The following is a 275,443-nucleotide window of genomic DNA, read 5'->3' as shown; positions in this document are numbered from 1 at the left end:
ACGACGACTTTATCCCAGGCGGCACAGTTATTTCGGTCCCGACTTACACAATACAGCGAGACCCGCGTTTCTGGTCAGACGCGCATGACTTTAGACCGGAAAGATGGGAGAAACTCTCTACAGAAAAGGCTCCGTGGATTCCCTTTGCTCGAGGCCAATGGGCCTGTCCGGGCAGAAATTTCGCCATGATGGAGCTACGGATGGTCATTAGCCGGATCGCACTTGAGTATAGTATTGCGATTGCTGAAGAGGATCTCGGAGAGAGATTTGATAAGGAGGCCAAGGATACTTTTACTTTGACTCTTCCACCGCTGCGGTTTCTTTTTAGCCCTAAATGAGATAGAAGTCATCTTTCTTGGATGAGTGATATAGTTGAGCTTTAGAATCTGAGAGAAGAGACTTTTCTAAACCGTCTTCATGTTGTTTAGTCAGATAAGGAAATCATTACTGGATACAGAGCCTTTGGTTGCTATCTTCTGCAGTGCATGAATCCAACCTTTTTTGCCAATATTTCATTGAAATATATCGCTCATAAAATGCATACTTTCGTCTCCCTAACTGTTTTGCGAGTTCATCTATGCCTTTATTACAGCCGGACTAGTATTGATCTTGATGACCGTTCTACATGCTGTATGTAAGCAACATGGGTGGTCGACTTTCAACATACTACGAGAAACGTTCACCGTCGGCGTAGGCTTCGGGCTTGCGTTGTTAAGTTTACTCACGATTAACCAAGATGCTCTGGTTAACGTCTTACCAACACTGTGGCCATGACCGACGATTACGATCTGTTACTTCTTGATTCTGATTATTAGTCATCTACCCGAGCTTAGACAGCTATTGAGAAGAACAGCGGTCTCATATAGCACTCTAGAAAGACAAGACTATTTCAAATTGAGGACTATGCAAGGACTTTAGACAGATACTGGGACCGACAATGTTACCAGGATGAATTGCTAAAGAGGGTGAGGTTGAGGCAGGCTTCTCTTGAACCAAGAATGTTCCACATATGCTGTTTGTACTTAGTCATGAACTTCAGCACCAATTTGCTGGGATAGACCTTGACTTTCCTATAGCCAAGTAAACAATATTAGTTGGGTTCTAGGTCTGCAATCAGCCTGGGCACATTTTATTAACTGTTTAAAAAAAGGAATGTCTTTTATGCTTAGGTGCTTGTAGCTTCCTTTTAGCTATAAGACTAACTTATATACATAAAAAATGACACGCTGTATAACAACCGTCTTTATGAAGGATGGGAAGAGCCGTTGTTTAGCTTTAGCTTGAACATCTGTACTGGTTCAACTGACCAAGTCAGCCTATGAACTTTCCATCGAATGGACTTGAGTATCACATAAGATCTAGTGTTTCAGTGGTTCAAGTCGCAGAGGGGGATTTCACAACTAGTATTCCAAGATTGGCATAGTCTGCCCAGCCAGTCTTACCAGATCGCTTCACAGCCGAAGATGGACAAAAAGAGATAGGAAAGAAGAGCGAATAGCATAAAACGCAAAAAAAAAAAAAAAAAAACATACAACAGCCGGTGTTCGCCAATGGTCACCCACTTGACTACTAATCTGCCGGTTAGTGGCTTGTCTATGGGGGAGCAGACGGGACCCCGAATTCTCCACTACCTATGGTCGTATGTACTAGATGTTCACAACTAACAACTTATAATATATAGCTAATTATTATTGTAAGGTTTTCGTTCTGGGTAGCTCTCTAAGTGCCTGTCGTGAGCTCACACCCCGTGATCGAATACGACAAGACGCATCCCTGGCCTGTCAAGGGTTCAAGTCAGTGTGTAACAGGCTAGGACAGAACCGGCCTCGGTACTCAATGTACCTCCTGCCGGCACCTTGGTGGAGGCTTCGCACAATTGAAGGATAGACCTTACCGACCTCATTTAATTGCCTCTTTATAGCGAATATATTCCTCCCGAGCATCATTGACCTGCTGCCTCATCTCATTAAGCTTGCGAATTTCTTCAAACCAGGTTTCTACTGCCCTGGCCACTTCCGTCTCGGGCTTCAGATTCGACTTGTACCAATCAGGCACGATGGCGGGGAACTTCCATGGGCTTGTGGACGGGCGAGCTAGGTCATCTGGTTGGGCATATCTCAGATGCTCCGCCAGGAGATAGACATCAAGTGGATTGCTTCTGCGATCAAACTTGACCGACGGCGTATGGGGCTGCTTCCCACCACCTCCAGCGCCACCACTGCCGCCATTACCAGCTGCCATCTCGAGGTACCAAGCAGCTGACAGCCATTGAGCGACTACCGCAAAGGGCCTTGAGAGATACAAGTCACTCGGCGGCTGGGGTTTCGACGGCAGTATCCGCTTGAGACCCCTGAGTCTTGAGGGATCGAGACCATCGAAAGCCACTTTTTGATAATCTGGCCATGATGCCAACTCATCCGGGCTAATGGGGATATCGGCCATGGGCCGGATGCCATAGAATCCGCCGGCGTCACGAAGAGCTTTCCCATCCTGAAAATTTTCCAATCGTCCCCGTAAAAACGCTCTCTGTTGCTGCAGCTCTTCGGCCTGCCTATCTTCCAGGGTCCAGTTGGCCTCGCGGACTTCCAGCAGCCGGTCCATCGCTGCCCGTTGCCGTCTTCCCATATCGTCTGCACCGCTCCACCCGAGCCTCTCTGTGCAGTCCATTTGGATCTCGAGTCTCCATCTTTCGAATTCGTTTTCGGCAAACTGAGATCCAACGTACCCGGGCATGTTTTCGAGCTCATCCTGTGTAGCTGCCAGGCGCTGCAGGACTTGCACGGTGCCGACCGGATCACCGTAGTTATTCAGAATCTTGCGATACGTTAGCGGAATATTCTTTTTAACTAAAAACTTGTTTAAAAATTAGAAGCGATACCCTGACAAGGCACTTGAGTAGGTGCCGAATCCGTCGTGAATCGTGTCTCGCCGAAGCCTCCTGAAGGGCGGCGCGGAAGTGTGCGACTTTGTTCTCAAACTGTGCAGGTTTTCGCATTGCTTCAATCATATTGAAATCGTCGTCCAGGGCCTGGGCTCTCTCCTTGCTGATCTGGCCAACAGCGCCTAGGCGATCAATTTTACCCTGTCCGAATATGAATTCAGAATCCACAGATCTATCCAAGGAAGAGACTTACTGGCAGTAACTCGACGATTCTGACCTCTAAACTGGCCTCAAGATGGTTGAGTCGAAAGCGAAGGTCCTGTTCCCAAGTCTGAAGAAACCTTTGGTGCAGATGATTAGGAAACATGTCGCTCATTTGGAGGGCCTGCCAGATTGGCAAGTATTCTTCAAGATGCCAGGTATCATCCATGGCGCCTAGTTCAGTTGCAAATAAGTACCCAATGCTTTTCAAAAAGCCCTCAAGGTGATGCAAAGATTCTTCTTGACCGTTATTAACCACGCTGACGGTGTCAAGAAGTTGCATCATGTAGCCGTTGATAGTTCTCGCGACGTGTCGACTCAAGTCGTACCAATACACCACGAGCCACTGCAGCATCAGTAACACCAACCAGTTGTCTGGCTGTGAGAGTTTCTGTAGTCTATTCGTGAGGTATACCCTCGCCTGGATTTTCCAAGCGTGATTGCTAGAAAGCTTCAGCTCCGGGAGCACGCACCGCAGACCTCGCAAAGTGATGTCGGCGATGACCTCCTCTTCGTCGGCGAGCTGCCAGAGACTACGTTGGTGGACTCGGAGGGCGGCAAATATCCAGGGGAGATCGAAACAGCGGTCAATCGTGCCGATGCTGGCGCACTTCTGAGTCAGGTAGTAGAGTGAGGTTATCATGGGAAACCATTCGACGCGCAACGTCTCGTTCATCGCCGGCGTGAAGAGTGGTTGATTCATGAACTCTTGACAAACATTGTGTGTATGAAGGACGAGGTTTGAGAAGGCAAGAGTCAGTTGTGCGGGTGTACATACAAAACGACGAAGGTAATGGCAGAACAGGGGGTGGATGTCCACAGTCTCTAATGTCCCACCTTGATGCCGACGTGCTTCACGACCGATTCCACATGTTCCGAGGACTCCCAAAATGTGCTCAAGTTGATCTACTTTGGCCTTTTCCTTGGATTCCTCCTGCCCTGCTTTAGAAGCGCGTATGTTAGCAGCTAGTTGTTGCTTTAAATAGCCCTGTGAGCAATTCTGTTGAACCGCCGCAAATATTGAAACTAGTGGCCCTAAGGCTTTACTTGCATATTCAAACTGACGTTGGACGCGGAGCGTAGCCTGTAGTTCCCATGCGTCCTCCATAGCTCCAATATGCAGCCTGCGAAAGAGTTCAGCGCAGGAGCCCGCGGACTCATATGCTGGGGGCAAAAAGGAGCAGATGGCTGCTGGATGAAATGAGAGTGTCTGTAACACACGTTCCAGCCACCTGGATTCTCCGGTTGGAGCATTATCGCTGCTGTCGTCCCACCCGATCATCATGGCTGCCAACTGCGTTGCGGAATACGGATCAAGGGGCCCGAGATCATAGCTAGCTGGGGCGTGGTCAAGCCAGCTTAGTTGGTGTGACGATGTCGAGATCAGCACGAAGCAACGGGATGAGAGGTTCTGCAATGCAGACAGAAGCGTATTAATTTCTCGTTCGATTACTTCCGTGCTGATATCATGACGACTAATCCAGTCAATATTTTCTAGCAAGACAAGACAGTTTTGACCTTCTAGAAGTCTGCAAAGAGCAGTGTCATTTCTACCAACCTCGAGAAGAGGTGCAGAGTTAAGCCCACAGAGCTGGGAAGAAAGCTTGTCTCGCACGAACCCAGGTTGCGACAAGTCTGATGGGCTGCAATCAAAGAAATCCAAGGCGATAGACTTCGAGATGAAGCTGGTCGCTTGCCACCACCACCTCAAGTGTCTCAGAAGCGTCGCTTTTCCCACGCCAAGGGAACCAAAAAGACAGACTATGCGGTTCTTGAACAGCAGTTTTTCTATGGCGTGGATGTCATAGTCCCTCCATTCAAGAGCTGGTGGCTGTGCCGCCGTGTCGTCTGCCTTCACGTGTTTTAAAGTGTCAGCAAATCTGAGTCGGACATCTGTAGGATCTGATTGATACAAGACAGGTAGTATGTGGTCCTCGATGGGCACTCTCCACCCGAACTTGACCTTTCTGTTCCCCTTGGTCCGCAAAGCTGTCCGGCCAGTTCTGATGGAGGTGAGCACATCTCGGCCTTCAAGCAGTAGACTTTTGTAGAAGTGACCGAGAAATTCTGTCACTGCGTCTGGCATAATGGAGTATACCATGCCAATGACAGTGCCAACACCACTTTGCACCAAAGTCTTGGCCAAATTAGCGTTGGTATGCCGATCTTGGGTCGGGTGAGCACTCCGGCAGGCGTTGAGAACCACAAACTTGATTCCCACGCGCTTCAGCTCCTCGGCAACTGTGCTTCCGCTGATGGAAATACCGTCAAATATGAGGACACTGGAGTTATATCTCAGCATCAGTCAATTTGTCTTTCATATGTGGGTTCGGGCTTACCTACCTGTCACCGGTTCGGCGATCGACATCGCCATGTAAATCGAAGTGCACGAGGCTGTACTTCTTTTGTGCGAGATATTGTTTAAATGACTCAAACGTATCCGGTCGCATGATGTCAATCCTAACGCGCGACCCCGGGATGCCGTTGACAAGGGAATAGAGGGGCATCGATACCAGCCGCGGCTGGATGTCAACACTCTTTTTCTGCTTCCTGGATGTCACCAGCAAGATATCGAAAGGGTCGGCCGTCTCGATTCTCACGGCAGATTGTCCAGAAGCGGGGGATAAGACATGCCGCACCGCGAGAGACGGGCCATTAGCAAAGACTGGTTCTCGCTCCAATAGTTCCCAGTGCGGATACACGTAATGTTTATCCTGTTGGGCTATATTTGTATCGCAGTCCTGGATATCTAATGGTAGCAACTGTTCTCCTTGCAGGCAAACTCCGCTTTCCTTGAGAATCTGCTCAATCTGCAGGCCCTGCTTGAGTTGCTCATAGTGATATTTTAAGATTGTCGAAGCATTTATGGACCGGCCAGACATAAATGGATCGTAGATGTAGTCTTCCAACGACCATCTCACGTCCTCTTCGTCTTCTGCAGAGAGTAGACGAAGTGAACGAGGAGCCCGACTCACCGGGTTTGCAGACATCGCCGAATTGGAAAATAGGAGTAACTCTCCTTGTAGCTCACCTGACACCACATTGTGGGCCTGGAAGGCGAGCCGATACTCTCCCTGGTTCATTTTGGCCTCTTGATTGGGGTAGAACGAAGTGGTATAGTCATACTACATGAGAGAAGAGACTCTGAAGATGACATCGGGGAGTGTTGAGGCTGAAGCTGTCTTCCAGTGATTACTTTTATCGGTGGCTGAACGCTATCGATTATCCTCTCTCTTCAATCTCGTGTGCGTTCGTTTTGTAAATAAAGACGAAACTTCCAGCCCTTTTCAGCCCACGCATTGCTCTTTGCCACAGCCACTGCAACAGCCCGTTTAGTAGTGAAAGTTTGTCACAGCCGCAACTGACAAAAGTAGCCATTCACCAACCAAACTACCATCGCACCCATCACATGAGCTGAAAGAAAAAAACTTATCAACAGTGAGAACCAAAAATTGAAAAGTACCGCCATCTTCAGCCCCTGCAAGTCGCTTCGAACGGTCGACTCAGAGGCCCAGTGTCTGCACTCTTCTACCGATATAACAATAACGTCGTAATCTCTGTCTAAATTGAAGCCTTCGTGATGTCTATAAGACTAGGGACCCAGGGAAGTCCATGGTAGGAAGAGGGTGGTCACTGCCGTTCTCATATGTATGCATAGTAATATTTTCCACACGCTACATCAGAGATGCTTAGACTACGCATTAAGTTTAGGCTTCATTTGGTGGCTCCAGCTCGGCTTCTTGGGAACCTTATTCTAAGATTGGTATTGACTTGGATAATATTATGTCATCGAATTCAGGCCATACCACATGAATAGCAACATGATCCAAGGGCGCAGATATGTCTCGCTGGTGACGACTAATAAAGTAGGCCACATCCTAACAAGCATGTCAGCCAGACAGGATTGTTCCATTAGAAGGAAACTCAAGAGATCTCCAAGACCCACGGGCTTCACCTCACAAGCAACATGACCCCAAAACCCTCGTTCCTGCTTCTTGGCACATCTGACCTCATAGATGTCTCAGCAGTGCAAGAGAGCAACGGAACTCCAGCCACGGTGCTGGATACCTTCCTTGGGCGGCTCTGTCCGAACCCAAACAATCCAACTCAAGACTGGACACCACTTGACCCTAGCCCGTTCTATGAATTGCCGCCCTTGATAACTGAAGCCAAGAACGCGCAAGAGGTCGTTGATACCTTGACGAGCAACATAGTTGGTTTCCAGCTGTCGGAGATTGTCAAGACCGAGGGAGGCTGGGGCGGTGGTTCCAATGTCGACGTGTCGGCCCAAACCATAAGGACGTTCAACCTGCCACGCCAATCGCAGGTCCTCAAAGCCATGTGGCAGGATCTAAAGGTGCGTAAGGATATTCTCGAGACCCTCGGCGAGCAATCCAAGTTGTACATGGTTGTCGGCTTCAAGACGTGTATCAACGCGGAGGCGCAGTGGCTCGCATCGAAGAACTGGACCGGCCGCCTCAGCCTCTCTGTCACAGAGATTCTCGCGGTGGCGGGCGTGCCCATCCCCCCATGGCTCGAGGTCAAAATCAAGGCGGGTTGCGACCGGGACAAGACGATTGTGCAAATGGCGAGCCTGTTCGGGGAGAGGATATTCGCCGTCCGCTACCGCCAGGTCGCGAGGCGGAACCGCATCCTCCAGTTGATGCAAGGCGAAAACGTGCCTGAAATCACCATAGCGAAGCGGGAGGCTACTTCGCTTGACGGACCGATGACTTATGCAGGGGCGGATGACTCTCCTGGCGATGGTGAGATTTGATATGCTTCGTTCTGGGTGGCGAATAGCTAATCGACGGCAGACCCAGATTCCATAGATTGGGTGAAAGCTTCGAATGATGCTAATCTGTCAAGCACTGACCCTGATGTCAACGATATCCAGCTCGTTCCCCTGGAGACAGTGATTGAGCCTGGCCTCGATCAAATGATTATCGAGATTTAGCCGATGCTACATAGCGACGAGCCGGTTTCGCTATTTCTGGGTTCTCCATGGCCGTGATGAATTTCATCAGCGGAGCATCACAGAGAGAACTAAGAAAAAGCACTTTGAGGAATCAAAACTAGTTATATTATGGACAAAGGAATTGAAGTGGACGCAACTTATGGCAAGTTCTACACAAGTTAGAAGTTCCTCAGGCAATTAATAATATTACTACTACTACTACTACTACTACTACTACTACTACTACTACTACTACTACTACTACTACTACTACTACTACTACTACTACTACTACTACTACTACTATTATTATTACTATTATTATTATTATTATTATTATTATTATTATTATTATTATTATTATTATTATTATACACTGTCCTATCTGGGAAACTAGGCCTGCAGGACATCTCCAATTATAACCTCTAAGGGTAAAACCATATGCCTGAAAGGCCGGACATTGGATGGAAAACCTTAGGGTCTCAACAACCAGAGCTTGCCAACGCCTGGCACTCCGTAAGATGACTGATTCGACTTTTACGATTCTATTGATCTACGTTTGCTATCTAGAGAGTCTTGCTTGTGATAATGCATTGATATCGTTGACCAGCTATTGTTTGATGCTCCAATAGTGATAGGGCTTAGTGAAATGACTGTAGGATCTGCGCCAAGTCAGAGCGCCATCAAAGAACTAGGGGGTTACCTACTCTTTGCCAGCTGCTCTATGCGTATTTCCCATGGATTGATACAGGAGGGTGTCGTCCAATGACCACACGCATTCTGTAGTATCAGTTTGCAAGCATACGATCATTAATCTTGAGACTCCAGATGTTATAATGCGCTGGCAATGATGATGCATACGCTAAAGTGATAATGCTTATGGTGGGCTACCGTCCCGATTCCTCTTGTACGTGTGTTTGTAGGGATGTACAGACGAGACCTGGCCCACCGATCACCGAGAGTAAGCCACAGACCCGAGCAAATACCTTCAGAAAGCACCGTCAAGTATTGGTCACGGAAATGGCCAGCCTATAGAACCTCGCGGAGTCAAAATCGCAGATACTGGGGCGCTATCCCTCATCATCACAATATAGAGCACACCCGATTGGTCATGCCAATAAAGTCATACAAAACGGTCAAGTCGAAACAAAGACAGCTAGGCGTCGCTTGGTCATCCCTAGAACACCAGCTAGCACACAATACCCCAAACTTGTGATCGTAAGGACAAGCTAACATGGCGAATCTCGAGGAAGTCCGGAAGGCTTATGGTATCCATTGCCATTCCGATCTCTCAGATGCCTGCACCAACCGAAACCTGTCCGAGGGTCAAGGTGGCAGGCCTCCCGACAAAGATTGCCAGGAGATTGCAGCTATCGACACAATCAAAACTGCCAAGGCGCAATGTTTGCCCAGCATTCACGTAAGCTACAGTCCGCAGAGCGCATCGGCCCTCCCACCCCGCAATCTCGCTTGATTTAATAAAGTTGTGGGGGTGAACGCATATGCATGTCATCTAGCTCCGTAGCGTCCGTGTTGACGACATCCCAGGGTCTCGATCTGCAACTAGTGTTCAGCTCCCCACTCTAGTGGCGTTCATGGCGCAGTTTGGGAATCAGGTATTATTGGCTTGTGATAAAGGAAACATCATTGATCGTTGCTCCCAATATCAACTCACCGAGTTCAACATCGAAGGCCGACCTCGCCAAACTTGATGTAACGTTCAACATCTCAATAAGGACTGCTCGCTCTCGACAAGATGGACGCTTTAACCGACGACCCTCTGGCCAACCTCTCTGCCGCTGATCGCCTAGCACTACTGCGTGCCGTCATGGCGGAAGACTCTGATTTTGAGGACGATGAACCTGCGGGAACAACTGACGAGGGGAGGGGATCTGAGGTTCCTTCCCACCAAGCCGCTATCGCCATGATGGACATGGCAAGACGGTTCGTACAGAATGAACCCATCGTCAACGCCGCCGTGCGTGGAGATATATCCCGCCTAGAGGGTCTTGGTCGGCAGCCTAGGGTCAACGTCAACGTCAGAGACGGGCTAGGAGAAACGGCACTCTTCGCTGCCGTTTGCCACGATCACCTCGAAGCCGCTGCCCTTCTACTCGAGGCAGGAGCAGATCCTAATATCGAGTGCTCCGTCTCGTGGGCGGCACTTCATGCCGTGAGCCGCAGCGGTAACGAGGCCATGGCCGCCCTCTTGCTCAAGTGGAAGGCCAACACCGAGGTCCGGGACAGCAAGGGCTGGGTTCCGCTTCATGTGTCCAGCCTCTACGGTACCAATGGCGTGGCAACCATACTGCTTGACGGGAAAGCGGATCCAAATGCACGAGCAAATGATAATCGGATTCCTCTGCATACTGCAGTGGACTACGGACACGTAGAGGTGATCCGGAATCTAGTTAGGCACGGTGCCCAGCTGGACGCTAAAGACAACGAAGGCCAAACGCCACTTCACATAGCGGCAATGGAGAGGCCGTTTCCTCCTCCGGTATCCCTGCTCCTGGATCTTGGAGCGAATCCCCAGTTAGCAGACGGGAACGGGAACACACCCCTCCATCTCGCCGTCATAGCCGGCCACGATCCCACTCTAGCTGTTGCCCCTCTGCTCCGAAAAGGGATCGACCCGAACATCGCCGCTGCTGACGGCTGGACACCACTTCTGTTTGCGATTCAGCAGATGAACAAGCTAGATGACCGGTGCGAGGCTGTCCTTAAGGCCCTCCTCGAAGAAAGCCTCACAGATGTAAACCGCATCTCATCACTCTCCCACGGCGACACCACGCCTCTGATCCTAGCTATCGAGACCCGATGCAAACGGGCAGTAGAGCTTCTCTTAGCTCATAACGCGGACGTCAATCTTGCGACAGAGCGAGGCGGACAACTTTTCCGCCCCATTGTCCAAGCAGCCGCCTGCCACAGCCCAGAAGAGCCCGAGATCCTCCGGCTCCTCCTCGACGCTGGCGCAGATCCCAAGGAGAAGACGGAGGACGACATCACGCTGGCGCATATCACCGCCCTTAAAGGGTCCCCGAACTCCCTGCGCCTCCTGCTGCAGCGCGGAGCTGACGCCAATGCCGCTGATATGCTCGGCGGGACGCCGCTTCACATCGCCGCACGACACAGCCACCCGGAGTGTGTCTCGGTACTCCTCGCACACGGCGCGGACGTCGACGCCATGACCAGCGACAAGAGGACGCCGCCGCACGACGCGGCGAGGAGGGCAGATGAGTAGCATCGGGGCTACTGGTGAATGTAAGGGCCGACATGACCGTCAATGTCGGGGCGGGAGGACAGTCGCTGCTGAACCTGTAGTTGCAGAAGTGGTATATGGGAATCCTGGCAATGATGATGGAGGGGCTGGCGGAGAGAGGTCTGCAGGCGTGAGAGCTAGCGCAGGATCGGCAGAAGGGGCACTGAGACAGCTCTCGCAGGACGAGCCGGCAACTCACGAGTGTGGACCAAGAAACCGATGATGTTATTGACTAAGGATCTAACTCTGACCCCTCTTTTCCTCTGAGGGTTATTTATGTAATCCACCGATTCTGACCAAGGCAGAGTTATCGTCATACTGTATCAGAGGCCACACAGGAGTCAATCTAACATATCTCGAAAGACGAGGTGTGCAACAAAGGGTATGGGCAGAAGAGATGGTCAAATTGAGCTACGAAAGGAGGCCCCATATAAGGGATCGGGCCGGGGCTTATGTACTAGGCTAGTTACGTGGAATTTTGGTGATTAGCGGAGCAGCTGAGAATGCCCTAAGGCGTGTAATCTCCCCCCTCATTCCTACAGGTACCCCTCATTCCTACAGGTACCCCTCATTTTCGGCCCACCCTACATCTCTCACTGAACTTTCGTTGGTGGCTCTAGACCTACTCCAATTCATCATCACCTGATAGTGGGAACTTGTGCGAACCTTCCTGACATGCATAGCCAGGGATAAATAGGGACCTGCCCACAGTTAGTTGGAAAAAACATTTATTTCTTGCGACCACACCAAAATACTACTCACGATCCTAGTACTACGTATCTAGATTGGCCAACACCCTAAATCCTATTTAACCCTAATCCCTGCTTATATATTGCACAATCTTCTATATCTTATCCTCGTTACCCAACAGCTCCCACCACTCTATCCCCCCAACCGTCATCCTACCTAGACAGGAAATCCCATCACGGAGGCTCCTGTCACTGATACCCGGCCTCAGACTTTTATTCTAAGTGCGAACCCTACGACTCAGCCCAACGAGGCCTTGGGCAAGACGACCTAGATCATTAGGCCAGTTTCCTGCGATCTCTGGCTATTAAGAGTTGGGAGCCATCTCCTGGCACTGCGAACATCCACAAACCTTCTAAACCCGTCTCCAATTTCCCAGAGCTCCTAACAAATTTCCTGCTGCATTCAATATCAATAGACGAATGGCGGACCCGCGCTCGATATCCGCCGTCGAGATATCCGGCCTGACTATAGAGGAGGTAACAAAAATCATCGAGCGGGTATTCACTGCTGGATTAGATTCGCCAGCCCCGGAACCTAGACACACTACCGTCAACCACACCGCACTTTTTGCGGCAGCAGAGAAAGGCGACTTAGAAACTGTTAAGGTCCTTGTCCGCTATGGCGCAAATATGGACGCTCTTTGCGGCAGTGCGCCGCATTTTGACACGCCGATGACGGTAGCGAAGAAGCGACACCAGTCAGATGTCCTTGTGTTCTTGCTTGAGATGAGAACGGCCAAAGTTTACAAAGATCTTGGGCTAGATGAGGCAACGAGGCTTGAAGCGAAAATTGCAGAAATGGAAATAGCTATCGGGGAGAACCCTATCCTACTAGACGGCCTAGCTCAGAGCGACCCTAAAGCTTGTGGCCCTGGAGCTGAGCCAGGGGCCTTCCTACGTCAACTCGTCAGATTTTTCGAAGAATCCATGGTTGCGACACTGGAGTTTAGAAACCCATCTGCTTTAAAGGATTCATATAGGCGCAGGGATCTGTCTCCTTGCATAATGGACTGAAGTGGCCGAGATGCATATCATGCGGACCGACGTCTCCGCCCTTATCCTGATAGCCTTTGGTCACGGGGCTTCCCGGCGGTTCTGCAAGCTCATGGGCTTGGCTTCCTTCACCGCGACGCCGGCCTATGTCATGGTCATGAATCACGAGGACCCGGCCGTGACTCGGACTGCATAGGAATGGCGACGGCGCTTGATCTGGGCTCTCTGGATGCTCGACGCGCTCAACTGCGGCGGACGAGCTGAGTTGTCTTGCTGCCCAACCGACAGCATCCACCTGAGTCCACCTTACGACAAGAGATCGTTTTGATGCCGAACTGTCTACCAGTGTGTGTACACTCCAGGAGTCTCGCAAGCATGGAGAAAACCAAGACCAGTGAATTTATGCATATCTGATCCGCATCCTCGACATACGCCGCATGATCCACGAGTGAGTGTTCTACAGACACTGACATGTTCGTGCCTATACTCATAACAAGCTATTAATTCCCTGCAGGATGCCGCTCACGAAAGCGTACGCCCCTGTTATGGCGGGCGGCATCGGAGGCGCATTTCGGGACTTGGCCGTAGACTTTGAGATAGAGCTAGCCAACTTCTCTCGCTCCTTGCCCGAGAGCTACTCGTCAAATGTGAGAAACCTCTACCGCCAGCTTTCTACGCCGTCCCGCACGAGCTTCATCATGCTCCATACCTGGCTACACCATACATATTGTACACCACACATATTGTGGCCTGTCCGGTCAGTAAGCAAGATAAGCCAGAGTTAGTGGTCTGGCGGAGGGTCTCCGGCACACTGTGTCTATGTCAGCCTTCTTCACCACCAGACAATGTGATCATAACCGATCCAATGTTGGCCAGTTGTACTCTCCTGCGTAAACATCTTGAAACGGCCATCTGCCTTCCACACTACGGCAAAGTTGATCTACGAAAGGAGCATGTGCCTCTTGAGCGCGCTCGAAGATCACCTAGGGAGCCCGTCTTTAGAATCGTAGGTTATTCCATCCTTTTCCTTCCACACCATCATCAGTCTCGGGACACATGGATGATACGGACAGAGAATTTACTCTTTTAGGCCAAATTGGGTCAATGAATTTGAAACTCCGCAGGAAATCGCAAGGATGGAGTTTAAGTGTGAGGATCCTAATTATGACTTGTTGCCTCAGAACCCAGTCCTGCGTTAGTTGAGATTTGCGACCGTAATCAAGTTAGAATTGCTAATAGCTCTCAATGTTAGCTATAGCCAGGATCAACCATTACACGCATCCCACACTAATAAGTTTGTGAGGGTTCAGGCAGATTCCTAAGGGATTAACTAAAAAAAGGTTATCATGCATATAATAAAAAGGAAAACCTTGTGTAGCCTTCATACTAACAGAATTAATTCTTTAAAAGGAGACATGTAGCGTTAAGGGGAGGCGGATGTAGCAAGGGTATCTCAGAGGTAGTGTGAATAGTAAAGGTTCCTTGTTTAGTGGTTAACTGATATCAGACTTAAAAAAAAAAAGGTAGTTAATTAAATTAATACTGTTAACAACGATATAGTTATGTGTTGCTATAATAGGTACGTATTTAAACTGTTGGTTTAGTTAATTTAGAAATAGGAGCCGTGTAATTCCGATTTCAGAAGCCATGGGCGCTAGAAACAGAAGACATTGAACCGCATTATAGAACTTGACGGGACCCCGAATTTTCCACTACCTATGGTCGTATGTGCTAGATATTCGTGCAATCAAGCATATAAATGATTATACGAATACTATATGAGAAATTTAGCTCTTGTTAGGTACCTACCTCATGTATCTGTACCTATCTAGCCGTTGTCGTAAATAGAGGAAATGAAATATCCAATTGCGGTGGATGGATTGGCATATGCAGATAAATGGTTTACTTATAAAGGCCTGAACAACAATTATATGTCAAAAGTATCCGAATGCGTTACAGTGCACCACCTTAGCACACTTATTGTATCTTCATTACCTATGGAAACAGTTCCCGACTTGTACTTTTTGTACACTTGGAGACATAGGTTAATAGACCATGACCTGAACTATCCTCACGGTCTTTCCAAGAAGCACCCTTTTCCAGAAAGAAACGCACAGAAGAGTCCTGTTCATGTTTTACGGCCCAGAATAAAGGTGTCCATCCTGAGCCATCCTCAGACTCTATATCAGCTCCCTTGCTAATAACCATCTGTGCTGACGATTGAGTAATGTTGTTCGCGGCCCAAGAAAGGGGGGTTCGGCCCGAATTGTCGCGTGAATCAAATTCAGCTCCATGGTCAAGCATCAACTCCACGATTGGTCCCCATCCATCCTGTGAAGTAGCATGAGAGAGTGGTGTTCGGCCAAATTTATCTCTCGAATCTAGCTTGGCATTTCTCGCAAGTAGTAGCTTGATGATAGCAGCTTGTCCACCTTCGGCAGCCCAGGATATGAGCGTGCGGTCGTTATCATCGCCGCACTCTACATCGGAGGTTTTATCCAACAGCATCTCGAGCATTTTCTTTCTTCCATTTTGAGCGGCCCACGACACTGGCATTCGGCCCGTATTGTCCCGCGAATTTGGTTTGGCGCCTTGATCAAGCAGTAACCGGACTAAAATTTCCAGATGTTCTTCAGGAGGCACCTTGTAGTCAAATGAATACCTATCAGAGTCGGGATACGCGAACTTTGTATACATGATTGTTTGATTAGTGAGGGGATTTCCGGCAACCCATGACAGCACTTCTCGACCAAAATAAGAATCCTTGGATTCCAGCGAGGCACCTTTGCTGAGAAGCAGTTTTGCCACGGCGTAGTGTCCGTGTTCAATAGCACTCAACAGTGGAGTAAAACCTGCATCGTGACCATCTACTTGGGCTCCGTGTTCGAGTAGCTGCTGGACTACGGCGTAGTGTCCGTGTTCAATAGCATGCAACAGTGGAGTAAGAGCTGTACCGTGACCATCTGCTTGGGCTCCATTTTTGAGTAGCAGCTGAACCACTGCCTCGTGGCCATTAATTGCGGCCAGATCAAGCGCCGTTGAGTTGTTATTGTCTTTGTATTCCACCTCAACCCCCTTTTCTATCAGCTCTCGGACTACTTGTAAATGTCCTCCCTTTGCAGCATATAAATACGGCGTTCTTGAGTCGCTGTCTCTGGAATTCCTTTGGGCACCTTTCTCCAGCAGGAGTAGCATAGTTCCCAGCTGGCCGTTTTCCGCGGCCCATGAGAAAGGGGTTCTGTTTAATTGATCGCAAGATTCCAGTTCAGCGCCTCTTCCAAGCAGTAATTCTACCGTCGCTTCATGTCCATTCCCTGCAGCCCAGGAAAAGGGAGTTCGGCCTGAACTATCTCGGGGTTCTAACTGAGCCCCCGAGCCAAGTAGCATCTCGATGATTTTATTTCGGCCCTTGCCTGCGGCTACCATTAATGGTGTAGCAAAATCATACGTGGAGGAATCGACCTCGGCGCCATGTTTCAATAGCAATCTGACCATGTCTTCCTTTCCACCTACTGCCGCGTGATGCAATGGTGTGTTTCCCGATACATCTCGGGGGTCGATGTCCGCGCCCCGTTCTACGAGGAATTCAACCATCGGCCCTTGCTCGAAGCTCCAGGAGAGTGTTTACGGGTGGGGTTGCTTCTAGGACTATTCTCGGTGGATGTCAATAGACGGCTTCCAAAAATTTGTCTACATCATATAACATTCGTAAAGCTTGCTGAAATATTGTCAACACTTTGCTCGAAAGGCTTATTGGCTGCCTTCATGTAACAGCTCTTTTATTAATATTTCCTAACACATATAAGATCTATCCTCTTGGGTAAGATAGGGCATATGCTTTGCTTAACCCTTTCTCGACTATGACAGCTATAGTAAATCAGTAGCTTTTTATTTTAGATGTTTTGTTTGGCTGGTTAGATATCTTACAACCGCCTGATGCAGTGTCTAACTTGACACGGATTTTTGGGCATAAATACATGAAGGCTTAGTACAACTTGACTGGCAACCTAAGCTTCCTAGGCCTGCTGTCTCATTCTTGGCACATACGTTGGGGGCCGCAACAGATCCACAGAGGCATTTATGAACCTATCATAGAACTCTTCGGTGTGTTATTGATGAGGCTGGACAAGTCGCATCTGAGTGGAGCAAAGTCACAAGGTACAGCATTGTGGATTAGCTAGGTAGGTAGGTTGCTGCGGTTTCCCCTCTTTCATTTTCGCTTCATGATCATACAATCTACTAGGCATTTCTTCAGCTCACATTAATCGGCATATGAATACTATTTGAATAAAAAGAGGGTCAAAGCCAAGTAGAGAGCCATGTCTAGTATCGCAATCCATACCTTACGTGAATCGGATCAAAGGCGCTGGACCTATGGATCCAATTATGTTGATGGAGCCTTGAGATTGTTCAGCGTGAGCAGTCTTCTTTCTTGCGGCGACGCCAGGATCAGTCTTTCAGAATGGAGAGAAGTGGACTGGAATGAGAAGTCTGAGGCGTTTCCTAGCTACGTCGCGATATCACACTCTTGGACACCCTCTGCCGAGGTTACAAGAATTTCACAAAATGCGAACCGACAACTCGATATTGAGATTGGCCAAGATTCGCCGCATACTATCAGCTGGCATGGCCTACAACAGGCAGCGCTTGCAGCCCAACATCTGAAATATGAACTGCTATGGCTAGATTTCATTTGCCTTAACCAAACATCTGCATCTGATAAGAAGCTACAAGTCCAACAGATGGGATACTTGTACGAGAAAGCCGCTGCGGTTATTATTATGCCTGGAGGCGTTTCAGCTGCACAAGCCATCGAGCTTGAGGCTCCATGGATTACCCGAGCCTGGACCCTTCAAGGGGCAACGCTCTGCCCCAAAACATATGTACTGGGTTTGGATGGCAGGCCGAAAATAACTGACGAGATGCATTGGTCAGCATCTAGTATGTCACCGGGGTGGTTTCCTCCCATTGACCAAGTTGACGGTGAACTTGGAATCATGGAAATTCGTGATCTGTTTCACTCCACATATGCCAATATCAGGATCACGAAGTTCAAGAAAGATACAAATGAGCCTATTGATACCATACAATGGACTGTCAATTGCCTTGGCCGTGGTCCAGCCCTCTCAGCTTTGGGAGCCATTTTGCTTGCCGAATCGCCAGCAATGAGACAAGCTGGCATCTGGCGGAGTATATGGTCGCGGACTTCCAAGTATCCTCAGGATATGGTTTTCAGTATTATGCATCTACTTGATGTTCACCTTGAGGTTGATTATAACAGAAATATGGGCGATCTTATAGTAGAACTTGCACGCAAAACGTCAGCGCTGCCTTCATGGCTAGATATTGGGCATGACCTCCCGTTTAGTCCCTAACAGGGGTTGTTCCCCATGATCCCACGACACCATCCTCATCAAACTCCTGAGTATGTGGTTGAAGGACAACACGTTGATTTGAAGCCTTATATTCTCACTAACGATTATATCTCAACTTTCGATATCAAAATATTAACACCTGCGGTACCTTCTGCCAATGGGGATTTGGTGTGTACAGAGATTTATGAAGTTCATTGCGACGCATATGGCAAACCATCCGTCTCCAACAACCTCGGAGAAACATTCACTCTTAGTTCATTGCACGTTAGTACAACCCACGTTATGGTGGTAGGATACAGAACTATGATTGTGAGGCAAAATGCGGCATTTGGGGGCCCCGAAGCTTATCAACTTCGGAGGTCTGAGTCTGGCCTTTGGGAAAGAATTGGACATTGTTTTGTGTTTAACCTTAACACAGGGAAGGCAAAGAGAAGCCATTTACAAATAGGAGGATCTTCTGGAGCAGAAATAACCCCATGTAATTGTTTAAAAAAGTAATTATAACAATATTAATATGAGTATACGGAATATATATTCATTATAACCTACATGTAGCCTTTTACCACCAAATAGTTGGGCGACCCTACCTCCTCCAGAATATGTATCTCAAGATAGTGCTATCGCGACTCTAGCATATTTATCAGTGTAACGGTTATTTAGGTTTCAATACACCCTGGCCTTATATTACTTGAGTCTATATTAACGGGATACGAAAAGGTTCTTAATATGCGTTCCTCTAAACTACGAAAGTTCTCTGCGGTATCCATATCATCTTCGTTTATGACGGGGTTGGCCAATACGTGCTCTTCAACCTTTTGCTTGATGAAGTTTTTGGAGCAAGGTCACGGGGGAACGTAAGAATTCTTCCATCGCTAACGAGACCTTTTGCCCAGCAGCACCAATTGTAGCCAAAAAGAGTAGAAGTATAGTAGATATCATTCGGCGCGTTAATATGAAAGTACCTGTGAGATAGTAAGACTTTATATGACAGCTCATTCTTCATAAACACATCGAGTGTCAAGTGGTGGCACGGGTCGTAGAAACGGCCCATGGGGGATGGGCTTGGCCATGACACAGAACATACATATACCCTGGATCAAATCCTGCCCCGGCTAGGATGGCTGTGATGAATCAATAGTTTACTGCGGCATATTATTATCGAAATTGAGAATGAATCTGCAAGGGCTAGCAGATGCGGTAAATTCTCCTCGCCCCATCGCCTCATCTGTGGCACTACGGATGAGTGTCATAGGCGGAGAAACATCTCGCTTTCTGTCCTGTCGTGTAAAAGCCCCGCAAGCAGGACAAGCCATCTGTAATATGACACGTCAACGAGCATATGTATTGATGATAGATGACTGCAAATACAACCCAATACAGGTAGGCACAAATGTAGCCTAAATTAACCTGTTGAAACAAAGTATCATCTACATCAAGCATTTTCATAATGCACACCGTCCGCGCGCTATTGCTAAAAGATATAGGTACTTTTTGGAAGTACATGTACATGTACTCTGTCCCATCCACTAGGTACCTAGGTACACAAGGCTTGGATTGGGCCGCAGCTGCAGTGCGGCCTCAACCTCAGAATCACAAACCATACTTCTCCCATATAAATTGGTGGCCCCGGCGATGCCAAAAGTTCGTAGAAAACTTTACAGGGAGAATCTGTGCTCCATTATCTACGTTATATTTTTCTTACGCAGGCTCTGAGTGTTGGAAAATACTTGGTATGCTTCATCAGCTGCCTCATGTTATTCTCCATAATGCACCGTCTTTAAACAATATTTGATGAGGAAACATAATTATCTAACAGCGGTTACATGATTCAGTCAGTATTGAAAGAAAAAGTCGAGTCAAACAGCTTCAATTCACAATTGAAACGGCCGCAATGAGCATCTATCTGGCTCGCATCCGCGAACGAGATGATGGAACCCTGTACGTTGAGCGGAAGCAGGCGTCTACAACCGAAGAATTTTATGTCGCCATTTCTCACGTTTGGGGAGACCCGTCTACCATTCAAACACATAATATCTCTGGAATAGGACCAGTCCAACTAAGTCCCGGAAAGACAGACATTCTGAACATACTAAAAAGGCCAGACATCTGTGGCCATGACTGGTTCTGGATGGACCTGTTTTGCATTGACCAAAGGGCTGAGTCTCCAATTAGTATCTCTTCTCAACTCATGGCAATTCCGATAATTTATAAATCGAGTCGCGTTGTCATCGTGCTTATAGAGTCACCTGTCTGCCAACAATGGGCAAGCAGTGCAGAGCAAGCCGCTCACGAAGGCCTTGTTGACAACCAAGTTTTCAAAATTGAGGAAGCCAGTCACGCGAGGAAATGTGCCAATCTTTCGCTAATGGATCCCTGGTTTGATCGCTTATGGACCCGACAGGAAGGTCTTTATGCTATGAATCTGAAGATGATCTTTCTCAATAAAACAGTCTGCGCTCGTCTAACGACTGTCCTGCCTCCTTTGGAGCGTTATAAAATGGAAAGAAAGGCCATTGCCAAACGAGAAGCCGCATTAAGCTTCATCTATGATAAGCTGGCATATCATGGAATCTTCTCAGACAAAGGGGATGCAAGCATGAATGCTTATCTTGACCTCCTATACAAGAGGCAATTTAGCGTTTCGCAGTATGGTGGCAAAATCGGCCCCGTGGGCAATTACATGCCGATTATGGAGGCGTGGAGAAGTGGACGAATGACGGCAAAGCCACGGGATTATGTCCTCGCTGTTTTCCCAGATATAGAAGGATACCGAGCGCCGCAAAATCCCCGACGCTTGTCTTTCAGCCAGCTACTGGAGGATGCTTGTGAGCAATTCGGAGGCGATACGAGCAATGGATTCAAACTCTTGCCCAAAATTCCCAAGAGTTTGGTGACTACAATGCCCAGCGATTCTGAACAACCTTGGGCTTTGGATAATCCGACGGATGTAACCGAGGCTCTCGATCCCATATTGATGATGACGAATGAATTCCTGGTAGAGAGGCAAACAACATTCAGCGGCCTTGATTTTGGCGCGGAAGGAAATGCAGATAGCAAACCTAGTGTTCAAATTTGTCCCATGAATATCCGAAACGAAGAGGAGCTGGAAAAACTGATTACGATTTGCGAAAGAAATACAAATCTTGTCCTGCATGTCAGCTTATCACCGCCGTCGGGTCCTTTCTTAGGATCTGACCGGCAACTCAATGACGAGCGAAACATCCTACATCGGTTTTTAGCAATACGGTTTGCAGAATCAGCATTGAACCAATACAGGTCTGATCCGATCTATCGTGATACAGCCAAAGTTATAGCGCCTATCGGCAAGCTTGTACGCCATGGAAATGTGAACACAGAGAAGCTCCAGCTCGAAGGGAAGGTTTTCCAGCAAGAGCTGAAGATGTTTCTTATCTGTCTCATTTGTGGAACCACAATATCTTGTGCAGTCGAGATATCAAAGCATCTCGACTTGGTCATGTTCACTGTTGTAGGGATGCAGGCGATTAAGGAAATACCGGGCTTAGTGAGCCGATCAGTCTTGAAATCAGTTGATCAAATCAGCATAAGCGTAAAGCCTCATGCATTTGAATCTTTCTTAGGCTACTTATTCTTTATGGTAGGAGGGGCAGGGAACCATGAAGTTCTTGTTGGCAAAAGCATGCTTCCAAAGGAGTGCATAGTATAATCTAGGCTGCCTCTTCATAGACCATCACCCAAACTCACCGGAACTCATAGTGGAACAAATAGAAGCCAGATTGAAACAGACTTCTGATTTATCTTTAGCCATGTAGATAGATGTAGTGCACAACTGCGATGACCCTAAACATTTCAGCATGCATGGAGAAATACCAAATATCTAGCCGGGCTGTGGAGTCATAAACTGCTCGAAGAACTCTTATGAATAAAGACTCGGAATCTGTCACTATGATACCCCCGGCTCGAGATGCATCCTATTCGGGCGATTTGAAAGAACCTTGCGGGCGTTCACAAACACCATTGTCCAGTCTTCTTTCCCTTTTCCTTGTGCCCCCCTCCTTCACTTTCTTTTTCTTCCTCTTCGTTTCCTCGTGTTTCCTTTCATACCAATTATTATTTCACGTCTTTTACGCTCTCTTTCAGTCTCATTATCCTCATTGCAGTCCCACCATTTCTTCTCTTCCTCCCATAGTTCTCCCGGAAAGAATTCATCTCTCAGTGCTTTACCCCAGCCCGGATATTTCATCTCCAACTCTATCAGCGACCACATGACTTTTGACTCGCCAAATATCTCTTTAGTATTAGATTTTGACTCCGATTGTGGCATGACTTTCGATTGTTTCAGCTTAATGTGGATTCCCAGAGCTTTAGGTCGGCGGGGTATAGCCGGCACGATAATGTTATGTAGTATGCCGATTCCACTAACGGTAAGAAGATACTATGTATGAAGCTGGATGCCGGTATAAGTGATTAGCAGAACTAACTATAACAGTGATAACATAAATGTAAGATAGTGTGTTGAAGACATCTCCGAGGCCCGACCGGCCGCAAGGTCCTCCAGATCGAGCACATTTTCGGTGCCTTTGATAATGATAACAGTTGAAGATCCATTGCCTGCCGTAAGCGCCACAGATTTAGGCTTTTCTGTCTTTTGAGCCTTCCACTTCTCTTCTCGCTATTGTGGCAACAATACTGAGAAATATAATAACACAGTTTTAGAAACTGTAGAGAGTAGAATTGCCTAATTACCGTAAAGGCCGAGAGGTATAGTAGCAATACTAAGCTGGATTAATGAGATAAAATAGCCACTCCACTAAGCCAGATCGCGTACTGGTACTCCAGGCTTAAAGCCTTTTCGCCATTTATACACTGCGATGCAAAGAGGAACGAAATCCTGCTGGTGTTAACATAGGCTCTGCACTGTCGTGATTCTTCTCTTCATCTAAAGGCCCAGCATCTGCTCTACCCCCTTTCAATGGAGGATACAAGCTATTCCATACTTCATCAGGCATCTAGTATTCGTACGTCTTAACCAACCGGCTAAGTAGCCATAAGTTATTAGATTGACGATACCCTAACTTTAGATTAATAACTATTAATTGCACTTCCGGCTGGCAGCTTATCGGTTTATTCTCTCTAATAGCAGATAGCAGAGCTAACACTGCGTAGGCAACCCAGCTAAAGAAAAGGTAATAGGGTTAGGTGGCATAGTTATGCCGCCCGCCATAGCAGCGCATGCGAGTTATATTACATTACCGCTAACAATAAGGAGTATTAAGAAGATATTATCTAGTTAAGGCCACCGATTAGCGAACTTATTGCTAGATGCTTAATATAGTTGAGGCATATTATAGCAAGCATTAGATAATGCTGAATAAGTCGGGTTTAGAAGTTGAGAGATTAGGAAGGAATGCCAGGGTTCGAAGATGCCGTGTGATGGAGTGGTATGTTTCATGCAGGCGACAGCCTTGCGAGGCGTAACTCTCGTTATCATTGATTATATTATATGAATTAGCCAATCATCAAAGGTCGGTATGAAGGATACTGATCGCTCTACATAACTTGCGAAATAATCCTCCATAATCAGACAGAGCAACATCACTCATCTTACATCTAACTGCAGAGTTATTAGTAGTCTCGCCATTACCGATGATTCTTAATTTCATTTATATACACAAACTAGAATGTCCTCATTTGAATAGTTTTAGCAAGTGGCCAGCACAGATAACCATGACCACAATCGCCTGGGTTCTTATGCATACATCTTTGCGACAAAGATCACGACTGCTTATTGCTCACTGCTACCCCGATTGCCTGCCCACATTAACCGGGACTAGGGTACTCAAGTAGTAAATTATATATCACTGAGTATTTTCTATAGTTTATTGTTACAGCGAGTATCTTTGAAATTAGCTCTTTAGTATACAATGTTGAAACCTAGCAAGAGAGGCTGACTCTTCACAACAGTTGCAAAATACAAGGAATTGAAGCTTTTGTTGCGGCTGGCCGGGTACTTGGTTATCGTCTACCTCGATGCGACCATAGTCTTGGGCATCGACGGACTTTGCAGGAATTGGTTCGCGGCCCAATCTATTCGAGTTTGCTATCTGATCCATGGCCATAGGTTGGGAGCTACACAATACATGTATTCAGAGATATTTGTGGGCCTATTATTTTTTAACGTCTTCGGTGTGTTGCAACTGGTGGGGCTGGACAAACAATAACGATTGCCTGCAGCAGGTTCCCAGTACATGGGCCTCTGTAAATTGGTATAAAATATTCCGCAATTTCCAAGGGAGGTGTGCTACCCAAAGGTCCACACACTCTCAAAGTACAATCTAACACACCAGGCACAACATACTCGTATACCCCGCGGCCGTAAGGCAGCAACAGTAGCATCCAGACTACTACACTTTGACAAGGCCGAATACAACCTCCCCCGCAGCTCGAAAGAAACAGGAACCTCACAATTAAAGAGTGAAATGTTGAACAATAATCTCCTTACCTAGTTACTCAGAAAGAGGTACCCTGGCAATTCACTTTGTTACAACTACTCACTCCTAGTGTTATGTTATACACCAACTTCACCTACACCCTGCTCCTATTCCCAATACATAGAGGGGCGAAGAAGGCAAAGTAGTTTCCGAAGCTCTGGATCTCTACCTTATATAAACTGTTTCTAAATGGCACATCTACCTGATCCTCAAGCTCGGCGACGAGTCATCTCAGGCATTCCATCTTATCTACCGGGATATCCGAAACGCATATCCGAAAAGACAAAGGCCATAGAGAGCCTTCTATCGCCAAAAGTCCCCCTGGAAGGCGCAACACCAAAAGAGATTTGTACGATATCGTTTGACGAACTCTCACACGGTCACCATGCGATCAACTTCATGTTTTCCGCAACGCCCGAACGCTATCGTCTTATCAATTGCTCAAAAGTCATCTAAGATCGAAGCCTCCAAATTATAGAATTCACAGATTTCCCGCGCCTTTGCTATGCTGCTCTCTCCTATGTCTGGCAAGGGAACTTTCCAGTCGATGGCCCTAAGCTAGAAACATCGGAGTTTTCCGTCCTTGGCGCAGGTCTCGATGTTCTCTTCGATGCATGTACGGCGGCCATAGCTTGTGGCGCATCCTTCATCTGGTTGGATCGACTGTGTATCATGCAATTAAGCAAAAAGGACAAGCTGTGGCAGATTCGAGAGATGTACCGAATATATTCCTTTGCCACTGTCTGTATTGTCATCCCCGGCGGGCTGCGTGCTCTGGTGTCTTTGGCCGAAGAGACGCTATGGATTCATCGGGCTTGGACGCTGCAAGAGGTTGTAGCTCCTCCCTCGTGCGCCGTCTTATTTGCCTGGACACTTAAAGCCGGCGAGATAGAAATGAAGGTTGCGGGTGAGCGAGGAAGCGAGCCTATAGAGATAGTCACCCCTGGGAGGTCGGCCATGGTGAGCTTGGACGCTGCCCTGACCATGTGTGTTGCTGGATCCTTCACATTCATTTCGAGTGACGCCAACCAAGTTTCGTCATCCATTCAAATGCATTGCAGGCTATTTGGAGGGCCACACGATAAACAACCAGTTGCCCAACTCCCCACGAAAATGGTGTCAACCGCAAATTCTGATATCCAGCTCCCCCATGTCTCAGCACTTATCTTTGCCATAGACGCGCATCTTGATACGGAAGAAATGCGTGAATTTTGCATCTGGCAGTGCGCATTTGTGCGCACATCGTCACGCCCGGTCGACGTGGTCTTCAGCATCATGGGCCTTCTCGGTGTCACGCTGGACCCAAAAGCCTTTGGTGTGGGCGATAGACTCAGTGCCACGATTGCGCTCGCCAGAGAGATCCTTGGCCAAGGCCGCAGTGCCAGTTGGCTTGGCATGTCTGTAGGTTTGCCGCCATGCTCAAGTCTATCGACATTTCCCATTTTCCCGCGGACCTCTGTGGCCGGTCGTGCTACCTATGCTCTCCCCAATGGCGATGAGCGGTTGATTCAGCTGACAGAAGCCGTCTACCCGAATGAAATAGGCATGTTCCCGCCGCTTACAGGATCAATGGACGAATATGGCTACTTTACATTCGAGGCGCTGGCAGCTGTTGCTGTTGCCGCTCCCCCATCAACCATCTTGCCCGCCAGTTTCTTATACAATGACCCAAATATTCCTACAGCACTAAGAGCAAGCGACGGGTCAACCTGGGAAATTCATCCTGACTTGGTCACCGCAAATGGCTTGGACGGTGAGGCCATTGTTTCGCATAAATCGCAGTCATTCGCCGTCATGCTAGGTTTTTTCAATATAATGCCGGCAGAAGCGAGAGGTAACAATCTTCGCGCTATGATAGTGGAAGAGCACGCCCAGAACCGCTACCACGTGCGTTCTTACTTTGTGATGCACTGTGGTGCGCTTCAATGGACATCCAAATGGAAGCGGCGCTCTTTCTGCGTGGGTGGGCCCGATATCATCAAGAGCCCCGGACAATTAGTGTCTTGAAATGAGCCATGAACCCTCATCTCAAGGGAGGGCTATTGGGTACCAGTGCTCAAATTGACTGTTGCATCCCAACCTAGGTAGCTTATGTATGTGTAGAGCCATGGTTGCTGGACCTTGCAAGTTCTCTTTTCCGATGTTCTTATAGACAAATTCTGAGGCACATACAATCACAACTAATTGAAAATATAGGGTCCATTAAGCTATTCCCCCCCCCTTTGGGTCAAATGCTTTCCATCTTACTACCTACCTACCTACCTAGGTACCTAAGGTAGTAGGTAATGCTGAAAAGGAACAAAGTACATAGACTGTTAGTGCAGTGGCTATCATCCGAAACAAGTCCTAGCTTCGGCTACTCCCGTCGCATCTCAGCTTAATTTCTGTTGATCCACTCGGCTGATTCTGAGTGGACTATTGAACTCGCCGTAATCAGCCATCCCGCGGGGTTCTAAACTGTCAAGGCCAGTAATTCTGGGAACACTGGCTCCTTCATAATCAAGCTCACTGTAGGCCTAATCACTCCATTTGCTCTGGAGATCTACTGTTGAGAAGCTTAGTATGGCAATGTTATTGATACTCTTCTTGCCTACAAAAGATAGAAAAAGGATGGTGAATCATCTACATAAAGAATTATTCGGTTAATATCCTGATAATAATGAAGCAAGTCAATATTTGAACCATTGCCATATCCTGTGAACAAGGGTGAATGGTTGCAAGTGACCAATCCACATGCATCTAGTCCCATTCAAATTGGTTAAACTGTGTTAGAACCTTTTTTTTTTTTCCAACTTAGCTGTGATGAAATCAACCAAAGAATCATCTTCCCCCACAGAAATCCAGCCATATTTCAACCCTTAATTCTGGTCCACTCAAAGCAGAGGGAATGATTTACGTTTGGCTCGTCATCCTGCAGTGCGCCCACACATATACAAGGAGGGTACTACATGTAATCCAGAGTATCTACTAGGTAGGTATTCTATCTTACATCCAATAGTTCACTTTATAGCTTGAATTCGGCGCATTGTCCACAAACAAACAATTGCGGTATTCATGCGCTTGCTAAGCAAATAACTCATACTGACACTAGAAGAAAGATGTAGGCTGCCGACGGGCTTGATTGGAAGTCTTACGCGACGCGAAACCAAAAGAGGTTTCCCAGCACACACTTCATCGTCTGTCCTGCCAGTGTGATTGGCCCATGTATATGGCGCGCACGTGAAATATTAGCATCGGTAAATCATGCAGGACTTGCATCACATATCGCAGTTTACAAGTTTCTCTGCTTTGCAAACAAGTGCCCATTTGTGCTCTCCTTCAAGAACCGCACCCGCAGTGACTCGCGCTGGACACAAGTCCCACCATTCAGCATTTGCAAGTTCATTCGGCTGGGAGAGTACATGCAGCCTATAGCTTGGCCGTTACCAAGGTCAGACGTCTAAATCATGCAAGACTCTACAGCAGAATCGCAACGGCAACAATGGACGGCACCGGGCGATATCTTCTCCGTGTTACTGATCCTAGGGGGTGATGTTGTGCAGCTGGCACTTGCCAGCCTCGCGGGCGGATATCTCACGCCATTGACCTTTTCCTTCGGCTCAGTTGCCTACGCAATCTCGGCTGTGCTCTCGGCGATTGGAGAGAACCGCCTCATGAGATGTCCGCCGGAAGTATCGCTGCAGATCATCAATCTCAAGTCCGGCTACCGAAGAGCCAACCAGTCATGGGTCCTGGGACGATTGTTCCAGACGTATACTTTCTGGATGCCCAAAGATGTGGCAGAAAAGGCCAACAACGTGTGTGCCTTCAAGGTTCCTGCCGACGAGGAAGCTAGATCCAGCACGACGGACATGCAAATACACCGAGCTGCCCTCTGCATCGCGATATATAACTGGTCTGATAGCCGATCGGTCGGTATCCCCTCACGGGACTGGGTGTGGTGGAGCGGCGTGGCCATGACGGCCATACAGCTAGGAATTAGTGCCATTCCCCTTGGTGTAGAAGGCGACTGGTCTATTTTGCTCGTAACGGCAGCCGGCAACATATTATCATACGCCTCCGGATCGCTCCCGCAATGGCGGCGGGAGAAATGGGACGCCCAAAAGCTGAATGCCGAGAAACAGGTTGCCTTGACACGTGGGAATGGCTCACATCATGTTATCATCGTGCACGGGCTGAGGGGCGAGCTGGACTTGGAAGCCCTGGCAGCTGGATGGACTTCCGACATGACGTCTACACGATTCTTTACTTTCGTCCTCGCCATAATGTGGCTGGCTCTTCTGATAACGAGCACTGGCATCAAAACAAACACGTGGTATCTGCTTGCTATAGGGGGTTTAGGGATGCTTCACAATCTCTTAGTTGCTGGCACCCCGCGATATCCGCCGTCGCTTGGCCTTCCAATAGAGCTTGTGAAGATATCATCAGAGCACGGTGAAATCCCTGCAGTCTTTGGCGAGGAAAAGGTCATGTGGACACTGATGGAATTGGAACAGAAGTATGAAAATCACGGGCGGTCACTTCTCGAGGAGTTCTTTCCTGGTAGGCTCAACGAATGGGAAGAGAAGTGGTGGGCGGAATCGGACCCGCTGAAAAGACACAGGCTGTTAAAGGAAACGAAACGCCGTGTTAATCAGTCTAACACTGAAGCTATAAAAGCCCCAGCTCATATGAATGTCAGTTAACCCTGTTATCAATTTAATGAGAATCATCACCAATTTTTTATTTGTTTTGTATTCATCTTGCAATAATAGAATTTGGGAAGACCAGTCGTAAATGTAACACAGGACCTTTACGTACTAGGGTCAACAGTATAAGCCTCGCATGAGATTTTGGTGCGCTGATTATGCAGCCTGCCATCTTCTATCGGTCCACACTGAGCGGCATACTCGAGCGCCGATACAGAAGTCGTACTGAGATAGTCATTGATAGAGGGGCACCAACATATTAAGATTACCTTAACTGTGAATTCTGTGATCTTTACAACCCAGCATGGATTGGCTAACTGGCCCATCAACAGCTTGTTTCCATTGACCGAGTACGTATTCTAGTCAGATGTGACCATAAGTGGAAGAGTAACCTGGCCTTGAGTTATTCTTTCATTATTTATGTTTTTATTCTTTTGGTACTGAGTCTTTTTGGCATAGATGCGCTCTCCTCGAACATACTATCACCGCCAAATGTTGTCTAATGACATGTGAAGACCTGTTTCGATGTGAGTAATGAATCAGACACATTAGTGGCGGAACGGAGGAGCGCGTCGGTGATGCGTTGGACAAGTCCCACGATTTCCTATATCAGTGCATTTTTACGGTTGTAACACGTCACCACTACCTTTTGCTAGCTATAGCGCCAGTCCTGCGTCCGGTGAGATTGCGAATGCAATTTTCATGTAAGTTAGAATTGATAATAGCTCAATGCTGGCTATACCGAGATCAGCGATTACATGCATCCCACAATAAGTGTATGGTGGTTCAGGAAGATTCTCAAGGGGTCAAAACAAAAAGGCTGCATGCATATAACAAGAGGGGAAACTGTGTGTAGCCTTTGTACAGACAGAATTGACGCTTTAAGAGGCGACACGTGCACAGTGTTCAGAGGAAGCGGATGTGACAAGGGTATCTCAGAAAAGAGTATGGATAGCAAGATTCCTGCTTTGCGGTTACCCACGTCGGATTAAAAGAAAAAAAAAAGTACTTAGCTGTTAAGTTGGTACCGTTGAAAATGATATAACCATGTGGTGCTATAATAGGTATGCTATCTGAACTGTTGGTTCAGTTTGCTTCGGAAAACAGAGCCATGTGGCTCCGAATTTAGAACCCCAAGACTCCAAAAATGACAGACCCTGAACCTCGATAAAGAACTTGGCGGGACCCCGAATTCTCCACTACCTATGGTCGTATGTGATTGAGGAGAAGCTACAGTTGTCTATAACCAAGTACTGAGTCATGAATCTTTACCATTGCCCACTTATGTTACGCAACTACAGCTTTACCCACCAAGAGTATAGGAGAGCTGCTGGAGCCGTGCTTGAAGCTGTAAGCGACTCCCGCTAGTTTATTCTCTTGACATGCGTATAGCAAATAGTTCATCTACATCCGGCTACTGCGCTGTATTTTAATCACTTCAGCCGCCACAGGGATAACTACTCACTTCGTATATAGGAGATTAAAAACGCACTTATCGGACCTGTCAACAGGGAACGTATCTATATATATGACCATGGGTGACTATGGGAGTATATAACTTGGAGGATATACCAAAAGAGCAATTTACTTCACCATAATACAAAGATACTGTGGTGGCGACTAAAATGCAAACGAAGTTAGAGTTTTAAGAAACTGGAGGTACAAAGAAAGACTTAGTTAGCCTTTTAGTTGACATTGATGCTTGTAAAGTCAAGCCTTGGCTTAGAAGAACGGATCTTGTTAAGCATACCAAGATGCATCATTGTCCCATCCACCACAACTCAAACGCGACAACATTGTCTGCCCCCGGAGAAACAGTAAAACAGCCTTTGAATCCCTTAAGTACAGGTGTATTTGCTGTACCAGGGACATACGAAAATATTCGACAATTCGGGTACGGCCTAACAAGCCGGAAAAAAACTACCTGTCAGCAAGTACTAATTACCAGAGCACCGGAGCAATAGAAGGAGGAATGGGGGAATGGCATACATGACACCGTTGAAAGTGGCCCCTGTAACAGAGCAATTCATAAGAATGCCTCGCACATGTACTTCAGTCATTCCAAAGTTGCATATTATCTTGTAGCAGCCGGGTTGGCAGGGCCCGCCAGAACTCGTGCAGCTTTGGAAATCCGCAACTCCATAGGCATCTACCTGGAGCCGCTTTCTAACCATGAGAATCGGTGAGTTTCCAGAAGAACCAGCGTTGGATAACACCATGGCTCCGGAATTATTCGCCTGAGACACGGCTGCTTGACTTTGAGAAGGAAAAGACGATGAAGATGACGGGAAGAGTGGCATTTGCTGAATCGGTTGCGCTTGCGATAGGCGTTGGTATTGCTGAGAGAGTATCGTCATGGTCTGATCGCGCCCAGTGCTAGACTCTCCGAAAATAGAATCATGATTGGGATGAATCACATGGCTAGGATTGTCTCGCTGGCTCCTTAGGAGATCGATTTCTACCCTTTGAGCGTGGATTAACTGATCTTTTAAACCAGATATTCCTATCTCTGTAAAAAGCATCAGCGAACTTGAATCTAATATAGTGACACTCGAGCACATTCTCTTTATTCTTCGCAGTCTTTAACATTGTCTTTTTTCCTCTCTCTCTTGAAGCGAGTTACTTACCGTCGCCCCGTTGGAATGCGCCACCTCCTCGCCGGAAGTGCTCCTGGAACTGACTATTCAACATCGGACCAATACTCTGTAAATGAGTCTGCAACAAAGTATTCTTCCGTTCGCTCGTTCGCTTCGCCCTGCGTTTGCGCCACGATCTGTACTCAACAGCGACAGCGCACCACGCGGATATGATGCTGGGCACGAGAGCCACGATTTCGAGGCCAGACATGTTTGATGAGTCTTCCACCCAAAGGCGCTTTGCACGAAGATGTACTCAGATGCAGTAATAGTATGAGATAGTGCGACAGACTGGCTATGGTTATTGCACGTCAGCTTGCCTGAGATTATAACTCCACTAATATACCAGTGCGACATCAAAAAAAGCCATCAAATTGCATCTGTCTTCCACACCTCGGCGGTTGGTTTCGCAAAGTCGCTAGTTCTTATACAACATTGTTTCAACAGCCGCTGGCCAAGGCGCAGAGCAAAGAGTGGTAGTTCTGAAGTTTCGCCCTAAATGTTGAGGTGGTTGCCTGATCCTTCGTGGCGGTGCTAATCATCGATAACCAAGTCAACAACCGCTACAAAAGGATTTAGCCGCTGATGGATTTGAGACGCCTTAGGAATAGTCATAGAACAGCCTGGTTTGCGTTTTGCGTGGCCAAGTGTATATTAAAAAGATAGATTTAGCTTGCCGCGCAGTCACAGAAGCGCTCGCAGTTAACCCAATGCCATCTTGAACATGACGTGGTGATTTAAGAACATAATAAAACAGTTAATAGAATTTCAGCTCATAATTCTCGATGAATAAGCGAGGTCTACGTTGAGCGCTCACTGATGATGATTTGACATGTCCCAGCAGATTGAAAGGCCGCCTTGATATCGCGCACTACTAATTGCTACAATGACCTCGCGAGTTTAATTAAGAGTGCAAATGAGGGGTCACGAAAGTGTAATTCCATCCGTACTGTAAAGTAAACGAAGGATTGAATCTCAGTTGTCTATCCTACTATGTCAGTTTATCAGCGTGCTGCCTCATTCGATAGCCCTCTCGCTTTCTACTACTGATATTATCGCCCCGAGTTTCCCATCCCCATTAATGAAATGAATAACGTAATTGTATTGTTGAAACAGTTGGCCTGGCAAAAAGCCTTTGTAGGGTTTGGCAACTCGTCCAGTGACGAAATAAGCAGAACCAACCCGCTGGTGTTCTTCGTCAACAACCAGCCCGTCAACTTCCACTTTCAACTCTGTGAGGGCGTCTTGTAAGACAAGATTCTGTTGAATTATCTCCTCTGCCTTGACCTTTTGTATCCCATTAAACAATACTTCTGGAGCACTATATTCGAGAATAGATTCCCTGGCATTGTCTTTGGTTACACATTCGATGAATTTTATAAATTTCTCCTTCAACCCGGTCACTTGCTCAGGAAGCTCATAGCCGTATCCTGTATCGAATGGCGTCCGGGTAAGGCTTTCGACTTGGTTCTTTATCGACTCTTTATCCGTAGCTGTCAAGATTCGCAGAACTTTACCATCCTTGTACTCATAAAACGTGAGTTCCGAAAACTCAAAGGGGCGTCCAGAGGGCTTGATTCCCATAAACTCTTGCTTGAGGGTGCCACGCACGATCAGGCGACCGAAAACGAAGCTGTTGCTTTTATCGGCAAATACCTGGTCCACCGTGACATGTAGGTCGGGGAGCGCTTTAAATCCTTCCTTCGCTTGATTGACATACTGCTCGGCGGTTTGAGGCCGGTGATTCCGAGTCAGCTCTGGATGAAGCCTGGCCGTGATTGTGGCCCAATCTTGCTTGGCGAGAGCCGCTACATGGCCGCGAAATAGAGAGACGATGTCATCTGTGGCGCTGCTCATGGTAGCGTAATGTTTTGTAGCCGTTATATATATAGATGACTCAATATATAGAAAACAAAACTCAGAATACAATCAAATAGAGATATATTCTGCTATCAACAGTATATTTGTACTCGTAGATTCTTGAACCCCTCATTTCAGCGGGCGTTGTTTCTATCTAAGCGTCTCAAGTGCCCGTATTTTGCTGTTTAGCTTACAAATATAAGCGAAAAACGGCTCCATGCTGCTTACATGCACTTCCGTCTAGCGCATTAGGCGAGTTTTACGGGTCTCAGATAGCATTCACACAGGCCTACACTCTAAAAAGCCGCAGCCGCCCGAAACAGAAAGATATCGAGCTGCGGTAAAGAAGTTGATGGCACGCTAACTTTGCCACTGCCTGTAGCCAAATAGTACCATTTATACATAGACTCCTCTCATAAGCCATAGTCTACCAATTACTTGATACGGTCGTAAGTGCTTATTTTTGGAAGGCGCTTATACCCAATCCTCGTCTTTAGTACACTCAAACATTAATGCTTGTTGTAAATCCCATTGTGCCTCACAATCTATTACCTAGGGTAAGGATAGGATCCCCATCTAGCTTATAGAGTGAATCAAACTAAATCGGTTATTGACTAATAAAGCTACCTATAATATATATTATCCCGCCCTACTGCCAACTTATAATAAACATCAATTGGACTTTGTATCAGTAACTAAAACAAATACAAGCCCCAAGATCAATACAAATTACACTTAGTTTGTTGAAAACACGTACAAGCAGAACCTTTTCAAATCAATTTAGTCTATTCTTTCACTCCTATTGCTAGCGCTCTAATCTCTACCATTGTCCATCTATATCCCCTATACTTCGCCAGTCACAGACAGTTCATACCGCCTACACTGCCAGAAAAAATGCTTCAGATATCTAGCCTTTATGCAGAGTCAAGACCTAAGTCACAAGGTTAGAATCTTTGACAGAATACCTCGAGAGTTACCAAACTTACCAAGTGCCTGAGCAATGGCGATACCAACACCCTGGGCAGAGTTGGGGTTCTGGCCGGTGATGATTCGTCCATCAACGACGACCTGCTCCTTCCATAGGGCATCTGCTTTAACATAGGTGCCACCTACGCGCTTGATTTCATCCTCGAGCAGAGCTGGCATGGCCTCGGACAGCTTGATGGCGTCTTCTTCGGCGTTGCTGAAGCCAGTGGCCCTGCGGCCGCTGAGGAGCGGCTTTCCGTCCACAACGGCGTTCACGAAAGCGATGGGGCCGTGGCAGACAGCTGCAACAACCTTGCCGGCATTGTAGAATTCTTCAATCAGCTTGATGGAGTCCTGGTCGTTGACGAGGTCGAACATGGGGCCGTGGCCACCGGGGTAGAAAATGGCATCAAACTCGGATGCCTTTCCGTGGAAATCCTTGAGGGCAGCGGTCTGCTCCCAAAGGTTCTTCTTGGTTTCATAGAACTTGACCGAGGCATCGTCCTTGAAGTTCTTCACAGATACTTCGTCAATGGGAGCATGGCCACCAGCAGGGGAAGCAACGACGATTTCGGCTCTGGGCTTTGCCTCATCTGGACCAATCAGGTGGAAGTAAGGGCGGGCAAACTCAGGCTGAGAATTTGACGTGTGAGTAACTGTTTCCAAGAAAAAAAACTCAAGGGACAGCGGCTGGGAAACTACTAACCAAGTACCATCCAGTAGGTGCACCATTGTTCATCTTAGCTCGGCTAGTGAGAACGAAGAGGATTCTGGGAGACATTTTGAATGGTTGTAAATGTTGTAGAAATTGGATTGAAATGCTTCAAATAGAGTTGTAGTAGAGTTGTAGTAGACGAGATACTTGGAATGTTGGATGATGAATGTTTCAATTGATGCATGGCTCCTGCTTGCCTTTTATATTTCATGTTGTTATACTTGCCAAAGAGCAGTAGAGTACATCTTCGCACAAGACTAACATGAGTGCTGGCTTGACGTCACGAAACAAGCCGTTCTACAGCCATCGCAACTCTTTCTAGATGGTTTGCTCAATAAGCACATCCCGCTAAATGGAATCATTGAAGATAATATTCCATAGGACATATATTTGGAACTCTATAGCTATACTAAATCGTCGTTGCCAATTGACCCTTTCATTGTTGTCTGCTTTCTAAGCGCCCCTTGGTGGGGCAGAGTCCAAACATCGGAAGTTGCCGCACCGAGCGACGGAACTATCCCGACTTGTGAACATAGAGTTGGGTTAGTTGAATGTCCAACTGCAGAGACAGAAATATATGGAAGATGTGCCTTAGCTACCTGCCAACATGTTGAATGCGGGGTTTTCCGTCTCTGGAGACAGCCGTATTGACTGCATTCGAAACAGCAGTGTTGGCTTCGATCTCCGGAGGCAGAAATGAGCAGTTGTTTTGTAGGTAATAGGGCTGCAAAAGAGGTAGTCAATAGTTGTTCGCTTTTCATTTTGCTACTAGAAATTAATTTAGTTTTTATTCGCCTATAATAAATTCTCTTAATTTTCTCCAGCCTATGGACAAAACGAATTTATTTTCATTTTGTTTTCTTAAAGGCAATGAAGATGCGAAAACTAATAGTAGTACTGAAAAAACCAAAAATAGTTCTGTTACTAAGACAGTTGGTAATAGTAACTAGACAAAAGGGAGACTGGTGATTGGACTCGGATTGGCTTTGCCTATTATGAAATAGGGATTTCCTACCAAGAGCCCAAATTCCTATAGAAAGAGCTCAAGAAAAACGGGCCCTGCGCACATGTATCATGCATGTCTATATAACACGTAGAGTACGCTCTTCGCATTTTTCGAAATATCCTCTGCCCCCCATTTCATCTGTTAATGAGTGGAAGAGTCCAACTCGCCAGTACTCATTCGCCTCTCCCGTCGGATAAAGAAGGAGCCCGTGCAAGACCTCAAGCGGTTGAGCCTCATTATTGTCTTGCCGCTCTTGTGGTGTTCTGGAGAATGCACTTGGTTTATCCGTATAGCCACTGGAAGTGAGCAGCATGATAATTTTCTGGATACCTTCTCCACCAGCCTCTGAATGCTGTTTGCCACACTCATCTGTCTCTCTCCAATCAAGAGCGCACTGTGCAACATATCGCCCACCTTCTGAAGCTAGCCACTCATTTTGAAGGCTATAATAAGGCGTTTTAAGAGGCAGCTTTTGGAGTTTTGCACCTGGGATGCTACTGACCTTCCCACGAAGCAAGAGATGCCCACTTCGTACACGTCCATAAGTCTCTGATCCTTGAATGCCTGCTTCAGCTTCTAGAACGGCACATTCAAGCTGCATCGCGTCAGATCCGTCCCAGAGCAGGGCAGCGCGACGACTTGCCCAAGACCAAGAGGGTGCAATATATTTGGCTGAGCATGCCAAATCGCTCATTAGACTACCAAAGGTTTTACGCTTCTTCCTCTGGATTTTCCAAAGCAAGCCACGATGAAGATCATTCTTCCACAAACCAGCCAAGTATACATCCTCGCCAGCGATACGCTTGGCATAAGAAGACACGGCTGGCAGTCGATCAGCCTCAAATGTGAGTAGTTTTTCAGAATAATCAACGATTGAATCGTACCAGGCGTCGTAATCATGACCAGACAACAACCCAGATGATGACTGAGTCTTGCGTAGCTTGGCAGTTTGAACGCGGTCAAGTGTATCATCGATTATCTTATCCTCAGTTTTCATAACATCAAGAGGCTGAAAAGAATCCCAATACATCATCATATGGCCAAAATATAGCTTCCTGGTTGCAAACATGTCCTCTTGAAATGTCCAGCCGCGGGCCCGCCAAGGCGATTTCCTAAGTTCCAGATCTATGGGTGCGTTTGAGAAAGTCGGCGAGGAGCGTATTGCGAATTCTGCATTGTCATAAGAGAAAGGTATGTGACGGATAAAGAATGAGCCACTGATATTTCCCTCAATAGAGTGGTGCATGTATTGGATCTTGAGGCTTGGATTTCGTTCAAGGAAGCCCTCATCACATGTTGATGTACAGAGCGGTATTATTGTTACCAAGGCATTCTGATAGATTTCCGCCATCAGCTTCGACTCTGTCTCCCAGTCTGAAACATCGTCTTGAATGATACAAAGCGCGTCAATCCATATATACTTGACGCCCAATGCTCGCGCGATACGTACTGTATCTTGATAAGTTTTGGGCATAGTATGATAAGATATACAGCTCTTTAGATAAGCGTAATTGCTTTTTGTCGTCTTGAGTGAAGGAGCTTTCGGTCCCCAGCAGTAGCTAAGTGCCAAGTATGGTTGAGGCTCCTCGTCCGCTTGAGAGTGGCTCTCTACAAGACGGATCGAGCCTGACTCCTTCCTGCTCTCCACGTAAATCAGTCTGGTGGGCCGATAAATTGCTTCAAAGGCTTTTGACTTATTGTTGCCAAAAACCCATTGCTTCAAAGTCAATATACCGGATGGAGAAATCACATTGTCTGGGATACGGTTGGAACAAATGTCGAAGATTGAAGCGCATTCGTCTAAAAAACGGCTGATGTTAGAGGAAAATGCCATTACTTGGGCGTGAAGAATTGTTACAAGTCATACCCGTAGGGCTGGCAGTGACCCTGAAAGTAAGGTAATCGAATTTATGTGTACGGCTCCAAAGGGAGGGGCTATGAATAGTGAATGCTGATAACCCATGGTTCCAGTGATGGCATATCTTGACGATCTGGATCGTGTCATCAGGCAGACGCTGTAATGGAAATTGTTGAAAGTGCCAGATCATAGCATTTCGAAGCAGAGCACAAAATCCACAGCCAGAATTCGCAGATGCGCCGAGCCCAGGAAGCAGCGGGACGACATCTTGTCGACTATATGCTAGAGTTCCCTTATACCCAGGAACATCTGCTTCTAGTTCTGATGGCTCGTCCCTATTAGGGCTTCTAGTGCGAATGAGACGTACATCTGCTAGCTGTAGAACGCTACAAAACTCGCATAATGCCCGATAATCGCTTGGATTAGATTTCGTCACGGAAGAGAAATTGTAAAAAAATGTTTCTTCGGGAGGTGTTTTTAAACGGATTAGCTCTGTAACAGCGGGAGTTCTGGCAAAGTCCTCATGCAAAACGTCAAAATCTCGAAAAGTGAGAAGGTTCGGCATAATTTGAAATGCTTTAGGAGGATTGAATGTTGCAGCTAGATCAGAGGCGAGTGAATGAGTATGTGTGATGGAGTTTGATCTGAGGACCACGACACTGTGGGAAATGCCTCAGCTCCCCACTGCTGCCTAATCGAGCTGACGGCAGCACAGAAGAAAATGTACGCAATCTATGAATTATTGTTTATTCATCAAGTGTTAATTATAATAACCCCACCTAAAGTATTCAGCTAATTGTTACAACCCGGCCTGACTCTTGTAAAGAAGACACTGAAGCGCATTGGTAGAACTTGACCGAACCCCGACTTCTCCACTACCCATGGTCGTATGTGCTTGAATTAACAGCAGTTTAACTTATATTCGGCTTTTACATATGAGCTGCCTGCTGAGATATACCTTGACCTGTATGTGCAATACGGAGTGTAAGAGCCGTCATTGTCTGGTCACCGTGCCGTGACTGATCCATAACCGCTTCTACTGGAAACTTCATGTTTGCCGTAGGCAAGTGAGCATGGAATTGTTGAAAATGAAGAACGATTGTAATCTCTCCTTGAGTGAAGATGTTTCGGGATTTCTGTAGGGATACATCGGGCGAAACAATGAAATCTGTTCATGAATACCGTAGACTATGTATTATGCTTTCCAGCATCGGACTGACCATGATGTCGTATCCAAGATCATTGCTTTGCCTTTGTGGCATTCTCATTTACAAGGACCATGAGTCGATTCAATGCCCTCTGGTCGTTGCCACTTTCAAACTGCTCTTCATTTGTCTCGTCATCTAGTAAGAGCGAGCCATACTTGTGGTCTATATGCCCATATGCCAGCCACCGCAAGCTTGGGTCGGCCTTGAGCTTTCGCCGAATCTCTCGGAAAGTTTCAGGCTCGTCCTCGAACCGATAATCGGGCTCAAGCTCGCCTTCATCCCGGAGATAGCTGATTCCAGCTTTCAACTCGGTGAGCGCTGGTTCTGCCTTGTAGACCGCATCAAAAAACTCGGTCCACGTCATGCCATTGTCTGCCCAGTCATACTCGGCCGAGGTATTGTCTGCCGGGTCAATGATACCCCCACTAACACAGTCCCTGATATCGAGAGACTTGAGAATTCGAGTGTGGCCCTGTATGAATGAAACCAACTCCGGGCCAACGAAACACCTTCTAATCTTGAGCGATTCCAATAGTGGAAGATCTCCCGGCTTGAGCGCAAGCGGAGTATAATTGGGCCCCTCAAGGCCGATGGGATCCGACACAATGATAGTGAGGTGTTTCAGTTGCGTCATATGATGTAAGAAAGAATTATCCAGGCCAGAAAGGAACTCTTATATCCCACCACTGTATTGGCCATCGAACCTCCACGTTTGTCTAAGCCGAGGAAGTTGAAGCTTGCAGACTCTAACCGGGAGAGAAATTGCCGGAACTCTTGTGAGCGGAAAGTAGACGTCCACTTGGCAACACACTCGTCTATGATAAGCTCTCTCACATGCATATTGGCTGCCAGCGCCCGCCAAGTCTCGTTCATAAGAGCCCGCCAATGCCATGCCCCTTCCCTCTCTCGGATGTATTCTTCGGTTTCCGCGTCTTGGGATGTCCATATTGATCCTCCTTCAAAGGCATCCCAGGCTTCCCCATTGTTATTCTCAAAGCCAAAGCGGACACTGACAGTCTTTAAATTCGGAGTCAGATGGCCTTGCAAGACCTTGACTGCGGGTGGTGGGAGGGCAGGTGGATTTATCTCGACACTGAGCCCGCAGTGAGATTCGAACTCGATGCTGGTTGTGTACTGGCCGTGAGCTTCGACGGCGCTCAGTACAGATTGCGCAACTCTCTCCTCGTTTGTGAGGCGAATTGTCTTGAAGACGTCTGGCGCCAATCGAGCTCGCCAATTTTTGCAAGTAGCACTGAGGCTAATTTTGTCACCGACTCCGAGGAGTTGGAGGACCTGAGAAGCCAATTCCTGTGGAAGAGCTGAAAGAGATGCCATCTTGGATCTACCTGGGCACGTCCATGAATGCGAGCTGGAGCAACTTCGTGTTCATCGAACTGGATACCGCGTAGCTCAACACACAATCATGTGATCGTGATGTATGTGATACGCTGTTGCCTTGCCTGGTGTGGCTCTTTAAATCTTGTATCGCTGATCATCTTGAAGGCTGCATGTTTAGGCAGAGACTCACGTTAACGGATAGATACGCAAAGGCTGGGCGGGGCTACGCTCCATGCTATGAGAACCCCGCGTTTTGCTTACCAGGCTGGGGCTGGGGTTGGCCGCAGGCAGCACCAAACCAAGAAGTGGAAGACATTGAATTTTAGAGGGAGTACTGTGCATTGTCTGTAGTAGTTTGTGTCTGTTCAAATACACGTATTATTTAGCTGGCTTGTATTAATACCTGGGTTGGTTATGGTCGTGAGCGAGGCGCAGTAACATTGCCGGGTATTGGCATTTGATCAGATAAGTGCAGCTAGATAGGGATTGCTAGGCCCCGCCGCCATAAATGATGCATTGCTCAGGAGGAATCGAGTCCTCGCGTCTTTAAGCCGCCGGTTCACCAGAGTCTTCTTCAGCCACAACGCCGTACTTGTCATACTAGAGCTTCTTCATTACTTCATAGAGGAGTAGATAGTGACGTTCACGATGAACCATATTGTGGCGCTGCTGGCGCAGGATCTCAACCGTGTCAGAGATTAGATCGTCACCCTCCTGTAGTAGATCGTAGCTTGCAAGAGCTCCAAGGTTTAGCTCTCTGATAAGGTGATCAAGAGCAATGAACACGCTCGTCCGACCAATGCCGTCGTTGCAGTGAATAATGCGTGGATTAGACGGCGCATTATGTTGCCACGACAACTTCATTACTTCCACAAAGTAGTCTAGGTGATTCATATTAAAAGGATCATAGGCGTCCCAGTTCTTGTAGAAAAAATGCCAGACTACACGCGGTTCCTCTTATCCATGCACATGCAGCAACAGCTTAGACATCTCAGTGCCGCCGCTTAACATCTCATGAGAGACAACGCGAACGCGAAGTTTTGCGCTCCAATTGTCGCCCCATTCATTTGATTCGTTAAAGTCCCAAGGCTTTGTGTTGTCAGGAACATACTGAGGGCTCATATATGTCGCTAGCTCATACATGGTTGTAATTTGAACAATTACTGCCGGTGATGATGTTTGCTCGGCAACCATGCGCCAGACGTGGTCAATGGACGCTCGAGTAGGGCCTTGCATCGCGATATAGCGCAGTGGAGGTTGGCTCGGATCACATGGAGATGTCAAAGTGATAGGAGAGGCGTTGACGTAGTCGGACGTATTCTCAGGCACCTGTAGCTTGATACGATTTTGTACAAAAGGCTGGACATCATCGTAGCGATCCATCTTTGTGTGGTTATCTAGCTGCGTGTAAACAGCCCATCGCGCTTCTCCCAAGTTGTCGTCTCGTATATCTTGCGCCTGTCGGGCTCGCCCGGCCTGGCTCCGCATCTGGAACTGACGTTTCAAATCTGCGCAGTCCCGTGCAACATTAGTAAAGCCAGTTCTATTTTTGTGATTGCAAGGAACATGTATAATGTTCAAGGGAGATGTTACGCACCTTGCTCTGAGAGCGAGAGAAACGCTGGCAAGACGTGCGGCTGGCTGTCGTTGATGATGGGGATGCAGTTTTTGCAAACTCGGAGAGAGCCCGAATAAGTATTTATTTCAGCTTCCTTTCCATCACCATTTCCAGTTTCTCCTCTCTCCAACAAATCCGCCAAGTAACTCAAGTCGTCTCTAGCGCGGAAATTCTTCTCAAGGATCGATTTTACCGCCTCCCACCCCCGCTGCGGCATCTTGTATGCTTGCGCAAGGAGAAACTGCACCGTAGGCTCATTGATGAGTAGCGGCCCTAAAATCTCCCTGGCCATGATGACAACATCTTCTTTCTGATCTTGCTTCCTCTGTCTGTTAGGAGTTGATATGACAGCAGTGCACCTGTAATCAAAGAACAAGCCGCAGGCTCGACAGCAGTGCTTGGCTTGGAGCGGTTCAAATGAAGTCTTGCAAAGAAAACACTCTTTTCTTGTATCGCCTACCATCGGTATATTTCTGGCCGGAATTTGTTTTCGCATTTTGTCTAGCCGGACGCTGATCTTGTCCGACGCTTCCCGGAGATCGGCTATGATACTCAAGCTGCAGATACTACTAGACTCCAACTGCTGAGGAGTAGATTCTTTAGCGAAATGATGAAAATAAATCGAATCAAGGGCAGAAGTGCTAATCAGACTGGCATCGGCTGTTATAAGGCCGTCAGACGAGCTCCTTGGAACTGAGTATATCTGAATAGGAGGCGACGGAACACCATCTTGAGCCTCTACAGCTGTCGACGGCGTCATTGGTGTTGCATTTGGCGAAGGTCCAAGTTACATTTCGGCGCCTTTATCAAGCAACATGTTAGCTGCCACTTCATATCCCCTTTCCATAGCCCATAATAGGGGCGTCTGGCCGAGTGTTTGTTTGAACCAAGTCTCTGCATCCTCATCAATAAGCAGTTGGGTTATGGCCTCATCTATGGTGTATAAGGTCCTTAGAGACCATGAAAGTGGTCGACGTCTTGCAATGAGATTGTGATATAGCTCGATGGCCGAGCCGATATATTCTAATTCTTCTTCGATGACTTGCGCCGAGACTTGTTTTCGCTCAAGTTCTAGCACTTTTTCCACGAAAAGAATCGCCAGTGTAAAGACTCCATTAGCTTTCTTAATAATGATTGGCAAAATATTAGTTGCGCGCAGTGTAGCTTCAGAAATTTGATCCCGTATGTGCATTACCATATCACCTTGGTTCTCGTTCTCGGGATATATTTGCAAGGAAATGTTTGGATCCAAGTGCATATGACTATGACCGGTCAGGCACACATGGGCCTTTTTCGAGCTGGCAGATGAGGGGGGGATTAAAGCCTCGAGTTCTTCAGTAAGACAGACGACATTCTCTTGACTGCATACTTCCAGAGCGTCAAGAAACAACCAGATACTGTCAGACTGGCAGATTCTTGAAACAGCTATTACAAAGAATAGCCGCAGCACATCTGGGTCCCAGTGCCATGGTTCACCTGTTTCTCTGCTTTGCTTGCATCTCTGTTCGAAGGTTCTAATAAGTTCAGGTAATGTATCGGGGGCCTGCTCGAGAACTTGATAGAGAAGAGACTGGTAAAGGTCGTGCCGAGCCTTTTGGAGCTCATCGCCATCGCGTCTGAAGTTAAAAGAGAGGACAATATCGCTGGTTCCAGAATTGGTCTTATTTCGATGTTTTGCAAGAAGACGGTTTAGTAACGAGGTTTTTCCTGAACCCGGTCTACCGTTTATCCAGAGCAGCGTATGGTGACCAGCAACCCAGTCCAAATATTCCTTGCGCTCAAATACCCACTCGCCTGTGATCTTCGTGATGGGATGGAAGTGGCTAATCTCCGTGTCTATCTCTGGAACGGCTAGCGATCTCATACAATCTTGGAAAGCCTGTGAATCCTCAATCGGGTTATATGCACTAAGAGCCTCGGCTATTTTAGATATCGATGGTGAAATATCGTGAGATTGTGGTGAAAGCGATGCGATGAACGATCGAAGATGCTCGTCTCCGATAAAATACTCATCTGGCACCGGGGAGCTATCGTATACAGCAGAAGTGGGAAACAGCTCCTTCCAGAGATCCGGGTCTGTATCATATGGGAGTGTCAGTGTTGGAATATATACCTGGGTGTCCATGTCTTCCGGCGTTACTGTAATCGATACATCTGTCAAAACATCTGTGATACTTCTTCCTCGACTTTTGCAATCACAGTCTTTTTGGTCACAAATCTCCGGAAACTCCCCTAGACCTTCGATGTCTTCAATGTTGGCACTTTGGCCCGTGACAGCAAAGCTTTTGAGGTCGTCGTCTTCGTCCAAGATATCCTCTCGGTACGGAGGAAGGAAAAGGGCGATATCCTGCATATGCTGTTTAATGTGTTTTCGCAACGCCTTTTGAGCCTCTAGAGTATCCGAGTCTGGGAAGAGCTTTTCAATAACATCGGGATAGCCCCCACAGAAAGGGCAGCTGTCAAACAAGAACGGGCCTTTGCGTCGACTCGCTTTCTTCATGATAGATTCCATTTCAGCGGACATTTCTCCGTGCCGTGCAAGATGACGTTCAAACTCTGTTTCATCAAACTCCTCGTGCTTCCCGTCTGGCATATCGATATGGTATCGCTCTTCGAGATGGCTCTGCAAGTGATCTAACAGGCCATCAAAAGAGTTGGGTACATCAAATGGCGCTTTACATTTCTCCAAGGTGCAGAAATACGGCTCGAAATCTTGAATGACATGCTGGCTGTTGCATGACTCAACTTATTAGCCTTGGGAAATCTGAGAAGCAGCTGAAACTCACCTCCAGCGCTCTTTCCCTGCCTCATGGGCACGAAAATCCAGTCGACAATATGGACACTGAAAACTATCGCCACAGAGTTTAGGAGGTGGCGGGAATCCGGGATGCCGCAGCGCTACAGAGGCCACGCTCTCTGCGCGTTCTTGGTGCCTTGGCTGAGGCTGTATATCGAGTTTGGTATTCACGGTAGCTGAATAGACGGTGTACTGATCATGTGAGACACGTTGACTGAATGCATCTGCATCGTCTTCCTTTGTGTTGAATACATGCGCTGGCTCATCGGTGCCTTTAGCAGATGGAACTTTGACAGGTGAGGGTTGCGGCTGATGAACAGTCGCTCCAACGGCTCTCTTCTTTTGGTGCTCCGCGAGGTAATCGAAGCGAATTCTGCGCCTAGCGAACGATTCCCCTATTCTCTGTCGAAATGTCTCAGACGCGGACGGAAAGTAACTTTTAGCTGCTCGGTTTGCGAGTTCCTTGTACGCTTCATAAGCCCATTTGGGGGCTTCTTTCTGTCGATAAACTTCTATCCGCTCCCGTCGGTGTTTGGCTCCCGCGCGGTCAATTTGTAGTGCGTGGCCATGTAGTCGATCGATTGTGTCTTCGACATGTGTTCGTAACGCTGCATGGCGTTTCTCAGACGCTGAAAGGGCATTCTCGATGACGCCCTTTGCCTCCGCCTCTGCCTCCGACTTTTCAGAAGAGGAGAGAGACATGAAGGAGAGAGATGATGAATCTGACTGAGAATCATCACCTAAACCATCATGGTCGTTGAGCGCATGTTCGGGTTCTTTGTCGGGTTGTCGCAGTTCTAATTATGGTTGCTGCAGTCAGCACCCATCAACGACCCCTCCATTTATAGCATGGGAATAGAGAGACGACAACCTGCAAGGTCATGTTCCAGCGACTGAAGGAGCTGCGTTAGAAGCTCAAAAATCCCTGGTATATCCTTTAATCTCACATCAATGGCTCTCAGACCCTCGCCGTAGACTCCAACTTTGGTGCACCATAGGTTAAATTCGGCAGATTGACGAGAGGCCCAGTACATGTACCCTTCTCCAGCTTTAGTAGCATCCTCTTGAGATTCCCCTTCCTTCAATAGCTCTTGTAGATGTATCTGGCATGCCAGCGCGACATGTCCGAGATTTGAGGTGTCTTCAGACACGGCCTCGAAGCCCCGGTTCATCGTGTCCTGTGATGCCCAATGCCCCGACAAAAATGTCGCCTTATTATGAAACCAAAGTCTGTTCAAATTGGGTCTTGGCGTCCAGTTGTTAGTAGATAGACAGGTCCTAGTAGTGGTCTGACAGCAGAGCCTCAAAATACATGCATGGCGACAGGGTTGTGGGCGGAGAAGATCCTTATGGCGGGGCAGCAGGATTGCCTGTACATGCATCAACTCCAATTAAATGGAACTCCAACTTCGATTCTCACCAAGCCACACTCATCTGGCCATTTCTTGCATCTCAAATTTATCGCTTTCTCTGCTACAGAACGGCATTTAAGTTTAATGTGGCAGCTGGAGCTTCTCTCTTGGGTGGTGCCCGCCTTTGGGGCACTCGCCAAAGAGTTCATTGACAGCGGACCAGACGCTCAAGACTGCTATTCCGACTTGGTAAATATAGGATTGGCGGTATCTACATCTCGCGGAGAATGGAATTCTGGCCTCGAAGACGAACATGTTAGCAGGCTGTTAAAAGCCCTTGAGAGCCGAATCCCCAATAGACGGATGCCTTTTATCTTCTCCATGCCGAGTAAGGTAGGTTTCAAGCATGCCACTTGGCGATTCTCACGTCCATGATTGAGGTTGCTTACCATCATCAAATAGGTCAGCGATATGCAGCATGATAAGTCGGGCAAGTTTCCTCGCCTAGACAAGCTTGCCGAATGCATCCGGTCGGAAGATTTAGGAGGCTATGATGAATGCTTCGAATTACAGGGCCAGTCAAGCGAGCTTCGCAATCGATACTTGAGCATCATCGGCCGCAGCACTCCTCTGTTTCATAAGGAAGAGAAGAGGTGTAAAGCAGAACGCGACAAGTTTCTCAAACGGATTAGAAGAGCCACAGAGCATCTCTTGGACGTGTATTTTCGGACCCCCTGTGGAATAGCTGAGCAGTTTGATCTCTCCAGGCATCCGAGCTATGGCATGAAAGACATAGCTGACAGAACGTATGGCCTCTTAGAGCGGCATTGGAAATGCCATTGCGTTCAGCGGGCGAGGCCATATGGGTTAAGAGAGGCGAGACTCAATCTGTTTACGCACCGCCGATTGGTATCAAGAGCGACACAGCAGGAAATTACAGCGCATAACACTCTGGCTCAATTCGAAGTTCTATTACCTGTTTGTAAAGATAATGTCGAGTGGAAAGTGACGAATGTTGAGGTCGTCAAGCCTCGGTGAGTTGGAAGCTTACAAGATGGGAATTTACTATGCATCTCTGACTCGAGTGCAGACCCGAAACGTCGGTATCAAGAGCTCGGCAGTCCGTCAACAACGACATTTGCCACCGGCTATCGAAGAGCCAACACTTTCAAGTCGACTTCTTGGCCCAGAATGATAAACTATGGCACCTCAAACCCAGGCCTTCGGAGGGTGTCAATCACCACACCCAGATGGAGTCTCTTCAACAGCTCTTAGGAGATGGTGTTTCGGTCTCAGATTTCTCAAAATACACGCCAAAAGACAAACTCATTCTCTGCTACGTTCTGGCAAACTCGATGCTCTTCCTATATCCGGGCTCGTGGTTTCAAACAGCATGGAGCAGTGACAAAATCTACTTCGTCCGCCAATTCAGCAACTCACCATCTCCCGCGTTGGCATTTCCATATCTTTCTGTCGCATTTCAACAAGCTGAGCATGATTCGCCAAATCATATGCAATACCACTCACATCCTGCAATATTGGCCCTTGGCATCATCTTTTTAGAGATTGCCACAAATGCCAAATTTACGAGAAGACTTCGTGGGAACAATTCAATAGCGACGGCATGCAGGCCTTGCAACAGCTCCAGGAGTTGGAGCGTCAGATATCTCGCGATCGCTCCAAGAGGATATCTCGCGCCTTAATCAAGGCCATACGTTCTTGCCTTATACTTGAGCCGCCATCAAATTTTCCATGTAAGATACTGTCCGAGGAGGGTCCAATCAGACAATACATACTATCATGCATTATACAGCCTTTGGCTTCAGATCTCAGTGACGGGTATCAGGTTTCTTTAGACAGACTACATGAGGATTTGATGCTGGAAAAACACACCGAGGATCTCGACCAGTCAGGCGCTAATGAAAGGTCACTTTCAACAGCAGCCAACGTAACTCTGGCTGAAATAACTGGTATGGCCACCTTTACTCAGCTTAAATGTCGTTAAAACTCTTATAACTCTTTTCGTGCGCCAGAACCAGCAATAAATCTCATCGAGACGCGCAAATTCTGCCTTCTCGGAGGAAAAGTAGGCAGAGACGTGCGTCATGAAGGCGACAAGTTAGTGATGATAACGGCAGTGGGTTTGTATGAGACAACCAATAACTAATGGAGTTACACGTCATTCAGGAAAATAGCAGCCGATGCGTGGTTCGAATGGCACACGGATGCTCTTAATCGAATAGAAACGCTACGCGACACCGGGTCGCAAAGAGTCAGAATTGCTATTCTAGACAGCGGTATTGAGCTCTCCTAGGACCAAAAGGACATGTACGATGCAAATCCTAGATTCGAATATCGCAGCTGGGTAGGAGAAGATGCAGAATGGAAAGACGACGTCGGCCATGGCACGCATCTCGCTGTTCTCTTGCGCAAGATTGCGCCAAATGCTGCTATCCACGTTGCTCGGGTGTTTAAAAAGAGGCCTGATGTTGAGAAGTCAGCACAGAATATTGCTGAAGTGAGACCCCTTCTTTCTAAAACTGCTACACTATTTCTGATGTTATAGCCCAGGCTATACGGTACGCTGTAGACCAGTGGAAGGTCGACATTATCGTCATGTCTTTCGGATTTGGAGGCAAAAACGAGGTGGTATACGACGCCATTAAATATGCCGCTTTCAAGGACGTCCTCATGTTTGCGGCCGCTTCCAATGACGGCAAGAACCGTCCTGACGGAGTTGCATGGCCTGCCATTGAGTCGCATGTGATCTGTATTTATTCCGGTGACGGCTACGGCAATAAATCATCATTTACTCCCAGTCCAAAGGAGAACATGAGGATCATGGTCCTTGGAGAATGCGTCAGGTCAGCATGGCCGCCAAACTTGAACTTGCCCGGCGATAACAAAGACATGAGCGGTACATCATGTGCGGCCCCGATTGCTGCTGGAGTCGCGGCAGTCATTCTTGATTATGCAAGAGGATTTCTGTCACGCCAAGAGTGGGAGAGTCTCCATCGAATTGATTCCATGCGGCGTATGTTTGAACGACTAAAAGATCCCGATGGTCACATGCATTCTGGCTACTGGTGGATCCAGCACTGGGGGCTCTTTGACTCTAAGCGAGACGAATCTTGGATACAGGGAGAGATTAAAGGCTTTCTTGTTTAAGCCAGCAGTATGAAATTGTTAATTGAGGAGGAAAAGAGAATCCTGAAAGTTTACTTCTTCTATTACTTCTATCATCTCTATTGCTTTACTGTACTTACTACTTCTACTATAGCCACTGCTTTTGCTATAACTGCTGCTTCTACTATAGCTACTACTTTTACTTTAGCTACTGCTTTTACATATATTCCAGGCTTTCAGTTTACTCTTGCTTTATTTAAGCAACACGTAATGTTGGATGCTAAGTTTGAAGAACGATACATGTACCTGTACTTATCTCTGCTGACAATTTTCAGCCCAACCCCTCCCTGGAAGCGACATCACATGACTACAGTCGGGAGGAATATACCTCGATAACTGCAGAAAAGTGTCTTATTGAACTATTAGCTATTAGAGAATTGTTACGATGAGCAAATTGTATTATTTTCAGGCACCGAGTTTTGACATTAATCCTGACAGCGATGTGGCCCCAAGACTTGGAAGCATCTTTTCCAACCTTGAAATGCTAAAAGCCCCTCTAAATCAACAGGATTCAATCGCTGTTCCTAAACATCTCATCAACCAAAGCGTCGCCGCCGATTTTGACGAAAAAGACATCCGGGGCCACCAAACGCATGCCGATTTCAATGCCAACGCTATCCAGGGAGTCGGCTTTGGAGGGTCTACGGACCTCATCTACTCCTTCGCCCGTCATAAGAAAAACGTGTATCACTGCGAGTTGCTCGAGACTCCAGAGTTCGAACCGAATCAAGATTTCGTAACTGAGAGTATTCGAGCATCATGCAGAGTTCAAAACTTTCTAGATAATAGCCTCGTGGGCAGGAAGAGGGTATATATGATCACGGGATTGAAGATCGCCTCCGGGTTCTCCAAGTCCACAAACGAAAACCATCACAGCGCTAAGCTTAGAGTTGCGGCAAAAGCAACGGTTCTAGGGGGCCTAGGATTCAACATAAACGCCTCCAGTGCCCAAACAGTATCTCAAGGGCGGACTTTGAACAGAGTTGTGTTTGCGTATAGAGCCATCCGCATAAAGCTGAAGCGGGATGGTGAAGCTAGGTATAAGTATAAGAGCGGCGGGAAATATGACATTGAAGACGACGATGACGATGACGACGAGAGTGATGAGAGTTATGGGGATATTTGGGAGCTACAGCCTCTAGAAGAGACAGACAGGCTAAAGGACTTCCCAGACTCTGTTAAAATTGACATAGAAGGGGCACCAGCAGACGCGTAGGGATAGAAGAGGTAGCAGAAGTAGGAAATATACTAAAGTAATAGAGTGAACTGATGGAGCTAATACATATAGTAGAATAGGTAGATGTACTTGAACTAGATAAATGCTGCTAAATGCTACACACGGCCATATAATGGAAATTATTAATAAGACATGTACGAAATAGTAATTATGTTGGCTCTCCAACATTTGCCTCACTCAATCCCACCAATTAAACCCAGTGGCATTCTCCAACCCATTCTTCAAAGGAGCCGCCAGTGTGCGAATGTACTCTACATGACTATTACTCATATCCATCACCAACCCAGCAGCCGCGTTCACAACGTCCTCGTCATGAGCTTTTCCCAGGCCTTTGTTGAGAACATTACTCCTGTTCATCATGTTAATTGCGAGCTCCAGCCGAAGGTGATCCACCAAAGTCACTTCGTTCGTGCTCCGTCGCGCAGGCTCAGAGCCCAGCAAAATGGCCATCTCAGCCATAGGCTCAACCGTCCCCAATTCCTTCTGAAGCGTATTGAATCTCTCAAAATACGGAGTCCCACTCGACACGAATTCTTCGAGGAGCTCTACAACGCCATTCACACATCTGGCAATGACCGCTTTGACCTCATCCGGATTCGTAAGCTTCTGCTTGGGCAAGTTCAGCATCTTCATCTTGAGTGGCAGCGTATCAGGAAGCACTTTTGGCTTTCGATTCGGATTGGCTTGCCACGCGGGAGTTCGAAGACTATTTATCCTGTCCACAAGGTTCCTCCATACGGGACTTTCAGGACCCATCCATGATATTTTGTCCAAGAACGACGCATATTGAGAAGAGAACCCTTCTGTAATAAAAGCGTCCCCGACCTCGAGGATAAATTGTTCCAAGCTCTCGTAAAACGCTCTTGACTGTTCACGGTTTCGCGTATCCGGATTCTTGGGACCGAGAAAGACAGAGACATTTCCAAGAGTGTTGTTCATGTATGTGTAGCTGTCGCTGCTCCACAGATTGTACCAATGTTTGCCAGCATTAGACCTGGACAGATCTTTGTCATCTTTTACAGCCTTGTTTATACGAGCCAGCCAGTCGGGAGGATTCATTTTCATCAATGTGTATCGCTTCATCAGATCGACGTACTTTAACGAAGTCTCCGACTGCATTAAAACAAGCAGAGTATTCAGTGCTGTCGGGAATGCCGGGATCAGAGGAAGTTGAGCGTTGTCTGGTATGCTGAATCCATTCTTCTTTAAGAAAAGATCCGTCCATCGTCTGTTGCTTTCTGCGGAAGAGTCCAATACGGAATATTTAAGCTTCGTCAAAGTCCGACTTTGGTCAGACTGTAGCTCTATTTCATGACCTGCGAACAGGATAATATCCATGATTGGAGGATTCCCAAAGTTTCCAGAGTCGCCTTCCCATACTTCAGGCAGCTCGTCATCAGGCTTCAACGCGTCCCAGTCCACAGCTGGTTGTGCGTCGTGGACTGAAGACGCCATTGGAGTAGCGTACTTGAACAAGGCGTCAAATATCTTCTGCCTTAGTACAGGGCTAGTCGTCGTACTTAGTGCCTCCGTGAGCGCTTTTATAGAGGCTATACGGATATCCACATGGCTAGCTTTCTGAAGAATTCGAATGTTCAAATCCACTGCGAGGCTCGGATCAACAACCGGACATTCTCTCAGGAGTTGAGCCAACATTTTGACTGTAGTGACTTTTACCAGTGGTCCCTTGCTTTCTGATGAGCTGGGCTCCTCCGAGCGCCTGCTTGCTTGTTGTTGGAGCTTATCCAGAATAGCATCTGTAAAGCTCTCAAAAAACCTCTTTGCATCAGATGGAAGGAAACTCATAAGCGTCTGAGGATTAAGAAGCAGCCTGTGCCATGCACTTGCATTGGGATATTCCAAAACAAATTGCTGAATCAAGGGAAATGTCAACGAGGGACTGATCCCATCCAACATGGTCTCGATTATGTACGAAAAAGTTGCATATGGCTTTTCTGACTCAGGCTTCTTCCTTATGCTCTCAAGAACTGAAGCTGCTAGACGGGCGAGCAAGCGTGCTGGCACGTAAGGAAGTAATTCAGTCAGCATACCATGAACCTCATCACTATTCTTGGCTGTTTCTCTCTCAAGAAACTCTTCGTCAAGGTACACAGCCGGAATGCGCGTAATGCTGGCATCAGGGAATGGCGTCTTTAATAAAGAGCTGTCTGATCCATACTTCATATTTAGAACCAGGATTCCTGCCACCGCATAGGCATCCGCTGTTTTGCAGGTATGCTTCCTTTCGGGGATATAAGCCGACTGCCAGAAAGAACAAGGACGTGCCTTTTCCGGAATAACCGCCTTGGCATACTCAATTGCCGAGGTTTTTGATCCTGAACGTCTTTTCCAGTTAAACGCCGTTGTTTCGTAAAACTTATTGAGCAAAACATCCAAATAGGTTGATACCATCGATCTACTTTTCTGAGGCTGCGATATTCGGCCGTATTCCGGATCGGGATTCCACTCTACTGGTTGCAAATTCTCGTCTTCATCAGGGAGAGATGGCTCAGGGCGTTGATTAGCCGATTCATCAATCTCAACCTCGTCTCTTTCAACGATAATTTGATTGTTGTTGAATATAGGCAACCAAAACCGTTCAGCCTCTTCCAGAGACATACGGTCCTTGGAAAGGTTGACAATTGCATGCTTCCAGGCCTTTGTAATGCGCTCCTGACGCTGCACACGCAAAGGGAAGTCTTTAGAAGTCGGACTCTTGCTATAGGGCACTCCTGGAGAACGGATATATAGCCGTAGAGCCTCGCGCCAGCTGTCTATAAATTCCCCAATGGCCGCTTGAGTTTCCTCATCTACCTTTACAGACGCCATGGCTTTATGGGCATCCATAAACACGATACTCTCGATCCGCGATCGTGTATAAGGGAGATAGGCCATGGTCGTTCCAAAGTGGTCAGATAGATGTTGGATAGCGAGTCCTTTAGGCCAAATCTCACCGGCTGTGGCTATAGCGGGAGTCTCACGCATTCGATGTTCCGCCCAAATCGAGTCGTGAAATACCGCCAAAGCATTAAGAAATCTGATGGTTGGTTCCCGCATATTCTCAGGTTCACTAATCAAATTCGAGGATACCAGGGCATAGGCATCGATTATCTTGAACTTTTCACCCGCAGGGCCAAGAAGAGTCGATATCATTTCCTTCAGCATGGCAAGCGTCGGCTCCCAAACAGCTTCAAAAAGCGCATCGTCAGATGTTTCGCTGCGATCCTGGAAGTCATTGATACAATCCAAGCGGCGGGATACGGCTTTTCTAATCAAGCCAAAAGTGGCCTCCCAATTTCTGGGGTAAAAAATCGGTTCATTTGCAGCCATGATGGCAGTCTCGAAAAGGGTCTGCAAGATTTCATTCGCAGAGTGAATGCTCTTGGCAAGCTGTTCCAGAGTCATTGTCACTGGCGTGTCTCTGTTGAAATGCAGAACAGCCAGAAGGCTGATGCCCTCATGCCTTGAGATGCAAGACTGGCTGTACATTTCTTTGAGAGTTAATGCATCTTTGTTAAACCGCCGTGCCCAGCGAAGAGTTTCCGCAAAGAGATCAAGATCCCCTATTGCTATACAAAGTGACAGGGCGGCTTCGCACCACAGCGCTCGAGTTTCTGGACTGCGGCCTTGGGTGGCCTTTTTCATCCTCTCCGGCAGCTCTTGAAGGCGAACCTCGGATCTCATGGCATCCAGGTCTGCCGCCATGGGGAGAGCTGCCGTGCTCCTGTTCAATAGGAGAGCCTGTACGATATGGTGGTCGGCTGAATCCCAATCATTTGCGTCTCGCCGTTCAAAGTAAAACGTATTGCCATAGGCAAATGCGATATAATTTCCTGCTCGGCGGACCTTTATGAATAATGAAAGGGCTTCATTTGCGGACAATTCGAAAAAAATGCTCGCCTGCCAGCGGAGTGTCAAATTTTGAAACTCTGTGTGATCCAAGCTATCAGGTTCTCCGATATCAAATTGGTACCCGGCCGCGTTCTTCAGGAACAGACGTAATAACCGATACCTCAGTGACCGGGCAGGCTTCTTTACGAGGTCGACGAGTTTGTATCCGTTCACCACGATCTGAGGGAGAATAGAAATTAGGGTAGCCAGCATGTCCGTATACTCAGCCTTTGCTCGTGAGCGGCTCCACAACCTGAGCAAGCGAGCAACATTTCTTTTGTAATGCTCAGCATAATTGTCAAAGTCTCCGCGAAATACTCGACGCTCTTTCAGACAGCTGATGACACGGCTCCAAAATTGCATCGTCGCATCACTTGATATCATTCTGTTGGATACAAATCGCTTTCCTAGTGGATCGATAATTGTTTTGAAGAAATCACTGGGAGACGCCCCTAGCAATGTTTCACTCTCTGCGAACTTGTGCAGAATGTGCAAGCCGTAGTCTATACGGCTAGTAGCGAGAGGCTTTATCGCATGTAGGAACGCCGAGGCAGTGATTTCGCCGCGCCGCAGCTTCTCGCTGTAATAATCCTCAAAGAACTCTTGATCTGTGGTCACGGAGTGCTTGTATCTCTCCGGGAGCTGGCGCTTCATCTCCTCCCACTCTACTCTAAACGCGCCGCTGCAGGCTGGGATCAGCTTCACGTAGTCACCGCGCAATGGACGGCTATCGAATGGACCGCCGCCAGCACCCACGGCAGATGCAGATATTTCTCCATCCTCTCCCCACAACAACGTCAGGAGCTCCTCCATGGCCCTCTGGCGCTCCTTTCGTGCCCCTCTTGCACGGCCAGTATCTCCAAGTAGGTTGAAGAGAAGGCGAGCATGAACCAAGTTGAGCTTTGCCGCCAGCTGAGCAACTCCAGAAGCACCACCGGCGGTCTCCCAGGCCTTGGCAAACGTCTTTTCGCGGCGCAGATGGCGATAGAAGTGCCGGATGGCTGAGCGCTGAGCATCAAGGCAGAGCTCCTGGTGCATGACCGCGATAATCACGTGTGGATCGTTCGCGGCCAAGGGCCATAAAGAGAGGACAATGGACGGGAGAAGATCCGATGCCACGAGCGTTATCAAATTAGATGTGAGGGAAGATGCGGCGCCTGGATTGCTGGTTAAGACATGCCGTAGGTGGATTGCCTGGTCTCCAGGCGCGGAGCGTTGAAGAAGCTTCAGATCAAAGAATGCTGTGTTCTCCATGGCGACTTGTTAAAATGGCACTTTTGCCAGCACAAGGTGATGCAACAGATGGATGGTACGCAGGTCAATGATAAGACCCTCAGCGATAGCAATATATCATTCTTACACAAGTCATCTGAGTCACAAATTTCATTTTCTTAGAAGAAACAAAGAGGAGTCAACCTCCAAGCCAACCTTGGATTAAAGAACGAGGCTGTGTACTCTGTCGCTAGCAGTTGTTTATTACTCCAAGCTTGAGTCAGACTCGCCATTACGATGGAACTAGCCACAACGACCCCGCAGCAGGTGATCGATCTGGAAGCAGCGTATCGCAACGGCAAAACACATAGATTTTTTATTTACAACACTGGGACTTTTGGTTAAACATACAAACGAGAGATTTGCAGTTGGCATGAGAATGACTCATTTCGAATTCATTAGACTTCAGTCCTCAATCAATGTATGCATGGTAGAATTACACTTGGTCAAAAGCATCAGACCCTGGGCGTCAGCGCATTACGTGTATGTTGGCAGTTAAAGATAATTTCCCAAAGTAGGCAATCCAATGCATAGAGAACAGGTGGGCATAAACTGCCATGCCTTGATTCACTCCGTCCGATAAAGCCAAGCGTATATATCAACATGTACCTACATATTTTCCGTAGGAGAGCTAAATGCTCATGAGTGCACCCTTCACCTGTTATAAGCTTTGGTGGTCTGTGCAACCCACAAGAGACTTTTAGCATGGCTCTACGCATCCCCGAAATTCTCGTGTAACAGCACTAACTTGTTACCTGTCCTGCCTGTAAAACGACATTTCAAGGTGTGACACAGAGATTGCCATAAATCAGACGCAGTGCCGTGATTTCATTAGCATTGATTGGTCAATGTCTAATTGATTCTTGTTGCAACCTGCGCTTAGCTATTCGCCTCGACAACTTCCAGCATGATTCCAGTACTAGAGTGTCCACTATAAATCAGCGTAACGAGCATCAACTGAACTGGTCATTGATAGCAAGTCCAGTTGTCTGCAAGCTAACTGAATATAAATGAAAGACGCGATCCGATATATTGACAACATGGAAACTTGGGCATGCAGCTAAACCCTAGTTCCTCTTCGCATCCAAGCAACACATGTTATATGCAATTACTTGTGAACTTGGTAAATAAGCATCTCATAGCTTCGACTCAGCTTTGCCCTTCCACTTCGCCAGTATCTTCTGTACCGCCGCCCTCGGACTTCTCCCATCCACAAAGCCAATAAACGGGCTCCCAACCTTGTACCCCAGCATGCCCACCAGCCTCTCCGGAATCTCGTCCAGCTTCTCCCAGTCAACCGCCAAAATCATATTCTCCATGGGCCGGATCCAAGGCTGGCAGTACTGCGCCGTAAACGCCAGCCGGGGCTTGTCGCTGGTGTTCGCGCCGCCGCCGTGCCATAGCGTGCTGAGGAAGTAGATGATGCTGCCCGCCGGCATGATGACGGGGATGGTGTCCTTCATGGTGGGGATGCGCTTTGAGTCCCAGTTGTGAGAGTCGGGGACGATGACAGTTGCGCCGTTGGTGGCGGTGTAATCGTCCAGAGCAATCATGACGCCCTGATGTTCACCTCCGGTATTAGGCTCTTTATTCTCCAATACGTTATGCGTAGAGCAGCAATTTATTATGATTCATAGAAGTGGAAGAATAAAAAAGTACTCACCGAACCAAGAGGCTTATGAGGCCTCTCCAGCGACGCAAACCCATGGTCATAATGCAGAGTCTGAGCAGTCTCCCCAGGCAAGATATTAATGCTCTGAAACGAATTAAGCAAATATCCCGCATCCAGAAAATGATCATTCAGCGCCAACACATCCTCATGCAGCGCAAAGGCGTCGAACACACGCGACTTGTTCACCAGCGAGTACATGCGCTGCGTCTTGTGTCCTTCAAAGTTGTTGCGCCCTGCCTGGCCAGCAGGCCCAGCCGTCTTGGGGTCGTTTGTCAGCCTCAAGGCCTCAGCTTTGGCCGCGGCCACGGTGGAAGCATCAAAGGCATCTCGGATGATGACGAAGCCGTGCTTGTTGACCTCGTCGATGAGGTTCTGCATGCGCGCGTCTGGAGGCTTTGGCGCACTGAGGAGCCGCTTGTCTGCCCCGACCTCGTTGGGGATGGAACCTCCATGTAATCGCGCGTTACTCATTTTGATGTATATGAATTAGAAATGGACAAAAAGAGATGGAAAGGAAACTAGTAATAAAGACTCGTAGTACGCGATCCCAGTCAGAGAATACTACATATGTTCTGCGTGACGTGAAGGGCGGGTTGAAGGAAGGATGATTTCCGAGGACGTAAGATTGTCCGGATGAAGCCGTATATATACAACTACCTAGTTGTACATTAAACTTTAAGGTAAACTAAGGTGTCAATGGTCAAGACGGGGGTATGCACGCGCGGGTGAGATACACGCAACTACTTCCCAGGAAGTCCCTGTAATCCCAGAGCACCGAAAATAGACTCAAGCAGGCTCAACAGAATCTATTCAGAACACAAGCTACATTTTCACCATTCAAAAAGGGAGATGCGACATCAAAAAAAGAAGTTCTATATCAAGGATGCAGTGAAAAAAGCGCTTCACAAGCTCATGTACAAGAACTACAAAGTCGCTTTTTCAAGCTCCTCAATTAACTCCCTAGCACCAGCCGCACATCAAGAAGCGGAGAAAGAGGATCCATCCCCAGTAAGCCGAGGATGAAGAACTCGTCGTCGGCTCGCTATGCCAAATCCAGGAAGCAATGGCATACTCTAGGTTTACTAGTGGCCAGCGCCGCATTCCACCCGAACCTAGGGGACAAAATTGTTTGAGATTCGTTATTGTCTTTTTGTATTACTGAACAAGAAGCACAATCAAAATACAGAGGAAGAGACGCTGATTGGATTAGAGTTGACGGAAGCAAAGTTATTATTGCCGTCTTACAGTATTTAGCAACAGTAACTTGCATGCTGACGCGCGACTTCAGCAAATCCAACCAAGTAAGCTATGCACTTGCGACTAGTGCTCCGATTAGGCTATCCGCTGCCTGCTCTTCAGATAGTTTCCCATGATCTAATAATAGCCGGGAGAGTTCAGAGATGATCATAAAGCTCTAGCCAAGGATTGTCTACTTATCAGTAGCTCGTATAAGTAATAGTGTTCGCCAATTACTATCTCGGTGCCAATAACGTTATGCATCATATATCACATCATCGAGACATACACCGTATCACCTCGAAAAATAGGCTTACAGTTTCATCGACATTTGATCACAGTTGACTTAACAATTACTAAATATTGTAGTCAGCTACTGTCCTATACAGCTCATAGCAGCCAACTTTCTAAGACAGATTAAGATTTTTTTACAAATCCAACTATAAAGCCCGATTCGAGCTTTAGACATGCTACACGACTCACTCAATTTAACAGGCACAGACAATATTCCAAATATGAACATATTCAATTCGCTCGCTTTTTATAAACAAAATGGGCTTTATACACAATATTTCAGCCCAATTAGCGTTTCAGATTATATACAAGAAGATTCGATATCCATTTTCCTCCACATCGTCGCCTCATCCGCATTAGCCGCTTACTGAGAGCAGACGCCGTTGGAGCAGAAGTAAGGGTCAGAGCAGTCGTTGTCGCTACCGCAAGTAGCGCCCAGGCAGTGGCCCTCCCAAGAGCAAGTGGTAGGAGGAGGAGCAGTGCTGCCAGCATTTCCACACTTGCCGCTGTTGCAGGTGAGAGAGTCGGAGCAGTCGTCGTCAGAGCTGCAGGTAGCACCAGCGCAGTGGCCGACCCAAGAGCAGGTAGGGGAGCTTCCAGCGGGAGTGGTGGACGAGGGAGGAGGAGGAGTAGTACCGGAGCCGGAGCCGATGGCAGCCTTGATGGTCTTCTGGAAGTTGCCGTTCTTGACAGCGAGCTGAGCCTCCCAGAGCATGATACCGCCAACGTTGGGCAGGTTAAGAGCAGAGACACCGTTGTAAGCAGAGATGAGAGAGCTGGGGGAGATGTAGCCCTGGTCACCGTCGGCACCGCTGGCCAGCGCACCAATGAACAGAGTAGCGTTGCCAATGTTCTTGCTCCAGTTCTTGACAGCAGTGTTGAAGCCGGACTGGCCAACGTTGCAGTTGTCGTTGTTGTAGAACTGGACCCAGACGTAGTCGAGGAGCTGGCAGACGTTGAGAGGCTCAGAAGCATCGGGGAAGGGGCACTGAGGAGCAGCAGTAAGGTAGTACCTCTTGCTAGTGTCCTTGGCAAAGTTGGATCGGAAGCGTTGAGTCATGGCCAGGTAGCCAGTAGGGTTACCAGTCTCGTTGTCTGTATTGCAAGATGGCATGTTAGAAAAGAGTCGTTTTTTATCACGTTGAGAACGGCTTTACTCACCAAGATCAACACCGTCGAGCTTGACGGTTCCGAAAGGACGGAGAGTAGGAGTGGCAGTACCACCCAAGAACAGGTTCCAAACCATATCGGCAACCGCCTGTCCCTGAGAATCGCCCGAAAGGGTGACTTGAGAGAAGTCGACAGCACCACCCATGCTGAGGATGACCAGCTTGCCGGCGGCCTGGCAGGCCTTGATGGCGGGAACCAAAGAAGAACCATCCTGGAGGTTCGTGGCACCGGCAGCCTTCTGGGCGGAGGACGGGCCACCGAGAGTGCTCAGAGAGAGCGAGGGGTAGCCACCACCAGCAGAGAACTTGTCGAGGAAGGCCAAGTTGACAATGTCGTATGACGAGTCCGCACATACATTAGCCAAGGTAGTCGAGTCGTCTTCGGCGCCCCAGTAGACGACGAGCTTGCCTCCAGCGGCGCGCTTCTCCATGGGTGCTGCGAGAGCAGCAGAGGCCAAAAGGCCGGTAGCAACCAGTGCTTTGGTGAAAAACATTTTCGATATATGTATGTACAGTTAAAATGAATAAAAAAAAACCAGGCGGCAAGATATATACAAGAGGCCTGTAGAAGATGACCAGATCTTCACTTGTGCTGCTGCTGCTGCTGTTGCTGAGTTGTCCAAAGGCAAACTTGCTGAACCAACAAGCAGCCGGCATCAGCACATCTATTTATCATTTTTTCGAAATTCCCGAATCTCAATTACAACAGGTGCCAAGGACTTTCTCGTAGTAGTGGTGAAACGAAACAGCTTGCCGTGTAAGCGCGGTCAAAATAGAACGGCCCAATGCGGCAGTCGAGAATAGTTGCTAGTCCAGTCTAGTCGAGAATCCGGAAGGTAGCTCCAGGTACGGCTGGGCCATGGACGGTCTGGCCAGATGAATGAAGTTTGACAATTGCCCCGGACGGCGATAGTCCAGGGTCCTCGGTTCCTAGCGTTCCGAGCTAGACAAGCACTATGCCATCGGAAAAGAAGCATATGAGTAAGATATCACCATTATCCGATGCAATCCAATAGAGCCATGCGCACACGAGGCCCATCTCGAAGCGAGAGGGCACTCGCGCCGGAATAACGTTACATGATATGGCGATAAACGAATTTGTTTCTCTAAGCACTTGCCTAAAAAGCCAACACGGCAGGCGAAGAGAAATAGACACCACAACACTTACACGATGAAAGAGGGGTCGTAGTATAGTCGTATGGTTCGTCCAGTTGCAGCCGGAAAACTGCAAGCCAGCAACCGACAGTCCGTTCCTCTCAGCCCCATTGAGCTGCTACAGTACGACCTAGAACATGTAGGCGTTCGTCTCTGTCACATGGAGACGTTCCATTCCGTCTGCCACGCCGGAGTTTTAAGACTAAACAGCAGCAACCCTGCCAGGGCAGCCCCGACTGGCGACGAATGAGAGCTCTCTGCAGTTTGTGAATGTCGTCGTGAGACGCTTATCTGACCCAGGGACCCTCACTTCGGCAATAGCGCTGGTGGGCACGGCGCCAGCGGCGACAGATTTGGCAGGTAACTAAGCAAACGGCTAAGATGAGGCCCTCGCTGGGGGTCATCAGCACCGAGGTCCAGCCGGCTCGTGTTCTTGGACATACAAATAAAAGACATGTCTATGCTTAACAACTTGCCTAATGAGTTCAAGAGTTAAACTCAATGTCATTTTCCCGTTGCTTTAATTTCGAAGCTCAATTTAACCGTGTTGCATCCGATCCAGCTAGCCGTGCGCCATGGAACGATCTAGTCGCATCATGCCCAGCTGTCCATTTGTGGGATTGAATTCTTCCGTCTCGAAACACGATCGGAATCCTCCAGATGAGATGCCCCATGCAAGGCTGGATAGCTCTATGACAAGGACCGCTCTAAATGCGTCATGCGGGAATGCCACTTGAAAAGGCTGAAATTCGACCATCCAAGCAGCTGGTTCTGCTAGCCCAGACTCGTACAGTCAGCCGTTGGCTGATTTGATGTGAAACGAGGAACATGCCAAAACAGGTTAGAGATAAAGAACGATGCAGCCAATAATGGAGAGTCACGTCACTGGGCGACATAAAATGTTGTGGGTCGCTTAAATGGGCCAGGGGATCGTAAAAAAATCCAGAATCACGGTCCCATCAGTTGGATTGAACGTTTGCTACTCCGCAATGGGAAAATGTTGTTGCACCCTGCTAAGGCAAGTCTCATTGCAACGGCATAATTCCTAAGCCTGTCTTCAATTCTTCCCAGAGGCATCGTAACTCGGTCACGCACCACCTTTTCTATGCGGTCGTCAAGGTCCCGTTGATAAAGCACTACCTTTGGCAGGGAGCTTCGATACGAGAAACTCCTCAACGTCGTCAATCTCCTCTATACAGGCAGAGTGTTCCATACCCCTGGCATGTCGTCAGTTGGTATATAAAAACAGAAAGAAAAAGGAAAAAGCGAGGTGTGAAAATGAAAAGAATGAAATATCCGCGCAAGGTAGCGAACAAGCAGCATGAAATTGAATATGAGATGTGAACAAAGGGAAATGGGATGATGGGCTGCTCACTCATATGTTTCTCGATTCACGTCATAGCCGAGCTCCTTAAGTCTCTCCTCGGTAGCCGTGCCCCATTCGTACAGGACTACCGGGTCTATATCGCCGTGTCCCATGAAGATTGGTGTGTCCTGGTTGAAGTTGGTCCCGGGGATAAACTCCTTCAACTTATGGCTTAGAGGCAGCCAGCAGGATAAGCCAACGATACCGGCCAATTTGAAGGGGGCTGTGATGCCAGAGAAGATACTCATGGCGCCGCCTTGGGAAAAGCCACCCAGCACAATGCGGTCAGAGGAGATGCCATCTGCAGCTTCATCCTGGATGAGAGAGTAGAGGTAGGCACGAGACTCAAGGATACCGGCTTCGTCCGTATCGCGAGACCTCTCGTCAAGGGTCATTTTTGATGCAGCGCCAAGAGATTTCTGTTGCACGGGCCATGTTAGTTTGCATAGACACGCACAGAGACCAGGAGCAGGTACTCTGAAATACGAGTAGACTTATAACAAGGCAAGAAGGAAAGTCATACGACATCGAACCAGGCAGGCATGAAAGCGCCTCTGTTCTGTACACAACACATCGTTAGCCAACCCATATGATAATGTTATAAATCTCTTGCTGTGTCTAGCGTCCAAGAGAGACAAGACGCATGGCATGTTGGACTCACCACTGTGATGGGCATAGTGCGCGCATTGGGCAGGACGAATTTGACCTCATCGAGTCTGTGCTTCCTCTGCCACAGTTTAACGACATCGGCCCAGCCTTTTCCGCTGTCGCCGAGCCCGTGCACGAAGATGACCGTGGCCGTGTGCCGGCTCAGGGCCGGAAACACCACCGGACCAGCCCGAGAAGCCATCGTGGAATCAGGATTGGCAAGATTGGTGGCGTCGCTCTGGATGCTGGAGAAAGAGTTACTGCTGCTACTGCTGCTACTACTGAGATGACTTGAAGCAAGGTCTGTAACCAATAAAGGGGGCAAAAGGACCAGAACAACTGCTATCAACGCCGCCGCAAGACTGAAACCAAACAAAGCGCTGCGGCTGAAGCTGAAGCTGGGCATGAGGCAAAATTGCAAGGATGGCGAGAGCGGATTGGTGGAGAAGATGGGACGGAAGCAATTCTTCAGTATGACTTGCCGTAGGGCTGTGATTGGCCGCCGCATCGGACAGCGGTTCCCAAAGTAGTACAGCTGGCCTAGAGGTCGTTTCCCCACTCTCTGGTACTCCCAATGCCACATGTAGAGTTGGGATGAAAAGTGACTGTCAGCCAGCAGAATACATGTACCTTCGCCTCAATTATAGGAGCAGATATCTCGGATTGCCACATGGAAAGGCTAACAAAAGCTAGAGTAGCTGATGTAAACGGCTGACAACAAACGTCGCAAACTATTGGTATTTTCTTCTGCCGATCTCTAAGCCAATCTTAAAGGCTCGTTTGTCATAAGCCTCCTCTACTGTCATTTGCCTAAGGTACAGGTAGGTAAGTATACCTACCTTATACTTTCAATCGTATATTAGTTGACGCTAGAAAATACACGGTACATGTAAGGCTCACATTAAGGCAAGTAAGGTAGGCAAAGTAATGTCAATTGAGCTATAGTCATAGGACAAAAGCCTGGAAACGCGGGGAAAAAAAGTGAAAAGACCACTAACTTTATATGGGGCGGATTCTTCACGGCATATATTAGAAACAAAATGTAGACTTCTTGAAATTATGCAATATAATAATATCCCAAGTTATATATTTTATTTTGTCTTTATACAGATTTTTTTAGAATTATTCATGATTTTTTTCAAACACATGAAATTTGGGTGAGAGCTAGTAGAGCATTTCCAGACTTTGGCCTATGACTGTATGTCCACTGAGAATGTACGCGGTGATGCTCAAATTGAAGGCCGATCAGCATTCAAGAACCAGCCACTTTTCGCATATGTCAACACTTCCCGCATACTGGAGAAGCAAGTGGGCAATCAACAGCTACCCAGAGCAGTAGCAGCAGTAGCAACAGTACCACGCTAGAGGAAAACATGGCTGATTGCTGGTTTTGCTATGGCATTGCTTCTGCACCTGTCACTTGCAAGAGACTCAGGCGGCCACCCCGATTTGCCCAGGCTATCTTATTGCCATGTACTGACACCAGACTAGGAGAAAGCCTGTAATCCTCAGGAAGCCAAAGGATTTGCTTTTTATTTAGACATATCCACTCATCGTCAAAGTGCAGAAACGTTTCGGAAGAATGCTCATCGAAATATTGTGTAGAAGAGGCTGATATAGATGACAATCGAATCGGTTGATAGTCCGACAAAAGGTTTGCGTCGTCAGACGAGAAGGTCAAGGAAAGCCGGCTGGCCCCCGCGAATAGCTCCCGGCATTCCCATGTGGTCGTGTTCCATAGCAGGATGACGCCCAGCAAAGACAAGGCCAGAGTCTTGCTGTCGTGAGAGAAAGCCAGGCGCAAGTAAAGGCCCCGTCCTGCCTCGAAACTCAAATTCCGCTGGAGGCTACGCGTGGCCGTATCCCAGAGTGAGATGCTCCCGCTCTGCGACGCCGAGGCCAGCGTCTTGCCGTCCGGCGAAAATGCCACGAAGTGGATTTCGTCTCCCTGTAACGTCCACAGAGTGTTCCCCGAGGACGCGTCCCACAGCCATAGCCGGGTAGTCTTCTCTTGTGATGCCGTCACTAGCATCTTGCTATCCGGTGAGAAAGCTATAATAGGCGCCATAAATGGATTAAATGGCCGAGCTCGCTTTTGCGTCAGCCGGCAGGTCCAAGTGGGCGTATCCGTATCCCAGAGCTGCACGTCGTCAGGTCCCGTCACGGCTAGAGTCTTGCCATCAGGCGAAAATAATACAAGAAGTTTATAAGCCATGGCCACTGGAGTGATTGTTTGCTGACAGCTCCACGTTGCTGTGTCCCAGACTTGGAAATCATTTTTCGAAGCCAGTACTAGTTTCTCGCCATTGGGCGAAAAAGCCATGAACGCAGCACTCACACGAGTCCAGTTAATAGGCTCCTCAATCATTCTTTGGCGGGTCGTTAAATCTACATCCCAGAGCCTGATAGTGTGATCAGATGAGGCAGAGGCTAGTGTCATGCCATCAGGCGAAAAGGCGACACCATTGATTCCCAACCTGTGTCCCGTGAGTTCGCTCCATATGCTCCCCGTAGCTACATCCCAGAGCTGGATAACTGCATTAGACCCCTCAAAGGCTAGCATCTTACCATCAGGTGAGAAAGCTAAAGAAAAGACAGAGACGAATTTTGTCCAGAAAGTTTGCCGCAGGCTCCATGAGTCTGTATCCCAGAGCTGGATGGCATTCTTGTTCAATGATATGGCTAGTATACTACCATCAGGTGAAAAAGCCGCACATTGAACTAGGCCATCGTGTGTCTCAAGCGTCTGTTGGTGCTCTCCGGTAGCCATATCATAGAGTCGAATGGGTTCATGGTCTGCTGCCGAAGCTAAGATCTTGCCGTCGGGTGAGAAGGTTACAGACTTGACCCTATTACAGTGTCCCTCGATTGTTTGTCGGCAACTTCCTACAGCTGTATCCCAGAGTCGAATCATCCTGTCATCTGACGATGAGGCCAGTATCTTGCCGTCGGGTGAGAAGGCTATACAATTAACCGATTCAATATGCCCCTCAAGCGTTCGCTTATGGCTTTGCGTGGACATTTCCCAGAGTCGAATAGTGTTATCATGCGACGCAGAGGCAAGTATCTTGCCGTCAGGCGAGAAGACTACACAAGAAACTCGGTCACTGTGTCCCTTTAGCGTCTGTTTTAAGCTTCCTGTGGACACCTCCCAGAGTCGAATTGTCCCATCCCCCCACGACGCGGAGGCAAGCATCTTGCCACTAGGCGAGAAAGCTACAGACTCGACGGCGTTGGGCTCCTCGAGAGTCTGGCGGTATGAATCCCAGTGGGTTTTAATCCCCCCCAGCCTTTCGATGAATGGTAACCGATGTTTCCATTGCGCGGCCCTGACCTCGCTTGCTGTTGGGGTGAATACTAGTGCAGAGGCATATGCCTGTAGCGGAGCTCGTTCTATAATTGATGCGTGACTTCGGATTAAATTTTCAGCCTCTTCTAGAAATTGAACTAGCCGGGATTTCACATTTAAGTTCTAGAAGTGATGAGTCATTGCAAGCAATGAAGAGCGCTCTGAACTTACCAGGGCAATATGCAGAAGCTTTCTTACTAACTCCACACCCTCTGCAAGGTTTCCTAGGAGAGACAAGCTTTCTAACCAGTTCAAGAATTTCTCCCTGAGAAATTTCAATACGGCCCCATCATCTATAAGAGCTTCCTTATGCTCGAGGCTTTTCAAATGTATGGCGTTAAGATGATCGGCCCAGAAGACGCAGGAGTATCGTATTGAAGCCAAGGGATCCGGGTCCGGAGGACTAATATTCTCCGGCTTGAAGCCATAATCCAGGTTGTACATATTTCGTCTGAGATTTGAAGACATGGCTTGGATCGAACACATTGCCAGGTCTTCATGCCCCTGCGACATCCCAGTTGGACGGAGCCTGGATTCGTAATTTTCCTGGAAATACTCTTTTGCTGACTGGTGGATAAGGTATACTGTTTCGTCCTGGACTACTAGGAATGAACCGCATTTGCGCACAATAGTTGCTGGGGCAGCGTCTGGCAACTGAGCGAGCACTCTGAGTTCAGAAAGGGTCAAAGGACGAAATGCAAGAGTAGCAGCTATGAGCACGTTTTTACAATACTCACAGTCTTTTCTCAATCCCTTCTCAATCTTGTGCATAATATAGTCGTATAACTGCGATAGGCCGGAAGGTGTTTCCCTAACAATGTCGAGAGCGTACATTCCGTCAACGACGATTTGGTACCCATCCTCTTTGTCAAGTTCCTTGAACACTAAAGCCACCCAAAGAAACGTATTCTCTGCTCGTTGGATAATTTCCTTCTTCAGTTGTTCCAAAATCTCGTCAGTATATCCTGGTCTAGCCTTCAACATGGAAAGTTTGTGGTCGATGAACGTATTGACTGGATTTTGCAGTTTCTGGGAATCGAGTTCGACCAACGAGCCTTCCGTTTCTGGAGATTTAAGATCAACCGTTGGACGGCTTGAGACGAGCCACTTCACTTTATCAGAGATCTTTAGAGAAGTTAAAATAAGCCTTTTGAGATCGCCTAGGCCCTGCTCACACTCATCAAGAGCATCAATCACAAGATACACCGGAGATAACTTCGGATCTTGCAAAATACTCTCAAACACACCATTCAGAGAAAAGTATGCCCCATCGCCTTCAAAAAGGGAAGCACCTGCATTATCATGCTTTGATTTCAGATGAGACATCAGATGTGGTTGCTGTACGAGAAGCAGCCATATCAGAGATCTCAGGGTGGCTGTAGCGGTATTTAAAGACTTGACCGTGCCTTGGCAGAAGAAAAAAGAAACTTTGGGTGTCAATGTAGCGGAGTGGCTCATAAGCTCGCGGATGATGCCCATTAGAAGCATCGTTTTGCCTGTACCTGCAGAGCCTTTAATCCATAGTAATCGACATAATGGTGGCGCAGAGTCGGTGCTGCTCCAATCCGTAAATGCTTGGTATTCCTCCATTTGGAAGATCCACTCGTTTGCCTCGCTGAGTAACGTATCTTTGTTTCTCTCAATTTTCTTCATGTCATCTTGGGGATCTACCACGAAGAGATCTCTTAGGCATTGCTTATTCTTCTCATCCACGTTGCTCTTCTGAAAAAAGACAAAGTCTTGAAGAGTTTGATGGAAACTCCCAAGCAGCTCGTTTGTTTTTGTGGCATGCTGAAGGAGTTGCCCCATCATGTCTTTCTCCCGAACCTTTATGTAACGGTCCAGATCGCTGCAAAGGGCATCTTCCGTTTCTTTAATGGTATTTAAATCGTGTTCCCAATGATCCCAATTCGCAAGGCCTCGGAGGAACTCATAGCCTCGGTGCCTGTAGTAAGAGCATACGCTTCTCATTTGATACAGAAGGAGAACCTTGTAAAGCGAAATAATCTTCGTTTCCAATTGAGGCCGAATTGATTCGAGTTCGTCAACGTGATCCTTTTCCAAGAGGTTTTCGGTCAGGGCGCAATACCATGTCATTCTAGAGACAACATGAGCTATGCCATCAAGGTTGGATTTTGCGGCGTTGGCAGGGTTCATGAGAATCTGTGGGGGATCAGTTGTGAAAACTCAAGACTTACCAGGATATTACTCACCTGCAATCCGATAGAAGCACCAGCCCACGGAAGCGCGGCCTGCGGGATGCGTTGAACGGCGGCATCGACGATTCCCTTCACCGAAACAACAAACTGCGTAACAGCGCTCACTGCATTCGCGGTATTCGACCTCTTGGAAAGCTTCGCCTGGCCATCCTCCACTAGCTCCTTCATGAGGCCCTGTAGTTTAGCCCGATCGTCTAGGCATGCCAAAACTTCAGCGTCAGAAAGCCTGGTCGTGAGGACTGTCGTCAGGGTCTTTATGTAAGCCCTGACGAGCCTTGCTGTATCTTGGCGCTGAGCGAGATCTTCGAAGGCAGCGATCCATAAGTCCTGAGATTTTGAAAGGCTTGTGTGTTGTTGCTGCTCTGTTGGCTCGGCTGCCTTTGCCACTGCCGTGCTGCTCGAAGGTGGTCTCGGACCGTGTACATTAGCTATGCGCTGTCTAGAAGAAGGCGGCGATGATGCATTGCGCTTAAAAAGTCTCTTAAGCCTACCCAAACGTTTCGGGCTCGCTTTTCTGTTCATGGCCTCAACACTGATATGAGGGGTCGAAACTGCTAAACAGAAGGGTGTTGCAACGCGACAATGGCGCGACGTATACGTGTAACGCAAACGTCGTGTATCTAGGCCTTGAGCACCAGAGTTATAATGTTTGACTTAACAAATGCCCATAGGAGCTCAAGGCAAAGCAAGAGGGGATATGGGACGATGCGAGATGATGCGAGCGAGCGACAGTGGGCGAATGCGAATACAGGCAACAGCATGGAGTTTTGCTGCGACGGCCCAACATCCCACTGTGGTAAGGCGGCCATGCAGGCGGTCCCGCATTCTGAACTTGCATCTCGGAGTGAATTTCGAAATCTCCCATTGGCCTCAGGATCAGGATCGATTTGGGAGGCGTATGGCCAGGAACACTTTCACATAAGATTGTACTTTATGTACTGACAAGTAGGTTTAGGTAGCGTTAGTCTTTGGAGAGAACACTGAACTGCTGGTACCAGTACGTACAAGCACTCCACGTTACTTCTTAGACCCCGCCGTAGATTCGCGGGTCGGCGATGCGGTTGGGCCGCAATGCCGCAATGCAGGAAAACACAAGGCTCACTTATCTTCTGCTACTGTTGTTATTGCTTTTGATAGGTCTGCTGAGTCCATATTACACAAGCTTACTATACTATAGACTATGACTTTTGAACTTATAACCTGTGCCCCTGTAAGCAAGAGGACTCATCCTTTACAATTCAGGGAGCGCATGAAGCCCGCCTCCTTTTGTAGATCCTCGCTATCATCAATGGTGAGAAATTGTGGTAGGAACGATTATCTATCTGGTGAAATCATCTCTGCCTTTGTACTAATTGGTTTTGAAACAGGGATAGGAGCAGCAGAGCTCTGGCAAGCTCCCGTGTGCAGTTATATCAGCTGGATACGTCCTGCGGACAACATTGAAAATCGGAGTAGCACTTGCAAGGCGTTCTTATTCGTCTTTGTTTGTAAATTGAGATATACATGAGTCGCGAACTAGAGTGAATAACGATATGGATCTCAGAGCGTTTGGTTGATGCCGCCAATTTACATGTATTAGGGTAGGCCTTTATTTCGTAAAACTCTTTACTATATCTAGTTATTCAACAGAGAAGTATTAGGGGCAAAGAGTCATCTTTGTTGTATATAAGAATAAGACAACCAGGGCTAAGAATATTCTTCTCCCTGCGTCTATGGCTGTAGACGACGGATATCTTTGTATACGCTTGTGCGGCACTTCAACATTATAGCTTTGGGATATCTAGAAATGAACAGCCCCGCCTGCCGCGGGGAAAAGATAAAGAGCCCCAAAGGTCTACGTAAATACCACACACCCATATTATAATATATAATGTTTATTATTTGTTTTATTATTAACATCCACTAAGTAAGCTAGTTATATAAATCCTTTTTAAGTAATAGGACAGTAAGAGCTATAGATTTAAAGTCCGCGTGTGACGATCCGGTCCCTAGATCCTAGGTTATCGTTATAGGGTAGGGAGATTCCCAAGGGATAAATGCGTGTGTCTATGTTAGCAGATAGGATAGGATATCCAGTTATTAAGCACATTGCATAGTCACATAGTTAGTAAATAAGATATTACTTATATCTAGTACTATTATGTTATTAACAACTAACTATCTAAGCTATTTAATAAGTGTATATATTATTAACTTATATAGTAAGTTATTTCATAGGGACTAATATAGCCCATTGGTCTAGTATTCTAAGGACCGCTCGCATATGTTAGTCTAATATATAAGACCGCTGTCTAGTCGTCGGTCCTCTTTTAATTGGTTATATAATCTAAGGTTATCCCAGGGTACATACTGCATTACATTCCTTAAGAGGTTAGGTTATAATATAATGCTCCCCTCCTAAAGGTCTTATCCTTAAGGCCTATTATATAACATTTATTATTATACCATGCAGTAGCGCGTTTTCCCCTAGTAAGTAATTTTTTCTCCTTATATTTTCTTATTTATTATTTCCATAGCTTCTATTAGGAAGCGTTATAAGGCCTTTTCTTTAGCTAAGTGTGTCCTAGGCGTAAGTATAGCAGTAGATATGCCGTGCACTTATTATTATTATTTAAAATTAACTTACATTATATCTAATGCATCTAGTCATTGCGCTAATTACGTGCAGCTTAAGAAATCTTACAATAGAATTATTATAGTAGAATTATATAAGTTCCTAGGGTATTATTATAGGTAATAACTAATTATTTCTTAGTTAAGAGAGTATCTATATAAGAGAGCGCTTTAAAGTATAAGGAAGAAAAGACCGGTAAGCGTATTAAGTCTCTTAATGCTTAAATGTTAAAGTTATAGTCTAAGCTCGCAGAGGAGCTAAGTTATTTATCGCGTATTTATAAGACGCAAAAAAAGGCAAAGGAGCGGGGTAAAGAGTTATTTTATTATAGAATAATTAAAGAAAATGCAGCAGTAGCTGCTAAATAGGTCACTAATTCGCATTCCGGGGCTAGTTCCGTTTCTAATAGCCTAGCTTCCTTTAAGCAGGTTAACCTTAGTGCAATTAATCCATTATTATTTAGGCTTTTAGATCCCAATGGATTTTATTTACTATTATCTACGCATTCTCTAAGTTCTTAATAAATTCCCAGCTATTTGCATTATTATTATAGTTTTTCCATTTTATTAGGTATTTATATAGCCCGTTTTAGTTAAGTTTAAATTTAAGAATTTTCTTAATTTCATATTTTTCTTCTTCTCCTTTAATTATAATTTTATTATAAATAACTTCTCCTATATCTTTATTTATTAAAGCTTTTTTTAGTAGTAAAATATAAAAGATTAGGTGAAGTTTTGCTCCTTATTTCCCTTAAATATTAAGGATATTAAGCTTATAATTTATTTCTCCGATTTTCTTTAAGATTTTATATAGTCTTACTTTCTTATAGTTTAGTTTATTATTTAGCTAATTTATTTTAATATTAGCTTATTTAATTCCTCTTATATGTTAGCAAAGGTAAACTATATCCCCTTCCTAAAGGATTAAACCTCTAAGCCTTATTTAGTTAGCGTATTTCTATATGCGTGCGTGTATTAACTTAAGTTACGCTTGCAGTTCTTTATGTAGTTTAATTATATTATCTGCTTAAATTATTGCTTTTTCTATGTCTTCGCTAGTATATAGCGGCCTATATACTTTAGGTTTAAAGCTATAGTTTAGGAAGAATAGTAATTTTCCGGTGGATTCCAATAGCGTGCTATTATATAAGAGTTAGGTAATTAGTAGCTTTTCCACTTAGTTATCCTATTATAGGTTAATATAGCATTATAACTATACTTTAATAATTTAGTTAATTCTCTTTATTTATCTATCTATTTAAGGGTAGTGCGCTATGCTAACTTTATAATTTATTCTTAATCTAGCCGTAAGTGCCTTTTAGAATTTAAAAATAAATATTATTCCTTAGTTAAAAATAATATTTCCTAGTAATTTATAATTTACACTAATAAACCTTATAAAGACATATGCAAGGTCTTTAGCGTCTATCGCTTCCTTATATAAGATAAAGTAAGCTATTTTCGTAAGTCTATTAACTATAACAAAGATACTATTATATTTTATTCCTATTACCAGCTCTTTTAATAGTAGTAACTTTATAATATAGTTAAATGAGATTAATTCCCATAGTCTCGTGGGTACTAGTAGTAGTTGAATTTTGCTATAGGGTAAGTGTCTAGCGCTTTTACTTCATTAGCATATGTTACAGTGGGATATAATATGCTAAATTACTTTCTTTATTCCGTCTATGTGGTAGTATTATTACACTTATTCCTTAATTTTCTATATTCCTTTATAACTGTGTAGGGGATGTTTATATATTAATTATACTACTTCCTTGTGTAGTTCCTTAGGTACCTAGACCTTATATTTATAGGTTAGTATTCTATTATTAAGGGTTACACCTTCTAGGGTATTATCCGTTTCCCAGTGGGTAGTATATTCCTTAATTTTTATAATTATAGGGTTATCTTCTTTAATTTAAAATATTATAGCTAGTGATTATTATTTAAGGTTTCCTTTATTATTATATTTAAGCATCTATGCGGAATACTCAGGGATTTCTTAAAATAGTTTAGGTTTATAGCTAAGCGCGTTTACTTATTTATTTTCTTTTCCTTTAACGTGGATTAGTTTATAATTAAACTATATAAGTTCTTTAAAGTATTTAACTTATTATTTAAATAACCTCTGTGTTATTATAAAGTAAGTAATATTATTATAATTAGTATAGACCTTAACCTTATATAAACTTCTATGTAAGTAATATCTCTATTCCTTAAAGGCTTTTACAATTGCTATAAATTCCTTATTATAGATAGGATATTATAGTGCTAGTCTATAGAGTTTCTTTAAAAAGAATATAATAGGTTATAGTTTTCTATTTAAGTTTTATTATTTAATTTATTCTCCTATAGCGTAATCTAAGGCATTTATTTTTACTTTAATAGGCTTAGTTTTATTAAATATAACTAAAACTGGTTTACTTATAATAGCATTTTTAAGTTATTAGAATGCTATAATTTCTAATTCTTTTTATTTAAACTTAACTTTTTTTTTTATAAGATTAGTAAGTGGTATAGCTATCTTAGTAAAGTCTTTAATAAATCTTTAATAGTAATTCATAAGTCCTAAGAAGCTTTATACTTCTTTAATGTTTATTAGGTCCTTCCAGTCTTAGATTACACTAATTTTAGCAGGGTCTATTTATATATTTCCGGGTGTAATAATATGTCCTAGGAATATTACTTTTTATACTTTAAATTAACACTTTTCTAGTTTTATAAGGAGATTTGCGTTTTTTAGCGCCTATAATACCTTATAGATATATTCCTTATATTCTTTGTGAGTTTTTAAGAAGATTAGGATATTATTTAAGTAAATAATAATAAATTGGTTAATATATTCCTTAAGTATAAAATTAATTATCTTCTGGAACGTAATAAGTGCGTTAGTGAGTCTAAAGGGCATAACTAGGTATTTAAATAACCTATAGTGTGTTTAAAATGCAGTTTTCTATTTATTACTTTCTCTGATTTATATAAGGTTATAGGCTCCTTTTAGATTAAGAGCTATAAACTAGTTTACTTTAGTAAGCCTGTCTCTAATTTCTAAGATTAAAGGCAGTGGCGTGCAGTCTTTCTTTATGATTTTATTAAGTTATTAGTAATCTATTACTAAGCATAGTTTACTGTTTTTCTTAGGTATAAATATAATAGGATATCCTACTAATAATAAGGATACTTATATATATCTTAGCTTACGTTATTTATCTAACTATTCTTATAAGGTTATAAGTTTAATTTTACTAAGGTTATAAATTTTATGGAATTTAGGCATTATTCTTTCTTTTAACTTAATGATATAGTCTTATTTAGTATATATAGGTAGTCCTATTGCTACTGTTTTACTATAAAGTTTCTTATACTATTAAAACTTTCGTAGAATAGGTTATAATTATTTTTCATTGTCTTCGTTCTTTTTATCTTTTCCTTATGCTTATACTTTTACTTTTACGAGTTCGGCGTTAATAAAGGCGAGTTCTTATTATATAAATATAATTTTCTTATAAGTTTATATAACTTCTGCTTTATTTTATTTATTATAGTGCTGTGGAGGGATTATTATAGGCGTTTTGTTAAGTTTAATTGTTTTTGTTAAGGGCGTTTTCTTTTTCTTTATTTTTTTACCTTTTAATAGTAGCACAAGGGCTTCTAACTTAGTTAGCGGCATTCGCTCCTTACTTAGCTCTTTCTATTTAAGTTATAATTTCATTTCAGCTAGCAAGCTTAAGTTATCACTCTAACTTAATTAGCCTGTTCTCTAGTTAATAATAGGATTATAGGTTTTTAACTATATAAGTTTTAGAATTGCGTTAAACTTATTAATTAGTAATAGGTTAAATTGCAGTAATGTAATTTAGCCTTAAATTATAACTTTAAGGTAATTAGTCTCTTTATTAAAAATACTGTTATTATAAGAGAATTTCTTCCCTTTAGCGTTATATAGTTTAACGGGCGTAGTTTTTATTTTCTATAGGACTTATATAGAGTTTATAAAGTCTAGTGAAATATAATTAGCGGTTGCTTTAGTGTTTATTTATATTATAGCTTTATGGCCTATAATTATTACTTTAATTATAAGCTTAATCCTATTTCTTTATTCTATCGCTCTAAGTGTAATTTAGTTAATGTACATTTTAATTTAAACTTAATTATTTATTCATTAATTATATTTTATACACTAATAATATCCTTCTTATAGGACATCTTGCGTAGTAAGCTTATAGTATTTCTTAGTATTATTCCAGCTAGCTCTATTTTTACTATTCTATTATATTCCTCCTATATAGGTTTTAAAATTATAACCCTATTTCTTAAGGTTATAGATAGTTATATAGAGTGAGTGTTAATATTCGCGATAGTTTACATATTATTTTTTATTATATCATATAAAATTATCTTATCCACATTATAATAGCTTATTCTAGTTATGCTATTCCAGTATTTTTTACATTGCGTGGTCTATATAAAAGGGTTCTATACAGTCTCTTTATTTTTACTATTTATAGTATTTTAAAAATAAATTTTCTTAATTAAGCTGTGTCTATTCCCATTCTAGAAACTAATCTCTAATTATAATAAGACAGCAGATATGTTATTCCGCTAGCCTATCTTAAATAGGTCTTATTAGTAATATTACTAGTGTAGGCGTTATGGCTTTAGGTGTTTTTTATAGGGTAAGCACTGTAGTTTTATTAGTAATAGTGCTATTATTTTCTTTATTTAAATACTAAACGCGTACTAGTATATTATTAATTATACTATTAATTTAGCAGAGTTCCATTAGGGCTTCTGCTATAAGAAGGTCTTAATTAGTAATATTATTATTTCTAATTTCTTATTCCTTTATTATAGCTAAAGTAGCCTTATATAGTTTAGGGTAATATCCATTGTCCTTGCTATCCTTATGCATATAACACTAATTATTATAATAGGCAGTCTAGTGTATTAAGTTATAGCTAGTAGGTTCTTTATGGATTCCCGCGTGGTTCTATTATTAGACATTTTTATATAGTTAATATAGCTTAGGACAGTTCTTTAAGATATAGTTACTTAATTTATTATAATTATAGCACTTAATCTTACGCTATTTAATAGCATTTAAATCTATTAGTCCAGAGTAAGTTAAGTTACTAAATTAGGTATTACCATTCTATTACTGCTTCTTTTAATTTACGCGATAGTTTTTATTTTAGCGTTCTTACATTTTCCCATTATTTCCGGCGTTCTTTTCTAAGTAGAGTTTATATAATAGGTTATCTGCGTTAATAGCTTTTTATTAAAACTAAGCTAAGGTAGTTTCCTTCTTTCAGTATTCATAGACCTTTTCCTTAACTTTATACTTAAGCCTATTATAGAAGATTTTCTTAAGGGGTTTTTCTTCCTATTTAAGTTAAGTGGCTATTTTATTAAACTTAATAATATAAATGGAATATTTTCCTTATTATTTAAGTCTAGCTATCTTATTTTCTAAGATTTTTTATTCTCCTAGGTTTAAAAATATCTTAATGAGTTAATCTTTAAATATTTAATAGCTAAGGTAAATCTTTATTATTTTATTCCTCTTAGTGCCCTTAGGCCTATTAGTTTTATAGTCTTTTAATATAAGTTAAAACTAGTTTTATGCGGTTCTTTTAAGGCAAGTTACTGCAAAGGCTACTTTTACTTCTTCTTTTTCTAATATTCTGGGGAAGTGACATAGGTAGTATTATATGTCTGCAATAAAGGGGCGAAGCTCTTTAGTTTTTCCTATAAAGGGTTTAAGTCATTTAAGCTTTAAGATTTCTCCCTTTTCTTTTTCTAGTTATTCCTTTATTTTATCCTTAATGGTAATGGTTTCCTTTTTTTTATTAATAAGCTTATTAAGGTATATGTTTTACTTATATAGGTCTTAGAGGTACTATTTAAGGTTATTGGGTCTAAGCTATTCCCAGTTAAGTTCCTTTATTGTAATGTCTCCATCGTTATTAATAATATTTTAAATAGCTGCCTTAAGGTCAGCGGAGGATCCTGCTTTATTACCCATTTTCATTATTACTCAATCATTAAATATAGTATCTGTCTAAACAAGAGTCATTAACATATAATAATCCAGTCCCTAGATCCTAGGTTATTGTTATAGGGTAGGGAGATTCCCAAGGGATAAATGCATATGTCTATGTTAGCAGATAAAATAGGATATCCAGTTATTAAGTACATTGCATAGTTACATAATTAGTAAATAAGATATTACTTATATTTAATATTATTATATTATTAATAACTAACTATCTAAGCTATTTAATAAGTATATATATCATTAACTTATATAGTAAGTTATTTTATAGGGACTAATATAGCCCATTAGTCTAGTATCCTAAGGACCGCTTATATATATTAGTCCAGTATATAGGACCGCTGTCTAGTTATTAGTCCTCTTTTAATTAGTTATGCGATCTAAGGTTATCCCGGGGTATATACTGCGTTACATTCCTTAAGAGGTTGGGTTATAATACCGCGTTTACTATATATTATATAAAATAAAGGAAAGTATTATATTAATCTATGTCTATTATATTAGTCTAGGTCTTAGGGGGCAGGGCTATAGGGGCTTATGTCCTCCACTAGTGTTTAAAAGTGCTTATATTTATTAAGGCCTAGTAGATAGGTAAAGGGAGTAATGCCTATGTAAAGGTCTTTTTTAAGGACCTCCGGCAGCTAGGGTTAAACTATCCTATATTTTATAAAATAGCCTTAAGTCCTTAATTTATTATACTTATAAGTAAGTTTAGTGTTATAGCTAAACCTTTTATAGTATTTAATAAAGTCCCTGTGTCTTATCCTTTTTATATAAAGCTTATAAAATATAGCTTTTAGGAGTTAAAGTTTTAGGGGTTTAAGGAGAGTATTTAGTCGCTAGTATTTATAATAAAGCAGTTAGTTTTAATTTTAATTTATCTTTTAAAGCTATTTCCTTTTACTTTTAGCTTACCTTTTAATATAAGTTATTATTATAAACTTAAATAGTAATATAAGAAGCTTTAACCCTTCCTTTATAAGCTTATTTACTATTTTATTTTTATATATATTTTTATACTTAAGCACTTAAGTTACTTTAATATAAATTTTTAATTTTAAATTTTTTATAGCTTTTTTAAGGCTTATATAAGCATTTTATAAGAAGTAAAGTATTTAATTAAAAATTTTATTTACTATTACTAAGTTATTTAAGAAAAAGATAATTTTATTAATACTTAGGTTTAGCTAAGCCCTTTTCTTAATAAGTTAAATTACCTTATAAGCTTTAATTACTTTTATATTATATACTTTAATATTAAAAAAGCATTTATTAAATTTAATAGCTTAAGCCTTATAAAAAGTAACTGCTTTTTATCTTATATTACTAAACTTATTTTATAAGCTATTTAAGTAAGTAACTAAGGTAAAGTTTAAGAGGCTATTTAATAATTTAAAGTAACTTTTAGCTGCTTTTTTTTTTTTAATTCCTTTAAACTTAAGACTAGGAAAGACTGCTTTATTATTATAAGTAAAAAGGGAGGGTTTAACTATATATCTTACTAAGGCAGCTATACACTAAAGTTTAATTAAAGGGGCCCCCGCTAATTTTTTATTTACTCTTTTATTAATAAAGTAATTTTTATTTAAGTAAGTAAACCTAGCTTTAATTTAAACCCTTACTTAGGCTAAAGTTAGTAAGGCCTTTAAGATACTTAACTCTTTATATATAACCTTTAAGTTAATTATTTTCTATACTAGGACTATAGCTCTTACTGCTGCCCTAATAGCCTTATTTATTTTCTTAATTAAATTATTTATATTAATGCTAGTAGTTTTAAAAGGGTTAAATTAGTATTATTTTATTAAGCTTAGCTATTAAGTATTTAGCCTATAAAGGAGTACTAAGAGAACATATGCCTTAGCTACTAGGGCTATAGTATTTAAGGGGGAGCCTTTTATTATTTTATTAAGGAATCTTAAAAAGTTAGCTACTTTAAGGGCTTTTCTTATTATAACCTTAATATATTTTTTAAAGAAGAGTCTTAGGTTTAAGTAAACGCTAAGCTATTTTATTAATTTTTAAAGGGGAATTACCTTACCCTTAAAATTTATTTAATTTAAGCGGGTATCCCTTTAAGTATAGTAAAAGTAAATTAATTTAGCCTTATTTAAGTTAAAAAATATTATATTCTTTTTTCCTTAGCTTAAGGTATTTTTTAACTTTTATTATAATATTTTAGTAATTTCTTTAATATTTTTTCCTATAGCTATAATATTAATATTATTTATATACTTAAACTTAAAGCTAAGGTTATTTAATTAAAGAATAAGGTAAAAGTATAGTATAAAGATAATTAGGGAGATAAAGGACCTTTATAAGGCCTTATATTTTAATTTAATATTATTAAGCTTAAATTTATAGTTATATTATATAAAGGCCTTTTTATTATTTATAAAGAAATTTACTTAAAAAATAAAAAATAAGGGCTATTCTTATACTCTTAGTCTTTAAATAAGTTTATTATATATAATAATATTAAAAGCCCCTGCTATATTAAGGGTAAGTAAAAAAGTAACTAAGCCTTTAACTAAGGCTATTTTAATATTATAAATTAAGTATATAACTAAGTCTAAGGCCGCTTACTTAAGGAGCGCTTTAAAGTATTAATTTAATAATTTCTTATATTTAAGTATTAGTAAAAAAACCCTTTTAATAAGGAGTTTTTTTAATTTTTTTTTTATATATAATAAAAGTAAGATTAATTTATATCCCTTATAGGTAATATAAGCTTTCTTTAATTTTCTTAATTTAGGAATAATAGTAACTTTAGCGCTTTTAAAGGGGAAAGGGTAATAGTTAATTTTAAAGTACCCTTAAAAGAGGTTAATAATATAGCTATTAACCGCAGGCTAGGCTAGCTATAGAAGCGCTACTAAAATCCTATCCGCCCTAGGGGTAGTATTACTTAACCCTATAGTAGCTTTTCTAGCCTCCTTTTCTAAGACTTTTATATCTTATTTAATTTTCTTATTAAAGGGGAGGTTTCTTTCCTAAGGGTCTAAGATATCCTTTTCTATAGTTTTTCTTTTAAATAACTTATCTTTAAGGAAGGTTACCCTTTTTATAGGGTCTAAGATACTCTTATCTTTATTAAATAAAAGGGGAGGTTAAAAGTAATTTATAGCTTTTTATTATTTAACTAAGGTTTAAATATTCTTTTTAATACTAGTATTAATAATAATTTTATTTTAATATACTTTTTTACTTTTTTAAATAATATCTTTAAGTTATTTCTTAGCAGCTGCTTTTTCTTATAAGCTATTAAAGGCCCTTTTTATTACTTTATAAGTAACTTTATATTCCTTAGTTTATTAAGGGGCATTATATTTATTTTAATATTTAGTTTTATTAATAGCTTTTAAAATATCTTTAAAAAGGTTTTATAAGGCTTTAATATACTTATTTAAGTTTCCCTTTAAGGGTTTTTTTAAGTTAATTATAAGAAAGGTTTATATAAAGGAGTATATTAGTTACTTAAAGTCTTTATATTTTTTAAAAGAAAGGTATTTCTTTTTAGCTTTAGGAGTAAAGTAAATAAGTTTTAGTAATATAATAATAATTATATAATAATTTAACCCTATATTTAAGAAATATTTAACTTTAAAGTAAGTAAAGTAATTTATAAAGATAAGATTAATATACTTCCCTAAGTCTTTTATAGGGGAGTTTATTAATAAAGGGAGAAGGTTATATTTATTAGCTTATTTTATTATTTTATTTCTTACTAAATCTAGCCTTTTACTTAACTATTATATTTAATAAGTAATATTAAAGTTACTTATTATAATAAATTAAAGGGGTAAAGGGCTTTATTTAATAAGGGTATTTATAATAATATTCTTTAAGGCCCTTTTATAAATATTAATAATTATATATTTATAAACCTTAATTTAATATATATACTTATTCTTTAGGCTTAAAGGGGAGAGTTACTTATTAAGGAGATTAAGGGAGATTTTAATAAATATAAAGACTAAGGGTTTAATATCCCTTTAATTATTTAAGGAATTATATATTTAAAATTTAAAGTAGTTTTTAATTTACTTTTTACTTAATATTTTATTTTACTTAATATAAGGTTTTTAAATAAGTATAATATTATAATTACCTTTTTATATAAGTAAAAAAGTAATATTTTAATAAGGGCTATTTTTCCTAATATTTACTTAAAAGATTTTAAGGCTAGTGTTTCTTTAATAGCTATAATAAGGCCTATTACTTATAAGGCTATTATAAAGGGTTTATTATTTTTATTAATAATTTTCTTTATATTATTCTTTTTATTTTTTATTTTATTTTCTAAGCTTACTATATATACCTTTAATTTTATAAAGGAGTTATTTATTAAGTTATTATTAAAGTTAACTTTAATAATAACTTTTTAAGTAAGGGCCCTAGCGGGCGGCTAGGGAGCAGAGCTAGGGAATAGGTAGTAGATTTAGGGGCCCCCCTTTAAGGGATTAGCTTTTAAAAGGGCTTTATTTATAAGGGTAATTTTAGCAGCTAGGGTTAACTTAGGTAAATTAGCTTTTATATATTTTTTTTATTTTAGCTCCTTAATTACCTTAAGCTAGTTTTTAATAGTATAAACTTTCTTTTTATCTTTAATAATTAATTTAGCTAAGTACTTAAAAGAGTTTACTTTATATAAGCTATTATAATTAATATATTATAATAAAAAGGGGTAATTTATAATAATATTTATATATTTATTTAAGGGCTTATTATATTTTAAGTATTTTTTAATTTTAATATAATTCTATGGGTTATAGAATTTAAAGTAATAAAGGTATTAAGTAATTTTAAATTTTTAAATTTAAGCCTTTATTAAGTAAGAATTATTAAATAACTTAAACTTAAGTTTAATATTCTCCTTAAAGAATATAAAGTAATAGTATATATTTAAGGATTCTTTAAAAAGGGCCTTATAAACTATTACTAATAGTTCCTTAGCCCTTACCCTAGCGTATACCTCCTTTAAAATTAGCGTATTTATTAAGTAAATTTTATTTATATTTATATATATTTTTAATATATTATATATAATAAAAACCTTTTAAAAATATATTTCTTTAATTTTTAAATTATTACTCTTAGCTATAGGTTTAAGTATAATAATTTTTTCTTTTATACCTTAATCTTTTACTTAAAGGGTAAAGCTTAATTAAACCTCTTAAAAGTAAGTAATATTTTTATTTTTAAGCTTTAAGGAGCTAATTAATTCTTATTTAACCCTAATAGCTATTATTTTTCTTTAACTATAGTCTAAGGGAACTTAAATAAAAATATAATTATTAAGCTTTTAATTACCTATAGTAATTTTATTATTATTTTTTATTTTAATAGTAAGGGCTAGCCTTATATTATTAAAGGAAAAATTCTTTTAAGTATTAAGGCCCTTTTATAGCTTTTTATTATAAATAATATTTTATAATATAACTTATACTTATATAACCTTAAAGCCCTTTTAGCTTACTTTTTTAATAATTATAGGGGCTCCTGCTATAATAAAGTTCTTAAGGCTATTTAATTTATTTTCCTTACTATAAAATATATTAGCTAATGCTATTTTAATTAATTAAATAATTCTCTCTTTATTACTTAATTTCTTAAGGTTTTTAAGCCTTCCCTTAAAATTAATATAAAAAATAATAAAGTTTTTAAATATAATATTTAAATATAATTAAATTTATTTTATTATTATTAAAGAAAGCTAGAATATATATTACACTAAGTAAAAGTTAATAGCTATAGCTATATTTAATACTATATTTTATTTAATATATTATTATATATTAATTTTATTAATTTAATTTATAATTTTATTCTTAGTAAAAGATTTCCCTTTTTTATTTATAGTAATAATTTCCTTTATATTATTAAAAATAAAAGTAATAATACTTTTTATTAATTTTTATATAATTACTATATTAAGCTTTACTTTATTAAAACTAAGTAAAAATATATTATTTATTATATAAACTTCTTTATAATATTTTTTTTTTAAAAGTAAAAGGGAGGACTATAGTCTCTCTTACTTTTAAAATTAAAGGGGTTATCTCCTTCTATAGTTATATAGTAATCACTAGCCTAGCGGCAATAGGGTTAATTTTATTCTAGTTATCTAAGGGGATTGTGGATGTTTTTATCTCCTTAAAGACCCTAGAGAGGGCTATAAAAGGGTTTATTAAAGTTATTTTATCTAATAGCTAGTTAAATAGGATAAGGTTCTTTAATGGTTAGGCACCTAAAAGGTGGGGTACCTGTAGGTGTAGGAGGGAAGCTTGTTATAATATATAATGCGAGACTTTAATAAAGCTCTGAATTGCAACAGCCTTAGTAGTTATTGCTCCATGCTACTTTGCCTATCGAGTCTATCTAAAGATTTATCCAGGGCAACTAGAAGCCGAGATGCACATGTACTAAATCCTCCGGAGAAGCCCTCGCTGACAGCTGTAGTTCACTGAGTAATCGATTCGATTATTTAACAAAGTAAAGGCATTCGATCGCCGCTACCTGGTCTCCAACTTTGGTCGGGATATCAGTTTCAGAAGCATTGTACGAAACCACCAGCGAGCCACCTTCACAGTTTTCATCACTACAAGACATTAGCCAAAAATGATGGAAGTGAATACATGCAAAGAAATCGACTTACTCAAATAGAAAACATTTTATGGTATGGTTCTCTATGGTTGGGATCCAGAGAGAGCCTCTTTAATCGGGTTAGCTATGATGATTATGTTCAACGCTTGATACCTACATGGAGATTTGGGAATCGATGGGAGTGCATTCATCGCTGATAAAGGATCGACCCCCCTTGTAGTTCTCATGGGTAAATAGAAGGGCCTAGTTTTGCAATGAAATGAGTCAACGAGAGGTCGTGGAATTAGGATGGAGCTGAGCCGACTCACAAAGGCGTCTGGGACTGGAGTTTTCTTCACAGCCGCGGCCAGAGCAACGAAGGCGAGGGAGATCAAAGCGGATGACTTCATCGTTGGAATTGATGATAGTATGTGGATTTTGTTCAAGAAATTGGATACGTCTTGAGCAGATGAGGCAATGAGCGATACAGAGCATCTATTTATGCATTGTTCTGGTGCTGTATGATGGTAATCTGGATACAAGGACTGATAGCAGCGACATAGTCTTACAAAAGTCAACTCAAATTAATTGACAAACTGAGAGCACATTCAAAGTACACCGTGAACCATCACAGAATTGATACTCTCTCCACTACTTAGTCCCTGGACTAGGACCGGGCCGATCCCAGTCAACAGGCTGACGTGGGGAGAGAAAATTGCCTGAGTAAGAGTGTCTCAGATTTAGCGTTTGCGATTGATCGCCGAGCGACTCTTACGACGATGCGCAAAGACGCAGGGAGTTTTACGAAATGTGGCGTTCCTAGAGGCCGGTTATTGGGTTACTTGTCTCAGTTATCAAGACGGGACGAGTCAGGGGCGCGTTCCAATTGGTTAATTTCAGTCTCTAGTTTGATGACGATGGCCTTGGCATCCAATTTCAAGATCAAGCCTTACATAGTACTAGACTGTGCTATGTTGGAGTTGGTGGATCGTTTGCGTACGACGTGGTTGGCACAGCGTAGTACCCATCATGTATCTGTACCTGCAGAGCTGGAAGATTGCGCCATACAGCAAAGATCGAGGCCGGCGATTTGGGTCTGTCAGATTGATGAAGTACGTACCTCTAGATGAGTGCATGGATCATTTCAAATAAATTAGAGCGGTATTTATAGCGTAGCAACTTTTGGTTTGACCTTTGGGTCGGTTTTCTCGCCAGCTCTCTTCTACACTCATCTCGGCAGGAACTTCAAACATGTTTAACGAGCCTTTTATGCAAATCCATCTTGGGCGTGGACCTAAGGGATACGAAGAAGTGTCAACTGTACAGGCTGATGGAAATTTTTATCTCTGGGAGAGTGAGGTTATGAAGGCGCAGCTCATGCGTCTTTGCCCACCTCGTCTATGGCCACATGCTTCGTATAACAATTCCTGCCCTCGACCGATTCTCGTCAATCTTCGACATGAAGTGATGCTGCGCGAGCTAAATACTGCGCTGACCCTTTCATTGACTGATATCGTGAATCGATGGTGGAGCGACAAGGCTGCAAAATTTCCCCAGAGAATGCCTCTCGAGCCAATAGAGGAGGGGCTTTTAAAGGTGAGTAAACGATATTTCTTGATGTCTTTTTTCTTTTTTTTTTCTTTCATTTATTAGCAGCTAACAAAGTAAATGCAGCACGTAGGACGTCAATCGGCCATTGGGGCCCTGCCGCCTTATACAGAACGCAAAGGATCGTGGAGGCCCGATTTCTTGGTCGAGGATATACACTGCGCAGATGGCACCATCCAAGAGAACTTCCGAATCACCGAAATCAATGCCAGGTTCTCTTTCAATGCGTATATGCACGCGGTATTTGGGCACACGGCTCTGGAAGATACGGGCATGGCAAGGTATGGGCTTGTCCCTGCCACGACTCCGACGAAGGTAAGTCGTGATGCTTCTTTTTCTAGCTCGTGATAATTGCTAACAAGCTTGGTAGGTTATTGACGGACTTTTCAATCTGTTTCGGCGAGATCGCCCTCTCCATCTCTTGAAAGGTAAAGAGCCTGGGGTCGACTTCTACATGTTCGTCGAAGCTGTGAGGCGCCGCACAGGCTCATCGCCACGAGTAATCGCCCCTTCAGACCTACGACTGGTGGTAAACGAGAAAAGAAAAACAGGTTATATGCTCTGTGCAATCTCAAAGGCGCCTGCCTGCCACGCTACTTCCGCCGCAGCGTCTCCTCTATTTTTTACTGAGGACGGAGAGTTTGTAGAAGAGATTTTTCAGGTCGGGCTTGAGCTACACCAGCATGAGCTGGTTGGTTTGCCGCTTAATATGCTGCAAGAGCTCTGTACAGTCTGCTTCAATGATTTGCGGACCATATTTCTAGTCCATGACAAGCGAATGCTGGGAATCGTCAAGCAGGAGCTTCAGGATCAAGTCGCGCGCGGAGTGCTCAGCCAGCAACAAGCGGTGATTCTCGATCGTGGGATTGCAGACACTTATTTGCCGGGCTCACCCGAGATTCAAGAAATTCTTGATCACTCAGAAAAGCATCCTGAAGTCCGTCAGCATTTCCTCCTGAAGGCTATTCGAGGTGGCAAGGGCGATGGAATCGTATTTGGCGATGAGATGACCAATGAAGAGTGGGTTGCGGCCTTGCAGCGCCAAGTCTCCCCAGGACTCGAGCTAGAAAAATCTTCTGTCGTACAGCGTCGAATTATTTCTAGGCGGTATAACATGGTGTTGAAGGCGTCGGGAGAAAAAGTCCACTTCCCCTTGATCGGCACATATTTTACTGTCAACGGTGCATATCTCGGCTTAGGCGGCTGGAGGAGCAGCAACGACCGCATCTGCACGGTCGTAAATGGCGGAGCTTGGATTTGCTCTGTGATACGTAGGGAAGACCACTTTGGAGAAAGTGTGTTGAGCCAGGGGGAAGGGATTGGTGAGAAACAGCTGAGTAAGGTGTTGAGTACTACAAAGTAGTGGTACAAGGCGAATGTTTGTGATATGGAACACTATTGGCGGTGAGATATAGATTGGTACAAGCTATTTAACATTAGTATCACTATCTGTTTGTGGCTGGGCTCTGTCCGAGAAGACAGAGATCTCTATTCATGGCCTTTTACATCTGCCATGATGTATCGCCGCGTCACACTCCATAATCCTGTAGCATCGGATCGTATGCGCAGAGTTATTCGTCGCCCAGCATCTGCCAGGCTCTCCAGAGCTGCAGCCCATGAGAGCTGTCAGATGTCTAGAGACCTCTCACAGATAGTGCCTAAAGTGGAAGCGTCCAATATTAGTCAAGCTCGAGAGCTTGTTCATGTTCATAGTGTATCGAAAATGCTTCGCCAACATGGCATTCTCAAGATAAGCCTGGGGTTCGACGATAACAAGAGCCAGTATCTTGAACAGCTTCTCCTGAGCCTACATCAACATCACGGACACCAACTGCCTATTGCTCACAGCGCAACCAAAGGCTGGTTTTAGGATGCATTTTCCACCACCATCAGCTTTCAGACTGCCAACTTTCAGACCCGGTCAGAGACAATGGATGAATTCCCCTGGCACAAGGATTGTAGCTACTAGAATCAGCCGCCGCGCTACTTCGCCCTGCATGCGCTCCAGCCTGATTGCTACGGAGGCGGTACGCTTTCTGTGATGAGTGTGCAGCGGCTTAGTGAACTGCTCTCGGAAGCCATCAAGACATCTTTGACAAGGCCTGAGTATCTGATTCGTACACTGAGGCATCATGGTGACTGATGCAGAGAATCATATTAGGATGATGCGCTTCCGAGAAGACATCTTAACGCCTTTGAGCGATCGAGCTTCCGCCGCACTAATTGAACTGAAACATGCAGTGGAGAGTGCAGGAGCAAGATCCCATTCGACCTTGTACTTGACGCCGAAGGCCCTTCCAGCGCGTTCTATAATCTTGATTGACAACCGCCGGTGGTTACACTCAAGAGTATCATATCAGAGATCCGGAGCGACACCTCCGAAGAGTATGGGTTGCAGTCCCGTTTACTTTTGAGACTACATGACAAAGAGAAGCAGCCGAGGGGCATGAGAGCATCATCGGACATTCGGAAATTGGCAACTGAGACATGGAAAAAAATTGCGCGTTTGCATATAACTGGATAGCGTGGCTTGAGTGCTATAGAGTGTTTATATGAACTATTGGTTTATTGTGAAACATAAAATGTAGTGTGCACAGTCAATGACAAATTTTATATTCAATGCAACCTTGCTTGTAGTCGAGCCGAGTTGACGCATTTATCAATTAATACTGTGGTTACTTTGCAGGCTAAGCACAGGTACAAGTTAAGAAAGAGAAACTACTGATTGACTTGTTTGCTTTTGCAATCTTACTAGCTATTGGCCTGCCGATCAAGGCACGGGTGGCTGGACTGGATCGAGCTGAGTTTGAGCTACTGCAGGGATATTGCCGGCTTTCAAGCTCAGCTTCATGCGGCTGATAACTTGTCCAGACTTACAGACAGGCAGAAATGGCGGTCAAGCTGGAACAGCATTTTGGCATGCCTGTATTGCAATCTAATTGACTGATATTATCGCGCTACTACTGTCTCAGCCGCAGCATCATGTCAATCTCAGTTGCTGCCATGTATGATATCCACCCGGCTGTAAGCTATATGCTATTACGCGGTGTTTGTTCGTTATTTTGTTTGCTTCCACCATACTACTAAGCTTTCCCTTCATTCTTTCCCCTCCAAAAATAGTGATAACCGTGGCGGTCTATCTGACGTAGGCTTTTCAAGCATGTCTCAGTCCAAAATTAGGCTGTCCGTTGTTGGCTTTTTGGCCCCCATCCTTGACTAAAGCAGCTGCTGTTTTCCTGTCATTAGCCAAACTCTGCCAGCAGGCTCTGTGTTTATCGCTGTACATCTGAGATCGTAGACACAGTAATATCCGCACGGTAAACCGGCATTCCCTGAGTAATAAATCAGCATCCGACTGTCAGTCGCGTAGTAAGTCAAGCTGTAGTCATATACCGCAATTTACCCTAGGATATAAACTGTAGGGGCAGAGATAGAAGCGTTGCAGTATCCTTTACAGCCCTTTGGACGTCCTATTTCTCCGCAAGTATTCGACTCTAAACATGAAAATCGCGCCTTACTCTCTGGGAGAAGTCTTGGCCGTCGCTGAGATTCACCCCTTCTACAAGGAAGAGATACAGTATCCTCCTGAGGAAAAAATAATTCGAGAGTTGAGAGAGAAGACGTCAACAGATGAGGCCGCAGAGAAAAAGCTAAGCGCATGGTCTATCACCTGGAAGAAGAACCTGTAAGTAGACAAGAAGTTCGAATCGCAGCGTATACTTAAAACTAACTGTGCATTAGTTATAACACTATCCAACGACTTGTCAACGATACGAGACCTGATAATACGTATCGGCAGAGCGTGTACGCGAGTATTACAGGCGGGGGATTTGGTTCGAAGCCCTTATTCTTCGGAACGGATGTGTATGAAAATCGCAAACATCGAGCAAATTTTGGCCACTTTCTCAAAACTCTTGGTGTCATTAAGCCTGGGGACTGGGCACTGACCACCCATTGCGCTGGGGAGCTGTATAGGTGAGCAACTTCAAAGTGTCACATGGCAATAAGTCAAACAGACGCTAAAGATACACTAGGTCTCTAGATCTGACGCTCGAAATCTTGGAGAATGCTGGTGCCTCAGTCTTGAGCGCGGGGAACTTCATGTCTCCTCACGATGTTGTCAAGCTCCTCATAAAGTACCATATCAATATCCTCGCTAGTGACAGCGGCCAGGTTGTTCAGATGGTGCACTATATTTCAACTCTCCCTGACGAAGAGCGTGCCTTGATCAAACTGGACAAAATCATCTATTTTACGTATCGAATAGAGTATCGCATGCTTTTTTAAATCAGGGGATGTAGATCTTGAGCTTATGCGATGGCTAAGAGCAGCAATAGCGTGCGATGCGCCGATCAATGCTAATTGAAGGCTTATAAGCACGGACAAATTAGTCAATCCGTGATCAAAACGTTTCAGTCTAGACTGAGGAGGAATCCTACTTATTATTCTGTCTAGACTTTCTGATCCTTTGCCATAATAAGCAATTGGTAGTGCACTTTCTTGTGGCAAGCGCCCTTCCATCACCCATTAACAATTCAAGCTTAAATTTAGCTTCTTATGCGCATAGATGGACATGGAGGAATAGAAAGCTTTGCTTACTGACGCTTTAGCCAATAAGATATTTCAATTAGCGGCTTCCGTCGGAGTCTGGCTCTTCGTAGCATAGTTGATGAAGCAATGTAACCTCAACATCTCAGACATGCGGGGCACAGGATAGCTAGTACTCGTCAAAACACATACTAGCAGTTTACGGTATGCTCCGTGTCTGTGTCTTACTGGCTCTGTGATGTCGTTTAGGAATCTTATGACTCAAGCCGAAAATTGAACATCAACTATTGGACAGAGTCATATATCACGGGGTATATTCTTGCCGAAGCTTATAGTAGCTAGTAACAGTAAAATTGGCTCGAGTTGGTATCCTTTGCGACAATCCGTAATATATAAGACCCTGTTGTGAATGGTTTCGGACCATCGGCCTCAGCAATTCACGGCAGTCTCAATTAACAGAGTTTCTCCCATACAACTTCAATCCTCAACCCACTTTCGACATCGCTAAAATGCGTTTTATTCTTTTTGCTGCTCTTATTGCGCCACTGGCCTCTGCGGCAGTTGCTGGTGTCGACATCGAAGCTCGAGCTGAGGTAGAGGCAATCGCCAAAGTGGAAGAGCGATCACTCCTACCACTGGATAAACGAGCATGCGTGTCCAATGGATGCAAGTGTAGCACCAAGCATCCACTCAAACAAGGCCAGTACTGTGGCAATTGCGTCTGGTCCAATGGGGATGGCTACATCATTACGGCGAAGCGGGTCAACAACCATGTGTATGAATGCTCGCCCTCTGGATCCTGCTGTGACTATGGTGCGGGTGGTGATTGTGGTTCTGGCACTGCTCGCTGCGGATAAAGATTTGTAGGGTTTGGTAACCCGTTTTGCATGCGTGGAGGAAAGGAACAGTGAATTATGGAGACTGAAGAGATAAAATAGAGCTCTTAAGATAGGAGTTTCTTTATACATTCGCTAGAATTCAATATGGATAAGTTATCACAAGCCCTCGATTTCATTATCCAGCACCTACTGCTGCTACTATTGCTACTATTGCTACTATTGCTACTATTCCTACTACTACTGTTACTACTGTTATTGTTGATACTACTGCTACTATTGGCACTATTGGTACTGTTGGTACTTTGCTTCGAAGTGCATGTTACGACGACCAGATAGGTAACCACTTTTTATACAGACTGATTGCCTTAATAATTATAGCTGGGCAGTTGCATAATAGAACTGGAAGTGCTAGATACGGTTTACCTGAATATATTGTTATACGCATTAATCTTAAGCTGAGTGTTATATTAGAAATTGCACTTTAGTCCTATCTAATAACGGGTCAGTTACAAGTGATGGCGATATGACTATCCTCCAATTGCAACCTTGTTTACGATCGACTAATTGCCTCCAAGGTGCATGAGGATGACGTGCCCTACAGATGCTCAACATGCAATATAACCTTTAAACTTCTATATGGTCAGGAAGGTCATCAAGTTAAGCATTTCGAAGAGCAACTATTAAGTGCTACCCATGCGATAAGACGTTTAAAATGCAAAAGGATTCAAATCACATAACAGATACACCCACAAACCGAGAGAGTACGTTTGTCCTACGTGCAAAAAGGGCTACTACGCTAGTCAGTTTCTTTGTAACAATGACTGAAATCGTTCTCTTTTTGCTGTTTTCACTCGATGTTTGTGTCTCAACTATAGAGTATATAGTCTGTTATTAAAGAACGAGAAACACTTTGCCATATATGGGCCTTTATGTAGATATCAGTTTGAAACTTACTATTAGAAAGGCCCTGTCTTATAAGTATATCAACTGCTGTTTTACATCATCACAATGAAGATCGATCTTCCAAGTTTTATAATCATTGATCCTTTCATGGGCATAGTTTCGGATGCCGGAATTGAGTAATATGTATCTAATTTTCATATTTTGGAAGGCTAAAACCCCAGCACCTATGAATGTCTCGTCTTGAGCCGCCGTACATCCGCCATCCTTCCGCCAATTGCTAACCTCCAATGTGTAAGAATTCTCTGTACTCTAAATCGAGCCTTGTGCCTAGCATGAAGGCAGGTCCGGCGTAGTGACCTTGGTTAAAATTGCAACAAATTCACAATTTGGTGGGTAGTAGACCACCCAGTCCACGTATTGGAAATAATACCAAGGAGTGCCATCTTCATTAAGATCAAAATCAGCTTCGCAAATCTGCATTCCGTTGAGCGTGTTGACAGGCTCGTTGTGCCAGAGGTTGTAGACGTTTGTTCCACCTGAAGGGCCCAGAAGCCAGTTGGCATCAGACGCGTTGGAAAAGGTTGAAGTATTGGCAAAGGCGAGCTGGCCTACAAAAGTAGGTGGGATGTAATTGTCCACATTGGTGTAGTTTTGCAGGAAACCCCTAGCGTCTGTGTCGAAAAGAGTGCCGTCAGAGCTCTTGCTTTCGCTGACCAAAACGCCATTATCGAGGTTGGCAGTAAAGACCGGAGAGCTGTTGTCTATAGCGAGGTAGCTGAACTTGCCATCTTGGCTGGGGCGAAGTTGAAGAGGTCTGTAGTTGTTTGCAGGAATAGAATCGTCATAGAGATAGAATTGGACACCGCCGTGTGTGGTTAAGAGGTTTTGAGCACATTCCTGAGCGACAACTTGAGAAACGCCAGTGGCCAAAGCCAAGGCAATCGTAAAGATTTTGTAAGCCATGCGTGTCTGTCAGTGTTTATAAGCTGCTGGTAGTCAATCGTTGCCTTTGTTTGTCGTAGATGGTTAAAGCTGGCTTCCTGCATTACTTATACTACGTCTCGGCAATATCGCTTAATTGACTTTGACAGAAAGGAAGATTGATAACTGGTATAATGCCGTCGGCTACAGAGTTGTTGAGTTGCGCTGGCTAAATACTGAATTGGTATAATCACACGAACAGGGGTATGCATACGGAGAATGTCGAAAATCCCGATCGATGCCACTATGCACACCACCTACCGTTAAGGTATCTAGAAACAAAATCAAGCTTACAAAATGTTTTAGCGATAACTTAGCAAAGGCAGAAAATTTCCCATAATCCTCCTACAGAGCAATTATATTTTATCATCATCTTATCTTAGCCTTCAAGAGAAATCCTTACTTGGCTAAAATTCTGACATGTATCATTCATCTGAAAAGTATATTGCGGCTACAGACCCATCCTCCTCATGTTTCCTCCCCACCTCAATTTCATCCCGGCTTTGAAGCTCGCTTGTGAAACCGTTGGGCAACTTCTATTTTCAGTTAAGCGAGAATGTGCATCGTGTTCACTGAGGCTATACGCGCACCATCCAGAACTTATTGCATCACTGTGATAGTAGACCTAAAATAGGAAGGTAATGCATACTTGGCGATGCTGTGGCCAATTTTGGATCTCCGGAGCGTTCTTGGATCGATCTATAAGGCATGAGAGGAAATAACGCTGCTCCACTTTCGGATATACTACCAAATTCTTCATCATTCCCGCATATAGATTGAATTCTTGGATTTTGTGATAAAATGAAGAGGGTATTCCTTGGCATCTGATATGCATCGCACCACGGAAAGATTGATGATATGCTGTTCTGCAGTAAGGGTGAAAAAGAGGCAATATTTCCGTGAAGCAAGGTAACAGTTTGCGAGACTTATTGCGTAGAAGTAGAATTGCCTAAATGCTTTGAAGCATTGTTAAATCTGCGAAGATGCTTGTACAATATGTGAAGTCGACTAGCGAGCTCAGAACATATGATTGCCTCATACTTCTCGTTTTCAAGTTAACGTCCCTTTCTCTCTAATAGGTGGATTAATACCAAAAAGGTTATTACCAAAAGCTGCCGGTTATTCGACTAGAGAGTCATGCTTGTTTTTGCGTTACTGGTATGTATATTTTCCATGGTTCCTATCCTTCAAATGTACATAGCATTATCGATATGCGTAAGCATGGCTGTCCAGTCTTAGCGACATGCTTTCGAGAGCCGAAGCATGATAAGTCCAAGACATCAACTCCGCATCAGAACTATACTACATACTAGGCCGATGAAGTTATATGATCCTTCAAGTTATGTGATCCTTCTTTTGTTTAAAGATTACTAACAGATATCTAAGAAGCTCAATTACGGCACGCAGCAATACCATACTACCCAATCCTATAGGCCTCAGAATTCCAAGGAGTGTAAAGACATACGACGCCCTCTGAAAGACAGGGCTATTTTGAAGCTGCTCGGTCGCAAGCCCGACCTGCATTGCGGTTAAAAACAAGACCATGTATGCGGTGATTGCAGCAATCCAAGCGAGATTGTCACGGAAGAAGCTGGAATAATTATTCCATCCACCAAAGTATGCTTGAGCGAACTTCATAGTCTGAGGAATAGCGTTGATTCGCGATAAGCGAAGCTCTGCATGGGGGAAGCGAAGATAAATTTTATCCGGGTGATGCTGGGCGATGAGTTCTCTCACCAGATATTGCCACTGCGTCCATGTTATTGTTGAGTCGTCGGGCTCTCTCGGTAACAGTCGCTTCTCAACGGCAATATGGAAGTCGCTTTTCGTGGAGACTAAGCAGGAGTATGTGTAAAGGAAGGCTAAAGCAACCTTCCGCAGGTAGTCCTTACACAGAAGTATAGAAGACTGCCTGGACTTAGTTCTTGGATAATTCTTAATACTAGTAAACACTTTTAGACCTAACTTTGTAGCTATTGCTTAAACAGCGGCAGTATTTAGCGCAGCTTAGATCAGCCCGCCAGAATTCTGGACTGAGAAGGAATCTGGGAATGGGTTTAACAAAAATGCGTCCATCTCCGTTTCACAAGAGGTGCAAATCAATGCGGTCTGCAATCACGATATTACGGCCAAGGGCAACTTGCCAATGCAGCTGCGTGGGCGGACGTCGTGCACCTGCAAGCCATAAATGTTCGCTCATTTCATCTAGTCGTCTGAGCGACAGCAGCTTCGATTGTAGGAATCCATGTACATTCTTGGAGGGATCAGCGAGTCTGCGATACCTCTGGCTGCCAACAGCTTTGTAGAAATGAAATGACGCAGGGTTCTTCCTAGCCTTGATATGTTGCACAAGAGGCTCGACTATGCCGTCTGCGATTTCTGCAGAGGCGCCATCGGGAGCAGCGCATTTTGACCTCGCCATATCAACCATGGTTTATTTCAGATAGTGCTCCTTTCGGGGAGTAGAAACGCAGCCAGAGAGTTGCCTCCACTGCCGCCAATGTAACAGAGGATGGTATCGCCCAGTTCAACCCAGCTGTGGTCGGCGAGCATGCCGGCAGCTTGAGCAACGGCGCCAGCTCCGAGAACGCTATTAATTTCTCTCGAAGCTCTTGTCAGCAAAATCGCAAAATCTCCTTATTGGCTGTATGTGTGATTTGCGCAGTGCAGCGTGTTTTCCCTTCCTTGATTGCTTCGGGGATTCCCTGGGCAGCATTGTAGAATTTGTTATCGTGGAGGCCGATCCTGAATTGTGCGGGCGAGTATCGTTATATATAGGTATCTAATCACTGCATGACTGAGCACCGTTCTCATTTGAGACGAAATTTTGGCACATGTAATGTTTAATGACCGTGCCCAGTAGGGACAGTAGTTCTTTCTTTTACTCTCAATTCGAATTGCTGCTGTTGCATAATGAGAAGGTGTTTTTTTGTCTTTGATTTCATTTTCTTCTTTTCATTTCGACGTCTTCACTCCGTGCTTATACAGTGCCCGCTCTTGGCATAAAACTGGCATGGATAAGTATAATAGGCAAATATTTATACAAGCTCTAAACATGATTGGCGCAGCGCTGCGTGTTTCCCCTTCTTCATTCGCTTCGGGGATGCCCTTGGCAGCGTTGGTAAATTCGTTGCTGTAGAGGCCGATCCTGGTCAATATATGTTCAATTATTGCAATATTGGGTACCGTTCTCATTTGAGACGGGATTTTAGCAAATGTCATGTTTAATGGCCGTTCCTTTCGATTCGGCATTTTTTACTAGTCATTCAAACCCCTGTTGTCGCATCGTGAAAAGTTTTTTTTCCTTGTCTTTCTTTTTTCCATGTCTTCTTTTTCATCCCACTGAATGCTTCAATGCCTTTACTCGGCGCTCATACAGTGTCCGCTCTAGATACAAAACTGCCATGGATTAGGTAAAACGGCGCTTGAAGATCCTGGCTTGAAGCCCCCACCCGGCTTAGCCTTTCTTATCTGACAGCCTCAACTACGAGATACGATATTCATTTGATCCATCAGTCGTCTCGCGATCTACAGGACTGCTTATCGAATTTGCCACAAGAAAAGACTCAAAGTGTCAGAATGACTGCAGCAGCCACCACTAATCGAGCACCGCGAACGAGAAAGTCCTGCCTGAGCTGTCGAAGTATGTGAGATTTTCACCATCCTCTAGCGCGCCCGTTTTACGTGATCTTTTTTCCTTTTGATCTTTTGCGTGACCCCTGACGCCGCAAGAGGCTCTCACAGCGGGAGTCCGGATTCGGTGTGATGAACTTGGCAAGGCTGACTTTTTCTAGTCCTCAAGATAGCATGTGATAAAGCCCTGCCCGAGTGCTCAGCCTGCAAAACACGCGGAAAGGCATGTTCGGGATACAGTGAGAATCTATCATGGCCTCGGAAGGGAGACAAGCGTCGTGCGGCAACAGCAAACGTGCAGACCCGGAGCGCCTATCGAGCTAATCCAGTTGAGTTTCTCAATACATCAACTTGGGACGTAAGCCTGTATCGTGAACACATTGACACAGGAGCTCATAGTTGGTCCACCAGTGATTGAATGTTAGTGGCCCATCTAACCTTGCCTTATAGTGCAACACGTAGGTGTCTTGACACCAGCAGCACCTAGCCAGTCCCTGTGGTCACCTAAACTAGGCTTTTGTAAGTCAGGCTTTGCGTGATCGACATGATGTAACTACCCGTTTGGCGCTTTATGCTGAGACATCATAGATGGGCCGCGAATACCATCAGCTATACGCCTCGTCACATCAGGCAATTTTCAAGATGACGTTTGCGGCCTCTTGTACCGCATGTCGCTCGACGACAACAGCGTGCCAGCCTTGTCTGTTCGCCACTCCATGAATGCAATCTCGTTATTGTCATTGCACAAGTCAGATGAGGCACTCAAATACAAAATCATGGCCATTTCAAATCTCAAAGGTGCCCTCACGCAGGGTCTAGACAATAAGACTCGGCCTCAGGCTATTGCCACTAGCCTACTTCTAACGCTTTATGAGGTGAAATTTTGAATGGCTGACTGCTATATTTCACATGCGGTACATAGCGCTAACTGTTATCACAACTACTAGGTTCTCAGCCAAAGTGGCAAGACCCAGGACTGGTCGGTATACTTTAACGGGTGCATGAATATTGTCAACTCGGGCTTCAACATTCATCGAAAGTACGCGGGAGACTGTGCCATCTTGCTAAACTGGGTTCGTTACCATAAAGTGCTGTATAAGTTTAGCATTCAGCATTGGCAGCAAAGGACACCGCAGATGGAAGTAATGGCCAAATCAGATATTCTTGTCTCCGACTCAGCGTATGACATTGATGTTATAACTGTACGCATCTTCATATTCTTTCTCACCGAAACGTATGCAGGTGTTGCCACTCTTGCTGACAAACTTTTTAGATGCACAATATGCTTGGCTGCTCTCCCGAAGTTCTCGATTTCTTGAGCGAAGCAATGGATCTCGTCAAGAATCGAGACGACCCAAATTACTTATCAATCAACCGCCTACACGCCATTCATGATCTTGAGCTACGTCTCAAGCATGTTGATAACTTGCGCGACTGCTTTGACGTAGGAGAGGAGGATATCACCATAAGCAAAGTTTCCGAAAGCATGAATGACAAACTGTTCCAGTTCGCCTTGGTCATATACGTCGACAGAGTTGTCAAGGGTGCTTTCATGTCTTCAACAACCGCCCGAAATGCCGCCGCCAAAGCATTTGTACTGCTGGAGAGGATCAGATTATACGATCGACCGTTCCCTCTATTTATTCTATCCATCCAAGCAGAGACAGACGAGCAGCGGTTGTTGATTTTATCAACGATAAATCGGACGATGGAAGCAAGGCCGATGAATAACTTGGGGCCGACTGAAGAGATGATTAAGAAGCTTTGGGCACAGCAGGACTTGGAGGGTCCTGAGCAAGCTGATGCACTGTTCATATTGAATGCTGTGATGAGCGCTAGCAGCATGCCACCGACGTTTACTTCCCCTTTTGTAGTCAATGCCATCACGGGTGCGAACGGTGTGCCGTTTTTGTCTATTTGATGAATCAAAGAGTCAATTCAGATTTCTTAAATAGTTTGCAATAGCGCTGAATGTTTAAACATGGAATTAGCCTTGAAAAAATTATGTGTGATCATAGAAAAATGTGTTATTAGAATAGTGTCTTGTATACCCGAGTGGTATACCCGTAATAGTGGCAAACTTGGTTCTTGTCCTGTATAGATCCACGTAGACTTTCTCATCTGCTTAATGAATGAACGATATCTGCTGCTTTTGCAAATGCAAATTCATTCATAGTCTCCTCCCAAAGCTTCTCTGCAAGCCTTTCTCCTTCTAATCCATATACAATAGGCGCCATTGGCTGCACTTTTCCGTCCTCGAGATACTGTCCATGAGATTCTGAGCCTTGCTTCACAGCTGCATCAGTAAATGCCCGTGCTCCCACAGAACCAGGGCGTCCAAGCACAAGCTTGAATATGTAAACAAACACCCTCTCAAACACGTTGTCATAATCGCGAACCAAACTCGATTGGCATAGACCTGGGTTCGGGGCGTTGATGATGGCGACTGATGGCGGCACACGCTTCACCAGTTCTGTTAGAAACAGCTGGCCCAGTAATTTGGAGGTGAAATATTGATCGCTGCTATCGAATAGTTTAGGGTTGTCTAATCCGGCAAACAGCGACTCGGAATTCTTCCCCTTAAACTCGGCCCAGGCGGCTGTATCTGATGAGACTAGGACGAGATGGCCGGGCTGTTCCGGCGAATTCTTCTCTTTAATAACTGGAAGGAGTAATAATGTGAAGAGAGCCTGACCAAGGTAGTTTACTTGAAACGTCTCTTCGTGTCCGGCAGAACTTTTGTCAAAAGTTTTCTTCATCAGTCCTGCATTGTTGATGGTAATGTCTAGCCGTTCCAGAGTCTTGGTGCGCTCTGCAAAGGCCGTGATGGAATCATAGCTCGACAAATCAAGCTTCCACACTTGAATGACTGGCGGCTTGTTTGTATCTCGGCCCGCTAGAAGCAGCTTTTTTGCTTCTTCGCCTTTGGCTTCGCTGCGCACGGCTACAATGAGCTTGCTAAGGCCAAGATCGAGGAGCTGGCGAGCACACTCAAACCCAAGGCCGGTATTGGATCCGGTGATAATGGCGGTCTTGCCTCTTAGGTCGACGTCTTTCTTGGTCCATGTTGGGGGTACACGAAATAGCTGGCGTTGGATGAATGCAAGCTGTGACGCCCGCTTTTCGGGCGAAATGTCGAATGCTGGTGCCATTGAAAATTGACTATTGGAGATTATGTAGATTGAGTGGCAGTGAAGTGATGTTTGTCATGACAAGACATCTCAATTACATGAATTTACTCTTCCTATATATATGCATATCAAACCCTTTCGGTGGTAAATTCGTTTATCGCGAGGTTTATCCTCGCGCTTCCCATTGTCTTTTCTCCGACACTGGCAGCTTAATCAGAATAGGCTGCCTGGTTCAAATGCTTGGCATAGCATTTTGCAGTGGCATTATGTACGCAGATAAGGCATTGTAAGTCATGGACTTAATAGTCACCTAGGCCGCGAAGCCGGTTATTGGTCTCTCGGGCTGCTGCAGCTGCATGGGTTACCGCACCGGCGGAGTTAATACTGCCGCCCTCGCGCGCGCTACGGACTTTGGAAAAGAGTAGTCGCGCACGGCATTAATGAGGAGTCGCCGCTTTCACAATGGGCTGCTCAACAGCAGGAAAGGCTACACGTACTATGAGATAAAGTTGGAGATTGATTTGTTCAGTACATGCCGTGTAAGGCTGCGGGCTTGACATGTGATGTAAACCAGGTAACAAACCCGAAGATGCATTAGTGGTAACGTCGCGACATACAGAAACTCGCAGTCATAGTGCCATTCGATCATCCTTGGAAAGAAAGCTTTGACAGAAAATATAATGATGAAAAGACCGACTCTCACCAGACGATCTGTTCCATCTTACCGAATGCCTGGCTCCTATGTGATGCGATATGTCCACACGGGCAGTCAATTCGCGCACATCTCATAGTACATATACGACGCCAAGCAAGCGACAACTTGGCATTGCCATGGAAAGCGCGATATGAAACAAGATATGGCATGACTATCGCCATCGCGAGAGCCGTGAGGATACCGAATGCACGATGTTGTAGAATGGATAATGGTGGAGCGGGAGTGCGGATTTGCAAGCCACATCTCGGTTCGGCGGATTTCCGACGTCCGCTTAGATTGGTGAAACTCGATTACAGCTTAATAAGCTGTAAAATATGCCTCTCTGAGGATCTGAGAATCTAGGCGTATAAAGCATTTTAATGCCCTCTAGGTTTTCCCTTGTCCATCACCTAAACCCGTTTTAAAATATCACTAGATTACCTCTTCACGTACAGGCAAGGACTGCGAACTTGACAACAGACTCGATTGTTATCTATTTAGAAGAAGATAGGAGTTTATATACTTTTTTTAATATTCCAGCCGGCAGCTTGTGTCCTAGGCAGAAGAGGAAAATCAGGTCTTAAACAAAGGAGGCAAGCAACGTTCAGCGAATGAGAACTGTCATTCTAGTCCTCTAGGCATCACAGGAATGCGCATAATAGCGACGTTTTGGGTGAGACTCGACAACTGCCAGTCTTGACTAAGAAAAAAAAAATTAAAATTGGCTGGCGGCGCGCGACTGTGAGAGTGATGAATGGAAAGACTCTATGGTCGCTGTGAAGAATAGATGAGAAAGCTTAGAGCCTGAAATCAGACCTGGCGCAAACTTTTGAAACCCATGATTTGGGTGGCTTGTGGGACCATGCGTGGTGCTTGTGTCCAAGATGTCTACATTTGAGTTTAATTCAAATAAACTTGATTTCGCACGGCATCATCGTAAAGGAGATAGCGGACTGACGGGTTTAGTTCGCATCGCCTACGTGAAGATACTGACAAAATTGAGGTAAAGGTGTATGCCGCGTAGATAAATACGACCTATAGCTTCAAAGAGATGTGCCAAATACCCGGTAGGTATTTTCGAAGACCACTACGCGCAATGCTATATTAGTTGTACATAGGACGAGGCTCCACAAGTAATATCGTCGCAACACTCAATGCTCAGCGGCCTTCAAAAATGTCCCCAAATATAACATATACTAACCTGGGAGTGGCAAGTGCACGCTCACGCGGAGACAGCCTTAGTAAACTAATAAGCCCTAGAGAATTATCTAGCAACGTGAAGCGAGTGGTTCAATAAAAATTCGGGGACGGATCGGCTTGACTGACGCTCCATAGCGGTCTATTGGGCGATATCATATCCTTTTTCGGATACGCTTCTCCACGTCTATAATCTCACTTGACACTCCACGACTATAACATGTGGTATATACCCCGCGGCTTGGAATGCTTCGTTTCTCAATCATCACGACTTAAGTAGCGAGTACTTTTGGTAGTTTCGGCAAGAGAACAGCGAGCTCAGCTTCTGTAACCATGGAGAGCCTTTCTTCCCTCATTACGCCGGCAGTGCTCAAACAAATGGCATACGCTAGGGTTCCCTACCCAAAAGACAAGCCAATTGACTTCAATACGGCGGGAGAGGAGATATTCAACGACGAATACTTGGTGAACAACACCCGCGATATTGTATGGCCTGTTCTTGTCGCCCTGAGTAAGCTTGGTCTATCCAACGTGCCCGACCTGTTCTCGTTCCTCCCCGCGCCCGCGGATCCAGAGTTTCCGCAGCAATGCTTTGGCCTCGTGGTTCTTCTCGATCAAGGCCCGCGTTTATTTTGCAACGGAATCGACGCTCGATGGGTTGGCTATTTTGATAAACTATCGGAACGCCTGAACGATGCATGGCGTGCTTTACCAGCTCATCAGCGACCAGATTCATGGGCTCGCTGGCGCGATGAAGTGGGCGCAGGCATCGATCACTGGGCTGTAGCTCGACTCTTTTTCACAGCACCTCTGGCCCACGGCGAAGTGCTTGCCTACCAGGAGATTGCTGTGAACTCGAACGAGCATCTCCGGGAACTCATCGAGACTCATACTGGCGAAAAAGATTCCAACCGCGCCAAACGAGAGGAGCTCTTGAGCGACCCTCTTGGATTCTTCAAGAATCTGGCTGCTGGGCCTCCGAAAGGCGGAGACATCACATTGCAGAGATGGACATTCTGGCTCATGATGATGATGGATTCACACTATCCGATCATTAAAAAGTTTGGACGGAAGCCTTATAAGAACGCAATTGAAGGGAGGGACAGCACGGCAGAGGAGGTCAAGTGGCTAGAGGAGGTCAATCATGCCGGAGAAGCTTCCCCCGAGGTTGCGAAACTTGTTAGAGAAGACATTGAAGCCGGTAGATGGACCCCGTTGGGCGATCATCCTCGGGATGCTTAGCCAAAGAGATGAAGTAGCCTTTCATATTTCTGTGGTAATACGTTACCCTAATGCCACCCTCATAGAAAAGTGTCTAGCAGCGGTAGCAAAGCTTATGAATAGTTTTTCATAAATTTGGAGCTACTAATTTGCGGTGCCCACAGCCATAGTCTCGTGATATATGAGAAGAACAAGACTCATTCCCATAATCTTTTCTATACTTGAGAAACGAGTGTATTATCTGTTGAGCACTCCTTACTCTATCGAATATAGTACTGATGCCGGATCTACCGCCGGACCTGGACGGTGCTCAGACCCCGTAAATGCCGGGAACAAGAAGGAGTAGCGACCGATTGAGTAATAAACGTCAGCGTAGACCAAGGCCTAATTTCAGCACGGATACTTCATGCGTCAACAATAAGCGTCTTCCTGTGGCTCCTATCACATTTCGGGAAAAGATGACGACGACACGATTCATATAGGAAGTTTGGTAACTCATGGGTGCGTGTATGCTATGCCTACCTATATAAAGCTGTTATATTCGGTCTTCAGCTTTCATGCACTATCAACTAGACCGCAAAGATATTTGAAGCTAGGTTGACTATATACCACGAAGGAAAATAGACAAGTTCAGCAACAATCAGCGAATATGAAACTGTTTCAGGAAGCAATTTTTCTTCTTTCGGGTTTGTTGCCCTTTACCATTACGGCTTCATCTTCAGAACTCACCTTCCGCTTCAATCACGTCGGCATCTCAGTTGCCAACTTGACGCTACAACGCGACTGGTACAATCGAACCCTGGGTTTCAGCTCTCTGGTTGAAGTCGTCGGCCCAATGGAGATGCCAGCAGCACCCACCAACTCAAGCACGTCAGCTTCCACGTCCAAGCCAAGCACAATCCAGGCTGTTCAGCTTCAAAACCCGACTACCGGTGCCATCGTGGAGCTTATATGGCTCTCATCATCAATGCCAGCGTCTCGGCTAAGCACATCATCGGCGGCAGCCGCAGCCGTTCAAGGCCTATTTCATTTTGCTTACCGAGTTCCGGATCTTGACAGAGCAATCCGAAAGCTGAAAGAAGATGGTGTACACGTTGTGCAGCCAATCGCACAAGGCGCGCCATATGTCAACCATGAGCAGTCTACGTTTGCCTACATCTCCGACCTAGAAGGAAATCTGATTGAGTTGATACAGATGGAATAATAGACATGCAAGGACTTGGTTAATCTCTCTTATAGCATGTAGGATACAGTGTGAGAAAATAATCTCGGATCATTCTCTCAGCTAGGCGTCGCTGACATACGCCACGAGGCCTTAGAAGGGAGTCAACTGGGAGAATATTTGGCTTCCGGTCCTCAGCTCGAACTAGGTCTGCGGCAATAGTAAGAAATGGGACGACCAGAAATAGTAGACTTGTCTAAAGTCTGGTCCAAAACACTAGGATCTTGGCCAGAGCTCCCGTAATATTTACTTTATCAGAAATTAATATAAGCAATACATGTTTCATAACAATATGTTATTTTCCACAAACCTTGAGTCCAGATCTCCTTCACGACTATAATTTGAAAGATGTACATAAAGCCTGGCGATGAGACTTTTTTATTCCGAATCTCCGCCATAGAGACACTATATATCCAAATTACCCAATTTTTCTTACATCCTGTGCATGCACTGCTCTGTCTTATTGATCCAGTATGGGTAAAAGGCCTTTTTCTTGAGCCTCCTTCACAGCTTGATGGTAGATCTCCAGCTTGGCTTCATACTCCTTGACCAAGTCCTCGTGCGACTCGTCTCGCCTGCCAGGTGACGAATCACCACCTCCAAATGCCCTAACCGCCGCGTAATACACATCTGCAAGATCTTCACAAGCAGACTGCGCGCTCACTGACTGACATTGATAGTAGAGGCTATTGCGTTTCATACTTAGTGTTCCTTATCTCGAATAGCTTCATAGAAGAGGATGTGACTTACTCGGATTTGAAGTTGTTGTCAATGTTGAGCTTGCCACTGTCTGTGAACCGATTTTGAAGGCGGTAATTCTGGTACCCAAAGTCGTGGCGATTGCAAGCTGGTACGTACGGGAATCCAAAAGGGTTATCGGGCGAATCAGTGCAGCCATCTGATGTCCAGTCAAGAGTTGAAGGGTCCTGGGCATTACGGTGGGTGATGAAATCAGGAAGCGTTGTATTAAAGAGCAGCTGATCTGTAATGGCTACAAGATCGCTCTGGCGCCTTGTTGGAGACTCTTTAGATGCGGGCAGAGCGAGGGCTGCCGGAGCAAGCGTAAAGAAAAGCGTCGCAAGCTTCATTGTGACTGGCTATTGAGAGTGATATTTGAATGGAGACTGTCTGGCATCGTTCAGCCTTCATCCAAAAAAGGCTTTGAGTTCATTTATATGCCATTTCTTCTCACATCGCTCCCTCGGTTAAACCATTATAATGATAATACTACCCAAAGTCTCGGCTTCAGAAGCCACAACAATCACCACATCCAATGGATGCATTCTCCAAAAGGCACCCTAAAACTCGCCGACCTGCCAGAAGGAGAATTTCTGCAAGGGTCTTTACAATGGGCCTTCCGTAAGTCGAATGGCGGCCGATTACCAGGTTCGTTCTGCCATTTCTGGTTGGACAACACCAAAGCGGGCACGGTCACAGAAAGGGTAAAGCGTCCGTTTACCATGACATCCAGAGCAAGTAGCGAGAGCGATCCTGAGATTCGAGGTTCTTAGATGCGCGAATAATCTCCACGAGCTTGTGAAAGCTCAAACAATCACAGGAGTCACGAGGCTACTGGTAAAGCCATTAGCCGCTCAGGCCAAAAGAATAAAATTTGGTAAGTTGCCTTGATTTACTTGTACACACCTGCTATATCAAATTACGTGTTGCTTTGAGCCTAAAGCCTTGTTTCTCTATAGAAGATCCTCTTGCTAGCTATGGTGAAGCGGAGAACAATGCTCGAGTGTATCTCGCTGTAATAGTACTTAGGGTGCTGAGCCAAGCATGCATCTCTTCCAAAACATGTGGGCAATATGGAGCGATACTTTTCTCAGCTCAATAAGCCTACCCTTGATCCTAAATGGCGCTGTTAGCTTCTACCCAGCTTTCTCGATAACAATCAATACTACAAAATAGTGACATCGATTTCCGAGTCCATAAGATATCTATAGTATTCTGAGCAGTGTATATCACAATCTCAGTATGATCCAAGTCTTCTGTAAGTCATCAATCAGTGTATATTCGGTGGACGTGGCCAAGCTCAAGAAACCTTAGCCCGTAACGCCAAGGCGCATGATACTATTTGTGACACCCGTATCGTGTAGCCTCAATAATGCGGGAGGCCGTCCATTAGGCACCAGTCAGGCTGCGAGGGGCACGCTACAAAGAATCATCCAATCGATGTGCTGAAAGTCAGCCAATAACGGCGTGGAGGGCGGTTCGCTACTTTTGTTTCAAGGCTGTTGGCGCCTCACAAGAAAGTGGCAAAGTAGAGAGAGTGAATGTATCATCTGCAGCTCGCAGATGTAGACTACTATATATGAAGGGGGCCTCTTCATCTTCATGATTTTTTCCGTCTGCAGCCCAATTTATCATAGCCAATTCGAAAAAATCACCCAGCAGCACCAGATGGAGGACTCCATCATAGCTTGTGCAAACCCAACTTGCCGCCTTGAAGCTGCCACCAACCAAAGCCATCTAAGCTGCAAAGGTTGCTTGCTAGTCAAAGTCAGTTCCCAGGCCATCTGCATTGTCTAATATGCTCACAGTCTGAGGGATAGTATTGCGGACGAGACTGTCAAGTCCAACATTGGGGGGAACACAAGAAGTATTGCAAGTCGCCTTTAATGAAAGCAGAATGGAAGCCAGATTGGGCTACTACAGGCAGAACGCCGGCATTTGTTGGCGATAATGGCCCGTCACAGGTTGTTTTTGGAGGAAATAAATATCTTTGGGGTAACGTTCCGGCTATCGACGTTTTGCAGCTCGCGAAAAATGAAGGTCGCAATTATGATCGAGATGTGCACTTGTTGTTCGCCGGTAAGATTAGTTATACTGCCTCCAATCTAGTTGTTGGAACTTCTGAACCATTAATAACTATATCTACAGCATCCGGAGATTTGCGAAACGTAATCGAGACAGTTTCCTCTATCCCAGAGACCTTCCAAAAGTCCATCTCGATGGTCTTGAACGATAGGGATCCTGAGATCGTCATTCGGAATGCGATCCTACTCCTCATTTCTCTGACGGCTGAAGAGATCAAGGAGGCAGTGGATTGCATGATTCATATATTTTATTCAGCATTTCTTCAGAAAAATCACCTGGATATCCTGCAAGGCAAAATCCGTGCGTTAGTTGCCGACGTTGTTCAGAAAGTTGACAACAAACCTCTTAAGTCTTTGCAAGCAAAATCTTGGACCTTTGGATCACGCATTCTCCGTTTAATTCTCACCAAAGAAGTATGGTGCAAACTTCTCGAGCGCTTGGACGTTCCCATCAACCTTACCGTGCAGAAAGCACATCAGATCCGCACGGCAGTCACGCTAGCACCTTCACGTAGAGACTACAGAGAGCGGCGGTATATGTGTGTTTTTCCAGCACACCGTTTGAGTCAAGAACGCTATCGCATGGATGGCCTTCTTTTACCGTTTGGTGCTTCTCGCGCACAATTTGATACGCCTAACCCGTTTGTACTCCCGAATCTCTTTTTTTGTCATTTAAACATTTAAAATATCCTCTTATGCCAACATCTTCTAGGACCTTGTTTGAAAGCAACCAGAGTTGGCCACTCAAGGATTCTTCGGATCCACTTGAAGGATGGAACATCTTCGACATTCTGAACAAAACCCCCAGGGCTGCATCTTCCGATGTCTATGGAAAGCTCTACTTTTACCTCCAATATGCCTTCAAGGCGTTTATAGAGAAGTCAATCACTCTCAATGCCAGCTTCCAGCTGTTCAATGTCAATGCCGAAGAGCTCTCAAAACATCTTGAAAGTGAAACCTTTTCAAGGATAGAGGTAAGTTTATTCTTAGTGAGTTTACTTGGATATCTGCTTATCCCATCCAGGTGTCAAACATATGTGATGCTGGTTATTTAGGCTGTGCCAAGACACTGTTCTCCTTGGGACCTCTGTTACAGAAGAAGAGCACGAACCCTCATGCCACATTGATTATGCTCTTTATGAATGCTATCGAAGAGAATCTCACTCCTGCGGATCAAGCAGCAGCTTTCCGAAACTCTATGGCACAGGTCGTCAAATTTTTGCCTCCTCCAGTCTTCAGAACACACCCATACGATCCCTGCTATCTGAAATACATGCTAGCTGCAGACCTATTCCGCGATAATGATCGATTCTTTAACAAGTATGTATCTATGTCTTGAGGTAGAATGAGCAGAGTCGCTAGGAAGCTGATGTTAACCTCTTCAATCAGATATATGACTAAATGGAGATTCGAAGAATGTGGCCGACTCGCCAACATGGCGATGAAAAAGAATACAGTTGTTGAAAAGTGGCCTATGCGGCTGAAGAAAAAGGCAGGACAGCCTGGTGCCAAGGAGGAATTTGACTTGCTGTTTGGGTCAGGACATGGAAATGAGCGATACGTGGAATGGCAGACACTCGAGTAGTCGTCGCTGTAGTCACGGTCTAGTAGGGACGGCTACAATCTTGGAGCGCAGCTGGTAAGCGATGTGATGAGGAGGAAACAGTCATGGCGAATAGAGCTAGATTGACAAAGATAGACGTGAACAATCGAAGATTATATATTGCAAAGTCGCATAGTATTGTATTCAAAGCCCAAATAGATAACCCACAACTCAACGATATGATTTTACGCAGCGACTCTTGCAATCCTACGATTGGCTCTAATATGGGTAGCTGTATTTGATGCTTGATTTAGCTGCCGCGCTGCTCATCAACCCATCACTAGCGCCGAGGATCATGAAGTAATAATTGCCCGAAGAGCTATACTTGAATAGTTTCCAGGGATCTTAGTCTCGGTTATCGGTATATGCTTGACCCCGGCTACCGTCATGAATATCTCGTGCCGTAATCTTAGCTACACCGACACATGCCAAATTAAGCTTTCTAACGCACAACTTAAAACACAACACCGCATGACTCGGGCAGTTAGAGTGTCTTTTTCAAGTTTAGCTGAGTATATTCACTAACCGTTTGTGTTAAACAAGTGGCAAGTATTTTTAGCTTGCGCCCAGTGGTGATCGTTGTCGATTGGCAGCTGTGTAGAGAAAATGGTGTTTATCTTTCTCGTTGCACAATTGTATGAGTAATTCTCTCTATGAATACTTACATCGTAACGATACGTCCTGAAAGTAGCCCACACAGCCTTTGTAAACTAATCTACATGGAAAGAAGACGCAAATACTGCAAATACATGTACTACTAGGATTGGGCCATAGTCAATGAAATGAACAGCCACCACTGGTCTTTAATTCTCCAATTCTCCGATAGCCCTCGTATAATCTAGGCTTAAGCTATGCTAGCACCGGTTGAGGCGGCTACATCATGCTTGTTGCTCCAAAGTAATTGCAAGCCCTTCAGCTGAGCGCCAGCCATAAACTTTAATCTCAGCTTGACAGCCTATCAGCCACAGCTCAGATCCGCCATGCCGAAGCAATATCCAATCAATGGGGCCCAGAAGTACAGTAGCTGAAGCCACTTTGACTTTCAGCCTTGTAGTTCAATCATGCCTAGTGGTTTAAGATGCTGACTGCTCAATTATTTCTGCATAGCTGGAACCTCAGAGCTTATGATCTTTTCAATCGTCATCTTACAAACAAGTTACAAGTATTGCCATAGACAACAGTTCTATAAATTGGAATAAAGGTTTATGGGAAAAGAAATCATTACTGTCATGAAATACGTCGCAAGATTTACTGCTGTAAGGGAAAAGTGATCAAGGGTCTTTGGGAGTCTAGATCAGCTATGGCATGTGGCGGCTGGCGGCGCCTCTGTGGGCTATGAACCAGTTCTTCGGTAGATGACAGATGGGGCTCAAAATGAAAGCCTCTTTTGTGTCACAACGATAAATGATACATCTCGTACTATTAAAACCACGGTTCCCCCCAAACAAACCTTCAAACTGCCGCAGACACCAATCACGACAAACATCCCAAAATGAGCGACTCCCAGATGTTATCATATTCCAGAATAGCCAGAGCATCATATTTAGTTCCGCGGAATGATACAAGCAACACGCAGACTTCCAGTGCCAGCCATGCCGACTACATTCCTATCATCATTATGTCCGTTATTGTTGTAGTAATTGTAGTAGCACTTGTTTTACTCGCGTAAGTATACGAACCCGACCCTAACAAAGTAGTCTCGCCTAGACACAGGGTTAGCAACAACAACTCACGAGTTCAACAGGCAATACACTAAGGTTCTCGATCGCAAAAGATCAAATAACGGCGGCGATGATCCGGAAAATGCCAAAAATGCCAGCAGAATTGAACGATTGAATCAAATGGTGCCGAGCAAAACATATAAAAGCTGGAAAGAAGATGTCGAAAACGCAGACAATCCGTTCGCACAAGGAGCCACTTTTGTTTCTTGGTATGTCTGAATATTTACACTCTAGGATAACGCGCTAACGACTGTTCAGTGTAATATGCTTGGAAACATTACAAGACGACGATACGATTCGCCCGCTGCCATGTTCGCACGTCTTTCACTCTCTGTGCTTGGCGAAATGGTATCTCAAGAGGCATGATACATGTCCGGTTTGTAAAGCATGCTTTATGACTTTATCAGAAAAGCCCCCGAGAGTTTTACAGAGGCCAGAAAGAACGCATACCAGATAAACTACCATCAGGCGAGCTAGCAAATAATTATTCATGCTATAGTTGGAACTCTTTAAAGAAATCGTTGACGTATCAGATAATCCATGTCTTGCAGGTCTGATCTGGGAAGATTCCAGTGAAATTGCCGTATGTTGGCGCCGTATTTATTTCACAGCCGTACTTGACTCATATTGAGTCCAACTCTTCTGAACACTCGAAAACGAATACGTTAAATATTTCCGCCCAAGTTCATCTATTACATTAACGTCTGATTCTATCATATTCTGCATCATAACTTTTAAAAAACATGAGCCCCTCATTCAGCTTCATAAACATACAGCGTACTGTTCCTTTGATCTGGAAGCCAGTAAAACCTCAATTTCCCGTCTTCCACAGAAATATCCACAGGATTCTGCGTCATTCTTACTCCAAGAGCGCTTTGAAGCGTTATCGGTACTTCGGCCAATGGGCTCATTGTCTCAGCGTCTACCAGCGCAATGCCACCAAGGTGATAATGTTCGTCCAATGCAGCTACACCAGAACAAAGCATCACACTCGCGCCATCGTAAAATTGGCTTCGGCCCAACCATTTGCAGTCTTGGTAGTCTACAAAATAGCTAGGGTTCCGTACCAATAACTGTGGTTTCTGTATAGAGCAGTCATCTGGTGCTATCTGGTTGAGAGCCCAAGTAGACGCATCTCGGCTTCCCCAATTAAGCGTTGTGAGGCTGTTGCTGACGGTATCGTGAACAACACCACCCAGATGATCGCTGTGGCGCAGAATAGTCTTGGGTTTCAAGCTGAATGGGTCGGCTTTGTACACATATGCCGCGCTGTTTGGTCGATACTGCGAGGTCGTGCCCCAAATCGAGTGCCCATCATAATCGATTCCACCATTGTGATATTCTGTCGCACCTTCATTGGTAATAGTGGCATCAGCAATACGCTCTCCCTTCCCATTATATACCATCAGATGGGCAAATCCTTTCCCTGGCGTCCGATCTGTTCCATTGATGGGATGGGGATATTTTTTTGTCAACTCGGTGTACTCTCCGCTGCTCACTACGAAGCGATCTGGACCGAGGCGAACAAGGCCTTCGGGCTCAAAAGTATCTCCCTCGAAGCTGATATTTGCAATGCTTCTCCAGGTTGTTGTCCTGCTGAGATTTTGAAACAGCTCAATGATCGCCTCTCCATCCGATGCCGCGTGTGAAGGTGGGAGTATTGAGGGCGCCAAGGGCACATCTTGGTAGAGAGTGATGTTTTGTACATCAGTTGTGAGAGGTTCACACACTCCGTTTTTATAGAAAAATTGTCTATCAGCGGAATATTCAAGAGGAAATCTGGGAAGTGAATTTGGCCAGATGACGGCGAGAACGAAGACTGATGTGGCTGCCAGAGCAATTATGAAAAGCTTCGCTTTTGAGACGATATGGCCAACCGGATGCTTCGGACTCTCGTTTAAATGGCTCTTGGGAGCCAAATGATCATGAGAGATAGCCATTGTCATAGAGCTGTGCAAATTTATAGCTTGTAGCAAAAAATCACATTTCTCGCACAATTAAACACGCCGGTTCTAGTAAGTCTTGAAAAAGTAAGAATCCAAGCTCCCGCAGCTACCATGTGTGGTGGGTCTCTATACTGTCACGCTATCCAGTATTCCGCCTAATTACACGGTATAGCCTATTAGTAAGAGAGAGAGTAGAATCCTGGATTGCAGTGATTCCAATGGGAGTATCGTAGAGCGATAGTAGTTGCTATGTAGCTGCTTTTGCTGCTAAATTTGGAAGTTGTGGATCTCAGATCCTTCTCGCCTACGTCAGAGCAAAGGCACTGTCCTGAGCTTGAAAGAAACCGCAGCACTGCTACAAAGGCTGGGTTGGTGGGCCAAGGCTTACAAAGTTCAGACAGTCACTTACAATCAACAATATCGCTTAGTTCAGCTACTATGGTTACAGGATGATGGCTACCTGCGATAGGTTCTCCATTTGCACGTAATATGCCCTCTCTACATGTAGATTTCATGTTTATTCGGCTGCCTTACGCAGCGTCAACGCGTTTCATCATGGCGGCCATGAACCAACCAAAATAGCTGCTCGAAAACTGGCTGCCTAACCAGAAGCCGCATTTTTTTAGCGTGTGTACGCGCCCTGAATACTTCATGTATTTAAGGTGCCGCCTCGAAGCAAATATCAGGTAATCGATCCAGTAGTATTATCCAATACCCAATTCACTCGACAGCCAAGGCATCATGGCCGAAGAGACATTCAACTTTTCTGGTCTACCCTCTGAGATTCGCGCTCTTATCTGGGAGGCTACTCTTCCTCCATCGCGGATCTTCCACGTCAAGGGCACATTAACATTAGACCAGGAGAGGCCTCTTAATTTCCACATATTACATCCTCCGCCACTTGCGCTCCGCATATGCTCCGAGTCACGTACAGTGGCGCTTCAGAAGGGAGGCTTCTTTCTCGCTCACGCTGGCGCAGGGCCGTGGTTTAGTCCAAAGCGTGACATTTTGTATTTCGACCGCAATCAGCGGCACATGCTACGCTCCAGCGGCGGAAAGACTCAGATTCGCGGAGGGGATCAAGTCTTGCACGTCGGGATGGAGTGGAGAGCTTGGTTTAAAGACGTGCCCCGACAGACTACCCCAGGTGACGAAGATGTCCGTTTACACTATCGCAGCGTGGTGAGAGGGCTTTGTCTGCAATTACCCGCACTAGAAACCATCCACTATATCCTCCCTCGCGTGCGCCACAAAGGAGGCGTTACATGGGGACGAGAGCCCTACGGAGTGACCAAGTATCACGCCGAGTTGGTACATTTGCCAGAGACAACAGATATACCGTGGGCAGGTGCGGGATTGGGCATTCGGATCGCAGTACACAACGGGGCAGCGGCAGGAAATGCTACTCCAGATGTCTTGGTGACCCCAGGCGTGGCCGAAGGGAGCAGGACGATGTTGAGCATGACGACGTGGGGAGAAATCAAAGCCAACATGGAGAGAGCACTGGAGGAGGAATTGAGGGGAGGCCAAGAGGATCAAGTCGTCGAGCTGGATTGGACGTTGGAGGGTGAAGGACAAGGCAATGAAGAGATCAAAAAGTGCCCATTTGCAGGAAACCAGCCACCTAAAATTACGGGGTGGTGGCTATTGAGAAAAGATTGTCCGCAAGAAGAGCACCCTAGTATAAGAGAATTCATGACCTAGCATGAATACCGCTTTATTGATAAGTAATGCAAATATGCTGACATCCTAAGAGCCAGAGATGGCTTGACCCGACCGCCGGCAAGCGCTAATGGACGGCGTGAGGCCTCACGGCACGCGTCCTCAGTCAGACGCTGATGCAAACTGCTTTGCTTGTTCTTGTAAGACTTTAGAATGTGGAAAAAGAATGGACCATAATTCCATCAGATTGACGTTATGACATTGAAAGGGGATTCCGGTGCGATAAGGACATTGCAGACGGAAGCGCCACTCCGCCGTTTGGATCACCAGGATAAGGCGACCAAAGGATAGACATACATTAGTATTCATGGCAATCTGTCAAGTTGTTGCAACCAAGTTCCTCGCGTCCATTGCTGATACAATAACCTGGATCAACAATCATGCTCTGGCTCTGGTGCCTTCCCCATCGGCGCCCCCAAATCCGTCTTAAGCACTCTGGTGAACAGCTCCAGCAGAATTTCGAAGCAGACCTTTGTCACGGCGGGGTCATACCTGCCCTTGCTGAGCTCATCTCGGATGAAGGCGTGCTGCGCCCAGGCGAACTCGTGGAAGCTGGCAACGACGTCCGCGTCGCGCATGGCCTTGCGGATGAGATCGCGGCCCTCGGCGGGGACGTGGGTGTCCTTGACGCCGAATATCATGGCGCACTCGGCGTGGGTGAGGGAGGCGAAGAGGGAGATGGTCGGGTCGGCGGTGGAGGCTGGGGAGCCCAGGGAGGAGGTGTGGATGTCTGTTGCAAAGTAGGAGACGCAGGCGGTGATGCGGGGGTCGAGCTGGGTTGGTCATTGTCAGGATGCGATGAGAGTCCATGGGGATGCTGGATGTGATCTTACCGAGGCGCGGACGGCGAGATGGCCGCCTAGACACATACCCGTGGAGCCGATGCGGCCAGAGCAGGTGGGCAGGGTAAGGAGGTAGTCGACGGTCCTGCGAGAGTCCTCATCGTAGGACTCGAGCGTCTGTTCTCAGCTTGTGTCAGTGATGCATCGATTGCGAAGACTGTAAGTGAGAGCTGGAGGACCTTTTCGATCTTGAAGCGGTTGCCCCTATCCGTATCCTCTACATCGTACTTCAAGGGCTCGGGTCCAATGAAGTCATGGTATGAAGATGGCGCAGCGACGATGTACCCATGACCAGCGATCTGACGGGCGAAACGCGCGACAGGGCCAGTGACTAGATGAAAACCTTTGTCAGTTCCTAACACGATTGAGGGAAAGCGAGAGGAGAGCGCTAGACCTTGGTAGATTTCACTGAAGAGACAGACGCCAGGGAATTTGCTGTAGTACGTTTAGACCTGTTTTGTTGCATGACTTGTTCAAGTAAAGGGAGATGACGGACGCTTGAGGATACCCAGGAATAGTTGGGTGGAAAAGGAAGATTCCTGTTGTGGTTGTTAGGCTTGTCGTATTGAGGAGAATTGCAGCGAACGTACTCATCGAGCCATTCTGCCCATTGACAGACGTCTCCACGTCGACGTGGGATTCTTGAATGAGCATTATTACGACTCTGTTGTTATCTGAGACCTCTTTGTGTGTAGTCCAATAACGGGGATTGTGTTCTGACGATGAAAGGATCTGATGCTTTGTTGCTTATGAGCGACGGTAGCTGAATTGAGGGGTGAAGAAAGGGTCATGGCTGCCCCTCCATAGCGATAAGTGAGATGGTGGGGTCGCATTCGTCATAATATTCTAGATTCAATTATAAGAGAGAATTAATTAAATCACTAGTATTCGCTTGTTCGCGGTGGAAATCCCACAGATAGACCAGGACATAAAAAATGGAACAGTAATGATTGCAAGCATGCAAAACTCTCAGCTGGTATAGCGCTCAATCTGAGCCTCGGTCCATCCCCAAAAGCTGGCCGCAATACCGGTACCTCCTTGAGACTCTGGTCTGGTGCCGTCAATCATCTCCCTGGAGACGTTCCAGAATTTGCCCCACGGCGCAACTACAAATTTCAATCAGCTGTTTGCGCATGTCTATATATACATAGAAGAGTGCCTTACCAAAAGTGCCTGATTTTTCAATGGTAATTTGAGGAGAGAAAGCCGCAAAAAGATTTGTATAAGCACCATAAAGAGGAGGATACAAAAGTGTCCTTCTCAAAATGCATGTCATTAGGGCACCTTGAGTGCGCCAAAAATCTGAATCAAGATTTCCGGGGTTCAACGGAATGGAAACTATTCCATCGTCCTTGTAACGGGCAGCAAACTCAGCCGCGTGCCAGTAATTTCCCAGCTTGCTGACACAGTACTGCTCAAAAGCTCCCATCTTTTCCACATGAGACAGGTTTTCAACGTAATTTTTGGTCGAAACAGCCTCAGCCGCTGAAGAAGAAACCCAGAGAACACGAACAGAATTGGCTGGCGCAGTTTTGGCGGCTGAAATAAGGGCAGGTGTTAGGGCTTTTGTAAAGGTAAAAGTTCCAAGACAGTTGACGCCCAACTGGAGCTCGTAGCCCTGTTTCGATTTACTACCCTTTTCTGGATATCCGACGCCAGCATTATTGAAAAGCAGATGGAGATTCTGCTCTCGGCGTCGAAATTCCTCGGCGGCAGCCTTGGCACTGGGGATGTCGGAGAGATCAAGCTTCAAGAAGATGAGCTCACCCTTTGAGCTTGGGACGGCCGACTTGATGCTGTCGATGGCTTTGCTGGTCTTTTCCTCACTCCGTGCCATCATATAGACCTTGGCATTCTTAGAGTAGGCAATTTGGGCGATTTCTTTGCCGAGGCCAGTATTGGAGCCAGTGACAATAATATTCTAAAGATAAACGTTAGCACTATATAGCCTTCAGAATACTCTATATGGGCGCTGCAGACTTTTCCTTGTAAGTCAGGTACATCCTTTTCCGTAAAACTGGGAGCTCCAGGGAAAGACTGTTTTAAAAAGCTGATAGTACCAGGCATTCTGACGGATAGATTCTTGGCGAAAGGTCTGGGGTTTACCCTGATTGTGCTGCTAAAGGCGTTAGATAAGAGAATTGAGCCAATAGACTATTTTTATTTCTTTGACTTGAATTGATGAGGACGAGTATAAAAACTCTCTGCGATGACTTGGAGATTCCTTGGCTCATTATATGAATGTTTTGCACTGCTCTAAAGTTCTCTATATCGTTAATTAACATCACCATCACTGATCCTTTTCATGTGCTCTTTCACCTGCCTGAGCGGCCAGTTGTGGGGCACGGCCAAGGCGGGGTCCGAGCCAGGAACCGCTGGAGGAATAGAATCGGAGATAATGTATTAAACCCTTCTTTACTTGAGAAAGAATAAAATTTTGCCAAATGCGCTGAATCAATCTTGAGAGTGAAAATACAGAACGCACGTAGAAGAAAAAGTGGAAAGTATATGTTCCAAACATGCCCATAAGGGTTGATTCCTGCTTAGCTAGAAACGATATCAGGAATTCTCAAAGCTGCTGAAAGGCGGGCTCAGAGAATGTCTGGCAATGGAAGCCAGGCAGATCCGCCAACAGTAAATAAGTATTGCTACATCTCAATGATTCAACTAGCCATAGCCGCATATCCTAATCCTTTTTTTTTCCCGATAATTAGGATAACAATAGGCTTACCAATTACTCACACGCAGATACATTCGACCGTTGCTTCTGCGCTCCTTCCCTTCCCGCCTCGCTGGTAGTGGGCTCCACTTCGGGCCGCTCCTCGCCGCGAGCTTCCACATGGCTTCACTGGAAGCTTTGCTGATTGGTGCAGTAAGAGCAGGTACGTAGATTTCGAGGCTACAATGCGCGTATACTTTCTAAAAGTTGTTCTTGACGCCGATGAAATGGTGATAAGAAACGGACATTGTCCCGGATTTTAAAAAAAAAACCCCGGCGACTACTTTTCTATCATACAACTTGACGTTTGTTGACTTGGCGTCCAAGAGGCCATAGCAATCCCAGAGTCTGAAAAATTAGTCTCGTCCTACAAGCCGCCTACGTCCCTCTACCAGGGAAGGTAAATAGCGGAAAAAATTCCATACTTTCTCCTCTTGCAATGGCTTTCTTTCTTTTCTTTAGATACGTCAGAGCAGTTCTCAATCTTGGGTTTCATTCACCGAAACCCTATCAGTCCTAACTCGAGCACTATTAATGCAGGTGAAAATGGACAGCTACAGTCGAGATGGTGGCAATCTACCGGCTTTCGCTCTCAAAGAAGGAAATAGCCATTCCAAGTATCTCAGCGCGATTTATATTGACATTCGAATAGCATTTCTTGGTTTCAACAAAAGATATGTGAAACGTTCTTTCTCAAAGATGCCGACACTCTGACTGCCATCTACATGATACTTGGATACCCCGCCAGGTGATTGGAGACGGTAGCGAGATCTGGCTGCGCGTGCTAATACCTACTTGTTCTCTCTGCGAACGGACAAAATGCGATTTCGTGAGCCAGCTTACATCTGAACCGAGCCTTCGAGACCCTCAGTTGATTCCGAACATAGGCATGCAAATTTAGTTTTGTCTGAACAATAACGTTATGACATCTTAGGTAAACTGCCGCGAAGGCGACTTGAGTATTTTGCGTCCTTCGCTAGCAGAAATGGAGGGTTTAAGTAACCCGTTTGGGGCGACCCGGCCATAAGCTTGTCCTCCCGCTGACGGCAGCGAAGCCAAACAAACAAGCACTTCTCATATACACGACCAAGGAATTTCACTTGACAGTAGGCCGCGCGCCAGAAGTTAGCAGTTTTTCTACATATTTACGTCTGTTATATGCTGCATTTGGCGCAATTGGGGTGACAAAATTGACAGTTCAGTATTAGAAGGTCCAGCAATGAGTGCGGCGGCACACGAGGTTCCCCACAGGCCAGCCGTCATATCCATGGCTGCCAGCGAAGAAGATGTTAATCGCGCAGCTGTAGATGAAGCGACATTGCAGCCCACACCGGTATCAACGCGGAGAATAAGCTCGTCTCTAAGAAGGCGCGCTTGCGATGCATGTCGAGCTCGCAAAGTCAGATGCGACACACTGGATCCATGCAACAGATGTATCAAGATGGGGGCAGCATGCCACTATTCAGGTCGAGCGAAACCGACAAACTCCAGAATTGGCATGTCAAGATTTCTTGAGACATTGAATAACAGACTTAGTGAGTATCAGTTGGATAGCGGCAATAGTTGGGAACACATCACATAAGGTCCACTGATGGCTAATGTCTCTCTCAAGAACAGGCGGAGGTACAACTAGCTTCTACGCACTTGATGCAGCAAAATCAACCGCAGTTTCCAGTGGCATGGAGAGAAGTTGATAGCACTGGACTATTAATAACACCCTTGCCACCTCATGAAATCTCTCCCCAAGCAGAGGCCCAATCGCATTGGAACTCTGTCCCCGCTCCTATATATCCCATACATGTCTTTCAAGAATCAGACGCCACTGCACCAGCAATATCAGCTACTGAGGCTCCGGCATACTTATCAACCAACGAATTGACATCTTCCAACTTTGCGGATATTATGATGGCTCAGAACATACTGGATAACCAGCCTTTTGAGTTTAAGCCTGCGATTTTTAATATCCCATCGCCGGCTAGTGAGCCTGTGCCCACTGGCTTAAACAAAATGCTACAGAAATTGTGAGTATGAGCTATGTTGTTCAATAATGATCTGAAGCTGAACAAGGCAGCTACGAACGATACTTTGAGGTTTTCCATCCCATAATCCCCATCATCAACCGAAGTCGTTTTGAGCATGAAATATCGCTGCCATATCCCACCAGTGAATTGCAGGCTTTGTCTTATGCCATGGGAGCCTTGGCAGCATCTTCTGTACCAGAACTGCAAGACTATGCAAGCTTTTATCATGAACAGGCTCGCAATCTTATCGACCTTTGCGAAAGACAAGAGAGCGGCGATTCATTGGGAAATATTAGCTTTCTAGAAGCTTATGTGATATTAACGCTCTATGAACTGAATCAGCCAAATTTTGCGCGAGCCTATCTGACACTAGGCCGTGCAATTAAGCTGGTTCAAATTTTGGGTTTAGACAGCGTGAAAAGTAAACTCGGATCTGCTCGATGGGGGTTTAGCAAAGAGCCCAATCATTCCATCAGTCTGGCAGAGCAAGAAGAGAGGCGACGAGTTTTCTGGAGTCTATTTATTCTTGACTCGTTTGCCAGCCTCAGGTCAAGCATTAGTCCAACGTTTACTGGAGTCGTGAGTACCAGACGGGCCTTATAACTGTGCTTATTCAGGCTGACGATATCGCCCAGATCAATATCCCACTCCCCAGCTCCAGCGAGTATCCAGACTTCTTGGACGAAAAGATGCCGAGGCTGGATCAAGTGTTTGACTTGACAGAGACTGTTTTACTATCATCATTCGCTGCCAATACCCTAATGATTTCTCTCTACCAGCGCTACTTTAGACACGTTGAGTCTTCCTATAATGAAATGTCACAGGGATTCTGGGAGACACACTATGCTATTGACAACGCCGTCGAGCATTGTCGAGCAACTCTGCTAGCGCCGCATATGAATGGCAACAGCGGCAATGATCCGCTTGCCGTAGGGCTGCGAATGAATTTGGACAGTATCAAGATCAATCTACACGAGACAGCGCTTTTCAGGGTCGAGAAGGATCAGCTGCCGGAGAATCTTGCTACAGACGCAAACTCCAAATGCGCTTTTGCTGTGACCGACATTGTTAGAACTGTCCAGGTAGGCCTGCAGCTGACGGGCAGTAGAGCAGTTACGTTTCGACAGTTGAGTCGGTTCTTTGTCTGGCCTATTACCACTGCCATCCAAGTATGCTTCCGCATGCTTTACACTGGAACAGGCGACTTTGCGTCCTATATCAGCTTTCTGCGCATTTTGTCTCATGCAATGAAAGAAATCATCGACCCGGATCAGATCCCCCCAGGCTTGTTCGAGAACGCAGAAGCCAAGATTGCTGATGCGGCACGAGGCGTACGGAGGAAGTGAATCTTTGATGAAAGGGTATGAATGAGTTATATCTAGGAAGAGTTGCATTTGTGCGTTTTCCTTAATTGCTTTTTCTGCTTTAGAATGTTGCGCTCTGAAATGAGGGTAACTCTTCAAGAAAGGGTCTGTTAGATATCTTACTACCAAGCGAAGTATGACTGCATTAGACATCTATAGTCATGCAATTTGCCTCGTCCGACAGCATAGCTACTTCTGCAAGTTGCTCAGAGTCTTAGAAAATAACAAGTAATTCTTCACTCTCTAACTCTAACCTCTTGCCATAAAGTCCTGGGCAAATTATCTCTATCAACATCGAATATATGTGGCAGTACCGTTGGCAGCGCTTCGGATTTTAGTTCTGGAAACTCGGTTTCAATCACTGCCAGCAGCTCATCGTACCATATTCTGTAGCCGTTGCCAGTGAGATGAACCCCGTCGTCTAATACATCTTTCAGTACAGTCTGGCTTGTACCAAATATGCCTGGCACTGGCTGCCCTTCTTTCCATCCCACGTGTGACAAAAATGCGTGCCACATGTCGATAAATGGTACACCACAGCGTTTTGCAACTGCTTTCGCAGCCTCCGAGTATGCTACATTTCTCATTGTTCGGTTGTATACAGGAGGTTCAAGCATGTTCTCATCCACCGCTCCAGGGCCTACCAATATAATTCTCTCGACACCGGCCTTTCCGGCTTGTTCCACAATCCACTGGAGATTTTTGCTGTATTCTTCCAAGGGCACAGCTTGTATATCGCGCTCTGCTGCGTCGTTTGTGCCAATCTCTACCACCAGTAGCTTGATTGTCTCTCCGGCTGCTGTTTCAGCACGCAATGTCGGCAGCAGCACATGCTTCAAATGCATAGAGCTGTAGCCGCCATATCCCCTCGCGACAACGGCAAGTTTGCGAAAATAGTAATGCTGTAGCGCAGGCGTGAGAGCGAATGAAAGTGTGTGGATGTTACTGCTGAGCTCTGTCAGAGAGTCTCCGAAGAGGACGATTTTGTCATGTGTAACCCGGCGAATTGCCAGAGCCGATGGCTCATCATCTTTGCTGACCGCCGTCATCTTGTTTTCACCTACACGACTCTTTTCTATAGCATGCTGTTGTAGAGAAAAAATTCGAAATAGACTTCGTCGATAACATCAGCGATGAGCCTCAAAACCTAGTGGACAATTGAAGTTGATTCCTTGCACATATCCGGAGATATTCTTGGCGAAACTCGGGAAGATACTCGGAACGACACATGCCGCTAAGCAGCCTCTTAAGAGGCAGATGAGACCTAATTCGAGATTGTTCTCATCACTCTGCATTATTGAACTAGCTTGAACAATATTCCAAAATTGCAAATGCTTCATTTGCCACAGTATGGCACTCGCTATTACGCTACTCTCCTTTACAGTTTCTTCCGTCCTACAGGTATTTTAGAAAAGCTTCCAGTGAAGCCATGTGGGAGCACACGGCGAGGAGCGACCCGAGGTGGAGCCACCAACGAGGCGGGGAAGGAAGGAGCGCAGAAGCATGGAACAGTCAAATGAGTTCTATCTTTATCTTAATTATCAAAGTTATTTTTTTCTTTTAAATTTCGGTTGTAGCTTCTTGAAACCATCGAGATAATAGATAATATTAGCTATTCATTATTAGTAGAAGGAGTCTTGGTCAACAAGAGGCTGGGCGGCCAATCGGACGAAAACAGAACATTCCGAGAGAGTAATTTCCCCTCGTACCTATGTTGGCTTGTCCTAAGAGGTTGTGTGATTAGCTGCGCATCAACCTACGAAGAAGTATCACATTTCGACATTGCATTACATATGCCATATTGTAGCCTAGATGACAGGGTACGAAAATGTAGTCTCAAATCTTGCCATTTTCGCTATCCTTTAACCAGGGCTTGGCTTACAGCCTCCCCGAGCCCATATTCTCCGAGCCTATATAGAGCAAGCGAAAGGCAGGCAGTAAGCGCTATGAAAAACTTTTCGCAATTGGCTAGGCTCAATGCGCAGATTTGATATGCGCGTCCCGGGGTAACGACCGTTTTGCGCGTGTCATCAGATTGATGGATCTTGGCTTTATATGCTGGTTCATGCGATCACTGCGTTATATGCAAAGAAGGGCGGAGCCGGTGATCGAAGTGTCGCTTAGAGATCGAGGGCATAATCCAAGACATATACGTACCAAATGCTACTCCCCATGTTCCACTGCGGCTGCTCCCAAATCCTTCAAGCCACTCAGCATCTTATTTTTAAGCCGTTCATGACATCGTCGATATAAAGCGTCATAGCGTCAGTTGCTCAAACATCAAACAACAGCGGCCTAACAAACACAAGCACTCTTAAACTCACGCGATGCTTTGATGGACCTCGGCTTTCACCAACCCCCTGCAGAGCTGAGACATACATACACGCATACGTAAGTGCCTTATACGGCACACGCAACAACGCGAAATACCACCTCGTACAGCAGCAATGCCTGCACAGCATGTTTTTGTACGGCTTCCGCGGGTTCGTCACGCCCGCCCGTCCGAGCCTCCCCCGCATCAACTATGGCCAGTTAAGAATTAGCCAACCGATCATCTTCCCCGGCATGTGAAGATCGCACTAGCATACGCAACGTTGTTGGCATCATCCAAGCCCAGAGGCGAGACAGAAGGGGAAAGAGACGAGACTCAGCGGCGGGCCTAAATAGCCCGAATTCCGTTCCCTTGAGACACGATCATGCAGTTATCCGACAGCTGTAGCAGGTTACGGTGAGGCACAAACGACATCATGCTACCGGTGCTCTATCTTTGCAATTTGGTTTTTCACTAACCCTTGCAGAAGAAACTAGAGCGGCTTGGTATGGCACCATGTAACCAGCCGCCCTTTGACACTGTCTAAAACTAGCGGGTGGAGAGTCACAAACGACACAATTTGCTACAGAAACGGGACCGGATCAAGGACGAGAGCCCGTCCAGGCCATTGGGTTGATCCGTCTCTCCTGTTTGTTTTCATGATTGGCGTTTGTGTCAAACTATGGTGTCAAGCTTTCGTTCCCCGTATATAGCCGCTCAATGACCACTACATAGGACACAAGCTAAAGAGCTAGATTAGCCGAGGGTGCGAGGTTTTATCTTTTATTTCTCGCAAAAGTTATTGTTTTGACTCATTCCCCTTTTCTTTTCGTTGCACATTTCCTCATACATTGTGAGTGTCATCGCCAACATGCATTTGACTCTTGCGGCGGGCATTGTGGCCGCGGCCCTAGCGGTTGTCTACGTCTTCAACCAAATCCGCGAGATACTCTATTATAGAGCTCGAGCCAGGGAGCTCGGATGCGAGTCGCCGCCATGGATGTCAACGTTTGACCCGACTGGTATATCAGAATTGGTAAAAGGCGTCAAGGCGAGCCGTCAAAAGCAGTTTCCTACCTATATGCAGGAAAAATTCGACCGGGAAGCAACTAAATACGGCCGCACGATGGGCACCTTTCGCTTTCAATCACCCTTCTTCCGGGAAACTTTGGTAACGATAGAACCTCGGAATATCCAAACGATTCTAGCGCTCAAATTCAAGGATTTCGGCTTGGGTATAAATCGAACGGATAACTTCGAGCCATTGCTTGGACATGGAATTGTGAGTTCTGCGGCGTAATTTCCCCAAAGGATTCAATACATGTGTGCTAACTGCTTTCATTTGCAAGTTCGCCTCAAACGGCAAGTACTGGGAGCATTCTAGAGCCTTGCTACGTCCACAATTCAATCGCGGCCAAGTGAGCGACCTCAGTCTGGAAGAAGACCATGTCAGGGCTTTCATGACAGTACTCGATCGCCATGTTGGGCCGGATGGCTGGACAAGTCTGGTGGACCTCCAGCCTCTGTTTTTCAGGCTCACGCTCGATTCCGCAACTGAGTTCCTCTTCGGGGAGAGTGTGAACAGCCAACTCGAGGATCACCAACCTAATTCTGATGACGACGTCGGTTTCGCATATGCCTTTGATAAAGCACAATATACTCTTGCCATTGGAGCGCGACTAGGGCCACACTATAAATACTCTCATACCTCCGAGTTTAAGCGAATGGTCAAGAGTGTGCACGATTTCGTCGACTACTTTGTTCAGAAAGCTCTTGCTGAAGGCGCCAGCGAAAAATGGTCTACGGATGAAGGAAGATACGTTTTCCTCAAAGCACTGGCCAAGGATACCCAAGACCCTGAGGAGCTGCGATCCGAACTTCTCAACATTTTGCTTGCCGGCCGAGATACTACTGCTTCAACACTAGGGTTTTTCTTTTATACCATGGCCGACCCTCGATACTCACACATTTACCAACGTCTGAGAACCATCATCCTGGACGAATTTGGAACATACTCCAACCCCAGGGAAATTACATTCGAAAAGATGAAGAGCTGCCAGTATCTTCAATGGTGTCTGAATGAGATCCTACGCCTCTATCCTGCAGTCCCCATGAATGTTCGAACCGCCCAAGTTGACACAACACTGCCTGTTGGAGGTGGTAAAGACGGACAATCACCAATCTTTGTGACCAAGGGTCAAGACGTCGCCTACTCCGTAAGCGAAATATCCCATATATCATAGCCAAGTTCTTTCTATCTAACAACATCACCTAGGTTTACCTCATGCATCGTCGAAAAGATCTGTGGGGCCCTGATGCTGAATATTTCAAGCCCGAGAGATGGGAAGCGCGACGACCAGGCTGGGAATATCTCCCGTTCAACGGAGGACCAAGAATCTGCATCGGCCAGCAGTTTGCACTGACAGAGTTGGGCTACGTTGTAGTCCGATTGATGCAGCGCATTGACAGCATCGATGGATCACAAGCTGGCCCAGTTAGCCACGGTTTAACTTTGATCAACTCGCCCGGCGAGGGAGTCAATCTCAAACTGCATTTTGTCGAGTAAGCACCTAGGCCACGGCATGAAACACTTTTTTTCTTCTTTTTTCCTAAGTGTACCATTACTTGTTTTATTCGCTGCAGCGCCGATGCCAGAAAAGAAAATGAAGCCTCGGATGAGATTGATGAGCTATATATAAACAGCGGAAGAGCAAATATTGATTGCGACATCTTGCGAATATGATATAGTTTCGCCTTATGATTTTATGAATAATGACTGCTCATCCCGCTGAGACCAGACTAGCTGAGACCAGACTAGAAAATGACATCATTTTTGCATTGTTTTCACTCTCCGTTTAAGTTGTCAACAAACCCAGAAACTTCACAGCAATTTTAACTCTCCCCGACTTCTCCATATCAGGATCTCAAGCTCTCCTAATCTCTCCATCAACCCGCAAAATGCTTAATTAAGGTAAAATTACTGAGTAATCTAGTCGAGACAATCCATCAATAAATTCTAGCTCAAAATGCGAAATTTCAAGCCCACTACATAAGCCCACTACTTCAATTGAACACCGATGTTTAGGTGATCGCAGTAAGCTCGAACTTTTACTCGTAGCATGTAGCTACCCTACATTTATTGGGAAACAAAAACAAACGCCCATGGGTAAAAACAAGAGACCGCTTCACGATTTAGTCTTCATGAGAGAAGCTAGATTTAATGAGTATTATTAAACTTTAGCTAACGGGCGGTTGAAGAAGTATTTAGAATTGCTATCTTCACATTGTCCAAGATTACTGTCAATTTACGGAGCAATTCAATAGCTGCCAATTATGGTTTGCCAGCCCTGCAATCCCGCGAGCGATATCGGCTACAAGCTGAGTCAAAACTATGAAAGGTGCTTTTAGCCCTATTACTCAATCAACTTGTCCACATTCTACTCTAAAAGCAGCCAGATCGAGTATTTGCGAGTGTCTTGCTTAGCATCATCAGACCACAGGGGACTCATAGAGCGGAGAACTGGGGTTTGGTGGATTTGTAAAGGGATATAAACGGGGCCGTTTCGTCACCCGTAGATTGTGAAGATCAGCAATACACTGGAGCTGGCCGAGATTATTTGATCTGCATTTAGAGCACCTTAGGAAACGACAAAGGTATAAAATTTAAATACATTGAGATTGTTCATTTGTATCAAGACAGCCAGATTTCACAAATCTATAACAAAGCTACAAATCCCCAGATTACCCGGCCGTAATCCCGAGGTAGCGGTAGTGGCAGCGGTAGAGTATGTCACACCTCTTCCCATGTTCGCTAAAGACTTGGCATTAATTTCTCCGGCTTGGCTGACTATTCTTATTTTTATTCTTATCGTTATGCAGCAGTATACATATATTAACTGCCACCCGCACCTCCTTTATCGTTGAGGTTATATCGATCAATCAGCAGTTATCCACGCCGGTGCTTGTCCGAAAAGCACCGAAGCCAATAAACAATGAGAGAGTAGCACACTCTCTTTTGTTGTAAACAAACGACGATCTGCCGCAGCTGTCTCGGTATCTTATTGGCTCGGGAATGATCCGTTTATAACATGTGAGGCCCAGTCATATCCAATGGCTAGAACATTCTTCATCCTTAGACTTTGCTTTCGAGAAATCCCCACCTTTCCCAACGATAGGTCCTAGGTAGCCAACACGCTAAAGAGCGCGTCGGTCTTTTTGACGGCGTTTTGACGGCGGGAAATCTTTTCTTTGCGCTTCCTGCGCTCCCTACCTCTGTTTCCCTTGTTTTCTTTTGTGCTCATTTTCAGATTCGCGCTCGTGCTTGTCTGCCTATGGCGATGGCGACAAAGGTACCTGTGCTTCGTCCTGTCATTTCAGCACTAAACAGGGGCTGCGGCTGATCCTTGTCTATATCGGAAAGTCCCAGTGATGGCATTTCAAGGAAGTTGAGGCCGTCTCCGATGCACCTTCTCGTACCGCGGCAGTCAGCATTGATTTGACAGCTCTATCATGCGCATTCACGCCCCAGGGGATATGGGTGGTCCTCTTATCTCCAGCTCCTCCAATCGAAGAATATTAATCACAAGCTGAGTTGGCTGAAACGCCCAAAGAAAAGGAAGGCTGTGTTTTCGTTGGCCATCGCCGGCGGGGCGACCCACCGAGATCGTCCGGCTGCAAGTCCCTTCTTGGCGATGTTTATAGCAGATCGTCAAAAGGCCTCACCAAGTAGTTTCATCTTCTTAGCATGTGCCCTGAACATCGTATGAGGATCTCCGGTATGACAAACAGCTCAACCTTCTGAATGGAGCATGAGTTTCCGGATCCTAAGAGTACTGCTATTTCCAGAAGGCCCATTCTGGCGCGTAAACTAGACTCCTTTCTACGAGTCTCTGTGTCAATTCAAACTATGCTTAACTCTTCGGACCCGAAGGTACAGCTAGGATTGGTTGATATGGCCCGAGGTTGCAGCTTATCACAATAGATCTCTTTGAGTAAAACGCGCTTGCGTGCTCTCAGTCTGGCATTCAAGGTATCATTCGTGCTACCATTGGTTGCCTCCACTGTCTCCACGATCTCCGTGCCTGACTACACTTGCTGTTAGCAGCATCAAGGAGACTTTCCGAACTGACTCGCAAAAGTTCTCCAATGGCATTTCAACCAGCTGCCCAATTGGGCTGCTCGATGAGGCATTGCTGCATCGTGAGGTCTGGGGAGAGCGGTGTCAGACGTCTATCATCCTAACCTTATGTCGTCTCAGGCATTCTGACCTTCTACTCTCGTACTGGTTTCCCGATCAAAAGGACTTTTACGATATCTTGCGTCGGCATTATCGTGGTGTTTCTTGGCTGCAGTGACTGACGTCGATCTTTAGGGGAAGTTAAAAAAAAAGGATAAATAAGGCTTGACAATCTCGCCTAAGGAGAAATTACAACTCGTCTGCCATCATCAGCATCTCGAGAGCTGCCATAGATCCACTTTCATTTCATTCTATATAACTACTTTCTCCCCCCAAAAGATATTTTTTCTTCTTCATCCATTCTTCAAGCAGACTTCAAGATGCAGCCCACCACTAGCTTTGGCACTTTCCTCGTCACTTTCCTGTCTGCCTCTATGGCAGCAGGAAGTGCCATTCCTTACATGGCTCCCCAGCCTGGCTCTTTCGAGATCAAGAGAGCCGCCAACACCGGCTTCACTAGTAGAAACGGTGCTCTCGCTCTGGCTCGTGCTTACGCCAAGTTCGGCGTCCCAGTTACTGACACCCTCCTCGAGGCCATCGAAACTCTCAAGTCTGCTCATCTCATCAAGCGAAGCAGCGGAAACGTTACTGCTACGCCAGACAGCGGTGATCTTGAGTATCTCGTGCCTGTTCAGATTGGTACTCCTGCCCAGACTCTCAACCTGGACTTCGACACCGGCAGCTCCGACCTCTGGGTCTTCTCCAGCGAAACCGATACTAGCTCTTCTCAGGGCCACAGCATCTACAACCCGTCTAAGAGCACCTCTGCCCAGAAGCTGGATGGTGCTAGCTGGTCCATTACCTACGGAGATCAATCCTCCTCCTCTGGCGATGTCTACACCGATGTTGTCACCGTTGGCAGCCTGACCGTCAAGTCTCAAGCCGTTGAGTCAGCCCAGCAAGTCTCCGCCCAGTTCGCCCAGGGTAACAACGACGGCCTCCTTGGTCTCGCTTTCAGCTCCATCAACACCGTCAAGCCCACCCAGCAGAAGACCTGGTTCGACAGCATCTCCGGAAGCCTCGACGCTCCCCTCTTCGTCGCCGATCTCCGCCACGAGACTCCCGGCAGCTACATCTTTGGTGCCATCCCATCGGACGCTTCCAACGTACTCTACGCCCCCGTCGACAACAGCCAGGGCTTCTGGCAGTTCAGCACCAGCAGCGACATTGGCGGATCCTTCTCTGCCATTGCTGACACTGGCACCACTCTTCTCCTTGCCAGCGACGACCTCGTCAGCGCCTACTACCAGAACGTCCAGGGTGCTCGCGAGGACCAGCAGCAGGGTGGATATGTCTTTGACTGCAGCACCACTCTCCCCGACTTCACCTTCACTGTTGGAGACGGCAAGATCACCGTCCCCGGTAGCCTGATCAACTACGGCCAGGCCAGCGGCAGCGAGTGCTTTGGAGGTATTCAGTCCTCTGGTGGCCTTCCCTTCGCCATCTTTGGTGATATTGCCCTCAAGGCTGCCTATGTCGTCTTCGACAGCGGCAACACCCAGGTTGGTTGGGCTCAGAAGAAATAAGCGATGATTTTCTTTTCGATTTAGTAGTATGGAAAATGGTTTGGATACCTATTGGAATATGGCGGCTGAACTACGACACGGGTCGCCATGAGAATGAACAATGGCCATAGAGCGGATACAGATTTTGATGTACATTATATTTTCGCAAGTGTAGATTCTTTCATGAACTTGTCAATACAAGCATTTTCTTTTTGCACGCATACCATTTATGGTCTTGTGACAGTGTATAAATGTTTGATCAGCCGTATAATCCTGTTTATCTCAGGAGCGTGTACAAGATGTTGTATCTCGGGAGAAATGATCCAACACTTTTGTCCAACAGTCCAGCTATAGCTCAATAAGACAGTTAGTATACATACAAAACTGATGGATTTACCTGATACACCTAAAGTAGTAGTAGTAACCCAGCAGCAGTAGCCCCAGCAGCAGTAGCCCCAGCAGCAGTAGCCCCAGCAGCAGTAGCCCCAGCAGCAGCAGCAGCAGTAGCAGTAGTAGCGGTAGTAGCAGTAGTAGCAGTAGTAGCAGTAGTAGCAGTAGTAGCAGTAGTAGCAGTAGTAGCAGTAGTAGCAGTAGTAGCAGTAGTAGCAGCGGTAGTAGTAACCTATGGATGTTATTGATAGCTGAATAATAGAACTGGGGTGGTGGATCAATATTTATTTTTTATTATAGACTTCAATTATTTCATGTATGAGACTAATACTCTCCGTATACGTTGGTATCAATGAATGCATATCGCCCGCTTAATATGAATTGAACCCATTCTGATTCTGCTGCCAATGCTGCTGCTGCTGGCCGCCGCCATTCCATTCATCCATCCTCGGCTCTCCTCTAGGCTTCATCTGTGAATTGCCTCCCATATCGTAGCCCTGTGACTCATTATGCCCTACTGGAGGAGAAGGGTAGGGACCTTGAGTAATGTAATTCGGGCTATTTGAACTTCCGGGCCCTTTGCCTGGCATATGTCCCGGCTGTTGTGAGAATTGTTGCTGCGGGGGCTGTCCGTGAGATGGTTGCATAGGTGGTTGATATCCAGAGGCAGGGGCAGGAGGGGGACGCGCTTCCGTGTTATTCGACCATCCTCCAGCTCCTTGTCTTTGCACCGAGCTTGGATTCATGTTTACGGGCGCTTGTACAGGTCTCTGCCACGGGTAACTCCCAGCCCGAGGCAAAAAGCCAGGGCCTTGAGGCTGGACATTAGCCATATAGGCATTGGGAGCGCCTCGTGCATGAGGATGCCACTCATCATCTCTCTCATACCGATCGTGAGCAAGGTAGCTGTCGGTGTCTCCAAGACAAGCGACTCGATATTCATCATACCGTCTGGTAGTTTCTTCCACCTTCTTGAAGTGTTTTGAAGTGAGTTGTTTCTGTAGGCCCTCTGGTCTCTTCCCCATGTCACCCTCATAATGCGCCAATGATGCGGCGATGAGGAAAGCATTACGAATCTGTCGCCCATTCCATCGCCCAATACCATCTGTGTGGTTTCTCCAGTGTTCACTGGCAAAATTAATGATATCGGTCTCATCGATGAAAAGTTTGGTGTGTCCGGGAGCCTTAGCAGCCTGGTCTTCGATTTCTTTAAGTCGCAGAATGTTGAGTTTGAAAATGGCAACCACCTGGTCCTCAGTGAGGAAATTGTAGTGAAGATTCAAATGTACTCGAGATTTGACTGCTTCATCAAGAACGCCAGGTCTGTTTGTGGTAAGGAACAGAATGCCGTTGTAATATTCGAGCATCCGCAAAAACACTAAGATGGTTGAGGTAGAAGGTTAGCGCTGACGGATTATACATGCAACTGAATTATAGTGGAGCGTAGGTAATTTCGAGCCGCTAATACCACTGATCGTGCAAGTAGGTGGCCCGAAATTACTTGCGAGGCACTGTAACATCTCGGGAAATAGATGGATATTATGAATAGGTACTTACCAGACACCAGAGCATTTCTTTCCAAATCCTTCCTGTCTCTCTGTGTGATAAAGACGTCCGCTTCGTCTAGGAGGAGGACGCAGTCCCACAGATGAGCCAGACGAAATATCTCACTCAAAGATCTTTCCACGCTCTCAGGCGTGAAGCCAAGATCTCCGCAAGTGATTGGAAACAAAGGCTTCTCGAACTTCTGGGCTATAGATTCAGCAGTAGCTGTTTTACCAACACCGGGCACACCAAAGAGCAGAATTACGATTCCTTTGCCTGAGTGGTGGTAGCATTAGCATATGAGGTATTTTGCATAAACAAATAATAATTCCCTTACCTTTTCCGCGAATGAGATCCTGGGTTGCAATCTCAACAGTGCCTTCGGTGACTCTCTTTTTGAAATGAGAGTAAACTAGCGATTGCATCAAAGTCTTGTGTTCGTCGGGGATCTGGAGGCTATCAAAGGCTCTGTCCTTGTCTTTGAGCTCGGGGAACGAAACGTCTCGAATGTCAACCTGTACGAATCTGCGCTCCCAAAGGGCATACGCAAAGAGTCGTCTAGGCAGTAGAGCAAGGTTGTCGCCTTCAAGTTCTCCAATCTCAAGCTCATTTTCGTTGTCTTTCTTTTTCCTTAGCAGCAAATCCGTTTCGATAAAGTCATTCATCTGGATTATGTCGACGCCGTCTTCGGTAATCACTTTGTCCTCCCAGGCATCCTTGAGGTTGGTGCGCTTCTCATCATGCCACTCTTGCAGCGGGCTCTCATTGTCAACTGATATGACAACCCTGTAGGTCAGCGCGTCGACTGCCAGGATGTCGGGCTTCCAGGATGGATCTGTATTGAAGGCCTCTTCGAAGTCGACGAGAATCTCACTTTCGATATGTTCAGGACTAGTCATGACTCTTCCATTTTTGTCTTCGATAGGCTGGCCGAGAGGTGTTTTAATGAGTGTCCAACCGCGGTAGAAGCTGTATCTCTTTGCAGGATCAATATGTTCGATAAATTTGCTGCCGTATTGTCGGCCTCTCTCCATTATCTCATCTCGCTGTTTGACGTATCTCATAGGGTAACAGGGCAGCTGTGTGATCTCACGCTCCCCTTCGAATGAGGGAATCTCGATAGTTCTTCCTACTGCACTGTAATTCTGACCATCATAGTCAATGTGGTAGCACGATATTGACCAGGTTGAGTCCATCTTGAGGCAAGATTCACAGTTGCAGCCATCAATGACCGACTGCTTGAAGGGAGCTCGATATATCCTCCATACCATCTGGTCAGTATGAGATCCTCTGGTATTGTGGTTGGTCGATGGCCCTGAGTCCATTCCACCGTCGCCGAATCCAGCTTGGAGGCGTTGAAACACGCCGTCCCAACCCATGGGGACTCGAGCTCGGACACCGCTATTGAGATTGGGTACATAGACTAGGTCTCCAGGTTTGAAGAGATACCATAGGAGGTCCCATCTGATCTTTGTAGGTGCAGTGTTGATATCAGGATCTTGGAAGCGCTGATATTCCGGAATGATCATTTCATCAACGAACTTGATATATAGTCTCATCTCAGCCAAGGTATCGGAATGGGTGAAGAGAGACTCTATCCCGAGAGAATCAGAATCCGATTTATCTTTGCCCTTATCTGTACTTGAATCCTGGACTTGCGCCGAGTCGGCAGACTTTGAGTCAGCGCTTGAAGCCGATTCTTCAAGCTCAGCTAGGGCCTCTTTCATTTGGTCATGAAAATGGATCAGGTAACGGAAAGGTCGACGAAAGATGTGCGGTCGCCCATTCCATTTCTTTCCTGCCGGACTTTGGCGTCCAAGATACATCATCACAGCCCTAGAGTTAATTCGCACTCGCTGAAGCCAAACTTCGTCTCCGTCGTCAATGACCGTCTTGTGTTGAGGGTTCCGTCGACCAAAACCTCTTCGGAAGCCGCCTCCCCACCCGCCCATGAACTGAAAATCGTCGAGACCTTCATAAAGAAGTTCCGACTCCTCGATTTCTGCTTTCAGCGAATCGCCAGCCACAAGTGTCTCGATGGCGTAGTTGTGGTCTTCGGTTCGATGATTCTTGAATTCATCCCAAGTGAAACATTCTCGCGTTTTCGGGATAACGCGCGAAAATGCCTGCATGGGTTTTGGCTTTGGCTTCTCTTTCTTGCTTGTTGATGCGATGGTGGTGGGTGCGGGAGCCGGTGCGGGCTTCTCTGTTTGCGCTGGGGCGGATTCATTCTTCTTGTCCTTAGGCTCATCCTTTTTTAGCTCATTCTCCTTGGACTCGTCCTTCTTAGAGTCGTCTTTATTGGACCCATCCTTCTTGTTGTCCTCTTGCTTGGCTTCTGCAATTTTTGATGAATCGGCGTTTTCGTCATTCGAAGCACTTTTCACCGTCTCTTCGCTTCGTTCTGGAACCGACTCGTCCCTCGCCTCATCTGCAAGAGACGGAGTTGAGATTGTAGTCTCTTTGGCGGTACTCATCTCGCCATTCTGGCTGGTTATCCCAGCATCTGCTGCCATTGTTGTCTCTTTTTGGTGACGATTGAAGAAAAATAGGTAGTTACAAATGCGGCTGAAATGGATATACTATACCCATCAGAAGAGGGGACGTTTTGTCTTAATAGGTGGACTTAGAAAACACATACAGCTGAAGCACCCTTGCCACGACGATGCTGATTAATTTACCATAAGCAACTGCGCTTACTTGGGCATAGGCTCATGCATGGGCGAGTCACAACTTGGAATAATCACAACCTCGATGGGGGCGAAGAGAGGCATTATCCAGTGAAACAAATCGATACTGCCGCGTAGGAACCTGATCCTACGCGGAACCGATTCCAAATACTGGTTAAAAGCCGCCTCAAAGGGCGACTAATGCAGCCTATCAATAATAATCAACCCACATTTCTTCTCGTCATTTGTGATCTCTGTCCTTTTGGGAATAGGCGAGGCATCCAAGCGGGGTACAGGTTGTAAGCAAGGTTGTCAATCCTGCAAGGTTTCAGCTTCACTCTTACGCGCTGTTAAGAAGTTGATAACAGTCCGGTTGAAGTTCAAAACCATACAGCATAAAGATATAGACGCTGAACTACTACTCTCTCTCTTGAAAAGATAACAAACGCGCAACTCATCATGACTTTTCGGCGACTATTAGAGGTGGGGCAGGGGATGCGGGAGATTATGAGCGATGGACGTGAGATTCAAGTAATGAAAGACTGGAGCCAAACCGAGGGTGCGGCTGTTCACCAGGGTTTAGCCTCACCAACAGAATACAGTAGTCAGCGTGCAGAATGGAGAGTTCCTATTAACCGGTAATTTGTTATAATTTCTTTTTCTCACCTCCTCTCTCCGCATGTCGCAACTCCTTTTTTTCTAATTCGTCTGCAGGAAACTAGAGGACTTGTCGACCGCCATCAATTCTCTTCAAGCTGGCGATTCAACAGCCATACCCCAAAACGTCAGCTGGAGAGATGTTTTCGACTGCATTGGAGAAGCGAAAAAGACATATGAGAAAAAGGCTGAAGATAATCGATTTAGAGGATGGATCCGAAAAGGTGACATAGCAATAGGCATCTTGGAACGCCTTTCTGAAGCTATCCCCGATGAGAATGGTCTTAGTGTTCTTAAAACAGGGTTGGTGTTTGTTTTTCAGGTGAGTTTACTTGTATGCGGATATTGATGAAAAATGTTAGTAACATGCCTGTAGTCATACCGAAAAAGGCTTTCTAATGTGGGTAATATTTTGCAAGAACTCGAAGACGCTCCTGGGGTCTTGGCTAGCGTCTATCAGATATGCGACGTCTACAGCAAAGAGATAAGACTGAAGAACCTGGTTTGGGACTTCTATGGGATTATGGTGGACTGTCTTTCAGAACTCATGATAATCTTGAATCGAACTTATAAAGAGGGAAATGGTAAGAGGCCCCTTATTCCAAGCATCAAATTGCAGTGAAACAGTTGGCTCTGACAACAGATAACAGTTTTCAAAAGGGTTGTTAAGCAGATACCTGAAGTAGAGGCTGCAAAGATAGGCGAAATCTCCAAAAGGATTAGTAAAGCAAAGCAAACGGTCTACGAAGCTACGGCCCACTTAGACCGACAGGTATGGCAAGAGACGAAGACATCGGCTCAGCAAGGACGAATAGCAGCGGAAGCTACTCGCAAGACGGCTCATGATATCAGAGCCAGAGTAATAGACCTGCAACAAGAAACTAGTGAAGGCCATGACAAGCTATCTTCTCAGGTGGACCTGTTCCGCTCTCAGATGATCGATGCGGCCGATCAAATGGGCGACCAGCTGGCACAGACTAAAAGGCAGATAACTAAAGAAGGAGAAGAGAGGAAACAGTTTGAGGCGGGACTACAAAGACTGGTTGACGCGCTGCCTGCAACGATTCATGAGCAACTGCAGAGCGCCTTGTACCAGTTTATAGCTGATTCCATCGTTCAACGACGTAAGTTGTCATATTATTTTCGTGAAACAAACGAGACTGGCTGACTGGATGCTGCATAGAACTTTTCGCGCTGCCCCCAAATATTATCTCTCCCAGTCCACCACCCCAGCCTGTCGTTCAATATGCGCAAGCCCTAACCGAGAGCGACATCATCAACTTACTGCAAACGCCTGATCCAATAGGTGATGCGGATCGTATCCTCCGCAAAGAAAGTTTGATGAGTGACGAGGCACTGGGATATGCTACATTATTGAGGCAAAAGCGCCAATTCAAAGAATGGCTATCATCAGACTGGCCCAGCCTGGTGCTTGTTGATGGCTGCAGCCGCGGGGAAAGCGTAGGAAGAACATCTCCCATGTCATACTTTACCGCTTCTTTTGCATCAAGTCTTATTCGGGCTGAGGCTGGTATTGTGCTGCAATTCTTCTGCGGCCATCACATTGACCCCCAGCAAGAGAATTCAGGGCCGAAGGGTCTCTTACGCAGCATCATCAGCCAGCTGCTTCTATACCCAAAGTCATATAACCTGTCGCTCGATTTTGTCGATCAAAGTTTGTACGACGCTGTAGCGGCAAGCAACACTGAGGCACTCTGTTTCTTTTTTGAAAGACTGTTTTGGCAGATACAGCCAGACACGATTATCTACGTACTTATAGACAGCATTTCGGATTTTGAGTCCGACTTTTACGGTCATGGGGAGAGGATGGACCGAGTTCTCATTTTGTTTCAAACGCTAATCAGACAAGTTCTCCAAGGCTTTTCCGCTGGGCCAAAGCTGAAGCTGTTCATGACAAGTCCTAATAGGAGCCATAGGCTCATATATCGGGTGGATCAAGCTAAAGAAACTATTCGGCTGAATGCAGCGGCCTTGGGCAACATTCCTAGGATTGGTGAGAGATCACTGCGAGAAATAAGACGGGCCAGATCACCGCAGCCTCTCACTTATTAAATACGTTGAATACGACCTGCACTTGGGAAGCGAGCGTTCAAAGTATCTGGTGGTAATTTAGATCACGATGCACTAGCACTGTTTCTCATTTCTTCCTTTCTAAACAGCGCAAATAGAAGCAATGGTATTCATCATGAATAAAGAATATATACCCAGCGCTGTATGCGATACCACTTTGCTTCGCGAAGCCTGCAAAAGTAACTAGGCCAGTTGGCCGTTCTCAGTCATTTTGTACGGGCTATAAAGCAAAGCTTTTCTACGCTGTAAAGCTAAACATATACAACGAATGGGTCTGAATAATGTACATTTTTTTGACTGCCCTGGAACCAGTTTATCAGTCCTTACGAATTCATCCATTGTGCTCATGACTGTAAAAGGCATGGTGACTTGGGCCATGTGCCATGAGGCAAGTAAGCCAGAATGACAAGACAGTGCGAAACTCATCTTCGCCACATGCGCATTTTCTTACGCTAGAGGGTCAGCAGCTTGAGCGCATGAGGTACATACTTTAAATTCCTGTCCCCTGAAATTACATGGTTGTTCCCATGTTTCAGCTGCCCAGTGTGCGCAAATACCTACTTGTCTGTTTGTGCGAAGAATAAGTAACATTCGGTATACGAAGAGTTCTAGCTTTGCCTCTATTTTGCACTTCGCACACAGTATTTTGCTCTAGAGACGGCTGGTGGTGTTGCATTGCATTCCGACCTGCCTTATTAATTCGCCGCCAAGTCCATCAACGAATCTTGCTTCATAAATGCCCTCAACCTCAGTGCCATTAAAGTTCGCTGAAAGCTTCAAACTAGTTAGCTGCGGCCCCTTTCCCGCTGAGCTGCTCTTATTGACCTAGTCTCGATCCTCGTGCGCTAATTCCCGGCCTATCAACCACATTCGTGCTCTTTATTCATGCTCAACCTCCTCTTAGGTTTCATTTCCCCTCCAATTCTATCCTCATCTGACCGTAGCGCTAAGAAAAGTCTGAAAAGAAACTCTGTAGCTTTCTCACCTGCTTTTAGCATGTGGTCATGTAAAACGGCTCTATGGGCCGAGGTGATGGGAAGATTGAGCGATTATCATATATATATCGCTCTACAGGGTCTTGAGTCTTGTAAATGTTGGGAGAGGTTTTCTCATATGCTCTCATCCAAGGGTGCTGTATTATTGCTGTCGCCCCATTTGTTAGTTATTTTCAGCGTCTCTTCATAATCGAGCATTAAATGGTATTGGTATCAGCGAAGATTTTAATCACGATTTCAAGGATCCAGCCGCGACAGATTAATATCCGCGAGGAGAAAGGAAAAGAAGAAGAAACAGTATAAGAGCGTTTCCAATGAGGTTCAAGACTCTCTTGGCTGCAGCCAGCTGGGGCTGGTTGTTCGCTACCAGAAGCGCAGCTATTAGCGCTTGCAATCCACAGAATCTCACTTACAGCAACGAAGTGCCTCCAAATGGAACATACATGCCATGGAACCTCATGGAAAGCATCATCAGTGTGCCTGGCTCACGGCAATACATCACCATCGTAAATCTTACGCCTCATAGATTTGTCTTGCAGAATACCCATTCTTACCAGATGACAACGTTTGATTGGGGTGATATTCCCCAAGGCCATTCCCGGCAAGTATGTACATCATAGTAAATTAACATCATTGCTGTAGTTCATCCAAGTGAGGCTAACCGAGGTTATTTCAGAACACTGTAGTCTACACGAACAAGGCCGGAGCATCGGCTGTGGATGATAATGGCGAAGCGTACTACGCTATCGATGGGACTAACAAAACATTCTTCATCAGAACGACGACTCATATACCAGACACATATCCAGCCAGAACTGTGATTGATCTTACGGGTATGGGCCAAGGCCAGAGAGAATACTTGGACCCAGCGGAACAATCTCCCGTGACGTTGGTTATCACGGGCAGCGATAGCTATGGCTTCATTACGTCAATCAAATATGGCCCTGGAAACTGGATGAAGAATATGTACGACGTGATTCAAGACAGACAACTCCAGCACATTGTCATGCCGGGCACCCACGATGCGGGAATGTCTACAATCAGCAACCAGATTATTGGTGGAGGCATCAGCGAAAATACACAGACTCAAGGCATCAACATCTACGATCAGCTCTATGCAGGCTCGAGATATTTTGATCTGCGCGTTGGATCGGTGCATTCCATTACAAATACCTCCAACTACAGCTTTTGGACCATGCACGTCAACGACGAGACGGCTGAGGTCGCCCTTGGAAACACAGGAGAATCGCTTGACAGTGTGATTAGCGAGATCAACCAATTCACGGCTGAAAGCCCGGGAGAAGTCATCATTTTCCACGTCCGATATCTGGTCGGCATACGTGAGGTCCCCAGCTTAGGGCCCATTTACTGGACCAACGCAATTGTCAACGATTTCTTCAGCAAGCTTAGAGGTGTAAACAATCGCTGCGGCAACCTGGACACCAGCAGCACGTTCAACCAAAAGCCAGCGTCTTATTTCATGGATCAAAATGGAGGAAATGGCTGTGTGCTGTTTCTCCTTGCTGGTGATTTACAGTCCGGTGTCCCTCAAGACTCAGTAGCGGACGGTCTCTACCAAGCCAATGTACTCTCTATCAATGACGATTGGTCTAACTTGGGCGACACTCAGCCCATGGCGGAAGATCAGGCATCCGACTGGAAGGCAGTGATTCGAGGGGGTAGCTCTGACACGTTCCATATAGATCAATGGCTTGTGAGCGCAGACATCTTCACCACGACCCTATATACTATTGAGGGCATCGGAATCATGCCTACCAACCCAGCGCTCTACTGGATGGGAGTCAACAACATGAGTCCTCAGAGTTGGCCAACCGTTATACTTACGGATTACATTGGCGTCGTCGTGAAGGGCCAGCACAGCTGGGATCAGTTAAGCGCCGATATGTATACTCTTGCCGTCGGCCTGAACCTGTATATGGTCAGCGAAAACTGCAATGTTAGCTCGGTCTCGCCTCTTTCAGGCACGAACTCGGAACTCCAACTGGCTAGTTTGTCGGAGTCTTGGAAAGGCATCATTTACGCAAACGGAACGGTGGTTAATGAGCCGCCACGGCATTTGCATCCTGGTCGTGTTGAGATATTGAAGAAGGGAACTGTGTTTATGAATGGTACCGTGTTGGACGCAGATGTCAGAAACCCCAATTTTGAATCCATAGAGGCATAGAAGAGAGTGCCGGAGTCGTCTAGTATATATTTTACATTGTATTGAGCTTTCAGTATACCTGTATTAATGCCTATCATGATTTTACTCGGCTATGGTCGAGCTTTCAACATACCTACATGAAGGTTCAAATCAAACATGCCCAAGGACATCAAATAAAGAGCATCGTAGACGTGATAAATTTGCATTACTACAGTGGCTGCAATTGTCATAACGTAGAGGCTATCCATCAATATCCAAAATTCATTCCCACCGTATGCCTCATGAAGAGAAGAGAAAATTTGCTCCAACCAAAAGAAGCGCCCCCTCTTTTTTTAAACAGTTTGCCAGATTTTTTCCCTTTTAACAGCTTGTTTCAATTTATGTAACAAATAAGTCGTATTTAACAAATCCCTCGATATGTTGACAAGAGCCAGGACAGTACTCTCATCGAAAGCCACCGCCTACACTCTCGTCATCTCAATACGAGTTTTGCTTGCACGTCTTCTTTCCACTGTCCCATGTCGATCCATACGGACAAGCACACTGCTTTCCATTCCAATATTGGTTGCCTGGGCAGCTGCAGGTCTTGCTTTGAGAGTTGAAGACCTGGCCCTTGTTGTTGCAAACGCATTTCTTCTGGTTAGTATCATAGTGGGCATCTTTGCCACAATCCTGGAAGCAAGCGTAGCCATTCCACACGGTGCCAGATGGGCAACTGCATGTCAGGGACTTGGAGTCAAAGACTTCACCCTTCTTGTTGCACACGCACTTCTTTTGGTTCCCATCAAAGGTAGCGTCCTTGCCGCAATTTGGAATACATTGCTTTCCATTCCAAATTTGGCCGTAGGGACAAGCACACTGCTTGCCGTTGAAGTATTGGCCGTCGGGACAGCTGCAGGTCTTGCTTTGAGAGTTGTAAATCTCTCCATTCTTATTGCACACGCACTTCTTCTGGTTCCAATCAAAGTGAGCGTCTTTTCCACAATCCTCTACACATTGCTTTCCATTCCACACCTTGCCGTACGGACAAACGCATTGTTTTCCGTTCCAATACTGGCCGTTGGGGCAACTGCAAGTCTTGCTCTGAGAGTTGTAGATTTCGCCGTTCTTGTTGCACACGCACTTCTTCTGGTTCCAATCAAAGTGAGCATCTTTTCCACAGTCCTCTATACATTGTTTTCCATTCCACACTTTGCCGTACGGACAGACGCACTTCTTTCCATTGAAGTACTGGCCACCGGGGCAGCTGCAAGTCTTGCTCTGAGAGTTATAGATTTCGCCGTTCTTGTTGCACACGCACTTCTTCTGGTTCCAATCAAAGTGAGCGTCTTTTCCACAGTCCTCTATGCAATTTTTTCCATTCCACACCTTGCCGTACGGACAAATGCACTTCTTTCCATTCCAGTATTGACCACCGGGGCAGCTGCAAGTTTTGCTCTGGGAGTTGTAAATCTCTCCCTTGTTATTGCAGACACATTTCTTCTGATGCCAGTCATAGTGTGCTTGCTTGCCGCAATCAACAACGCATTGTTTTCCGTTCCAGACTTGTCCAGGCGGGCAGCTACAAGTCTTGCTCTTGGAATCATAGACTTCGCCCTTGTTATTGCAGACGCATTTCTTTTGGTTGGAATCATAGTGGGCGTCTTTGCCACAGTCCTGAATGCACGACTTGCCATTCCAGACTTTTCCTGGAGGGCAGCTGCAAGTCTTGCTCTTGGAGTCATAAACTTGTCCATTGTTGTTGCAAATGCATTTTTTCTGCCACTTGTCGTAGTGTGCCTGCTTGCCACAGTCTACAACGCATCCGTAGCCATACCAGACCTGCCCAGGAGGACAGTTGCACGTCTTGTGCTTTGAATCATAGACCTTGCCATTGTCTTTGCAGACGCAGCGGTTCTTTCCTTTGTCCCAGCTGGCGTAAGAGCCGCAGTCGGTGTTGCCGCCACGAGCAACGAGATTATCTTCAGCTTCTCTAGCCTCGAGGTCATTGGCGTGGTTTGGATTAGGGAACGCGTTGACGGAGCTCAAAGAGAGCAACGCCGCAAGGAGAACCCGCTTCAGTAACATGGCAGGCGGTTATCAGCAATCTGAGAAAGAGGAATTCAAAAAGATTGACAAACGGCGGCCTCTTCAGCAACTGGTTACCCAGAGAAGGAGATCAGTAGCTTGGCCTCAAGCTGTAGGCAGGAGACTAGTTGATGGTTAGAAAAAGAAGTTTACCATCTAGGCAAATCAAGAGTTTATATAGTTTTCTTTTCTCCAAGAGATGTGGCATAGGTCCTCATCAGAAAAGTATCCAACAGCCTAACGTCTGCCAGAGCAGCCGGAAAGAGCAAGCTCGGGGCTGGCAGTCGTCTCTGAGATTCAGCCGCACCCATATTCGACCAAGCGGCCACGATCAGCCAGCCAAGAGCTGGCCAAGACGGCGAGCGTAGGATCACTCGGCCAGTCACCGTTTGTATAACCAACCTTGCATCTCAGCGACTCCAATAGATCCAAACAAGCACTGTATGTCTCATCCACTCGGATCGTCGCTGAGCCATCGGGTTTAGGTTTTTACTAGAGTTAACGCATAGTAATTACATGGCGTTGAGAAATACGAGGCATCCTTTTGTTTCCATTGGACAACTGAAAACGCCCATATGCAAGGGAATACGAGATCCGTAACCTTGTTAGCAAGGCTATTGAAAAGAAGAACGAAAAGCAGGGAGCTGTCACACCTTAGATTTACTGCTTATTGTGTCTATGACCCTTACTGTCGATCATGGCTGTTCATCAGCCACAGAACTAGAGCACCCCTTATATCAGGTCTGACTCTACGATGCTTCGTGAAAGATGAAATGATGATGTCCTATATTCGCCGGAGTCCTGGTTTAGTCTGCCGAGTAGGGGGTCTACAACTAGCTATGGCGGGAGGGCTGTTAGTATCGGCCTCATTTAGCCAAACTAGAGCCGTAGAAACTAGGAGCCTTGGAAGGATTGAATTTCAGCGGATCAGCCGCTTGTTCCAATGGCTTCTTGACGGAGGCAGAAGCTAGGTGCAAGAAGCGTTAGTGTGTCAATAGCGAATGGCTGCCGCAAGTAGCAGCAGAGAGGCCCCTCTAATCCTATGGCCGGCAAAATTCTCATTGGAAGCAAGCTGAAGCGGGAAAAGGGCAAGTTCGTCAAGAATTACGAGCTGTTCTCCCTTGCATTACACAGGAGCTCGGGATCGAGCCAGTGCCGTAGCTTGGACTTCGCCGCTAACTGCTCTCTCCTCAATTACTTCCTATTGAATCCTTTAAAACGCATTTCAGGTAATTCACATTATGGCGTTGTAACTTACAATTGGCAGCAATACATTCGTTGTGACACAGCTAAGCTAGAAAAGGCTGCAGCCAGCACATGGCAAGACAATAGACAAGCAAAGGCCAAGAGTTAACCACCCATGCCTTCCCCGCGGGCCTCTCTGCCGGGCCAGGGGACGGTGGAGAAATGTCTGGGCATGCCCGACTTCCGAAACTGCCGCACAAGTATGGGGCAATCGATCGGAGGATGGCTAGTGAGGGGAATTAGACTTCAGGATCATGGCTGCTTATGCAGGTGCACGATCCTAAAGCGGCCAGCGAGTCTTGGACACAGTGCCTTTGGCTGCAGCCCGTACTTGATGCGGTGCTGTATTGGGATGCAAAAGCAGGGGTTGGGGAGGTGACAGGTGAATGCCCCGATCTGTCTGATTGGAGACGCAGCGGCCAACACAGCATGCATCACGTAGGCAATGCAGTCATGCCGATGTAGTATATCTGTAGTGTATCTGCTGTGCCCGATAGTGCCCAGACAGCTTCATCCTGCACGGGATATCGCACGCACTGTGTCAGCTCCTGCTGGTTGTTGCAAGGGCAATCATACGAGCTGCGTGTACAGTAGGCAGGGAGAGTACGAAACAGCGAGATGGAATCTGCAGCCAAACTTGAACTATTCTTGGACACTTGCGGGTCAGCCTCCTCCGCTTCTCAAGCCACTGGGGGCTAATGCCCACCTTCGGCCAAGCAGAGGTCGAATCACAGAGCATGGAAGATCGCTTTCCGGCGACGACTTCGAAGCCGGGCCAAGAAACAGCACATCCACGGCGTTGCACATCAAAGTCACGCAGCCAATGTGGCGAACATGTATATACGAGCTCATGGCGGGGGCTGAGTTTTTAACCGTGCATTTGATGCTTAACAACTTAAATTATATGATGAAAACCTTGATCCCTCTTGGCCTCTCCTGGCTTAGCAGAGAAGCTATAGCTAGCCCGAAATCGAGAAGGGAAGGATGGGTCAACTAAGTTCAGCCGCAACTGTACCACACCACAATGACATCGACCTACATATATAGTCTGCCGGATGAGTTGCTCCAACACACTGTTTGCTGCGCTGAGGCTTCATAGCGTAGCCCGAATTCACACGGGTGCTGCAGCCTCTTGCAATCTCGATTGACTTTGCCTCCACACCCGGTTTCTAAACTTAGATGGCTAATCTAGACCTAATTGCCTTAGGGGATATAAACTAAAGTGCTCCGAGCTCCTACTTTCCTACTTGGCATTTAGCTCTAGTTCTTGTTTCCTTTCCGATTTCCTCGTTCCAGGCCACTACGTGTATATGGCTGGCTAAGGCCTAGGTCTCCTGTCGATCAGGCAATGGCCATTCTATTTCATAATGCCAAGAACGAGTTGCCGCAATTAAACGTCGGACGCCGTCAATAGCAACCACTTGTATTCGTTTGTAGGTTTCACATGCGAGAATCTATGGATATCCGAAGGCCTAAGACCATGCCAACTTGCTCAATAAGTTTATATTCTCATATATTTTCTATTTTAGTGTCTTGGCATCTATTCTCTTCAATGGAAGGATTTGGGTCAGCAGCATCATCCCGCATTCTTTCTGCCTAGGCCTGAGCCAGCGTCTAGACTTCCAAAGTGCCTAAGCTACTGTATTCTCGTGTGAGTGCTTTGAGCTACTACTGATGACTTCATTATTACCGTGAGGAGTCGTAGCTTGCTGAAGAGACCAAAAGAGCAGTTATTACAATGTCTTCTAAATCTCAACAAGCCAAAATTTTGGAAAACGTTAGAAACAGTATTAAAACAAGAATCCTAATGCTTAGTTAGCTCAATTGCTTTCTATACTAGCACTAAGCTGCCGTGTCTAACAGGCTCCCTTTCGACCAGGGCGGCTGCCTTTCGACGAGCTGAGCCGGCTAATCCGGTTTCCGAAGCCACAGATGTCCGGAAATGTCTGTTCCGTCGAAAATGTCTGATTCCCCTTATTGCCAAGAGTTAGACCAATGCCAGGCTCCAGCGGGGGCATGTGACTCTTGTAGTGTGATGTCATGCCATACATGATGGGTTTCTTGATCCACTTGGAAATCTCTCTCACAGACATTGATATGCGTGACTTTTTACTCACCTCATCGTCGGATTGGAATGATGACGGGCGATAGAGTTGCTTTACTACGGGCCGATTGCAGGATTAGATTGCCGCATTGCTGCTATTAATGCCTTTTCTTTGACTTGCCGCCGCCTTTGCTATCAATTTCGGGTCAGCAGTTGTCATTATGAGTGTAAGAATCGTAAAGATCAAGTCGCCATTCAGTACCGTCTGTCAGACGAGTCTCTTCTTTCTGGCTTTTGAGAAAACTGTATTTGCATATTTCATTTCTAGTTGTCTTAGCTCTCTGTGGCGTTTATATACTGCCTGCGTATGTGAAGTTATGTTTCATTCACGCTGTTGAAAAGGAGCAGAATGTGGGTCTCTGATCATGGTGGGCCGGGTCAGCACGATTTTGAATATTCATTAACATCTGCGTATTACTGTCTCACTTGATACCTGGTAGTTGCTTGTATATCTGCATAAGTACTGTAAAAGAGTTGACTGTATTGTAGCTAGATGGGAAGGATGACGGCCTACGGCCTGAATTCGTTGTGCTGCGGGGAAACCACATGACATGCCTCTTGGCGCTGCACATATTACTTTATTGTATTACTTGAGCTTAAAGAGTAATCATTATGGGCACTTCTGGTTGTTTTGTAGCATCCCTTGACCCATGATGGCTTGTGACTTCGGGGTGTGGAGAAACCTGATGGAAACCTCTAGCAGACGCTCTTCAGTGATACGTTGCCTACCCGAATATCATGAAGTAATTTGTTCTCTGAGCCACTCGCATAGTAGCTTGCAAGATATTGCACGATTGTGAGACTTGTCTGGTCAAAACCCTCGAGATGCCGTTTGCTGGCGTCGAAATAGTGAAATCTTCTCCTCAGTGCTGCTTTAATATTATAATAAGGTAGGCTGTATGGTGCGCTTTGCATTGATTTGCTCTTTTGTATCATTCAAGTGGCTGAATAGTAGTTCTTTATTCATCATAGGACTAGTTTCTAATTTATAGCCTTCAAGGCATCGTCAATCCAAATTTGGGAATATTCCATTGCCCATTTTGCAGAGACAGCATCTTTGTATAATTTAGTTGGATTATCCACGCAGATGCTCTTCGTACTTTGCTGGAAACACAATACTGTGATCATGTATAAGATCCATTTTTGTCTTTCCCTCCGACATAAAGTAGCCACTTTGGCCAAGTGCTGTGATATTTTGGCTGATTGAACTTTGATACAAATGCAATTGAGACTGCTATTTTAGCAATTCTGTAACCATAGTAGTGTCCACCGAGATAGCACTGATGTCTACATTATGACGATTCTTATGAGTAGTTATATTATGGACATGATGTACATACTAGTTATGTCTTCATCGCAAACCATTTCGTAACATCAAGGTAAAAAGTTTGAAAAATTGTCCATCAAGTAAAACCCCAATTTTAACCGTGGGATGAACTTCAAGTGCCGCTGATTTGGTCTAGAGAAGCTTGCAACTTGCATTCCGAATCTCTTGTCGTTTCATCGAGGCCGTAGGAGATAATGTTTGTATTTTTTCAACCGCCGTTTGACTATTGAACCAGTGGACGATTCCGCTGATTGTGTGACACGTATGAAAACGGCCCGCTTGTCTTGTAGATGTAAGAGGCTTCCAACTAAAACTCCTGGGACGAATTACATACCTTATCTTTACTGGGCCATTGTTTTAAGTCCGCAGCATCTTCTCACAATCTTTTGTAATGTATGGCATTGAGGCTCAACCAGGGGACCAATTGCTTTGGAACACGCAAGTGCAAGGACATCTCTAGATATGCCTACGTAGTCGGTTTTGTGTTGGCTATATTGTGATGTCAGAGATTCAGCACCAAATATAAGCCCCTGGCCTACCAAATATTGGGCGTCTTTTCAATCTTTCGCCAATATAACAGAGCAGGCTTGGCTACAGTGCTAGAGGATTTGTCCGAGATGGAGAATGTTATTGATAAATCCACATTGTATTCTTGCTGGATCAAATACGTCTCTTCCATTTCCACATTGCACATGACTTTCAACAGCTATCTCATGACGTCCGTACCTTGTGTCAGACGGGGATGCATCGTATGATGCTTTCTGTCTTCAATTCTCTGAATAGAGGTGTCCGACCGAGATAATTGCGTATGCTGATGTTTGCTCCATGTAAAAGCAGTAATTTACTGAATCAACGCAAAACGCGGCGTGTTCCAATGTGACCGGTCTTGTGAAGCGGGCAAACTAGGTAGAATCATAAAACCGCCCTTAGCTAGCGAGATTACGATGTTTTCTTCGTCTTACAAAATGCTAAGCACAACGCATTTACCAGTGTCTGCTTCTCTGTCAAAAGCTCATTGAGACTCCATGGATACAATTTTGCCCGCTAGATGAATGTGGGGTTATAGGTAACAATGAATTGATTGAGCAAATGTATTCGAAGCGCCGCTTGCCGCTAAATCTAGACTTGTGTGAACGTTAAGCAGCTATTTGTCATATTGATTCCCGATGGTATTCCCGACCTAACCAAAACACCTCGGCCTGTAGCTCAAGGGCATAGCCTTTGACAAGCACGAAATTGGCATACGCCGTAAAGCGTTGTGAGACATGCCTCGAAAGCTTAGAGCCCCATGTTGGCATTTCGAGGTGGTCCAATATAACCACCCTAATCGATGTATCTCAATGTATTTCACCATGACACTTTTTGCTATCGACTTGAGACCGTTGACCCAAATTTAGCGCGCATGGCGCGCTATTAAAGCGGCTGGGCGGCGTGGCGCATGCTGACAAACGGAAGGATTTCGTCTACATTGCTAAATGATGGGATTCGCACTGAATCCCATCATCGTCACAGCCTATCTGAGGGCGGGCGATTGAAGATTCGCTATAGTAATCGCTCATAATATTGCGCAACCTTGTCCATTGTCGTCTAAGCTATTCTTGCTTGTAGCAGCTATTTGCAGATCTCGCTTTGAAGACAGCAATGAGCCCGATCTTAAGCGTTTCTACAAAGATTGAGATCGCTGCCTCGCCAGCGATTGTCCGATCCGTGGTACGTGCGTCAACTTGGACAAGTTTCTCAAATCCACATCTATATATGAAGCGGCAGCCAAGCAGCAGCATAGGAAGCTTCTCATAGTGATCTTCTCATACTGAAAAGCGCGACATTTAGTTCTTAGACTTTGCTCGCTATTCGCAATGGCAGCCCGGTTGGAATATTCAACCTGCCGAACCTGGCAAGCAGCCTATCGACCTAAAGTCGGGAGACGGCCTGAAAGTTAACATGAATGGAAGCTCACACAACCCAGTGATAGTGGTAAGTTTTAAGTTGATACAATACAAAGGCCTATACTAAACTGATGTAGGAGAATTCGCCCGAATCCTTTCAGTGGGAAGGATCGCTATTCGGACTGGCCAAGGGCGTCCACCAGTTTCATTTCACCCCAAGCGAAACAACTCCAGGAAGCACCACTTTCACTCAAGGAGAGGATTTTCGAGGACTTCTAATCACACTCTCCTCGCCATGGTGGAATTCGAGAAAGTTTGACTTATCTCCATGGGACAAATTCAATGCTGATTTGAAGAATGAAGCTGAGAAAGCCTCGAAACAAATTCCAGAGGCAGAGCACTAGCATTTGTATTGGAATGAGGCTTCAGCGCATTCTGTACATCATAGTGAACGATTTCTGGATGCACGCCTATAGTCGGACCGTTGAGTGTGATGAAGCCGCTAAGAGCATCTCGAGGTGCTGTAGGATGCGCTTCAAATACCGAAAACGGCTACAGATAATTGACTCAATATGATTCAAGTTTTGCCATCCTTTGCTTCTTCATGCAGACCTACGTAACTGAACATCATTCACCGCAGCATTTATGTAAGCAATTCTCCTCACTTTGGGTGCTGGTTTAGCTCTGATCTGCATCACCATAAAAAGCTTCTGATCTGCATCGCACAACAAAACACAACAAACCAAAACAAAACGTCAGCAGAATCCCGTGATAATGAAGTCCCTCCTAGACTGCCCAACGGAAATTGTGCATTCCATCTTAAAGCGCCTGCCTGCAGCTAGTCACCGCGATCTTTGCCTCGTCAGCCGAGGTTTGCGCGACGTCGCTGAGCCGCTGCTATACGCCAAATTGGACTTGATATGGCTGGGAGACGATGTGTCCCCTTCCTTCATGTTGCTTCTACAGAACTTCCAGCGACATCCTCAGCTTGCTAAATATGTTCAATCTATTTCCTTCGGAGAAGGCTACACGAGTGATGGTTGGCGTATTTCCGTGGATGACTCCGAGCTAGTGAGTCTCATCGCGATGGTTGAAGACATCAATCCTCCATTTCGAGAGTTATGGATACAAGACCTGAAAAATGGCACACCAGATGCTTTTGTTCTGCTGTTTCTATCGTTGGCCCCGAATACAAAGCTCCTACACCTGGAAGGCAAATTCCGCGACGACTTTCGCCTCCTTGGTAGGATGCTGAGAGCTTCCCTCTGCCAAACTGTGGATTACAACCTCCCACGATTCCAACATCTGCGGGAAGTGTACCTTGGCATCGACGTCTTAACGGACACCATTCGCCATCCGGAGATGCAAAATACGGCCGATGTTCTCTCTCTGTTCTATCTTCCCGCTGTCCAATCGATAGCGGCTGACATCGACAATCCTGCCATATTTGCGTGGCCAGCAGACGCGCCTGACCTCTCGAACATCACATCGTTACGTATACGTGGATTACGGGAAGGTAATCTAGGGCACATTCTTGCAACAACGAAAAATCTCAAAACACTGGACTGGCAGTGGAAATATGTTCCAATTCTCAGAAACGAGACCAATAATAATATCATCAACTTCGACCAGATTGTTAAAGATCTATCTTTTGTTAAGGATACGTTGGAGAAGTTGCGAATATCAGCAGCTGTCTCAAGCGACCCCGAGCTAGATGCCCTTCCCGCGTTGCAAATTAGAGGATCTCTAAAACCCTTGAGACACTTCGAAAAACTACACAAGTTGGAAATAACGCAGCAATTCTTGACTGGATTTTCTCCAAATGACAATCTGGGCAGCCTTGAGGATATGATGCCGAAGAATATCCATCATCTGGCCATCGCTGATGACATGATATTACTAGAGCAAAACGTAATGGGCGACACCGATTTTTTCAGGCTACTTCAGCACTGGTGGCGAAATCTTCAGACTCACACACCTTGCTTTAATAGTCTAGCACTAGAAACAAATCACTCAAGTTCCTGGGGCTCTGATGTAGGAAATAATCTCGACGACCTGTGCGCTGACCTTGGTATTCGGCTTAAACGATTCTCCGGGAGGCCCCCGTCAGAGTTGGACCGAGCGGACGTCATGGAGTTCAATTACGACAGTGAAGATATAGAGCACTATGGAGTGGACGACATAGAGTTCAATGACGACAGCGAATATGTAGAGGACTATACTACATAGTATAAAAATACGACGTCCTGCGCCATTTTCTAGAGAAGTGAAATCCGCGCTGGCGCTGCCTCCTGGTTTACGTGTACCTGCAGGCTTAGGTAGCGAGCGATTTGATGCTTTCAGTATTGAAAGTCAAAAAATTGAAAGACATTCAAGTTAAGGAAAGACTGTAATGGGGCCTCGAACTTCCCACTACCCGTGGCTGTATCTGCCTGTTTGTTAATTATCTAGTTTAACTTTTGCTTCACATACGATTGTGATTGACTCCTTTCTAGCAGGTGGAGTTCGAACACTTGAAACAAAATCAGACGTAATTAACACAGTCGACAAATATCGACAGTGGCACTCAAGTCTTCTACATTATCGTTAGCAACTCGCTCAGCTACTGTCTGTCTCTTCTGTGCTGAATTATACCACTTACCATAAGACAGCTCGAACACTTCAACCACTTGGGACATCCAGGTCTACTTATGCGGAAGGATTGTCCCACATCCCTATCTCACCGCCTGACTCATCGCTCCTGTGCTCTTTGGGCGTAAGTATTTCCTGTGAATCCATGACTTTCAAGGGATCTGGCCAATTCCGACACTGACCACACAGGACCAGAATTCGTGCCATGAGTGTGCCTTCGAACCCATAGATCACCCCCTTTTCGACTAGGTCAAAGACAGTTTGTCTGTCTCCCGGTCATACTTCTTACAACAAAGGAGTAAAGCTGTCGCTATCCGCCGTTTTCAGGCATTATCTTTAAAGTTGCGCAGAAGATAGGTCATGCAGTTGTGGTGCAAGACATATGCTGCAAAATTAATTGCCAAACGCCCCGCAGTTTTCCAGATCCTCATCAGCATCGACGAGAATCTTTAGGTTATCTTCCCAGCTTGGACTTGATGCGAAATGTACAGCAAGCTGGCCTTGGGCATCGGCTACGTCAAGTTTCGCTTTGCAGCGGTTGAGAAACTTGATGATCGTGGTACGGACACTAATGGAAGAGTTCAACATAGACGCCACTTTGGCAAGTCTTAGTTTGTTTTCTAACCATTGTGGCTTCAAGAGAGCGTTCAATGGCCCAAAATAAATTAACTGTCTTCATCTATAATGTTTGTTTAGGCACTCATCTAGCACATACGACCATAGGTAGTGGAGAATTCGGGGTCCCGCCAAGTTCTACGATGCGGTTCAATGTCTTCTATTTCCAACGCCTTTGGCTTCCAAAATCGGAAGTACACGGCTCCTACTTCCGTAACCCTTGAACTTGAAAAATTACGCTAAACTAAAATCAATATGCCGCCAATCGTGAAATACCATCCAAGACTGCTGTTTTATGAGGGGCAACCACGCGCTACATTCTCAGACCAAGCAAGTTCATGATCTAATTATAGCTTTCCAGGCGTAGCCTACTTAGTGGATGATACGACAGAATATATAGACGGATAATAATAAGCTGGCCTAATGTCAAATTTCAGGTGACCAAACAAAGAGCGCTGTAAATGGTCTATCTACTGTTGTTTGGAGTTCGCTTTGTACAAGCTGTATAATTGGGCCTTGAAGATTATGCATGCATTTGTATGCTGCAACCTCTTTTGGCGTTATAAGACTTTTTCTATCCTTTCAGCTACCATTGTTCAAAGCACCATTATACGTTGAAAAGTACATTCCATAAAACACTAGGATGGCCACTTCCGTGACAGCGCTAGCAAAATACATAGCTTTCTGTCGATGGGCGAAGAAGGGGCATAAAATTTGCGGTGTAGCAGCCATTTTCCCTAAGAATGACTTTTACCACAAACGACTCCCTCGTTTGTCATCCAGTTCCGCATTCATTAATCCCTCAGCTTAATGACCCAGCGCTATGACCTGGTCTAACATGCAGATCATATGTAGCGTTAGATTCCTACAAGCATTCTCCCATGCTTCCCCCATGCTCCCCCCACGCTCCCCCCAACAAAGAAAGCTTGCATAATTATAGTTGAGCCGGATATCCGCTCAGGTAGATACAACACTGTTTAGGTTATACCGAATTTCCGCTTGGGGAGGTCACAATATTCTCCTAGCCAAAGAAATGAATTTGAAAGTAGATGTCCAAACTTTTAAACAATTCCAGCTATCCTGTATATCGCGTTTCCCCAACAAATTTATACCCTTTGTTCACCCAAGTATTCAAGATAGTATTGCCAATGGAAACAATCGCGAATGGATCTTGAGTAATAATTGGCACTCCTTCATTCAAAGGTGGTAAACATAGTCATATCTATGGTAACTATGACAGCGGTGTCACCATCAATTGAGACATGTGACTTGCCTCCTCATGGGATTGGAATTGACACCAATACCACAACAGTCACTACAGCTTTCCTATTACTTGCTGTAACAATATCATTGTGTGAATCTGACCTTGTGGCACTAATCTATGCAAGAATTCATTTCGTGTAGCACAATCTGGCAATGTGATCAACTTTAGGCATCCGGACGCGCGGTTTGTGAGGCTAAGCTTCATCCTTGGATTCGCGGCCGCTTCTGATCCCTACAGGCTAATCTATTCCCAAGAATGTTGCAACCATTTATTGACTGATCACAAAATGATTAGTAGTAATTGCAGTTATATTGTTAATCAGTCGATTCAAATCATATTATCGTAATCACTTACGTTGATGGCTGCCACTGAGTAATTGACAAGGGTACTGCTTTCCCCAATGAGAACGCAAGTCAATACAAGAATTATCCTTCACATGTCGACAAGTCATGAATACTTTTCTCTATTTTTGAAGTATCTGTGCACCATCTATCATAACACAACATAGAATCACTGACAAAATATAATTCAAGCGGTAGAGAGCCATGTACATATGCTTTGGGTTGTTTTGGCATAGGTAGTTGCCATTATCTTGATATTTAGGAGTACATAAAGTAAAATACGCTATCAAGACGACACCGTAAGACTCGAAGGCTAGAAGAGTACAGAAATAGAACAATAAGCTGAAGGTAAGCTCATGATTGATTAGTTGGCAACCCTAACCTGCTTGAGACAATGCATATTACCCCCTTCAAGGATTAGCACCAAGAATCTCTATCTCTCTACAAGCAGGCATCCAAACATGGACGTAATATCTAGAGAAAAGACATGCAAAGAGAGGCAATTTTGATTACCGAACAATGTTGTTGCTGCTAGAAATCCATGCTGGGAGGCATGATCGGCTTCGTCCGCACTCAGACACAGTGGTCAGTGTCCTCGAGATCATTATTGAGACTTAGCATATATATATATATACTAGATTCTCCCAATTCTAACTCTCAATATATTCAACCAGTATGAATAATTGTGTCTAATATATATACCATCAGGGCCCCAATCATGCGTTTTCAGCCTCAGGTTACAGCTCTTGTCTTCGGGACGGTGGTAACATCTATCCCTGTGACTCCAAGCGTTGGGTGCAGTATCAGCCAATACATGCATGTGCCTACAACTAGCGGCTTTATTACCGGACATGTGCCATCAAATTCGGACTGTGTTGTCGAATTCTTGGGCATCCCTTATGCACAACCACCAGTCGGTCATTTACGATTCGAAGCTCCCGTCAAGCTCAACGCCAGTTCAAAGCCTTTCGTAGCTTCAAAGTATGCGGCAGACTGTCCTCATCCAAGAAACACAAACCTTTCCGGCTACCCTGGTTTCACTCCACAGGGCCCGAAGTGTGTTGCTGATTTCTTTGTCGATGGCGCCACCCCTCAGAGCGAAGATTGCCTGTATTTGAATGTCTGGACCAAAGCAACTAATGCGGCAGATGTTTCCAAGCCTGTCTTGGTTTTATTCTTTGGAGGAGGTGAGGATCGATTCGTTAACGATCCATAAGGGGAATATGAGGTGTAGTGTTAACTAGAGGTAGGATTCAATTTTGGAGGCACCAACACTCCATTTTACAACGGCAAGTATCTTGCAGGCGCGCAGGATGTTGTTGTTGTTACGGTTAACTACCGCATTGACGTCTTCGGCTTCCCTGGAGCTCCAGGCCAACCTGCCAACCTTGGTCTTCGCGATCAGCGAGTTGGCGTTGAATGGATCCCGATAATATTGCTGCGTTTGGAGGTAATCCTGAAAAGATTACTATCTTTGGACAGTCTGTTGGGGGTGAGGCAGTTGACTTTTGGGCCTATGCTTATGAGCAAGATCCCATTGTCAGCGGCATCATCGCCCACTCTGGCAACACTTTCAGTTTCCCTTTTAACACTGCCACTACCGTTGAGAATAACTGGAATACCATTGTGGCAGGAGTGAATTGTACGAATGAGGAGGATCAGTTAGCTTGTGTCCGACAAGTTGACTGGCAAAACATCCTCGCAATTTCGGAAACGATTAGACCTCTTCCAAGCGACAACTTTTTGAGGACTATCTCCCATTTTGCTCCCTTCCCCGATGATGAGGTGGTCTTCTCTGACTATATCAACCGGACCACTGCCGGTCGCTTCGCCAAGGTACCTATCATGCTTGGAAATACGGACAACGAAGACGGCTTCTATCGTCTTGTTCCATTTGCCCAAACAGGTCTTCTACCAACATCTCAAGATGTGACGCAGTTTATTCTCGAGTCCTTCACGTGCCCAGTAATCTTTCAAGCTAGCTCTCGTCGCAAACACGGCGTTCCAGCATGGACCTTTCGATATATGGCCGACTGGGATAACACTCGTCTATACAGCTCGAACGGCAGCACAAGCGGCGCTTACCACATGGTCGATCTACACATGATTTTCGGGGCTTCAGAGGATGTTACTGGACTTCCAACGACAGCAGACCAAAGGAATTTGACAAATATTATGCAAAAAGCCTGGGGCTCCTTCGCTAACGATCCTGTTGACGGCCTTGCCGGACTGGGATGGCCACAATTTGATCAGAGTGAAAACTCGTACATCTTGCTTGGTAAAAACAATATCCCTTCAGCCGAATTTGTGGCCCCCTTGGAATGGAGCTCCCCGTGTTCCACTGTTACCTTTGGTATTTTCGGAACCTCTACGCCAACGCCTTCCGCTTAACCGTTTGTTTAGAGACATTAGAAGTGATGTACCGCATGGTTGTTCCCGGCCTATAGTGCTTTAGTTTCTTACCAAGTACTTCACGATTGAACCTGCGCTCAATAAAATAGCTGGAGTAGTAACTCGGGCTCATAATGGAAGAGGGAACTTGGTCAATTTAATAGAACGTAAAAGTTGTATTTAGTCTTGATACTTTGTTAAGGACTGGCTAACTACACTATATTGAAGAGCGTTTTAAGTCAAACTTTTATATCACGACGTTCTTGGAGCATCGTTCGATCTTGTATACTGGTACCTGTGAGGATGAAGCTATTCTCAAGATTATTGCAGTACGCACCGGCGTGAGACTCCCAGAGGCTAATTCTCATCGGCTGTCTTATCCGCACTGTTTCCGGGTACGTACCTTCTACATTGGGCCAGGCCGTAATAACACAAAGCTCAAAAGAACACAATACAGAATATTACTTCATAATGAGATTCTATATTTGCTCAAAAAACATGCTATATATACCTAGTCTGCTATATACCTACTTTGCATTTCTTCGCACGATTTACTATAATCAGTTAAAAGGCTGCTAAATGAAAGTGGGACAATTTGATCTAGAAGAATTCAGGACAGGAGAAGTTTGGGACAGATTGCGATATTTATAAATTAGACATATATATCAGTTCATGCTTGTTTATCGTCACATACGACCATAGGTAGTGGAGAATTCGGGGTCCCGTCAAGTTCTTTATTGAGGTTTCGTGTCTGTCATTTTTTGAGTCTTGAAGTTCTAAATTTGGAGTCACATGGCTGCGTTTTCTGAAACAACTGAACCAACATTTCATGTACGTACCTGATGTAGCATGACATGACTGTATCATTTTTAACGGTTTCAATTAAACTAGCTGCCCTTTTCTTAAAAAAATTTAAGAATCCGACATGATTAACCACAAAACAAGGAACGTTGCTATTCACACTCCCTCTGAGATCCCTTGTCACATCTGCCTCCCTTCAGGCTACCTATCACCTCTTAAGCGTCAACTATCACACGCCTATGCCACTCGCTACCGGTGAAGCGGATCAACTCTTTAACGAGGCATTAGGCATCAAGCGCGATTTTTAGTGCGTAAAGAGGAAAGTATAATAGAGACAAGCACAACTTGACGCGTGCTATGGACAGCAAGGAAGGATCTTGCGGCGGATATAGCGGATCGATCGCTGGGGGAGGTCAAGTTCTGGGTAAGGGCACGCGCTAAAGCTATTTTTATGGGGAAGATTCAGTAGGCAGTCCGCTATAATAAAGAGCTTAGCAACATGAACATTGGAATGTTACATTCATGCTCCTTATAGTTACGACGGCGAAATCTGGTTGGATGCCCGATATTAATCACCCTGTCATTAATAAGCAAATGTTGTTGGATCTAACAATTGCTATAAGTAGCCTGCCTTCACCGCTCAAAATCAAATGTGCTGGAAAATACCGCAAATGACATTCTGGTATTTGATACACGCAACATGTCTGACTCCAGGAACTACACCGTAGGATGGATTTGCGCTCTTGAGACGGAATACGTCGCTGCACAAAGCTTTCTCGACGAAGAGCATAAAGGGCCAGAGTATGTATCTCCTCATGATAATAATGATTATACCCTAGGCAAGATTGGGAAACATAATGTTGTCATCGCTGTTCTTCCCGATGGAGAGTATGGCACTTCATCCGCCGCTAGCGTTGCAAGAGATATGCTACATAGCTTTCCCAACGTCAGGATTGGCCTGATGGTTGGCATTGGCGGCGGCGCGCCAAGTTCAAAACATGATATTCGCCTAGGTGATATTGTGGTCAGCGCTCCTCGTCATGGAGAGAGCGGTGTATTCCAGTATGACTTTGGCAAAACAATACAGAACCAGAGTTTCCAACCAACGGGTTTCTTAAACCAAACGCCAATGGTGCTACGGACCGCTATTAATGGAATTAAAGCGGAGCATAAGCGGAAAGGGCACCAAATTGAACAGGCAATAAATGGCGTTCTCCAAGAGAGTCCTAGGTTAAGGAGAGACTATAAGCGACCAGACATGAACAGCGATAGACTATATCTGAGCGAGTTCGTCCATACGAAGGAAGAGGAGACTTGCGCAGTAGCATGTGGTGATAATCCGTCCAGCCTAGTGCCTCGGATTAAACGAACCGAGAGCGATGATAACCCAGCAATTTTCTATGGTACCATTGCTTCGTCAAATCAACTTATGAAGGATGCCGTGGCCCGAGATAGTCTCGCGAAAGAGAAGGAAGTTCTATGCTTTGAAATGGAAGCAGCAGGGCTAATGAATCACTTCCCTTGCCTAGTTATTCGTGGTATTTGCGATTATGCAGATTCCCACAAGAATAAAGAATGGCAAGGGTATGCGGCAATGGCGGCAGCTGCTTATGCTAAAAACCTACTCTGTCGGATTCCTCTTAATAAGATGGAAGCTGAGAAGAAGCTCTGCGATGTTATTTCTTCTGGTCAGTTACTCTAATTGAGATATGGAAATTGCACTACTTACATAGTCTCAGTAAAAAATAGTTTAGATGAAGTATATACTGCTACTCAAGACACAAAAGCTACAGTTCAAAATCTGGATCTCGAACAAAAGCGGGGAAAGGTTGAATATTGGCTCTCGCCACCAGATCCCTCGACAAACTTTAACAAAGCTCTACAGCAACGGCATAAGGGCTCTGGCCTTTGGTTTTTGCAAAGTGATAACTTCATCAAATGGAGAACGCAGCCAAGTTCATTTCTATGGCTTCATGGCATCCCAGGCTGTGGTAAAACGATCCTAAGCTCTACCATTATTGAGCAACTGGGTACTATGCTACCTTCTCAAACGATTCTCTATTTCTATTTCGATTTTAACGATACGGCTAAGCAAACACTTGATAAGATGATACGTTCACTTATTTACCAGTTTTACCATAATGATGAAAAGGATTCGCAGCCACTATATTCTCTCTTCTCATCATGTAAAGACAGACAGCGACAACCGACAACCGAAGAGCTTTGCAACGTGTTCTTCGAGATGCTGAACCGAATTGAAGAAATTTGGATCGTCCTTGATGCTCTGGACGAATGCAGTACCAGAAGAGGCCCAGCGATAAATGGAGTACTATCATGGATCAGAGAAATTTTGAACACGGAGCAAAGGAATGTCCACCTTCTTGTAACAAGTCGTCCAGAACAAGATATTGAATCTGAGATAACTCAACATTACCAAAAAGATGACATAATTGCAATCAAGAGTGGCCTTATTAGCGACGACATCCGCGCGTACATCCATGCCAGAGTCAGAGAGAATCCTGGCCTCAAGAGGTGGTGGTCGCATGTGGAAGTCCAAAATGAGATTGAGTTGCGACTTATAGAGAAAGCGGATGGAATGTAAGATTACATGTTCACCGTCAGTCTATCAACTGTGGAAAGGTTAACGTTTATTGTCTAGGTTTCGATGGGTTGCATGTCAACTTGATACTCTAGAAAATTGCCTAGACTATCGTACTCTCCAAAGTGCTCTTGCATCCCTCCCAAGGACATTAGATGAAACCTACTCTAGGATCTTGAACAGCATCCCCTTGGAATACAAGCAACAAGCTATCAAGCTTCTGCAATTCTTAACATACTCAGAGCGCCCGTTAAGAATTGATGAGGCTATTGACATAATTGCTACTGAACCAGAAGGGGATCAATACTTCAACTCAATATACAGGATGCCTGATCCCCGTGAAATCACATGCTACTGTTTAAGTTTAGTAGTTACCGTTCCTATGCAAGAGGGCGGGTGCTCTGAGCTTCAATTGGCACACTTGTCCGTCAAGGAATATTTAACATCGAATCGGATTGAACAAGATTTCTTGCAATGTTTCCAAGAGGTCTCTGCTAAAGCTTCAATTGCAATAGTTTGCCTTGCGTATCTACTGCACTTGGACTTTTCGATTATAAGCAGCGTACCTTGGGAAGCCTGGGAAACTGGGGAGGCCAGGATGGCCAGGACATCAGAGGAAGTCCAAAAGCGATTTCCCTTTGCCCAATACTGCGCGAAATATTGGACAAGCCACGCAGTAGCGGCTGAAGAAAACAATAAGACGCTACAAGATTTTATCAAGCAGCTTTTCTGCAATCGTCAATTATCGTATAGGAATTGTTATACCATTTATAGTCCCGATGCAGAGTTGTTTGGGGGAGGCGATGAACCGGCTTCGCCGTTATACTACGCATCCTTTAGCGGCTTGGAAGTTACAGTGGAATTTCTATTAGATCAAGGCGTTAACGTGAACGCAATAGGTGGATTATATCATACCGCGCTCCAGGCAGCGTCATATAAAGGATATGACAATATTGTTGGATTACTTCTTCGCAACCATGCCGATACGAATATAGAAGCTGAGGGTCATATCACAGCACTTTGGAGAGCAGCAAAGGCAGGGCATGAAATAATTGTCAAGATGCTTCTTGATTATGATGCTGATGTTAATATACGAACCGAGCCTGATGAGGATACACATTACAAAACTATACTTCAGGTAGCATCAAGGAAAGGGCACGAGAGTATTGTCAGACTACTTCTTAACCACGGTGCGGATGTCAATATTCGAGATGAATACCAAGACACTGCACTCCAGCTAGCCTCAAGGGAAGGTTATGAAGGCATTATCAAGTTACTTCTTAGCCATGGTGCTGATATTGATGCGCGATACGAAGGCCAGGATACCGCACTTCATATAGCCTCAGGTGAAGGGCATGAAGGAATTGTCAAGCTGCTCCTCGACAATGGTGCAGATATTGAAGCGCACGACGAATATCAGTACACGGCGCTCCAGATGGCATCGAGCGAAGGACACGAGGGTATTGTCGAGCTACTTCTCAGCCACGGAGCTAATGTTGATATGCGATATGAAGACCAAAGAACAGCACTTCACATAGCGTCAGAGGAAGGGCACGAAGCAATTGTCAAGCTGCTTCTTGAAAATGATGCTGATGCTACATTGTGTGAAGATGCACTCCAAGTAGCATCAATGGCAGGACACGAGGGCATTGCCAAGCTGCTCCTTAGCCACGGTGCTCATGCTGATAATGTGCGACATGAAGATCAGATAACTGCACTCCAGGCAGCATCGAAAGAAGGACATCATGGCATTGTTAAGCTGCTTCTTAACCATGGTGCTTATGTCAACATGATACATTATGGAATGGATAATGCCGGGACTGCGCTCCATGCAGCATCAAAAGCAGGGCATGAAAATATTGTCAAGCTGCTCTTAAGCAGTGGCGCAGATATAAACATCATACAGTACGGAGATGGGGCTGGAACTGCACTTTATACAGCGTCAGTGGCGGGGAATGAGGGCGCTGTCAAAGCACTCCTTGCCCATTATGATAGCAAACGAGAAGAATACGATGTAGCCGCGCTCTGTGCAGCATCAAAACTGGGCCATAAGAACATTGTCAAACTGTTCCTCGGCGAGGGATATTAGTGTTGGATAGTGCAATAGTAGTAACACAAAGTAAGCAGCCATGATTGCTCTGGTAGCATATACTCTGTGTAACTCTTCATCAGTGCTTTGGCCATTCATACTATAGGCAGCCGACAAAAGATCATCTGCGAATTCCTCTACCAGGAGTTTGTTTATCTGACTGTATTCATATCATGTTATTCATGTTCATTTATAATTCATTTCCGAGAGAAGGCAGCTTCAGAAGCATCTCGTGGTATATGATACCTTTTGTGCTTTGCTCTGTTACATACGACCATAGGTAGTGGAGAATTCGGGGTCCCGTCTGCTCCCCCATAGACAAGCCACTAACCGGCAGATTAGTAGTCAAGTGGGTGACCATTGGCGAACACCGGCTGTTGTATGTTTTTATTTTTTTATTTTTGTCATTTCTCTATCTCATAATCTTCTTTTGATGAGTGTCGGGACGATGGTCTATGAAGGTTATGCGTAACCATATCAGACACTGGGTGCTATCTTGCTCTTATGGCTGAGGAGCGGATCGTTGCGATAGTGGCTTTTGGGCACGCTTATTGTGCTTTTTTATCGCTTATAATAAGTGGCGATGTTGAATATATTATGTTTTGGGCAAGTTGCGAGACAAAACGGATATCCTGTGTCCCGTAACTAAACACTTCACCGGCTGTACGAGGAGCCACAGTGCTGCAATGGCGTGACTGGTGTATTTAATTTATCCAACAATAGCTATAAAGCAACAACAGAGCTATGATTCTTCCTAAAATGGCTGAAACTTATGAAAACCAAGAAAGAAGAGACAAGAAGAAATGCAAAAGGAGTAATCACCATGAGAAGCCATGAGAAGCACCCAGAGACAGCACACACATTCAGTACATATTCATCGCGCTATTGACTCCGTGAATGGATTGTCCACACATACAGAGCATTCTAGCAACCGCTGTGCCAATTCAAGTAGGGCTGGGGTACGCTGTTTCGAGCCAATAGCCGTCCGATTGGCTCACAGACGTTACGCTTACTACCAGGCTAATACCTCCAAGTAAAGATATGATTCCGATTACGAGCCAGCCCATTAACAGTGTCGCCACCGACGTAATCTACACTCTGCCAGGGCAATCTTGCATGCTCCATTCGCGCTTGCCCAGCATTCTCGTAGCCAAATGTGGATCACAAATTATCTGGAACACCATACAGGCAAGTGGTAGTCTATCGGGCGTCTAGAATGGATCCTCACGAGATCTGCGGCAGAGATGTCACAATCTGACAAGTCGTCTAGTGCTTTGGAGCGCATTGTTACTGATGTGGCCAGTTGGGTACTCACGATGATCAAGCCTCTTGGTTAAATATGTCGAACACTAATCTCGTATGAAGAATGGAGCGATTGAGAAGACATATAGCCAGCTTCCACAGCTGATTACGTGATTCTGGTATGCCAACTAATTCTTTAGGCCTGATTATGCCACTGCAAATACTTAGCTTAACTATGTTGCTAGGTACTCGGGCCGCTATCGTAGATTCGTCAAGGAAGGGGCTCGACTAATGAGCTGAAGCTATAGATTCTACATACGCGCAACTAACCAACTGTCGATCTCATGGAATTGAATAAGTCAAAGCTAACGGTAGACTGAACGTCCATTAGATACCGCAGTTGGGACATTTTAGCAACAAATTGATTATTGAAGGCAAGCGGGCGCTGTCTTGTGGAGCAAGTCGGACTAGGGTTCGCTCTCTTCTGTACCCAAATATCAAATTTCACAGCGATGTCGCTAAGAGAAGGAGAACAGAGACCTAGCGGTGCGAATAGCCCTTGCTCGCCGGTGGGACGGGCTTCAACTCAGCTGTCAAAGCTTTCCAAATGCTTCACATAGATCTATGCTCTTCTTTGGGGTAATCTCAATTCTAAGCGAGGACTCATTGGCCAAAGCTGGGACACCGAAATCGATGTATCGCTCGATCTAAATTATTGATCCATTTTATAAGGATTACGATGTGATGTCATGATAAGATTTTGAGAATCCCACCACGGAATACGACGTGCGGACTCATCAATTTGTAATACCATTAGCCGCGTCGACATCCAATGCACCGTCTATTGAGATAACTAGCAGCCAGCTCACAAGCAGCATTACCAATTCCAACACGCTGGATCCTCCGCTCTTTTCATAAGATGATTACAGATTTGATTCTCTGCAATTAGAAATTAAATTGCAACATGGCGTAAAATCGAGTTTTCACGATGTTTAGTTGACTCGGCGATAGGAGCTGATATACAACGGCGCGGCTGAGCAACGAGGCGCTAACTTGAATTGGCAATTTCTGTGCTGCCTTTTTTCTGTTTTTGGAAAATGCAGGCTAGCCCATTCAGTCAATTTGATTGAAGCTTCCCCTTCCACAAGAGGTTTCGCGGGGCGGTTAAAGCCGAGTCCTTGGATCTCAACGCTCATAAGCTCTTACATCTGGAAATGATAGTCGGTAGGGGTTCTAGAAGACCCTTCTCGCGAAATAAGATATGCCGGTACATGCAAAGTAGCTTTATGAGATGACAAAGCACAGAGACTTGGTTCCAGCGTCATAGGGCAGCGTCAGATGGCATGTAACTGATGATCAAATATTGCTTCTTTCTCGAGGAAAATATCCATTTCCTCAATAAAGTCGCGTAAGGATATGCGTCTGACAGCTCCTAACTGGATTGATTAAGCGCCCTATGGATCCATGTAAAGAGTCTAAATTTTATGTGTTGTGGATTCAAGCAGTCTTCGTGGCAAATCCGGAGCAATCTATTCGGCGAGGCTATGTGCCGACATATCAAATGAAGCTAAAAGCTGTCATAGCTCTTTGAACGCTATCTTAGTTTAACATTTCAAATCCCTGTCGTCGACAAGTACCTGTCGGGCATGCCCTGGATACACGGATTGTGACGTTTGTCATCCGAGGATTCCGTTTTCGAAACTGCACTTCGACTTACACGCAGAATAGAATGGTGATTTATAATATGTATATTGTGAGTTCTGTTGATATAAAGTATGCCTTGAGTCTTCTTGGAGTAGAATACTCAGCAGCTCAACATCGACATCTTCCCTCAACACTTAACTACTAGCCTCACAACTTTATAAACATTTACAACTTTTGGAGAGAGAAAAATAATAATTAAGGACTTTACATCTCAAAGGACATAGAAATGTCTGACCTTTTTCGAGAGTCAGCGCTTGGCCAAGCCATTCGCCTTGTCTCTAGAAACAATTGGCTGCAATACCCAGAAGAGAAGCCAGGTTTCGTTCTACCACCTCAATATGCAGCGCTCTTGGCAGGCAAAGAGAAACAGCAAGAGGCGGCCTCTAATCTTCCAAACTCACAACAATCCGGTGCTCCTCTATCTCCATCCGCTTCCACCTCTGATACTGTTGCTGAGGGCGGAGAGGAGTTGAAGAGAGAGAGAACAGCAGCAAGCATAGCAAGCGGTCCATATCGAGACCAGAGAGCCGACATTGAACAACAAGCCGAGCTTCAAAGAACAAAGAGCGAGCCTATTGTCCCGCAGAAAACGAACGACGGGCTTATACTAGTCGATTGGTACACAACGGATGATCCAGAGAATCCTCGTAACTGGTCATCGCTGAAGAAGAGCTACATCGTCTTTGTCATCTGCTTGTATACATGGGTCACCTATGTAGCCGGTTCAGTCTACGCCTTCGCAGAGCCAGGCATTGTAGAGCATTTTGGTGTCAGCGTTGAAGCATCTGAGCTTGGCCTTGCTTTATATGTTCTGGCTTATGGTGTAGGCCCGCTAATCTTCGGGCCTCTCACTGAAATCCCAGTCATCGGCAGAAACCCAGTCTACTATCTCACCTTCATCGTCTTCTTTGCTCTGTCATTCCCAGCAGCCGCAATCAACAGCTTCGGTGGTCTGTTGGCCATTCGCTTCTTTGCCGGCTTCTTTGGAAGTGTGGGCATTGCAATCGGAGGAGCCTCTATTGGTGATATCTTCACCCTCATCTACTTCCCCTACGGCCTTGGTTGGTGGGTGCTGTCGTTCTGGGCAGGACCTGCTATCGGACCTACCTTTGCCGGCTTTGCAGCACAGTCAAAAGGCTGGAGATGGCCGCTGTGGGAAATTGTGTGGATATGTGCAGTCATGGCCATTTTCCTGCTAGCCTTTACCCCCGAAACATCCACGCCCAACATTCTACTGAGGCGCGCCAGGCGACTTCGAAAGCTCACTGGTGACTCTCGCCTCCAGTCTGAAAGTGAGATTGAGCAGCGCAACATGACCGGATCCTCTGTGCTTATTGCTGCGCTGATCCGACCCTTTGAAATCACAATAAAGGATCCGTCAGTTTTCTTTGTGAATATATACACAGCCTTGACCTATGCAATTTACTTCACCTTTTTCGAGGTCTTTCCTCTAGTCTTCCCACCTTTCTATGGTTTCAACCTTGGGGAGACTGGTGCTGCATTCTTGGCTTGTGAGGTGGGAGCGATCGTTGGTCTTGTTCTTTACTTTTCCTACCTTTACTTTTATATGATTCCGGACAACATCAAGAACGGATTCCGTGAACAGGAGCACCGCTTGCTGCCGGCCATTTTCGGTTCCGTTGTCATTCCGGTCGGGCTTTTCATCTTTGCTTGGACTGCTCGGCCCAGTATCCACTGGATCGTGCCGCTGATTGGTGTTGCCATCTTCACCGTCGGTCAATACTGCGTCATCCAGGGTCTTTTCATGTATGTGCCGGTCTCGTATCCTCAATACGCGGCCTCAATTTTCACAGGCAATGACCTGATCAGATCGGCTATTGCTGCCGGGTGCATTCTTGCTGCCAGGCCAATGTTTATCAATTTGGGAGTGCACAAGGGTGTAACAGTCTTGGCTGGACTCAGCGTCATGGGAATCATTGGTACATTGTTGATGTACAAGTATGGCAAGAAGCTTCGTGCCAAATCCAAGTTTGCACAATAGACGTCGAATTGAAGAGGAGAGAAACAATATGTATGCCAGGCTTGGAAGCATAAATGGCCGGTGTGTTCGGATGGTTCTCCCTAGTAAGAACCTCGACATAAAAGCATTAATTTGAGTAATGAAGGGGGGTTCCTTATGTGGCTGATGCTTTAGAACGATAATCATATGGGGGAGTGTGTGGTTCTTTAATGGAATAGGAGTCTTTTTAATGGATACTGGGTTAGACTGTTGAAAGATTATGAATGAGTTTAGAATACAATTAATCAACTTTATGCGAATAACAAGCAGCTCATTCGAGCCTCAACTATAAATCAGTGCTTAACGATCTATCATTTGTAAACTTTGAACAGCTGCTGAATTCTTCAAACATCGTCAGCTTTTCTTTTCTTACTTGTGAGTCTCTCACTCAGTGGTAGTTCTAGGTGCCTGCAATCGTCGCCAAGCGACCAGCCATTTGGTTTTGCAAATAGGCCAAATTCTTCCATAAGACCTTGTACTATAGCTTTAATGGATATAGGAACCCGCAGCGGTGGTTCTTGCAGTGAGTTTTTGATCTTTTCAGAGCCGGAAAATGTCTTCATTTTATTTGCTCCATATTCAAGAAGCATTTTGAGTAGCGAAATGTCATCGTCATCAGACTGTGCCGCCTGATCAAGCGGAGTTTCTCCAAAACTATCCATGGTGTTGATATCTGCGCCGCAAACAAGAAGCAGTTCCACTAGAAAGAGATTCTTCCTTGATACGGCCCAGTGAACTGGAGTTCTGCGACATGAGCCCTTCGCATCAACGTTGGCACCAAAAGAAAGAAGCAGTGCTGCAAACCGACAGCTCTCGGTGGCAGTAAGCGCTGTTTGGCCATCGACGTCTTTGCGCTCTGTGTCAGCAGCAAATGAGAGCAGCAGCTGCGTAACTTGATAGCATCCGCAGTTCACGGCTTGATTTAACCAAATGTGTTTTTGCCGCTTGCCGTTGTGGATATACTTGTTGTGGGTAGCAGGTCTACAGCGACTTCCCCTTCCAGTATGGCCCTAAAAGCAGCATCTCCAACCACAAGATTGGCTAAACCTTGGAAGAGTACCTCCGGAAAAGGTTTTCAGAGCTAAAGCTAATACGTGCCGGTGCTTTGCAGGAGGTATTTGTCCACTGCCCGTGTACTGTCTGCCTAATTAACCCAGTTACTAAGTCCAAGAGAAACTAAGAGCAGGTCAATCGCGCTCTTAAGTTTCTCTCTAACTTAGTTAAAAAGACTAATATCCCCGCCTCCAGCATAGGCGTTATTTCGCCTTATAAGGCGAATGTTAAGCTTTTTAAGCGCTGCTGAAAGGACTTGTAGCATTTGGCACCTCTTACTGGCATGCCCGCTGCCGCGACGGTTAATTCCTTCCAAGGCCGCGAGGCTGACATCATGGTGGTCATTCTTAGAACTACTAAAGAAGTCGGCCCTGGTTTTACCGTCGATAAGAATCGCCTTAATGTCATGTTAAGCCGTCAAAAGAGCGGTCTGTTGGTTTTCGGCGACCTTTACGTCTTGGGCAAGGTGGACGAGCAGAGGGAAATGCAGGCGGCCGAAGGCAGAGGTCAAGGCAGAGGCCAGGGTAAGCAGAGGACTTTGGTCACGCTGGGTGGCGCCACGCACTTCGTGAAGCGCGGAATGCTGGACAAAGTGCTGCAAAATTGGGCTGATACCGGGCGTGTCGTTGAGTTAACAGAGTAGTTCTAGGCGCTCTCCAGGTAGTGAATGACGATAGCTGCTAAACCCTCTCTTTACTATTGCTGCTGCCCCTACTGCCATTATTTTAACATGAACAATTCTGTCTGTTTATATGTATGCACAGTCTCAAGCTCTTACCAGAGCTTCACTTCTAGATTAAACTAACATTCTAAACACAAAGTAGACTTTCTAGCTTCTTAATCAACTGCATCCTAATTCAAGGATGGCGGCTCCAGATGAAGGATTGGTTATGGAGACTGGAGATTAGTTTGGTCCTGCTGGCTGGGTCGAGCGCATAATACCTGTTGTGAGCGGAAAATAAAGAATATTTAATGATCTTATCAGAAGACTAAGGATTTAGGGTTGGGCACGTAAGTGCGCGAAGAAATATACTACTTACCAAGGTAATGAGCATAGTGAAACTCCATTGCCCAAACCTCCTGCATCCTAATTTCATTCCTTTCAATACATGCCCAGAACTGCGTCAGTGCAGTTTGTTATGAATCGCAACAATGTCTTCAATTCGCAGCAATATCATAGGCCCACAGTTATATCGTTTCAAGTGTCACGTATAAAATAGGATTGGATGTCACAGATCAATGTGGTTAGAGGTAACGCCACCAGGCATAGGAAGAGCCGTTTGGCGTCGCATCGGTCAGTCAGGCACAAGATACTATACAAAAAAGGCTTTTTTTATTTATAAATATATTATTGTTAATTATAATAAATTAATTCTATATTAATATTAATATTAGTATTATACTATTATAAAGTATTTATATATTATATTATATCTTAGTAACTTAAATACCTAGTCCTTATAAAGACATCGCTAAGTGCAAAGGTCCTATGCTGCTAATCCAACAAGGGCGGCGAGCAAGTCCAGTTAGACTTAATGTTATATGTTAAAGGATGTTATCAGCAAAGAGTCCAACTTCATTAACAATCCTTTGTGGCATATAGTTTTCACCTCGACATCGATGCTCGCTTGAACCTGGAATACTGCTAGCTTTCCCATGGTATCAGTAAAGGGGGCCTCTCTGCATGTAAGTTGTCTAGCATCCTAGTTCCATTATCAAGCACTCCTGCTACTGCTGCTACTGCTGCTACTGCTGCTACTGCTGCTACTGCTGCTAACCCGGCCAAGGTCGTAGACAAAAAGAAAGTTTCTTGTTTTTTTGCGCCACACGCCCGCATAAGAAGTCAAAGCAGCTCGGCAGAACCGGATAGGGGGGGCCACAGCGAATCGAATATATCAAGATCTTCGCGGATGCCGGAATCCATCCGGTCATGCTCAGGAATATCGAACTCTGTGGATACAAGGTGCCAACTCCCATCCAGAATTCACCATCCTTACTTCGCGGATGCCGGAATTCATCCGGTCATGCTCAGGAATACCAAGCTCTGTGGATACGACGTGCGATTCTAGAAGAAGGATCGGTCGTGAAGACTGGAGTCAAGTCTGCTCCTTTGGCCACCGAGATGGCGCGACCTCCTTCACTGAACGCGACGAACCTCTCGTCAGTGTGCTCACCAAAACTCTCTTGGAAACCAACTAGGATATTTAGACTTCCTTTAGTTATATGCCCGCAGCGAGATAAAGGTAAAGTTCAAATTTGAGTCAGACTTCGATCCTAACGACGTCGCAGGCGCCGGGGGGATGCGGTGAGGGGCCGCACCGCAGAGTCCCGCCGAGATTGTTCAGACTGGACTCGGCAGATCAAGGTCATTCAAGAGGGGCCGCAGCGTATTGATTATATTAAGGCGTTTGCAGATGCAGAAATCATTCGGCCGTGCTCTAAACATTGGGCGCTGAGGACACAAGGCCAACTCTAATCAAGAAGTATATCCCTGCTATCTGTATATAGGCGTGCATAGCCTCAAGCTCTTCTCAGAGCTTCACTTCTAGATTTACCCAATCATTACCTATCTATGTGCCACTGTAGGAGGTCTTTTTTTTTTTTTAATAGCGCGCAATCAGTTTATGAATTCGTCGACTGATAGGTTACATCTGACTTGGCGAGTGCTACAACACGTTTCCAAAGAGCTCAGCAAGCCAATGCTTCGCTGCATATGTCTGAGGTATTCTCAACAATGAGCATATGTCGCACATCAAACGAGGATCCATGATGCTGGCGGATGATGTGAAAGTGTGGTGGAGGTATTGACTGCTACTGCTAGTTACTACTGCTACCGCCAGCCACTACTGATACTGCTAGCTACTACTGCTGTAATCGCCAGCTGCTGCTACTACCGCCAGCTACTGCTGTAATCGCGTTCCCTACAGAGTCTCTATTACTAAGGTACATAACCTTTCTAAGGTTCATACTAGTATGTAGGCACTAGTACTTAGGTAGTTAGCGGGACCAACTATAGTAGTAAGTCCCCGCCTTTCCGCTAGGCGGGATTTTATGGCCTTCGTCATCTCGATGCCCAAGTCAACCAGGCAACTTCGGCTTCGCGAACTCGTTCCATCATGAGAAGCCATCGTCTATCGCTCTTCACGATCGTGCACTCGTCCGCTTAACGATGACTAGGAGTCTGAACTCCAGGCCATTCTCTCTGGTGCAGGCAAGTATTTTCTTCCGAAGATATTAGTCTCCATAGGCCACAATTACTAATAAATATAAAGCAAGATGTGGGAAATATCTACTACAGCCTCTTCTCTGCTATCTTTCCCAAGCTGCGCGAGACCTTGCAAAGAAGTACTTGTGTAATTTACATGTGCGCTTCCGAATTGGTTATACCGGTAGCACCACAGAGAATATTACGCAGATGATTGTTGAAGTTAATTAGGAAGGGAAGAATAAAACTCTTTTACCTCTTCTCAAAGAGATGAATAGTGTTCATACCATTATCTTTATCAACAGTCGTCAAGCTGCTGAGACGCTCGATGACTTTTTGTTCAATATGAAGCTACACAGGTTGGAAGAGAAGCTGCTGTGCGAGCTTGAGATCCGGCTAGGCTCCCCTTCTCATCGAGTCTGCCGTGGCAGCCCGCGGCATCGATGTCCGCAATGTGATGCACGTCATAAACTATAACCTCCCATCCATAGAACACGGCGGTATTGAAGACATCGAATTGGTAAGATTTGGCTCTTCCATCTTCCGTCCTTATCAGGTTTTAGATAGCAGCTGCTAACCATTTAGCTAGGTCGCACTGGTTGCATTGGCCACCGAGGTGTGGCGACCTCCTTCTTTACAGAGCACCATGAACCCCTTGCGAGTGTCCTGACTCACACTCTCCTAGAGACCCACCAGGATATTCCTAACTTCTTCAGTCGTATGTCCCAGGAAATTAGTCCAGCGGAACAAAGGCGAAGTTCGAGACCGAATCGGGCTTTGATCCCAACGACGTCGCGACCTCCTTCTTTACAGAACGCGACTTGCCACCAACTTCATTCAGTCAAGCGAGTCAATCAACGCCGGGATAGATATATAACCAAGATTGAATATATTACTTTAACAACCATTGTTTTACAATCGGCCAGTTTCGAATGCCTATGCAGGAAGATAGATACTACTTTCCAATCACTGTAGCTATCACGTATATCTTCTGCCAATCCTGCTACCCTAATCCTGCTACTCCAGCTTCTTTGTTGAAGGCTGTGCGCTCGACCCAGCCAGCAGCAGACTAGTCTTCAAAAGCAGGACTAACATCTCCATACTCGTCCTTCCACTAGTACGCTTAAGCGTTGCCGCCCTAGTATTTCTCCCCTCTTGGAATCTCTCTTGGGCAGCACTGACGTCTGTATCCATAAGCTCAAGGGCTAGCTGGCGGTAGCAGTCAATACCTCCACCACACTTTCATATCGTCCGTCAACCGGCTATTTAAAGAGATGGTTGATCATAGGCATCTCCTGTTTGCAGCAACTACTTCTTATTTGACTGGTTTTCCTTCTGGAGCGTGATTTCGGCTGTTTGTGAGAGACTTTTTGTAGCATTGGATTGCCCATTGTTCGCTAAATGGCCGCTTGATGCGCCTCCAGCGTCATGTGAAAACTTGCATCGCGCCCCGATGAGTTGATAAGCCAGACGGTCGAGTCGAAGTCAAACGAAATAACGCCTAGGAAATCCTAGCTAGCGTAAGGCTTTTGTAAATTGGAAAGATAAAGGCCCTCTTGATCCAATTCAGACCATCGGTCGGGCACGAAATCGGCACCGACACATAGTGCAGGCGAACCGCACCGCTCACTTTGTTTTTGGCGATGGCGGCATTTACGGTGGACTTGAGCCAGCACGACTTGCCTGTAGCAGCGTATGAGACGGCAAGGCAAGCCGCCTGTGTCGAGCAGATGTTGATGCAATCATGAAGGTTATTAGCGTTGACTGTCTTGTGATCGCCATGATAGTCGAAGCCGGATTCCACGGCGAATGTGGCTCCGTTATTGGCGCGGAAGGTCTGGTCGCGAGTGACAATCTCTCCCGGCCGGGATGGTGACACCGGCCGCCTCTGATGCCAAGACGAGGATCGCCGAAGCGACGTTGAGCATGAAGCGCGGGATTCCAAGCCGTCTCAGGTAGCGTCAAGGCGAATACTAAGGCTGATACTCCATCTTAGCATCGTGGCGCGAGCAGACATCTCATATACCTAGATGCTGCCATGCGTTTTAAAGCAGCTGGCGTTGCTTCCATAATCGCAGAAAGAGAGATCAACTTGTATTCTCGCCAAGTCAAGTGTCTTCGCATAGATCTAATGGCAGTCTATCGATTCTCTCAGCTGATGTGGATCTCCCAGGGCCTGGAGGGTTCATCACTGGTGCCAGCAAAGAACGCTGCCAGTCCTACGAAACAGCATGTGCAGCACATGAATAGTCTCCGGTTTAGCAAATGCAGCTGAGAAGGGGAGGGCCGAGCCATTGTTCGTGAACGGCGTTTGACTTGAACTCCCTTCAGCCCCCTTGAAACTATGCCAACAAAGTAACAAGCTGGACTAGGGGGCAAGCGGCTTATAGGGAAAGAAGTCTTCTCAGCCTTGAATATGCTATTACTCTATACAAAATAAGATCTGAGATACAGTGAGAGCTGATCTTGACTTTTATTATAACAAAAAAAAACATACAACAGCCGGTGTTCGCTGATGGTCACCCACTCAACTACTAATCTGCCTCTCATTGGCTTGACTCTGGGAGAGCAGACGGGATCCCGTATTTTCCAATGGATATGGTCGTATGTGCTTGGTGGTAGCTTTGATCAACTTATAAGTCACCTTCTGCTAGCTGTATTGTTCAGCACAACCCCAACACGATCTTTTTGCACGCCAAGATGAAAGGTGTAAAGGTGTGACATTGACGCCTCGTGCAAGCTTCGGCTCTTCACACCCGAAAACTCCCATTCCATCAACAGCGCTCACTTTTCTTTATTGACCCTGACCACACATCTCAAAAATGCCGGGCATTGCCAAAGCCGCAGCAACATTCGCCGTCACAGCGGGACACAATTTCCTTTGAGACGTATGTTAAGTACAGTTATCGAGACGTTAACAATAAGCCGTTGGCAAGTTGCAAAATCTCATTCCAAGTATTGGAGTGGCCAGGAAAGCCATCTGCGACATGCCTCTGAGATGTGAAGGATTTCTTGTATGGTGTGCCGCGCCCATCCTTCAATGAACCAATACCGTTCAATGGTACTGAGCAAGACGCAGAAGTGACCCAAGATAATCAAGGCAATCGTGTCTTTATTTTTCAACTGCTCAATGAATACATCATTCAGCTGGTAGATCCAGGACATGATAGCCTGCATCGTGCCTTTGATGGTTTGCCGGGAATCTCGGCCCTTGCCAAAGGTGGACTCAAAGCAGCCTAACAATACCTCCATCTCGTGTTCGTAAGCATTCCTGACTTGTTGCACTCCAACAACGGCTATCAGGTTTGAAATGTCGTTCAAGGACAAGCGCCAGTCTTCAATGCCAGCCACCAAGGGCTCTGACAGGGACGACTCTTCTTGTTGTTTCTCCTTCTCCGGCTGAGGCTGATAGTCGGCCAGCCCACCGGAGAAGATGGATGGCCACCCCGACGTCAAAACGACGAATTTTACGCCACCGAGCAATGATAGCCACGAAATTTGTCCATGCTCGGCAACCAGAAGCAAATGGCCCGGAGTAGGTCCTTTAGCTAAAGCTATGAAGCATATGAGAACGGCAATGACGTAAAGTGGTGCTGAAGTCTCGCCATCTAGGTGTTTGAGGAACTCGGTTGCTCCTTGTATAGCAAAGGTTGAGTGCTTCTCAGCAAGCTCCAGATATCTTGGCGCATTACATGGCTTCAGTCTAGCAAGGTGGTAAGATGACATGGCCAGTATAAGATCAAGGATGCAAGGATGCTGAAAGCCAAGCTGAGGCACCCCTTCGGACCAGAGCTTGACATCGTCGCCCAATGTTTGCGCAGTGGTAGTCATGAAGTTATGAAACAGTTCCAAGCTATCAATATCAAGACGCTTCGCCGAATATGCACATGCTCTTGGGGCGGAAGCTGCAGAGCTCAGACGAAGCTGCTCGGCCCAACTCGCCCAGTCGGATCGAGGCCGGCCTCGACGAGCTGCCTTGGGAGACAAACTTGTTGCCTGCGCAGGAATAGGAGAAAAGTCACAAGGGACGCTGAATCGAGCGCAGTTCCCGCACTGAGGTTTGAACTCGTCACACTAGTATGTTGGACAAGTTAAAACATTACGCATCTCGCGCGAATCTTGATGCGATGCCGAAGGCTCACCTTGATTTTTCGCCTTTTGCACGTTTGGCAACCAAGACGAGACTTGGTATGCTGTCTCCGCGCGTGACCCATACGCAAAGAGATGATGATGTGTTTGTCGGTCTTTGCTTGCGTAATGGTGAGTCGTGTCAAGTTGTTTCATTTACGTTCCCTTTCCGCAAAATCACAAAAGGCTTACACGAACGGGACGCGCTATGCTATGCTGTAAATAGACTGGCTCTCTACACTCGACGCCACCTTGCTGTGGGGACTTATCTCTAAAGTGCAGGGATCAAAATGCGTATCAAATGCGTAAAAGATCTAAGAGGGTACTAAAGGGCTTTACGGCAGATCCAAGTTAGCCTACTCGCCCATCCTACATGAGCGATGAACAAGGGCTCGATACGTACAGCGATGAAATAGGGTTCGGGAGCATCGCAGCGGTAGACTTAACCAAATTACCTATAAATGAAGCAACCTTTGCTGAATGAGATGCCGCAAAATGTTCAAGCTCTTCCGTGTCAACTTTCCTCCTCCTGCAATTGTTTTCCTTCTTTATTTTCTGTCTTTCATTTTCACCCGGGTTCATCTGTAATATCAGAAACCTAGGTTTGGTTGCTCGCAACTCCTTGTGCGCAGTTCAGCATGGCGAACAACACAGAAACTCAGGGATACGCTCCGTTCGACTTGTACCCCTACAACCCATCCCAAGGCCCGGCATTCGCCTTCTTAGGCTTTTTTAGCGTCGTTTGTCTTCTTCACTTGGTGGCCATGATTCCATATCGCTCATTTTTCCCTTTGCCCCTCGTTATCGGCTGTGGTAGTATGTGATATTGGGAACTACAATCCAAACGACTTATACTAATCCAATCGTGTCTGACAGTGGAAGCCAGCGCCTACTGGTTTCGATCACAGTCCCACAACGATGTACGAAAGACTTTACCCTTCCTACTCCAAAATTTACTACTCTTGTCGGCGCCGCCATTCCTGGCGGCGAGCATTTACATGTCCCCTCGCCGCATTGCACGAGTCCTGGAATCAGAGCACCTAACGATACATCCTCGTGTATTGACGAAGCTGTTTGTTCTCGTCGACACCATCTGCTTTGTGACACAGTTTGCCGGATCCGTTATATCCGGCAGCGAAAATGCCGATGAGGCAAGTCACGGGAGGATCATCATCTTGGCAGGCTTGATCCTTCAGGTCGCCGCGTTTGGCTTCTTTGCGGGTTGGACCGCTTGCTTCCAAAAGCGCTTGGCATCTGCGTCATTTCCGAACCCGCTGAGTAGTGAGCTCCCGTGGCAGCGCTACATCTATGGTCTCTATGCCATCAGTGTTCTTTTCATCGTCCGCAATATCACTCGCATGATTGAGTTTCAACAGGGCTCCAACGGCGAGATGCTCGCGCACGAGGCGTATCTCTACGTGCTCGATAGCTCCGTCATGTTGGCCATTGCCACAATCTTTTTGATCTTGCATCCTGGTAGATTGAGATGGATGGGCCGACGCTTGGGGAAATCCTTGGCCCTAGGAGAAGAACATATACCGCTAGCATGATTCACTACGCGCTTGGATGCTGTATAAACCGGGGGATTGCTTGCTACAAGCAATTCTGTGTTCACGGTGCAGCATTGCTCGTTTTTTACGTCGACTTCGGCGACCCATCGATGGAGAATATATATATACTGAGAATCGAAGGGTTGTGTTTACATATTAGTCATTTGTTCCGTCTTCAGGAGAGGTTCGCAAGGAGGTCAGCATATCGGGGAGGAGAGCTGGTGGGTGACAGCCAGGCGCTTGCAACCGGCTTCTCTATACTTTAATCCTATCAGCTGCCATGAATACGGAAACTCGGCAATGTAATAATGTACGATGCTTTTTGCTGTAATATTATATAATGTTTTTCCCTCTTATACAGGAACCATTTCTACGAGTTACCTGGCCATGTACGCGAACCCGAACTTGTGCTCGCTAGCCCGAGGTTAGCAGGCTCGAAGGCCATTTAACGAAGCAAGATTTCGTTGGAGCAAGCTCGGAATGACCTCACCTGAGTCTCATGTCCGTTGAAATTTCGAGCTCGTAAGCGCTTTGTTGCCAGCTCACAACAACACTGCCGCCAAAGCGCCAGGATGTTCGTAGTTGCGACTCATCTATGCCAAGGGCTTCTCGGTGGCATTCAAAGTGCATCTTTCAAGATGTAGATGGCCATTTGTCTGACTGGATTTATCTTTTGCTTCACTTTTTTTCTTGCGTTTCTCAAACTAAGCTACGTCTGCTGTGCCTATGAGCTCCATCCGCTATATATGTTGGCCAACACTTAGAATGGGGTGACAACAGAACCATGTGACTCCAAATTTGTAACCCCAGGCCCCCAAAGATGGCAGACCCTGAATATGAGTAAAAAACGTGACAGGATCCCGTATTTCGCAATGGATATGGTCGTATGTGATGGGGTGGACGGCTAGAAGTACTGATATTACGACTTATCTAAGAGGTAAGCAAAAAGTAAAAACATACAACAGCCGGTGTTCGCTGGTGGTCACCCACCCAACTACTAATCTGCCGGTTAGTGGCTTATCTATGGGGGAGCAGACGGGACCCCGAGTTCTCCACTACCTATGGTCGTATGTGCTAGAGACTCTATTGCAACAGATTATAACACTATTGTCCTATCCTCAAAATGCATACCAAAAATTCCCGTCGCGTGCTGAACCATGCCTTGCTCATGGCTGGCTCCTGCAATCGTCCAAACAAACCGCCTCGCATTTGCAGAAATGCCCTCCTCTTCGCGAATTTGTTGAATCCCATGTACAAAACTTCTTCATGGGGATGATTTGAGTCGCAGAAATGTCACAGGCAACGGAGCTGGAGCTTCTGAGCGAAACGGAGCTCCAGTCCAAAACGCCGCCTGGAGGACGCTTCCCTATCAGCTGTCCGACTCTCGATCTGGCGGCAACTTGGGATCAGGACGACAGAAACTTGCTTGTGTACCGGCCACCGGGTCAAATTGTCTCCAAGATACACCAGGTTGCTTCGCCGGGAGAGAAAGTGCCTGAGGTGTGCGCAGTGACATGGAGGCCTGATGGTACAATGCCCTTGTATATGCATATGCATATGCATTCTCTTGTATATCCCACTGTATATACCTGTTCTAACCGTGAAATCACAGGCCAATTTCTATCTCTGGGCTGGAGTGATGGCGTTGTGCGGCTCATGGGCTTGGAGAACAACAAGGCTGCTCATCATATCCCAGTCTGCGATAAGGCTGAAGCCACAATCACGCACATTGGCTGGTCGACCGCCATCATCGCGAGCAAGGCAGGTGGAGCCATTTCCAACAGACTTGGAGATGAATTCACCAAGGGATGGACCGAGCCGGGAGCCAAGACACCTCTCGATTTGCCTCAAGAACTCACCTTTCTAGAAGTTGAGACGGCGCTGCCCAGAATTAGCCCCTTGCCGACAGGTAGTGCTGGCGCAGGGTGAGTTTTGGCTCTTTTCTCTCATTCTGTTAATGTAGCTTGATTTGTGATCTCCTGACTGTTGGACAGCGAGGATGCTACAGTCTTCACTCTTCGCAGCGGTATCGACTTTCTCTTCCGGACACCAAAGCGAGACACTTATGACCAAGTCAAGGTGATGATTGTGGGGACCAGCAATGGCAAACTGCAGCTCAGCATCTACGACTCCTTCATCATTGGAACCTTTGCTCAACCACTGCTGGACTCGCCAGCATCAGCATCTCTGAGTGCAATGCACATGATACTCCATGCAGCTCACCCACGAACATCAACGCATTCCCTCATCTATGCAGAAAAGCAAAATGAGCCACAAGAAATCCATCTTGTTCCTATGGACTTACCATTTCTCTCTTTTTCTCCCATTAATTTGTCGCTCTTATCCTCCAAACTCACTACCCTCCAAGCACTCCTACGATACCTGAAACAGACATCTCTTCATATGCAGGTCGAGTGGAAAAACGCAAGAGAGCTTCCGGCTCGCTTCCTACGCAGCGTACATGGCGACTTGGAAGAGATGAATGGCGGCCCAAACGAGATAGTTTCTGCCCTGTTTCATACGGCTTTGACTGGCCACGCCCACCCTCCTGTAAAGGAGTGGCTTGTCGACAGCCTGGCAGAGCGGGTACGCAATCTATTATAGGATCTTCAATTATCTCACAGCTAATTTATATGAACAGGGCCACAAACGATGGGACAAGGCAGTCGTATCTGGCCTCGAAGGTCTCCGCAGCCTCGTCCATCAATATTTCCTTCCAGCCCTCGAACGATGCTCCATCATCCTCAGCCGCCTACGAGGCCTAGCTCGCTTCTACAACGACCGCGAAGATATTGGCCTCTCCATTCCCCATCTCAACCGTGTTCTCGACACCATCAGCTGCCTCACCCTAGTCGGACACAAGGTCCTCATTCACACAATGGATGAGCTCCAGCATTTCTCCGCCTTTTCAGCGTGGCTCCGCTTCCAGATTGATCAGCTGGGAGGACCTGGCACTGGAGCCGATGAACTCACTGACAAGGAAGCCATGATGGACCACACAAAGGTGTTGACCTACATTGAGCGCTATTTAACAAATAGCCCTCTCGACATCTTCCTCAATGAGATTGCGAAAGAAGATTACGACTCCGACATGAAATTCATAGACGACGGCCCAACGCTGCTAGACGTCCTGGATAAGCAGCTCAAAAAGCACGAAGCAGGCCAACCAAGCATGAAAGCCCTCCCACACGTCGACTTTCTCGTCAACTATGCCACCACATGGTCCAACAAGATCTTCAGCAGCATCGCCGAAGCAAAGAGACGCAGCGTCCGCTTCGGAAAGCCAGTCAAGCTATCCATTGGAAAGCCCATCACCAAAATGGACATGAAGATGCACGGCTCTAGCAAAAGAAGCGGGACTGTGTTCACTGCGCTGGCGTCGCAGCAGGACACAAGCAAAGTGCACTTGTTCCGGATGCTTATGGCGATAACGAATGGAATCAGCGATAACAAGCCGGTGATGGTCTGCGTTATCGATCTTGGCTCCCGATCGCTCGTGGACTTGAAGTTCCTCAACGATAAATTTCTAGTGCTTTTCTGCACCGAAAACAGTATGTCTTTTTATCATCCACCTAAGCAGCTCTTTACGTACTGACACTAAACAGACAACACTCCATCAATCATCCTCATCCCCACACAAGACGAATCTAAGATCTCTTACAGCCCTTTCGATGCCGCACATCCTAACCAGATTCCCTCTTTAACATCAGCCGACATCTTTACAACGTATCACTTTCCAGGCAACCACCAAATACTTCGGCCCATTCGTATGGAGGCCCACGATAGAAGCGAGATCAGAGGGGAGTTACCTGCACGAATCTGTCTTTTAAGCAATAACCGCACGACATGGAAGACCTTTAAAATACCTATCGAGGAATAATGAGCATCATTTAGAACTACAGGCTGATCCACTCGAGAGAGACACAATTGCAATGGACAGAAAGCATTGTTTAAAAGGAATAAATAATCACAATTACTCGATTAAGAATCATGTATCGTAATGCTATAAACAGTTCTCTGCCTCCACCAAACAAGACAAGAGAATAATTAAAAGATGCCAAAAAACGCCTGCCGTTGTAGCGTATATACAACACTTGCCCCAATCCTCATCTAACCCGCAACATTAATCTTTGGTTTTGTAATGTCAAAAAACTCCGTCAGCCCTTCCACCACGGCCTCGACATTCATATTCACCAATGGCATCCGATCGTAAGAATCATCCGTCATAATGGCCACCAGCGCGAGATACCGATCGACCTCGCGTAGCATAATGGGCTTGTGGCTATCGTGCAAGACGAGGCAGCTCTCTGCCGTCGAGCAGCCTACCTGGTCCTCCAACTTTGCGTTCCACGGCTCGCCCTCGAGACGTTTGCGGCCATCATCGCTGCGCTGCCACGTGCCGTAGATTTCGGTAATGTCGATAATGACGTCAATGTAGTCGCTGCAGATCTCGTAGCTAGCCATATCAGCCGTCGCAGAATCGGTAGCAATGTAAATCTTGGAGAGCACGTCGAATAGGTAGGCTTTTTCGAAGCGGCATGTTCGGCACAAGTTTGTGAGCATTGACTCGAGAGTTCCGAGTCGCGGGATGAGCTTTTGGATGACCTTGCTGAAGGCCTCGAAGATGGAGTGGTTGTAGATGGAAGTAAGGTGAAAAGTAACGGGGGCGTTTTCGAAGCCATGGTCGGATAGTTCATCTTGAATACGAATAGTGATGTCTCTCTGAATATCCAGCTTATAGTCGTCTGACAGGCCATCTACTTTGTGAATAAACACCTCGATGTTGATATTGGGATATGATCGCTGGAGAGAAAGAATGGTGACATTGAGGCGAGCGACAGCCTCGAGGTAATCGTCCTGAGCGTCAATGACCCAGATCAGGGCGCCGAGCCCACCAAAGATGGCGTCCATGTCGAAGCTAGGATTATCGTAGACATCGATCTGGCCTGGGAAATCCCAAATCTGAAAGTCCATAAATGACCTTGTGATGACGGGGTCAGTTGGGGGAACAGTCACTCATGGAAAAGCCGAGTGGCGAAGAAAACTCACGACATGGTATCCTTTTGTATCCGCGCGGTTGACTCGAGGAATAGCGTCTCATTCGGCGCAAGCTTGTGGAAAACCACACTGGAAATGGATGACTTTCCGCTCCTATCAAACGCGCACCAATTAGTAAAACACACCTTTTGTTGGATTGCGTCCTCGACTTTGCGCGAATCGACATACCGTCTCTGTCCCATCAACAGTAATCGCGGCTTTCCCTTCTCAAACGCGCCACCTGCTGGGTCGGCAGGCCTCAGCGTGCCCTTTTTTATCGGTTCCTGGTTGCTCTGCTCATAAAGAAGTTGGAGTTTTAGCCTGGCTGGACTCATGACACCGGAACGAACGGGGGAGCGACGAAGGGCATTGAGCTCGGCGAGCTGCCGGTCTGCGGGCGAATCATAGATGGGAGGGCTGAGAGACATTGTGGATGCTGCTTCTGTGATGCTCTGCAGCTTCAGGATCTGGGGGCACTCTTTATTCCCACGCTTGTGAAGGAAAGATTTGTTTGCTTTCTCTTCTCATATCATGCCATGATACGTCCTTGCTCCGCAGCAATTTCCGGCGGACAGGACACTTATCAGAGCTCACTCGAGCTCTGCCCTCTCTCTCCCATATGCAGCCCGTCCTCACCGACGTTGCTTCTGCGCAGCCCGCGGCCTGCCCCCAGCACATGCACAACACCGGCACAAGCCACAGCGCCGCCAACGTCCAGGGCCAAGGCAAGGCCTCAATCACCTCGTCCGACCTCGCCGGCGCAAATCAGGCATCAACGGTGACACGAGCCATCTCGTCCTCTGCGTCGTCACACGTGCTCCTGTGGCTGCTCTTCCTGCTGCTGCCCAACCTCGACCAGCCGCAGCCCAAGCGAGTCAAACCTTGAACCATGTCGTGCCCACTTGAGCAAGCCGTCTCTTGTGCATACATAGGTAGTGCTAATGTCTCTCCGTCCAAGAGGGCAGACGGTCACGAGCCAAAAGGGGAGGGTCTCACTTGGGGCCATCAGGTTGTTTTGCATTGTACCCTGCGAGTCCAGAAGTAGGCACAGCAAACCAAGGGGGCGAAAACAGAAAAAGAAAAGACACAATAACAGCCAGCAGAATAAAAGCATGTGGGTGTCACACGCAGAAACAGACTGCCGCGAGCTCACTGGAGCAAAAGAGCCCTGCTTGCGGTCGTGTGACAAAGCGCTTATCGAGGCACAAACATGCATGGCCGGCAATCCTCTTTGCGGCGGCAGCTGGGATTTGTGAAGCGAGGCATTGATACATAATACCGCGGGCGAATAGAACTTAGGCGCAACAAAAGAAAAAAAAGATTCTCACCTCCATATCTGCGATGAAGCAGGAAAACACAAAGCGACGAAAAAGCGCCAACCAATCGACAGCTAGTCAGTGTGACGATACCAGCCAGCCAAATGCAACAGCAGCTCCGTCCAGCGAATAAAATCAAATTCAGACGACAGTCTCAGTCGTTCCAGTGGCCTCTTTCGCGTCGTCGTCGCGTGTGTCGTCGTGCAGGTGTGGCGAGCGGGCTTTTTTCGCAGGGGGGTGGTTACAGCTGCATTTGCTGGAGATCAACTGCGATTGACGGATCGACGAGTTGAGTTGAGGCCGGCGGGGATGGATTCCGGTGAGTAGGTAAGCAGGCTGGGAGCAAGCTTTTAGTGGCTGGCGGGGGACTCAGCTGGGGTTTGGGGGGGTTGCTGGGGCGCGCGGGTGCTCTCCACGGGCGGCAGGGCGCTAGAGGGTGCTAAACGGGCCTGCTGGAGGTCGGGAGAGTTGCTTTTTCACAGCTGCGGCTGGACGACCTAGTTTGGGGGCGCCGTCCAGGATGTGCCGACTATTTGAGAATCCTTCAGCTCAGCTTCACTTTATTTCAGCTGGCCATGGCATTTTCAGTTACCGAGGACATACAGGCAGTATCCTTGTCGAAACTCTCGAATTTAGAAGCTGGAAAAGGACACTTTCCCAACTTTCCCAGACAATGGCATTTCCAAACATGCAGAGCACGCACATCACCACATCAGTTCCTAGTACCTACTACATTTAATTGTGTTGCCAAGTTTTCTCAGCAGTCAACAGCCGAGGCCACAAAATACAGCTTCATTAAGGTATGTCTTTAGTATTTCGACAAAGTTTGAATTATTATTCGCTATTACATGACTGCTCTGAATGAGCATCAGTCTCTAAATACAGGGAAGCAGCTCCTCAAAAGTTTGTCTCGGCTCTCTTCCCAGCCAAACATGTCTCGCTCTTTTGCCCGGCGTCATCCAAAATGACAAAATCAGGAAGCATCAACAAAACACGAGCCGTATATCTCATGCTCCATCTTCACGCAAATTTGATAATTTTATAACCCCATAATCGGCACCAGACTCTACAAGTCCTGGACTAAAACCATCATGGATGGTCGATTCGCAATGCATCCAAACGCCAATCCATGTATGCTGCTTTTGTTTCCATGCGTACATATCTTCTCCCAATCATCCATAGGAATAATCCATGAGAATCTTTGACCATCGTAGAATCGCCATGTTGCCTCCCAAATAACGCTCCGCTTTTCGCTTAATCAATAACATGCTCATGTCGCTACATAAACGACTTCTGCACTCTAGTCTTTGGAGACAAAAGGCCCGCCTCTGCTTTCCTCTTTCCCAGAACCGGCTCTGGAGTTCGCCGTGAATGGCCGGGTGTAAATTCTCGGTCTCTCGTCGCCTCGGCACGGCACGAGGCGTGATAGGCCCGGTTGCCCACCAGCATTGTATCGAGCCATACCCATTCTTGGACCGTGTCGAGCCACTTGTTCTCAAATCGTTCCTGACAGATTGGGCAAACAGTGTTAATGCCGCTACTTGGATCTGGCACGAGGATGTACTTTGGTCCCTCTGCATCTTTGGAGGCTTGGGCAGCCTCTTCTTTGGAAGACACGTCGTGGATCGCATCGACAGCTTCTCGGGCTTTAAGCCAGTCCTGTATCTCAGGTTAGGCCATGGTTTTCTAAGAGCTACTAGTAGTTTGGGGCACAATAGACTTACCTGCTGGTCAACGTACCAGCTCCGATGAGTGCCTCGTTTCTCGGCCTCAGTGCTCCGCTGGTGCACTTGGAAATGCCAATCCATATGAGCCGTCTTCTTTCTCCTCCCTTCTGCGTCAGTCCTGAATCGCCTGCCGCACTGCGTACACGGAGGTCCTAGATCGTCGTATAACGCAGCAATGTACTCGGGACGAAACCTACGTCACATTATGTCAATGAAATGTATGACAATCCAAGTAGTATGGCAAATCAACTTACTGTTTCTTTAAAGCAAAGTCTAGTCCGGTAGAGTTGGCCGGGCTATCTGCCCTTGGCCGGCCAGAGTCTGGCTTATGGGCTGCCAGTAGGCTGGCAATGCTCGCTGGTAGGCCTGAAGCGAATAGAGAAGGCGGCAGCACGGGAGCAACTGGTGGCTGGCTGGGAGCTGGGACATTCGTAGGTGTCGATGGTGGCAGCATGCCCGCAGCTCGAAGCTGATCTAACAATGACGAGGCACCTGAGATTGGAGCCGCAGCCATGGGTGGTGGTGCTGCCGCTGCCTTGCGTGGCTCGTTGTGATTCATCTGCGGCGACCGTATAGGGACGCCAGCAAACGGAGGAGTGGGCGTTGAGTTGTTGTGCTGAGAGTTGCCCGACTGCATACTCAGCAAGGCCGCCATCGCCCCTTTCCCGAGCAAGGAATCAAGAGTCACTGGCGCAGCGGATTGAGCCGCCGGCACAGGTGACGGAGTTACAGAAGTAGAGGGAGGATGCACGGGAAGCGCCATAGACGGCGGCGCCACGGGTGCTGGGATAGGGGTAGAGTTTGCAGAGCTATGGCCAAGAGTGGCCCTTATTGTCACGGCAGCAAGTTCTGTTACTTTGTTTTTAATGAGCTCAAGCTGGTCTGGCGGCAGATTGGAGTGCTGTACAACGCTCTGGAGATCCAACAGAGCCTTTAACCTGCTCTGTGCTCCGCTATCATGCGGGTTCTGCGAGAACTCGGCCCTCATTGCAACAATCAAAGCTTGAATGTCACTGCTCAAGGTCTCTACGCTAATTCCAGACGGCAGAGGCAGTCCTGAGCCGTATGGTCCTTGGGCAGCTTGGGGGAAGGGAGCCGGAGTCGAGTTGTAAGGGGTCGGAGTAGATGAAGGGGGATAAGGAGCAGGCTGTATACAGACACGGTCAGAACGAAAACCCAACAAAAGAGGCGCAGAGTTTGAAGAGATGAATCTCACTTGTTGTCCCGGATAGCCAGCGACTGGTTCACCGGGATGCCCTCCGTTGGCAAACGGGTGAGGCTGTGGTGGAAAATTCCCAGCGGGGCCAGCGTATCCGCGCATTCCAGGCGGCGTCGGTGTATTCCGATTCGGAAACATTGCTGATCGAGGTCTGCCCGGTATGGGCCCCTGTGCCTGCTGAGGCATGCTTGCTGCTCGGGCCTTCATCAGAGCATTCTCGATTGGCCGCACCAACTCATGTGAAAAGACAGGGCGTGTATCCATTGATCCAGGAACGGGGTCTTTCCATGTTTTGAGCATCTCCTCCATCTTTCTGCGCACGCCATGATCGACAACCGAATACGACTCCATGAATATCTTGAAAAGCGTTCGCCCAAAGTAGAGCGTATATGGAGTGCCGACATTCTTGACAATGGAGTCCATTACATATAGGGCAGGCAGTTTTTTATTCGGTGGTGCCTAGTTACGAATAAGCATATGAACATCCAACGAGGGAATAGAACAGGGTAATAAGGGGAAGATCTCATCGTGTCAAACAGTTGATCTCCCAGGCGAGTATTTAAAACAAAAAGAACTAATATCCTACCTTTAGGATGTGCTGCTGCAGAACCTCTGCGATAGCCAGAGCATGCTCCGTGTTCTCTCTGGCAATTACTGTCAAGTTGCTGATCTCAAAACGCATATTAGAGGACAGATCCTCGAGGGCAAGGCGGTAATCCTCCGCAACCTCATCGCCATCAGATGACATTTTGAATTGTTTTGTCGATGGCTCAAATAATATCTGTATAAGGGAGAAGAAGAAAAAAAAGAGGCGTCGACAGTCAGATATGGCCAGGATAATGAAAACGAGCAATGATATCTGCTCAAGGCCCCAAGGACATAAACAACAAACAAATGAAACGTCTCCGCCGCCTTGAGTAGATAGAAAGCTAAGATTCGTATGGGCAACGAACGAAAAGGAATCAGACACTATGACCGCACGTTTCAAGAAGAGGCGAAGTATATTCCAAGAGATGCTTTTCCTGGTCTTCACCGTCCTCAATAACTCTAAACTCAGCCACCAAGCTATCCGTATTGATCCTTTGTAAAGCCCTCTTCAGCGTTCCTCTTGACGCCACCCAGATCACTCGCTGCGATATTCAAACACTATACCCGCAGGCACGCCTACGCTAGATTGACCGCCTGTGGTCTGTGCCGCGTATGTGGGATGTATTGGGAACAGCTACTTCAATTATCGCCTCGAACGCCGCGTCGTCGTCAGAATGGACTGGATTCGGTCTCGCTTCAAGACAAGGAACGTTGGAGATGGAAAGGGGAGCAAGGACGACAAATTGGCTCGCTAGAAAAGAAAGTTTCGAAACACGTAGACTGACTCCCTCCCACAGGAAGAAACTCTACGCCGTCGAGTTGAGCCGCTTCAGGTCGCCAGAGATACCATTGAGAAAGGGAAGATGAAGGCGTTGAATGAGCAAACAAAGCGCTGGTTAGAGTTCGATGCTAATTGGGATCACGTGACATATCGGCTTATCAGTATCAAATGCCGCACGGGCCACCGAGGCGTAGCGACTATTCGGCAGAGGCCAAAAGGAACAAATACCGAGGAGTTGAGATGACAGAAAATAAAATTGGAATGAGATAGAGCTTGGAGATATTATTCTATCACTTACGGGAGAGCAGCCAATTGCAAAGCCATTGCCACCTGTGACAGTTTCTTTTGCTCACGTGCCTACGCGATTTGGCTTGAGACGTCCGATATGCTTACATCAGAATACACGTATTCACGTGAAGATGAAGCTCGCATCACGGCTAGGGACATGTTTGCTGTATTATTGTTGGTTTTCGCATTAAATCATTGCTAGAGCACTCTAGAAAGAAGAAACTGTAAACACAAAGAAATCAAAAGGCAATTCCCTGCCCACTTTGGGGTATTCCGTTATTATGAATCTGCACTTGTTCCGGTCCTCAACGCCCCTGGTCCATTCAAGTCATCCATCTCGACCATGCGAGTTACACCCTTTTTTTTTGCTTTCTTCCTTCAGTGTTCTTTCCTGTCACACGAGACAGATACTTCAGATTGAGAAGTTGTCCAGCGATATCAAAAGCGTGACATGTTGGCCTCGGAATATCGACTGCTGCGGCTGCTGCGGCTGTTCATTGGGTGCAGCGCCGTATCTGGACGCTTCAGGCCCGGAATAATAGGGCTGTCGCTCTGAGCTTCTACATCATGGACATGGTGAGTGATGATGTAGGGCGGGTGACTTTGAGCCTGGCCACTCATATATTCGTCTTCCTTTTCACTTTTCCAAAACATGAATTTGCTCCTCGTCTTCTCGTTTCGGATGGAGTTCGATCTGCTGCTGCCGCCGTACTCGGAGTATTGGCGCTGAGACCGCGCCAGCGAGCCGTTTGCCCGAATATCGCGAGATGTAATGCCCTCTTTTCTATCGCACCAGATGAATGAACAGACAAAGTTGAGAAAGCCGAAAATAAAGGACAGGATACCCGCAGCGAGCACCAGCGAAGAGAGCGCAGAGGACATGTCCAAGTCGTGGTTGAGCATTCCCAAGAGGTTGCAGCCGATGATGATCATGCCGATGCCCAGCCAACTAAGCCCGTGGTGGTCGGACAAGACAGGCCACATGCGACGAAGGTAAATCTTGATGAATTCCATAAATGCCAGCTCCGAGACGACGAGCAAAGAGCAGAAGACGGAGACGAAGAAGAGCGTGAAGCACTCAAAGATAAAGTACGGCTTGCTCTTTTGGACGTTGATGATGAGAATCCAGCAAGCAGCTCCGGCAGTCAGAAGAGTGATGACGGTAGCGACTCGGAGGGCCTGGAGAATAACCAGGCCAGCACCTCGAAGCGCCGGCGAGTTCATGAAGCCAGGCATAATTGACGTTTTTTGATTTAAAAAAAAAAAAAGCAGACTTGCAGAATGAATGATATAGATGATCGTAGGTTGAAATTGCTGGTAAGCCTCGGATTGAAGCAAGCACCGCTCGCTAGTGAATGACTGTGATAGAGAAAAGGAAAGAAATATCTATAGATAGACCTTGATGATGTATTCGAGTCGTGTGAATCCTGGCAATAGAAAAATCCCAGTCGATGCAGAGAAAAATGAGGGAACCAGCCCAGCGGCAATGAAGATGGATGAAAGTTACGTGGGAAAGAGAGTAGAAGAGAAGCGGTAGGTAGGATGAAAGAAAGCGAAAGCTGCTGTTCAACGACTAGGAAGCAACTTCAATACCGTTCAATAAACAATTGTTAAAAAAAGACAATAGGAAAAAAAATGACAGAGGACAATAAGAAAAAAAAATTACGCTGAGAGGGGAAAACGGGTGGCAATCTGAGGAGAGGCTCAGCAACTTCTTTAATAAGGGCATAAACTACACAACACCCACCACTGTTTGCCGCCCAAGCCAGGCAAAAATCCTTGTAGCTGAAACGGAATAGTGGCTAACAAAAACAGCTCTTCCGATACACGGCGAGCTCCCATGGGGTAAAAAACATGCAGCGTGTGCAACCCGCATCTCCTACTCTCATTCACGGCATGCGCCAAGCTCCTCTTTTTGGGCAGCCTCCAAGGCCAATCGTTTGCACAGAAGCATTTTCAGCAGACCGGAAGCCAAAATAGAACGGGCCAGCTTAGCCGCGCGAAGAACAGGCTTGTTTCATGAGCAAAATCTGGTCTCAATGGATGACAGCGCTTGCGCCAAACATTGCAGCAGCTGAAGCTCAAGAGAGCTCCTGATCCAAACCCTGCAGCCAGGCCAAAAGTCTAGCAGAGTAGCATCGGCTCATGTTGAGATGATGCCTTCGTTTGATCCAGGCCAATAGAGGCGCGGCGGCAAGTGGCCTGGAAAACGGGCCCTGAGTTGACAGTCTTTGATTCGATCTCAAGGCCGGGATTGTGAGGAGGATTGATTGGCTGTGACGGCGCGTGTAAGTGTTTCAGCGAAGCGTTGGAGAGTCGCGCCAGCGCGCTACTGCGAGGTACACTATACCGTTACTGTGGGCAAAAATGGTGGGCAGCGCAAGTACAGGTACGTCATATCTATTATCGCGAGCGTACCTCAGCAATAAGAGCGTGGCCAAAAAGAAATACTCTACCTTACATGTCTACATTCGAAGAGCAAATTTAGCAAAACATAAGCTTCCAGGCTCTCTTTTACTAGTCGTCCTCTACTAACGGCTGCAGAATATCCAATGTCTCATTAAGCGTTGAGCTCGTCGACTCTGTGCTGTTGACCCAAAATTCTATACCATCACACCAGCTCTTTATCAAGCGCCGAGATTGATTCCTACTCGGATGTAAAGAACCAAAAAGCTTGCAAAGTGCTCCGGAAGCAAATCGAGTCCGGCACAGCATTCCAGCCCAGAGATTGCGGACGATGTTCCTGATATCCGCGCTCGGCAGTGGCTTATTAAGCCAGTTCCATGTTAGGGTACCTTGATAGCCGCCGAGCCTCATACCGGCTGTCCGTGTCATAAAAATCCGGCATCTCGTCGAATGCGGAAATCCTGCATATCTCGCCCTGAACAAGGTCGAAAGATGGTAACTTATCGAGGGAGACGAGGCAAGCTGGTCAAGGGAGGACAGTCGAATGTACACTATAACCATTGTGATTATGAGAAGTTACAAAGTTCCACCAATCTGCTAGTGCAGCGCTGCTTATCCGCGAGTCCCAGCAAGCTGTGATTGGCCCTTGCTGCCACGGCTTTAAGGGCCCACGTAGACCGTTGCAAGCCAAAGCTTCACCAAAGCTTCACCTTTATCCATCTTGACCTGCGCAGATCTACGACGAGCAGCTTCCAACCGGCGCCATCATGACCCGCGGAAATCAACGTGAGTTGGCTCGAGCCAAAAATGCCAAGAAGGAGGCTGCCAAGGTACGCTGAAAATCACCCTTGAGCTACTTTTCTCGTGAGAAGGGGGCAGAAAAAAGGCTAACGTCTTGCCATAGAAAGGCGGCAACGCCAAATCTGGCTCCGAGCTGGCGAAGCAAGGCGAAAGTAACGCCGAAGTGATGCGAAGGAAGCAATTGGAGGGTCAGTGTGCAATGCGAAACATGCCTCCTTTTCCAGCATGTCAATTCTGGGCGAAATCAACATGGAAGCTAACGAATCTATCATTGCCAATAGCCGACAAGAAAAAAGCGGAACAAGAAAAAGCCGCTCTACAGGCGAAGATAGAGTCGAAGATCAAAAAATAGAAACAGACTTGGGAGGAGGCGATTCAGCGATGGATACTACAATGCGATAATTCCCACTGGCAACGGCGATAATGGTTACGGCGAAACTTGGCGCGACTTGCAAATTTTACAATACGGCGCATATCTTTGGGACATTTCACGTAAAAATGGAGAGGGAGGGAGGGGGATCTCTTTGAGTAGCCATGGATAGACAGCGGAATTGATGCTTTTCACTGCTCTCGCGATGACAGTGGTTATAAACTTGGCGGCGTGCGTTCCTTTCTATCTCGACTTCGATCTATGGATTACGATGACGCAGCGGCTCGTTTAAGTCGTGATAACTTGGTCATTCATAAGCCTTTATAAATCGAAAGCTTGCGTCATGAAACAATTGATGTCTTTCAACAGCACTACCGACACTGCACAATACAGCAGTAGATGTACAGAATTTGGTGGATATTCCAACGTTGTTGGCATGTTGCGTAGCTTAGGTCAATATCTATTTTAAAAGTTTCTAGTTGCTTGGTACCTTGGCATCAATGTTCCATTGTGCTCATCCGCAGTAATAGTAGATGTGTAAGGTAGGTGAACTCGCTCATAGATCCACGTTCGACAATGAACACTCCAACGCAACTCTCAAGACTACCTAAGGCATCAACACGAGGCTTTATAATACTATGTGATTTACCATATGGCGCTCTATTGTGTTTGAATCTTGCAAAGTATCATTCAAATGTACAATTAACGTACCTGAGGAGTTCTTTCTCTTGTTTTGTTCCCAATGCTCAACTTCTAGGGTAGCAAATTACTACCACCTATTTAGGCGCTCAGCCGAGAGCTAGACGTTACTTATTATAGACGAGCGTTGATTCGCTGACAAAAGGCAGGCCCACCTTAATTTGTTAACACCGTCATCTTTTCGCAGCCTCGCCAGCTTGCCGCCTTCAATCTCACAGCCTCGTCTTCCTTGGCCACCTGGCTCTTTCTCCCCGGTCACTGTCTTTTGTCAAGCGGTGCGGTCTTCACAATGGCCATCTCTTGGGACTCGTAAGTAACTCGCTTAATCTGAATCATCGACAGTGCTAATATATATTCGCAGCATCCGTGCCTTTGTCCTCTTCTTTGGGCCCATGCTACTGCCCAAAGCCATCTCCTACTATCGAAGCGTCCGATCCGCTCCCAAACGACATGGCCTTTCCGTGCAGCCCGTTCCAACGACCATCCGCATAGCGATTTTTATGCTCTCATTCTTCGCCTTCTTGCTTGCTGTCAAAACATTGCCCTTCTTCTCACCGGAGAACGTCTTCACCAAGACGCAGAGCCGGCTGCAAATACCCGTCGACGTGCTCTTCAACCGCATCTCAGCCGTGCGGCCCAACAACGTCTATACTGAATGGGATCACGTCTTGAGGTCCAAATTCGTCAACCAGGAAAGCCGCCTTCTGTACTTCCAGTTCGGTCCGGAAGTACTGGCCGAATGCATCTTCTGCAGCGCTGACGAGCCGAGGAGCTACTTCTATTATGCGCTCCCCGCGATCCTGTGGCCGCACATTGCAAACTTGACCGCGCTCGCCATCGTGACGAGTCCGTCGGTGACGGGCAAATATGGCTCTCAGTGGCGGGGACTGGCAACTATTGTGTCTGCGGTTCTGGCTGGCTTGGAGGTGTATTTCGTGCACTCTTATAATCATCAAGCGAACTCACGAGCGATGCGTCTTAGCGATATAGACTTTTTCTTTTGGACGATGCGCAACTATAGATTCGTTGCCTTGGCAGCTCTTGATGCTGTCGTTGCGTTTGCGTTATACCTGGCTGCTACTAACCGCGCATTTGTCCAGCCTCCATCTCCGGCAGAGCGGATTGAGCTTGTCAACAGGGCGCTCGTTACTGCCAAGAGCAAGATGAATGCGTCTGGAATTGTCAAGAACACAATCATGCGTGACGAAGATTTGCGATCTCGCTCGCAAGGCTACTGGCAGCATGAGGTTCGACTCATGGGAGAAGTGATGGAGGAGCGAGAAGTCATTGATGGCGTGAATGACGCCTTGAGCAACAGGATTGATATCCAAAACATCACCCGAGATGCAGAAACATACACGCAGGGCGTTCTACGACAGCAAGAATAGATTGGTTTAGCATGCTAAATAGATGAATTTGGATACATGTATATATTTATGTAGGTTTCATTAAAGCAAGGCGCCATTGCTAAAGTATTGTGCCAGGGTTGAAATTATTTCTGCTCTAGAATATCTATCATTTCTAACAATACTAAGACCTTGAATCCGGACGCCCTATCGTGACACCGGCACCTGTGGCGACACTGCTTGCGCTGCCTTTTCTTGACGGCCCGTCGCTGGTTCCCTCCTGTGCACTACGCTCTAGGAAGCCAGCCCAAAGCTCAGCCAGGGATTCTCTGTCTCTCGCAGATGAGGGCTCCGAGAATATATCGGCACTGAGTGACGGCGAGCTGGGCGTGCGCTGGAAGGGAGAAAGAGGGAGACGCAAGGTGCTTCCACCTCCTGGTCGAGCAAGTCCGGCCTGTTCCCGCTGCTCGTCGGTCCAGTTGAGATAGCCTGCCATGACTTGCAAGACTTGAAACCGCTTGGCGTCGCCTCGGTCTAGTGTAAGGAAATGAAGTAGATGGTTGGTGACAACTTGTCTGTGAAGAATTCATGTTAGCAATGCTTCAATTGATCAGAGTCCTTGTACTTGCCTATCAACATTGTCTTCCGGCTTCGTCTTCTTCAGATAGCGCAGAGCCTTGGTGAGGTGGTCGTTGAGCACAATAGCCTCGTGCCGCAGCTTTCCGATGAGAAGGTTCTTCTCCTTGACCTCCTTTTCGAATGGAGACGTGCGCTCGAGCTCTTTTACAAGCTCGTCCTTGGCCTCTTGCGCCTCTGTAGCCTTTGCGACAGCTTCGCGCACCAATTTCTTCTGTTCCTGGAGCTGTGCTTCGCTGGTCTCCACCAAATCGCGAAGCTCCTTCTTTCGAGCATCTTGGATCTCTCGCAGAGCGTTCTGGAGGTTGTCGATTAGTGTCGCCTGGCTGTCGCGCTCCGAGTTGGCAGCCTCATATCCCTCTCTTAAACCAGCGATTTCCTCTTCCAGCTCGCTGATTTTATCTCCCAGATTCTCCTTGATAGAACGCTCTTCCATGGCAATCACCTCCCATTCGCCCATGGCGTTGGAAGTCGTCTCCATCTCCTCTTTGAGGTGCTGGATCGACTTGATGAGCTCTTCCCTCTCTTTCCCCCAGTTGTTTGCAGACAGGTTGTTGCGACTGCGCAGAGTAGTCAGCTCCCGCGTCGCATCCTGAAGCTCCTCTTTGAGCTTGGCTACTTCCCCGCTGGACGAATCTGCCGAGTTTCGGAGTTCATCGTTTTGCGCGACAAGCTCTTCAATATGCTCTTTCGCCTCTTCTAGCTCGGCCTTGTCGCGCTTAAGCCTGTCGCTCAGGGTTTCTTTAATCTTCTCGACTCGTCCTAGCAGCGTCTGGTATTGCTCTTCCGCAGTTTCTCTCGCAGCATTGCTGTCTTCCAGTTCTGACTGTAGCTGCGAGATCTCGGTCTGATGATTTTCTTGGATGCTTTCCAGCTGCTTGCGCAATTGTTCGACCTCGACCCGGAGAGCCTCTCGCTCCTTGCCCATGGCTTCCAGTTTCGCTGATGTATCGGAATCGCCATCGTGGTTCTGCACAGCAGGCTCGGCATGCTCGTGATTTGAAGGTTCTACTGCGTGCCCATTGCTCTCGGTCTTGGGTTCTTCTGAGTGATCGGCATTACTCGGTATTTCCTGGCGGAGTGGGTTAATAGAAGCTCTATCGGACTTTAAAATCTCGACATAGACTAACAGCGGTCGTTGGAGTATCCGGCTCGTCGTCTACTTCGTCCTTGTCGACCCTGACATCGCCGTTGCTCGGCTGGGCTGCTTCTTTGTTCTTGTTCGCATTCTTCTTCTTCTTGTTGCTCTTCTTCTTTGCCGCTGCCTCATCCGCCGGCTTTAGCACGCAAAATCCCGCCACTTCGCCATCATAGAAGGGAAGCAGTTCACTGACCTGGACTGGACGTTAGGCTAGGCTCTGTGGCCGCGGTCGAGGACATGGTAGGCAGCCGTCAAAGAGATGTCATGCGATGCCTCTGCACGAGTTGCGAATTCTGGCGCAAAGGCCTCGTACGAGGATCTGCCGTATAAAAAGGCCGCGATTGGCAAATTAGCTCGCAGGCTCGTCTACGGCGTCTACTCCGATTCGCCTAGTCGATGCTGGCGGATACGACTCGTACAAGGCTGGAGTCGAGCTGCGACTGCGGAACCGCCTCCCTGAATGTGCAATTGAGACAGTGATCCAAAAATGGAGACGCAGCAAAGAGTCCCAAAGTTCTGGAAGAGTTCGGCACGCGCGCGAGAGGCGTCTTCCAGAAGACAGGTGTTCGCCGAGATACGAAGAAATAGCATTAGTCCATCGCGGAATACGAGGCACCTGTGGTGCGAATTGTCGTAACGTATCCCAAAGCCGCATCCGTCGGGTGCTTAGTCAGCGGTTTATTTTTATCAAGTCCTCCACATTCGCGGCGATTTTTTCTCTTTTCTTTTCCTCATCTTACAATCATCTTCGCCATAATATTTTTGAAAGAGACGCATATTCATGGCTTTTTCTCGACCTTGCGCGAAGTAGATCATATCGCCTTTTATAATCCCATTGCTGCTCTATTTCCCATGAGCGCAGCGGGTTCGCTTATGTGCGGACATGCTTCGTGATCACGTAGAATTTTTATTTTTATCCTCTCAGAATAAGTGCTAAAGATAACGAGTCTACTTACATTTTTAATGAGCCACTGCGCCGTGATTAACCTGCCACGTATGAAACCAATATATAAACATAGCGAAAACATCAAATCCACGCGACTAAATTAAGCCTTGGCCTTCTTGGCCTTGGTGGTCGACCTAGGCGTCTTTGGCTTGGCCGCGGCCTTCTTCACCGGAGTAGCTTTTGTCTTCGCGGCAGTCAAAGGCTTCTCTTCAGCCTCTGCCTCTTCGGCTTCCTCCACTGCCTTCTCCTCCTCGACCGCTGCTTCTGGAGCAGCCTCAATTGCCTTGGCCTCCTCTCCATTCTCAATTGCGGCGGGTACGGGTGCCGGGACGTCTTTCAGAGCCGGGGCCTCATAAGAGTATCCCAGTGTCTGTAGCTTGGCAGCCTTCTTTGCACGGTTGTTTCGCTCTCTTGCGACCTTGGCTTCCCAGGCGGACTCGGTCTGGGGCTTTGTCAACTGCAGGCCGGCCATCTTGTTCCATGGAACCTTCTTGAATCTTCTGTTTGCTCCCTTGAACAAGTCCTCGTGGACCTGGTCCTTGGAGAGAATCTTGCACTTCAAAATGTGTCCGAAAAGAAGATAGTTGTCCATGGTCTTTGCGACAATCTCGGCCGTGCTAGCCTCGGCAAATTCGACAAAGGCAAAGTGCTTGCTGGCACCGGTCTTCTTGTTGCGCGATAGGCGGAGTCGTGAGATGGGGCCGAACTGAGACAGGTACTGCTTCATTTCGAACTCGTAGAAACCGTGGGGTATCCGTCCGATGTAGATGACGCCGGGCTCCTCCTTTGAAGCCTTGATGGATTTCTGGACGTCTTTCGAGACCTTGGGAATCTTGCCGACGTCCTGTCCGGGCTGGAACTCTTCCTGGGCCACAGCGTTCTCTTCTTCGGGGTCAATGTTGACGGCCAGAACCTGGAGGTTGTCCTCGCCCTCCTGGCCTTCGGAGTCGGAGTCGTCATCCATTTCGATGACATCTTCCTTCTCTTCCACCTTCTCCACCTTCTTCTCCTCCTTCTTCTCCTCCTTCTTCTCCTTCTTCTTTTCCTTCAACTCTTCCTTCTTCTCTTCCTTGGCCTTGGGCTTTGGGGACTTGGCCGGCTTGGCCTCGGCTTCCGGCTTTTTGCTGGCCTTTTGCTTCTTCGCGGCTACAGGTGAAGCTACTTCGGCGGCTGCTATTGAGTTTGTTAGAATCAAGTAATTCGCAGCAGCTCAATTCAAATCAGCAATCGTACCCTTTCTCTTGCCCTTGGGAGTCGCCTTTTCCACAGACTTGGTAGCTTCATTCTTGGGCGATGCAACTATACAAATTAGCAATTGCAAAGATCGATTCGCCGATAGTCTTACCCTTTCGGTTGCGAAGTTCTCGAGGCATTTTGCTTGGTGTTGCCTTAATGATACCTTGATACAATATGGCCGAGGCGTCGCAAATTGGCCTCCAAAAAAATAACTGGAAAATTTACGATTCTGCCGTTTTTACAGGGCGGTGAGGCCGCTGAAGGCACGCGATTGGTGAGCCTAAATTTCACTAGCAGCGACCATGCCCATTAAGCTCTATCGATAACAGCCAACGGTTCCTACTGTAGTGCTTCGTACCTTACAATAGGGTAGAGCATCTCAATCAGAACAAAATTGCGAATTGCTATTTACCTTGCATATTTTGTGGTTGATATCTGCTATACTTTAATTTTCAACTACGAGAAACTCTGATCTCTTGTCCAAGGCAGAAATTGACGATCAACCTCCTTCTCTGCCCCTTCTGCGTCTGGAAAGATTCCTTCCATCAACCTCAATAACAAAGGCCTCCACTTTCGTCGCAATGAACATTGATGGATCGGATCCTCAGCACGAAGAAGTATGGGACGACTCTCTCCTCATTGACTCCTGGAACGAGGCTCTGCAGGAATACAAGGTAGAGCAGATCTCTCATCTAAGCCAAACTTCAGAGAGATCGCCGTCTTAACGGGGAGTAGAAATACCACAGCATACACGCGAAAGGCGGCAGCATTCGAGATTTAGAACAAGCCGAGGCTGGTTCATCCAAGTCTGTCTTGCCACTTGTCATCTAGCTGAGTTGTTGTCGATATCGTCACTAACATCAAATGCAGAGTAGCTGAGGCTCTCAAAGCAGAAGAATCGGCCAATGAGCCATCTACGCAGAAACAAAAAGAGCATGAGGAACCGCTCAACAAGAATGCAGCAGCAGATAATGTGCGTGCCGAGATATTGCCTAAATAGACTGTCATTTTCAGGGTTCAGGGACTTACAGCTTATTCACATCCATCGCAGACTGAACAGCACAGCAAGCAGCCCGGTCACAATTTCAACTCCATACCCTCCGCCTTCCCGTCTCAGGCAATACTCGGAACAGGTCAGTAAACGTGTGCAAGGCGCTACCCTTGCATTCGCCCGATGTCCCTTGGAGATGACGCACTGACAATGGGGAAACTTCCGAGATACGATTGCCAGTGCGCGATGATAACCTGAAGAAGCTTCTCATGTCTTGGTACTACGCGGGCTATTACACCGGCCTATTTGAGGGACAGCAGCAAGCACAGCAGCAGCAACAGCCTGGATCTCAGTGAGCTACGCTGGACCCATCAGCCTCGACTAAATTGATCGCGGGGAGAGGAAAGCTGCGCCACAGTTGAAAAGGTGGAAAATGGCGTGGAAGCCCTGCGACCGCTCACGTTTTATTCCCCTGCTAGCACAATGGCCGAAGCGACTCCAGGCTCCGCGTCTTCATCATATCGCCGGTGGAAGCAGCAGTGTCGGTGCAGTTCTAATTTATCGCGGCGCATGGGCGTCCTGCCAAGACTACCGATTTCAGACACGCTGTGAGCTGACAGTTATCTGCTGAAAATTTTGTTTCATATACTACTGCGAAATCGCGGCTGCACTTGCAAGGCATCCGGATCACCGGCCACTAGAATTACACGAATGTGTTTGATGTTACTATTACCTGGAACTGCTTTTTGCTTCAATAGCGGATCATTGGATATATTCCATGTACAAGTACGACAGTGCAGTCTTCTTTCCTTCACTTCTTTTCTTCTTCTTCCTTTTCTCTTTTGCTTCCCTTCATTTGTGACCGGACTTTCGTTTAATTACTCTTCCTGCTGTTTTTGCGGAACCCTGTGCCAACCCCTGCGACGCACTGCCGCTACTGGGCTCCCGGCTCCAGGTTCCAGACTCTGCACGTTTTTTTCTCGCTGTCAGTTTGGTAGCGAGAAAGTGTTAAATTGAAGGAGATGATCGCTTGGTCGCGTTTCGACAGATCCGGTGAGGCAACCTTAGCTGGCAAGACTAGGACCAGGAACAGCCAAAGCGACAAGTGATGGATGAGAAATGCGCTACGACGGCCCATCTGGATGCCGTGTTTCATCCTCCACAATAGCTGTTTGAGGCCCCTTGGTGACTAGCCGGGCCGCCAGTGCTTGACGATTTTCTGGCTTCAGCCCCTGATGGCTGCTAGTCTATACCATTCTCAGCGGTAATTTGAAGCCTGGGGCCTCCGGTATTGATCTAGCCGCCCAGGCTTGTCTCTACTCCGACGTTTACGTGTTCGCCAAGGGACGCTTCCTGGCCTGCAGCAAAGACTCTGTCGGCATGAAATTAATACTGCACGCGATATTGCGAAGAGAGTTACTAAGCCAATGCCGTGTAATCAACCGTGATGAATGCCCAAGTTATGCTTGGGACTGTCTCCAGCAGGTCTAGATTGCGGCGCCTTCCACCATGCTTGTCCACTAGTTTGCTTCCCGAGTATGAGATACAGGGATTGAACGTGGCGAGCCGATGGCAGTTGCAGCTGATTCAAAGATAAGAAAAATGCTTCAACAAACTTACCTTTATGCCTCTTAAGAAACATGCGGTTTACTGTTCATGCATGGCCCTAGCCGCTGGACCGGGGTTGGTGGCTGGACCACGCCAAAACATCGCCAAACGCTACTCGAGACAATCCTGTTACAGGTTTCTCCTTGAACCCCTGCAAACCACCAAATCCGCAAAGAAGGACGGAGCACTACTGATTCGGATGCATTAAGCCCCGGAATAACGCTTTCTAGCTTAGAAACGGGGGGGCTCAAGGGCCTGGACTAATTAGGAAGACATGACTGGCGTTGCTGCGAGGCATGGCCTTTGGGGGGATATAATGTCTAGCCTTCCCCGAGTCGAAGAAACATCTTCTCGTTTCTCCCTCATCGCTAATTGTTTCGGCAGTTGTCCTTTTCCCTCTTTTTTCTGTTTCTTTATTTCCATTCGCTTCACGAGCAGGCCCTCGCTATACCAGCCTTTAAAGACAAAAATACAAACTTGGTTGATTCAAGTTTACAGCCCCCTTTTTTACGAGTATAAAGTCAGATTTTCAATAATTCTACCAATACCGTCAAGATGAAGTTTGGTTCATGGTTAGCTTTGGCCACCGCGCCCCTGGCTATTGCCACCAAGGTCCAGAATGCCTACCCGGACAACGTTGCCCGAGGAAAGGAGATCGATTTGGATGCAAAGGCCATTGCTATTGCCAATGGCATCACCGCCGACGCAAACACCGAGATTGTCATCATCTGGGTCAACCCCGGTAGCGGTGCGGCTACCACCACCATCAACCAGAAGGTTACCGTGACCCAGACCGTGACCGTCGGAGGACAGACATCGACTGCTGCCGCTCCCGGTGCGACACACACCGTCACGGTTGGAGGAGCTGCTGGCCTTGCCTACTCTCCTCCCCAGCTCGACAACATCCCCATTGGCGATACCGTCGTTTTCGAGTTCCAGTCCAAGAACCACACTGTCACCCAGTCTGCCTTCAACACTCCTTGCAAGAAGCTTGAAGGTGGTATGGACTCTGGTTTCCAGGCCAACCCCAACAACACCATCTCCCCCCCTCCCCAGGTTGCTATGCAAGTTATGGTCTCTACTCCTCTGTGTAAGTCTCTTGCAAGATATATGACGGCCGGAATGAACTAAAACTGACCTTCTCTCTAGGGTTCTACTGCCGACAGGCTGGCCACTGCGGTCAGGGAATGGTCTTCTCCATCAACCCTACTGCCGCTAAGACCCAGGCCATGTTCCAACAGATGGCCATTGCTCAGAACGGCACCGGCTCTGCTACTCCCATCACCGGTGGAAGTGGCGCTCCTGCTCCTCCTCCTGCTGCTCCTCCCGCTTCAACATCCGCTGCCGCCGCTCCTCCTGCCGCCGCTCCTCCTCCCGCTGCCAGCTCCGGCACTGTCGCCACTGGCTCGGGCAACGTTGGTGCCGACGGAAGCTGCTCTTGCACATGCCAGTGCGCTCCCGGTAGCTTCCCCGTGAACGCTGCCCAGGGTGTTGGCGCTCACGGTGGCTGGGGTGGTAAGTCTGATCCAAATTATCCTCCTTCAGTAGCAATGTGATTACTAACTAGACATTGCAGGCGCTCTCCCCAATACCATGGCCGCTATCGCATAAGCAGATGAATACGACTCTTAATGAGGGGGACGGTTGTTTGGAGGTGTTTTATAAAAAGGTTTATTTTAGATCTGACTCATTTCTTCTTATTTGTACTCATGGAGGCTGCCCTAAGGGCCTGACTCTTATTTCTTCACTTGAAGGTTTTGATATCATATGACTGGATCGTATACATTTTATTTGCAACTTAATGAATATTCTTCGACTCCGCCTGATGTTTGCTGTGAAACTAGATTGTTACTTGTGCTTGTAGTTTGTAAGTTGGTGCTAAAATTAATCCTTTGTAGTTTACCAGATATCTTTGTATCACATTATTTGTTCAAAGAGTCACATTTGACGAGATTACTTGTCTACACAGGCTATATAGTAAAGGACAATATTGAAAGAGGAAGAAATTGATTGTCAGGTTTAAACTGTTGTGCTAGGAGAGACTCATGAGGAACACCAGCCCACTCTCGGCAAAGGACAATCGGCGATTATTTGAGATCAACATGGTTAATTTTCCCATTATATACCTATATACATACTTATATACTTCTTCTCTTTGTACTTTGAGCGACTCGGTGGATAGGCCGACTAAGATGGCTTTACATGGGGATTCTTTCATTTACTCGAGCAACAAAAGCATGTCATCATAGCATTATCATTATTATCCTCCATCTACAGCTATTCAAAATTCTCGACATGTAAATAAACTCCGGACAATTTACTTCCTTTGTCAACAGCCAAATCATCGCTCACTTTTACTACTGCCGCTCTTACTGCCACAGACAAGCCCAATGGACCACAAACCGCAACGGCCGTCTCGCCCTGAGCCTGAAGTACCCGTCTCTCTAATAGATTCCTAAATGTAGGCCGTCCAACTTGTATCTCGGCGTACGGAAGATCTGCGTCTGAAGTCCCACGGCTCTGTGACCTGGAAGATTGCACCGTGTTTCCTTCAGCCTCTTTCTCTTTATCATGACTTGTTTGATGATCAATTTCACCGTCTTGTTTCTCTTCTTGTACTTTGCAGCATCCACAGCCATCTCCACACTGACATCCACCAGCAGACACATCATTCGCAATATCGTCATCGCATGTAATGTGGATATTGCATACGGTTTCAATACCCGCCTCTTGAAGTATGTTGAATGCTGATTGCAACTCCTCAGAAACCCAAGATATCCAGCTACGGCGTTTAATCACCCAAGTGAAGTGGAGAGTTCGGAGCGGAAGAGGTTTCTTCGCTTGTGCTCGCCTTGCGATATCGAGAAGAACAGACAGGATAAAAGTCACTCCCGTCGATCCGGCGATAAGGAACAGTGTATCAAAGCAGGCGAAATCGGCGTGCGGGCTTGGATACGGTCCGTCGATGAGAGCCAAATGCTCAGACTGATGGCTACCAGCTTCCGCAGCCTTGAGAAGACGTCGAGTGAAGCCACCACATGCGCGCAAGATAAATACTAAATCACCGTCGTGTGATGATGGGGTTGATAGTATTGTCGCAGGATGCCAAAGGACGACGTTGAACCGCGGCATAAATAAACGTACATAAGAGCCCGCGCCCCATGATTTGATCTGTCGGCTGGAGAGCCGGATCTTAGTAGCGTCGCCTTCAAGCACTGTCAAAGTCGCTTTGCTCGGTCGAATGTTGACTACGACAGTCCGTACAAAGCGAATTAGCTGTCCAACCAGATACAGGGCAATGCTTATATAGATATAATTCGTAGAATAAGGCGACGAGGTCCCGTAAAGGTGATAGACAATGGCAATCGTAAAGCCAAAGTACGTGAGCAGATGCTGCACGACAAATATTTTGTAGGAGAAAAACCGCAGAGGTGCCAGAGATGTCAGGTTCATCCACAGTAAGATGGCATACGCTGCCATGCCAGTAGGCGGACAAGCGTCAGTCTGCCACTCCATCGCCATCAGCCCGTAGATGTTCCAGGCGTGGCTTTGCAGGCCGAAGTGCAGCGTTGCCAGCAGCAGCAAGCCGCGAGAGACCCATCGGTGGTAAATGTTGAGCCGCTCAACGGATGAATTTGCAAAGAAACCGATTAGATTCGTCTTACTCGACGTCAGTATCAGTAGCGGTACCTGCGCCGCTCCGAGCCATCCAGCACGAATACCCAGAGCCTGGTAGTGCTGAGCGCCAGGGACGTTGTTGTTGATAAACACCAGCGCTAGGATAAAGCCGAAGTATGCGACAATGATGTATATATGGCCAAGAGGAGGCACTTTGATCCATCTCGAGGCTGCGGCGGGTGTGATCTGCAGATAGCTCGGCTCTCGAAGGAGGGCGGCTGCGGTCGCGAGGCTTTGAGTGAAGAGGTTTGTAGACATGGCCGGCCGTGAGCGGTTTCTCGCGCTTGCTCTGAGTCTAAGTCCAACTGCCTGTCAACACCGAGAACTTTCGTCAAAGCATTGCTTCTCTTCACAAATACCCACCTCATCCATAATACAGACCTCTGCGCAATGTTGCAGAGACTGGCAATGCCAATGACCACCACGACGCCATACCAGAAGTATCGGGCGTATTGGTTTCCAATGGCGCCCAAAGTCGAGTCGTCGAGTATTTCCTGCAGAAAATCGAATGCCTGTGTCTCGTTGGAAAAGTCGACTCCGGTTGCATTTAGTGGTAAAGACGACGGGCTGTCACCGCCCATATCCATGCCCATGTCCATGGTGGTAATGGCGACGGAGTTGAATGGCGACCTAGTAGATTGTATGATGTTTAGCGAGCACACATGTGGAAAGTTGTGTTTTCAAGCATTCTTCCCCTAGAAGTTCGATTGATGAAGGAAATCCGAGGTGGTGGAAGGTTGCTTATCTGCGCACGAAGCTCATTGTGTGATGTTGCTGCCCGCGCCAAACGCACATCGCACCCGACATATCCTTTAGCTTCTTCTAACCGCCCGCATCCTATCCTCTTTTTATAGCAAAACGATTCATAAACGGTTAGCAAACCAATGCTAATTACTGCCCTAGTGGCTGTCTACTTGCTCAAAACCTCTCGCTCGGCATCTGATTGCCGAAGGTGGGCAAGCAGACAAGCCATAGCAGAAACTTTTTTTCCTGACTAAGTTTAGGTACCTAGGTAATCAGGTATGCGGCTGAAATGGTCGAAAGAGTATGGCCTATAAACGAATCAGGACTTACGGTTTGCTCTACTTTGCGTGTCTATACTTTAAGAGCTACTTATGATAGTATTGTATTGCACACCATGAGCTGCACGAAGCCGGAGGACGCGATATGTGCTGTGAAATTGGATGGTGTCTGTCTATTGGTTTGGTCAGTGGATACTGGTTTTTTTTTTTTTGGCAGGTTGAGCTTGAACTTTGTCGCAATTACATCAAAACTGGTGCCTGGCGGCGTGCGAATGTATTGTTATAAAAGCCTGTAATTACCAGAGTCTTGAGCCACACTGCTTATTTGAAGTTGCTTCAACAGATGTGAATGGAGGATCAGTGAAGTTCTGTGCTTAGTGCCCCTCGGCCGAAAATACATTGGAAGCGTTATTCATGATTGGTGTACATAGTAGATACAGAGAGCTTTTACCCAACCGTGAGGATGGAGGATTAGAGCTTCATCAAAGATTCCCTATTGAGATCATGTGTTTTTTATTTGTAGAGCTTGGGCATCTTGGATTTGGGGCTGTGTAATGTTAATTTCACCTTATCTCGATATGCTTACGTTGAAAATTACTTCACACCACTTGCGTTCGCATCTCAAGCATAATGTTCTCATTGTTCAACCAGCCAAGGAAGCAAACAAAGACACATTGTAAGTGAAACACAACACAGTTAAAGCTATAAGTAGTAAAGTCAAAAGAAGTCTATTAGATTATAAGAAATAGAAGCAATAGAAGCGGAGGAAGGACATCTTATCAAATCTATATCTGGTGCCCCAAAACTCTGAAAGTCATTACAAGGTACAAAAAATCTCACCCTTTAATAATCCTCAACCTGGTCTTGCTATACAGGCTTGGGACTCAACATCATTCTGCAAGAATTCTCCACTTCTTCTCAACCTCCTCCTTATCTCCATCTCCGGGAAGCGCAACTTTGCTACTCCGCGTGAGCCCTCGGTATTTCTCTTCATCAACCTTACCCAGCGTGCTCTCCGACACTTTTCCATCCCCAAACCCGTAAAACTCCTGAAAACACATGAAAATTGGTCTCAGACGGTCCGGATTAACTCGATTAGGATGACCTGGCATTCGAAGGTGTTCCATAATGTGGGTTCGGAGAACCTTGAGCTCAATAGCCACAACCACTCCCTTGAGATCAGGAAAGTCTTCCATCAACGTATGGCTTTTAGCTAGCTCGCATTCCATCTGGACGGGGCACTCTTGAATTCGTGCTGGGCGAACAAGGTCAGACGGTTGTGCGGTGAGTTCAGCCGTGGTCCATTTATCCCTAACATAACGATAGTTCCTTTCGAGCTTTGAAGCTGATACGACCTTTGAGCCAGTTGTAGTAGCCAGTAGGTTGATGTGGCGAGCCATGCTGTCATCTGGGAGATTCACCACACATTGACCCGTTCTGAGGATATTCTGTGGCGTCTTACTCTCGGACGAGAATCCGAGAATGCAACGGTGGCCAAGCCAAAAAACTGATGAAATGGCACAAATATTGTCCGGCCCATCCTCATTTTCAGAGGTGATAAGCACAACTGGTGTTCCATAATAAAGGATTGAAGGAGAGATGATCGAGTGTGCCATTGTAATAGTGGATGAGATGGTGGCTGAAGTTGGAAAAGACTAAATGCAAGTAGTGTTGGAGCTCGAATACAGGCAGTGCTGTGTGTGTTGTTATCCAGAAGATAGAGAACGGTAAGCAGGCGGAAAAAGAAGGTTTATATCTTGACTCAGTCGCGCTGGAAATGATAATGCATGGAGCCGCAATAGTGGAAATTCAGGGCCAATCGTCGCATTGGAAGACTTGCGCGTCTGGCAAAATGCCATTTCCGCGGAAAAGAGGCCGAATTACATGGGTTAATAGCAAAGGCAACATTGCGGTTGAAGCTGATGATAACCTAGCTACTTGCTTCAATGGCCATATTAAAAGCAACGGTCTCCATCCGGAGCCAAGTAGGTCTACCGAATGCGCTATAAAGCCTTCTAAGGTTGTTCCTGAAACGGGCATCCCAATCGATCGCTAGCGACATCAATAGCAACCCCCACCATTGGTTTACACTCATATCCAGAGCAACAGTTTCTATAGCCGAGCAGCTGTCGATCGCGGCAATGCAATCCAATTCTTATCATGTAGCAATATGTAATCGTCATGATCAACTGCGTGGCTCATCTACCCATTTATCTTGATTAATACATTAGCGGGAGACAAGTACTATATATTTCTCTTAAGTATAAGCATGTCTGAACGACAGAGTGAGACTCTTGCGATCGCCGGAAAGCAACGTGCACTCTCTCTCCTCCTTTTGTATCTCCGAGAGGCCACATGAAACTGAAAGCTCTAGCCATTCACATACGACCCAAGGTAGTGGAGAGTTCAGAGTCCCGTCAAATACTTCGCTCGAGTGAATGTCTTCCCATTTTAACATCTCAAGATTTAGATCTGGAGCAACATGATTTGGTGGTTTACCAACCCTGTGCTACCCAGGGTGTTCGCTGCCTTTAAGCCTCCACTATACTTGAAGACGAAGCTAAGGCTGCCACCATTTTTATACTAATAAACGTCGTGCACACATGCATGATAGTAGGACTCTGACATCACTCATGTTCTCACTTTTATAACCTGCGAAGCCATCAGGCTGACACTTACTTCCAGGATGAGGCTACATGTATTTTAGTATCAGCCACCTACTGGCCTCTGGAGTTGGGCGCCACTTTGCTTACCCGTAGGCTCTTGTATAAAAGAAGAGGCATAAGATATTGCACAAGCGATAGGGCTTTCTAGTTCCTATTACTCATGCCTATGCTTACAATCATTACAATCATTGAGTCTTGCTTTTTCTTTAAACTTTTGTCTTATACATCTAGTAGGGAAGAGCAATTGAGAGATGCCGGTTCAAGCGCAAAGGGATCCTTTGACTTTTCACACTTTCGCTATTGTAGGCATCTTGATACTGCCTTAAGTTCAAGTTCTGGATCAGCCAAAAGTATTGAGCTATCTCTTGTCCCTCTCTCCCCAAAATTTTGAGGCACCAGATGAGGCTTGACAAGTGTTGGAAATTACTTTCCGTCATATCGATGACCTCCTTTTGCTGAGCAAAAAGAACCGGAAGATACGACCAGTACCAGCCAGTGGCACTGCGATAAGAAAAGCTGGAAGCTGGCACTACAGAAAACAACTTTTCAATGAAGAATCAAGACTGTTCGTCTCATGCCGTCGAGCAGCCATAGTTCGATCACAGTAATGCACTGAGCTTCGCCTGGGGTAGTCGAAAGTGGCTGGAAGAGAAGATGGTAAACAATTCTCTCACCTACGCCATTTCTTGAAAGAATAAACTTTCTGCAATTACGCGATACGGCAGTTTTGGCGGCAAATTTAGTAATCACGATATCAATTAGCGTTGCCTCTGAAGATTATATTGATGACAGTCCCTGCTCTTTTCCTTTACTCATCAATCTTCTTTAGCCGTCCTGAAGTGGCTTGTAACCAAAGAGGTATCACGTCACTACCAGGAGTAATACCCTGACTTTGTACCATCTATCACTTTCTCAGCTGTTTCTCAACATGAAAATGCCGATACTGGCTCTCTCTCTTCGCAATTGAATGCTTATGCCCTGATGAATTATACTACTTGATTCTGCCCAAGCTGGTATAAGACAGTCGACTGACTTCGAGAAATATTTAAAGCTTACCTTTTGAGGAAGCAAGAAAGCTTGGACGAACCATAATGCCAGGCTGACCTACTCATATACAATATGAAAAGAATGAAATTATTATATTACAAAGAGTAATCAGCATTTCCTGTAAAGAGGAAATACTGGTGAAAATACTACTGAGACTTGAACAGGTAAGCCGACTAATATAATATCAGACGTAATCGAGCATCATGTCCGGCGGCACGGCTAATTACAAACAATTGGAATGAAACGGATGCCTTTAAGCCCTGTCCATTCAAAAGAGAAGACATTGACACCCGCTTGCGTTGAAAAGCCAAAAGAAGACAAGTGCCTGGGAGCTACGTAATCGTTTGTTTCATCTCCCTGTCACTGGCGCCCCTGCATGAGAACAGATTCACAACCACGACGGCATTGCATATACTAAGATACGATTTGTTTTGTGAGGATGTTCTCCTGAGTCGTCCCTATTGGTAATAATACGAAGTCTTCAATGTGTAAGCAGGCTGTCAGCCATGCAGCCTTGTAAACATCTATCTTTGTCATCTTTCCATCTGAAAGTCTACGGGCTACAGACAGAACGAAGTTGTAAGATTGGAAAACGTTGTCAAGTATATCATGGAGGAACCTCCCTGATCAATTTTCTCGGTTTGTCTCGGACCATAAGCTAATAGCCAATTCCTGTTTGAGAACAATTCTACCTATTATTTTCTGAACACAACAATGCTCTTGACCTCCACGGCCTTGATTCTGCTTTCAGCAGCCACCGTGGGCGCTGCGCCGTCGACGACACACGTCACTCACGAACGGCGTAATATCCATAGCCATCGTCATTGGGAGAGACGCAGTCGCCTCGAGCCACACGATGTTATTCCTCTGCGGATCGGCCTGAGCCAACGCAATTTGGATCAAGGTCACGATCTTCTCATGGATTTGTCAGACCCTAATTTAGAGAACTATGGCACACATTGGACGGCAGAGCAGATAACAGAAATGTTTTCACCAACACATGATTCGATTGAAGCGATTAGAGGATGGCTCATAGGCTCGGGTATTTCTGAAGACAGAATCAACCATTCATTGGGATACGAGTGGATTCATTTCGACGCCACAGTCCAAGAGGCAGAAGAACTGCTTCAAACTGAGTACCACGTGTTCGAGCATGGATTGGAGTCTCATAGTACTGTTGCTTGTGATGAGTACGTTTTTCTACCACAGCGATTCTTGGTACAAGGAAATGACTACCAATGCGAAAAGATACAAGGTACCTAGCCATCTTGCGCGACATATTGACTTCGTTTACCCTGGCGTCGCTCTTGCTGGGAGTATGAAGAAGAGATCCACGAAGCGAGATATGCGTACAGAGGATCAAATCGTCACACGGTATGTCCTCGACAAGCGTGCAACTGCTGATCCGTGTGATGACTTGGACCTCATCACACCAGCCTGCATACAACATATTTACAATGTGCCCAAGGGAGACAAGAAAGCTCCTGGAAATTCTCTAGGCATATTCGAAATTGGATCCTGGTATAGCCCAACTGCATTCAAGTCATTCCTAGCCAACTACACAGATATTCCGCCAGAAGTCACACTTTCAAACATTACCATTGACATCTCTGTAACCCATTTTGATCCGGCTGCCGATAACGGCGAAGCAGACCTTGATATCGACATGGCATTGCCATTGATTTACCCCCAGAATATAAAGTGTATCAAGTTGATGACGACTACTACACTACCTTTGGGCAACTAACGTACTTGGGGATGTTTCAGAGCTGGCTGAATGCCATTGACGGCGTAGGTGCATTTTCCATTTATTCACAGCTGCTTACGAGTTCAGAGCCCCTTGAACTGAGGACTACACTGACCAGATATCATAGGCATATTGTAACTATACAGCATTTGGGGAGACAGGAAACGACCCCGAAATCGATCCAACGTATCCCGACAATCACCAGGATCCCAGCAATCCAGATGGGGGACTTCCTCCCGGTTGGTACAGAGGATCTCCCCAATGTGGAACAGCCAAAAGATCGAATGTATTTTCCCTGTCATATGGGTGGAACGAACAAATGCTCCCATATAATTATATGCATAGACAATGCAACGAGTAAGCCTTTTTGAAGATTTTCTCTAATGGTTTGGAAGCGGCATATTCATGCATTCTATGTGTTTAGGTTTATGAAACTATCGCTCATGGGAACTACGATTGTTTCATCTACAGGAGACCATGGCTCGGCCTCAACGAACGCCTCTGATCCTGAACATATTGACTTTTACCACGCCGTCTCGCAATACCCTGCAAAGTGAGCAGCTTCTGACATAACAGAAAAAATTTATATTTTGTGCGCTAACTGCTGAATTTCTGTAGCTGCCCATACCTCCTTACTGTTGGTGCTACGCAACTCCTCCCTGGTCTTGAGGAAGTTGGCTTAAATGTTGGCTGGTTTGCTTCTGCTGGCGGCTTTTCCTGGAACTACTCTCGCCCTGCTTATCAAGATAAGGCTGTTCAAAATTACCTGAACAACCATAAAGACCTCGATCCTAAGCGTTTCAATAGCCAGGGCCGCGGTTTCCCCGATGTCGCCGCCCTGGGATGGAATGTTCTTAGTGTCTTCAGCAATGAATCACAAGTAGTGTCTCAAGGTGGAACCAGCGCATCGGCGCCAATTTTTGCAGCTTTGATCAACCGTATCAACGATGAAAGGCTGTCAGTGGGAAAATCGACAGTGGGCTTTGTGAATCCAGTGCTTTATGAGAACCCGCAGATATTTAATGAAGTGACAAAGGGGAACACATCGATATGTGACTCTGTGGCATTCGAGGCTGCAGAAGGCTGGGACCCAATTACGGGACTGGGTACACCAAACTATCCAAAAATGCTGGATGTATTTATGAGCCTACCATAAGATGGGTAAGAGATTGAATTATGAGCTCTACGGAAACAAGGGAAACGTTACTGCGAATTGCTGCTCTGCATAACTGGTAAATGCAATTTGTAGTTTTCCCACCTGGGTTAAAGATTCTTGAAATATCTCGTGTCATCTTATTACTGACAACTTGCCACTCACATCTTGTTGGGGCGCGGTGTGCAACTCATTGCGGCTCGTTCAGACAAGCCTTTCCTCAGGGGCCACTATTGTCGTTATCATCAATTAGCCCCCCTAGATATGTAAAAGCTTTTGCTGGGAGCTGTCCCTAACGTTCTGGTGCTCTGTCACTGTGCCCAAAGACGCATCTGGGGTTGCGTTGAATAGGCCCCTGTTAGGCTACGATGACCTTTTAGCTTCGTAGTCAATCTACAACTGTCACCGATTCTCGGAATCGTGACTGGACATTCCAATTATTTAATGCGTATGGCTGGGAGGGATCACCTTTGTAGTGAGGGTATGGGGTACGCAAAGTAATAGAATAATGGCGTTGCAATAAAGCTACGTGCATACGTAATTGTATCGTATGTCATTACGCAGAGCTAGGTTAGACTGCTCCCGGTAAAATGGGGATCAAGTTTGCAGGAAGGGATATAACAAATATCTGTACCATTTTTAAATGACTGTTTTAGAAACCTAGTAGAGACCTAGGTGTTACTAAAATGACATCTTGACTTGCCAACTATCAATTTGATTGCTTTAAATTCTCCATCAGCCATGTCCATCTGAACCCTGATACAGTAATACATGCGTTGCATCAACTGTGAATGGACCGACATCCTTCCACCCTTCCGACAGCACGCGATACTGCTCCCTTCTGTAGTATGGCGTGATTGGCTATGACAGTTGCTTATGAATGTATAATAAGTTGTGTTCAATCTCGTATAAATAACGTAGTAGATCTAGAACTAGCAACCAAAATAGCATATCATGCTTTGTGCTTGGCCAAAGTTCGAAAAGGTATCTCCGAAGGTAAACCACTGATCACCAGTGTCTAAAATCTGATTCTGGCAATTATAATCGGAGTATGCATGACAGCGAGTGGATCTAGAAATGGTTCCAGATGCTCGGATAGCATTGAAAGGATAAACAAAACAGTTGCCCCCGCAAGTGGGGACGTAGTTGTGATCCATGAACTCTCCTTCGCCGAACATGACGCATGGTGACGATGGACTTCCATTACAATCTTTGGCTTGTGCAAAGCTAAGAGAAGTCGAAAGAATCGCAAGATAAAAGATCTTCATTATATCGGCTGTAATTATGTTAGATACGTTCTTCTTATCGTAATGAAGTACTCACTGTTGTTCAGTTATGGGATGCTTATTAGTCTGAGATGGTAATATGATGATTATGGCTGTTGTACCTCAAAAAGAAAGAAGCGTATGAAGTGTATTTATATCAACAGATTATAGAAGTAACCAATGGGTGGCTTCGTCAAATATGCCACCCCAAACGTCAATGCCATACCAAAATCCGTATCTTGCATGAAAGACGCCCGTTAACACCAGCGCGTGCTGTACACTGCGCCCGTTGTCAGCAACAACTGTGGAATCTTTAATTCTCTCAGTTTCTTAGATATCTACTTACACATGCAATGCAGTGTTACTCTGAATATGGATTCGGCGGTTCACAGAGCAGTACAAAGGCATTTAAGATTAAGTAATAAGCTTAAAATAGATGAATGCTAAGACTTTGATTGACCTGCTAGCGCTTATACACGGCGTAGATCCACATTCACGAGTCAAACACATAAGCAGACATTATTTGAGGTAAATAAGATGGAATATCAATTGCTCCTTCAGTGCTAGCTGCTAATATTCGAGGCGTAAGAAAGAAGTTAGAAATAGAAATAGACCTAGTCTACAACTTTAACTTGCATCTATCCTTTGTTTGAGTGTATACTATGAACTGTATTGAGTAGCTAATGTTCGAGGACGGCTAAGCTAGCTAGCTATTATTGGCAAATTTTCTTAGGGAATTTTGGAATCAAAACGAGACCTATCTTGGATTAATATGCCAACCAACAACTGCCCCATAATCGAAACACCTTTGCATGTAGCACCGAGGCTAACATTGGTTGTCTTTTTTTAGCCAACTCACAATGAGCTGAGTCGATAAAACCCTGTTTGCAATTTGTTGATGTAGTAATGATATGGCTCCAATTTGAGAATTTTCCAATGCACGAACATAGTACGCCAAAGAAGAGTATCATGCCATGGAGCCTATGAGGGGTATAAAGGTCCGATTGTCATCTTTCAACTCAGCAATTTGGTCTAAGACTGTCAAGGGAGAAATTCCAAAGGTTGTTCCTTGCTGAGTGTGCATGTTGATAAAGCTTTTGCCTTTATAAGTTTGCTCTATTATCTCGGCCACAAAACATCTGGCTCAAATTAGGGAGTAAGGTCGCACACCATTCTTGTTCCGAAAGCACATCAGTACAGGTGCACGTTCCCAAACACTGGAGCTGAAAGTAGGATGCCCATCTTCAGCATTAGCCGATCCAGAGTCACCGTGGCTTCTCTCGCCTCCCGTCCAAGTACTGCCTCAATAGAGCGTTATTGGCGCTCTGTAGAAGCCGCCTACTCATCCTCGTAGCAATGTTCTCTAGACCGCCAGATAGATATAAGTTGTGGAAACAAAGAAGAAAAGCCAGGCTACTGAATCTGTATACTCGAATTAGTGATAGAAAAGGTGCTAATGCTGCGCTACCCACCTGCTTGGACACTTTGTACTGATCGATTATAGGCATATTTATGCGAACACAAAGGCAACGTAAAAGGGGAATAATAGGAAAAAAAAGTCCTCAGCCTGCCATTATATAGTTTTTTATATTATGTAGACTGAAGCCCATATTAATAAACGTCTTAGGCGATACTCATTGCAAGTCATGAGATCGACGTAAGCCCAACGAATGGTAGGTACTGCACGAGTGGCGTAGAGTATAACCTTGGAAATAGACAAGAGTATATACTATTTACTAGTTACTAATCGCTGTTGCTATTGATTGCAAATCTTTCAGTTTTTTCCAATCCTCACTCGCGTGAAAAGCGGCGTCGTATTTTCGGGCTGCACCATCTCCCAAAGACCTTGTTCCCCATAAGCCTGCTTTGCCTTGTCCTGCAGACGGAACCATTCCTCTGCGCTCCTGATCCTGTTTGGGTGTATCTCGTCGAGAAGGTCATAGTCAACCTTCCACAGGTTATGTTTGAAAGCATTCCAGAATCCCGTGAAATTCTGTTTGACCGTCATGGTGCTTGGGTCTTTTGGATCAGCATCCAAGCCCGCTGGCAGGTGAGCAATCCGAGACATCGCTCCACTCTTCCAGTACTCATCCAACGATACATCAATATACTGTGCTTGGTGACCGGTAACACGCTCAAATGCAGACGCCAGTTCGTTGAAGCCAGTTGGTGCAATTGCGGTTATGAGATCCATACCATTGGCACGCTCTGGGTTGTCGAATTGCCAACGGACGTAGTGGCCGCAATCTTCGAGACAGCCCATAGGCATCAGGCCATCACCAAGTGGCACGCGCCAGGTAACAACGCCCTCTTCGACCGTGGGGACCATGGGGGTTGCAAAGTGAACGGTCATGTCCATGTATGGACCAACTGTAAAGAGGCTTGCACCCATTCTATCTTTATTGTCGGCATTCTGGGACAAGATCCACTGTCCGATTCTTCCTTTTCCGTTCATATGCCCAGCGTTGAACTTGGAGTCGTAGCCACCTTGCTTGAGTGCGTAGGGAATGCTGCCATACACGAAGAATTTGATGCCCTCTTCAATGGCAATCTCGTACGCGCGAATAGCCCAAAACATTTCAGCCTTCTCTCCGGTGTTAAAGCCGTCAATATTGACAAACGCTCCATCATAGCCCCTGAAGCCGTTACGAAGAGTTTCCTCGTTTGTCAGCGCCCCTTGGAGCAGTTCCACATTGCCGAGAGCGAGAAGCTTTTTAGCACGGTCAGATGTCGTATCTCGAGTCAATACTCGAACTTGATACTTCTTATCACGAACAAGTGCTTTAACAATAGGAAATCCTTGAACTCCCGTACCTCCAATAACAAATACCTTGGAGACGTGTTGTGAGGCCATGATGAATTATGTGGAGGGTTTGTAGATAAAGAGAGGAGCTTGATAATTTCGAATGATGTACAAATTTTGTATTGTATTTACACGGAGGCATACGCGCAAATATATATGTGTCTCCAATACTATCATAGAGCAACGTGCTACTAGAAATTGAAGCATTGAAAGCTTTTTTGACGATTACTGATCAGCATTTCAACTCATACAAATTATTGCCAAATTCGGCCTTTTCATTCTACAGTTCTGGTTTATTCAGCAATGTTGAGTAATTAAAAAAGACACACATGTACCTGTACTTGACATTCCTCTCTTCCAAATGAGACCTGGCGTGTACCTCAATCTCGAAGATACACGCGTCTCTACTACAAGTCTATGGCATTCACTAATCATTTATTATATCGTAGACGTTCAGTGAAGATCGCTTTAAAGCCACCAATCGAGAGGCTGAAGTTCAAGTACAATACTGCCTATAGAAATCTAGATTGTTTTAAAAGACATTATTAATTACAAAAAGTCACGTAACAGTTCTAATTGCGGTGTAGAAGCAGCCAGTTGCTTTGGCAATTAGTAATGCTGTGTCTCTTGTGACTTCAAATTAATCCGGAGTCACACCCAGCCTTGATCTGTTAGCTGCGATAGGAGATGGAAGATTATGTAGAGTTTCAAAAGACGTGATATCGAACAATTTGTATGAGATAGCATAGCCTTTCAAGAACGCGCCCTCTTTAGCTATCTTCGTAGTTTCATTCCGTGTTCGCTGTTGAGTCTCTCCGCTTGCGGTCTGTAGAGACCAAGACTATTGGATCTTCGAGAAAAGCGGGTTGTCTAAAGATATCCCTCAATTTTGAAACTCTTAGTACGTAAAGTTAAACAACGAAACAACTTTGTAACTTCTTTGGGCGCTGTGTTCAGTGGACATGCTTAGCTGATTTAACGGACCTCATAGGCCGATCTTGCTTCTCGACATGCTATCGCTTGTCGCTCTGATCATGGCTATCCGTAGTTTTTATCTGACAAAAAGTTAAGAATGTATTTAGATTATCTCCATATTGAGCCAGTAGGCAGAAAAAGATGTAGATGCGGGCTATTGGACTCTAACGAATGCCACAGCGAAAGCGGCATAACGGTTACAAAGGTTACCCGCTACCTCACCCACGAGGAGTTAGATTTCAATAGTTGGTAGCAGTAAGCTAACGGCTTAGAAGTGATTATTGAGTTGTTTAATCTACTGTATTTTCAGGGCTTTAGAACAATATACGCGAAATTGGGCGGCGATAAGAGCGTTTTGTAGGTAGGTAGAGAACTCAGCGTGCATGTAGTGGCGCACCGTACAAGCTGAAAGCTGAAAACACTCTCAGGCGCTTAGCTTGTTTCGTTTTCAATCAGACCAATGAGCAAGGATAAGAGAGCTGAAAAGCTCTATTTCCACAGGTACTCATATTCATACTATATATTTTTCTATTTTTTTTTTTTAAAAAAAAGAGCGAGAGGCACCTCGGCATTGCCGATACCCCCATCTTGGCTTTGCTCATTCAGCTATGATGCGTGGTAGCTGACGGCTCAGCTACCATACATAGTCTTAACAAACAAGCGCGCCCTTAAAAATTCGGCCAAAAATTTCGAGCCTCTGCTGTTTTTATGGACATATTTCAGCAACAAATCAAATGATGAGCGATGCGATGTTACGAAACTGTAAAAGCTGCTAGAGGTTCACGGCGGATCCGAAGCACTAAACAGAACACAATTCTTGTTAAATCTCAAAATAAACGGGCCCATCTTCTTTGCATGCTTGGAAAGAAGAGTTATACCTATCAATGTTCTCACAGGCCGTTGAGTTGTCTACTGATGGTGTATTTTCAGCTTGCACAATGTCAAGCTGGCGCTGTACTCATTGGCTAGTCTCTCACTTTCAGCTCATAGTAAAACCCTGGAAAGATTGTCATAATGATTACAAGGAAGTTTCTCGTCCATGCAAGTTATTGTTGAAAGCCATAAGTCGGATTTCCCACATCCTATACGAATAACGATGTCTTTTCTTTCTTCATTTGGCGCAAGGCTATTATTTAACACGGGCGCGTTAAATTGAGCATACAGCGGTGTCCACCATCATTCTGTTCGTCCGCGCTGCTAGAGCCGTACTTTACGGCTTCAATGACTCAATAACATTATGTCTGTCCAAGAACTTCTGTACTCCCAGGTCTTCAACTTTGGCGGCCCAAATCAGGATGGGGTAGACCTTCGAACCGGCTTATACTGGCGCAATTTGGAGCTCTATCAAGCACCAAGCGAAGCACTGAACTGTCCTTCTCTACAACTTTCGCTGCGTTATAATTGTTTGAACTCCCACGACATTGGTTTTGGACAAGGCTGGAAATTCAATCTTCCCTCGTACAGTCGAGCTTCGAACACTCTTATACTGTCCACGGGGGAACATTTTCAAGTCGCAGAGGCAGGAAGTTCAGCAACAGTGGTTGATCAAAAGCTGAAGAACTTTCAGTTCAAGAAGAAAGGCTCTGACTATCATGTGATTCATAAGAGTGGCATAATCGAAGTCTTGTCTCATAACAATAATAAATTTAATGAAGCAGTGCCGATCGAGCTTCATGCTCCCAATGGACGCTCCCTTCAGCTATCTTGGACTCAAGTGGAAGGACAAACACGGCTTCAAACCATTCAACAAAAGTCACGAGTGCTACTTCAGATAGAGTACACGAACTCTAAGACAGAAGTAATACGAGCTCCTGGTACCATTGAGACGAGCACATTGACGCTCATCCAAAATAGGGCCAAACTGCTAGGTCAACTCCTGTTGCCACTAGGAGAAGGTTTTTGGAGTTTTTCTTATAGAAAGCTCGAGAAAGTAACTTGCCTTATCAAAGTGAAAAGTCCAATTGGACTTATTGAAGAAATGGAATACCAGGAAAAGGGCCATAGAATGCCGAGTAAAGGGTCCTATCAATATATACCTTGTGTAATCCAACATACTCTTCGGCCAGGAAATTTGCAGCCGCCCATGGTCACCAAGTATAGCTACTCAGATCAGAATTTTCTTGGTTACAAGGGTGTTCCGGATTGGAGGCAAGGAGAAGATAACTTGTATCGAGCGGGTAATATTTACCAGTACTCAGTCAGTACAAAAACACTCGGCAGGCGACAGACGAAGTATATCTATAACAAATTCCACCTTCTCATCCGCATTCGACAACAAAGAGGCAAAGATCTTCTTACTACAGATATTGAGTATCCTACGTTGAATGATGCTTCGTTTCAACATCAACCTGCTACTTGTCAGTTACCGAGGAAAGTACAGACCACTTACTCGAATGCCGATGGAAGTTCGCGTACGGAAACGAAACAATATACTTATGACGACTGGGGAAATATTGTCCAAAAGACCGAGCCGTCTGGTATTCGGATCGATTGTATGTATTTCCCAGCAGGTGGCGAGAAGAGCTTCTGCCCAGCTGATCCCAACGGGTTTCAACGATATTTAAAAAGCAAAAAGATTACACCGACATCAATAGCCACACCCATATCAGACCTCAAACAAGCTCCCATTCGAAGTATTATATATAACTATTGTGAGCTACCTACTTTAAATAAAGCCATTGTGGGCTATTATGTCGCCGTCCATGAAATGCAAAGGTTGGAAGAGGGCTACCCTTTGATCAGCGTGAGGAATACGTATATGAATGAGAAAGACGAAACAGATCACCATGGGCGGCTCCAACAACAGACTGTACGTTTGAAGGGGAAGTATGAAACGAAATATACCTGGAAATACTCGAATCTATCTGCCAGCCAACTCAAGAAAACCACGCGTATTACCACTTACGATCATCATACTGAGCAAAGCGATACAATACTCTCGACAAACACCGGCTTTGCTCTTTCTCGCACAGACAAAAATGGAATTGAAAGATATACTCAATATGATAAGGTAGGCAGAATAACCCTAGACATGGTATCTCCAGGAAACAAGCCTTACGAGGCGGTCATGAAGAATGAATATACTGTCACAGAAGGGGGACCTGGGTACACTATAACGACAGCAGACTTCCAGGGCCTTCAGACACGCCACCACACAGATGGTTTGGGAAGAATATGTCGTGTTGAGAGACAAGATGATTCTGTTGGAGCACTTGGACCTTTCCGCGTTATTCAAGAGCGAAAGTATAATGGACTCGGGCAGTGTGTAGTGGTAAACAGCATTGACTGGCTAAAAGAAGGCGATAAAAGTATCGAACATCGCAACGAACGAAGATTGGAATATGATGACTGGGATTGCCTCTGCAGAATGACTGATAGTAGTGGTACGGTCATTTTAGCAAAAACGAATCCCGTGTCTATGACTCATGTCGAGGGTATTCAAGGCGAAGGTCAAACTAAAACCGAGTTCAATGATTTTGGCGCTGTCTCACGAAAGGTCTTCTTGAAAAGCGATGGCAACGCATATAAGAAAGTTGACTATACCTATGATGGGCTGGGACGCCTCGTTGAAGAGACGAACAACCCTAAAAATACCACGACATATCAGCTGGACGGCTTTGGCCGGCTAGTTGAGACTACTTATCCAACTGGTCGCAAAATCTCCATTCAATACGCGGCTCATAGCATGTCTGTCTTGCCAGTATCAACCAAAATTGGCGATTATACTATGGGCACTCAATCCTTTGACGGATCAAGCCGAATAACGAGCCTAACTTTGGGCACCAATACCACTAGAATGACTTATAATGGAAATGAGCCAAGCCCAGCTACCGTTCGGACAGCTCAGGGGGATAAGTTGGAAATGAGCTATGATCCTGCTCTAAATTACGCTGTTACCAGCGTGAAAAGTAAAGATGAGCTGGAGTCATACCACTATGACCGAAGATCATCAGCTTTATTGGCCCTTAGAGGCTCGTCCGTCGCCGAAGTACGAGAGTATTTACCATCCGGTCTCTTGGCAAAAGAGAAAACCCAAATTGACCGCAAGAAACAATTCTCAACACAGTCTACGTATTCAATGGCGGGCAAGCTAAGAACTTACACAGATGTGCATGGTCAAAAGCTGGAAATCCAGTACGACCAATTTGGCCGTCCAAAGCAGGTGATGCAAGGAGACTCTAGGACCACATTCGCCTATGATAAGAGCAACCGCTTGTCTGAGAGATGTTGCTTTGATGATGTGAAGAAACAAAGCCTAAAAATGAATCTCAAATATGATGAGTTTGGCAGAGAAATTGGGCGAATCATCTATACAGGAAATGCATTGCTCTACCAGTTAACACAGGATTTTAACAACATGAACCTTCTCACAAATCGCATTCTACAAAGCGGCAAAGATGAGTTGCTGAGGGAAGAGAGTTTTGAGTACGATCAGCAGTGCCGCTTAATCGATTACAAGTATCGGGGAGCACAGCCAATGATGGACGAAGCAGGGCAAAAGATTTCAAGACAGCAGTTCAGCTTTGACAAGTATGACAATCTAGAAAGGATTGTGAATACTTTTGAGGACCGATCTCAAAACACCCGCAGCTACTTTTATAATCCCGAAAATCCAACCCAATTGATCAAGATAACTAATACGCATAAGAAGTATGCGACCGAAGTTGCTTTGGCGTATAATAGAAACGGGTGTTTGGTACGAGATGAACGAGGCCGCAAGCTCAATTACGATGCTAAAGGTCGTTTGAGTATGGTATCTGATGCTAAGGATAAGGTATTGAGCCAATATTATTACGATGCGAGCGGCAAACTAGTTTGCCAAAAAGCAGGCTTACTGAACACTTATCTCCACTACCGGGGTAACAGCCTTGTCGCTATCACGAGCGGAGATCAGAAAATAAGTTTCTTGTCTGATGGTAAAACGTGCTGGGGTCAAATAACAACGAAAAAAATTGGGAGCTCTCAGATACGCCTCTGGGCTACAGATAGCCATCAGTCAATCTTGGCATGGTTTGATACGCGGAAATCGAATAGTATCAAGCAGCAACAGTACATGCCTTACGGATATGGCACATCAGACTCTGTCGGCTTTAACGGCCAGTGGAAAGATCCTATAACTGGCTGGTACCATCTTGGCAATGGATGCCGCGTATACAATCCCGTATTAATGCGCTTCCACAGCCCAGATCAACGGAGTCCGTTTCTCCCTGGAGAGATCAACCCTTATGCTTACTGTTTAAACGATCCTGTCAACCATGTCAATCTCACCGGGCATAGCGGCATCTTTGGCACGGATGACTCGGGAAGAATCAACAGCTTTCTGTCGCAGCCGCTAGGCCCCTTGCAAGTAACGTTTAAAGAAGGCCCTCATCTAAATGGTCTTGGAGGACAACCGCCGTGGACAAGCCAGGTTGCTTCTTTTGATTCAATCAATGGCGTACCAGGTCTCCAAGGGTTCATGACTCACGGCGACGACAGTGGTAGGCTGCTTGGATGGAGAAATACGGTCCAGAACGGTGCGACCGTAGAAGGATTCTGGGAAGATACTGCAAAGAACGTGGCGCAAGATACTATCTTGCCAACAGTACGATATAACATAGACCACCAAGCCGGATTTTCCCCGCAACAAGTAGGGAAGCCAATCTACCTGTTCTCATGCAACGGCGCCGATCCAATACCATTGGCGGGCAGCATTTGGCTATAATAGGACAAAGAGTCGCTAATGCGCTCAATCGAAATGTAATTGCTATCCACGGCGAGCTAAACCTTCTCCCCGAGTTTAGCTCAGCAAACATAGACACGATCCATAAGAAATCAGAGACCGATGGGTAGTGTATGGGTATGATGGGATGCGGATATTTCAGCCTCGAAACGGATAAGCGGGTGATATGGGAGAAGTCTGTTGCAGTCTTCAAGTAAACTATAAGCAAAGAGAAAACTGTCTCTAAAGAGTGCATACGTGGAATGTTGAATTTAATCATCTTCGTTTCATGCTAAATATTATATAATTCTCGTTACAACTCGTTAATACTATTATCGCTGCCCAAACTTTTGATAGAATCCAGCGCAAGGAGTAAAGCAATGTCACAAACCAGTCCGTTGTCCAACACTAAATTCGCGGCTTCCACACCTGTTGGAGAAATTCTTCCACATCGGCAAGCAGAATCTCAGGCTTTTCCATGGCAGCAAAATGGCCGCCACTCTCGTGCTGACGATAGAACTCCAGAGTTCCAGTTGTCTTAGCCCAAGCCTGGGGGATTGGTGCAAGCTCCTTCGGGAAGAATGAGTATCCAAAAGGCTTTTTGATGTACCACTCAGGATTCTCATGAGCTCCAATAAGTCCGGGGGTAAACAGCTATTGATCTGGTAAGAGACCGTTTCACTTTTGCTCGGAGAAAGCATGCTTACCTGTCGGTATGGGTAGATGGATCTCGGGAATGTCTCAGTCAGCCAGTAAAGCGTAACCGAAGACAAAATCTCGTCCATTGGAGGATTCTCGTCTGTCCAAGCGAGAAATTTTTCGCCAATCCTAAGATAGTCATCTCATTAGCCGCGTGAAAATTGGATTGACTTCACTCGATGGAACTTACCATGCAAGAAGCGCAATCGGGTTTGAAGCGAGCACAAGTCCAATTGTGCTGGGCTTGGTTGCATGCTGGAGAGCATATGACGAGCCAAATGCTTTAAATGTACTGGATCGCTCCAAGCCTTGCTTCTCAATTTCGCTAATGTCGCTATCCTTGACACCTTCTGGCTCAGGCATAATACAGAAATTGACTGCGCTGGATGTTAGTATCGCGCACTCTTAACTCAGCTTATCTCTCAACTTACTATGAACGGCCTTTACCGTGTCAAAAGTTGCAGCTAGGACACGTGAAATCTTGCTGCCAATATCGCCTCCTTGTACAGCGTAACCACTGCCAAATCCCAGCTCAATCATCAATGAGTTCATAATACTTGCAATGTTCTGAAGCTGAAAATCTCTTGCGAGTGGTGGTGGAGAAGAAAAGGCGTAGCCAGGCAAAGAAGGGACAATAATATGATACGGAAGCGTCTCGGGAGTGTATCTCTCAGTCAAGATACGCAAAATAGAGTAGAATTCCAAAAAGTTGCCTGGCCACCCATGCAGGCAGAGCAGCGGGATCGCATCCGATTTTTGGGAGAACAGGGCGACAAAATGAATGTTGAAAACATCGCCGTTCTCTTTGATAGGCTGAGTGAAGTTGGGAAAGCTATTAATATGTTTTTCGCAGGCACGCCTTTACGTAGTTCATTAGTTGTGAACTGACTCAATCTCAGTTGTCTTATGGTTGCTTACCAGTCCCATTTCAGCCACTCTTCTTTGGCTTGAACCAACCAGTCGCGGCTAATGCCGAACCGGCCATCAGTTAATTCGTTTTCATACGTCTTTGGGCCAATTTTCGACAACTCTAAAAGCTTTCGGAAGTCGCTGAGTTGCTCTTCTGGAATTGCCACAGTAAAGGGAGTCGGAGTTGACTTCCTACTGTTTGGGAGGGTTGCAAAGCTAGAAGACATTTTAATGAGCAAATGGTTGTCGCTTTCCTTGGTAGTTGTTCCTAATCTCTGGGTTGATGTTGTGTTGTTGTGAAAGACGTTGAGAAGGCTGTTGAGAAGGCTGTTGAATGAATTTTTGGGTTTTCATGAGTTGAATCATCGGGTTGAATCATCGGTGCTTTATACTTTACGAATGATAACATTTTTCTTCCTATCTTGTATTCTTCAACTCCACGATAAGTTTAATCGCCCGTGTATACAGCGGGATGCAAGCATGTCCGCCCCATAATGTCATACCTCGCCCAATTTAGCCAAATTTGGCATTTCTGGCGATCCCGCCTTGTGGTAAAAGCGAAGCTGTTACTGTATACTTAAAAACTATGGTGGGATATGCGCTAAGCTACAGCGGGGATCGCACTCAAACGTGAGGGGCTATCAAAGTATTACTTAAGCCTATTCGAGGAGCTCTTTAAGCTGGTAAGCATCGAGATAAGATGTCTTGCCGAGGGATAAGTGGCTAGATGCTCTTTGCATTCCGCTGCTAGGTAGAGATCCTCGGGCGTCGGCTGTCAGGCCGTCAGCTTCGGTGGGAGTCAGCGGGCTAGCCATTTGCAGTAGGTTTGAATCCATTCCATTATGGGAAAATGCTCGTTGGTATTCAGCAATATACCGAATTCGGAAATATTGCCCGCTAGATCCAAATCATTCCATGCCTTTTTCATTGGAAGAGATACGTTGACGTCACTACATGGCCATAAAAGAGTCCTCAAGAAGGGCAAAGATTCCAAATCGACAGACTACAGCACTGCTGTATCTTGAAGCTTGGCCCGAAAAAGGGCAAGTCAGCCTTGCTTAGTATTGAGGGCATGGTAGCACGGCACGAGAAGTTTAAGATATCAACAATTTTATAACATATTTCAATTGTTTTTAGAAGAAGGATGCATCATATAAAGTATTGTATTCATCAAACGTTCACACAGTACCTAGTGGATGATATATGGAATATGATACAAAAATAAAGTCAAATTGCTGTTAATAATAGCTCGCTAAGTCGAAAAGAAAAATGAACAAAAGAAACAAAAAGATCCCCGTGCCCAATAGTCCGTATAATAGTTTACAAGCTCTCTAACCGCTAACTCTAGAGCAACAAGTCTCTTGAAACCCGTTCATTAGTCGCTGAACTCGCGCTTCTTTGGGTTCTTGGGTCTTGAGCTGAGTCGCATTGCTTCATTTTCCTTCTCAAGCATTGTGACCCTTTCGCGAAGGCTCTGAAGAGAGCGCATAACGTCGCCATGTCCGCTACTTGGTAGTTTACCATGCTCCGAGGCAGGTGATGGCTGGTCCAAATCGGATTTATCGCTCGTCTTCTCGGAGCCAGCACTGTTGGAAGTCTCTCGAACCGGCCTGACTTGTTCAAACTTGACTGAAGTCATCTGCACAGCCTCATTCATAGCTTTTGGATGAGTCGGGTTCAGTTTCTCATTTTCAAACGATGGAGGATGAGTGTGCCAGCCTCTCTTAACGCATGCGTCGCAATAAAAATCCTTTTTCCTCTCCGATAGCTCCGGAACGCATGTTTGGTGGTATGATCGGCAACAGGCTTCGCAATCTAGTAAGATGCTGCCTGGCTTGCGGCAAGTATAGCACAGCGGGTTGTGTGGTGAGCCGCTTTCTACAAATTGTCAGTCGTTCAGATTCCCATTAACACGTAGTCATAGCTATGATAGCTTTTGGCATCAAACTGCTGTTGAAAGAGCGAATGGCTATTACAAATCAGGAACATCGTACTGGGGATATTCGAAACTGCATAGTCTCATCTACTCGCCGTAAAAATGAAAAAGAAATGATGACACTCACTCTTCCATGCATGGTATATTATTCTCTGTTCATTCATTGTCAGTTGTTTTCCTGGCGATGCGTAAGTGGCGATTCTATAACCAGCGATGATGGGATATTTGTTTGTCTCTGAGGCTGATGTGCGCCGTCTTTTGGCGAGAGAGTGGGAGGATTCCGCCATGGCGCTTTCCTGGCAGTAAATGGCAACGAGAGATTAAAAATTCACTGTTAGAATGTGGTATTATGACATGAATAAGGCAGCGGCGTTTGTTGCAGTAATAATGGGCAGGATCAATATCATGGAGAGGCAAATGAAAGAATGGGAGGATGTACGGCTGGCTTAGCAGCATTTGCCGAAAGGAGAAAGGACGGGATATTTAACCCAAAGAAGCAACGTCATCCTCCCGATATTAGCCCGCCCAGCCTTCCGAGAGTGATTGATGAGACTAGATGAAAGTAAATTGCCCGTTTGCTTTTGCTGCCCTCATGTGACATCAATGAAACTACTACATGTCCTCTCAATCCATAACCTAATTCAAGGGTCGATTTCTTGCCTCAACGGGTAACATCCTCCATTGCCAGTCGCCAACAACACTCCCGAGTCCCCAACTGTTCGTATTACCTGAGCCAGGCGGACATAGTATACGGAGTAGGACTGAGTGATACATCCATACATACGCACATTTGCTGCGAACGGCAATGTCCCCCGGATCAGCCTGCCAACGATGCAGGAAGCGGCACATCAAAGTACGTGCCTCTCGTGTCTATGATTTCCTTGGTGGTCTTGCCGCCGTCGTGGACAATACTCTAATTGATAGCACATCAGTGTGATGGTACACGACCCAGTTGCAAGCAGTGCGTGTCTGCAAAACATGAATGTCCCGGATACAATGAAGACTGGAAATTTATCAACAATGGGTCCAAACTGCCTCACAAGAGACAGAAAAGGCAATCTTCTCGATCCACAAAGATACAGCCCGCCAATGAATACGCTGATACGACTGAATATACCTCCACGATACAGGAAGATTCTATCATAGAATCTCGCCATAGCAGCTCATCGTTGCCAATCCAACGGACAGAATCTTTGGATATCTCTCCCTTGGACTTTCCTAAAGCATCAGAAACTGCGTTGCAGAACTTGGATCCGTCCATATCATTACCAGTGGACTTTCACTTCGATCTCGGCGGCAACAACAATGTTCACGAAGCAGGTGTGGGCAATCTACCCGCCAACTTCCAAACCTCCGGACCAGCTCCGGAGACATCTCCGGGATTGCTCTCTTCTAATTCAAATAGCGAGTTTGAATTGGGGCTTGCTGCCCTAGCCTCGGAGTTTATGCTCGAGAGCGAGCAAGAGATTGTTTTCCTTCTTCGGCATTATGTTGACAACTTGGCCCCGTGGTATGTCTCCACTTTAGTATCGTTACTTACCTTTGGCCCCCTTTTAACCAGGAACAGGCTAGGCATTTTCGACGAGAAATGTTTCTTTCAGACTCGCATCCCTCGCCTCGTTGGGACCAACCCTGCCTTGAAGTATGCAGTAGCAGCGCTTTCAGCTAAGCATCTGAGTCATGTGGCTGGCTTTCGAGCCACGAACTGCGGCTTACGGAGCACGTTGGCCTTGACAGAAATGTATCCCAGCGCAGGTCACGTCGACTGGGCATTCAAAGCTGCCAACTACTATCATCGAGCAAGCTCTCAGCAGCAGTCACAACTCTACGATGCGATTGGCAATACGTCGCCAGGTGTTTTAGATGTGGCAACGACAAGCAGTGCTATCTTGACCGTTTATGAATTGATTGACTCGAACTACGATGAATTCCACACGTGAGTATCCATCTCCTCCGTGTTGTTTGAAGAGCTCCATTTACTTCACCAATGTCGTTGATGGAAGTATATCAAGAAAAAGTTATCCAGTACCCCTATTCTATTATCCGGCACCTGAGCTACTGCTACTGTTGCTATGGACGCTACTGTTGTTACTGTCGCTATCAATGCTATGGTACTAGTACAAATGAAGTGCTGGATAATGAAATCGGGGTGCTGGATAACGCTTCCCTATATCAAACAAGATCAAAATCCGGTCACAAGTAAACAAAATGAACAAAGCTAACAGCGGCCTTTAGACGGATACACGATGTAAAGAGTAAGCTAGCGAGATATCCGAACGAGACGTCTACTTCTACGACAAAATCCTACTTTCCGCCTTTCAAACAACCTCTGAATCCCGCTGCTCTAGCCAGCTATTGGCTCTGCATGCCCCTCGACCTCCTTAATTCATACGATCAAAAACGCATACCAATACTTAACTTTGACACTTCCTATGGCAATGTCGGGAATAATGACGATGCCTTTGGCGCTGAATTCACGTCCATGTCTAGGACACCCTGGGTGCGACTATTCTCTCTAATAACAAACATCATCGACCAGTTTACGACAACCCCCAGCAGTGGGGATCGCGCCATGAAAACCACTGAGCGCAATAGCTGGTTCTATCTTTGGGGTGCTTTAGATAATTGGCACTCTCAGCTGGATGCCAACTTTGAACCATACTCTCATTACACGCTTTCCAGTCACCTAACACTCCCACAAGGCCCTCAAGAGCCAGTCTTCGACGAAATTCTCTTTCCAACACAGGTATCTGCGGCCACTCTTTCGTATTACCATTTCGCCCGCGTCCTTTTACTTCTTGCCAAACCGATCGATCAATCAAACCCCCTCACGCTACTGAAAGACTACCGAGAAAGACTGGTAGATATAAGAGATAATTGTGTAAAAATATGCGGGATTGCGGCTGGCCGGCCAGGCGGCGCTGCTCGAATTCACTCCGTACAGCCGCTCATCTTGGCAGGGCAATGCTTGGAAGATCCACGGGAGCGAAGGTCTGTAGTACAGCTGCTACAGGACGTTGAGTCTGACACGGGATGGCCAACCGCGGCTCAGGTCGGACGACTTCAGGAAGAATGGTATGGTAGTATTCCACAGAGCTAAACTCGGTATCAGCAATAGCGACGATGGCAGTAGTGATGGTACCAATGATTAGTAATGATAACAACGATTCTAGCAATAGCAGCAATAGCAGCTACGTTAAGAAGAAGAGAGGAGAGGGCCATGATTCGGGATTAGGCGATGTATGTCGTTTATGTGCGATGGCATGCAATAGGGCCACAAGAGGCAGTAGTAGAGTGGCAGCCAAGCGGACCTGAAAGGTGAGGCGTGACGAGATTTATGGAGACGAAATTGCTGGTATGGAACATAAAATCCTCGACGCCCTTACAGCTTGGGAATATATCTGTGTTAATTTAGCGTTTTGTTTGAGGAGACGGGCGGCCAAACGCGGCCCAGGTTGGAAGGCTTCAGGAAGAATGGCATGGTAAAGGGAAATATTATTCAGCACCCTAGCTGTGGCTTAACAAATAACGAGGTAGTCAGTAACAATAATGAAGAGACAGCATGGTATGCTGGCCCTCACACTTAGAAGCTTCCCCGGTCCAATTATCGCAGATGCTCTCTACTTCTGTGATATTAGGGCGCTCAAAGTATTTGGCAAAGAAGTTGAAGATTTGAAGATATTCTTGATTACTAGCTTACCAATCACAAAATATTGCGCTTACAGCAGTGTGCAGAATTGTTCAGGTTTTGTGACCATGATTCTTACCTTGCTATGTGTATAACAACGAGTGACCGCCCACTCTCCGCAATTTCTTACCGCATCCTATTTCGCTTGCTTACGAAATTGTAGAGGCTTAGCTAAATTACCATAAGACTGTTACGAAAAAGCGCGAGCAGTGGGTACCGGCAGCAGCAAAACTTCGTCCTATGCGCCGCAAATTCTTGCCGGAGTTGCTAGCGCCAGCCCGGCAACTCAAGACTATGTCCGCCACAGTGAAAACTCCACAATGTTAGTCCACTTTCACTGACGGTTTCTCCGCGTTGTTTGCAAATAGTTGCCAAAGACTATTGCATGTCGTAAAGAAGCGAATAGGTGTTGATAGAATGAGCGAGAAGCAAGTATCTAGGTAGCTCGTCCAAATGTATATAAGTTGCTGTTAATTCCTTAACTCAGCAGGAAACTCAATAAGAGCCACTCTTAATTTTGCGTGCTCACTTTTCTCAACCTCAATTTCAGAATTTGACAACAGTAGCGTTATACAATGAAGTTATATATTGCCTATGATACTTGTTCACGAGCTGCTCAGCTTGTTGCTAACGAACTTGGCATTGAACATGAGCTCGTCCACTTTGACGTCTTTGGCAAGAGTACATCCAACGGGGAAGACTTTGCTCAAATCAACCCTCTACTTTACGTACCTGTTCTGCAACTTGACAACGAAGATCGCGACATAATATCTGAAACAATCATCATCTGTTCATATTTGGCCGATCAGCGCCCAGGATCTGGCATGCTCCCGCCACCCGGTACTCTGCACCGTGCAAAGGCCGACCAGTTCCTTGTTCAGCTCGCAACTGAGATCGCGCAGAAGCACATCCCACTCATGCGCAAATTGATGACCGAGCAAGGCGTCCGTTTCAACTCCGACAAGCTGCTGAGAGCATACCAACTCTTGGAAGACCAACTCGCAGATGGTCGTTCTTATTTGTGTGGCGAAAATCTCACCGTAGCCGATGCATATGTATGGGGCACTCTTTGGAACAGTCGCTCTGGCGTGGATATTAGCCATCTCAAAAAACTGGCTGCGTGGAAACTGCTTATCGACGCTCGTCCCGCTGCTATCAAGACGCTCGAGGAGGAGGCTGAGATTTTGGCGATTCACAAAGCTCAAATTGAGGCCAGCAGGGATTAAGTGGACAAGAAGTACTTGTATGCGACTCACGACTCGTGAAATACAATATTATTATTCTTTTCTTAAAAAGGAAGACTCAGAGATACGCAAATCGGAGACGAGGCCTGCGACCTGCGAATTAATACGCAAAAAGCGACACGAGAACCTCAACAGAATTCTTGGCAAACTATATAGCGATGAACAGACTTTATAGATCTGTGATAGTAAGCAAACTTCTATTTTTTACTATATCTGATCTAGAGACGCCATCTACTATGTGTACTTTATGGATCACAGGATTGAAAGAATTACTAGCCAAATGAAGGATAAGCAGCTTCATACCGGAGGGCGGGGCCTCAGTATTAGTGTTAAAGTTGTGTTTAAGCTACCCTAGTCTGGCTCGGCATGCTCCCTAGGTTAGTCGAATACGAGTGTTTAATTGCCTTCAGCCTTGAATATACCATGACACGTATCCGTTGCCATGCCCCACGCTATTATGCTTGGCATGGACAGATTTCATGTTGTGACGGATAGGCTATTGCTTTACGATGCGGCTATTAAAGGTATATAAGCTTCGCAATTTGGCCTCTCTTTTTTTCCTCTCAATCTTCCTCAACGAGTAGAAATGTCAAAGGTCACTAAATCTCGCGAAACAAGCGGAATAAACCGCGACGACATGTGGTTCAGCTGGGAGGCTGTACTGGCTTGTGTCTTACTTGCAGCATTAGCAAGCTACCAACTCAACAGAACACTTTCATCTCAACCTCTGCCTCTTCAATCTACCAACAATAAAGAGACATCAAGTGGCTTCAGAAGATTATCGAACGCGCATGTGGTAACTAGACCAAACCCAGAAGTCGTCGGTTCGAATCAAGATGAAACGGCACACTCATCTGCTCAGCTTCTTCGAACTGCGTCTCGGTCTTGGACAGTCTCTCCAGAGCATGCCAAGGATGTGCACACAAACAAGCCAATAGGCCCCGAATCAAGAAAAATTCTGCACGACTCCTTCACCGATGTTGATCAAAATCCTGAAAGTAAAGTGGTTCCCTACGGCAGTGGTCTGATCGAAGGCATTATCCGCGCCTTTCAGCAAGATCTACATCTTGTACTTCGTCCTGATGATATATGGCTGGCTATTACGACTCAGCTCAGCTTCTATATTAATGCCCACGCTGAGGAGCTGAGACACCTTTTTGTCACGCATGAAGGCCAGAAAAAACTAATAGTCGACCTAACGCCACAGACCATGGAAAATTTGGATGTGGCGTACGCTGCGGTTTTATTCTCTCAATTAATACAGAAAAATGTGATCGATCCAGAGCTTGCAAGTTGGATGCTCCCGAATTTTAGTACCAGTACTATCAACGACGTCAGTGTGGCCGCAATGGTTATGATGGCAACTACAAAAGCATATTTCGAATACATTGTTTTAATGGGCTGTGGCTTTCCAAGCGTTACTCTCCTTGGAGAGAGAGAAGATTGGGTGAGTCTCCTCGAGAGATTACCCAAGCTTGCTGAATTTGGCGATGAACCTGAGGAATGGAGCAAACTACTCATCAAAGTGGTCGAAAAAATGATTGAGACGTATGATTATCCAGATGATCAGACTACCAAAGACTTCTGGATGAAGGCAGTGCACCAAACCGGTGCAGAGGCTTCTGGAAGGGGTTTGAAGTCCTTGTCGGGATGGATCACCGCTTTCTGCTTTTGGGATAGCGAAGGCACAAAAGTCGATCGGTACACAGACGAGAAGCTACCGATGTTCCTGTTTGATGGTGAAAACCCTGAAGATAGGAAGAGATTGGTCATTGATGATGTTGTTTTTCCCATCATTCGAGCTGGTTCGGTACCAAAAGCTGTGGTCGAGGTACCGATCAAAGTTATTGATACATCGACATTGACTGAATACGACACCACTGTAATAGCCGGTTCGATAGGCATGACAGCAACCACAAGCGAAGACAAGGCAGTATATGACACTTTTCAGCCACGATCAGGTTGGTGGATGTTACTAGATAAAACGACACCGAAGCTTTAAAGCTTTACTAGAGTTTCGTAGAAACACAGTTTGACAGAAGCGACAGCAATCTAGCTTTCTATAACATTCTTATAATCTATAATTCCATTAAATCTGGTGGCTCTCTGTTCTCTAAGTACTTCTCCTGTAGATTCACTTTCTCAAAAATTTTATTACAATGCTATACTACAGCTAACTCCAATTCTGCACCAAATAGAGGTATCCACCCTTATACTGGAAGTAAAATCTTGCTGTTAAATGTTCGAAAGCTGCGTCACGTCCTGCAGCTTCGATTCTTACTCTGCGTCCACATTGATTCTGCAACTCTCTCAGCTCTTTTGCCTTCTTACGTGAAGGCCTCGCTTGCTCGACCAATCCGCCACTCTATGTGTTGTCTTTGACCTGCATATGCATACGAACGTGTCATCTCCTAATAGCGCAATCAAAGCCCTTTTTACTAAATGTAAGGTATTTCCATCGTTGATCTACCAAAGTAAAGCATCTGATCCAATCGTCTGTCAGCAGCTTGCGCTACTCATTCTCGATAGATGCTACACAAGGAAAGCTATATGCATTATTGCTTCAAACTACGACAGTGGCGCTTTTAGCTCTCTCTGCTGAAGTGATATGTGTTTCTTGGTCCAATAATATTCATACACGTACGTAAATGTCTTAGGTCTCTCTCATAATACTACTATACGGCATAGGCTAGACGGGTTTGCATTCTTTTATTGAAGCCTCTCATATGGAACAATACACTAACAAATGAGGAGAAAGCGCTGAGGTGCGAGCGCCTGTATTACGTTTCTGATGACGGGAGTTATTTTGTAACGCATCGTAAAGACTTAACTATTACACAGGGTGCCACGTTGAAGTGCAGAAAGACTATATATGTCCCTCTTCAAGTCCAACGCTAGGCAGTGACTGCCTCGCATGAAAGTTTAATGCGATGTTGTATGTACCCAGAAACCCGACTCCATTTTCCCAGTATGCTGATATTAAGAATTGACAGGAGCAGCTAGACAATCAATGTTGTAATAAATAAGGCCTAGCAAGCACAGATCGCCAGGCAATAGTCCTGGTTTGATATCTGCTAAAACGGATCAAAATCAGGGAACTGAACCCCTACGGAGAAAACTTACACGAACTAATCGTAATAGGTTGATTCGTGCATGCTTGTGTGGGTCCACATATGCGGTATTACTAGTATGAGTAATACTGTATGTACTTACTGTAATACGCATCAATGTTACTCGATGCAGCTGCAATTATCGATAATATTGGACCTGTGGGTTACTAGACATGTAATGTGCAATTCATGAGAGGTTGCATGTAGCCTTTCTTTGCAGTTTCACTCCAAAGGCTTGCTGCCTCTGGGCTATCAAGGTATGTTCTGTGTTGTTGTTACCATCAGACGGATCACCTGGAGGTAACTTCTAGAGACATCTATATTCTCAGGGAATATTTAATGGGAAGAAAAGTAAGGTACCCAATACATCCAATCATATGCTGTCATATTCCGTAGTTTGACCACAGCGGGGATGTGATGCAGCTGGAGAAGCCTTATTGTGCTCACCGGCTGCAGGTTGTCAACTAGGCTGACGCCCCTTGCAGCACTTTGATTTGCCACGATAATATTTCCAGCGGCTGGTGTTGGTTAGTGGCTCTCCTGCATCGACTATCATGCAGCCATTCAGTAGCTGCGTCACTGTATGATGGTTTTTGAAGCGACCATTGGATGCCAGGCCGCTACTTGCGGCCTTATTTTTAGCTTTTAGGCACGTATTACTGTGAACATAATATTGCCCTGCGTACTAGTGGAGAAAGAAATAGATATTACTCAGAAATCGCTTGCTATTACTACTATTTCACTGAATCGGTGATGCCCTCTGTGGCAGCTAAGTCAACTACTACGTTCGGCATGTTCAGACCTACACAATTCGAAATAACCGGTCACTTTCGTCTATAAAAGCAAGCTATGCTGTCGTTCGCTAGACACCATTCTCTAGTTATCTCTACAGCAAACACAGCAACCATTAAAAAACTAACTAGATCAACAACCGCTTTCAGTCTATCAAAATGTCTACATCCTACACCATCTCCATTGAGAATAATCGCGGTGCAAACACCAACTATGCGACTTTTATAGATTCTCCTGAGTTTACCGGTGGGCTACAGCCTTTCATGAACGTCTGGTATACGTCGTTTGTTCCCAATGGTGGAAGTTTTGAACTCCGCACTGGCACGGACTTTTATGCATGTAAGTAGCATATTGCTTGCGGCATACTGTTCGCATGTGACTATTAATATCGTTCATGTTTAATCTATGCTAATCAATCATGTTGACTAGGGACTGGCACTGTGCCCACTGCACCTGCTCCAGGAGTTATTGTAAACAGCGGCATGAGCTTGCTGGCTCGCCTTGGCACTACTTCAGTACCTGGAAGTAAGTTTATTGCACATGAAGGTGAAGAGGCAACTGGCGCTAATAATATTTCCTTCCCAGGTACCTTTGAGAAGAAAGTCATTCAGAATTTCCCAGTCATCGAGGAAATCGGTCCACCGTCTGCCGTTTCAGGCGCTTACGAGATTAAAACCGGCAACGATTTCACCGTGCCCAATAACACATATCTCGTTGGTCTTGCAAAGGTCAATAATCGAGGGCAGGTTGCTCCAGTTGCATCGGTACGTTGAACTATCTAGTTCAAACTGGCGAGATGACTAATTTCGATTTCTATTGCTAGGTTGCTCCAAGGAATGACATGAGTATCCAGATCACTCCGAAGATGAAGTTCTTCATCACCGAGAGCCAACAAGTCCCAGGCGAGATTGTCGACCGCCATGCTATTACTAGAGAGGGCGCTACCATTGACTTTAGCAGTGGTGAAGGAGAGGGAAAGTTTTATGCACGCGTTGTTCAGGGCACTGACGGAAGATACACCGTTGCCTACTACAGTGGATTTGACGATTATTGAGACCTATCAATAGCGCGCATTGTGTTCTGAGATTGAATCTTCATGGTTCATGAACAGAAAATATGCACAACTGAAAAGATTTCAAGCAAAGGTTATGAAACTTGAGATTTGAGAGCAGATGTACTCTCAATGGAAGATTCGCCTAAAGAGAGATCAATAGAAAATTTTGCAGATTGCACAAGAACAAACTGGTAGCTGTGATATTCAAGACGGTGACTGCAAGAGATGAGAGAGACCTGCGACCACAACCGCTTTAAGTCATGTCATATTGCTTATCTATATGAGATAACATCAATCTCCTCAATAATTGCGCTTTTGAGGTCGTCATGGAGCTATTGTCGCACATTTTTCCATTCAAATTACGTGCATTTCGTTTCAGTATGATTAGCTACCTGACTCTCAGTGTCCAGCAACGTCTTGTTTTAACTTCACTTTTATACTGTTTCTAACCAAGACTTCTTACACGTATCAGCGTCGGCCTCGTATTCAGCAGAGAATCAACTTTTTTTTATTCTTCTTGAAGTATACTACATTGTACTTTTGTATCCCAAGTTCTCTCTTGTGCATTATACAAGTCAAGTAGCTGCTTGGACCAGGGCGTTTCGTAGGCCAGGATTACAATACTACATGGTGTAAACCTCTTGCAAAAATTCACAACAGTATTCCTCCTGGTGAGTAAAAACGGTGTTGTCAACAGTCATTTGACTGTTGATTTGAGATAGTTGGACACACCCTTATCCACAGCGCCACAAGGCAGACGACACAGCATGTTGTAGTAGTTTCGCCACCAGGTGTAGAAGTTGTAGGCTGAGAAAACAGGAAAATGTGAAAAGTAAGAGACAGATTAGAGTATGTACCAGGATTCAGCTTGATAGCGTCAGGGTGGACACAAAGAAGAAACAACTCGTTGAAAACTAGATGTAAGATATTAACGTAAAGTGTTCCAAGTTTTGTGCGAGAGCAATCAGCCTGAGATCACCAGCCGCTTTCAAGTACCTTACGAAGAAACATTGTCACTGCTAGAACTTGAATGGCTGTTCACACAATATATTACTTGTAACTGTGAGTTTAGTGTCCACTAGCCCTATCGTATATTAATGCCCAACGTCGGTCAAAAGGAAGCAGAAGAGCATTGCTACTCTGCTTTAACCTCTTCTGTCTCTTTTTCCAGTACATTCAATAGCCTTCGCCTTGTACCTTGAGTCGATATGAAATCTAACGACTTCTTTCCAACCTAACAGGCGATAAGGCCCGCAGGTAATATGGTCGAAAGAGCAGCGCAATCCGCGCCAGTATACGACGCAACCAATAGCGAGGCATGAGTTTTTACAAAGCGAGAGGTAAGCAGCATCAGCGCTGCTACTAATGTAATGGCAAAATAAAAAGACAATGTATCTAGTGTAAACTTGACTGAAGTCAGGTAATTGCTATCATTGAGTATATAGCGTAAGTAAATGAGCAAGCAAGACATATTACATGGGCATGTTGCCGTAAGCTCCGTCGGCGACTTTGTAATCTCCATCTAGTATTCTTCTATTTAGGCAATACACCCTTGTGGCGGTAACCGCTGTCAGGGCATCGGTACGTGTTCCAATGAATGAATCATTTAACGGTTTAATGTCGAGTCTTGAGAATCTTGAATAAAATGCGGGGTTGAAGGAGTTTACAAACCATATCAAGCCGAATAGAGTAGTAAATGCGGACGGATTCTAAGCACCTTATTTCACAGGCTAAATGCCGTGTGGAAACAGAGTGCGGGTTACGGGATACGGAGGACGGGATACGGAAAAGACGGCAGTGAATTGCGTTGGGCAGCATCAGGGCGTGGCTTTGCTTGAAGCTGAAGCAGTAGCGTGTATATTGCAGGTAAGATGCTGTTGCCCAGTTAAGTACTAGTATAATCAGAAATTTACATGATCACAAAGCGTATGCTCCACTTACGGTGACACCCCATATACGACGAGGGCGGCTATTGATACGATTGCCTATTGGAGGGACCAAGAACAGACAAGGTTAAGATCTATGCTTCTTTTCCCAGACCTCATCATCTGGCTGTTTTCTATTCGAAAGCCATGAGTTTGGCCTTTATATATCACAATATTAGTGATCAGCAGGTAGTATGTTAAGGGTTTGTAGATTTCACTTTGGCGGTTGATTGTATGGGTAGGTCTAAGGTGAATTATCTACCTGTAGACTTGAAAAAGCTCTTCATGCAGAGCATATGGATATTTATTTATTATGAAGACTTCAAAGCGTTGCATAGTAAGGCAACTTGACGATATCCACATTAAAAACAATGTACAAAGAAGGAATCGTCACGGAAAGACTGGCAGTGTGGAGAGTTCAGACACGGTCACACGTCTATTACGTCTGCCCAGTAATAATATAAAGCTTTACCCATGTACCCCATGCAAGTGCCGCAAAATATCCCGTGTCATATATAAATAAATATCAACGGACCACTGGAATACTACCTCCTCCGCAAGAAATCGATCGAATTAATTTGCAGGCTAAATTCTGTACTTAACCGGACGCACCCCAGATCCGCATGAGGCTGGTAAAACAGTACTAGCGCATTGCAACACTTTGCAAAGCTCTTGACGACATTCCTGTCTGTGAGATGGCTCTTGTTGTTGTCTTCTTATCCATTGATGAGTAGCCGCGCCAATGAGCGCAGTTACTGAAAAATGATGTATAAAGGGATGGCCAAGCCGCTTAATTCTGAACCATCTCATCCATCTCAAACCATCTCAAACCATCTCATCATCGCTTTTGCCAAGAAGATACTAGTTCATCATGGTGGCATTCTCTCATCTCTTGGCTGCCTTAGCCGGCATTGCTAGCTCCTTGGCTGCTCCCGTTGAGGAACGCAACACTGACTTGATCGAGCGTGGACCTCACAACTTTGTTCTTGGAGGTCACAACGACGTTCGCCGTTCCACCATCAACTACAACCAGGATTACACCACTGGTGGAGATGTTGTTTACACACACTCAAGCACTGGATTTGCTGTCAACTGGTCCAACCCCCAGGACTTTGTCGTATGTTCACCTCCGGCATGCCATTGACAAGCGGAGATGCTGACATAAAAGCTAGGTTGGTGTTGGCTGGCAGCCCGGTGGCTCAAGGTGAGCATTGCCGCTCTTCTCTTGTTTGTATCATCTCGTTACTAACACCCCCGGATCTAGCCCCATCAAATTCAGCGGCAACTTTGGTGTCGGCAGCGGAGTTGGCCTGCTTTCTGTCTATGGCTGGAGCACCAACCCCCTTGTTGAGTACTACATCATGGAAGATAACTTTGGCTATCCCAGCCAAGGCACGGTAAAAGGCAGCGTCACCAGTGACGGGTCAAGCTACACGATTTGGGAGAATACTCGTGTCAATGAGCCCTCTATTCAGGGCACAGCGACCTTTAACCAGTACATCTCCATCCGAAACTCCAAGAGGTCCAGTGGCACGGTCACTGTCGCCAATCACTTCAATGCATGGAAGTCGCTGGGCATGAATCTGGGGACATTGAATTATCAGGTCGTAGCTGTGGAAGGTTGGGGAGGCCAAGGCGGTGTGCAACAAACCGTCTCGAATTAAGGTCAGCACCAGACTTGAAGCCTCAGCTGCTGCCTAGGGCTTTAAGACTTGGCGTCAGATACTTGCGAGGAAAAGCTTATAAAGGGCATTTCTCTGTTTGTTAGCGATATGTGAGCGCCGGCCTCAATTCCGATGTCGCTCAGCTAACGTCAGTTAGTGCATTGTTTTGGCTTTCTCATGAGTTTGAATTAAACGTTCATTTATACATGTTTGTCAAGACTTGAGATGTATCTATATGGTGACATAATGGGCATACCATAAATTCGTATTTGCATTCAGTAGGCCTCTAGCATTTGACCAGTTTTCGCGTAATACAAGTGGAGATTTATCCAACGTGGCTTGAAGCCAGCACAGCCATATTAAGTGGAATAATCTTTACGCGTTCAGACACTTTTCTATGTGAGACACTGACTACTAAATATTTACGCGTGCTAAGGAGTGTTTATGTGGCTCACATGATACGAAAGAACACTTTATAAGCGTGATACACCAATCATTCGTAGAGAAGAAGTGGAAGTAGTAGAATGAATGTTAGTTCTATATACAGGTCTCATAACAACATCTAGTAAAATTGAATGCCTGAGTTACTATGCGATACTTTTCACCGTAGCGGTGTTGACCACACTGGTCGCGATAGGCTTGGAGGGCCATCGACTAGCCTTAAAACTCTATTGTTGAGATATAAGCCTCTACATTTAGGCTGCGAAAGGAATTTCTGTAATCATCTGCATTATATGGAGCGGTCTTCAACTGCATTAAGTTGGTCATCGCGTTGAGCAGTCGCTGAAACGTAATGAGTGGAGGTGTGGTTTATAAGGCCGAGTGAAGTTGATAGCACAAAGCCATTCATCCCTGGATGAACTAAGTAGTACAGGTAAAATGTAAACCAAGGCATTTAGAAACAGAAAGTCCACGAGTCTATGGTATATATAGCAAAGCATTCAGCACTTAAATTTCACACAGCGTCAGACGACCGATGTTATCTGTAAAGAAAGAGTTTGTACAACCATGTATCTATGCAATTATAGCTACCTATACGTGTACTAGCTTCGATGGGAGTATCTACCTAAATCCGAGAGTTGAGGCTTGATCCACATGCACATTTAAAATTGATTCCGGTGCTACCAACAATGCAATAAATAGATACCTCGTCCAATTAGCTGTAAACTTTAAGTACAAGTATTTTCTCCATTGTACAATCAGTGTATTTGAGGCTGATTCTCAGGTCTTCAGCCACGCATAACCTTGATGGCTGGAATCTTTCCAATAAATTCACGCAATGTCGATCTTGCTACGAGGTTTCATTGCCATCTTTACTGCCCTTTACGTTCAATCGTGCACATATTCGACTTTCTCAATAAACTCGCGAACCAAATCGTTTCCTATCAGCAGTAAAACTTGATTGTGTCTCTTATCTGCAAATTTAGACAACCACCAAGCAAAGTGACGATGGCGCGCCGGAGAAACATACAAAAATGTCGCGGCCAAAAGCGCAAGCGAAGCCCGGTTCAGCAACCATCAAAGATCGGCTGGTCAGATCTGCCTTTAGAAGTAAGAGAAATGATCCTAGAGGCTTTGGAGGACTCGTTACAAGGTGGGAAAGCAGCCTCATACGCCTCTGTCTCCAAGGAATGGAACCGGATCCTTGAGCCTTACATCTTCAAACGTCTCAAGTTGTTACCGCCATATAGTTTGGAGGGGTTCCAGTATTTTATTACCGATCGATGTCGACCATTCGTCCAGTTCATATGGTTCCAGTTTCAGAGAGATTGCCGCCCTGACTGGGGCAACACAGACTTTGAGGAGCAAAAAAGGCTAGACCAACTCCAATTCGCATACGCAGTTTACTGTTTGTTTCAGATACTTTCGGAATGGGGTGAACGGAAAGCAGGCCAGCCAGGCATTGTTTTGGAGCTGAGCGCGTTCTCATCCTCTGACCCTCGCTACTCCATGAAAGACACCGTACCAAAGGAACTCGAAAACGTTAACATTAAGGAGGATAGCGATGCATTAAACGCCGTGTACGAGAAATCTGCTGTCCGCCAAACGCGCAAATTGTCGGTAGAAGATATGATCTATCGAAAGAATTCACATTTGGAGTTCATGTATGAAGCTTCTAGTTTTCCACTCGTAGTGGAAGCACCATTTCCTACGGTGAACTTGGTCACAGACCTTACCGTACGTCGACAGATTCACAGCAGCTTTTTTGCACAATACATGGGACGTTTGGTCAAAGCACTCCCCCGGCTCGAGTTCATCACATTCGAGCCAGTGTACGATTCTGCCGACTGGGAGCTTGGCTGGTTCCCATATTCGAGTCTAGAGCCCATGAAGAAAATTCTGAACGCGATGCCATCTTCGATTAGACGCTTGCAAGTGTTTGAGGATGACATATCATTATATGACCGTCATCGACCACGCCGCTGGGTCGACCGCCATGCTCTGGGCCAACTGGCCGCGAAAGTCAGCCAAGACAAAGAGCCAGAGGTGCTGGCAATGTCCTTCATCATCGATGCCTCGGATTTTTTCGGAGACTTTTATTCAGATTTTCCGGCGCCCGAGATAGCGCGGCGTCCAGGTGAAAAGGTCGGATGGGCCAAACTTACCTCGCTGACCTTGACTTCTTCCAACTTCAATCCGCATCCTAGCGGCGTCCCATCCCTATTGATGGCAGCCGCAAGAGCCGCGCGCCATATGCCGAGTTTAGCGATTATGGAACTATATAATGCAGGCTTTGGATACGGTGGCATCTTCACTTACATACACGATGAAGAAGGCAGTATCATCCAGTGGGAGAGTACTTGGAAGTGGGAACTTCCATCCGACGTCATTGACATTTGGAGAATGACTGCAAGAGTTCACGGCACGGAGATCCTTGAGCATAATTCAGGCCGGATAACATCACGCGATTTAGGATGGCCGGCTAGGATAATATCACTGCTTCGTACACGTGAGACGGTAGTGCACCCCTTTACATATTGCAACATGATGAATGGATTAAACCACAGGTAGGGAGTCGGTAACCTGAGGGAATTAGGAAAAGGAAGTGAAAAAAAGAGGAAGCCACAAAGGAATACAGGAGGGATTCGGGCATATTTTTATAGAAGAAGGAAGAATGGAGGGACATAATGTTCATGCAGGCGTAATAGACAGAACAATAATAATAATTACCTAAAAGTTGTTAAACCGTAATATACATTGGTATCCATTGCCTTTATTCTCATTGCTTTCGCTACCAGTTACGCGCTGTGATTCTTACGTTTATTAAGTGTGCGTATTCTATTTACAGTTTATACCCTTTGGCTGCTCCTTCGTAGCCACTTCTAAACACAAGCAAGCAGCATCATGAATACCTACGAAGAACTGCAGCCAAACGCCCTATTAACCCTAACTCTCCACAAACAATACAAGTCATATTTCTCTGTCGCCAATAGCCCTGTCTTGAGTTGCTCCTCGCAATGCGACATCGCTCATTTTGTCCCTCATTAGCCCCGGGTATATCGTCTCTCAAGACACCGAAAGCCGAAAGATGTCCGGAGGCAGATGCGGGGGAGTTTGGAAACCGCAAAGAGTTCAGTCACCAAAATACGCTGAGGCCCGCCCTGGGTCACTTATTTGGCAGCATTCAGCTATTCGCAAGCTTTCAGGGGACTAAACGGAAAAGAACAAGGAAAAAGAGATCAGTAGAGGCTTCGCTTGGGCAATCCGTATATCCGACATTCCCTTGGCCCGTAGTCTTTTAGTGACGTGGTACTAGCACTACTACACGGGCAAAGGGCAATACAGACGCCCAGCCCAGTTTCATGGCTACAGACAAGAAAAAAGAAAACATGCAGCTTCTAAAATCATGAAAGCGTCCCTCCCAAGAACCGCATCAGTCTCGAAAACTCTAAAGTAATAGCGTTCCCTCATGTCCGTTTATCTCGCTCTTTTCGCAGAGATGCTGTCATAAATCTTTCTAGTCATCAGCCCTGTCGCGTGATCCCTTCCATGGCTGTTTTGCTATCTGTATTCATTCCCAAGCGTATACCCAAAGCCCATTTCCATCAACTTCATTATTGAGCCTCATTTCGATCCCACCTCGTAGCCCTTTGTAAAATGCAATCCATCTGGGTGGATGATGCCAATAGAGGATTGTGGGCCCAAACACATGGCAAGCAGAGCACTGGCATAGCTCATAAAATGCCTGCGTGATATCAAAAGTACAAAAGAAAAAAGTCCAAACTCCAAGACATCCTTAAACAGAAAAAAAAACAGAGGAAATGGAAAAAAAAAACATGATACTGCGATCTAGCATCTATCATCGCTTGACTGGCGCTGGTGAAAATGGTACAAGGCCTCGGCGGGTATACTTGCTGCATCCAGTTTCTGGACGAGCATGCTGCCTTAACGCTCTGATGTTATGCAAAATGTCACAATATTGTCCAAGGCATCACCGGTGTCACCGGTGCGATGCGACAGGCAAACGCGGTGCTACCATGTCCAGCTCCGACTTTCCGGTCTTATCAATGGAACGCCTCTCCTTGGCCGGCGCACTCTGGTACAAGTGATGCAGCTTGATGTAATCGTACACTGAGCGAGGGAGGTCCTGTGCGACTTCGCCGTTGCGGATCTGGGCGCGGGCCTTGGTTGACGAGACGTCGTTCTGGAAGGACGGCACAACCATGATGTTGTCGTTGTATTTCTTCAGCGGCTGAATGGCTTCCTGGATATCGCAGAGGGCAGGTCTCTCGACAATAAAGGCGCCATAGTAGCCCAGCAGCACGTCAATATCGGCGGGCGCCCACACCTTGGGGTCGCTCATGGTGAGGGCCAAATCGGCGCCGATCAGCAGCATCACTCGTGCTCTTACAAATGTGCCGTCAACGGCCTGGATGCCGCCGAGGACATCGTTTAGCTGCTCGTCGAGGCGCTTGAGGACGTCGGCGGTGCGAGTGTAGACCGGATGGCCGTCTTCATCCCGGCGCAAAGTCTCCCAGTCGTCGATCATGGCGTTGCTGTTGGTTTGCTCAATAGCAAGTCGGCACCTGATTTCCGCGACAACTCGTTAATTACAGAACTTTCAGGTCGGCGAGCGCGGCTTTGCATTTAGACTTACATGTTGATGCGATGGTGCGCCGGGACCAGCGAACTCTTGCCGTACGTATCGCTGCACGGGCTCATGTAGCTGCCGACCAGTTCATATCCGGTGTGGTCAACATAACTCTCGGCAACTGAAAACATGGACATGTGCAGCGAAGTAGGCGGCGAAAAGCTGCCGCAAGACACAAGAACCAGCGGCGTCTTGTTCGCACGTGTCAGGCGACGCTTCAGCCTGTCGTGGGGAAATGAATATCCATGATACGGCTCGGACATGGCCTCGGGAGGAGGCGTCGGAGTGCCGGTCGGATGAACCGCTGTGCGCGGAACGGACGAGGCGAAACTGTCTGCTGGGAGGCCACCCATGGTTGCCAGATTCCAAGAGCGAGGGTTGTTGTCGTGGTTACGGGAGTGGTTGGCGAGAGTGCCGGAGCGAAGAGAGGAAGAGAACGAGAGTCGGCGCTTGTTATGCAGCAACTCCATGCACCTATTTATTGTTTGCTGGAGCGTTCTGCGGCTGTTTCCGTGCCAGGAAGGCTCCGTGATGCCCGGTTATCGGCTGGTCAGATTGCGGGCCGCAGCAGGTTTCTGTGCAGTCTCTGCAGGCCTTGTGTATGTCAACGCAGCAAGTAGGTATTAGTAGTAGGTGGTAGTAGTAGGTATTCTTGTATGCCGGCGCTGATGATCACGAGGGGTGTTTGCAATGTGTGGAGTGGTAACCCTTTGCGATGGGAGAGGGGCAGGAACTTTGGAAATCTAGATTTGCTCCTCCGTGCTCGGGCGTTGCCAGAACGGCTACTGGACTTCAGACTTGATTTGCCAAGAGAGCCCGGTACTCGCCGGTGGCTGCAACTTTTGCAGACTCGGGCTTGTACTGTTTGCAATGACGGGCTGTAACTAGCACGAGTCCCAAAGCGGCGTCTATTGGCTGGCTGCGAGTTTTAGAGTCATCGCATGGAGCCAGCCACAAGAGACAAGAGAGACACAGCCCTAGGTCCGAGTGGGCCGCCGTTCCTCTGGAGCGCATTTCTGCCTGCTTTTGGTGCGAGAGGATCGGTAATCAATCTTCAGCCAGCGTTGGATCCTGTTCGCCAATGTGGCTTTTCTAGTCTTGGCCGGTTGCCCGTGTCCCCTCATGGCTTCGCCGGATTGTGCCATCGCCCGTCGTAGCGGGCAGACGTTATATTGTACCTTACTGTACTTGTCGACGCCGCTAATATTCGGTATTACTGTATTCGAAATCCCGCGTTTTCTCCCATGAGACAGGATGCAATTCCAGAGCGGCCTTGATTTCGTAATCATAACACGAAGCATGTACGGAGTGCTGCGTGAAACATTCTCCTGGCTTGACAGCAGGGCACATGTGCTTGTACCCCCGAGCACGCAAGTGAATCAATCTGCACCTGCATGGCAATATGCCGTCAGCATGCAAATGTCGCCCGAGCTGCAGTTCTGTGCGTGCTCTATCTAGCCTTACCCGCCTGGTCCCACAGCCAGGCTGCCTCCCACCAATGCTCCATACCGGTATTTTGAGTGTGTGCATGATGTTATGTAGGTACCATTGTACGGCATGTACCCAAGTACAACGCGTAGACAGACGCAATAATGCTTCGTATCTCTCTGTAGAATACCTCAGTTGCCAACAAAGCTCGCTTACATATTGCGCATCAGCGAGACTCTCGTGGCGTACTCCGCCTCCACATATTGTGAGACTGGCCAACTCAACTCAGTCAATACTGTACTAAACCCTAATCCCAATCTGAGTGGAGGCGTAATCTTGCTCCCTATTGCCCAAACAGCAGCAGCATCAGAATGCCATTTGTTGAGGCATGAAAAGTCTGAGCTCAACATGCATGGATGAATTGTAAGAGGAGCTGCATATATAGAGCTTGTCCCCAGGAGAAGAATACCGGCGTTGCCATGGCGCTGAGAACGTCAATGTATATTATCTTCGTTGACTTCTACTAATCGCGGGCGCCCAACCACGGGTGATGGCTTACATGTAAAAACCCATCGAAAGGCTTCGGCCGCAGGCTGGTTTGTCTTGTGACTTTCGCAGTATTTCGTTCCTTTTCATACGATGGTTGGTAGGCACTTAAGTGTTCATATGATATGCAATTGGATGCCAAGTCTACCTGTCTCCAGGGATCTATTGTTCGCTATTATTGCAAGTCAGCAATGAGCAGCTGCAAATAATTCTTCTCAAACACGGGTCTCCACGCAAAAAAGACGTTTATACAACCAGAAAGCCATGGGTATGATAGAAAAAAAGTTTCGACTTTCAATTTTCCGACCGGGCAATTGACGTAAGCGGTGCACTTGGCTGCTGAAGTGAAGCCGATGACTTTGGCTGCATACAGGTAACAACAAATCTCAGCGGAAATCACCAGGTCTACATCCCAAAATGATAAAGAAAAATAAAAAGCTTCATTCTCGCCTTGTCACTGCTTCGGAAGAATGGCCGTATTCCCCGCCGTCAACAATATATAGCGCTCGAAAATGAAAAAGCTTGTCTCGACAACATTGGTGAATTGGTGTTGTTAGATAGATCGCCGTCGCTTCGAGTTCGCAACTACATACGCCCAGTGTGTTTTAATGCCCACGGGGTAACATCTGAATAAGCGTGAGATAAAGCCCTCATCAATTATCATCATTAAACTTCCAAGTCTCCAGACGATGTCAGCAGGCCTGAAGAGAAGCGGGGGGCGGCTTAATCCTGAAGATCTACATTCGCGCTCTAAGCGATATGAGGCTTCCAGAACCGATAGATTTCTCGATGTAATCTTAAGCGAGATGCAATATAAGAAACTCAAAGAGTCGCTTTTTACGACCTCTTCCATAAAGGGGTAAACTGCCGCCCGACAGAGCATCCCGACAGCATCCCAGCGTCGGCCGAAGATGCGAACCATGTCTACGCATGAGACCCTGCGATATCTATAAAAGCCTAAGTCGATCAACCTTTTGACCTGTTACAGCTCAACATCTGGCTCCGCGACACGACGTAACGCTGCGGCTGAGTGTTTTGGAGCCTGTTCCCCGAATATGCGTAACCTTATCCGTTTCACCTATGAAACGCGGTCACAGTTTGTGCGATTTACCGAATATCACATGTTGAGCGGATAAGAACGTTTATAGTTCGTGCGAATGTTCTTCCAGAATACCGAATATCGCGTTAGTTCTCAAACAGTCCCGCAGTTTCATTAGGGGTGGGTATTAGCTCGTTAGACGACTTTGACGAGGGTAGGTATCAACAAACTCGAAGATCGTCTTTCTTGGCCTACGGGGATTGTTCAGGTGCGAGGCCATTGTACCAGGGTTACTTTAATTTGCAGATGCAGTTCGAACAGCCCCACTACAGGTACTTGTGCTTCAACTACTCGACCTTTGGAACGGAGTGAGAAGCCAGTGCAAAGGTCAGGGTTGTAGCAGAATCACAAACCCCCGGCGTGCAACATGGGGAAGAGAGTTTTCCAGATACTATCTGCAAAGTTTTACAACATCTCACATGATGATAAAGATTGGACAAGCAGCTTACAATATGCTCATAGATCATTCGAGCTATTGTATCCTAGCAGATACCTATGAAATGACTTTCAGTTCAGTCAATAGGAGATACGTTACGGAAATAGCAAGAAATCCCATTCTTCTCATGTAAATCCGACATAAATACTTCTGGAGTAGACCAAGCTCTATCAGCCGAGCAGATACATGAAATAAGATGGTGCAACTATAACGATAATGCCATTGCCTCCATCATCTCCATCAATAATCAACATTCGCGGACTTCTATATTGTACGCCAACATTTTCTTGATATAATCTGAGCGCATTCCAATAGGAGTTGAGGAAGAGTTTAATAGCGGTGAGATCTAGCTCCGCTCTTAATCTCGGTTCTAATTAAAACTCCTAAATGGCAATATTACTCTATAGGTATTCCAGAGATTATGATAAATCTCATCGGAACATTGACAGATTGGAAAGCAGTTTCTGACATGGCTTAAATTCCATGATTCATTATGATTCATCGCAAGATACGTAGAATTTCTCATTCAAAGGGGAGAATTGCAGCTGCCAGCTTTTCCTCTCTAATACCAAGCTAGAATAGATCCTATATTTACGAATGAGCGACCCTAATTTAGCAAATTTAGCAACATCCCATCCGAATACGCGATTCGGTCAGTTAAGAAGACAAAGTATTGTAGCACGTTGACATTGGACCTCTCATGATCAGCATGTGTGCAAACACTGCTCGCTCAGCTTCAAATATTAACATGAACTGCCGAATCTAGATGCCGCGGAGAAAGTCCTACAGTGGCTGCTTCAGCTTCTTGCAAAAGGGGGATTTGCATCTATGTCAGGGGACAAACTCATGTTACGACCAGGTCCCTCATAACAGGCTGAATCTCTACAAGCAGCTGATTCCGTTATAATGGTTAATCCCTACAATAGTGATTATAGCCTAATCGTTTGCCTTGTTTGGCTTGATAGTATAGCAGATCGCAGCGATTCACTTGGATTGGAATATCATCCATTACTCGTGAGACAGACTTACACCAATATTTGTTAATAGTTCCAAGACACTTGTGATAGTCAAAGCAAAATCTATTTTTATCTGCCATGATACTATCTCCGAGAACTCAGTTCTCTCGATATCGTAACAAGCAATTGAAAGCCTCCTAAACTCCGGATTTTTCTTAGCCCTGAGGCCCTAGCAATCCTATAAGACTGTTGATTAAAATACTGATATAAATGGACACTTGGTATTGGTGTGAGAAAGCAAATCAAAGTAAAGCGAGTCCAGCACGATTATATCCCGATCCTCATGATTCCGCAAATAAGCCTTTTAGTGAAATCTATCACCTCCGTAGCTTACGCCCTGTCCGTCGCTGCTTGTGACGACGACTTGGTAGTGGTCATCCATGACGCCCCGATCGGAAACGCTGTCCTGCTCGATCTTGCGAGTAACGTGGATGATGTGGCGGCTCGATTCGTTGTCATCGCTACCTTCCCGGTCTTGGAAATGGTAGTCCTTGTCATAGTTTTTTGACTCCGCGGCGTTTGTCAGCTTCATGTGAGTGCGTCGTCCAGTGGAGCCAATCGTCTTGAGGTTGATATCGCGGGAAGGGGTTGCGCCATCCGTGGCAGCAAGTCCGGGAGCGACGACACGCAGAAGAGTACGCAGCATGGGCATCGAACCAGCGATGATACCCAGGTCACACTCGAGCACGGTCAACAGGACAATCTTGCCAATCTCGACTGAAGATTGGTGTGTTAGCAACTATCCCGTCAAATGGCCACAAAAGAGGAAACACTTACAATATCTGTTGTGAGGCGTAGTGTAGGCCCAAGTGTAGGTGATACGAATGGTTGTCGCTACAGATGCGAGAACACCCAGAGACAGAATACCGATGGTGACCAGCTTCAATCTCGGGGGGATCTGGACGTGGCGAAGCAAGAAGGCGGGCACAAGCGAGGTCGAGATATCGGTGAAGATGTTGGCGGCGGAAACAAAGTAGGACACGTTCAAGATGACTGTCTGACCCGAGGTACAGTCTCCAGGCTCACCCCAGGCTGCGGCGACGGGCTTGCACTGGAAGATTGCCACCGGCCATGAGATCTGCCATGTAATCCAGGCAAAGCCAAACAGAACCCATAGAATGCGCGTGTAGTTCTTGTTCAGGCCCTTGGCGAGCCGGAGCAGCGTCCAGATAATGCTAGACTTGATGAGAGCACCGTCCAGGACGTAGAGGAATTGCCAGATGATTGTCCACAGTCCCATATGGAACTGCATGCCGACCGTGATGACATCGTCGGGCGATCCAATACCACTATATGAGAGAACGATGACTGCAGCATTATGTCCAAGGTTGATGAGCTAGACATAATAGATCAGTGTTAGGCAGAGCGCAAATCGGGGCCGTTGAAGTGAAAATGTGACGTTGGGAATGATTGGTTACTAACCCATCCAGCAAGCATCAGCCAGTCCTCAATGGAGAACAGGCCAAGCGAAATGCGAGCATAAAAACGCAGGGCCACTACAATTGTTGATAAGACAGTAAACACAATCGTCGTCACCATCAAAGCGAGCGCCAGGCCCTCGGGCTCGATGGGTTCGAATACAGTCGTCGTCAAATCTTTCGCCATGGCTGCTGTTGCGTTACACTTGAAAAAAAAACCTTGATGTGTCAACGTAACGACGCACGATCGCCTTCTATTGCCAGATGGATAAAAAAGAGGGCACGAAGCCGTCTCTATATGAAGAACCTTGGCAAAGGGGTTCTTTACCCCGTGGAACCACCCAGGCCGTCGTCCTGGAACTTGTGTTCTCCGAGCAGGGGAGGCAATTTTAAAAGCGAGACGAGTGATGATCCCATTAGAGAAAAAGCTGCAGACCAACAACCGACAAAACCTTGGTCATATCGAACCCTGTCAGCCTATATCTTATGGGGTGAAAGAGGCGGGATGTTATGTCTGGGGGTCTGGCCCGCGGGCGTATACAGGCACGGAATCTTTTCCCCGCTGAGCTTTTTTTCACCCAAGAGCTTTTTTACAATTCGAAACAGTGCTAAATGCTATTAGGGAACTACGACTTGTTGGTAGTGATTAGAGATTGGTGTCTTTTTCTGCATATACGAAGAACAGAGGGCAGTATCATGCGAGAAGCAAGGCATCAGCAAATGCTATTAGTATACAAGGCCGCTCCGTATGCCGCAAGTGCCCCTTTACTATTGGATCGAGCATGCACCTCTCCATAATTACCACTGCAGCTAGACAGTCCCAGATGTAACGCTGCCTTATGCTTCTGGCTGGCAATGCAAACTATTCAAAATGCAGAGTAGTTCTGCGGAGCTGTCTAGTTCATCTAATAGGGGTAACTGCGTACGAATCCATGACCCGGAAGGATTCCGGTCAACGAACTTTGCCAACTTTATACCCAGATGCCTGTCTTTACGAGGGGTACCAGCAGCTCGCGTACCAATGCGGAGCGTGTTCGCCCACAGAGTACCCCGTCCCCAGGTCCCAATACGAAAAGAAGTGGCAAGAGAACGTTCCATAAACTGACAGACGAGCATATATACAGTACGGGAATATTACAAGTCGGCTGCCGCGTCCAGGCATAATGTGGATACCGCGGGCCGGAATGACCTACCACTAACCTCTTCTTAGTGACACGGCACAGCGGATAGATGGAGATTCAACGGTGTAAGGGACTAATCTGCGGAACTACTGATATACCCCCTTCTCCTCCATCTTGGCAGTTGGGCTTACTAACGACGGAAACGACCTAGCCAGATGCAAGAAAAGCTGTCTTAGTAAGGATCTACGTTATTATTGTCATGCAACATCCCAGCGCCGTTTCAAAAAGAGAGCTTGAAGAAAAAAATCCTCGCCTAACAGCCTGGTAGGGCCGCGACTAGAAGCGGTAAAAGATCTGCGCCGCGCCGATGGAGAATGTGGAACTTGCTCTTTTCTCAACGGCTAAAGACGAAAATATCACGAGCATTCATTGGCTGGACATTGATTGCATCACGTGTTGAAGATCGGCTCGGACAACTTTTACTGCGTTGTTTATTCGGCTATGGATATAGGTACAGTAGATATGCTACTGTACAAGTATGTAGATTCCTTTTCATGCTAGTACTAAAGAGTACTACTCGTGATAACATTATAACACCACCGACCCAAATGGAGTTCGGTTAACGATTTCCAGCTTCCCCCCCTGCGTCTCAGACTCAGGCAGCAGCAGCCGGCTTGGGCGCGTCCAGGATCACATCAATGACCTTGTGGTCGTTGTAGGCGGCCACGGTGCGCTCACACAGCACGGCTATGCGCTCTTTGCTCTGCAGCGACTCGGGGCAGATGATCCAGATCACGTTGGTCATGAAGGAGCGCTTGTACTCGGTCATGACCTCCGGGTCGTTGTGGCGGTCGAACTTGGGGCCACCGAGGCGGTGCAGCGTCTCGAGATAGTGGTCCAGGATCTTCATCTCGTGGGCGCGGCGGTCCTCGACAGTCAGCATCGCCGTCATGTGGTAGACGACGTCGTGGAAGCACGAGCCGAAGTGGAAGGCCGACCAGTCCAGGAACCCGATGCGGCCGTCGGATGTCACGTACACATTGCCCATGTGCGTGTCGCCGTGCAGCAGCGTCCGGAACCGCGGGTTTCGCTCGGCGTAGTAGCGATCCAGGGCCTCGTTGCAGCGCGTACCGTCCATGAGGTACTCGGGCAGCTGGGGCCGGCCTGGCTGTCGCACCACATCGTCCCACGGCGTGCACATGAACTTCATTGCCGGGTCGTAGTTGTTCCAGATCCCTGTCGCCTTGTAAGACACCAACTACCGGGAGAGACCGGGGGGAGAGGGGGGGCGGACAGGATAGGGGCAGGGGGCAGGGGGCAGGGGAGGATGGGAATCTTCACTTACAAGGGTGGTCGTCTTGACTCTGGCCCCAGTACTTTGCGTGCAGGCCAGCCAGCTGCTGGACGCCGTTCATGACCTGGTCGACCGAGTATGAGGCGACTTCGGGGGGGAACTGGACACCGTCCTTGGTCAGGTCGTCCATAATGGCGATTCCCTGCTTCTCGTTCTGGCCGCTCCACCAGCCCTTGGGGAACAGCATGTTCTCCAGACCAGGGGCGATCTTTGAGAAGAAGTCGGCCTCTCGCTGAGCCAGACTGACCGTCCACGGCTGCTCCTCAATCATCTTGGGGTCGAAGACGCCCTTGATGCAGACGTGGGACGGTCTCGGCTTGCTGCTGCTCTCATCCTCGTACGTGATGGTGTAGAACAGCTTGCTGCCGGTTCCCCAGATGTTGTGGGTGTTCTCAATGGACTTGATCTTCTGTCCGAGCTTGGCGCCAAGCCATTCGGCAGTAATGTCTGAGGGGACAGCCGGGAGCTGCTCGCTTGTGGCGTTGCCGGACATTTTTACGCGGTTGTGACTTGCGCTGCGGCCGTTTTCTTGGTTTGAAGAGGAAGTTGAATGAGGGGGTAAGAGAGAGAGAGAGAGAAAGAGGCAGTGTTGAGTGATACCGGATTCAGTCTTGCAAGTAGAGACGAGTCCCAAGCCCACCCATCTTATATTAACGATATGTCTCTTATTTACCCCTAATGCTCACCGATTCTCTCGCTCCATCCCGCTTTAAGATTTCCAGGAGGCTCAGGAGCGCAGGAATTGTGATATGATAGGACACCTATCACAAAAGCCATGATTTTCGTCTACTATTTCGATGGGACTGCATGATTTAGTTCGACCAAGTGGCCATGAATGCAACCGCCTATCCAGATACCTGGATAGAAAGTGGGCTCCAGGGCCTCCCGCATTGTGTCAAGTTAACAACACAGACAAGTCTAGAGATTAGCCGCGCCAAGCACAAAACGGCGGTGTGAAGATTCTTAGAATAAAAAAGTAACTCCCAAGATTCTCTCGTCTACAGTACAAGTACAATTGCTGTTACTCGTAGTGTCTCTGATGCTGGCCCAACAAGCTAGCATTCGTAGCTGCCTATACAGGGTACAGTATAAGCCCCGGAGCTTTCGATCCCGCAAGCCCCCTATAATCTCTTCAAGACTTCTGCAAGTCATCCGAGTGCCAATTGGAAGCTTTGCCGGCCCCTGGGATACCTGTCAAGTCCCTTGGCGTGGTAGCCGATGTCCGGCTCTATCGGCTCTATACCCGACGGCGGACAAACACGAAAAAGACTGGTCCGATCTTCATGGTACAAGCTCCATGTGAATGTACTTTTGAGGTTCTCGTTGTGGCCAGTTGCTCAATTCTGCTGCCGGCATAGCTCACAGAATAGTGGAACGATGGGCACAGGTACCGCTTGTGTAACCGCCTCTAGTCGTAGCTTAGCCGCGATTTACCTCTTTGTCCACACCGGTCCAACGGCCCCAGCGCTAATGATGTAGTGTGTGTATGCATACAACGACGCCCCCACAAGTCCCCAAGTGTCAGAAACGTCAGTAAGGAACAAATTGCCACGTCTAGTATAATGTTACTTTGGATACCCTGGATCTCACTGGATCTAATGTGAGATATCAAGTCCCAGAAGTCGGGTACGGAGCTCTTTTGTGGGCTTTTTGTTTTCTCTGTGAAATTGCTACTCGTACTACGACGTATTAGTGACCAGTGATCCTTGTGAAAACCACAGTCGGCCTTCCGGATGGCGGGTGGGATGTTCCATCTTGTCTTCTAGGGAGCTGCCGGTGCCAAGCTAGTAAGGATATTTTGGTAGCTCACGCAATTACATACTGGACCAGTCCAAATCCACAGAGGGAGAGGCGTATCATCTTATAAGGTTAATTACATAGATCCATCTATATGGGTTTTTATGTATCGTATTAGTAGACGAGCTAGGGGACAAATGGAACGATCTTCACGCCTCACTACCGTAGCCGCGGCGCCGGCGCCGGACCCCCCCCCCCCCCTTCTCCTCCTCGTCTTTTCATCCCCTTACCCATTATTTGTAGAAGGTCGACGATTATAAAAAGCCAAGTTCAACCGGTTGTTTCTGTCTTTCATTCTTCATCCCATCAGTCCATTTTCAAACAGACTTTCAATAAGCTGCAAAGAATAGAATCTCCAGACTCAGACGCTATATCCAGGAGCTATCCAGCAAAGCACTTACACGCCTTTGTTCGAGCATCATCACAGCTTCAAGCCACAAACATTCATCTTCGGCTATTCTAAACCATTGTTTACCAACATCTACAGTCAACACAATGGCCATTCCCGAGGTATGCTTCAATATCCAATGACTCAAGTAGCCCCGTCCACTAACAATTATAGACATCCCTCTCCACCATCCGTGAAGTTCTTTCACATTTCGTCTCCGAGGTTACCGGAGGCTACAAAATCGATGAAAAGGCTCTTAGCTTAACACCCATTGACAAGCTGCGTGCTGCAGTTGTCTCAGAGTTGCAGCAGTCCAGCCTCAAGGACCACCTGGACTACCTAAATTCAAAAGACCAGTTCACCATGGCGTGCTATGTAGCAGCTGATTTTACATCATCCCACCCCCTTGAGTACCAGGTCGTGGTTGCCCAACTTACCATTTTCTTCTTCCACGCCGAGGATATCCTCGAAGAGAAGCCTGAAGTCCTCCGCCAACTGCAGCTCAACGTAGCCTCTGGCAAGCCATGCGGTGACCCAGTCCTTGACTGGTACGCCCGTGAGCTTGTGCCCCATCTGTGGAAGCACTTTGACCCCCTTGTTGCCAACATGATTACCATTGCCTGCTATGACTTTATCAACGGCATTGGAATCGAGTCCCTGACCAAGGACGTTGAAATCCAACCCCAGGCAGTGGCTTTCCCTGATTGGCTGCGCTTCAAAACGGGGCTTTCCCCAATGTATGCACTGTTGGCTCTAGCACGACCCTCAGATCCGAAATTGTCTACTGGTGGACTGGACAAGTACGTCCAGGTCATCCCTGATGTTATCGTCTTCACCAACATTGTCAACGATGTCATCTCCTTCTACAAGGAGCTCCTGGCCGAGGAGAAGGGCAACTACATTGACATGCGCGCCCAGAGAGAGAACATCACCGTCCTGGAGGCACTGAGCACCCTTGCTGACGAGGGTATCCGAGTTCGTGAGCGTGTTCTCAAGGTTCTTGAGGATGAGCCCGAGTACCGAGCCAACTTTGATACATATGCCAAGGGTATCACCCACTTCCACACCTCATCTCCGCGTTACCGCATGATGGGATTGTTTGAGAAGCAGTAAAAAAAAGGAGTTGGTGCTATAAAATGAGGCTTCAGGGCAAGATATAGAGTGGTGGTGAAAAGCTGTTGTATTTTTTTTTTTTTATAAAATAGATCGAGTGTAGTATAGATTGAATTTAGATTTAAGCTCCATGATAACCTCATCGTTTTCATCTGCATCTACATAAACAGATTTATAGTGCTGTGGATCCTAGAGATCGTACAACTCCCAAGCGCATTGGCCATGAATGACATTTTCATGCGCTTTGGCCAAAAATTCCCAAGCGCATTGGCCAGAGAATGCTGGCAATGGCGGTTGAGATCTTGGGGAAAACAAGAGGGGCGGCCTGCAGAAGAGGGACGACCAACACGCATGAAAATGCCGTGCTAGGGGTGGGTGGCAAATTTTGAGTTGAATCCTTTCTTCGTTGGCAGGAGCCAAACCCACTCGTTTAATACAACCAGTTGACATAGGCAAACTGATCACCCCATTACGCTCACTTTTCTTGTATTCAGAGTCGGAACTTTTCCGTGCAGTGTGCGACTTGAGCACTCTGAGATTATGATGCCGCAACTCATGAGCTATGCTTCTTGTGTCATCATTTCATAATCTTAATCCTGGCCGTTTCACAAGAGGATTATGCGGATGAATCATCATCATCGTGTGTGTATTCCTTTTCCATGAGACGTACAAGAGCCTCATTCTAGGCGGCAACAAACGGCGAAATATGCCGCAGAAACGCTAAAATAACATCTAATACGGCATGGCCGTCGAGGGGGCGTATATCCAGCATGCAATTGTATCCACATTCCTTTATTGAACAGTTTTGTCTCGCAAATTGGATACTATTGGGCGTTGAATGATGTGACATTGGAAGTGGTTCGACGTCCCTATGAAGTTCGTGAGCGAAGGATTCTTGGTATAACAACTTAGTCTGCTTATGGAAGACTGCATGAGAGCTGACAGCGGCCCTTGCAGAGCCGCGGGTACGAAATTGCGGCTAATATCGAAGTATATAGACGGGGTAGAGAGAAGGCCCGATACACTAGTTCGCATGGGAGCAACATCCTGTGCATGTGCAAAGTCTACCGTGTTAATATGCCAAACAAAAATAGTTATGCTGGCTTCATTGCATAAGTTTTGCCGCGTATCACTGCTCTACCGGTTCCTGGCGAGCCATCATTCATCTGATCCACTAGGGGGGGGATCTCTTCGCTCGCTTCCTTTGTTCCACTTTTCTTCTTTTGGAAATGATGTTGCACGTTTGTTAAGGCGAATGTTACGCTGCTAGGCAGGTACGCACGGCCTCGGTAACAAACGGATCCTTTTGACAAAGATATCGCGATTCTTTGTGGCTGTGTCTTGTATTGTGGACCAGAATCTTAGCAAGTGTTGGATCTGTTCCGTAGCGGTCCGGTTAGTATACGCGGGAGCAACGGAACGAAGCTAGTGTGTCAGAGTCAGGCCACAGAAGTGATTCCGATAATATCACGACGACAAGATCTACGGTTTTGACCCCCATCCACATTCCTCTTCCAAATACTGAAGGTAGACATGGGCAGTAAAGACAGCAAGGCCATTGGTGGCTTACACAGTAGGCATGTAAAATGGCCTGTATATACTACCGTATTGTCGTATTACCTTTACAAAACTGACTGGTGGAACTGTTCATCCGTTGGCCAGGCTTTATGAAGATCCAGCAACAGTTTTATTGGATCAGAGGCACTTCTATGGAGATACTCCACTGGCCAGTTTTACAAGGCCATAGGCAAACGGTAGTTACCGTCTTTCTGTAGCGGGAGATCTTTTGCCTCCGTTAGGGGTGAGTGAAGTAAGATCTCCACTCCATGGCTAAACACTTTGCCCCTCAAATCGTTGTCTTTCCTCTTTACACTCGGCTGTCCTCACCGAAGACCCGGTTTACTCGATTTCTCGTATTCAAGGAGTTTGAACAGAATTCTGCAAAACCTGGATCCATAGGGATCCAGTGTCGCCCGTTTGATATGCTTCAATATGCTGATCTGTCCCTAGACGTTAAGTGTATATTGAGCTTTAGATAGCCACTTTGTCAAATTTTCGTTCAATCAACGGCGATACGTGATTGTCAATTGCTGGATGATTGTCCTCAAGCTTCTAATCAGTAGGGTGATGACTTGCTATTCTATTAAAACATCTACCTGATGGCCTGCAATATGAACATCTGTCAGAATATGCTGTGAAAAAATGCAAATTATGTCGCCGCTCGTCTAATGTAGATGATGAAGTTGCCACTGGACCAAAGTATTCTACCGAATATATCCGTCGGTTGTCACAGTAAAGCATACAAGCCAATGCTGCATTCAAAGAACTCCTTGCAGGCTGAGAGGCCCTCACCGTTGTCTACCCTCTCTCTTATTACGACAAGTACTATGAAACAGCTGAGAACAAAACAGGTATTTAATGCATCAGTTGTAAACGTTACATATCATCGCGCAGGTTCTCATGAGTCCACTTGATCTATGATTACCTGAGTTACAGAATTTATTGCCACTGTTGGGGATCGAAGTTCTTCAATGTTCATTTGCCTTCGTTAATTGGCGATTTGGTAATCTTTGGCACAGCTTAATCTTGCCGGCAGCTGCGTGAAGATTTTGGGAAATATCGTATCTTGATACGTTTATCTCGATTTTTTGGCAGAGCTGTGGTCTGTGGATATAGTCCAAGGGTGATATCAGATGTCATTTTCAGTTGGCCAACTCCTGACAGCATGTGGTATTATTGACTTGGCTCCAATGTCGGTCACTTAGGCTCACGTAGCCACTCGTTGGCTCCAAGAAGCGGTGTGCCCTGATTTGCCCGCGATCATCCTGTCTGTCATTTGATGTCATGGACAACACCTATTACGGTGGTTACCACGCCGATCTTTTTTCGACCTTTGACGATTTTTCCTTGTTGATGCTTGATCAATTTCTTGAGCGCTGCCTTCCGAGGTTGAAACATGTGATTAGCTTAGTCGATCGTAATGGAGTAGCGAAGAATTTGAAAGATCTTAGCTAGCTACTCTACAATTTTCTTCTTCCTCCCCAAAGGACTTACTCGTGATATACTGACTTTGCAATGGTTTGTTGATCACGCTTGCTTAACCACCCAGCTGATCTATTTGTGTTCTGGTATAGCTGTTCTGGTAGAGATTACAATTTATTATGTTTACATACTCCTTCACTAACTGAGATGAAAAGGTCTCTTCACGCTCTTTTAGGAAATTCACATGTCCTCTTACTGTCAAGGCATGAAATCAAGTCACGGTCTTACCAGATGTAGATACTCTAGAGTCAAGCCTCGTAGGCCGCTCGGTCAATGCAAGGCTTCAAAGATTGAGAAACCTCGAATGACGCGGCAACGGCGATTCATCCTCTCTCAAGAGAGTTATGCAAATAAAAGGCATCCTATGGTTAACTTACAAGACGTTTGGGGCATTTTGCAATGGAACGAAGTATAAATTTAGCCACAATGTCTTTTTATCATTGTGCTTGAATCCCACCTAGCATTTAATGATGAGGTTGTCTCGTTACAGGACAAGTTATACGAAAAATTGGCAATCGTCAGACTCCCCATCCGCTCCCCCCTCTCCTTTCATTTTCCTATAAAACTCGGTATCGAATCTACAAGCTTTGTGGGTATTATCAAATGTTGTAATACTTGTACTTCCAGCCAATTACGATCACCTTGGCTATCACAGATCACAGCTCGGGATGTATTCCACTCTAAACTCATTCCCAAATAGTGCATCGATGGACCAAGAGACATGCTTCGATTGGCTAAGAGCTTTATCAATCTTCTCATCTATATAATCATATCATATTAATACTATTTGTTAACATAATACTGCAGGATTGGTTGAACCGATGGATTCGCGATGACATCGCTCTAAGTTATTGTCTCATTCTATACGTACGCAAAGTAACGCCACCATATCTCAGCCTTCCATACAATTTCCAATGTCAGATATAAGTTTAAGAGTAGACAGACCGGATCAAGACTGGCTCATTTTATAACCCCAGCCATGTTATGAAGGCTTTGCGTCTAGTTCATTAGTTTTGTATTTGCGAGTATTTCCGAATGAACTCCTTTCTCACAGCAAAGAGCGATCAATTAGCAACTACTTTACAATTGTTTGGGAACTATGTGCTGTCAAAATATGGCGAGCCCTAACTATCTCAGATGCAACTTTGTGGAGTTCCATTTTGCCTTGGTGATATCGGCACTTGCCAACCTATAACGCTCCCAAAGTCTGCAACGGCATAGTTGTCCACGACTCCCCCCAGCAGGCGGTATAGGCATGTTTCAATGGCAATAGACTTCCTGTAGCTTGGAATAAAGAATGATTTGGATATATTAAACGAATGATATGGCCGGTGAAGACTTGCGCATTGGTACAGCGCATTGGTACACGTAGGCAAGTAGTGGTTGCACCATCAGGAACCCAATCAAAGTAGCAGTTGAAGGGCTTTTCTTTTTGTTTATTTGAGCAGGATTTACCTGTTTATGCTTATCTAAGTCATCTCGCCTCACTTTCATCAACATTACTGTGAAATATGCTGGGAGCATTATCGCTGCCTTGATCGTGCTAGATCAACAAAGAAACAGCTCACATCTAGTAGTATATGTATCCTGTATCAGGTGGCTGGATGAAGTAGCAGCTACAATGGAACATTGACTCTTGTATAGACGCTAGATCTTCCGCAAGTACGTTGTTTGAAGCTGTATTTTCTTCGTGTCTAGTGGTGCTCTTACAGTACCTACCTTAGGTAGATCAAGTCATAATGCGCTGTGATGGGATTGAGCACAGATAGAGGTGTTTTTACTAAATGCGCTGCAAAACGTTCATTTTGATACGTGTCGCGATTCATTGTACGTCTGTAGGCTAAAATGTTTCTTAACCTCTTGGCAGCGATCTATCGAGATCTATCTTATGTTAGCAGTACCACCTCCACTCGCGCGAACTGCTGAAATGCTACCGTGTGATCGTCCATGTCTCAGGTACCTTGTATTGCGATTATAGTAGAGCTACTTCGCATGTAGTTCGACCCAATCTCCTAGCACAACTCCTTAATGATTCTATTGGTAGAGAATTATTATTTTAGAATATTTGCGTCATCTTCTCTATCATTAGGTACGATCGAAGATGCTGAGAGTGAACAAGTTGTAAGCTGAGGTCATGGAAACGTCGGGCTATGACTAACCATCAATTAGTATTTTCCATATGCCAATTCGTCTACATCATTCTTCTTCTTTCTTTCATTTCTTCTTCCTTAATAATACAATACATGATTCACAGCAGCTCTTTCATTATTGATCAAGTCAAATTAATTATAGGCTCCAGCATCCACTAAATCTGGATTCCAGCAGGTCCCGACCCGCCTGAGCTCCGCCGGCGCGGATTTAGATAGACCCAGAAGCCCGCCTCGGCTTAGCCTAGTCGGGCATGACCTGCAACATCTACAGGCGGCACTAAACCCGTTGCGGGCTGCAATTGCGTAGCTCTCGGGTCCTCAGGGTCAAACTCCGGTTGCAATAGCATTTGAGAAACACCAAAGCCCCTGAATCTGGCCGTGGGAGACGCGATATTTCCCAGCCCATAGACTTTGTTTGGCGGCGATACTAGGCACGGCTTGCTCAGGCAGCAGCGGAAATTGCATTACTTCTTCGTTTTCAGCCTTTGTTCTTATTTAGTCCGTGGCTGCCTCGGTGCGAAAATGGTGACCGGGCGAGACGCCGCCACGCTGTTATAATGACCATGGCCAAAGAAACCTACGGCGAGACCACCTTTGGCGACGAGGACCGCGGCCTGCTGGGCGACGGCGAGGCGGAGCGAGGCGACCTCTCCATCATCACCACGAGCGTGCTCAAGACGCCGCGGCCCGACTTTGAGACCGAATCCAAGACGCCGCGAACGCCCGGCCGGGTGCAGTTCGATCTGACGCCGCGCATCCTCAACTTCAGCGACGGACCCCTCCACGGCCGGCCTTCGACGTCGTCGTTCTCGTCCGACGACCGATTCGACTTTGACGATGGCGCCACCTCCATCAACGACTCCCACCGCGTGCCGCTGCTCACCGAAATCGAGGCGCCCAGCATCACGGTCGCTCGAGAATGGGACGACGCGGGCGAGGACGGCGACGAAGAGAGCGCCGCAACGGCAGAGCTGCGCCGACCAAAGTCCGGGCTGCAGTCCGCCTTTATGAACATGGCCAATTCCATCATCGGCGCCGGCATCATCGGCCAGCCATATGCAATGCGGCAGGCGGGCCTGCTGGCGGGCACGGTGCTGCTCATTGCGCTGACGGCCGTGGTGGACTGGACCATCTGCCTGATTGTCATCAACAGCAAGCTGAGCGGCACGAGCAGCTTCCAGGGCACGGTCGAGCACTGCTTCGGCCGGCCGGGACTGATTGCCATTAGCGTTGCGCAGTGGGTGTTTGCCTTTGGCGGCATGGTGGCCTTTGGCGTGATTGTGGGCGATACGATTCCGCATGTCTTGACCGCTATCTGGACGGATCTGGGGAGCGTGCCGGTCCTGGGGCTGTTGACGAACAGAAGGGTTGCGATTGCGGTGTTTTGCATGGGAATCAGCTACCCATTGACTTTATACAGGGACATTGCAAAGGTAAGATACTAATTCGCTGTTCATCTAGACTAGGCATGCCTGGAGGAGAGTGAATTCCTGCTAATGCAACACTGCTCAAACAAATAGTTGGCCAAGGCGAGTACACTGGCTCTCATCGGCATGCTGGTCATTGTCGTTACGGTGCTGGTGCAAGGCGTGCTTGTTCCGTCTGCGGACCGCGGGTCCTTTAGCACGCCGCTGTTGACAATCAACAGCGGCATCTTTCAAGCCATTGGCGTGATATCATTTGGTATGAACACCTTCCACTACCACCACCAAAAAGTCATGGCTAACGCTGACCTGTGTAGCATTTGTCTGCCATCACAACTCCCTCCTCATCTACGGCTCCCTCAAGACCCCCACAATCGACAACTTCTCCCGCGTCACGCACTACTCCACCGTCGTCTCCATGCTCGCATGTCTGATCATGGCCCTCGGCGGCTTCCTCACCTTTGGCGACAAGACAATGGGCAACGTGCTCAACAACTTTTCCTCGGACAACTCCATGGTCAACGTCGCACGACTGTGCTTTGGACTCAACATGCTGACGACTCTGCCTCTGGAAGCATTCGTCTGTCGCGAGGTCATGATTACATACTTTTATCCCAACGAGCCGTTTGACCTGCGGCGGCATCTGATCATCAGCACAGCACTGGTTGCCGGCGCCACGACTCTGAGCATGCTAACATGCGATTTGGGCATCGTCTTTGAGCTCGTGGGCGCAACCAGCGCGGTGGCCATGGCGTACATCTTGCCGCCCATGTGCTACATCAAGCTGACGACGAGGAGTTGGCGCACATATGTGGCTGGCGCAATAGTGGTGTTTGGAGTTGCCGTCATGGTGATCAGCGTGATTCAGGCAATAGATAAATTGATTAATGGTGAGTCCTCTCTTGATATCATCAACTGCCCTATCCATCATACTGACAATTATCGTCCAACAGGCTCAGAGACTACAGCGCAATGCACGTAGAATAGCAAAGCCCACGAACTTAAATTATAGAACTTGTTAACTGTATGACTACGAATACACACATATATAGAGAGCATGGAACCAAAGGAATATGCATAACCTCCCTAGATGTAGGGAGAAGGATTGAACAGGACTGTATGTACAATAAGGGAGTCTGATTGGATTCTGACTTTTTTGTAATCGCTTTTGGGGTACACGGCTTTGTGTAAGACCAGCGGTGGTTGATTTCCATAGACGGGCCATAGGTATAAAGACGTATATCTATGGAATTCGCCGTCCAGTGAAGATATGAACAGTGATTCTCCAATGTACCTATGTGCATGTATGTACAACTTGCGTAAAGTAGGCCGCATTTCAACCCATGTCAATGCGTATAGCAGAATCCCAGACAACATTCTCATCAACTGCCGGGTAGCCACAAACCCTCCCCAAAGCAGGCGTCGATACAACCAAGCTCTCCTCTACCGCTTTTGGAAACACATCGTCAGCAGCCTCATTTCTCGCCTCACTTCCACGCCGCATCGCCGCAAGTATCCGCGTGGCCACTCTCGTCTTCCCTAAAACAGGCTGTCACGGGTTCACAAAGCGAGCACATGATCAATCCGCGGAGGTTCAGCCTTTTTGCCTGAAGCAGGTAGCAAGGATCAACAGACATACACCGATAAGTCACCGACGGAAAGATAACAGCAGCTGTATGTACATGTAGATGCTCTTATTAACTAAGATAGGTACGTAGGCAGCACAACCCCCATATCGTTGCCTGTTTGCCTATCGTATCAAATGCCACACAGCATCAAAGCTCAATACGCTCTAAAGCAACGGCTACGCCACCAGCCAATCGCCTCTCAGGCATTACGCCCATGGTAAATGAGCCCACACAGCCCCCGCTAAATCAAGCCCCCCCGAAACAGAGCGGATACAAGCCCCGAGAGGCTTCTCCAAAACAATTTGATCCCTCAATCCTGCCTTTCCCCTCTTGCCTTTCTTTATCCGTGCTCTCATGTTGGCCAACTTGATGAATATAGACGGCACATTAGATAAGATGCCTCAACATATAGAATCATGTAGGAGGGTTACAGTAATCTCAAAGCTGTTGGCTCTTTGTGACTGCTAGTAGCTAGTTCCATCCACCACTAATACAATGCAACGTGAAGCTAATAGCATCCATGAAATAGCGGTTAATCCTCAATAGTAAATAGTGCCCTCCCTACAAGCCAATGAAGCTCCAACGCCTCACCTGCCGAATGACCGACTGCCCACCCGCCGCGATGTGCCGCGTCCTAGAACCACCTCCATAGCGACCAGACCCTTATTATCTGACCTGACATATAAAGCAGACGACCCCGCTCACCTCCAAAAAATCCGAGGCTCTCTCCCCAACAATCAACCAAACTCGTCCATCAACTCCATACTATCTATTTAAATAGCTTTGCTTTTCAGCTACACACATCCAAAATGCAGCCCGTCAACTTCAACCACTCCTCTTGCCCCAAATGCTCCGCCGCCATGGACTCCAGCTCAAAGACCTGCTCCAAATGCGGTGCCGTAAGTCTCTTCTTCTTCTCTTCCTAGAAGACAATCTCGACAAGCAATAAACGGACTCTGACTGAATTTATTCCAGACTTGCCCCGTCTAAGCGCCCTACTAGAATTCCCTCCTCGCCTCGACGCCTTTCTTAGTCACGACAGTTATAGATGACGAGATGATGCTTAGGCTGGATGGATGGGCGAGCGTGTAGAAGAATAACTATATGGCATATGATGGGTAAAGTGAAGCAGGTTGATGAATGAGTGGATTAACGACATATCACGACGATCAAGTGTAGCAAGGCAAGGTGTTGACAGGAGAGAGCATTGCATGCGTATTTTCCATAGGCAGCTAGAGTAGCTATCGCCGTAGGAGAAATCAATGGCACCCACTGTGCCACAAGGAAACATTACCTTACACCCGTGTCTTGCAGCAAGGCTGTCAAATACCTAGCCGCGTACATCACGAGCCACAACGTGGACAAATTCACAGCCGTCGGGGAAATCAAGATGGGTTATTCGCAATCTAGCATCTTCAGTGTAAAAGATAAACCAATATTACAACCATCCATACCAAATTAAAAAAAGAAAAAAAAAAGGAGATGGTTGAAGAGCAGAAGCACAGCGCGGAGATGCTCGTGCCCGAGACTGCAGAAAGTGGAAAAGAAAAAACGAAACAATGTATGATAACCTGTTGTAGAGACCGCTCACGAATCCCGGCAACTTCCAAAAAAGTGCGACAAATCCACGACTACCTACTTACATCTCCTTGCAAATTCTTCTCGTCTGGTGACTCTCCTCCCTCCTCCCATAAGCTAGACAAACTGCATGCCCTTCTATTCCATCTGTACGCTGCCGAATCAACCATCAACCGCTCGTAGCTAAAGAAAAAAGAAAGCCACACCTCCAACATTAGGCCCGTCGACCCGCTTCGCACCACTGGGAAGATACAGTAAAGCAAGACCGGCTTGCCCGCCGGCATTATGACAGAGGCATAAGGGGGGGAAACTTCTGGTTTACCTTCTCTCGCGAATCATCTCTTTCCCTAGAGAATCCTTACTCCATGACGGTGATGGGACTGCAGAACCATGCACGCAACCAATAATAACCCTTTCTCGCCGTGGCCACCGGCGAAGCGAGACACGGGAAACGAGACAATCGAATCCCAAATCTCCCGGAAAAAAAAAAGAAAAAACCTGTATCCGTAAACAGCCGATACCATTGAGGCTGACATCCATCCCCTTAATCACCAAACCAGCCATGTATTTGTTTGTTTCAGCTGGCTCGTGAGGAAGAGCAAGAAACGCATCGAATTACAAACAAAGGGGGGAATCGAGCCGAGAATGGAAACGGATTGCGTCTGAGATGGACGGGCGCAAAGATAAAACGTGTTTACAGGACAAGGCACTTCTTGTGGCTGCTCTTGCGGCTGGTGCGGGACATGAGGGCGGCACGAGTAGCGTGCTCAAAGACCTCACGAACACCGTTGCCGGTTCGGGCAGAGCACTCCAGGTACTTGTAGGCTCCGATCTTCTTAGCAACAGCCTCAGCCTAAATGGGGATACGCGGTCAGCATGTCTGCGTGGTGAGGCAGAATTCATATGAACAAAGAAAACTCACGTCCTGAGTGGAAACCGGCTTCTGGTTGGTCGCCCTCAAGGCCTCGATGGTGTTGGGGTCGTCTCGCAGATCGTTCTTGCAGCCAACGAGGATGATGGGGAGACCAGAGCAGAAGTGCACGACCTCAGAGATCCACTACCAAAGACACAAACGTGTTAGCATTTCTCCCATTTTCAGAGACATGGCAAAGTCGGATGACGTACCTTCTCCAGGACGTTGTCCAGAGAATCAGGAGAGTCGATGGCGAAGCAGATCAGGATGACGTGAGAGTCAGGGTACGAGAGAGGTCGGAGACGGTCGTAATCCTCCTGGCCAGCCGTATCCCATAGGGCCAACTCAACGTGCTTGTTGTCAACCTGAACATCGGCGACATAGTTCTCGAAAACGGTGGGGACGTAGACCTAAAAAGACATTATACGTCAGCGTCGCGTTGGTTATGGGGCAGCATGTAAAGGTGTCGTATATTTCATCCCCATTTCTTCCGCTCTCTTTTTGCAAGACAGAGAAAACCGATGGCGGATGGCAGGGCTTGATGGTGGTGATGAGAATGCTGATGGGGATAAGGATATTTGGTGGTTGCTAGCTAGGCTGATAAGGAGCCCGTAGCCAGATTATGACACGTCAAGAAATTTTGCCGCGGTCGGGGGCTGATGCCAACACCGCACCACCCCATCTCGATCTTGCGGCAAAGCTACCATCAAGAAACTGGCAGGACATGGCAGAAAAAAGGGCTCGGGTCGGCGATTCATCTCCCATTGGCGATGATGATGTTGATAATGCTGTTGTGGAGGCTCTTGGGGGCGGGAAAATAAAAGGCGGCGGCTAATGAAAACGCGGCGGAGGGCAAAATAGGGGATGCAGATGGACTGCGTTTCAATGCGTACCTCGGGGAAAGCGCCCTTGGAGAAGACACTGCGCGGCAGACGGGTTAGCTGGGCTCGATGCTGTGAACAGATGGCGATGCGTTGCATCCAGCGCCGAAGCTCGAGGGCGATGGCGGCGCGAGGAAGCGTGCCGCACACAGGATTTGATGGGCATCAGCACTCACATCAACAAACAGGTTTTACCGCAGGCACCGTCGCCGACGATGACGAGCTTTCGGCGGATTTCAGCCATGGCGTCGTTTGGGGATTCTGGGAGATGGATAAGAAGCGTCGGCTGGTAACAATGAAGGCAGCGAGCGTCTCGGGCGTTGGTGGATGGCGGTTGTGATGGAATGAAAGGAAGAGAGATGGACGTCAGAAGGGGGATTGTGACGGAAGAGAGAGAGAAGCTGGTCTGGGTCAGGCCTGGGCCTTTTTTTGGCTTTTGCAGGCACGAGGTACCGGGTACTTGGCGCTACCGGGTGACTTGTGGAGAGAGGGGGGAGCGAGCGCTGCTTTTTATTCTTGGGGGCTGGCGAGTCCTCTGCGGTCCTGGAGGACTTGTAATGCAGGATATGTGTCGTAATGAGCAAAGCCGCAATGATGGAAAATGAGAATATTAATAAGAGAGATTATTAGGACTCAGCTACGAAATGATTTCCTGAAGCCGATTCTGTCCAAGGCAGACATTCATCTGCAGCAAATAAGATATGCACAGATTCTAGCAGATTGATTGATGGACTCCAGGTGCTGTTCAGCTCTTGTTTCTCTAATTAGCAGTGGCCCTGGCGACGACGGCGCTCAGCACTGCCTGTGCTGCTGTACCTTATACTTGCTCTTGTACTGCGTACCTTGGCTAGCGCGTCCTGAGGCAGCCAACAATTTCTCTGGGGACTCGCCAATGGCTTGATTGCCTGTCCAGGTGGCCCCGGCTTTTGCCTGCTATGCTGTGCGGTGCTGTGCGTACTCCAGCCACTGCAAAGCTCAGCGCTACCACGCGGTACCAAGTCTTCCGGTTGGTGAAGTACTCGGTACTCGGTGTAATCACAGCACATGCACCTGGCATTGATCTCATCAGTTCTTTTAGCGGCTGCAGCTTGGTCGCCGAGCTCTGCTCTGTAATACAGGCACATGTACCTATACTGAAGGATTTAATTCTACAGTGTAGCCAATAAATCCCACTGCTCTTCTACCTTATCTGACCGCTACTACGGCAACGGCACGACGCGGCACGGCAAACGAGGCTGCAGAAGAGACAGACAGCCAGACGGCCAGAGGCTCGAGGGATGCCCGGCCTGGACGCGTCGCCGGCGGGAGGTGGCTGAGACGCTGCTGGGAGATAAGGGCCGGTACATGTGACGAGGCAGACCTCCCAGCGCTAGAGCCAGGTACACGCTACTCGGAGCTCCGTACGGCGCAGCACTTGCGAGCGCCAAAGAGCGTTACTTGATCCTTTATAAGATGGAGCTCCACCGCTAAACTGAGACAAAGTAGCTGTACATGGCCTGTGGCTGCTTTACGGGGGCGCGTGCGGGCAGAAGGGGACCATGGATGTTGCCGCTGCGAGTAGATGTAGTGAGTACGGGGCGCCGCAGCATCATCAACAGCGGCAGGTTATAGAGTCAAGTACCCTGATCTGGCACTAGAGCTGCGTTTTGCATCAAGCTCGCTGAGATGATCTGTGAATCATTCGGTGTGCAATCATGTGCGAATTGATGATGTCGACTGTAAGTACTTCAGGTCATGCTGGGTGTTGTAGTGCAGCGAGTGGCCTCTCCTTCAGTAAGTAAGGTAGGTAAGGTAGTAGATACATTTACTGGAGTAAAAGTTCACTGTCCGTATACTTACAGACGTCCCATGATGCTTCATCTTGAATCAATATGTAGCCTTGTCTTAGCAGCAGCTACTCTAGTGATTAGCAGTGGTAATGGACGATTTGTTGGGAATGACAACAGGCCGCTACTCGAACCTGTCATACAGTGCACCAACACCAAATGCGCTGCTGCATCAACCTCGTATTTGGCACCGCCATCACCTAATCTCACCATACCAAGGCTCCGTCTATCTTCCCCAGGCCCAGCTAGACCGCTTCCCGCCGCCTAAGCAGGGTGACACGGCCTGCTGTGCCTCCTGACATGCGGCCCTGCAACTCCTGGTGGCAAAGTCCTACGCCTCTAGGACTTGGCCATGGCAATTGCTGCATGCATGCCGGAAGAGCTGTCATAAATTAGTACCGGTACGTCCAGCCGTGGCTGGGGGAGCTGCACGGCGGTGGTAGTGCAAGCAGTAGCGTCAGCGCGTTGAAGCTGATGCGCCAGAACCTCAAATTAAGGGATCACATGATCGACATGCTCACGACGCATTTCCTTGTTTGGGCGTCTTTGGTCTTGAGTCCACTGGGAGTTATAGATACGTGAGTAGCCCTTGATCTGGACGCATAAGAGCCATCGTTGGGTGTAAAAGCACAGTGTAATCGGCTTCTTGTTGATTTGGCTGCTGCAGCCAGAGCCGGAGCTGAAATTGCAGCTGAAATGAAATGCAGGAAAGGCATCGGAGAACTGGTGCTCTCCGTGCTCCATCCAAGTGCAGCGTTGTGTTCAAGTTACCAAGACATGTACAAAGTGCTCTGTACAGTAGCTGCTTTGTATCAGCTACTCCTTGCCATGGCATTGCTGCATCAAACTCACTCTCCTTTTTCCTTGCTTTGCTTTTGCTTCCTTTTCTCCTTGACTCCCTCCCCTTTATCTTACCGCAATCTCTCCAAGACTCCGTGACGCCGCTTGTAGCATCACAATGTACTCGCCGCCATTAGCGTGCTGCCAAGAGCAAGTACAGGTACCCCGTGCTAACGCGTCCTGCTCCGAGTTGCCTGCGCACTGTATTGCTGCAGAGCCGCAGGCATGTCAGACAGCCGGGCACACCAAGCTCTCACTAGTAGAAGCCTCCCATAGCATACAGTGCGCATGATCGTGCTTATACACCCCGCCATAGCCATAACCTGGCCTGGCCCTATCAGCTTATCAGTGCCGCATTGCCATGTCCCGCGCTAAGCCCATCTTGGATCAAATCGAAGATTTTCCGAGTCCATCTGGAAAGTCGTAGTCGTCCCGCAAAAGACCATCAGTCGATATCACGATCTATCTCTGGTGTTGCGGGCGGCGTCCATTGCGATCAATGGGCTGCGATTCAGAATCATAGACAAACGACATTGATTCTCTCCCACAGCCATGCAGAAACTAGCGAAGCGGGCGGCCCAGGCGCAGCGCCAGGCGTCTCGCCGCACGAGACTCCAGATGGAGCAGGAAAATGTCGACACCAAGCTTCGAAGCCGTCTTGCACTCCGATCAGCAGTCGAGGAAGTCCGACAAAATCTCAAAGACGCAAGAAAAGCCCGGAAAGAAGATTGGGAATTGGGGCCTTTGGCGCCTAAGCGAGACCTAGGATTTAACGACTACGGCGCCTTCAAGGAGAATGTGCGACAGGACTGGTCAAATTATGGCCTGCACCAACCGAACCCGAAAGTGATTGAGCAGCGCTGTGCTTGGGCTGGAGGCGTGAAGCAGCTGAACCTTGCGCCTGGCGACAGAGTGGTTATTCAGGATGGTCCGGACAAGGGCAAGATTGATCGCATCAAGTCGGTCCAGCCACAATCCGGAACCGTTACTTTGGAGCACCGCCACCAGGTATGTCGATTCTTGTTAGAAAATTCTCTCAACTATGCTAAATATCTGACGATGTATAGGCTGTTGTTCAAGGCATGTTTGGCAACCCCAGTCGACCGCAGCCCATGCCCATTTCTATCGCATCCGTCCGCCTCGTCTACCCGATGACGAACCCCGACACAGGCGTCACCCGAGACACCGTCATAAATCAGCTCAAGGCGGTACCTCCGAACATGCAGTCCCCAAACATGTCTTTGGACCGCTGGCAATACGGCAAGAAGTGGGATCGCGTGGTACCCGGTCTCAACGTTGTGATTCCTTGGCCCGAGGTCGAGGTCCCAGAATTCGAAACCATGCCTGCGGACACTGTTCGCGAGCAAGTTGAAGACAGATCATTCTACTACGGACTGTTGTCACCACCGATGCCGGAGCAGGTTGTGGACGAGCTGAGAAACAAGTTTTCAAGATTCAGAACAAGACACGAGGCGTGGTACATTGAGAAGAAGGAGATGGAGGAGGCTTTGAAGAAGGGCCGACAGGAGACCATCAAGGCTATGCAGACACCATTGGACGAGTTCCACGAGAAGAACCGGGAAGCTCGCGCGGAGCAAGGAGAGCCGGAGCTGTCAGAGGAGATGCTGACCAAGATTGGCGAGTTTATGGCCAAGAAGAAGTCGGCGGCTTTGGAGAATGCTGGTGTGTCTGAAGTATCAGCAGCACCGGTATCTCCCAAGGATGATACCAATGCGCCACCGACAGCTCAGTAATGGAGAAGGAATAAAAAAAGGAGGATAGAAGAAAGAGACCAAGATATTAGCCAGGCAAAGGAAGAGATTTGGCTTTGGCTTGTGTAATTATATAGACCTGTGTACGAGCTGTACATTATGACGGAGCAAATGAAGACAAGAATTGACCAACCATCTGACCTATTTGCTACTCTCGCCCACTAGGCCCAGGCGCATATCGCCGACACGGGCCATGACTTGTTTCTATTACTTGTATAGATAAGAGATCAGATCTGAAGCTCAATTCAGCTGTCAAATCCAGCTCTTGGCTCCACCCACACTTGGACCCCTCCCCCGCGCCTCTTATCAGTTGGCTGGATCTTGACTTGACGTGACGTCTCAGATGTCGTTTTCTTTAGTGAATATTCACGGCCATAATTTTCTCGTCTTTTCTTCTTCTTGTATCCCTTTATTTTCTTCTCTCATCTTTCCCCACTGTAAGACCAAACCATGGCGCACACTCACTCTCACGACGGCAGCGCGCCGCACTCGCACAATGGCTTCTCAGCTCAAGAGCACGGCCACTCTCACGAAATCCTTGATGGCCCCGGCAGCTATATCGGACGAGAGATGCCCATCGTAGAGGGCCGCACCTGGGCTGATCGTGCATTCACAATTGGAATTGGCGGGTGAGTTCACAGTTCTTTGCCATTCACCACGAGAAATACCTTTTTACTTCATAGATACTGACCTGCTCTCTACAGTCCCGTTGGCTCAGGCAAGACCGCTCTGATGCTGGCCCTCTGCCTCGCCCTCAGAGAGAAATACTCTCTCGCCGCCGTCACAAACGACATCTTCACCAAAGAAGACGCCGAGTTTCTCACCCGCCACGCGGCTCTACCTCCCCAGCGCATCCGCGCCATCGAGACCGGAGGCTGTCCACACGCCGCCGTCCGCGAAGACATCTCCGCCAACCTCGCCGCCCTGGAAGACCTGCACGCCGAGTTCGATTCCGATCTTCTGCTCATTGAATCCGGTGGCGACAACTTGGCTGCAAACTACAGCCGCGAACTGGCCGACTTCATCATCTACGTTATCGATGTCAGCGGCGGCGACAAGGTGCCTCGGAAAGGAGGTCCTGGAATTACGCAGAGTGATTTGCTGGTCGTGAACAAGACGGATTTGGCCGAGGCTGTGGGCGCTGATTTGGGAGTCATGGAGAGGGATGCGAGAAAGATGCGAGAAGGGGGCCCGACGGTTTTCGCGCAGGTGAAGAAGGATGTGGGCGTGGATCACATTGTGAATCTCATTTTGAGTGCGTGGAAGGCGAGCGGTGCTGAGGAGGAGAGGAGGAGTCGTGGAGGGCCGAGGCCGACGGAGGGTCTGGAGGCGTTGAAGAAGGAGGCTTAGAGGGACTTGGAAGATGCTTGAAGATGTGTGTATATGGGCGAGAAGGACTCGGGTAGTCTGCGATACATAAGAAGGTAGATTGTACTTTACGAGTTTGTACTAATGACTCTTGGGATGAATTCAAGAGGGTGTCAATTTTTACAAGCTGGGTAGCTATGGAGGCACGGCCATTCATCCCCAAAAGCATGTTCCGCAAGGATATCATGTCTGCACTAGAGTACAAAGCCCTCTGGAAAGCACGTCTCTGCACTGGCTCTGGTCATATTCTGTAGATATGACCAGGGCCCCAGGCAACACCACGAGGAGGTTGCAGAGTCCGATTTCGTTGCCCGCAGCATTCCATCCCGTTATCAAACTAGATGGAAGCGCACCCGCAAGCGACGCAGCATTGCTGGTCATCTCGTGGAGGAATTATTCCACTATGCGAATCTGGAAGCCTCGGCTTTTTCAACCTGACCTTGCGCGGCAGAGTGGTGGCCCTGCGTACACTGGTGTGATGTGCACCACGGCTCGAGGTCGGTGGAGCTTTGCTCTCGTCTGAACCATCCTCGCGCCAATTTCGGACCTTGAGTTGTCCTTTTCAATCAGGTCGAGTGATTCCTTAGTGGAACGGCCCTGCTGCCATGCGCCAAATGGCCTTCTCGTTTATAGCGTCCGAATCTTTCTTTTCACCTCTTGCTCTCTACTTGGGCACGACGTATTTCGTTTTTTCTTCCGTGGGATGTGCCTGTTCGACCGAACCAAACCACTCTAAAATATCGCCTGCCCAGTCACCTATGGACAATAACGAATCTAACTTTTGAATTCGGGCATCCTTGATTTTCAGAGCCTCTTTGGTTGTTTCCAACTCTTTCTCGACCTGAACTCTCTTGCGCCGCTGCTCTTCATTCCCTGCAGCATGCGCCCCGACGTCTTTTTCGATCATGTCGAGCGCCCGCTCAAAACCGCCGTATGATCCTTGGCTTGGCCACTGAGCTTAGGGCTGTCAGGCCGTGAGGTGCTGGCGGAACTGTCCTGTTCGGTGGGCGAGACTGTGCAATAGTCACCATTGCGAGGACTCGGCAGAGACTTCTTGAACAGATCAAGGATGTGTGTGATTTTATTGTGGATGTAGCGCGTGGTAGGAGAATTCGTGGGTGGTCCTCAGATATATATAGCTACTGATTTGTGGCCTCTTTGATTTGAGTTTGGCATGTTTGGCTGAAAGTTTGGCATTTGAGTTAGGCCGAGAGTTTGTATTGCTTTGAGAGGATTCATTACGCGTAGGCAGGGGCTTGCTCAAGCATGAAGGGCCGAATCTAAGGTTTGAGTTTACGCTGGCAGAGTGATGGTCAGTAGACTTCTGCTACTTCCGCTACTCCTGCTACCATATATGTCTACCATATCTACTACTATATCTACTATATCTACTATATCTACTATATCTACTATATCTACTATATCTACTATATCTACTATATCTACTATATCTACTATATCTACTATATCTACTATATCTACTATATCTACTATATC

At 46.2% G+C, this 275,443-nt stretch overlaps 84 protein-coding genes across 84 annotated transcripts in view, besides 1 other annotated feature; 49 read left to right on the top strand and 35 right to left on the bottom strand.

The window, feature by feature from the left end:
* Positions 1-338, top strand: part of TGAM01_v205691 (benzoate 4-monooxygenase cytochrome P450) — a gene marked incomplete at both ends in the record, with an annotated part of 2,158 nt that extends 1,820 nt beyond the window's left edge. The window contains one exon of the mRNA XM_018801022.1: positions 1-338. This exon is cut by the window's left edge and continues 203 nt beyond it. Coding sequence (XP_018665854.1) covers positions 1-338 — 338 coding nt within the window.
* Positions 339-1,899: 1,561 nt separating this feature from the next.
* On the bottom strand, positions 1,900-6,225 carry TGAM01_v205690 (hypothetical protein; the record flags this gene model as incomplete). Its single annotated transcript, XM_018810437.2, has 4 exons — positions 1,900-2,814; positions 2,879-3,082; positions 3,135-5,424; positions 5,486-6,225. The coding sequence occupies 4 exons, from the start codon at positions 6,223-6,225 to the stop codon at positions 1,900-1,902; spliced, it is 4,149 nt and encodes a 1,382-aa protein (XP_018656330.2).
* An 884-nt stretch (positions 6,226-7,109) lies between these two features.
* TGAM01_v205689 (hypothetical protein) lies at positions 7,110-8,099 on the top strand (the record flags this gene model as incomplete). The annotated part of the gene is made up of 2 exons (XM_018810438.1): positions 7,110-7,908; positions 7,960-8,099. The coding sequence occupies 2 exons, from the start codon at positions 7,110-7,112 to the stop codon at positions 8,097-8,099; spliced, it is 939 nt and encodes a 312-aa protein (XP_018656331.1).
* A 1,756-nt stretch (positions 8,100-9,855) lies between these two features.
* TGAM01_v205688 (hypothetical protein) lies at positions 9,856-11,343 on the top strand (the record flags this gene model as incomplete). The annotated part of the gene is made up of 1 exon (XM_018810439.1): positions 9,856-11,343. The coding sequence occupies one exon, from the start codon at positions 9,856-9,858 to the stop codon at positions 11,341-11,343; it is 1,488 nt and encodes a 495-aa protein (XP_018656332.1).
* Positions 11,344-12,530: 1,187 nt separating this feature from the next.
* On the top strand, positions 12,531-13,124 carry TGAM01_v205687 (hypothetical protein; the record flags this gene model as incomplete). The annotated part of the gene is made up of 1 exon (XM_018810440.1): positions 12,531-13,124. One exon carries the CDS (start codon positions 12,531-12,533, stop codon positions 13,122-13,124), a length of 594 nt encoding a protein of 197 aa, XP_018656333.1.
* Positions 13,125-15,098: 1,974 nt separating this feature from the next.
* Positions 15,099-16,598, bottom strand: TGAM01_v205686 (hypothetical protein; the record flags this gene model as incomplete). The annotated part of the gene is made up of 1 exon (XM_018810441.1): positions 15,099-16,598. One exon carries the CDS (start codon positions 16,596-16,598, stop codon positions 15,099-15,101), a length of 1,500 nt encoding a protein of 499 aa, XP_018656334.1.
* An 824-nt stretch (positions 16,599-17,422) lies between these two features.
* TGAM01_v205685 (hypothetical protein) lies at positions 17,423-18,478 on the top strand (the record flags this gene model as incomplete). Its single annotated transcript, XM_018810442.1, has 1 exon — positions 17,423-18,478. One exon carries the CDS (start codon positions 17,423-17,425, stop codon positions 18,476-18,478), a length of 1,056 nt encoding a protein of 351 aa, XP_018656335.1.
* Positions 18,479-20,369: 1,891 nt separating this feature from the next.
* Positions 20,370-22,163, top strand: TGAM01_v205684 (hypothetical protein; the record flags this gene model as incomplete). The annotated part of the gene is made up of 1 exon (XM_018810443.1): positions 20,370-22,163. One exon carries the CDS (start codon positions 20,370-20,372, stop codon positions 22,161-22,163), a length of 1,794 nt encoding a protein of 597 aa, XP_018656336.1.
* Positions 22,164-25,620: 3,457 nt separating this feature from the next.
* Positions 25,621-26,955, top strand: TGAM01_v205683 (hypothetical protein; the record flags this gene model as incomplete). Its single annotated transcript, XM_018810444.1, has 1 exon — positions 25,621-26,955. One exon carries the CDS (start codon positions 25,621-25,623, stop codon positions 26,953-26,955), a length of 1,335 nt encoding a protein of 444 aa, XP_018656337.1.
* An 880-nt stretch (positions 26,956-27,835) lies between these two features.
* Positions 27,836-27,919: a sequence feature (Short protein (TGAM01_v205682, PON25388.1) was converted to a misc_feature.).
* Positions 27,920-28,394: 475 nt separating this feature from the next.
* TGAM01_v205681 (hypothetical protein) lies at positions 28,395-29,633 on the top strand (the record flags this gene model as incomplete). Its single annotated transcript, XM_018810445.1, has 1 exon — positions 28,395-29,633. The coding sequence occupies one exon, from the start codon at positions 28,395-28,397 to the stop codon at positions 29,631-29,633; it is 1,239 nt and encodes a 412-aa protein (XP_018656338.1).
* A 2,232-nt stretch (positions 29,634-31,865) lies between these two features.
* TGAM01_v205680 (hypothetical protein) lies at positions 31,866-32,483 on the bottom strand (the record flags this gene model as incomplete). The annotated part of the gene is made up of 2 exons (XM_018810446.1): positions 31,866-31,996; positions 32,264-32,483. 2 exons carry the CDS (start codon positions 32,481-32,483, stop codon positions 31,866-31,868), a joined length of 351 nt encoding a protein of 116 aa, XP_018656339.1.
* An 806-nt stretch (positions 32,484-33,289) lies between these two features.
* Positions 33,290-34,129, bottom strand: TGAM01_v205679 (SnoaL-like polyketide cyclase; the record flags this gene model as incomplete). The annotated part of the gene is made up of 1 exon (XM_018810447.1): positions 33,290-34,129. The coding sequence occupies one exon, from the start codon at positions 34,127-34,129 to the stop codon at positions 33,290-33,292; it is 840 nt and encodes a 279-aa protein (XP_018656340.1).
* Positions 34,130-35,046: 917 nt separating this feature from the next.
* Positions 35,047-35,879, bottom strand: TGAM01_v205678 (hypothetical protein; the record flags this gene model as incomplete). Its single annotated transcript, XM_018810448.1, has 3 exons — positions 35,047-35,063; positions 35,119-35,731; positions 35,805-35,879. 3 exons carry the CDS (start codon positions 35,877-35,879, stop codon positions 35,047-35,049), a joined length of 705 nt encoding a protein of 234 aa, XP_018656341.1.
* A 7,749-nt stretch (positions 35,880-43,628) lies between these two features.
* Positions 43,629-46,810, bottom strand: TGAM01_v205677 (hypothetical protein; the record flags this gene model as incomplete). The annotated part of the gene is made up of 3 exons (XM_018810451.2): positions 43,629-45,570; positions 45,628-46,435; positions 46,510-46,810. The coding sequence occupies 3 exons, from the start codon at positions 46,808-46,810 to the stop codon at positions 43,629-43,631; spliced, it is 3,051 nt and encodes a 1,016-aa protein (XP_018656344.2).
* A 2,506-nt stretch (positions 46,811-49,316) lies between these two features.
* Positions 49,317-50,158, top strand: TGAM01_v205676 (pfs domain-containing protein; the record flags this gene model as incomplete). Its single annotated transcript, XM_018810452.2, has 2 exons — positions 49,317-49,508; positions 49,562-50,158. 2 exons carry the CDS (start codon positions 49,317-49,319, stop codon positions 50,156-50,158), a joined length of 789 nt encoding a protein of 262 aa, XP_018656345.2.
* Positions 50,159-50,657: 499 nt separating this feature from the next.
* TGAM01_v205675 (hypothetical protein) lies at positions 50,658-51,392 on the top strand (the record flags this gene model as incomplete). Its single annotated transcript, XM_024549684.1, has 1 exon — positions 50,658-51,392. One exon carries the CDS (start codon positions 50,658-50,660, stop codon positions 51,390-51,392), a length of 735 nt encoding a protein of 244 aa, XP_024405542.1.
* Positions 51,393-51,590: 198 nt separating this feature from the next.
* TGAM01_v205674 (hypothetical protein) lies at positions 51,591-56,558 on the bottom strand (the record flags this gene model as incomplete). Its single annotated transcript, XM_024549683.1, has 1 exon — positions 51,591-56,558. The coding sequence occupies one exon, from the start codon at positions 56,556-56,558 to the stop codon at positions 51,591-51,593; it is 4,968 nt and encodes a 1,655-aa protein (XP_024405541.1).
* Positions 56,559-57,712: 1,154 nt separating this feature from the next.
* Positions 57,713-58,719, bottom strand: TGAM01_v205673 (phytanoyl-CoA dioxygenase family protein; the record flags this gene model as incomplete). Its single annotated transcript, XM_018810454.1, has 2 exons — positions 57,713-58,168; positions 58,240-58,719. 2 exons carry the CDS (start codon positions 58,717-58,719, stop codon positions 57,713-57,715), a joined length of 936 nt encoding a protein of 311 aa, XP_018656347.1.
* A 1,423-nt stretch (positions 58,720-60,142) lies between these two features.
* Positions 60,143-61,441, bottom strand: TGAM01_v205672 (glycosylhydrolase family 18-1; the record flags this gene model as incomplete). Its single annotated transcript, XM_018810455.2, has 2 exons — positions 60,143-60,873; positions 60,940-61,441. The coding sequence occupies 2 exons, from the start codon at positions 61,439-61,441 to the stop codon at positions 60,143-60,145; spliced, it is 1,233 nt and encodes a 410-aa protein (XP_018656348.2).
* A 4,068-nt stretch (positions 61,442-65,509) lies between these two features.
* On the bottom strand, positions 65,510-70,206 carry TGAM01_v205671 (hypothetical protein; the record flags this gene model as incomplete). Its single annotated transcript, XM_018810457.1, has 3 exons — positions 65,510-67,588; positions 67,637-69,628; positions 69,679-70,206. 3 exons carry the CDS (start codon positions 70,204-70,206, stop codon positions 65,510-65,512), a joined length of 4,599 nt encoding a protein of 1,532 aa, XP_018656350.1.
* Positions 70,207-70,933: 727 nt separating this feature from the next.
* Positions 70,934-71,191, top strand: TGAM01_v205670 (hypothetical protein; the record flags this gene model as incomplete). The annotated part of the gene is made up of 2 exons (XM_024549682.1): positions 70,934-70,988; positions 71,052-71,191. The coding sequence occupies 2 exons, from the start codon at positions 70,934-70,936 to the stop codon at positions 71,189-71,191; spliced, it is 195 nt and encodes a 64-aa protein (XP_024405540.1).
* Positions 71,192-86,191: 15,000 nt separating this feature from the next.
* On the top strand, positions 86,192-87,911 carry TGAM01_v205669 (hypothetical protein; the record flags this gene model as incomplete). The annotated part of the gene is made up of 3 exons (XM_018801023.1): positions 86,192-86,536; positions 86,615-86,863; positions 86,919-87,911. 3 exons carry the CDS (start codon positions 86,192-86,194, stop codon positions 87,909-87,911), a joined length of 1,587 nt encoding a protein of 528 aa, XP_018665855.1.
* Positions 87,912-90,048: 2,137 nt separating this feature from the next.
* On the top strand, positions 90,049-90,835 carry TGAM01_v205668 (hypothetical protein; the record flags this gene model as incomplete). The annotated part of the gene is made up of 3 exons (XM_018801024.1): positions 90,049-90,233; positions 90,290-90,523; positions 90,583-90,835. 3 exons carry the CDS (start codon positions 90,049-90,051, stop codon positions 90,833-90,835), a joined length of 672 nt encoding a protein of 223 aa, XP_018665856.1.
* A 770-nt stretch (positions 90,836-91,605) lies between these two features.
* Positions 91,606-91,953, top strand: TGAM01_v205667 (hypothetical protein; the record flags this gene model as incomplete). Its single annotated transcript, XM_018801025.1, has 1 exon — positions 91,606-91,953. The coding sequence occupies one exon, from the start codon at positions 91,606-91,608 to the stop codon at positions 91,951-91,953; it is 348 nt and encodes a 115-aa protein (XP_018665857.1).
* A 1,212-nt stretch (positions 91,954-93,165) lies between these two features.
* On the bottom strand, positions 93,166-96,250 carry TGAM01_v205666 (hypothetical protein; the record flags this gene model as incomplete). Its single annotated transcript, XM_024549681.1, has 4 exons — positions 93,166-93,807; positions 94,305-94,355; positions 95,218-95,654; positions 95,947-96,250. The coding sequence occupies 4 exons, from the start codon at positions 96,248-96,250 to the stop codon at positions 93,166-93,168; spliced, it is 1,434 nt and encodes a 477-aa protein (XP_024405539.1).
* Positions 96,251-97,398: 1,148 nt separating this feature from the next.
* On the top strand, positions 97,399-99,373 carry TGAM01_v205665 (hypothetical protein; the record flags this gene model as incomplete). Its single annotated transcript, XM_018801027.1, has 6 exons — positions 97,399-97,462; positions 97,614-97,850; positions 97,903-97,971; positions 98,041-98,327; positions 98,400-98,654; positions 98,726-99,373. The coding sequence occupies 6 exons, from the start codon at positions 97,399-97,401 to the stop codon at positions 99,371-99,373; spliced, it is 1,560 nt and encodes a 519-aa protein (XP_018665859.1).
* Positions 99,374-99,569: 196 nt separating this feature from the next.
* Positions 99,570-100,604, bottom strand: TGAM01_v205664 (hypothetical protein; the record flags this gene model as incomplete). Its single annotated transcript, XM_018801028.2, has 1 exon — positions 99,570-100,604. The coding sequence occupies one exon, from the start codon at positions 100,602-100,604 to the stop codon at positions 99,570-99,572; it is 1,035 nt and encodes a 344-aa protein (XP_018665860.2).
* Positions 100,605-102,807: 2,203 nt separating this feature from the next.
* Positions 102,808-103,716, top strand: TGAM01_v205663 (hypothetical protein; the record flags this gene model as incomplete). The annotated part of the gene is made up of 1 exon (XM_018801029.1): positions 102,808-103,716. The coding sequence occupies one exon, from the start codon at positions 102,808-102,810 to the stop codon at positions 103,714-103,716; it is 909 nt and encodes a 302-aa protein (XP_018665861.1).
* A 628-nt stretch (positions 103,717-104,344) lies between these two features.
* TGAM01_v205662 (hypothetical protein) lies at positions 104,345-104,899 on the top strand (the record flags this gene model as incomplete). Its single annotated transcript, XM_018801030.1, has 1 exon — positions 104,345-104,899. The coding sequence occupies one exon, from the start codon at positions 104,345-104,347 to the stop codon at positions 104,897-104,899; it is 555 nt and encodes a 184-aa protein (XP_018665862.1).
* A 478-nt stretch (positions 104,900-105,377) lies between these two features.
* Positions 105,378-106,005, bottom strand: TGAM01_v205661 (hypothetical protein; the record flags this gene model as incomplete). The annotated part of the gene is made up of 2 exons (XM_018801031.1): positions 105,378-105,603; positions 105,668-106,005. The coding sequence occupies 2 exons, from the start codon at positions 106,003-106,005 to the stop codon at positions 105,378-105,380; spliced, it is 564 nt and encodes a 187-aa protein (XP_018665863.1).
* Positions 106,006-107,257: 1,252 nt separating this feature from the next.
* TGAM01_v205660 (hypothetical protein) lies at positions 107,258-109,324 on the top strand (the record flags this gene model as incomplete). The annotated part of the gene is made up of 6 exons (XM_024549680.1): positions 107,258-107,422; positions 107,476-107,734; positions 107,804-108,380; positions 108,452-108,713; positions 108,764-109,059; positions 109,129-109,324. The coding sequence occupies 6 exons, from the start codon at positions 107,258-107,260 to the stop codon at positions 109,322-109,324; spliced, it is 1,755 nt and encodes a 584-aa protein (XP_024405538.1).
* Positions 109,325-111,815: 2,491 nt separating this feature from the next.
* TGAM01_v205659 (hypothetical protein) lies at positions 111,816-113,003 on the bottom strand (the record flags this gene model as incomplete). Its single annotated transcript, XM_018801033.1, has 1 exon — positions 111,816-113,003. One exon carries the CDS (start codon positions 113,001-113,003, stop codon positions 111,816-111,818), a length of 1,188 nt encoding a protein of 395 aa, XP_018665865.1.
* A 747-nt stretch (positions 113,004-113,750) lies between these two features.
* On the top strand, positions 113,751-114,713 carry TGAM01_v205658 (hypothetical protein; the record flags this gene model as incomplete). Its single annotated transcript, XM_018801034.1, has 1 exon — positions 113,751-114,713. One exon carries the CDS (start codon positions 113,751-113,753, stop codon positions 114,711-114,713), a length of 963 nt encoding a protein of 320 aa, XP_018665866.1.
* A 389-nt stretch (positions 114,714-115,102) lies between these two features.
* On the bottom strand, positions 115,103-116,227 carry TGAM01_v205657 (carboxymethylenebutenolidase; the record flags this gene model as incomplete). Its single annotated transcript, XM_018801035.1, has 5 exons — positions 115,103-115,504; positions 115,565-115,690; positions 115,753-116,008; positions 116,070-116,112; positions 116,164-116,227. The coding sequence occupies 5 exons, from the start codon at positions 116,225-116,227 to the stop codon at positions 115,103-115,105; spliced, it is 891 nt and encodes a 296-aa protein (XP_018665867.1).
* Positions 116,228-116,542: 315 nt separating this feature from the next.
* On the bottom strand, positions 116,543-117,413 carry TGAM01_v205656 (hypothetical protein; the record flags this gene model as incomplete). Its single annotated transcript, XM_018801036.2, has 2 exons — positions 116,543-116,679; positions 116,738-117,413. The coding sequence occupies 2 exons, from the start codon at positions 117,411-117,413 to the stop codon at positions 116,543-116,545; spliced, it is 813 nt and encodes a 270-aa protein (XP_018665868.2).
* A 2,098-nt stretch (positions 117,414-119,511) lies between these two features.
* Positions 119,512-121,659, top strand: TGAM01_v205654 (fungal specific transcription factor domain-containing protein; the record flags this gene model as incomplete). Its single annotated transcript, XM_024549679.1, has 4 exons — positions 119,512-119,827; positions 119,905-120,313; positions 120,364-120,892; positions 120,949-121,659. The coding sequence occupies 4 exons, from the start codon at positions 119,512-119,514 to the stop codon at positions 121,657-121,659; spliced, it is 1,965 nt and encodes a 654-aa protein (XP_024405537.1).
* A 254-nt stretch (positions 121,660-121,913) lies between these two features.
* TGAM01_v205655 (hypothetical protein) lies at positions 121,914-122,726 on the bottom strand (the record flags this gene model as incomplete). Its single annotated transcript, XM_018801038.1, has 1 exon — positions 121,914-122,726. The coding sequence occupies one exon, from the start codon at positions 122,724-122,726 to the stop codon at positions 121,914-121,916; it is 813 nt and encodes a 270-aa protein (XP_018665870.1).
* Positions 122,727-124,859: 2,133 nt separating this feature from the next.
* On the top strand, positions 124,860-126,554 carry TGAM01_v205653 (cytochrome P450 CYP4/CYP19/CYP26 subfamilies; the record flags this gene model as incomplete). Its single annotated transcript, XM_018801039.1, has 3 exons — positions 124,860-125,270; positions 125,338-126,204; positions 126,264-126,554. The coding sequence occupies 3 exons, from the start codon at positions 124,860-124,862 to the stop codon at positions 126,552-126,554; spliced, it is 1,569 nt and encodes a 522-aa protein (XP_018665871.1).
* Positions 126,555-129,544: 2,990 nt separating this feature from the next.
* On the top strand, positions 129,545-130,750 carry TGAM01_v205652 (endothiapepsin precursor; the record flags this gene model as incomplete). The annotated part of the gene is made up of 1 exon (XM_018801040.1): positions 129,545-130,750. One exon carries the CDS (start codon positions 129,545-129,547, stop codon positions 130,748-130,750), a length of 1,206 nt encoding a protein of 401 aa, XP_018665872.1.
* A 740-nt stretch (positions 130,751-131,490) lies between these two features.
* Positions 131,491-135,180, bottom strand: TGAM01_v205651 (hypothetical protein; the record flags this gene model as incomplete). The annotated part of the gene is made up of 3 exons (XM_018801041.1): positions 131,491-132,497; positions 132,677-132,940; positions 133,002-135,180. The coding sequence occupies 3 exons, from the start codon at positions 135,178-135,180 to the stop codon at positions 131,491-131,493; spliced, it is 3,450 nt and encodes a 1,149-aa protein (XP_018665873.1).
* A 612-nt stretch (positions 135,181-135,792) lies between these two features.
* TGAM01_v205650 (hypothetical protein) lies at positions 135,793-138,063 on the top strand (the record flags this gene model as incomplete). The annotated part of the gene is made up of 5 exons (XM_024549678.1): positions 135,793-135,971; positions 136,048-136,312; positions 136,367-136,574; positions 136,641-137,114; positions 137,174-138,063. The coding sequence occupies 5 exons, from the start codon at positions 135,793-135,795 to the stop codon at positions 138,061-138,063; spliced, it is 2,016 nt and encodes a 671-aa protein (XP_024405536.1).
* Positions 138,064-139,390: 1,327 nt separating this feature from the next.
* On the top strand, positions 139,391-141,261 carry TGAM01_v205649 (glucan 1,3-beta-glucosidase precursor; the record flags this gene model as incomplete). The annotated part of the gene is made up of 2 exons (XM_024549677.1): positions 139,391-139,681; positions 139,753-141,261. The coding sequence occupies 2 exons, from the start codon at positions 139,391-139,393 to the stop codon at positions 141,259-141,261; spliced, it is 1,800 nt and encodes a 599-aa protein (XP_024405535.1).
* A 456-nt stretch (positions 141,262-141,717) lies between these two features.
* Positions 141,718-143,307, bottom strand: TGAM01_v205648 (hypothetical protein; the record flags this gene model as incomplete). The annotated part of the gene is made up of 1 exon (XM_018801044.1): positions 141,718-143,307. The coding sequence occupies one exon, from the start codon at positions 143,305-143,307 to the stop codon at positions 141,718-141,720; it is 1,590 nt and encodes a 529-aa protein (XP_018665876.1).
* A 6,317-nt stretch (positions 143,308-149,624) lies between these two features.
* On the top strand, positions 149,625-150,273 carry TGAM01_v205647 (hypothetical protein; the record flags this gene model as incomplete). Its single annotated transcript, XM_018801045.1, has 3 exons — positions 149,625-149,693; positions 149,814-149,957; positions 150,007-150,273. 3 exons carry the CDS (start codon positions 149,625-149,627, stop codon positions 150,271-150,273), a joined length of 480 nt encoding a protein of 159 aa, XP_018665877.1.
* Positions 150,274-155,438: 5,165 nt separating this feature from the next.
* Positions 155,439-157,111, top strand: TGAM01_v205646 (hypothetical protein; the record flags this gene model as incomplete). The annotated part of the gene is made up of 3 exons (XM_018801047.1): positions 155,439-155,907; positions 155,971-156,128; positions 156,203-157,111. 3 exons carry the CDS (start codon positions 155,439-155,441, stop codon positions 157,109-157,111), a joined length of 1,536 nt encoding a protein of 511 aa, XP_018665879.1.
* A 1,501-nt stretch (positions 157,112-158,612) lies between these two features.
* Positions 158,613-160,514, top strand: TGAM01_v205645 (hypothetical protein; the record flags this gene model as incomplete). The annotated part of the gene is made up of 2 exons (XM_018801048.2): positions 158,613-159,600; positions 159,652-160,514. The coding sequence occupies 2 exons, from the start codon at positions 158,613-158,615 to the stop codon at positions 160,512-160,514; spliced, it is 1,851 nt and encodes a 616-aa protein (XP_018665880.2).
* A 5,258-nt stretch (positions 160,515-165,772) lies between these two features.
* Positions 165,773-167,548, top strand: TGAM01_v205644 (major facilitator superfamily transporter; the record flags this gene model as incomplete). Its single annotated transcript, XM_018801049.2, has 1 exon — positions 165,773-167,548. The coding sequence occupies one exon, from the start codon at positions 165,773-165,775 to the stop codon at positions 167,546-167,548; it is 1,776 nt and encodes a 591-aa protein (XP_018665881.1).
* Positions 167,549-168,902: 1,354 nt separating this feature from the next.
* Positions 168,903-169,262, top strand: TGAM01_v205643 (hypothetical protein; the record flags this gene model as incomplete). Its single annotated transcript, XM_018801050.1, has 1 exon — positions 168,903-169,262. One exon carries the CDS (start codon positions 168,903-168,905, stop codon positions 169,260-169,262), a length of 360 nt encoding a protein of 119 aa, XP_018665882.1.
* A 1,013-nt stretch (positions 169,263-170,275) lies between these two features.
* Positions 170,276-170,688, top strand: TGAM01_v205642 (hypothetical protein; the record flags this gene model as incomplete). The annotated part of the gene is made up of 2 exons (XM_024549676.1): positions 170,276-170,305; positions 170,407-170,688. 2 exons carry the CDS (start codon positions 170,276-170,278, stop codon positions 170,686-170,688), a joined length of 312 nt encoding a protein of 103 aa, XP_024405534.1.
* A 4,082-nt stretch (positions 170,689-174,770) lies between these two features.
* TGAM01_v205641 (hypothetical protein) lies at positions 174,771-176,038 on the bottom strand (the record flags this gene model as incomplete). The annotated part of the gene is made up of 2 exons (XM_018801051.1): positions 174,771-175,898; positions 175,967-176,038. 2 exons carry the CDS (start codon positions 176,036-176,038, stop codon positions 174,771-174,773), a joined length of 1,200 nt encoding a protein of 399 aa, XP_018665883.1.
* Positions 176,039-176,590: 552 nt separating this feature from the next.
* TGAM01_v205640 (hypothetical protein) lies at positions 176,591-177,502 on the top strand (the record flags this gene model as incomplete). The annotated part of the gene is made up of 2 exons (XM_018801052.2): positions 176,591-176,768; positions 176,829-177,502. The coding sequence occupies 2 exons, from the start codon at positions 176,591-176,593 to the stop codon at positions 177,500-177,502; spliced, it is 852 nt and encodes a 283-aa protein (XP_018665884.2).
* A 1,290-nt stretch (positions 177,503-178,792) lies between these two features.
* Positions 178,793-181,382, top strand: TGAM01_v205639 (hypothetical protein; the record flags this gene model as incomplete). Its single annotated transcript, XM_018801053.1, has 5 exons — positions 178,793-179,030; positions 179,115-179,427; positions 179,497-180,088; positions 180,144-181,053; positions 181,108-181,382. 5 exons carry the CDS (start codon positions 178,793-178,795, stop codon positions 181,380-181,382), a joined length of 2,328 nt encoding a protein of 775 aa, XP_018665885.1.
* Positions 181,383-181,612: 230 nt separating this feature from the next.
* On the bottom strand, positions 181,613-182,967 carry TGAM01_v205638 (hypothetical protein; the record flags this gene model as incomplete). The annotated part of the gene is made up of 3 exons (XM_018801054.1): positions 181,613-182,483; positions 182,552-182,653; positions 182,729-182,967. The coding sequence occupies 3 exons, from the start codon at positions 182,965-182,967 to the stop codon at positions 181,613-181,615; spliced, it is 1,212 nt and encodes a 403-aa protein (XP_018665886.1).
* Positions 182,968-183,158: 191 nt separating this feature from the next.
* Positions 183,159-183,425, top strand: TGAM01_v205637 (hypothetical protein; the record flags this gene model as incomplete). The annotated part of the gene is made up of 1 exon (XM_018801055.1): positions 183,159-183,425. The coding sequence occupies one exon, from the start codon at positions 183,159-183,161 to the stop codon at positions 183,423-183,425; it is 267 nt and encodes an 88-aa protein (XP_018665887.1).
* Positions 183,426-185,133: 1,708 nt separating this feature from the next.
* Positions 185,134-187,549, bottom strand: TGAM01_v205636 (hypothetical protein; the record flags this gene model as incomplete). The annotated part of the gene is made up of 4 exons (XM_018801056.1): positions 185,134-185,514; positions 185,580-185,775; positions 185,837-187,260; positions 187,388-187,549. 4 exons carry the CDS (start codon positions 187,547-187,549, stop codon positions 185,134-185,136), a joined length of 2,163 nt encoding a protein of 720 aa, XP_018665888.1.
* A 1,347-nt stretch (positions 187,550-188,896) lies between these two features.
* TGAM01_v205635 (hypothetical protein) lies at positions 188,897-189,694 on the bottom strand (the record flags this gene model as incomplete). The annotated part of the gene is made up of 1 exon (XM_018801057.1): positions 188,897-189,694. One exon carries the CDS (start codon positions 189,692-189,694, stop codon positions 188,897-188,899), a length of 798 nt encoding a protein of 265 aa, XP_018665889.1.
* Positions 189,695-191,631: 1,937 nt separating this feature from the next.
* TGAM01_v205634 (hypothetical protein) lies at positions 191,632-192,017 on the top strand (the record flags this gene model as incomplete). The annotated part of the gene is made up of 2 exons (XM_024549675.1): positions 191,632-191,694; positions 191,769-192,017. 2 exons carry the CDS (start codon positions 191,632-191,634, stop codon positions 192,015-192,017), a joined length of 312 nt encoding a protein of 103 aa, XP_024405533.1.
* A 1,006-nt stretch (positions 192,018-193,023) lies between these two features.
* On the top strand, positions 193,024-194,122 carry TGAM01_v205633 (hypothetical protein; the record flags this gene model as incomplete). The annotated part of the gene is made up of 2 exons (XM_018801058.1): positions 193,024-193,043; positions 193,096-194,122. The coding sequence occupies 2 exons, from the start codon at positions 193,024-193,026 to the stop codon at positions 194,120-194,122; spliced, it is 1,047 nt and encodes a 348-aa protein (XP_018665890.1).
* A 142-nt stretch (positions 194,123-194,264) lies between these two features.
* TGAM01_v205632 (hypothetical protein) lies at positions 194,265-196,096 on the bottom strand (the record flags this gene model as incomplete). Its single annotated transcript, XM_018801059.1, has 5 exons — positions 194,265-194,587; positions 194,649-194,655; positions 194,706-195,788; positions 195,847-195,977; positions 196,051-196,096. 5 exons carry the CDS (start codon positions 196,094-196,096, stop codon positions 194,265-194,267), a joined length of 1,590 nt encoding a protein of 529 aa, XP_018665891.1.
* An 807-nt stretch (positions 196,097-196,903) lies between these two features.
* On the bottom strand, positions 196,904-198,176 carry TGAM01_v205631 (hypothetical protein; the record flags this gene model as incomplete). The annotated part of the gene is made up of 3 exons (XM_018801060.1): positions 196,904-197,976; positions 198,037-198,102; positions 198,149-198,176. The coding sequence occupies 3 exons, from the start codon at positions 198,174-198,176 to the stop codon at positions 196,904-196,906; spliced, it is 1,167 nt and encodes a 388-aa protein (XP_018665892.1).
* Positions 198,177-201,193: 3,017 nt separating this feature from the next.
* On the top strand, positions 201,194-202,249 carry TGAM01_v205630 (hypothetical protein; the record flags this gene model as incomplete). Its single annotated transcript, XM_018801062.1, has 3 exons — positions 201,194-201,728; positions 201,788-202,153; positions 202,215-202,249. 3 exons carry the CDS (start codon positions 201,194-201,196, stop codon positions 202,247-202,249), a joined length of 936 nt encoding a protein of 311 aa, XP_018665894.1.
* Positions 202,250-202,915: 666 nt separating this feature from the next.
* On the bottom strand, positions 202,916-204,915 carry TGAM01_v205629 (hypothetical protein; the record flags this gene model as incomplete). Its single annotated transcript, XM_024549674.1, has 2 exons — positions 202,916-204,611; positions 204,680-204,915. The coding sequence occupies 2 exons, from the start codon at positions 204,913-204,915 to the stop codon at positions 202,916-202,918; spliced, it is 1,932 nt and encodes a 643-aa protein (XP_024405532.1).
* A 1,313-nt stretch (positions 204,916-206,228) lies between these two features.
* On the bottom strand, positions 206,229-206,954 carry TGAM01_v205628 (hypothetical protein; the record flags this gene model as incomplete). The annotated part of the gene is made up of 1 exon (XM_018801064.2): positions 206,229-206,954. The coding sequence occupies one exon, from the start codon at positions 206,952-206,954 to the stop codon at positions 206,229-206,231; it is 726 nt and encodes a 241-aa protein (XP_018665896.1).
* A 2,811-nt stretch (positions 206,955-209,765) lies between these two features.
* Positions 209,766-210,798, top strand: TGAM01_v205627 (hypothetical protein; the record flags this gene model as incomplete). Its single annotated transcript, XM_018801065.1, has 2 exons — positions 209,766-210,241; positions 210,300-210,798. 2 exons carry the CDS (start codon positions 209,766-209,768, stop codon positions 210,796-210,798), a joined length of 975 nt encoding a protein of 324 aa, XP_018665897.1.
* A 443-nt stretch (positions 210,799-211,241) lies between these two features.
* Positions 211,242-211,954, top strand: TGAM01_v205626 (hypothetical protein; the record flags this gene model as incomplete). The annotated part of the gene is made up of 2 exons (XM_018801066.1): positions 211,242-211,351; positions 211,417-211,954. 2 exons carry the CDS (start codon positions 211,242-211,244, stop codon positions 211,952-211,954), a joined length of 648 nt encoding a protein of 215 aa, XP_018665898.1.
* Positions 211,955-214,990: 3,036 nt separating this feature from the next.
* On the bottom strand, positions 214,991-216,070 carry TGAM01_v205625 (NmrA family protein; the record flags this gene model as incomplete). Its single annotated transcript, XM_018801067.1, has 1 exon — positions 214,991-216,070. One exon carries the CDS (start codon positions 216,068-216,070, stop codon positions 214,991-214,993), a length of 1,080 nt encoding a protein of 359 aa, XP_018665899.1.
* A 3,710-nt stretch (positions 216,071-219,780) lies between these two features.
* On the top strand, positions 219,781-222,698 carry TGAM01_v205624 (hypothetical protein; the record flags this gene model as incomplete). The annotated part of the gene is made up of 2 exons (XM_024549673.1): positions 219,781-219,803; positions 219,866-222,698. 2 exons carry the CDS (start codon positions 219,781-219,783, stop codon positions 222,696-222,698), a joined length of 2,856 nt encoding a protein of 951 aa, XP_024405531.1.
* Positions 222,699-223,103: 405 nt separating this feature from the next.
* Positions 223,104-224,530, bottom strand: TGAM01_v205623 (hypothetical protein; the record flags this gene model as incomplete). Its single annotated transcript, XM_018801069.1, has 5 exons — positions 223,104-223,349; positions 223,403-223,523; positions 223,585-223,771; positions 223,826-224,226; positions 224,313-224,530. 5 exons carry the CDS (start codon positions 224,528-224,530, stop codon positions 223,104-223,106), a joined length of 1,173 nt encoding a protein of 390 aa, XP_018665901.1.
* Positions 224,531-225,678: 1,148 nt separating this feature from the next.
* TGAM01_v205622 (hypothetical protein) lies at positions 225,679-226,526 on the bottom strand (the record flags this gene model as incomplete). The annotated part of the gene is made up of 2 exons (XM_018801070.1): positions 225,679-226,181; positions 226,367-226,526. 2 exons carry the CDS (start codon positions 226,524-226,526, stop codon positions 225,679-225,681), a joined length of 663 nt encoding a protein of 220 aa, XP_018665902.1.
* Positions 226,527-227,044: 518 nt separating this feature from the next.
* On the top strand, positions 227,045-229,339 carry TGAM01_v205621 (hypothetical protein; the record flags this gene model as incomplete). The annotated part of the gene is made up of 4 exons (XM_024549672.1): positions 227,045-227,092; positions 227,172-227,749; positions 227,807-228,175; positions 228,475-229,339. 4 exons carry the CDS (start codon positions 227,045-227,047, stop codon positions 229,337-229,339), a joined length of 1,860 nt encoding a protein of 619 aa, XP_024405530.1.
* Positions 229,340-230,502: 1,163 nt separating this feature from the next.
* TGAM01_v205620 (hypothetical protein) lies at positions 230,503-231,153 on the top strand (the record flags this gene model as incomplete). Its single annotated transcript, XM_018801072.1, has 1 exon — positions 230,503-231,153. One exon carries the CDS (start codon positions 230,503-230,505, stop codon positions 231,151-231,153), a length of 651 nt encoding a protein of 216 aa, XP_018665904.1.
* A 604-nt stretch (positions 231,154-231,757) lies between these two features.
* TGAM01_v205619 (hypothetical protein) lies at positions 231,758-233,173 on the top strand (the record flags this gene model as incomplete). The annotated part of the gene is made up of 1 exon (XM_018801073.1): positions 231,758-233,173. The coding sequence occupies one exon, from the start codon at positions 231,758-231,760 to the stop codon at positions 233,171-233,173; it is 1,416 nt and encodes a 471-aa protein (XP_018665905.1).
* A 2,058-nt stretch (positions 233,174-235,231) lies between these two features.
* Positions 235,232-236,127, top strand: TGAM01_v205618 (hypothetical protein; the record flags this gene model as incomplete). Its single annotated transcript, XM_018801074.1, has 4 exons — positions 235,232-235,412; positions 235,503-235,598; positions 235,659-235,837; positions 235,897-236,127. 4 exons carry the CDS (start codon positions 235,232-235,234, stop codon positions 236,125-236,127), a joined length of 687 nt encoding a protein of 228 aa, XP_018665906.1.
* A 2,796-nt stretch (positions 236,128-238,923) lies between these two features.
* On the top strand, positions 238,924-239,716 carry TGAM01_v205617 (glycosyl hydrolase family 11; the record flags this gene model as incomplete). Its single annotated transcript, XM_018801075.1, has 3 exons — positions 238,924-239,169; positions 239,225-239,256; positions 239,317-239,716. The coding sequence occupies 3 exons, from the start codon at positions 238,924-238,926 to the stop codon at positions 239,714-239,716; spliced, it is 678 nt and encodes a 225-aa protein (XP_018665907.1).
* Positions 239,717-241,165: 1,449 nt separating this feature from the next.
* TGAM01_v205616 (hypothetical protein) lies at positions 241,166-242,728 on the top strand (the record flags this gene model as incomplete). Its single annotated transcript, XM_018801076.1, has 1 exon — positions 241,166-242,728. The coding sequence occupies one exon, from the start codon at positions 241,166-241,168 to the stop codon at positions 242,726-242,728; it is 1,563 nt and encodes a 520-aa protein (XP_018665908.1).
* Positions 242,729-244,157: 1,429 nt separating this feature from the next.
* Positions 244,158-245,278, bottom strand: TGAM01_v205615 (nicotinic acid-5; the record flags this gene model as incomplete). Its single annotated transcript, XM_018801077.2, has 2 exons — positions 244,158-244,743; positions 244,815-245,278. 2 exons carry the CDS (start codon positions 245,276-245,278, stop codon positions 244,158-244,160), a joined length of 1,050 nt encoding a protein of 349 aa, XP_018665909.2.
* Positions 245,279-249,637: 4,359 nt separating this feature from the next.
* TGAM01_v205614 (hypothetical protein) lies at positions 249,638-250,938 on the bottom strand (the record flags this gene model as incomplete). The annotated part of the gene is made up of 3 exons (XM_018801078.1): positions 249,638-250,050; positions 250,111-250,669; positions 250,756-250,938. 3 exons carry the CDS (start codon positions 250,936-250,938, stop codon positions 249,638-249,640), a joined length of 1,155 nt encoding a protein of 384 aa, XP_018665910.1.
* Positions 250,939-252,527: 1,589 nt separating this feature from the next.
* Positions 252,528-253,719, bottom strand: TGAM01_v205613 (aminoglycoside phosphotransferase; the record flags this gene model as incomplete). The annotated part of the gene is made up of 2 exons (XM_018801079.1): positions 252,528-253,108; positions 253,218-253,719. 2 exons carry the CDS (start codon positions 253,717-253,719, stop codon positions 252,528-252,530), a joined length of 1,083 nt encoding a protein of 360 aa, XP_018665911.1.
* Positions 253,720-255,518: 1,799 nt separating this feature from the next.
* Positions 255,519-256,524, top strand: TGAM01_v205612 (longiborneol synthase; the record flags this gene model as incomplete). The annotated part of the gene is made up of 2 exons (XM_018801080.1): positions 255,519-255,533; positions 255,586-256,524. 2 exons carry the CDS (start codon positions 255,519-255,521, stop codon positions 256,522-256,524), a joined length of 954 nt encoding a protein of 317 aa, XP_018665912.1.
* Positions 256,525-262,273: 5,749 nt separating this feature from the next.
* Positions 262,274-264,122, top strand: TGAM01_v205611 (hypothetical protein; the record flags this gene model as incomplete). The annotated part of the gene is made up of 4 exons (XM_018801081.2): positions 262,274-263,149; positions 263,237-263,399; positions 263,458-264,030; positions 264,094-264,122. 4 exons carry the CDS (start codon positions 262,274-262,276, stop codon positions 264,120-264,122), a joined length of 1,641 nt encoding a protein of 546 aa, XP_018665913.2.
* A 2,918-nt stretch (positions 264,123-267,040) lies between these two features.
* On the bottom strand, positions 267,041-268,384 carry TGAM01_v205610 (GTP-binding protein rhoA; the record flags this gene model as incomplete). Its single annotated transcript, XM_018801082.1, has 5 exons — positions 267,041-267,199; positions 267,269-267,403; positions 267,472-267,669; positions 268,153-268,180; positions 268,317-268,384. 5 exons carry the CDS (start codon positions 268,382-268,384, stop codon positions 267,041-267,043), a joined length of 588 nt encoding a protein of 195 aa, XP_018665914.1.
* Positions 268,385-268,885: 501 nt separating this feature from the next.
* Positions 268,886-269,186, bottom strand: TGAM01_v205609 (hypothetical protein; the record flags this gene model as incomplete). The annotated part of the gene is made up of 2 exons (XM_024549671.1): positions 268,886-268,891; positions 268,983-269,186. 2 exons carry the CDS (start codon positions 269,184-269,186, stop codon positions 268,886-268,888), a joined length of 210 nt encoding a protein of 69 aa, XP_024405529.1.
* A 2,172-nt stretch (positions 269,187-271,358) lies between these two features.
* On the top strand, positions 271,359-272,560 carry TGAM01_v205608 (hypothetical protein; the record flags this gene model as incomplete). Its single annotated transcript, XM_018801083.1, has 2 exons — positions 271,359-271,814; positions 271,874-272,560. 2 exons carry the CDS (start codon positions 271,359-271,361, stop codon positions 272,558-272,560), a joined length of 1,143 nt encoding a protein of 380 aa, XP_018665915.1.
* A 468-nt stretch (positions 272,561-273,028) lies between these two features.
* TGAM01_v205607 (urease accessory protein UreG) lies at positions 273,029-273,928 on the top strand (the record flags this gene model as incomplete). Its single annotated transcript, XM_018801084.1, has 2 exons — positions 273,029-273,207; positions 273,283-273,928. The coding sequence occupies 2 exons, from the start codon at positions 273,029-273,031 to the stop codon at positions 273,926-273,928; spliced, it is 825 nt and encodes a 274-aa protein (XP_018665916.1).
* Between the last annotated feature and the right edge of the window lie 1,515 nt (positions 273,929-275,443).

Source organism: Trichoderma gamsii (genome assembly GCF_001481775.2).
Source record: "Trichoderma gamsii strain T6085 chromosome Unknown Scaffold_18.2, whole genome shotgun sequence".
NCBI classification, from domain to species: domain Eukaryota; kingdom Fungi; phylum Ascomycota; class Sordariomycetes; order Hypocreales; family Hypocreaceae; genus Trichoderma; species Trichoderma gamsii.
This window is presented reverse-complemented; position numbering and strand designations above follow the sequence as displayed.